Consider the following 288,358-nt stretch of genomic DNA (forward strand, 5'->3'; position numbering starts at 1 on the left):
ATATATGATGATTATGCTGACAAAATGATCACAAAGGATACAAGGGTGTCGCAAAATTTGAATCATCGGTACAATCCTCGGCCAATCCACAAAAGGGAAACACTGTCGGAGAACAGAGAGATCAACATCCCAAAAGACTCAACCCTAGCTAGGGAAGGAGGAGATCTGCTGAGGAAAGGAAACATTATCGAGTCTGCAGGGAATTTTAGGTCAACACCATGTTAAATGGGGAGACAATGATACAGAGGATAACATAAAATAGCTGATCAAAAACTAGGAGGAAACTCTGACTGGGAGCGAGTCGGATGACGACTGATGGAGACACCAACGCGATCTACTGGGGAATCAAAATACTCCACTGAGGACCAAAACGGCTGATGAATACATAAACTCTGTCTAGGATCCGACTCAACTTTGCAGGTTACTGAATCAACCAACTTAGCTGGGAAACCTGAAGGGTTAACTGCTTGGGGAACCCTTAATGCTTCACACTGAAGACTTGCTGCTTTTGAAATGCTGTTGATATTTCTTTTAAATTTGCTTTGAAAAATTCTTGCTTTTATATATTTAAGAAAAATGATTTTGATTAAAATTTTAAATTTCAAAATGAGCATAATAAAATTTTAAAACTATTGGCGGAAGTAAATAAGAGTGAAAATAATTGGATAAAAACTCAACTTTATTTAATGGAATGGTAGTCTGTAAATGACAAGATTGCATAGATTTTTACAAGGTTGAAAATGGTAATTTACATGGAAAAAGGTTACATTGAATACAAATGACCACTAATCCTTCTACCAATTCTTGATGTCTGTTGTGCTCTCGGCCGCTACCGGGGATGATGAATTGATGTCAACCCTTGTGCTCAAAGTTTCTCCAAATTGAAGATCAGCAGAATGCAGTTACTTGCCATAATCCCTAACTTTTGCATAAGTTTCCCCAAGGTGGGGTACTCAACTTATCGGGAAATTTCTTTCTATTTTATGTCTCTAACTTTTGCCTGGATCGCCCTTTCGGGTTTTCAATCCACCGAGACGCTCAGTTTTACCTAAGCCGCCCTTTCGGGTTTTCAACTTAGCGAGCTGTTCTTTTCTTTTTTAGGCAAAGTATTTCTTGACTGCATCTGCATTCACAGGACAAGTGAACTCTTCACCATCCATAGTTGTAAGAATCAAAGCTCCGCTTGAAAAGGCTCTCTTAACAACATATGGGCCTTCATAATTATGAGTCTATTTGCCCCTAGAATCTGGTTTGAAAGATAAAATCTTCTTGAGCACAAGGTCACCTTCTCTGAACACACGAGGTTTGACCTTCTTATCAAAAGCTTTCTTCATTCTCTGCTGATATAACTGACCATGACACATGGCAGTCAATCTCTTCTCTTCAATCAAATTCAGTTGATCAAACCTAGTATGACACCATTCAGCCTCAGTCGACTTGGCTTCCATGAGCACACGCAATGAAGGGATCTCAACCTCTACGGGGAGTACTGCTTCCATACCATAAACGAGAGAGAAAGGCGTTGCCCCTGTTGAATTGCGGATGGATGTTCGATACCCGTGCAAAGCAAATGGGAGCATCTCATGCCAATCCTTATATGTGACAACCATCTTCTGGATAATCTTCTTGATGTTCTTATTCGCAACTTCAACAACCCCATTCATCTTGGGTCAGTAGGGAGAAGAATTATGATGTGCCATCTTGAAGTCTTTGTAAAGAGCTTCCACCATATTATTATTCAAGTTCGATCCATTGTCAGTAATGATCTTACCCGGCACACCATAACGACATATGATCTGATTCTTGATAAACCTCACAACCACTTGCTTGGTCACATTCACATATGATGCCGCTTCAACCCATTTTGTGAAGTAGTCAATTGCCACCAAAATGAAACGATGTCCATTCGAAGCTTTGGGCTCAATCATCCCAATCATATCAATTCCCCACATGGAGAAGGGCCATGGGGAAGAGATAACATTCAATAGTGTCGGAGGAACATGGATCTTATCAACATATATTTGACACTTGTGGCATTTCTTCACAAACTTGCAACAGTCAGATTCCATTGTCAGCCAATAGTAACCTGCTCGCAACATCTTTTTCGCTATTGCATGTCCATTGGAATGAGTACCAAAGGAACCTTCATGCACTTCAGTTATCAACAAGTCTGCTTCGTGTCTATCCACGCATCTGAGCAGAACCATGTCGAAGTTTCTCTTGTATAGTATATCACCATTCAAGTAGAAATTGTCAGCTAATCTTCTCAAAGTCTTCTTATCTTTCAAAGATGCCCCAGACAGGTAAATCTGACTTTGAAAGAAACACTTGATGTCATAATACCATGGCTTCTCGTCTTTGATTTCTTCAACAACAAACACATGGGCTGGCCTATCAAGACGCATCACAGACAAATTAGGAACTTCATTCCAATACTTCACTACAATCATAGATGCCAATGTTGCAAAAGCATCGGCCATCCGGTTTTCATCTCGAGGGATATGATGAAACTCAACTTTTGTAAAGAAAGTTGTAATCCTCCTCGCATAATCTCTATACGGTATCAAACCGGGTCGATTCGTCTCCCATTCACCTTTGATTTGATTTACAACTAAAGTTGAATCTCCAAAGACATCTAAGTACTTGATTCTGAGATCAATGGCCTCTTCGAGCCCCATAATGCAAGCTTCATACTATGCCATATTGTTCGTACACTTGAAAGTTAATCTAGATGTAAAGGGAAAGTGAGTGCCTTGAGGAGTAATAATCACTGCCCCAATGCCATTACCATATTGATTAACAACTCCATCAAATACTATGCCCCAACGGGAACCAGGTTCTGGCCCTTCTTCAAGCAATGGTTCATCACAATCTTTCGTTTTCAAGTACAAGATCTCTTCAGCAGGAAAATCATACTGCACTGACTGATAATCTTCAATTGGTTGGTGAGCCAAATGGTCAGCCAAGCTACTACCTTTGATTGCTTTCTGAGATCGGTATTCAATATCATACTCTAATAACAACATCTGCCAACTGGCAATTCTCCCAGTTAAAGTAGGCTTCTCAAGTATATACTTAATTGGATCCATTTTGGATATCAACCAAGTGGTATGATTTAACATATATTGACGCAGACGCTTAGCAACCCAAGCCAATGCGCAACAAGTCTTCTCAAGCATGGAATACCGAGTCTCATAGTCGGTGAACTTCTTACTGAGGTAGTAAATTGCAAATTCTTTCTGAAATTCTAGTAACAGACTATCGATGTCACACTGGATGTTATGACATCCAATTCTGCGCAGACAGGTAATGTATGCAGAAAGTAAATGTAAAAGGCAGTAAATGACACAGAGAATTGTTTACCCAGTTCGGTGACAAACACACCTACGTCTGGGGGCTACCAAGCCAGGGAGGAAATCCACTATAAGAGGTATTAACTCAGGACTTAAACCACCAGTTTAATCCTATCACTTAAGATCTACCCAATGCAATTTCAATCTAAACTAAGACCTGAGTACCTACTCACTCCCCCTCAATCACAGCAGTGATTACACCCTTTAATAATTTTAAAGTCAGCGGTGAAGATATACTTCAAACAACTCTTGATTGTGCTTAAAAGCTTTAATCAAGAAACACAACACTCACGCTTAAAAGCTTAGAGTGACACAACAATTACAACTCAATAAACACCCTAGTCCAATGCAATCATCTAGGTGATAATTGCTTGGCTCACAAGTAAAACCTAATTCAAGACACAAGAAAAGTACAGCAAGGATATATAATGATATATTTAATTCTTCACGCTTCAAACCCTTGAGTTGCTGAAATTAGGATTGCCATCCTTTTATAATGCAGTACTTGGGCCTTGTACTTGAATTTCCTAAAATTAAGGTTAAGCCAGTTAACCTAATTTCCACACATTAGGGTGCTAACAAATAGGTTATATGTTAGATCTCTTAATTTTAGCTCAGTTGTTAGTTTCCTGAAAAACAGCCTGAGATAAATACTGAAACATAACAGAAAAACTAACTAGCCTATACTTTAGCATCTGCTGTCAGGGATGAATGTCATAACATTCAGTTTGACATCCAGAAAATAGGCTATATGCTAGGTCTCTTAATTTTAGCACAGCTGAAAGTCTCATCTTGCTGACCTAGAACACAACCCATACTGTCTTCAAGCACAGTCAAATACATGATTAATGGTCTTGCTTCAACAGGTGGAGACAAAATCGGAGGTTCAAGAAAATATTCCTTGATACTATCAAAAGCTTTATGGCAGTCTTCTGTCCAATCACAAGATTGATCTTTCCGAAGAAGCTTGAATATAGGCACACATGTGTGAAATGAATCTTGAGATATAATTCAAGCGGCTGAGAAACCCTCTGACTTACTTCTCAGTTTTGGGCACATGCATCTCTTGTATTGCTTTGACCTTGGCAGGATCAACTTCAATACCCTTCTCGCTGACAATAAAGCCCAACAACTTACCAGAACGAACACCAAAAGTACACTTATTAGGATTCAAGCGGAGTTTATACTTCCTCAAATGCTGGAATAGCTTCAACAAATGCCCAACATGTTCCTCTTCATGAATTGATTTAGCAATCATGTCATCAACATAAACTTCAATCTCTTTATGCATCATATCATGAAAAAGAGTAGTCATTGCTTTTTGGTAAGTTGCACCAGCATTCTTTAAACCAAAAGGCATCACTCTATAACATAATGTTCCCCAAGGTGTAATGAATGTGGTCTTCTCCATATCTTCGGGTGCCATTTTGATTTGATTATATCCGGAAAATCCATCCATAAACGAAAAGACTTTGAATTTAGCAGTATTGTCCATCAATATATCAATGTGTGGCAAAGGGAAATCCTCTTTCAGACTGGCTTTATTCAAATCTCTATAATCGTCACACATGCGGACTTTTCCATCTTTCTTCGGCACAAACACAATATTGGCCACCCATTGCGGATACTCAGCGGTCACAAGGAAACCGACATCAATTTGCTTTTGCACTTCTTCTTTGATCTTCACTGCCATATCAGGATGCGTTCTTCTCAATTTCTGCTTGACTGGCGGGCATTCTGGCTTCAACGGCAATCTATGCTCCACAATCTCAGAATCCAACCCAGACATGTCTTGACAGGACCAAGCAAACACATATGAATACTCTCGAAGAAGATCAATTAACCCCTTCTTCGCATCTAGACACACTCGAGACCCAATCTTGACTTCCTTCACATCATCCTCGGAACCCAAGTTGACTAACTCAATCTGCTCTTCGAACGGCTGAATGGCTTTTTCATCATGCTTAACAAGACGAGATAATTCATCACTCACTTCTTCATCACTTTCCTCCTCGGCCTCAAACACAGGGAATTCAAAATTTGGAGAAGGAGAAGGGTCATTGTATTCAATGGGGTTAGGAACCAACCTGCATAATGATTTGATATTTTGATTTTAGAGAAGTGAATTTTTGACCAAATATTATGCAGATGGACAATTATATTGTTTATTTATGTTTTTTGTGATTACCATTTTCAGAATAAAGAAAAAAGTAAAAACAAACATCATATATATGGATGAATAGAATTAATTTTATTAATGATCAATTTGAAAATGCCCAAAAAATGTTCGCTTCTCCCTTAGGCATATGAGAAGGATTTTGAAAACATATAAAAGCAATTACTTAGATAGATGCAAAATAATAAGAACATCAACAGCAGTCCAATTGTTGCAAGCCTTTCCATGCGTCACAAAATTGGTGCAGTCTTCCTCTTCACATCCTCTAGCACAACAACTAAGTGTTGTTCATTGCCATGAATGAATCCTCCGTTACGGAAACTAAGTTACATATCCTCAAACCTTGCAGTTGATGAACCTCGCTGAAAGCCCATACTGGTTCTACCTTTGTTGTCGGAGACCTCTACCATGCGCCCCCACTGATCAATGTTGCCTTCTTCTACAATCTTCTTTGCATCTTTCAATAAGGACATAGGTTCCCCAACTCTCTTTTCAGCAGCAATAGATAAGGCTTGGAACAGAGTTCCAACCTCATCCTCAACTTCAGCATAAGAGAATGATGACAGGTGGCTAACCAACAATGCCTTCTCCCCGCCAACGATAACAAGCTTTCCATTTTTCACAAATTTGAGCTTCTGATGCAATATGGAGGTAACAGCTCCTGCCTCATGGATCCATGTCCTTTCCAACAGACAACTGTAGGCCGGGTGGATATCCATTACTTGAAAAGTAATTTGGGAGTCACTCGGACCTATCTTAACTAGAAGGTCCACTTCACCTATCACTATTTTGCGTGAACCGTCAAAAGCTTTGACGATTACACCGTTATACCTCATAGGCGCTCCTTGATATGATAACTTTGACAATGTTGACTTTGGCAGTACATTCAACGAAGACCCGGTGTCAACAAGCACATTCGACAAAACATCATCTTTGCAGTTCATAGAGATATGCAAAGCCAAATTATGATTTCTGCCCTTCTCAGGGAGTTATTCATCACAAAAGCTGAGATTGTTGCAGGAAGTGATATTATCCACAATATGATCGAATTGATCCACTGTAACATCATGTTCCACAAAAGCTTGTTTGAGAACTTTTTGCAGTGCTTCTTTGTGCGCTTTTGAGTTCATGAGCAGAGACAACACTAATATCTTTGAGGGGGTTTGGAGTAGCCGCTCCACCATATTAAACTCACTTCTCTTGATCAAAAGAAGTACCTCATCATCATCATTAGCCTTCAAATCATTGGATTCACCAGACTTACCCTTTGAAGCACTAATCGGATCCACAACAGGCACTTCTACCTTCTTACTAACAAGTGATTCTTTATCCTTTGGGAACACCGGCCCAAACACACGACCACTGCGGGTCACCTTGGTAACATCAGCAATTCTCACTACAGAACTAGTCGTAGGCAATGGGACCTCTTGACCATCTTCCATCACCGTAGCATTATACTGATACGGAACAACTTTATCAGATGAATATGGGACCGGACCCGCTAACCGTATAACCAACGGCGATACTGATCTATTGCTGATATTATTACTATTGTTGTTATCATATTGAATTACCAATCTCTCCGCCTGCTTGAAAATGGGCACTATGACATTTACATCATCATCTACATGATGAGATTGAACAATCTGAATCATGCCTTCATCCATCAGTCGTTGGATGTCCCTTTTGATAACTTCGCAACCCCTTGAATTAATACTGCAAACAGCACAACCATCATGGTCATGCTCACAATCACTCACCAAGCAAATGTCATTATGCATCTGCACTAAGGACCTCTGGATAAAACGTACGTCAAACACCTTAAACTCTCTAGGACAACCATCCACCATATTAACAGAAGAATTTCCATGGGCGAGTAATGGATTTACTTTCACGTTCGGCGCACAGTCCTTAAAGGACACCATCAACTTCTGAACCTCATACTTGAGTGGATAGAAATTTTCTATATCATGTCCGGGTGCCCCTTGATGAAAAACACAACGGAGTTCAGGCTTGTACCACCACGGAAGTGGCTCTGGAATTTGCGGCGGGTTTCTTGGTTGGATTAGGTTCTTGAGAACCAAAGATGGATAGAGTTCTGCGTATGACATAGGGATTGGGTCAAAAGAGACCTTCTTCCTCTCTATGTTTTATTGATGATGATTGTTGGTATTGTTATTGTTGTAAGTGTTTTCTCGTTGTTGCGGTTGTTGTTGTTGACGTTGTTGTTGTTGCATTGGTACTGATTGATTATTAGAGAATACAGGAATAACTGAAGATACTTGATGATGATGTTGATGGGGTGGTTGACTCTTCCTAATCTGAGGCCTTCTCTGCCTCTCACTGATTACTGCATTAGCTTCTCCGTCTTTCTACTTCCCAAAGCTATTGCCATACCTCTTACTTGACGATGCCGGCATGGAAGAAAAGGTAGGCGCGAAACCTTCATGCATGAAGTTCAACGGCATTCCCCACGGGAATCCGGCAGACATGGCAGGCGTGAAATGAGCGGCAGCAGGCATGGTAGAGGTAGCCACCTCTCAAAGAACCGTCCTCTGAGGAGGAGTTGTAGGCATTGGAGAAGATTGACTATGAGCAGCCAACACTGACTCCATCATGGCATTCAGTCGGGCAATCTCGTCCTTCAGTTCTCTGTTCTCTTGCTCGAGATGTTCCATGATTCTCAGATGATTGGCGCGAGTGTTGTACCGATGAGTCCGCTTGGCTTCAGCATAGAAGAAACACCAATGAGACATCTGGCGAAAGAGAAACCCGCTTGTGCAAATGATGCATGAAATGCAATGCTTGTTTATTTATTTTTATTTTCAAGGAACATACTATATCATTTACAAATATATATATATATATATATATATATATATATATATATATATATATATATATATATATATATATATGATTGCAACAATTTTATATGACCAAAAATCTCTTTTTATTTATATAATTGGAAGAATTACACTGAGTACAATTTCAAAAACCAAATGAAAAATAGAAGAGAAAAGGAGGCTAATCATCCTAAGGATCCCTAACAACGTCAAAAGATCTGGCTGAAGGCGCGTACTTCCTTCGAATGCGTCGAATCTCGGTCTCAAAAGAAGCCTTCATCTGAGTCTTCTCGAGGACAAGCTGATCAATAATCTTCTTCCAAGCAACGAAAGGCTGAGGCTTGCTAGAGGAAGATGAAACCTCCGGCTCTCTTTGTCTCTTTGTCACTCGGTCTTCAAGTAGCTGAATAAGTTCATCTTTGTCCTTAGACTCCAACTGCAACTCTTCATGCTTCTTGCTCAAAGCATGGAAACGTTATTCCCACATATTCTGCTCTTGCTTCATCTTGGTGAGTGCTCCTTCCAACTCCTCTACATATTGGTTAGGGAGAGTTAATGGCTCATCCACAACCATAGACATAGGTCTTTCACAAGGATAAGGCTTCTTCAACTCCAAAGCTCTCTTCTTCACCCAAAGAGTGTAAGCTTCCAAAGCTACACAATTGCATGGACCAAGCTCGGATCTTCCCTTCCTATGCACATTATGTCAAGCATGCACAATCTTTTGCTTCAAATGTTGGGGATCTTTACCCTTTTGATAGAAAAGACCTTCTAACAAAGTGTTATTAGGTCTGCCTCTCAAGGGGAACCCAAGTTGACGACGAGCCAAAGCAGGGTTGTAGTTGATTCCTCTTTGTGTACCAATGAGAGGCACATTAGAGAATTCACCACAATTATCAATAATCTCCACAATGCTCAAAGAAGGATCATACCAAACTATATCATCATTAGTGAGAGACATAAGCCTCTGAGACCACCGTAGACATTGTTTGTTCTCCACAAAAGCAGGTGTTTGAGGCAAGTGCGAAATAAACCACTTGTACAGAAGAGGAATGCAACAGACAATGGTTCCACCACTATTAGAATTCCTTAGATGCAAAGAGAAATACATATCACCCAACATAGTAGGTACACAATTCCCAATCAAGAAAATTCTAATGGCGTTAAGATCAACAAAACCGTAAATGTTAGGGAACAAAGCTAATCCATAAATGAGCAACACAAAGATAACTTCAAAAGCATCCACACTACCTGCTTGAGCAAAAGCAATAGCTTCCTTGATGAGGAAATCAGATGGCAACCCAAACAATTCTCCTTTCTTCACCCAATGAGCCTCTATCTCATACTTCTTCAAGTGAAGAGCTTCAACAATAAGATGAGATTTGGGAATCTCTTCCAATCCACTAAAAGGTACTCTACTAGAAACAGGTATCCCCAAGAGATGAGAATACTCCTCCAACGTAGGCTGTAACACCCCTTTTTCTACCCCAAAATACTTAACATATAATCAGAGTAAATAAGCACGCATATAAACAAAAGGGCGTCACATCGACGTTTCCAAAAGTAAAAGCTTTCAAAAACCAACATCATTCGTCATCAATACACAATACACCTGGTCATTCAAAATAACACATTTCAATTATCATGAATATTCAAGAATATGCGTTCGCAGCGGAAAATAATGAATACTCATGCATTTCATCAAATGATTCATGTCCCATACCATGATCATCTCTCAATAATCTCTTCAAAATAAACTGAAATCATAATCAGAATATTTGGCACTATGGCCTCTCAACAGCAATTGCAAATAAGCATGTTCACAAGTAATAACATAATACTTATCCAAATAGGATACGAGTTCAATACTACTAATCTACCCAGTGTTACATGACCAGAGCATTGACTCATTACCTAGTCTTCAAACTAAAATATGGAAACTCTCCGGCTAATCTCGAGCGAGCTACCGTCCACTTACTTCAGCGATACTACTCCTGAGTATCTGCGCGATACCCATGTAAAGGTAACATTCAAACAGAAAGGGTGAGAATTCTGTCACACTCCAATTTTGACCCTGAATCGCTGACTCAATACATTCATCATAGCTATTGCATGTCTACATAGCATACCATGCATTCCATACCGCATAGTGCCTAAAATATCAGCCAAAATGTTTTTTTTGGAATTACAGGCGAACCGGTTGAATTAATTGACAGATGTTCGTCAAATCAGTAGACGAAAAATTTCCAAATCAAGCTTGCAAATATCAGTTTTATTAATCTACGTTTCACGTAGTTTAATCTGGTATGCTCGATTTATTTTTCGGCTAATTTTTCGGTCACCTTTTGACCCGCCTGAGCCTTTTAACCGGTCAAAATTTATTTTAAAATTAAAAGAAACACTGTATTTTTTCAATAAGTATATTTCGCGCTGATCGATTTAATGCTTTCATTTTATTTTTTTCGAGCATGTCTCGTACCCGACTTTTATTCATCTTTCATTTGTTTATATTTGTCATTTAGCCAAAATAATCATTTAAATTAATTAGGATTAATTGAATAAGTTCATTTCGAATTTATTTAATTTTTATTTAATTTTGATTTTTATTATGGTTAAAAAAAACGAATTTGAAAGGAGAAATAAAGGGAGAGTACATTGGTAAGCTTTGGATGCTATCTTTTTTGTCTCATTTGCGCCAGCTAGCATGCATCGTTTGGAACGGGCAGAATGCAGGGAGCTCCATTCCACTCACTTGGTTACAAAATATATTTTGGGTTGCACTGGGGATGACTTTCTAAAAAGGTTTTCTGCTGAGTCTATTAAGGAAACAAACAAGAAAATAAAAAGAGGGTTGGACCTCTCCCAATGGTGGCCAGAGAAAAAGACATTTCCCCTACGTTCCTCACGGACTCAAAAATCATTTCAATAGAAAAACCCATTTTTTTCAATTGACCCCAGCCAGCAGCGACGGACGGTAACCGCAACCGCCGTTTCTCATTGCCTACCCCATCTTCCATCTCTCTCCTCAAATAAAAGCAGGAACCCCCCTTTTGTGCCTTCGTCTCCGCCCTCCGTTTCCGCTCGTGGCCAAACTCCGGTCGAAACCTTCCACCACCACATAAAACCTTGGAAGAACCTTCCGTCATTTTTACTCAACCTCTGTGCCGCCGTAATAGATCAACACATCATTGGCACCGCGACTGTTACGGAACGATGATTTACGGCGTGTGTGGTTTCTTCTGAAGGATAAATTCGTGAGAACAGTCGGTGAACACCCACCCCATCTCCGTGACATCTTTTGACGAGGCGGTAGCAACATCAAGTTGATTTGATTGGTAAGATTTTTTATTTTAAACTTGTTTATCATGTTGAGTGCATTTTTTAGCATATTGTCGCTTCGAGTCGATGGTATTTCGCTGGATTTATTTTGCTTACGCTAGTGTTTGTTAGAACTTGCATCATTACTACCAATTTACCGCTGTATTGATTCGACGATTGGGTTCATTGGAGACTTCGTATTACAGTAATATTTGTTGTGATTTCTGTTGTACATAACAGCGTGTGCATTTAACTTTGTGTGTGGACTTAGATCATGTCGTGCTTGTGCTACTCCCTTGTTGAAATCATATCCAGTACTACTGTTTTCCATTTCAATTTGGTTTTTTTTCATTCGAATTTTGGTTTGCATTATATTCATTTATTAGTTTGTTTCTATTTGGATTTAATCATGTGGTTGTCGTGGCCGTTTTTTCTGTCGAGTCGTTGAAAACTTCGTTATCGTACATGCCGCATTTTAGTTACCGGAAAGTTTGTTCGGTGTATCTATTTGTGCATTTTTTGTTGTGTGTTTCGACTTTTGTTTTCGCTTCAATGGTTTGCTTTTTAAAATGCATATTGAGTTTATGTTGATAATTTGTTTTGATTCCACACTCGTGTTTCCGCTTGGTTTTATTTGCTACCTCTTACGGTTACGTCGGCTTGTCTATGGTGTTATCCGATTTATAGTGGTACGAGCATATTACGATATACTTTCTATTGCGTCATTGGGATACGAAAGTTATCGCATTTTCTGTCATGAATTTTTCTGTCATGTATTTTTCTGGTTTAAAGTTGCAGGAAGTAAATAATAAATACTGCTACTGCTTCTTGTTTTTGAGCATGTTTTAATTAAACACAGCGCAATTTGTTTGAATATATATATATTAATGGTTCCAAATTAATTGAAAAGCATGTCTGGTAGAGTTGGTAGGGTTGTGATTTGGAAAGCCTCAGAATGTGTGTTCAATACCTCTTGACCATTTTTTTTAGTTTCCATTTTATTTGCATGTTTCTAGAGGCAATGGTTTATGACTAATGTTTCCACTGGGCCCTGAGTTTAATCCTGCTGTGTGCCATTTCATTTTTCTAGCTTGTTTTATTTTCTTCTTTTTCTAAGTTTCAACTAACTTTCTATTTATTTCATTATTTTTACCATTTCATTTTTATTTTCACTTCTCCGACGCTTGTTGATTTTAATGTTTGTCCTTAATTTATTTTATTGTTTAAACAATCAATTTTTAATCTATGGATTCAACAATTCTCATGTTGCTTATCCGTGATTATTTTTTATCGATACATTGATAGCATTTCGCCGCGTTTTGATTAATCGCATATGACATTTCAATTATTGTCAACATGCGGAAACCGGCTTTGAGCACATTATTTAGGTTTTGTGTGTCCCTCAATTTTCATCCGTGCAAATCCCGAATATTAGGCATAAGTTGTAAGAGCTTGCAAGCCATAAGTGTTCGTCTTCCCTCCAAAATATTTGTAAATATTTAAACCATTTTCTTAATAAAATATGAAGAAAAAGATTATCCTGGATGGAATATCCAGTCATAATCCCGAATATTAGGCTCAAGCTGTAAGAGCTTACAAGCCATAAATATTCGTCTTCTCTTCAAAACACTTGTAAATATTCAAACCATTTTTATAAGCAAGTTGGAAGAAAAAGATACCCTGGATGTAATATCCAATCGTTATTGATCGCGACTTTATGAGTCGAATTTGAGGTACAAACTGCAAGTGCACAGTTCTATCGCGTAGTTTTAAAAGATATCGATCCCACAGGGACTTATGAATCGATATACCGTTTTCTAAGGTTACTTCGTAAAGCTAAGGCGGGTAATACTTTGATTGTTTGGGGAAAAGTTAAAACTAAAAATAGGTTCTAAATTAAATATCAACTAAACGGATATCGTTATGTAGTTCGGCGTAATTAGGGAATCAATTCTTCGTTGGTTTCTTGGTTTAAAAATAAATCTTTTCAGTTGACACTATTGATTAAAAGTCTTATCTCAAACTCTCGCTTTGTTGAATAAACTATGATTTTATATTAACGTAGCTGTCACTTATTAGTTAAGTCAAAAACCACTTTTTGAAAACAATAGAATCCGTAGAAACTCTTTTTAAGAAAACACTAATCGTTTAAACACCCTTATCTCAAACTCTCGCTTTGTTGACTTAGGTTATATAATTAAATTCAAATGCTTAACTCTCGTCCTCACATTCAACCTTTAAAAGAACTTTTTGAAAAAGATTAGAATTTAATTAACTCTAAAAATTGTTCTCGCCCTGATCTAGAATTAATGTCCAATCTACACTGTCCAGTCAAAAACTCAAACTCTCGTTCTATTGATTTTAACTTCTTTATGTCTTTTACTTTCGTACAAAAACCTTGTTATTAAACCTGTAAATTGAGACCGTGAAAAGAGTGATTTTAATTTTAAACTTAATTAAGCCAACTTAGTTTTAAGTCCTTCATTCCGCTTACTCTACATACCGATACCTAAATAAATTATCCAGACATGCTAAACAGATCTAAATAATTATCATGCATAAACAAATTCATCTCAGGCAAATAATATAATTCAACAATAAAACAGGGCATATATAAATTCAAACAATAATTAAAGAACCTGAGTAATTAACAGCAGTCTTGAACATCCACCACAGACCGGTTGGATTTGTTCTTGAATTCTTCAATCAGACAGAAAAATAAAAGCGAAGGAATAAAAAAACTAGATTCTAACGTAAGGTTGGATCTGGTGAAAGGTACACAATAATTTCCGGTGTAGAAACTATTGTGCGAAAAATTAATTAATTGCTAGAAGCTTAACTGGAAAAGAAATGAAAATAAAAACTGCAATTAAAAACAAAAACAGTAAAGAAAAATAATGGTATGCTTGCACGGCTGGAAGAAGAAAATTGAACGAAGGGGGGAACCAAGAGCTTTTCCAAAAGCTACTATTTATATTGGTATGCTTTGTAACGGTTTCCAAAAGTCCTTTCCGTAATATGGTCTTCACGTTCCAAGGGTCAAGCGTGATAGTAGGTTTCAACGTGGTCTGTTGAGTTCCTGGTGCCAAAAATATAGGAGAATGGTGTGACGTCCGTCACACCATGTGTTACGCTCGTAACACAAGTGGGTAAAGCGTGACGCTCGTCACAGCCTGTGTGACGCTCGTCACAGGCACAACGCCTGTGCTTTTGGGATGGGCTTTGGCTTTTGATATTTGCTTCTTTTCATTTCCTTTTTGCACCTCCTTTTCTTCCTTTTTTACTTGTGCTTCAAATAAACTACCTGAGATAAATAGAAAGAAAATACCGCGTAATATCGAATAAAATGAAATAAATTGAAGTAAATAATAATATAATTTAATTAAATTGAGTCCTAGAATGTGATATTATTTCATGTTATCAAACTCCCCCATACTTAGATTTTTGTTTGTCCTCAAGCAAAATACAGTATAGAACTTGTTTTAAAATTTTTAACCAGATGAAATTTCAAAACACACATCAATTCGTACTAGGTTGCAAGTAGATTTCGTTTTGAAGCATCTTGAGTCAAATCTCGACAGCAAGGACTACCGTTACCACATCAGATAATCTCACCTCATGCAAACCAGTTCGACTCATGCTATTATAGCTAGCCTGGTTCTTTTACTCTTATTTCACCCGTTTTCATTCTAGCGAAATCACATTAAGCCCTTTATCGTTTCGCGCACATAGTGGAGTAACCGGTTAGTGATTCTGATCCCCTTTTAGCTAGAAGTTCTGGTACATAAGTCGGATAACTTCGTTATTCAGTCCATTGCAAATTGCGAGGGATCGGACTGTAGTCCGCCCTACCAAGTTCAGTACATAATACCTGCTGAACCAACTCATAATGGGTCTTTCGTATTATGTTTTTGTATGATCTGCAACCTTTAGATTAAATGATCTGGTAAGGATCACCTAACTTAATTAGTACATTTCCTGATATATATATATATATATATATATATATATATATATATATATATATATATATATATATATATATATATATATATATATATATATATATATATATATATATATATATATATATATATATATATATATATATATATATATATATTTTTTGGGAATCATTCACTTATATTCATCGGCCCTCCACGTAGTTTGCTATTAAGATGGTGCTGACTTCTTGTATAAACTACTCGGGGTTAGTATAAAGTTAAAAGTCCATGGACTTGTATAACAGGTGCCTTTCTAATCTAACATGTTGAGGTTTGTTTAGAGTGTTTGGCGGTAATAGTTTTTTTTTTGTCTTAATTTGTCTCAAGTTCGATAAAATGAGCAACCTTTATACTTACTGAGTGTGTTGAATTTTTGTTATGGCTCATGGAAATTTTGAGGGAATAGATAATAGAAAATTTTCACACTTGGGACTTAACTTAAAATAAATCTATATTATTAGAAATATATATATATATATATATATATATATATATATATATATATATATATATATATATATATATATATATATATATATATATATATATTTATAACGGAAATAACAATGAAAAGAAAGATACATACTTGAAAAAGAAAAAGAAAAAGGAGGATAGAAAGAACACGGTTTTCCCCCCCATACTTAAGTGAAACATTGTCCCCAATGTTTCAAAGAAAACAAAAGATAAATAAAAAAAAAGAGGAAAAAGAAACTAAAGTTAATGCTGCCTGCCGCCTCTTGTTCTTGGACCTGGTGATCGTTGATGTACTTCTAAGTTGTCAAACCTGCTAAGCAAATTAGTGAACCGCTGGTCGGTTATGGCATTCCTCTCTTAAAAGGTGAAGGGGTGTAACGGTCGTCTCCCAACGGTTAGCAACGTTAACATGGTCAGACGGTGTCACGCTCGTGACAGGGGCGTGACGGGCGTCACAGGCACTTGGCGTGACGTCCGTGATAGGTTGTGTGACGCGCGTCACACAGTCTTTTTGGCATGGTTACTGCTTGCGTTCTTCATAATAATTATAGTAATTTATTTTATTTTTTTGTTTTGCTTTGCTTCAGATTATTTTACTCTGCTATTTAAATTTCCCCTGCATGCTATTCTACTTTGTATAATAGTGCATAAATATATTATATTTTTAATAAGTTATGTTGGCAACAACAGTAGAGAGCATTATTGATAGATATTGCATAATTCATAATAAAATAGAATAAATCAATAGCTTCATAAAATAATCATAATGTAACATTGGAAAAAAACAAAAGTGCGAAAGAGAAACAAATACGAACATAATTTGAAATAACATTAATGAATAATCTAGCTAAAACTAAATAACTAAGAAAAACGACTTCTATCCATCTGCATGATCTCTGGCCGGAGGAACAAAGGAGTTAACATGGTATAGCAACTCGTGAAACTGATTTGTCATACTGTTCATGTATCCCAGAAATTCGTGTCTCATGTTAGCGAACTCTTCTCTGAGGGCGTCTTGTTCTGACATCAAAGCTTCAATGGCAGTGTTATAATCAGTTCTGGGCATATGATGTCTAAGGTCGGGTATTGCCGATTCTTCGGTCTGAACAGGTTGAGGAGGAGGATCAATATCATAATAACCAGATGGTTTCTGAGGGTCTGATTCAGCATAAGGAATCTGGTCATCACAAATTTCATAGTCCTGGATGGATTCAGTGGATCTAGCAGGAGAGGGGGTTTCATTCAGATTGTAGAGCAAGTTATTGCGGTTATGGACACTAGTCCTAGGATTGGGCATGGTGAATAGGCAAAGAACTTGGTTATTAATTATAAGCTCAAACTCGTCAGATCCTAGGTTCGCTATAAACATAGTGTTGAAGAGGAAGGGTATACTCATAATAGTAATGCCACAAAAAGGGCTTAAGTCAAGCATAGGCTGACGTAATCCGATAACATTACCAATCATGGTTATCAAACCGCCTATTCGAATTGGTGCTCGTTCATCTTGGATAAGGTGGTCTAAATTTGCCAACATAAAAGTGGCACCGTTTACTGGACGGTTCTGGGAAGCACAAAATATGATGAAGAGTTCATCACGTGAAACTGTGGTACTGTTTGGCTTCTTCCCAAATAAGGTGTGGGTCAGGATCTTATGGAAATAATGAAAGGCCGGGTTATGTATGTTTCCAGAGAGAAACTCATGTTCCTCGGGATCGTCATTTCCAGTCAAGCTTCCCCAAAAGTGTTCAAGTTCTCTATATTCAAAAAGTTCTTCTTGGCTCACTGTGAATGTGTCAAAGGAGGTAGGGAAACCTAAAAGGTTGGTAAAGTCTTGAATATTAAATTGGTACTCCATGTTAAACATTCTGAACTGGATGAAACCTCTGCTTATTCCTTTCCCATGGCTGGGTAGATAGATCAGGGAACTAAGGAATTCTAGTGTTAGTCTCCGGTAAGTGACGAAATGTCTACGGATAGGAGAGGTTTCCCACCCTATCTGACTCAGCAAATACAGGACACTTTCTCTTAGTCCAAGGGCAGTCATTGCCCAGTCATCAACATACAAACTAGGTAGCATCTCTCTCGTGGCTAGTTCCTCAAACTTTTGTTTCTGAGCTTGCCCTCTGAATTTGATACCCATACGATCAATTTGTCCCATCAGGTTAATGTTAGCTAGAGAAAAGAAAAACAATAGTTTTAGTCAGGATTTGGCCAAATGCCGAAAGAAGAAGAGAAAAGTTTTTAATAAATTAAAATAAATTAAGAATGAATACTAAACAAAAATTAAAAGAATAATTAAGGAAGAAATAAAAATAAATAAATATTTGTGGGTTGTCTCCCACTAAGCGCTTTGTTTAATGTCGCAAGCTCGACATAAAAACTATCAATTATAATCTATAAGTTCTAGAGGCATTTCGTCTAAGTGCAAGACTTGCGAATCTTCATTGTTTTCTGCATAGTGATAATGTTTTAGACGTTGCCCGTTTACGGTAAACGGTTCCATAGATTTGCTTTTAATTTCTACTGTTCCACTGGGAAAAACATTGGTGATTTGAAAAGGACCTGACCATCTAGATCGTAGTTTTCCCGGGAATAACTTTAGCCTAGAGTTAAATAGAAGGAATGTATCGCCTTGTTTGAAGATTTTCCTTGATATGCGCTTGTCATGCCATTGTTTTGTTCTTTCTTTGTAGATTCTGGCATTTTTGTAAGCATCTCTTCTGAGTTCCTCTAATTCGCTTATATCAAGGATTCTCTTTTCGCCGACGGCCTTATAGTTTAAATTTAGATTTTTAATAGCCCAATAGGCTTTATGTTCTAATTCTACCAGGAGGTGACAGGATTTTCCATAAATGAGCTTAAATGGGGTTGTCCCTATGGGAGTTTTGTAAGCAGTTCGGTAAGCCCATAAAGCTTCTGGTAATTTCAATGACCAGTCTTTCCTTGAAGTGGCGACTGTTTTCTCTAGTATCTGTTTGATTTCTCTGTTAGACACTTCCACTTGCCCACTAGTTTGAGGGTGGTAAGGTGTCGCTACTCTATGTCTTACGCCATACTTAAGCAGTAGTTTTTCGAGTACCTTGGATATGAAATGCGATCCACCATCACTGACTACTATTCTTGGGACACCAAACCTTGGAAATATTATATTCTTAAAGAGTCTAGTTACTACTCATGTGTCGTTTGTTGGAGAAGCTATAGCTTCAATCCATTTTGATACGTAGTCAACTGCCACGAGTATGTATTTGTTACCGAAAGAGGATGGAAAAGGTCCCATGAAGTCTATTCCCCACACGTCGAAAATCTCTACTTCCAAAACGCCCTTTTGTGATATCTCGTCACGTCTAGATATGTTTCCTGTGCGTTGACATCTGCCACATTTCTTAATAGCTGCATGTACATCCTTCCATATATTTGGCCAATAGAAACCGGCTTGTAGGATTTTAGAGCAGGTCTTGGATGTACTTGCATGTCCACCATAAGGAGCGGAGTGACAGTGTTGGATTATATTTTCTACCTCTTCTTCGGGTATACACCGACGGAAAATACCATCGGGGCCTCTTTTAAAAAGTAAGGGGTCATCCCATTAATAGTGTTTTATGTCATAGAAGAATCGTTTCTTCTGCTGGTAGGATAAAGTAGGTGGAATTATTCCGACAGCTAAATAATTGACGAGGTCAGCGTACCACGGTGTAACAGATATAGCTAAGGTGGTTTCTACCTGTTTATCAGTGTTATTTTCTTCCAAAGTAGCTATAAGCTTATCGTACGAGAAATCATCGTTAATTGATGTTCTTTTCGGTTCAAGGTTCTCAAGTCTAGAGAGGTGATCTGCTACTATGTTTTCAGTTCCTTTCTTGTCTTTGATTTCCAAATCGAACTCTTGTAGCAACAGGATCCACCTTAGGAGTCTAGGTTTAGCATCCTTTTTTGTTAAGAGGTATTTGATAGCAGCGTGGTCAGTGTAGATGATTATTTTGGCTCCGACCAAGTAAGAACGAAATTTATCTAGTGCAAACACTACTGCTAGAAGTTCTTTCTCGGTTGTGGCGTAATTCATTTGTGCTTCATCTAGAGTTCTACTTGCGTAATATATAACGTGAAGCTTTTTATCTTTTCGTTGTCCTAAAACAGCGCCTACAGCGTAATCACTGGCATCACACATTATTTTGAATGGTTCATTCCAATCTGGTGTCTGCATTATGGGCGCGGAGATCAATGCTTGTTTAAGCGTTTGAAATGCTTCTAAACATTTATTGTCGAATATGAATTCAGCATCCTTCATTAATAGCCCGGTTAAAGGTTTAGTTATTTTAGAGAAGTCTTTAATGAATCGTCGGTAAAAACCGGCATGTCCTAAGAAGCTTCGTACTTCTCTCACAGTTTTCGGGGGTTGAAGGTTTTCGATTACCTCTATTTTGGCTTTGTCTACTTCAATTCCTCTGTTCGAGATGATGTGTCCTAAAACAATTCCTTCTTGTACCATAAAGTGACATTTTTCCCAATTAAGTACTAGGTTTACTTTTACACATCGCTCTAGAACTCTTTCTAGGTTTTCAAGGCATTCTTCAAAGCTTTGTCCGCATACGGAAAAGTCATCCATAAATACTTCCATGATGTTTTCTAGAAAATCGGCGAATATTGCCATCATGCACCTTTGGAAGGTTGCGGGAGCATTACACAAGCCAAACGGCATTCGTCTATAAGCGAAGGTACCAAAAGAACACGTGAACGTTGTCTTTTCTTGGTCATCAGGGTGAATTGGTATTTGAAAGAAGCCTGAGTAACCGTCTAGATAGCAGAAATGAGAATGTTTTGCTAATCATTCTAACATCTGGTCAATGAATGGTAAAGGGAAATGATCTTTTCGGGTTGCTTTGTTTAGTTTCCTATAGTCAATGCACATTCTCCATCCCGATTCGATTCGTTTGGTTATAATTTCTCCTTTTTCATTTTCAATAACTGTTACACCTCCTTTCTTTGGTACTACGTGTACAGGACTAACCCATTTGCTATCAGATATAGGATATATGATACCTGCCTCTAATAACTTGGTTATTTCCTTCTTCACTACCTCACTCAGGATCGGGTTTAGTCTCCTCTGGTGTTCCCTAGAAGTTTTACAGTCTTCTTCTAGCATGATGCGGTGCATACAAATAGAAGGACTTATTCCTTTAAGATCGGTGATGTTGTATCCTAGTGCGGTTGGATATTTTCTTAAGATATGCAGGAGTTTTTCTGTTTCGAGTCTTCCTAGGTCAGCATTAACTATCACTGGTCGTTCAAGTTCTAAGTCTAGGAATTCATATCTCAGATTTTTGGGAAGTGTTTTCAGGTCTAGGGTTGGTTTCTTAAGGCATTGCGTAGGGTCCGGTGTTATTGCTAAACATTGGTTAAGTTTGTCTTCTACAAGATAGTCAGATGATTTGCCTTTTTCTAACTCTGTTTCTTTTATGCATTCATCGATGATATCCATGAAGTAACATGTATCTCCTATTGCAGGTGCTTTCAAAAATTGGGAAAGAATGAACTCAATTTTCTCTTCTCCTACTTCGAAAGTGAGTCGTCCTCGTTTTACGTCTATGATTGCACCGGCCGTTGCTAAGAACGGTCTTCCCAGTATAATGGGTGTAACTTCATCTTCTCTAATGTCCATAATTATAAAATCAGTTGGAATGTAGAATTGACCTATGCGCACTGGAACGTTTTCAAGAATTCCTACAGGATATCTAACGGAACGATCTGCTAGTTGCACAGACATTTTAGTTGGTCTTAATTCTCCCATTTCAAGTCTTTTGCATATGGATAAAGGCATAACACTAATACCGGCTCCTAAATCGCATAAGGCTTTGTCAATGACAAATTTTCCTATGTGACAGGGTATAGAGAAACTACCTGGGTCTTTAAGTTTAGGAGGCATATTCTGGATTATAGCGCTACATTCAGCGGTGAGTGTAACGGTTTCGCTATCTTCAAGTTTCCTTTTATTAGAAAGAATTTCTTTTAAGAACTTGGCATATGAGGGCATCTGCGTAATAGCTTCTGTAAACGGAATTGTGACGTTTAATTGTTTTAGTAGGTCAACAAATTTTTTGAATTGGCCCGCATCTTTGGTTTTAATAAGCCTTTGAGGGTAAGGGATAGGTGGTTTATAAGGTGGTGGAGGTACATAAGGTTCCTTTTTTTCTATGGTTTCCTTATTACTCTCTTCCTTTTCCTTAGGTTCACTTTCCTCCTCAGTTGACTTTTTAGAGTTTTGGTTTTCTATCCTTGGGTCAGACGGTCCTTCCACTTCCGTTCCACTTCTCAGTATAATTGCATGAGCGTGGCTTCTCGGGTTAGGTTGGGGTTGGCCAGGAAATGTACCAGTTGGGGCAGCAGTAGGCGCTTGTTGTTGAGCTACTTGTGATATTTGCGTTTCCAGCATTTTGTTATGGGTAGCCAGGGCATCTACTTTACTTGCTAGTTGTTTAATTTGTTCGCCAGTGTGTACATTCTGGTTTAAGAAATCTTTATTGGTTTGCTGTTGAGAAGCTATAAAGTTTTCCATCATAATTTCCAAGTTGGATTTCCTAGGGACGTTATTGTTAGGTGTAGATGGGATCGGCTTTTGATATCCCGGAGGTATAGCTGGGGCTTGATTTGGAGATTGTCCAGGTGCGTATAAAGCATTATTACTCTTATATGAAAAATTGGGATGATTCTTCCAATTTGAGTTATAGGTATGCGAGTAGGGGCTTCCTTGAGCATAGTTTACTTGCTCCGCTTGGATTCCTGTTAGGAGTTGACAATCTGCAGGAGTGTGACCTTGGATTCCACAGACCTCGCAATTCTGAGTTATGGCAACCACGGTGGTTGGAGGTGATACATTTAAACTTTCAATTTTCTGGACCAGAGCATCCACTTTTGCATTAACATGATCAAGGTTACTTATCTCGTACATGCCAGTTTTCGTTTGAGGTTTTTCTACCATTGTTCGTTCGCTTCCCCACTGATAGTGGTTTTGAGCCATGCTTTCGATAAGTTGGTAAGCATCAGCATAAGGTTTGTTCATTAGTGCACCACCTGCGGCGGCGTCTATTGTTAACCTCGTGTTGTACAGGAGACCATTATAGAAGGTATGAATTACTAACCAGTCTTCTAAACCATGGTGTGGACAAAGTCTCATCATGTCTTTGTATCTTTCCCATGCTTCGAAGAGAGACTCGTTATCTTTCTGTTTAAATCCATTTATCTGGGCTCTTAACATGGTTGTTTTGCTCGGCGGAAAATATCGGGCAAGAAAAACTTTCTTCAACTCGTTCCATGTGGTGACTGAGTTGGAAGGAAGAGATTGAAGCCATCTTCTAGCGCTATCTCTTAACGAGAAAGGAAAAAGACGAAGTCGAATTGCCTTTGAAGTGACACCGTTAGCTTTAACAGTATCAGCGTATTGGACAAATACGGATAAATGAAGGTTTGGATCCTCGGTAGGATTTCCAGAGAATTGGTTCTGTTACACTGCCTGCAACAGTGAAGGTTTAAGTTCAAAGTTGTTTGCTTCGATTGCGGGCGGAGCAATACTCGAATGCGGCTCATCTTGCGATGGAGCGGCGTAATCTCGAAGAGCACGAGCTGGTTCTGCCATCTCGGGTATCGGCGAAGGAAGAAGATTTTTGAGATCAGGAAGTTCGACAGGAGGGAGATTGTTTGCAGCACGATATTCCCGAATTCGTCGTAAGACTCGGAGATATAGTTTGATATCGTTGATTCGTAAGTAGAACGGCTCGCCTTGTGAGCGAGTGTGTGGCATACAAATCAACGAAAGAAAGAAAAGAAAAGAAAAGCCTTAGTCTCTACAGCATAACAGAAGAGTTACGATATCGACTAAATAAAAGTCCCCGGCAACGGCGCCAAAAACTTGATCGCGACTTTATGAGTCGAATTTGAGGTACAAACTGCAAGTGCACAGTTCTATCGCGTAGTTTTAAAAGATATCGATCCCACAGGGACTTATGAATCGATATACCGTTTTCTAAGGTTACTTCGTAAAGCTAAGGCGGGTAATACTTTGATTGTTTGGGGAAAAGTTAAAACTAAAAATAGGATCTAAATTAAATATCAACTAAACGGATATCGGTATGTAGTTCGGCGTAATTAGGGAATCAATTCTTCGTTGGTTTCTTGGTTTTAAAATAAATCTTTTCAGTTGACACTATTGATTAAAAGTCTTATCTCAAACTCTCGCTTTGTTGAATAAACTATGATTTTATATTAACGTAGCTGTCACTTATTAGTTAAGTCAAAAACCACTTTTTGAAAACAATAGAATCCGTAGAAACTCTTTTTAAGAAAACACTAATCGTTTAAACACCCTTATCTCAAACTCTCGCTCTGTTGACTTAGGTTATATAATTAAATTCAAATGCTTAACTCTCGTCCTCACATTCAACCTTTAAAAATACTTTTTGAAAAAGATTAGAATTTAATTAACTCTAAAAATTGCTCTCGCCCTGATCTAGAATTAATGTCCAATTTACACTGTCCAGTCAAAAACTCAAACTCTCGTTCTATTGATTTTAACTTCTTTATGTCTTTTACTTTCGTACAAAAACCTTGTTATTAAACCTGTAAATTGAGACCGTGAAAAGAGTGATTTTAATTTTAAAGTTAATTAAGCCAACTTAGTTTTGAGTCCTTCATTCCGCTTACTCTACATACCGATACCTAAATAAATTATCCAGACATGCTAAACAGACCTAAATAATTATCATGCATAAACAAATTCATCTCAGGCAAATAATATAATTCAACAATAAAACAGGGCATATATAAATTCAAACAATAATTAAAGAACCTGAGTAATTAACAGCAGTCTTGAACATCCACCACAGACCGGTTGGATTTGTTCTTGAATTCTTCAATCAGACAGAAAAATAAAAGCGAAGGAATAAAAAAACTAGATTCTAATGTAAGGTTAGATCCGGTGAAAGGTACACAATAATTTCTGGTGTAGAAACTATTGTGCGAAAAATTAATTAATTGCTAGAAGCTTAACTGGAAAAGAAAATGAAAATAAAAACTGCAATTAAAAACAAAAACAGTAAAGAAAAATAATGGTATGCTTGCACGGCTGGAAGAAGAAAATTGAACGAAGGGGGGAACCAAGAGCTTTTCCAAAAGCTACTATTTATATTGGTATGCTTTGTAACGGTTTCCAAAAGTCCTTTCCGTAATATGGTCTTCACGTTCCAAGGGTCAAGCGTGATAGTAGGTTTCAACGTGGTCTGTTGCGTTCCTGGTGCCAAAAATATAGGAGAATGGTGTGACGTCCGTCACACCATGTGTTACGCTCGTAACACAAGTGGGTAAAGCGTGACGCTCGTCACAGCCTGTGTGACGCTCGTCACAGGCACAACGCCTGTGCTTTTCGGTTGGGCTTTGGCTTTTGATATTTGCTTCTTTTCATTTCCTTTTTGCACCTCCTTTTCTTCCTTTTTTACTTGTGCTTCAAATAAACTACCTGAGATAAATAGAAAGAAAATACCACGTAATATCGAATAAAATGAAATAAATTGAAGTAAATAATAATATAATTTAATTAAATTGAGTCCTAGAATGTGATATTATTTCATGTTATCAGTTTTCCCGAATATTAGGCCCAAGCTGTAAGAGCTTGCAAGCCATATATATTTGTCTTCTCTTCAAAATATTTGTACATATTCAAACGTCTTTTCTCAATAAAATTGAAAGAAAAGGATTACTTGGGTGAAATATCCAGACGTAGTCCCGAGTATTAGACCCAAGCTGTAAGAGCTTGCAAGTCATAAGTCCTCGTCTTTCAAACTCGAAAACACTTGATTCCTACCTTAATACTTTTTCAATAAAGATGGAAATGGAACATGGTGTATGCCGTGCACTCCTGAGACTAGGATTCGAGATGGATATCTCGCTCATCCAAGTTCTCGCCATCACTCAAAATACATCCAACCAATCAAACTCTTTCTTGTCGCCGTGCGATTAATCAAAAACCTTTTTCATAAACGAAAGATATATTGTCTTAAGGTGATGCAAAACAATGTTTCGGCCACGATTGCTGAGTCGAGATAAGTGACGCTTTTCCGAATGTTGATTTATAAATTTGTTCGATGTGTGGTATGCGTCCACTCCTCATCTGTTTTGGGTAAAACAATGTTTTTGTCGATTAATACAATATAGCTTTTGCTAAAATCGACCAACAAACAAACATTTTTCTACCCAGAACTACGTAAGCCTTGATTTCTCTTTTGAGATACGCAGGAGCAGGATTTTTAAATCTTGTCAGGCCCACTAATAAAAAACTTAGGTTTAGTCCTTCGTCAAAAATCCAAAAACATTCTCTTCTCATCCTTTCTTTATTTCCCACCTAATAATTCAAAAAGCCTAACATTTCAACTAACACTAACGCACACAACTAACCTAATGGTTCCCGTTGAGTACAACGGACGTGAGGGGTGCTAATACCTTCCCCTTGCGTAATCGACTCCCGAACCCTGATATTGGTTGCGATGACCATATCTTATCCTTTCTTTTAGAGGTTTTATCGATATTTCCCCTTTCCTTTTTAGGAATAAATAAAGTTCGGTGGCGACTCTGTTCAGTCCATCATTGCGAGCGTGCGATCGCGCTTCGCTTTGAAGTCGTATCCCCATTTTTCGAGGTGCGACAGATGGCGACTCTGCTGGGGACATACCCAATCCCTAAGTGAGTCAAGCCTAGTTAGGACGTTTGTGTGCGTTTGTTTGTTTAATTTTGTGGCTTTTCCCTTATTTATTTCTTTTTAATATCTTTATTGTTATATTGATATTCGTTGTATATTGGTTCCACCGTGTTGGGTACTTGGATTTTGATTGCAAACCATGTGGGAAAGACTCTACACCCGAGTCTAGAGTGGAAAAAACATAAGATAGGATGATGGTTGAGTAGTACGGACTCTCGAGGTGAATACTTCGTAAGAGTCGGTACGAGAACCTCACTTAGAGTAGATTCTTTTGCAAATATTGTCGCCCGAGGTGTATACCTCGTCAGCTTCGATGTTTCAAAGGGGTCCATGACTCTAAGGACCTTTTAGAACTTTGAACCTTTGGCCAACTAGAAATGATGGTTGCGTAGTATGGATTCCCGAGGTGAATACTTCGTAAGAATCGATACGAGAACCTCGCTCAGAATAGATTCTTTAGATGGAGTTGACGATCGGAAAGTATTTTCCGTAAGCGTCAAACAGTTTTTTGAATCCATGACTCTGAGTACCCTGTCTAGAACCCAGTCGATGGTTGCGTAGTATGGACTCCCGAGGTGAATACTTCGTAAGAGTCGGTACGAGAACCTCACCCAGAATAGATTCCCTTGATGGAGTTGACGACCGGAAAGTATTTCCCGTAAGCGTCGAACATTCTTGTGAATCAATGACTCTGAGGATCCTTTGTGACAAAGCCCTAGATCATACCCGGTGAGAACCCCATTTTGGAAAAGCAATCAAATTTATCCATACCTCCGACCTTTGAACCTATCCAAAGAAAAAACAAAAAAAACATTGCATCCATCCATTCATTGCATACGCATAAAAAGCAAAACTCTTAGTTTGTTTCGCATTATTTCAGGAATCCAAGACTTGTTAGCAAGATGAATCCTGAGAGAAGAGGCACTTTTCAGTTCAAATACAAGAACGTGAACCTTACCAGCCTGCAGAAGTTGAGTGCCAAAATAACACCGATCAAACTCAACAGCTTTGTACAAAACTATGGAAGAATTCTGGACATCCTAAATGAGAAGATGGACATGATACCGCAGTGACTATTGCTCAGTTCTATGATCCACCTCTACGTTGTTTCACATTTTCTGACTTCCAGTTGGCTCCTACCTTGGAGGAGGTTGAGAGGATCATAGGCCGGAATTTGAAGGATCATAATCCATTTCCTAAGCTCGATGAAGATATTCCTCCCAAGAGGATAGCTTCAGCTTTGGGTCTGAAAGTTTCTGAAGTCGTGGACAATTGGGATGTGAAAGGACCTTTCAGTGGTTTTTCTAGGAAGTTCTTGGAAGATCAGGCCAAGAAGATGGAAAAAGAAGGGAATTGGGAAGCCTTTTATGTTGTGTTAGCCGTGTTGGTATATGGGATAGTTCTCTTCCCAAATATTGACCATTTTGTGGACCACCTGGCGGTGAGAATTTTCCTCTCTGGTAACCCTGTACCGTTCCTCTTGGCAGATCTCTACTACACTCTCCATGATCGTCATGAGAAGAAGGGAGGAATCGTCTTATGTTGTGCACAGTTGTTGCATGCCTGGTTTAGATCCCATATGCCCGAAGAAGGTCCTTTTGTCTCAAAGGAACTCAAGCCCTTCCAGAAGTTAGCATCAAGGGTTGCATCAACTATAACCCTGTGTTATCTCTGAGGCAGCATGGGTACCCTATGAATGGCCCTCCAAAAGCTGAAGCTCTAGAGCCTTTCATCTTACATAGTGCTGAAGCGGATCATCCCATGGTGAAAAAGATCAAGAGTTCTTGGCAAGCAGTTATCAGAAAAGGTAAGGAGTTGGGTAAGAGAAATGTCATTGCCCAAGAGCCTTACACTTGTTGGGTTAGAGATAGGGTTCAGATGATTAAAATCCCTTTTCCATTTGATCCTTCTATCTATCCATTGGTTCCTGAGCCAGAACCCATATTACCTGAAGATGTAGAGAAGCTCAATGCCCGTATCAAGGAGTTGGAGTTGGAAAATGCTGATTTGAGAATCAAGCTTGGCCGAGTCTCGATAGAGAATGGGAACTTGAAAGACGATCAACAAAAGAAGGACAAAGAGCTTGAAATCTCCAACAAAAGAGCTAGAGAGTCTGAAGCAAGGAGAGAAAAGTTTGGACAAGCGCTATATAGCACTAAATCTGTGTTCAAATCAAAGGAAGAGGAGTTGGATAGAGCTTTACTCCGGATTCAAAAACTCAACAAGATTCTGGAACCGACCCTTGAAATGAAAAGGGAAGCACGACTGATTTCTGAGATTCGTACTCGTGAACTGGAGAATACCATTCAGAAATACAAGGATACTCTGGAACGCGAGAAGCTGAAGACTGAAGAGTCAGAAAGAGTTTGCACACGGCTGAAATATCATTTGGAACGAGCCGATGCTAGAATCCAGGCACTTGAAGGTGGGGATCAGGATGCTGCCTATATGGTGTTGCTAGGTGAATGCAGATATTGGAGAAACCTCTATAGGGACATAGAGGTGACCAAGGCTGAATACTTGCGCATCATCCAAGATCTCCAAGGGCTTTACACTGAGTGGAAGGGCAAATTTCTGAGGCTGTCCGAATTTGCGAGCTCCATCATGCGAGAGCTACCTGAGAAGCTGCAAGAAGCTGATTGGTGCATGTGTCCAGAGAACACCCCGCATCAAGTCTTTAATTTCATTAAATTTTGTAAGGCAATGTTAGAAGGGTTAACTACCGACCTTGCTACGGTTCGGAAAGCCCATAAGCCATGAGCACGTTGTTTGTATTTGAACTTTGATATGAGATTAATGAAAAGTCGCTTTTGAGATTCATTTTATTGTGTTTCATTTCCTTATTATTTTAAATATTTGCGAACAAGTGTTTTGACATTTTTGAAATGAATGATTGAAACTAACCAAGAGTTTTGCAAACAAGATGCATCCATACATGCATTCATGCATTTTCAAAACAGAGTCTCATTCTGTCCTTTCTTCCTCCAGTTTCACGCTGAATTTTCAACACTAGTATAATACTCGTGCCAGAGCAAGACAGAGAATGGCTGAACAAGAACAAGAATTAGAGCGAGTGAGCTCATAGCTCGAAGACCTACGTGGAAACATGGGTCAAGTCATGGAGATACTACAGGTCATCAGGGCAAAGTTGGACGCCCAAGCGACGGTCATTTCAGAAATCGCCGGTCCCACGATTGAACCCCAACCTGCAAGGACAGTACCAACCACTTAGCCAACCTATGGTTTACCTCCCGGTTTCACACCTCCGGTTGAAGGCGCCTCTGGTTTTGCACAATCCGCTCAGCAGACGGCTCCTCTACCGACCATCAATGAAAATCATCCAGTGGTCCACACGTTCGCACCTCCTCTCGTTCATGCACATGTGCAACCTTACTTTGAGGATCAACCACATGCTCCGGACTTTTCAGACGAAGATGAGGAAAGGCAGGAAGACATAAGAGGGATGAAGGAGAATTACCAGATGCTTGAGAAAAGATTGAGGGCTATGGAAGGTGACCAAGTTTTTGGTGCTACTGCTAAGGAGATGTGCTTAGTGTCAGGTCTTATGATTCCTGCGAAGTTCAAGACCCCAGATTTCGATAGGTATGAGGGCCACTCGTGTCCTAAGAGTCACCTTATTATGTACTATCGAAAAATGGTTGCGCATGTAGAGGATGACAAACTTATGATACATTGCTTCCAAGAAAGCTTGAGGGGTGCTCCCTCTAAGTGGTACTTAAGCCTTGATTAGAGTAGGATTCGTTGTTTCCAAGACTTATCTGATGCTTTCATCCAACATTATAAGTATAACATGGATATGGCCCCAGATAGGAGGCAATTGCTCAGCATGTCCCAGAAAGATAAGGAGTCTTTTAAGGAATACGCGCAATGATGGAGGGAAGTGGCCTCGCAAGTCGAACCACCTCTGGCTGAGAAGGAGTTAGCGGATTGGTTCATGGATACAGTCAAACCTATGTTCTATGAAAGAATGGTGAGTAGTGTATCTGCGAGCTTCTCTGACCAGGTCGCCGTGGGCATAAAGGTCGAGCTGGGATTGAAGAATGGAAAGATGATGACTACCTCTGAAACATCTGGTAGTAATGCCAAAAAGTTTCCTGGAGGATTTCAAAGAAAGAAGGAGGGTGATACAAATGCAGTGTCAACCAGTCAAAAGAGGAGTCATTCATGGAAGAAACAACACCAATTTGCTCAACAACAACCAATTTATCTAGTACAATATGTTCAACAACCGTATGTGGCAGCAGTCACACCAAATTTCAACCAGTCACAAGCTCCTGTCTATCAACCTGCTCAACAAGCGCCGATATACCAGCAAGCGCCCGCGCCACCTACTTATCAACAGCCAAGGGCACAGGCTCCTCGTCCACAAAATCCTCCAAATCAAAATAGGGTACAGAGAGGTAGACTTCTGTTTGCTTCAATCCCTATGACATACACTGAATTGTACCCATCGTTACTACAGAAAGGGTTAGTGACGCCCAGACCTTTGGGTCCTCCACCAAATCCTTTACCTCCATGGTACAATCCAGATGCCCATTGTCCTTTCCATGGGGGTGCCCCTGGACATGATTTAGAAGGATGTTATGCTTTAAAGCATATTGTGCGAGACCTGGTTGAGAAGAAGATTCTTTCATTTCGAGACGTCGGACCCAATGTAAAAAGTAACCCTTTGCCAGCGCATGGTGATGTTAATGTCGTCGAGGATGCTTCTGATGTGTGTATAATCAAAAACGTGGAAGATGTTAAAACTCTGTTGCTAGCGCTTCATGCAGGATTGGTGGGGGCTAGATTGATTGATACATGTCACGACAACTGTGAGGAATGTGCCGTTCATCCAAGAGGATGTAAAGTGGTATGAAGTGACATTCAGAACGAGGAAGTTTCAGTCATTGAACCTGTTTTTAATATACCAGAACCGTTTGAGGTAACTTATCACAGAAGAGATGTTGTTCATCCATCACCCGTGGTAGTTTGCATGCCTACCCCATTTCCTTTTGAAAGCACCAAGGCGGTACCCTGGAAGTACGACATAACAGTGGTAGATGGAGTGGTAGATGGAAAGCCCAAAGCTGCTGAAAGTAAGAAAGGTTTGGAGAATGTTGACACCGACATCACTAACATCGCAGGGACAAGCAGGATGACCCGCAGTGGTCGGATTTATACTCCCAATTTTAATGTGAACCATCAAGAGCCAACAAGGGAAGCTGCAAATATAAATCCTACCCCAGAGCATGGAGGGGCACAGCCGGCTGTGCAAACAGATGAAGCAAGTGAGTTCCTAAGGATAATAAAGAAATCTGACTACAAGATAGTTGATCAGTTACATCAAACACCATCAAAAATATCTATCTTGTCTTTACTTCTGAATTCCGAAGCTCATAGGGAGGCTCTACTGAAAGTGCTTGCTCAGGCTCATGTTACCCAAGATATAACGGTTGGCCAATTCGATGGGGTGGTCGCCAATATCACAGCTTGCAACACTCTAAGTTTCAGCCATGAAGAGCTACCCAAAGAGGGGAAGAATCACAATCGCGCCTTGCATTTGTCCATAAAATGCCAAGAAGATGCTCTGGCCAGAGTTTTAGTTGACACTGGATCATCCCTCAATGTTCTACCAAAGAGGGCACTTGCTAAATTGTCTTACCAAGGTTCGGAGTTGAAACCTAGTGCGTTTGTGGTAAAAGCATTTGATGGTTCGCGAAGGACAGTAGTTGGGGAGGTAGAACTACCAATACAGATCGGACTGCATGTATTCCCCATCAATTTCCAAGTCATGGACATAAATCCAGCTTATAGCTGCCTTTTGGGACGCCCATGGATACATGCTGCTAGGGCAGTAACTTCTACTCTGCATCAAAAGATGAAGTTCGTTGTCGATGACAAGCTCGTCATTGTCTCGGGTGAAGAAGATTTTATCATCAGTCAACTCTCCTCTTTCCGTTATATTGAGGCTGATGAGGATGCCTTAGAAACCTCTTTTCAAGCACTTGAAATATCCAATGCCACACTTGAAGAGGTTAAGGATCCTATTGAGAAAACCATTTTGTCATTCGCCTCTTTGAAGAGCGCAAGATCAGCAGTTGAAAGTGGAGGCCCTGTAGGTTGGGGGCAAGTCATCAACATCAATGAGAAAAATGACCGTTTTGGTTTGGGGTACAAGCCTTCTACTAATAAAGGAGCCCTGGTCCCTGCAAAGGACCGTGTGCGGAGCATACAAGAAGTTTTCCTGAGCAAAGGATTTATCCATGGAGATCAAGTTGGTGCAGTGGAAGATGACACTGAAGATGGAGAAACATCAAACCTGATATACCGATGTGAAGCATCCCTAACAAATTGGGAAGCGGTTGAGATTCCAGAAGTTTTTCCCGTGTCAAAGTAATTGTGTTTTCCTTTGTGTTTTTTGAAAATCCTTAGCTCTGCGCAAGGCTAATGGATCATTTGTAGGGCCCCTTTTGAATTTCAAAAAAAATCATTATGACAAATAAAGAGCATTTTGTTCAAATTCTTGTCGTTCATTTACTTTGTTTTTCTTTCCTTAAAATGGAAATCCTTTCAAAAACTACAAAAATATTTTTTATTATTTCTTTTGCTTTTTATTTCCATTTTACTAAAAAAAACCCATCATTAAAAAACATGAAGAATAATCAATAAACCAATTGAATTCGATGACCCCACTACTTCCTATAATTTTGAACTCCCCATCTACCAAGCGGAAGAGGATAGTGAGGAAGATTGTGATTTCCCTGAAGAATTGGAAAGGATGCTCGAGCATGAGTCAAAGGCCCTTCGGCCGCATCAAGAACCAGTGGAAACAATCAACCTTGGCACTAAAGAAGATAAGAAAGAGGTCAAAGTTGGGACTACACTTGAGGCAAGCATTAAAGAAAGATTGATCAAATTGCTACAAGAATATGTAGATGTATTTGCTTGGTCGTATCAGGATATGCCAGGTTTAGATACTGATATTGTGGTCCACAAGCTACCATTACAGCCAGATTGTCCACTAGTGAAGCAGAAGCTCCGAAGAGCAAGACCCGACATGGCTCTAAAGATTTGTGACGAGGTGAAACGTCAATTTGATGCCGGTTTCCTAGCAGTTGCAAAGTACCCTCAATGGGTAGCTAATATTGTACCAGTACCCAAAAAGGATGGCAAGGTCAGGATGTGTGTTGATTATAGGGATTTAAACAAAGCTAGTCGTAAGGACGATTTCCCCCTGCCACATATTGACACTCTGGTAGACAACACTGCTAAGTTCGCAGTCTTCTCCTTTATGGACGGATTCTCGGGTTATAATCAAATCAAGATGGATCCAGAAGACATGGAAAAGACCACATTCATCACCCCTTGGGGAACATTTTGCTACAAGGTAATGCCATTCGGTCTCAAAAATGCTGGGGCAACTTACCAAAGAGCAATGGTCACCCTTTTCCATGATATGATGCATAAGGAAATTGAGGTTTATGTGGATGATATGATTGCAAAATATCAAAGTGAAGAGGATCATATAGACCACTTGCAAAAGCTATTCGAGCGTCTTCGGAAATTCCGACTACGACTGAATCCTGCTAAATGCACTTTCGGTGTCCGATCTGGAAAGTTGCTTGGTTTCATTGTTAGTCAACGAGGAATTGAGGTAGATCCGGACAAGGTTAGGGCAATACAAGAAATGCCTGCTCCACGTACAGAGAAAGAAGTTAGGGGATTCCTGGGACGTTTGAACTACATCTCTAGGTTTATATCTCACATGACTGCTACGTGTGAACCTATATTCAAGTTGCTCAGAAAAGATCAAGCAGTTGAATGGAATTCTGACTGCCAAGTGGCTTTTGAGAAAATTGGACAATACCTGCAAGAGCCCCCTATTCTAATTCCACCTGTCCAGGGGAAACCACTTTTTATGTACTTAACTGTGCTTGAAAAATCAATGGGATGTGTGCTGGGACAACATGACGAAACCGGTCGAAAGGAACATGCCATCTATTATCTGAGTAAGAGATTTACCAATTGTGAATCCCGATATTCACTCTTGGAGAAAACTTGTTGTGCTTTAGCATGGGCCGCTCGTCGTCTAAGACAATACATGATTTGCCACACTACTTTGTTGATCTCAAAAATGGATCCAATAAAGTATATCTTTGAAAAGCCTGCTTTGACTGGAAGGCTCGCCCGTTGGCAGATGTTACTATCTGAGTATGACATCCAATATGTATCTCAGAAAGCCATTAAAGGAAGTGTGTTGTCTAATTACCTGGCAAGCCAGCCCGTTGAAGATTACCAGTCGTTGAAGTTTGACTTCCCTGATGAAGACATTATGGTAGTAAAAGATTGTGAAATCCTAGGACTTGATGAAGGACCTGAACCCGGATCTCGGTGGAAGCTCATGTTCGATGGTTCCTCCAATTACATGGGGCATGGCGTAGGAGCTGTCCTGTTGAATCCAAATGGTGGATACACTCCTTTCACAGCAAGGTTGTGTTTTGATTGCACAAATAATATAGCAGAATATGAGGCGTGCATCCTAGGCATCGAAGCAGCAATTGATCTCCGAATCAAAATCCTCGAAGTATGTGGAGACTCAGCCTTGGTGATATACCAAGTCAAGGGCGAATGGGAAACTCGTGATACCAAGTTGATCCCATACCGTGCCTATGTCATGGAATTAATAAAATACTTTGACAAAATCACTTTTCGTCATATCCCGAGAACTGAGAATCAAATTGCTGATGCTTTGGCTATGTTGGCTTCAATGTACCAAGTCAGATTCCATAATGAAGCACCTCTCATTCAGATCGAGCGGAAAGTTGAGCCTGCCTACTGCCAGTCGGTTGAAGACGAAGACGATGGTAAACCCTGGTTTCACGACATCAAGTGCTTTTTGCAAAATCAAGAATATCCAACAGATGCAACATCCCTTGACAAGAAAACATTGAGGAAGTTAGCATCCAAATTCTTCTTAAGTAATGGTGTGTTATACAAGAGAAACCACGACATGATTCTGCTCAGATGCGTGGATAGACGTGAAGCGGACCTGTCGATCAAAGAGATTCATGAAGGATCCTTTGGAACTCATGCCAATGGGCATGCCATGGCCAAGAATATTTTGAGAGCTGGTTATTATTGGTTGACCATGGAATCCGATCGCTTCAATTATGCTAGAAAGTGTCATAAATGCCAAATCTATGCTGACAAGGTGCACGTGCCTCCGACTCTACTAAATGTTTTGACGTCACCTTGGCCTTTCTCAATGTGGGGCATCGACATGATTGGCGCCATCGAGCCTAAAGCTTCCAATGGTCACCGCTTCATCCTGGTTGCCATTGATTACTTTACCAAATGGGTAGAAGCCGCCTCTTACGCTAATGTGACAAAACAAGTGGTTGCACGGTTCCTCAAGAAAGAGATCATTTGCCGTTATGGAATTCCAAGTTGGATCATCACAGATAATGGGACGAATCTGAACAATAAGACCATGAAAGAGTTATGCGAGAGCTTCAAGATTGAGCACCATAACTCTTCACCCTATCGTCCAAAGATGAATGGCGCTGTTGAAGCCGCTAATAAAAACATCAAGAAGATCCTGCAGAAAATGGTAAAAACCTATAAGGATTGGCACGAAATGCTACCCTTTGCACTGCATGGATACCGGACTTCCGTCCGCACTTCAACAGGGGCAACCCCGTTCTCTTTGGTATATGGGATGGAGGCAGTTCTCCCAATTGAAGTGGAGATACCTTCAATGAGAATCTTGATGGAGACCAAGCTAGAAGAGGCTGAGTGGATTCAAAATAGATTTGATCAGTTAAACCTCATAGATGAGAAGCGAATGACTTCTTTGTGCCATGGACAATTATACAAGAAACGGCTCAAAAGGGCTTTTGACAAGAAAGTACGTGTTCGGGAATTCAGAGAAGGAGACCTCGTGCTTAAGAAGATCTTGCCAATACACAAGGACTCACGTGGGAAGTGGACTCCCAATTATGAAGGCCCATATGTTGTGAAGAAAGCCTTCTCCGGAGGTGCCTTGATTCTCACAACTATGGATGATGAAGAGCTCTCACACCCTGTGAACTCTGATGTAGTTAAAAAATACTATGCCTAATAAAAACCCGCTAAATCGAAAACCTGAAAGGGCGATTTAGGCAAAAAAGGGTATCCCGGTGGACTGAAAACCCGAAAGGGCGGTCCAGGCAAAAGTTAGGGATGAATAAAAATGGTAGCTCGCTAAGTTGAAAACCTGAAAAGGCGACTTAGGCAAAAAGGAGCGTCCCGGTGGATTGAAAACCCGAAAGGGCGATCCAGGCAAAAGTTAGGGGCAAAAGGCATAAACTGCATCAGTTGTTACTGATTAACACCGAAGAATTTGAGGTGGAAGATCAATCCAGTTACTCCCCTTAGAAGCAAGGTTTTGGGAAATCATATCTAGTAGGGATGTTAGTGGTCACTGAATTCAACGTAAACCTTTCCTTATTGCCATTTTCCAAAAAAATTGTAACACTCTATGGAGCTACGCCATTTGTGTGCTACCATTCTTGAATAAAATACAAGTTTTCCCAATCATTGTTAGTTTGTGTTAATCTACGCTTTTCTTTGTTATGCAAAATGTCATTTATTTGTTAATAATGAAGTTTTGAAACTTGAAAAAGAATTTGAAATTTAGTAAAAAAAAAGCGAAATTACTTTGATATATGTGAAAATCAAAGGAAAATCATTTGTTTCCCCGAAAGCCTCTAGGTTGCATAAATATTCCTGGATCACCAACAAAAGTCCCCATGGAGTACAACTTATTAATCCTCTAGAAGGACGGACCTTTGGTTATTTATAACTGACAATCATGACAGATTCTCCTCTAGGTGCGCTTGTTAATTGTACGGGTTTGAGTTATCGGTGTTGAGGAATCAAAATCTCTGTAATCAGTCTTTACAAACTCCCAGTCCGCTCAAGTGTCAGCATTATCATAATCATGATCATTCATATATCATGCATAGCCGAAATGTACGTCGTGCTCATTATGCATTGACCTAGGTCTTATTGTTGATCCTATGTCTTTTGACCTCTAATTCCAGTTTGTTGGTGGTATCCTTGAACCAACATCCGGTTTTCGCAGTCATTTTCAAGTCCAATTGTTGTTTAACTTGATTCCATTATCAGATCATATATGAACCTGTTGTTCAGTACCATTCAGGTCATATGTGAACCTGTTGTTGAACTTTATTCCATTCCCAGGTCATATATGAACCTGTGGTTCAATACTATTCAGGTCATATATGAACCTGTTTGTTGAGCTTTATTCCATTGTCAGGTCATATATGAACCTGTTTGTTGAGCTTTATTCCATTGTCAGGTCATATATGAACTTGTTGTTCAATACTATCCAGGTCATATATGAACCTATTGTTGAGCTTTATTCCACTGTCAGGTCATATATGAACCTGTTATTCAATACTATTCAGGTCATATATGAACCTGTTGTTGAGCTTTTATTCCATTGTCAGGTCATATATGAACCTGTTGTTCGATACTATTCAGGTCATATATGAACCTGTTGTTGAACCTTATTCCAGTGTCAGGTCATATATGAACCTTTTCTGAAGAGTTTTTCTCTATGATTGTTTCAGTGTTATCAAGTCATATATGAACCTGCTGTTGAGCTTTCATTCCAGTATTACCAGGTCATATATGAACCTGTTGATACACTCTTCTTGTATTTTGCTGAGTTTGTTAGGTCATATCTGAACCTGCTGTCAGAACTTCTTGATATTCCCCAGCATTGTCAGGTCATATATGAACCTGTTGTTGTGCTTTATGCCAGCGTTGTCAGGTCATATATGAACCTGTTGTAGCATTTTTTTTCCTTTATTCGGGTTTAGTAGGCCATATATGAACTTACTACCGAAATCTCTTGTGTTCTAAGTATCGTTTATCAAATTTCACTTTGAGTACTCCCCAGTGTGTGTCTGATTCTCCAGCAGGATTTGTCTTCCCCAGCAAATTTGTTTTTTTACCATTGGTCTGTCTCCCTGTGGGTCATCGGCATTCCCCACAGATTTGGTCCGCCTAGTAGCATCTCCTGTTAAGGGTTCACTATATCCCTAGCAGATAAAAATTACAAAAAAAAAGAGAATCTCGCATCAGCACATATCATGTCATATCATATCATATCATGTCATAAAGATTCAGGATCAAAATCCGGGTCTTCTTAGTATTTAACCATCTCCCACTATGATCATATGAAGAGTGTCCTGCTTCATATTCTCTAGTTGAAGACGCTTAAATAGGGGCAACTGTCATACCCCGATTTTGGTCCTGAATTTTTCCATTTTTTTTATTTTTCATTTGACACTTGGCCTAAAGTTCATTTGCATACATTCATGACTAAAGGCAACCGTCCATTCCCAAATCCATATTTTTTGATAAACATTGGTCATTATCTAGGTTTCGTGATCATGGTGTTTTTATTATAAAATGGGTTCTAATTATTTGACTTTTTATTTTCAATTTGATTTTAATTTCAAATTAAGCCTAAATTCCAAATTTCAATTTAATCTTAATTGTGATTTTACTAATGATTCAAATTCTAATTGATTTTTAATTTCCAAATAAATGTTAGAATTGGACATCAAAGTAGTTTTAACAAATTATAGATTAATTTGATTTTAATTGGTTTTTATTGTTTTTTTTATTTTTAATTGACCTTTAGATTAGTCTTGGATTATTTCTAAAAAATCCAAATCCATTTTATAACCAAAACACCCATTTCATAAACCAAGGTCTCACCATTCTTATTCTTTACAATCACTTCAATTAAGTTCAAACTATAACCATAACCTTACCATTCATTCAAACTTTCAAACAATTTCACACATATTACATAAACCATTCAAATTCATGGAGCTCTTTGTCCATTCAATCTCATTTTTCCCAAATTCCCTAACCTTCAACCTACAACTAACTTCTACATTACAACCAATTCCCAAATTTCATAAAAAAAAATCACAACCAAGATATAACCATAATTCACATCTAATCCCAATTCCAATCCAATCCAACATAGTCAATGACAACCCAAAATCCTACACTAATTTAAGCATCAACCCAATTCCATAAGACAAGTTGCTTCCGATTTCAATGTCATGTTACAAGCCCTTTGTTCCAACATCATCTTTCATGTGCTCATGACCAAGAAGCATAACAAAGCATGAATGAGGCTAGAATATGTCAAGCTTTCCATACACACATGCTGTTTAAACCAAGCTGAAAATGCAGTGCAAGAACAAACATCAAACCAAGCAATAAGGAATTCCAAACAAGAATATGTCATGAAACAAAAGAAACTAAGTTACATCAATACAGGATTAGTGAAACAACTATACCATACGCAAGCACTATTATCTAGTAGCATGTCAAGTGAGCAAATCAAGTCATACAACAAGTTCCATGCATTGCAAAAAAACCAGAGCAAGAATTGAACAGCAAACTCACACTTCTTTTGCAGGATTCCTTAGGCGGACATGCTAAAATTTTGATGTTTGCACATGTGAGTCCCGAAGCAGATTCCTTTGGTGAAACGGTGAGTACTTTTAAGTTTGCTCAGAGGGTTTCCACTGTAGAACTTGGGGCAGCCCAGATAAGTAAAGAAAGCAGTGAGGTTATGCAACTCAAAGCACATGTTGAGAACCTTAAAACTCAGTTAGCCTGCAAGAAAAACAGTACACAATTAACCAAACGTCCCCAAGCCACAATGCAGTCAACACACCATTGCAAGCAATCTATACTAACTTGCATCAGCCTGCACAACAGAGGTGCAACACTAACCTGCAGACCACAACATATATATACCAATCCATTACTTTGCTGCAACATGAATCCATCCTCAAAACCTGCAAAACAATAGACATCAATAAGATACAACATCGTTTCCAAGCCAACAAACCATCATGTAGCTTGCAGCCAATGTGCCTCAAAAACAGTATGATGCAAAGCAAGACAAGCACACACAAGGGCCAACCAGCCACTATTTTTGAATCAGAAGAGCAGGCTTTGCAACTGTCTGAAATTGAACATTTAGATGCAAAGTTAGCACAAGAAGTTGGAATTGAAGGTGTTCCTGATTTTTGAGGAAGCACTGGTGGAAGCAACCTACAGCATGCCATGAGTAAAACCAGACACGAATTGTAGCAGAAAAAAATAGAAAGCAAGAAGAACAGAATGAGAGCCACGTAAAAAACCAAAGTTACTCATGAACGCTCCAAACTTCACTGCAGTAAAACATGAAGCCATTAGTCAAAGCTGTAGAAAATTCAGAAAATACCTGAAATGGAATGGAGACAAAAGTTCAAAGGAAAAGCACAGGCTCAGATTACCGTTCCAAGAACAAGCATCAAACAGGACAATCCGAATTCTGAGCCCTGAAAGGAGTTCGCAGAGATACTTCTTGGATCACCAAAGACCAAATTGAAAACCCTAAATTTGTTGGACATAAAAGGAGGGAGAGCAGAATCAAAGAGAGGAGCGGCGGCTACGAAATTTCTCATCAATCTCACAGTATCCTTTCGCACAGTGCAAAATTCAATCGAGTTAAATTACCTGAAACCACCACTGCGAAGAAAAGGAGGCGGAGGCAGTTCGAAGGAAGACCAAATCGACCAAATCGTCGTCGCTTTCGCGGTTTCACGGGTTATCACTTTCTCTTTATGCATGATGCATTCGATTGTTTACCGCTGTTTGTTGTCGTTGTTCGAAAATCCATCACCGGTATCACCCTTTTTGCCATTCGCGTTTTATAATTGAAATCGGAAGCGAGGACCTTGGGGTTATTTTGTGATGCTTCTGTACGGTTTATGTGTTGTTGTTCTGAAAAGGGGGAGGGAATCTTGATTTGGAAAAGAAGGAGACGGTGGGTCAAACAAATCCAGTTTTGGGTTTATTTTTTTTACCTGATTTGTTATGCTTTTTTTCTGATTGGGCTTCGATTCCAAACGAGCCAAACTTACCCAGGCCCATGTCGCTATGCCCATTATGATTTCGTTTCCTTTTGTGTGATTTAAACATTCATTTCATATATTGTTGATTTCATTACTCTGGCAAGTGGGCGGTCATGGCTGGGCGGTAAAGACTCTTAGCACTCCACCAGATAGTCGTGGGTTCGATACCCATATATAGCATTTTATTTCTTTTAGCATTCATTTTTTTTCATGTTTATGTTTTATTATAATTTCTCCTATACTCATAGTTTCATTATTATTTAATAACACAAGTTTGGTTTCCTTTAATTTCATCATCCATTCAAAACCGCTTTAAACTACTAGAATCACACTTTTCTCGATTCAATGTCGAGCCCATTTCCATACCCTTGTAAGTCGATTGCTTTTTAAGCACCACCATCAACCTCACATAGCTTACTCTTAGGCTTTCTTACAATGAGCCAGTTCTCTTGCACTTACACTCATACATTGCATTATTTGTTGTTTAGGCCCGATTTAATTATTTCATGATTTTGAATCCCCATTTGACAAAATGTACCCCACTCCCTTTGTGTGTAATAATTTTTACTGTTTTATTTCTTTATTGCTTGACTATTTAGTTAGCTACTAACACAAGAATAAAATCAACCATTTCCAAAGGATCAAAAATAATGACTCGATCCAACGTCGAGTATTTCCTCAATAAACAAATCAATTCATTTCTCCCTCCTATTCTATTCCATTTCTTTCAAATTTTCATCAAACGCTTGATTCAACGTCAAGCCATTTTTTCTAATAAAAACTCAAAAAATATTAATTCATAGTTAAGACCTTTTCAATAAAGATGGAAGTGGAACGTGGTGTATACCGCGCACTCCTGAGACTAGGATTCGAGATGTATATCTCGCCAATCCTAGCTCTCGCCATCATCCAAATTTATCCACTTTGTTTTCTCTCAAACACTCATTCAAATTTCTCTTAAACGTCCATCAATACTTGATCTAGGGTCAAGTCATTTTCACAACAAAACTCAAAATACCTAATTCTTATTTAACACTTTTTCAATAAAGGTGGAAATGGAACATGGTGTATACCGTGCACTCCTGAGATTAAGACTCGAGACGTATGCCTCGCCTATCTTGGCTCTCGCCATCGTCTAAAAATGTCAATACAGTTTATTCAAACCCTTTCTCAATCAAACCTCAAAAACACTTAATTCTTATTAAACATTTTTGCAAATAAGATGGAAATGGAACATGGTGTATACCATGCGCTCCTGAGACTAGGATTCGAGATGTATATCTCGCTCATCCAAGTTCTCGCCATCACTCAAAATACATCCAACCAATCAAACTCTTTTCTCGCCGTCGTGCGATTAATTAATCAAAAAAACCTTTTTCATAAATGAAAGATATATTGTCTTAAGGTGATGCAAAACAATGTTTCGGCCACGATTGTTGAGTCGAGATAAGTGACGCTTTTCCGAATGTAGATTTATAAATCCGTTCGATGTGTGGTATGCGTCCACTCCTCATCTGTTTTGGGTAAAACAATGCTTTCGTCGATTAATACAATATAGCTTTCGCTAAAATCGACCAACAAACAAGCATTTTTCTATCCAGAACTACGTAAGCCTTGATTTCTCTTTTGAGATACGTAGGAGCAGGATTTGTAAATCTTGTCAGGCCCACTAATAAAAAACTTAGGTTTAGTCCTTCGTTAAAAATCCAAAAAAATTCTCCTCTCATCCTTTCTTTCTTTCCCACTTAATAATTCGAAAAGCCTGATATTTCAACTAGCACTAACGCACACAACTAACCTAATGGTTCCCGTTGAGTACAACGGACGTGAGGGGTGCTAATACCTTCCCCTTGCGTAATCGACTCCCGAACCCTGATATTGGTTGCAATGACCATATCTTATCCTTTCTTTTAGGGGTTTTATCGGTATTTTCCCTTTCCCATTTTTGGGAATAAATAAAGTTCAGTGGCGACTCTGTTCGGTCCATCATTGTGAGTGTGCGATCGCGCTTTGCTTTGAAGTCGTATCCCCATTTTTTGAGGTGCGACAAATGGCGACTCTGCTGAGGAAAACAATCTCTAAGTGAGTCAAGCCCAGTTAGGTCGTTTGTGTGCCTTTGTTTGTTTACTTGTGTGGCTTTTCTTTATTGATTTTGTTATCTTTATTGTCATATTGATATAATCTGTTATATTGGTTCGATATGCTTTGGTACTTGGAGATACTCTGATTGCAAACCTTGTGGGAAAGACTTTTTACCCGAGTCTCGAGTAAAAACATAAGATAGGACGAGGTTGCGTAGTGCGGGTCCACGAGATATATTTCTCGTTGGGTCGGTACGAGAACCTTACTTAGAGTAGATTCTTGAGAGGATGTTGTTGCTCGGCAAGTAAGTTGCCGTAAGCTTCGATATTTTCATAAGGATCCATGACTCTAGGGACCATTTGTAGAACCTTAATCATGTGTCCAATTAGGAAGATGGTTGCGTAGTGTGGGTCCACGAGATGAATTTCTCGTTGGATCGATGCCAGAACCTCACTTAGAGTAGATTCTTTGGATGGAGTTGATTCCCGGCAAGTAAGTTGCCGCAGGTAGCAAACAGTCTAATGGATCCATGACTCTAGGAACCTTTGTAACCCTAGATCATACCCGGTGAGAACCTATTCTTGGAGAGCAATCTGATTCATCAGTACCTCAGACTTTTGAACCCGTGTATTGAGAAAAAAAAAATATGCATGGCTTGCATTGCATTCATTCATATACCATTGCATCTGCATTCGTTATCATGCATTGCATATTGTAGCGGTGTATTCGTCGCTATATGATTTATCGATTAAACCATAAGCAAGGTATACATTGAAATTTCGAGTCGCCACCGCACTTTTATTTATCCAAAGGACTGGCTAAAAAGCGAACAAAAGCCTAAGAAGTTTTACACGTAGAAAACTAATAAAAAGATCAGAGATTCTGGGTAAGGGGTAAATTACGCAATGGGAAGGTGTTAGGCACCCACTACATCCTAGGTACTCCTAGGGAGCCCTTTTCACACTTGTTGTAAAAGATTGTTATTTGTTATGACATAAGTATTGTGCAAACATGATTGGGATGATGAGAAAAGAATATACAATTTATTATTTTTGTGTTTTTGTGTTTGAACGGATGAACCCGCTGCCTACGTACCTTCCATCAAAGGTAAGGATCAAAACGCCGTAGTTCGGCTAAAAGATTTCCAAAAGTTGGTGGATTCAGTTTTAAACAATAGCACTGAGGCTTTTCGTTATCAATGGGAGAAAACTCGACCAAAACCAACATCCACCATGCGAGGAATAGCTTCGACGTACTAGAGGGGTTAGCCCTGTTTTCAGTACGGAAGTCTTACTGTCGACTCACTAAGGATAGGCAAGATTTACATCAACCACAATGATAATTGAAACCTATGGCTAATGCATGAAAAGATTAACAATGGACAAAGCCAAAAAAGTGAATGAGTGAAGTTTATTGATTGTGATTATGAAAATGAAGTCAAAGTATGATTAAGATTGATTCAAAGAAGTATTATGAAAATGGAGTTTGAAAAAGAGTCAAGGACTTGAGGTCCAGGTTTTTAGTTAGAAAAAGCATGAAGATGTTTGCACAATATCTATGTCAAGTTTGAAATCAAAGTGTGAAAAGGTTTAGGACATAATGAGGATGAATGGATGAGGATGGATTGTAAAACTTCTTAGAAGGTTCACTTCTTGAGATCATATAGGAGATGATTCAAGTGTGTCCTTTGGAATAGCAATGGATAACAACAAACAAACAAAGAAAGAAAGCAAAAGCGGATATCGGATGCCAATCACTGGGCTTATACCAATCTCCTAAAATAAAGTTGGATATCAGATGCCACACAATGGTCTTACACTAATCTCCTCAAACAAAGAAATAAAAGGTGGATACCGGATACCAATAGATGGATTTACACCAGTCTCCTAAAACAGAAATGGATATCAGAGGCCACTCAATGGACTTATACTAATCTCCTAAAACAAAATGAAACTTGGATACCGGATGCCAATCTGTCTGGACTTATACCAATATCCAACATATGATCATAGGAAAGCAAATGCCAACTTACAGGGACTTACAGTTGCAACCTCACATAAACAAAGAAAAATAAAACATGGAAGTCAGATGCCAATCAGTCTGGGCTTACTCTAACCTCCACAGTATGGTCCTAGGAAACAAATGCCAACTTGCAGGGACTTACAGTTGTATCCTCACATACAAACAAGCAAAACAACATGTGATCATAGGAAAGCAAATGCCAACTTACAGGGACTTACAGTTGCAACCTCACATACAATCAAATGCAACAGGCAAAGATAAGATGAGTGGCCAAGGTGATGGTCTTACAACTCACTTCCATATCATAGGAGCAATGGCCAATGGATGGTCTTACAATTGTCCTCAATGGGCAAACAACAATGATAACATCACAAAGACAAATAAGATGATTGTGCATTAATGAGCAATTAATGATGATGATAAATGCATGAAGCATACAAGCAAACATGTGCATATGAAGCAATCAATCAATCAATGAATATCAAACAGCACACTCTATAGCCAAACAAGGGGGCTCACACAAGAGGGTTTGACTATGAAAGTCAACTGTAATAGGTAAAGGTCGCTCTTAACCTTGCCATTGAGAGGCTAAGGTGAAGCAGATGAATAGGAGATGAGGGGTGTGCCTCATTGCTTCTATCCCTGATCAGGGAGAGCATTAGAAAGTGTGGAAGTTCAGAAAGTAGGAACTCTTTCCACATTATTGACTCGATAGATCTTGGGTTTTTATCTCAATGCTACAACCATGTAATGGGAGCAAGGAGAGGACTCACTGAATAGTAGGGGATAGGCTACTTATCCCTTTGATCTACCAATTGCCTTTTTTGAAGGACTTTTCCTGCTTGGGACAAAATTAAACACACACAAGCATTGCCTCTTAAGGAGGACTTCAGACAGTTTGCCCGGCCAAATAACAGACCGGGTCTCCAGACTACATGAAGAAAGAGGGGTTACCTCAAAGCAAATTGCTAAATAGCAAAGCAAGCAAATAAAGCAACTAAAGGGTACCTGAAAAAGTCAAACTTATCAGTTCACATTTCAACAATTAAGTCAGAAGGAAATGAAACAACAGTTAACAGTAATCAGAAGTGCCAAAGCACAAGACCAAACTCATATGAGTCATACCACCTACAAAACAAAGGTTAGTACATGATATATAGTCAAGCTCAAACAAATTGGCATGGTTTCTTTGAAGCACTATGCTTAACCTGAAACAGATGAACTCAACATAAGCCCAAAAGACCACTAGGGCAAGCCTAGGGTCAAAAATAAATGATAAAAGTCAAAACAGCAAATGAAAGTCAACCAAAGTCAAGTTCAAACATTTGAGAAGCAAGCACAATTGGTTTCAAGTTCATATCATGCATCAACATCATTTTATAGACCAAAGAAGTCAAAACATGGCAAAAGGGAGCACATAGAGGTCAACAGCAAGACCAAGCTCAAAAGCAAACATAATCAATTCCAAAAATTATGAAATAATTCATACTCAATCACAATCTACATAATGACATGCATATAAAATTTCAGCTCATTTGGATCTTGGGAAGATGGTCAATTAAAATCAGGAAGTCAAGACAATTTCAAATGTGCACAAAGAAGTCAAACATACATGAGTCAACTTCAAAAAATCATAACAAAATGAAAACAGATGAGAAATGGATGGGATTAACACCAATGCAAAGCTCAAGATGTCTAGTATGCACATGTGAAATTTCATGATCATCCAATAAGATATGAGAATTTCACAAAGGATTTGGCAAGATATGTCACACAAAGTCATCAATTGACTAGGCAGGGAAAAAAAATTCACAAACAATTAGGAAATGGCTCAAATAATTCCAGGAAAAATCGCACATGAACTAGACATATAAGAGATGGCTCATGCAAAATTTCACATTATTTGGAAGCCAGGAAGCATGTGAACAAAAATCATGAACTTGCATAACATTGGTGTGACACAAATTGTCACACCCTACTTCCAAATATCATATCTCACAAACCACATATGATAAATGCACAAACTTTAAACCAAAATGAACATGAATGAGTGTAGAACAACCACAAAAAATTTCAGAACCATTGGATACATCATCATCATTTCACAAAAGGAATGGCCAAAGGTGTCAAATAAGCATACATGACAAGAAACCTCATACCATTTAAAATCCAGCCAACCAAAAATTCAGTAAAAATCATGATTAAATAATAGACATTCATGTGCAAATGATGGAAAAAATTTCATGAATTTTGGAGTTAAATTGAGTGAGAAATGAATTTTACAAGTTGAGTGATCATTTGGAACAAACATGAGCAACATAACATGGACTAATGAGTCAAACCATTGACCGAGTGGCACAATTGTAAATAGGCGCATCATTAAGCAAAACGCACAGCTTAAGGCAAAGGGAATGAAATGTTCTCATTGGCTGTTGCCAATGGAACAGTAAACAAGCCAATGGATGTTCATGTTTCTGGGTTCAAAAAACCCTTAGGGTTTATGCAGCAGGGCATCATCTTCATGCAATCAACATTACCAAACGAAATTCATACAAGATGCATCAGCAGCATGGCATTGGAAATGATGATATCATGCAACAAAAACAACAGCAGTAACCAACACACATGCATATGTGAAACAGAATTTCTGGAAAATATTAGGGTTTGTGGAAGCAACAGTGTTCATCATCAACATTTTTTCAGATTTCCAGCAAGATCGAAGTATGACCAAACTTCACAAACAACCTATCATGGTGTTCATCTAACCGAATACATCAACAATACAAACATCAATTTCATTAACTCTAGCTAAACAGGGAGTGTCGAGCAAAAATATGATTGATCATGAAACTTTAAAATCCGATTTCTCACTCAATGTATAACCATTTTTAGTGACTCAAGGCTCATTAAAATCAGCATAACAAGAGCTATCTAAAACATAGCATGGCATAGTAAGTGGGTGAAGTCGAAACCTTACTTGTTTTTGGAGAAAAATGAAAACAGTGATGGATTGATGTTGTTGTGCTCGAACCGATGATGCTAATGGTTGATAATGGTGACTGCTTGAAGGAACTCAGCTCAACCGACCCAAACCCATCTTAAACCATAACTTGCCATGGAAATATCTTAGAGAAACAGCCCTTGAGAATGGACTTCCAGCTGGTGCTTGATGGTTCAAAGGACTCTCAAATGCTGTCTAGATGAAGAAACAATGAAGGTTGTTCGAGGATTTTGGTGTTTTTGCTCAGAAATCCCAAATCGTGAAAAATGCAAGAAGGAGAGAATGAGGTTTTTCTGTGCTTTGAGGCTGTGGCTCTAGGTTTAGAAATGCAGAAAAGTTGATTTTATATGACTGTTTAAGGTTGTTAATCCATGTGCTAACCAAAGTTAACTTAATGAAGCCATTTTGCATATTTGCTAATTGTGAACCAAAGGTACATGTGGAGGTATGGTCTGTCCGAGTTGGGCCTTTGGACAGGCTGCAAATGACCTATTAAACACATCCCAATTGGCCAATTGTGTCAAAAATGTTTAATTCCAAAAGTCAACTCTTGGTCAAACTTGATTTTAAATGGAACAAGTCAAAAAATGCCATTTTGATTGGCAAGGTTTTGGTTCATGAAATTTATATTTTTGGAAAGAGGGGATGAAATGTGGTTTGTAGGAAAAAACCCCACCAAAATTGGCCAAATGGTTTGAGAGATATGGCCTCTTGAAGTTCATGAATTTGTGAAAATGATTTGATCATATCTTGCCAACCATACATGGGAATTGGGTGTTCTTTGACTTTTTGGAAATGGGAGAACAAGACCTTCAACTTTCATGTTGGGCAAAAATTCATTTGAAGCTTGTATCATGATGTAAGTTGAGGATCAAGAAGTTTCCATTTTTGGCAGTTAAAATTACAGGTCCACTTTCTATTTTGGGAAATTTTCTGTTTTGACTTGATTTTCTTCCATGATGAGGTTTGGCATGATATATGAGGCTTGTATGGACATGAATGAGCTCCTTCATATCAATTCCATCCATCAAATCACTGATTAAATCCACAGTTGACCAAGTTTGACTTTCTGTTGACTTTTCTAGGGTTTTGGATGACTGAAGCACTTCTGATGAATTCCAAACCCTAATTCCTTGAGAACTTGATTCCAAATGATGTCCCAAGTTGTATGAACTCTTGATTATTGATCATGGTGCCCAAATTCTGTAAGAATGGCCACCATCCATTGCTTTGACTGACTGTTGACTGTCTTTGACCTAATTGCTGATGATTGCTTCAACTGCAAGCAACAAGGTTAGACTGACAATATTTTTGTACTTTTTGGTTAGTAAACATATGAAAGCAAAGATATACAAATGCAAAGCATGCTTGGTGATCAAGAAATCAACCCACAAGGCAAACTACCCACTAGGAGAGAAGCTAGGGCATGCAGTGATCCTTGAGGCCATGATATGATATGATATGGGCCATGAGGGATCTTAGGGCCAAAATTGGGGTCTTACAGATGCCCCTATTTAAGGTCATTCTAGCCGGAGAAGTGAAGTTTAGAAATCTTCATCTCGACGCGGTAGAATGGGCTTAAATAACAATAATGAGACAAATTTTGGTCCCTAAGAGACCTCATGATGCAGATGTATGCATGCAAAAGACACAAACTCTGTGGGGAATATGATTCACACAGAAGAAAAGACGATCCATCGGAGTAGTACACTCACCAGGAACAGAGACTCTGACAAGACTCTAGTTGAGGATAAACAAAACTGACACAACGTGAACAAGACACGACTCTGATTAAGGAATAACCGAAAACAGACTGGAAAACTCACTGGGGAGTGAAGAACTCACACTGGGGAAAAGAATTCCAAAGGAGAATAAATCCATTGGAAAGAAACAAGCTGACTCCTGAGGAGAAGCAACAAGAAAACTTCACTGAGGAAGCACCAAAGAAAATGAGATGTTACCGGGTATAAGGGTAACAAAAAAATCAGGAAGGAACACCAAGGATACCGGGTTGTAGGTATGTAATAGGTGACCGACCAAAGCGTGAATTGGATTTCACTTCCAATACACTCATCATCCTGAAGAGAGCTAGAAAAGCAAACTTGTTTATAGGATGGATATTTGATTCTGTAAAGAATGCAAATCTTACTCAGAGGGGAAAGCAACAAAGGATTGACCCAAGAGTGAACGAGACATATTATTCATTACCGGCAGACCGTGAATAATATATTCGAAAGGAAAATTATCCTGAACCGGTTACTGGGTTGTTTATAGGATAAAATCCGAAGACGTGAATTGGTTTGTGTTCCAAGACACTCATCATCCTGAAGAAAGCTAGAACAGCAGACTTGTTTAAAGGATGGATAAAAAACGTGAATTGGTGTGTGTTCCAAAACACTCATCACCCTGAAGAAAGCTAGAACAGCAGACTTGTTTAAAGGATGGACAAAAAAACGTGAATTGGTGTGTGTTCCAAAACACTCATCACCCTGAAGAAAGCTAGAACAACAGACTTGTTTAAGGATGGACAAAAAAAACGTGAATTGGTGTGTGTTCCAAAACACTCATCACCCTGAAGAAAGCTAGAACAGCAGACTTGTTAAAAGGATGGACAAAAAAGCGTGAATTGGTGTGTGTTCCAAAACACTCATCACCCTGAAGAAAGCTAGAACAGCAGACTTGTTAAAAGGATGGACAAAAAAGCGTGAATTGGTGTGTGTTCCAAAACACTCATCACCCTGAAGAAAGCTAGAACAACAGACTTGTTAAAAGGATGGATATTCGATTCCACAAGGAATGCAAATCTTACTCGACTGGGGAAGATCAACAAAGGACTCCAACCAAAGAGCGCATGAGATATATTATTCATTACCGGCAGACCGTGAATAATACACTCGCATGGCAAGAAACACCAGGGATACCGGTTATTGGGTATATAATAGGTGATCTACCGAAAACGTGAATTGGATTCCACTTCCAAAACACTCATCATCCGAAAGGAGGGCTTGAAAAAGCAAATCGACTTACAGGATGGGCATTCGAATCCACAACGGGAAAACGAATCTTACTCAAATGGGGACACAAACCCAAAGAGTGCATGAGATATAATATCCATTACCGGCAGACCGTGGATAAGATACTCGCATGAGATATATTATCTATTACCGTCAGAACGTAGATAATAAACTCGCATGGTAAGAAACACCAGAGATACCGGTTACTGGGTATATAATAGGTGATCTACCGAAAACGTGAATTGGATTTCACTTCCAAGACACTCATCATCCAAAACACAAACTGGTTAAAGGATGGCTATTCGATTCTACAAAGAATACGAATCTTGCTCAGTTGGGGAAAATCAACAAAGGATTCCAACTAAAGAGCGCATGAGATATATTATTCATTACCGGCAGACCGTGAATAACATACTCGCATGGAAGATTATCCACAACCGGTTACTGGGTTAATAAAGGATAAATCAACCGAAAAGACAGGCATCGGGATACCAAACTAGGTATATAATGATGACCAATCAAAAGGGAGCAACAGACATTACCGACAAAAGGGTAAATGAAAGGCGATCTGCTGAGGATAATTTGCAAGCATCCGGCAATTATCCACAAGGACTATCTGGGGATGCATTGGTATACAACCAATGATCCGGGGAACAAATCACTAGCAAACGGTGAAAGGACCCACTGGGGATAAAATTGCTAGCATACGGCAATTATCCACAAAAGACTTGCTGGGGATATAAGTGCTGATCTGAGCAACTTATACAAGCAAAGGAAAATCAACATCAAGAACTAGATGACGATAACCACAAAATTAGGGTTTATATCTACCGAATACGGGGTAGAAGACCAACAACTTCGCGTGGGGATAGAACAAATCACAAATCCGCACGGGAAACCAAAATAGGGTTGATAACAAACCACAAACTGCTGAAGAGAAGGAAAATAGGGTTTACAACTACCGGTATGAGGTAGAAAACCAAAACTCTGGCTGGAGAATAAAAGGTGTATAACCACAAATTCTGTCAAGAAAGCCAGGAAAAATAGGACTTATAACTACCGGTATGAGGGTAGAGGCCTGAAACATTCCGCTGGGGAACAACCCACTGGGAAGCACAAGACATCTGACAAATAGCCAATTCGGGAATAATCCGAAAAGACAGACTGAATCAAGACACGTCCTAATGAGGATGTAACTCAAATAGGAAAATCCATCCCAATATATGTGTTGGGAGGAAACGGAAGAAACCGTCGTCCACGAGGACGTATCTCAGTGGGGAACTGCAGAAGGAAAGACCAACATTTTCTGCTTATGGGGTTGACTCTATATGGAGAGATTTATAACACCCGACATCTGCTTGGGGAGATCTGTAAAGAAGATCTGCATTACCACAGCAGGAGACACGACAAACAAAAGATACATGGCGAGAAATGCAACATGAATATCTGAATGTTTATGAATAATGCATGAATATGCGTAATTTATGTTTGATGAATGCTGACAAAACAGACAATTCTAACACAAACAGGTTCAGGAGCAAACGTCCGGTATTATACTTCCAGGGGAAAAACCAACTGGAGAGCCAAACTGCGGAGATCTATATGCTGTAAAGCAAAGATCTGCAGGTACTGCTGAAGAAGCAGAGAATCAGAGATATCAGAAAATAACCCAATCCAGGGTACAGAAAGTCACAACGGTCGAAGCAGCCACCAAGACAAATCTGTAGGGGAACAAGAGAAATCCCAAGATATCTGCAGGGGATCCCAGTGTCAACTGAGAAACAAAGGGTGCGTTGCACAAGCACGAACTTCTGTAGAAGAAACTCCACAAAACTCCGCTGGGGAACAACCCACTGAGGGAGAATGATATCATCCAAATAGAATCTAACTGCATAAGCAACTCTATTGGGGAAAACTGTCGGCTACTCTCTTGGGGAACAAACCACTGAGGGAGGACAGATCAAACAAGTAGATTCTGCAACGAACCACTCCACTTGGGGAGAATACACATAGCAAACCGATCACAACAGGTAGATTCTGCAATATAAGCCACTCTACTGGGGATCACAAACAGTCAGGAAATTAATCCGTTCCCTGGAGGCTAGAGCCATCATCCGACCATACTGGGGATTGAAGGAGTATTCAACGGGCGAAACTGCCACAACAAACATTCTGCAGACTAGGCTGAGGAAAAGATGGTTGCAATACACTGGGATGTCAACCCAAATCAACCACTGAATAGGAAAATAAATCCTGCTCTGCTGAAGAGAAAAACTCTGATGGAGAGATAGCAACAATTCCGCAGACGACTTCGCCGGGGAAAAGGTAAAGTACCGGGTATCAAACCACTGACTTACCGAGTCTTCAAAAAGAAACGATCGTGCTGAGGGAACAGACAATTCCGCTGGCAACTGCACTGGGAAGAGTGATAACAACTCTGCTCGCGACTCCAATCGGGATATCAATAACAGCTCTACTCGCGACTCCGAGGGGAATATCAATAACAGCTCCACTCGTGACTGCGCTGAGGAGACAAATAAAGTCTGGGGCAGACGACCCACTGGAGAAAATGACGGGGCACCAGGATGACAAACCATCAACCGTCGAAACTTCTACAAGAAAAACACCCATGCTAGGGAAAACTGCTGCTGGAGAGCACAAAGTCTTCAACAACACTCTGCTTGCGACTGTACTGGGGAACAACCCCTACAACAACTCTGTTCGAGGAACAACCCCAACAAAGATCTGAAGAAAGAAGATACAACCAAACCAGGAATATGAACGAATGTCTTACCTGTTGGAAATCATGCCACCCTCGGGAGAGCACTGAGATATTCTTGAGTATCCTTTCAATCTTGTGAATGTTCACTTTGTTTAAAACAACAATTTTGAAAAATTTGATTGTTTAAAACAATGACATTTTATCAATTTAAAACATGCAAAACATTTGTTGAATTGAAACAAATAAGAGTGCAAATAATTGGATAAAAAGCTCAAATTGATTTGATGGAATGGTAGCCTGCAAATGGCAAGACTCCATAGATCTGTACAAATTTGAAATCAGTGATATATATTGGAAGAGGGCTACATTGAACATAATGATCCTTTCTCTACCAATTTGAATCTCGATGTATCCGAAGCTTCAGTTGACGACGAATCGAGAATCCTTTGACGAAATGACGACTGATGAACCAGAAAGTCTTGTCAGGATGCAGTTACTTGCCAAATCCCCTAATTTTTGCCTAGATTGCCCCAGGATGAGGTACTCAATCTAGAGGGATGCAAATATTCTTCTTTTTTTTCAAGTCTCTAATTTTTGCCTGGATTACCCTTGCGGGTTCTCCACCGAGACGCTCATTTTTGCATAAGCCGCCCTTTCGGGTTTTCAACTTAGCGAGCTATTCTGTTTTTTTTTTTCATTTGCATATACTTTTTTTTAGGCAAAGTATCTCTTAACTGCATCTGAATTCACAGGACGAGTGAAATCCTCCCCATCCATTGTTGTAAGCATCAAAGCTCCGCCTGAAAAGGCTCTCTTAACAACATATGGACCCTCGTAGTTTGGAGTCCACTTGCCCCTGGAATCGGGCGCGAAAGACAAAACTTTCTTGAGCACAAGGTCACCTTCTCTGAACACACGAGGCTTGACCTCTTTATCGAATGCTTTCTTCATTCTCTGCTGATATAACTGACAATAACACATGGCAGTTAACCGCTTCTCTTCGATTAAATTCAATTGGTCATAACGACTCTGAATCCATTCAGCATCAGTCAACTAGGGACTTGAGGGTATAATTTTTCTTTTTTTCCTTTGGAAAAATTTTCCTGGATTTTTGATTTTTTCATTCTTTTTCACCCTCTTCTCTTTTTTTTTTTGATATTTTTTTTTTTTTTTTTTTTTTTTTTTTTTTTTTTGATTTTTTTCCTCTTTTTTTTTTTTGATTGATTGCATTTGCAATGCCCCAGTTTAACTGTTATGCTGATTCTTATGATACAGCTGAATGAGCCTCTCTGGTGCTCAAGAAGGCGGGTACTCTCATCAGGAATCCCCTTCAACATCATCTTCCTCTGCCTCAGATACAAGGACTTCAAGATTGGGAGATGGCGTTGGATCATTATGTTCAATGGGTTTAGAAATCCCTGCATAATGATTCTGGATAATGAAAAGCTTTGATATTAAACAAACAAATCATTTATGCAGATGAAAAATGTTGTTTTTGTTTTTCAGGGTTTTCTGTGATCACTGATTTCATGCAAAAAGCAAAAAGTGAAAACAAATGGAAAAACAAATGTTTGAGCAATGCATTAATTGAATGAAAACATCATTGTATTAAAATGCTGCCAACAATGTCATCACTTCTCCTTTTGGCATGGGAGAAGGGTTTTGCACAAAGTGAACAAATCACGCTGATTTATGAATGACTGTAGGAACATCCACAGCGACCCAATTGTGGCAGACACCACCAGGAATGATGAAATTGTTCAAATCTTCTGCGTCCTCTTCTAAGATAGCAGCAGCTTCTTCTTCTGCAGGCTGATCAGCATGGATGAATCCTCCACTTGTGAACAGACCTTGCTCGTTGCATGCCCCAGAACCATAGCCAATGCCAGCCCGGGATCGGTTATCTTCAAGTTCAAGCACTTTCCCTAATCCAGCAACTGCACCACATTCAATGGCCAGCTTAGCATCACGGTAGGAAGTGAATGAAGGAGACTTCTTCTCGATTGGTTCATCAATAGATAAAGCTTGAAACTGAGTTCCAACTTCATCCTCTGCGTCAATGTACGAGAAAGAAGACAGATGGCTAACCAGGAGAGCCTTTTCTCCCCCTACTACAACCAGTTTCTTGTTCTTGACAAATTTCAGCTTCTGGTGTAGGGTGGATGTCACGGCACCAGCCTCGTGAATCCATGGTCTGCCTAAGAGACAGCTGTATGATGGGTGGATGTCCATTACTTGAAAAGTAACCTGGAAATCGCTTGGTCCTATCTTGATTGGGAGATCAACTTCCCCAATCACGGTCTTGCGTGACCCATCAAAAGCTTTTACAACAACCCCACTCTGCCTCATAGGAGGACCTTGATATGACAGACGAGAGAGTGTGGATTTTGGCAATACATTAAGAGATGATCCAGTGTCCACCAGTACATTGGACATTGCATCAGATTTGCAGTTCATGGATATGTGTAAAGCCATGTTGTGGTCTCTTCCCTCCTCAGGGAGATCATCGTCACAAAAGCTCAGAGTGTTGCAAGCGGTGATGTTTGCAACTATACTATCAAACTTCTCAAGGGTGACGTCGTGATCGACATATGCCAGATCCAAGACTTTCTGCAGAGACTCCCTATGAGGCTCTGAATTCAGCAATAGAGAAAGAATAGAAATCTTGGAGGGCGTGTGTAGAAGCTGGTCTACAATGTTGTACTCACTCTTTCTGATGAGCCTCAGCATCTCATCAGATTCTTCATCAACAATGCCGCTCGGGCCACCTGAAGAAACAGGAGTCTTTTGTACAGACGAGGAGGGTTTGGCAACATCAAGTGCCGGATTCTGGATATTCACAGCGGTCCCTACCGGGCGCTCAACAGAGTCAGAAACAGTAGCCTTTGGAGGCGCAGAAAATACACGACCACTTCGGGTCAACCCACTGACATCAGCAATAGTGGTCACAGATGTGGAAGGCAAAGGTACTTCGACCCTATCTTGGACGGCAACAGGATTGTACCGGAAGGGTACAGCTCGATCAGATGAATAGGGCACAGGGCCTGCTGGTTTGACAATCAAAGAAGGTGAAGCCTTCGGCTTGTTGCTATTGTAGCGAATAACAACGGGCTCAGGCAGTTTGAACACTGGTGATATGACATTCACTTCAGGTTCGACTATATCGACATTGCGATTCTGGAGAATCTCAATGGTACCTTCATTCAACAACTGTTGAAGCTCTCTACGGACCTGGTCGCAACCCAAGCGATTGACCGAGCAAACACGGCACTTGTCGTGGTTATGCTCCAAATAGCTGTACTGACACAGCATCTTATGTAAATCAACCAACGACTGCCTGATGTGGCTGACATACTTAACCTTGTATTTCCCAAGGCATTCCTGAATCATGTTCACAGACTTCCCATGCGAAGGCAATGGGTTCCTGGTGACGTTCGGGTTTGAGTCCTCAAAACTCAGGATTCCACTTCTCATAAGGTCTTGAACCTTATTCTTCAGCGGGAAACAGTTTTCTACATTGTGGCCCGGAGCACCGGAATGGTAGACACAATGCTGGTCTGGTTTGTACCACCATTGCGGGTTTGCAGGAATAGCAGGAGGATCCTTGGGAGAAATCAATTTCCTCTCTAACAAGGAGGGATAAAGCTCTGCATATGTCATGGGAATTGGATCGAAGCTGACCCTCTTCCTATCATAATTCATGTTAGCTTGATTGGTTGTACTTCCACGAGGCTGGTAAGCCTGTTGCTGTGGACGCTGCTGTTGCTGTTGGTACTGCGGTTGTGGATATTGCTGCTGATGCTGATATTGTTGATGTTGAGGAGCGTTGTCTTTGAAAACAGGTGCTACGTGAGCCACCTGGTGCTGATGACTGGAATGTCGTGCAGGCTTCCTCTGAACAGAGGGTCTTCTATGTTTCGGTTGAGACTGCACAGCATGTGCTTCGCCTTCTTTCCTCTTAAACGCTCCATATCGTTTAGAGGAAGAACCATCATCTTTAGCCAATCGTCCTTCACGGACACCTTCTTCAAGACGCATCCCCATGTTCACCATCTCGGTGAAATCAGAGGGAGCGCTTGCCACCATTCGTTCATAGTAAAATGAACCAAGAGTTTTCAGAAAAATCTTGGTCATCTCTTTCTCTTCCAACGGTGGGGTGATTTGAGCTGCCAGCTCACGCCATCTCTGGGCGTACTCCTTGAACGACTCTTTGTCTTTCTGTGACATGGACCTGAGTTGATCTCGGTCAGGCGCCATATCAACATTGTACTTATATTGCTTGACGAAAGCTTCGCCAAGGTCATTGAAAGATCGGATGTTGACACTGTCCAGGCTCATGTACCATCTGAGCGCGGCACCAGACAAACTGTCTTGAAAATAATGGATCAAGAGTTGATCATTATCAGTCTGTGTTGACATCTTCCTGGCGTACATGACCAGGTGAGCAAGTGGACAGGTGTTCCCCTTATATTTTTCAAAGTCTGGGACCTTGAACTTGATTGGTATTTTCACACCGGGAACTAGGCAGAGTTCGGCTGCAGACTTGCCGAAGAGATCTTTGCCTCGGAGAGTCCTCAATTCCTTTCTCAGCTCAAGGAATTGATCGTTCATTGCGTCCATCTTTTCATGAACATCTGAGCCCTCAGAAGCCTCAGAGTGATAGATGGTGTCGTCTACCCTAGGCATGGTATGCACGACAGGAGGAGCGGGAACAGGGACCGGGCTAGATGCCGGCATTTGAGCAAATGTTGGAGCTGGCAGATCAGGCATGAAACCTGGAGGCATCCCCCAAGGAAAACCGGGAGGCATGGCGTTGGGCACGTGGGCACTAACTGGCACCGTTGAAGTAGCCACTTCTGAAATGACCGTCCGCTGAACCGGAGTTGCTGGTTGTGGAGCAGGCTGATTCTGAGCAGCAAGGAGTTGCTCCATCAAAGCGCCAAGTCTGGCGACCTCTTCTCTTAGACCTTGGTTCTCTTGCTCCAACTGTTCCATGATTCTGGCAGAGTTGACTCTTGTATAATACCGGTGAGTCAGCTTGTCTTCAAAATAAATGAAGAACAGAGGTTAGAACTAGAAGACCAGAAAAAGGGTACCTGTTTATGCAAGAATGATGCATGAAATGCTTGTGCAAATGCTTTGTTTTCAAGGAACCCTTAGGGTATTACTTGCAATATTTTGAATATTTGAACATTTTAATTGCTCATGGAAAATATTTCTTTTAATATATCAAAACAAAGAAATACAGCATTTTTGAATTCATTACAAAGAGAAAAGGTAAATGACATCCTATGGATCCCTATTAGCTCGGGATGCTGGAAGACGAGAAGTGCACAACTTCTTAATCTCTCTCTCATAGGCAGCCTCCATATCAGCTTTCTCTTTTGCAAGTCGATCATACTTCCTCTTCCAGAATTTGGATGACTGAGGAAGCAGAGAAGTCCAAGTGTCGTTCGGGTCGTCGATCACTCGGTGCTCGAGAAATTCAATCATAGCATCCTTCTCCTTGAGCTGCTGCAGCAATTCCTCTCTTTCACGGATCCAGGCACGCGAAAGGTCTTCTTCTCTCAACTCCTCTACACGTTGGGTAGGGAGGATTGAAGGCCCAGCCACATCCAACAGTGTAGGTCTTGGATGATCATACGGCATCAGGTAGGTGGCAGCTCTCTGTCTGACCCATGAAGTGTATGGTTCCAAAGCAATGCAGTTCTTCGGACCCAACTCATTCCTACTCTTCTTGTGAATACTGCGCCAAGCACGGACATATCTGGCTTTCAGGCCTTGGGGATCTTTACCCTCCTGAAAGAACACACCTTCTAACAGAATGTTATTAGGTTTATCCTTTAGGGGGAACCCAAGCTGACGACGTGCAAGAATAGGATTGTAAGTGATCCCACCACATGTACCAAGAAGAGGCACATTAGGGAATTCACCACAATAGTCGATGATCTGAACGGTATCATACACGCGATCATACCAGGTGATGTCATCATTGGTGAGAGACATGAGTCTCTGAGACCACCGTAGACATCCCTTGTTCTCCTTGAAAGCAACTGTCTGCGGCAAGTGCGAAATAAACCACTTGTACAGCAGGGGTAAACAGCAGACAATGACTCCTCCATTCTTCATATTCCTCAGGTGCAAGGAGACATATGCATCACCCAACAAAGTCGGAACTGGATTAAGAACTGAAAAGATCCTAATAGCGTTCATGTCCACGAACTTGTCAAAGTTGGGAAATAGCACCAATCCATAGATGAGCAGTACAAATAGAGCCTCAAAGGCATCCTCACTCATGGCCTTCCCATAAAAGGTAGCTTGGGCAATGAGGAACTCGGAAGGAAAACCCTGAATTCCGCCTTTGGTAGTCAGATTAGCTCTAATCAGATCTTCATCTATATGCAACAAGCTAGCAATCTCTCGAGCAGATGGAATACTCTCTAGGCCACTGAACGGCACTTGATCCAGAATCGGAATCCCAATAAGATGAGAGTATTCTTCCAAAGTCGGCAACAACTGGAAGTCCGGAAATAAGAAGCAATGATGCAACGGATCGTAGAACTGAGCCAGAGTACTCATCAACCCTTCGTCAACCTGAGTGGTGAGCAGAGGTAGAAGCTTCCCATAGCGAGCTTTGAAACCCAAGGGATCTAATACATACGATGTCAGATTCCTTAACTCTTTTACATCGGGCTGCTTGAAGCTGTACTTCTTTGTATGCCTTTTTAGCCTTTCCATGTCTGAAAATTTTGCAAATAAACCCTTTAAGTTCCTTGAAAATTTCTTTTTTTCGATGACATGAATGCGGATGAATGCGTGAATGCATGAATGCAACAAACACACTCAAGGATCAAGCAAAGCACACCAAACAAAGGTCGTGGGAAAGCTCTATGTATCCCTAATATCAATCATCCATTTTGGTGGATTTAGGTTTTCACCTTATCGACACCCAAGTTCCATTGATATTAACGGTACATGAACCGGTTCAGACATTCTTAATATCAACCAGCCGCTTTGATGGATTTTAGGTTTTACACCTGATCCGGGATCCATTGATATTAACAATGTTTGAACGACTCAACCACGAATCACGGGTTTGTTGAGAGTCACGAGCATGGAGTCTCGGTTAAAAACCACCCAAAGGGAGTGTACTAAGGTTTAAACCTGCCAGACATGTTCTACCAGAGGTTCCCATAATCATTGTTCCATCTTTCGAATATTATCGGAGGAACGAATACTCGTATTCCAAGAATATTCTCAAGAGAAACTCTTATGAGTGTAGTATCGCGTAACAATCGTATCAGAACTGACATCTGAACGACCTCCGCACTACGGTCCTAAAAATAGGCCAAGATGGGTTTGGTAAACTAAGGTCCTTGGCTTCTGCGGCACATGATTGAAAGAATAATGCCTAACCACAAATAACTTGTGTGACATTATTAGTTCAACATGACCTCCACCAAGTGAATGGACTCGCAAGTCAACTGGCTAAGGAATACTCCACACCAGTCAACAAGACTATGCCATTCTCCTATCCTAGAGAACACTCGAGTTCGGGTATAGAACTCATCTCACAGATCACCAAAGCAAACAGCAATTGTATATCAAGCAATTCACACATTACAATCAATACAGTGATCCCAAATTGTACAAAAATATGTCATATAATAAATAATAATATATCACAACAAGGGTGAAAAGTAGGCAATACCACCAAGGATTCTGGTGAGATTTTATTCCCCAGCAGAGTCGCCACTTTTCTGTAGCGGTGTATTCGTCGCTATATGATTTATCGATTAAACCATAAGCAAGGTATACATTGAAATTTCGAGTCGCCACCGCACTTTTATTTATCCAAAGGACTGGCTAAAAAGCGAACAAAAGCCTAAGAAGTTTTACACGTAGAAAACTAATAAAAAGATCAGAGATTCTGGGTAAGGGGTAAATTACGCAATGGGAAGGTGTTAGGCACCCACTACGTCCTAGGTACTCCTAGGGAGCCCTTTTCACACTTGTTGTAAAAGATTGTTATTTGTTATGACATAAGTATTGTGCAAACATGATTGGGATGATGAGAAAAGAATATACAATTTATTATTTTTGTGTTTTTGTGTTTGAACGGATGAACCCGCTGCCTACGTACCTTCCATCAAAGGTAAGGATCAAAACGCCGTAGTTCGGCTAAAAGATTTCCAAAAGTTGGTGGATTCAGTTTTAAACAATAGCACTGAGGCTTTTCGTTATCAATGGGAGAAAACTCGACCAAAACCAACATCCACCATGCGAGGAATAGCTTCGACGTACTAGAGGGGTTAGCCCTGTTTTCAGTACGGAAGTCTTACTGTCGACTCACTAAGGATAGGCAAGATTTACATCAACCACAATGATAATTGAAACCTATGGCTAATGCATGAAAAGATTAACAATGGACAAAGCCAAAAAAGTGAATGAGTGAAGTTTATTGATTGTGATTATGAAAATGAAGTCAAAGTATGATTAAGATTGATTCAAAGAAGTATTATGAAAATGGAGTTTGAAAAAGAGTCAAGGACTTGAGGTCCAGGTTTTTAGTTAGAAAAAGCATGAAGATGTTTGCACAATATCTATGTCAAGTTTGAAATCAAAGTGTGAAAAGGTTTAGGACATAATGAGGATGAATGGATGAGGATGGATTGTAAAACTTCTTAGAAGGTTCACTTCTTGAGATCATATAGGAGATGATTCAAGTGTGTCCTTTGGAATAGCAATGGATAACAACAAACAAACAAAGAAAGAAAGCAAAAGCGGATATCGGATGCCAATCACTGGGCTTATACCAATCTCCTAAAATAAAGCTGGATATCAGATGCCACTCAATGGTCTTACACTAATCTCCTCAAACAAAGAAATAAAAGGTGGATACCGGATACCAATAGATGGATTTACACCAGTCTCCTAAAACAGAAATGGATATTAGAGGCCACTCAATGGACTTATACTAATCTCCTAAAACAAAATGAAACTTGGATACCGGATGCCAATCTGTCTGGACTTATACCAATATCCAACATATGATCATAGGAAAGCAAATGCCAACTTACAGGGACTTACAGTTGCAACCTCACATAAACAAAGAAAAATAAAACATGGAAGTCAGATGCCAATCTGTCTGGGCTTACTCTAACCTCCACAGTATGGTCCTAGGAAACAAATGCCAACTTGCAGGGACTTACAGTTGTATCCTCACATACAAATAAGCAAAACAACATGTGATCATAGGAAAGAAAATGCCAACTTACAGGGACTTACAGTTGCAACCTCACATACAATCAAATGCAACAGGCAAAGATAAGATGAGTGGCCAAGGTGATGGTCTTACAACTCACTTCCATATCATAAGAGCAATGGCCAATGGATGGTCTTACAATTGTCCTCAATGGGCAAACAACAATGATAACATCACAAAGACAAATGAGATGATTGTGCATTAATGAGCAATTAATGATAATGAGAAATGCATGAAGCATACAAGCAAACATGTGCATATGAAGCAATCAATCAATCAATGAATATCAAACAGCACACTCTATAGCCAAACAAGGGGGCTCACACAAGAGGGTTTGACTATGAAAGTCAACTGTAATAGGTAAAGGTCACTCTTAACCTTGCCATTGAGAGGCTAAGGTGAAGCAGATGAATAGGAGATGAGGGGTGTGCCTCATTGCTTCTATCCCTGATCAGGGAGAGCATTAGAAAGTGTGGGAGTTCAGAAAGTAGGAACTCTTTCCACATTATTGACTCGATAGATCTTGGGTTTTTATCTCAATGCTACAACCATGTAATGGGAGCAAGGAGAGGACTCACTGAATAGTAGGGGATAGGCTACTTATCCCTTTGATCTACCAATTGCCTTATTTGAAGGACTTTTCCTGCTTGGGACAAAATTAAACACACACAAGCATTGCCTCTTAAGGAGGACTTCAGACAGTTTGCCCGGCCAAATAACAGACCGGGTCTCCAGACTACATGAAGAAAGAGGGGTTACCTCAAAGCAAATTGCTAAATAGCAAAGCAAGCAAATAAAGCAACTAAAGGGTACCTGAAAAAGTCAAACTTATCAGTTCACATTTCAACAATTAAGTCGGAAGGAAATGAAACAACAGTTAACAGTAATCAGAAGTGCCAAAGCACAAGACCAAACTCATATGAGTCATACCACCTACAAAACAAAGGTTAGTACATGATATATAGTCAAGCTCAAACAAATTGGCATGGTTTCTTTGAAGCACTATGCTTAACCTGAAACAGATGAACTCAACATAAGCCCAAAAGACCACTAGGGCAAGCCTAGGGTCAAAAATAAATGATAAAAGTCAAAACAGCAAATGAAAGTCAACCAAAGTCAAGTTCAAACATTTGAGAAGCAAGCACAATTGGTTTCAAGTTCATATCATGCATCAACATCATTTTATAGACCAAAGAAGTCAAAACATGGCAAAAGGGAGCACATAGAGGTCAACAGCAAGACCAAGCTCAAAAGCAAACATAATCAATTCCAAAAATTATGAAATAATTCATACTCAATCACAATCTACATAATGACATGCATATAAAATTTCAGCTCATTTGGATCTTGGGAAGATGGTCAATTAAAATCAGGAAGTCAAGACAATTTCAAATGTGCACAAAGAAGTCAAACATACATGAGTCAACTTCAAAAAATCATAACAAAATGAAAACAGATGAGAAATGGATGGGATTAACACCAATGCAAAGCTCAAGATGTCTAGTATGCACATGTGAAATTTCATGATCATCCAATAAGATATGAGAATTTCACAAAGGATTTGGCAAGATATGTCACACAAAGTCATCAATTGACTAGGCAGGGAAAAAAAATTCACAAACAATTAGGAAATGGCTCAAATAATTCCAGGAAAAATCACACATCAACTAGACATATAAGGGATGGCTCATGCAAAATTTCACATTATTTGGAAGCCAGGAAGCATGTGAACAAAAATCATGAACTTGCATAACATTGGTGTGACACAAATTGTCACACCCTACTTCCAAAATTCATATCTCACAAACCACATACGATAAATGCACAAACTTTAAACCAAAATGAACATGAATGAGTGTAGAACAACTACAAAAAATTTCAGAACCATTGGATACATCATCATCATTTCACAAAAGGAATGGCCAAAGGTGTCAAATAAGCATACATGACAAGAAACCTCATACCATTTAAAATCCAGCCAACCAAAAATTCAGTAAAAATCATGATTAAATAATAGACATTTATGTGCAAATGATGGAAAAAATTTCATGAATTTTGGAGTTAAATTGAGTGAGAAATGAATTTTACAAGTTGAGTGATCATTTGGAACAAACATGAGCAACATAACATGGACTAATGAGTCAAACCATTGACCGAGTGGCACAATTGTAAATAGGCGCATCATTAAGCAAAACGCACAGCTTAAGGCAAAGGGAATGAAATGTTCTCATTGGCTGTTGCCAATGGAACAGTAAACAAGCCAATGGATGTTCATGTTTCTGGGTTCAAAAAACCCTTAGGGTTTATGCAGCAGGGCATCATCTTCATGCAATCAACATTACCAAACGAAATTCATACAAGATGCATCAGCAGCATGGCATTGGAAATGATGATATCATGCAACAAAAACAACAGCAGTAACCAACACACATGCATATGTGAAACAGAATTTCTGGAAAATATTAGGGTTTGTGGAAGCAACAGTGTTCATCATCAACATTTTTTCAGATTTCCAGCAAGATCGAAGTATGACCAAACTTCACAAACAACCTATCATGGTGTTCATCTAACCGAATACATCAACAATACAAACATCAATTTCATTAACTCTAGCTAAACAGGGAGTGTCGAGCAAAAATATGATTGATCATGAAACTTTAAAATCCGATTTCTCACTCAATGTATAACCATTTTTAGTGACTCAAGGCTCATTAAAATCAGCATAACAAGAGCTATCTAAAACATAGCATGGCATAGTAAGTGGTTGAAGTCGAAACCTTACTTGTTTTTGGAGAAAAATGAAAACAGTGATGGATTGATGTTGTTGTGCTCGAACCGATGATGCTAATGGTTGATAATGGTGACTGCTTGAAGGAACTCAGCTCAACCGACCCAAACCCATCTTAAACCATAACTTGCCATGGAAATATCTTAGAGAAACAGACCTTGAGAATGGACTTCCAGCTGGTGCTTGATGGTTCAAAGGACTCTCAAATGCTGTCTAGATGAAGAAACAATGAAGGTTGTTCGAGGATTTTGGTGTTTTTGCTCAGAAATCCCAAATCGTGAAAAATGCAAGAAGGAGAGAATGAGGTTTTTCTGTGCTTTGAGGCTGTGGCTCTAGGTTTAGAAATGCAGAAAAGTTGATTTTATATGACTGTTTAAGGTTGTTAATCCATGTGCTAACCAAAGTTAACTTAATGAAGCCATTTTGCATATTTGCTAATTGTGAACCAAAGGTACATGTGGAGGTATGGTCTGTCCGAGTTGGGCCTTTGGACAGGCTGCAAATGACCTATTAAACACATCCCAATTGGCCAATTGTGTCAAAAATGTTTAATTCCAAAAGTCAACTCTTGGTCAAACTTGATTTTAAATGGAACAAGTCAAAAAATGCCATTTTGATTGGCAAGGTTTTGGTTCATGAAATTTATATTTTTGGAAAGAGGGGATGAAATGTGGTTTGTAGGAAAAAACCCCACCAAATTTGGCCTTATGGTTCATGAGATATGGCTTGTTGAAGTTCACAAATTTTTGAAATTGAATTGATCATATCTTGACAACCACCCATGGGATTTGAGAGTTCTTGAACTTTTTGAAAATGGGAGAACAAGACCTTCAACTTTCATGTTGGGCAAAAATTCATTTGAAGCTTGTATCATGATGTAAGTTGAGGATCAAGAAGTTTCCATTTTTGGCAGTTAAAATTACAGGTCCACTTTCTATTTTGGGAAATTTTCTGTTTTGACTTGATTTTCTTCCATGATGAGGTTTGGCATGATATATGAGGCTTATATGGACATGAATGAGCTCCTTCAAATCAATTCCATCCATCAAATCACTGATTAAATCCACAGTTGACCAAGTTTGACTTTCTGTTGACTTTTCTAGGGTTTTGGATGACTGAAGCACTTCTGATGAATTCCAAACCCTAATTCCTTGAGAACTTGATTCCAAATGATGTCCCAAGTTGTATGAACTCTTGATTATTGATCATGGTGCCCAAATTCTGTAAGAATGGCCACCATCCATTGCTTTGACTGACTGTTGACTGTCTTTGACCTAATTGCTGATGATTGCTTCAACTGCAAGCAACAAGGTTAGACTGACAATATTTTTGTACTTTTTGGTTAGTAAACATATGAAAGCAAAGATATACAAATGCAAAGCATGCTTGGTGATCAAGAAATCAACCCACAAGGCAAACTACCCACTAGGAGAGAAGCTAGGGCATGCAGTGATCCTTGAGGCCATGATATGATATGATATGGGCCATGAGGGATCTTAGGGCCAAAATTGGGGTCTTACACATATCATTTACCAAAAATACAAAAAAACTCATCCATCCTTTGTCCATGATCAGCAAAGTGATTCTCAACACGCGTTTAGAACAAAGAACCATGTCTCAGGAGATGATGGACGAGCTAAGGAAAAGCTAAGAAGCACTGAAGGAGGAACTTAATCTTTTGAAGAGCCAAATGAGATGGGTCTTGGAAACCCTGCAAGTCTTGTTGAGAAAAGAGGGTCACCCAATATACACTGTTGCAACAAAGAGAGCTACTACTCTGCACCCATCTAGCGTTACCCTAAGTCAAGGGAAATTCTATACGGCAACTCCTCGTCTACCAGTATATGGCCCTCCCTCAAGACGTCATCATCAACGTCCTCTGGCTATTCCTCCTCAAAATCACCGAAGTCAGGTTCAGAACAAAAATCAGAATCAGAACAAGAGGAACAAAAATCACAATGACCCAATTCCGGTGCCATATAGCAAGCTTTACCCACAACTAATCCAGAATGCTACCCCTCGAGCTCTCACACCTGTGTCACCATACCCGCCATGGTACAATCCAAATGCAACATGTGAATTCCATAAAGGGGCAATGGGACATGACCTGGATTCTTGCTTAGCGCTGAAAGCCTTGGTACGAGAGTTGATTAACAAAAAGAGCTTAATCTTTGAAGAAGATCACCCGAAGGTCAAGTGCGAATACCATACTGGAACAATGGGGCACTCCATCCAAGAATGCAAGAGTTTTAAGCTCAAGCTGCAAAGATTGATTGACATAAGGTCACCAACACTCAAGGAGGAAGGCTCAGGTACATATACCTTGATTTCTGGGCCAGGTAATGAGAAAGGGAAAGGACCCTTGAAACCCCTCAAGGTTTTGTTCCACAAGGAAGATGTCAGGGATGTGGCTAATGAGCTATCATTGTTTCCTGGTAAGAGCATTGAGATACCGCCTTGGATTTCCAATGTCACGACCCATACCAATGAAAGAAAAGGAGAAGTGAGTAGTGGATCCAAGAGGGTTGCGTTCAACGATGAGATTGAAGGAAAAGAATTTGAAGATCATCATGCCAATGTCAAAAAGCTTGTTGATCCCAACCTTCAAGTTTGAAGAAGTCAATTCCCTAAAGCTGACAATCATTTGGCTGTCTCAGCATTTCTTTTGTAGTTTCCTTGCATGTTGATTGTTAATTGCTTTTAAGCATTGTTGTTTTCTTTGAATTGGTAATATTAATGAAATGTTTATGCATCTTTTGAATTAATCCATTCGTATTCACTCATTTTTCATTTATGTTAAAAACAAAAATACTCCTCTCATTCATTTTTGTTTATCAAACCGTTGTGTTAACAAATATTGGAAGGAGGATGATGAAAACGAAACACCTGAAATTGTTGTGGTATGCTTTTGAGTAAACCTTGTCGATGATGTAAGGCATTGTTTCAAATCCCCAAACACTGAAGAGATAAGGAGTTAATCCCTAGTCAACCACTTTGAGCCTAGAAGTTGGTGTTTATTACGGATCTAAAACCCTTAATCTTAAACCTGGGGCAGGGTAGTTATGTTCAGATAGTTTGATCGTGCATTCGATCTTTCGAAAAAAATCGTCCATATGTACACCTTCCAAATAGGTTCAACCACATGTTATCTTTCACGCACATGTTGAAGTGTCAAAGAAGCTAAGAAAATCTAAAATTAGTGTTGGTTGATCCTTATCCACCAAAAATATGGCAGTCAACACCTTTAAAAAAAATATTGAAAAAAGCCCGCTAAGTCAAATACCACAAAATGACTTAGGTAAAAGTCAGGGCATCCCTATGGACCGAAAGCTTCAAAGAAGCAGTCCAGGAAAAATTAGGGATAAAGAAAATCAATCAAAAGCGGTCATTAAATCCTCAATAAAAACAAAATAAGGTGACTTCCACTTCAAGAAAATCTCACCTTGAATCCTCATTTTCACTTTCGCACATTCGAAGTCGAATACGTGTATTGAATTAACTGAACATAGGAACTGGAGATCATCAAGAAGAAAGGGTGGGTAAAAATAAATTTTGAGCCTTATATCCTTTTGTTTCAAAAAACCGTGAACCAGGCCACGTTACAATCCTTAAAAGACCTAATTGAGACAAGGTTTATTTTGAAAGCATACTATAACAAGGTTGTGTTAACTTGACTCCAAACGATTTTTGTTAATCATTTGATGGCACCAACTTGCATACTATGAATGACTTGATCACCATTGTGTTCTTATCAACGACTCGTTCACTGTATTCCACCCATTCATATCAATAAACTTTGATTTCAAATTTTTGCATAGGCATTGAATTAAAATTACCATTTTTTTGAATGCACAATCTTATTTGCGAGTCAACACTTAGCATCAAAGAAATTCCAACAATATACAGTGAGGAACTTGATAAAGTGAAAGAAGTCTAGTCAGGGGCAAATCAATTTGAGTATCATTCAACCCGATCCAATCACCCCAAGGGTCATTTGGTTAAGAGTAATTTTCTTCAAGACTCAGACCGGGGCGAGCCACCTCAGAGCTCAATAAGTCCAACTATCCAAGGAAAGTCAATCAAGAGTCTATCATTCCAACATTTGGTTAGTCAAGTTCGGACCATTGCAAGTTTCAAACACTTGGGGCAAGCCATCTCGAGGTAGTCTCATGGCAATTTGTTTTTCAAATCACTTTTAAGGTGAACAGTTTCAAAGACCCAACAAACTGGGGCAAGATGAGCCACAAAGGGGAAGACCCTCTTCATGCTTTCAAACTGCTCAAATAAATTCAGTCATACGTCAATAACTATTGAGTTTAAGACAAGTGCCCAGAAATTATGCTAGCACGATTCATTAATCCTCCAAAAGGATCCATTGGCAAAGTTGTGGCTGTCAAGCTTGATAAAATTCTCCTCTGATAACATCTATCATAAAATATTTGGTTGAGTTCTCGGTGTTGAGGAATCACGATCTCCGTAAATAGTCCTTACAAAATCCTAGGTCATATATGAACCTGTTGTTCAGTGCTATTCAGGTCATATATGAACCTGTTGTTGAACTTTATTCCATTATCAGGTCATATATGAACCTGTTGTTCAGTGTTATTCAGGTCATATATGAACCTGTTGTTGAACTTTATTCCATTATCAGGTCATATATGAACCTGTTGATCAGTGTTATTCAGGTCATATATGAACCTGTTGTTGAACTTTATTCCATTATCAGGTCATATATGAACCTGTTGTTCAGTGCTATTCAGGTCATATATGAACCTGTTATTGAACTTTATTCCATTGTCAGGTCATAAATGAACCTGTTTGTTCAGTGCTATTCAGGTCATATATGAACCTGTTGTTGAACTTTATTCCATTATCAGGTCATATATGAACTTGTTGTTCAGTGCTATTCAGGTCATATATGAACATGTTGTTGAACTTTATTCCATTATCAGGTCATATATGAACCTGTTGTTCAGTGCTATTCAGGTCATATATGAACCTGTTATTGAACTTTATTCCATTGTCAGGTCATATATGAACCTGTTGTTCAGTGCTATTCAGGTCATATATGAACCTGTTATTAAACTTTATTCCATTATCAGGTCATATATGAACCTGTTGTCGAGCTTTATTCCAGTATTACCAGATTCTTGATATTCCCCAGCATTGTCAGGTCATATATGAACCTGTTGTTGAGACTTTTTCCAGTATTGTCAGGTCGTATATGAACCTGTTTTGAAGAGTCTTTCTCTATGTTTGTTTCAGTGTTATCAGGTCATATATGAACCTATTGTAGCATTTTTCCCTTATTCGGGTTTAGTAAGTCATATGTGAACTTACTACCGAAATCTCTTGTATTCTAAGTATCGTTTATCAAATTTCACTTTGAGTACTCCCCGGTGTGTGTCCGATTCTCCAGCAGGATTGTTTTCCCAGCAAGTTGGTTTTTACCATTTGTCTGTCTCCCTGTGGACCATCAGCATTCCCCACAAATCTTTGTTTCATTCTGTATCCATCATAAAGCATCATTCTAGGGTTTATCTTATGTATGATCATATCCCTAACAAATCAAATAAAAAAGAGTCATTCATTCAGGCATTCATCTCATATCATATCCTATCATTTGCATTTCAGGATCAAAATTCGGGTCTTCTTAGTATTTAACTATCTCCTACTATGATCATATGAAGAATGTACTTCTTCATATTCTCATGTTGAAGATACTTAAATAGGGGCAACTGTCACACTCCAATTTTGACCCTGAATCGCTGACTCAATACATTCATCATAGCTATTGCATGTCTACATAGCATACCATGCATTCCATACCGCATAGTGCCTAAAATATCAGTCGAAATATTTTTTATGGAATTACAGGCGAACCGGTTGAATTAATTGACAGATGTTCGTCAAATCAGTAGACGAAAAATTTCCAAATCAAGCTTGCAAATATCAGTTTTATTAATCTACGTTTCACGTAGTTTAATCTGGTATGCTCGATTTATTTTTCGGCTAATTTTTCGGTCACCTTTTGACCCGCCTGAGCCTTTTAACCGGTCAAAATTTATTTTAAAATTAAAAGAAACACTGTATTTTTTCAATAAGTATATTTCGCGCTGATCGATTTAATGCTTTCATTTTATATTTTTCGAGCATGTCTCGTACCCGACTTTTATTCATCTTTCATCCGTTTATATTTGTCATTTAGCCAAAATAATCATTTAAATTAATTAGGATTAATTGAATAAGTTCATTTCAAATTTATTTAATTTTTATTTAATTTTGATTTTTATTATGGTTAAAAAAACGAATTTGAAAGGAGAAATAAAGGGAGAGTACATTGGTAAGCTTTGGATGCTATCTTTTTTGTCTCATTTGCGCCAGCTAGCATGCATCGTTTGGAACGGGCAGAATGCAGGGAGCTTCATTCCACTCACTTGGTTACAAAATATATTTTGGGTTGCATTGGGGATGACTTTCTAAAAAGGTTTTCTGCTGAGTCTTTTAAGGAAACAAACAAGAAAATAAAAAGAGGGTTGGACCTCTCCCAATGGTGGCCAGAGAAAAAGACATTTCCCCTACGTTCCTCACGGACTCAAAAATTCTTTCAATAGAAAAACCCATTTTTTCAATTGACCCCAGCCAGCAGCGACGAACGGTAACCGCAACCGCCGTTTCTCATTGCCTACCCCATCTTCCATCTCTCTCCTCAAATAAAAGCAGGAACCCCCCTTTTGTGCCTTCGTCTCCGCCCTCCGTTTCCGCTCGTGGCCAAACTCCGGTCGAAACCTTCCACCACCACATAAAACCTTGGAAGAACCTTCCGTCATTTTTACTCAACCTCTGTGCCTCCGTAATAGATCAACACATCATTGGCACCGCGACTGTTACGGAACGATGATTTACGGCGTGTGTGGTTTCTTCTGAAGGATAAATTCGTGAGAACAGTCGGTGAACACCCACCCCATCTCCGTGACATCTTTTGACGAGGCGGTAGCAACATCAAGTTGATTTGATTGGTAAGATTTTTTATTTTAAACTTGTTTATCATGTTGAGTGCATTTTTTAGCATATTCTCGCTTCGAGTCGGTGGTATTTCGCTGGATTTATTTTGCTTACGCTAGTGTTTGTTAGAACTTGCATCATTACTACCAATTTACCGCTGTATTGATTTGACGATTGGGTTCATTGGAGACTTCGTATTACGGTAATATTTGTTGTGATTTCTGTTGTACATAACAGCGTGTGCATTTAACTTTGTGTGTGGACTTCGATCATGTCGTGCTTGTGCTACTCCCTTGTTGAAATCATATCCAGTACTACTGTTTTCCATTTCAATTTGGTTTTGTTTCATTCGAATTTTGGTTTGCATTATATTCATTTATTAGTTTGTTTCTGTTTGGATTTAATCATGTGGTTGTCGTGGCCATTTTTTCTGTCGAGTCGTTGAAAACTTCGTTATCGTACATGCCGCATTTTAGTTACCGAAAAGTTTGTTCGGTGTATCTATTTGTGCATCTTTTGTTGTGTGTTTCGACTTTTGTTTTTGCTTCAATGGTTTGCTTTTTAAAATGCATATTGAGTTTATGTTGATAATTTGTTTTGATTCCGTACTCGTGTTTCCGCTTGGTTTTATTTGCTACCTCTTACGGTTACGTCGGCTTGTCTATGGTGTTATCCGATTTATAGTGGTACGAGCATATTACGATATACTTTCTATTGTGTCATTGGGATACGAAAGTTATCGCATTTTCTGTCATGAATTTTTCTGTCATGTATTTTTCTGGTTTAAAGTTGCAGGAAGTAAATAATAAATACTGCTACTGCTTCTTGTTTTTTAGCATGTTTTAATTAAACACAGTGCAATTTGTTTGAATATATATATTAATGGTTCCAACTTAATTGAAAAGTATGTCTGGTAGAGTTGGTAGGGTCGTGATTTGGAAAGCCTAAAGATGTGTGTTCGATACCTCTTGGCCTTTTTTTTAGGGTCCTGAGTTCAATCCTGCTGTGTGCCATTTCATTTTTCTAGCTTGTTTTATTTTCTTCTTTTTCTAAGTTTCAACTAACTTTCTATTTATTTCATTATTTTTACCATTTCATTTTTATTTTTAATCATTTATATATATATATATATATATATATATATATATATATATATATATATATATATATATATATATATATATATATATATATATATATATATATATATATATATATATATATATATTTATTATTATTCTCACTTCTCCGACGCTTGTTGATTTTAATGCTTGTCCTTAATTTATTTTATTGTTTAAACAATCGATTTTTAATCTATGGATTCAACAATTCTCATGTTGCTTATCCATGATTATTTTTTATCGATACATTGATAGCATTTCTCCGCGTTTTGATTAATCGCATATGACATTTCAATTATTGTCAACATGCGGAAACCGACTTTGAGCACATTATTTAGGTTTTGTGTGTCCCTCAATTTCCATCCATGCAAATCCCGAATATTAGGCACAAGTTGTAAGAGCTTGCAAGCCATAAGTGTTCGTCTTCCCTCCAAAATATTTGTAAATATTTAAACTATTTTCTTAATAAAATATGAAGAAAAAGATTATCCTGGATGGAATATCCAGTCATAATCCCGAATATTAGGCTCAAGTTGTAAGAGCTTGCAAGCCATAAATATTCGTCTTCTCTTCAAAACACTTGTAAATATTCAAACCATTTTTATAAGCAAGTTGGAAGAAAAGGATACCCTGGATGTAATATCCAATCGTTATCCTGAATATTAGGCTCAAGCTGTAAGAGCTTGCAAGCCATATATATTTGTCTTCTCTTCAAAATATTTGTACATATTCAAACGTCTTTTCTCAATAAAATTGAAAGAAAAGGATTACCTGGGTGAAATATCCAGACGTAGTCCCGAGTATTAGACTCAAGCTGTAAGAGCTTGCAAGTCATAAGTACTCGTCTTTCAAACTCGAAAACACTTGATTCCTACCTTAATACTTTTTCAATAAAGATGGAAATGGAACATGGTGTATACCGTGCACTCCTGAGACTAGGATTCGAGATGGATATCTCGCTCATCCAAGTTCTCGCCATCACTCAAAATACATCCAACCAATCAAACTCTTTCTTGTCGCCGTGCGATTAATCAAAAACCTTTTTCATAAACGAAAGATATATTGTCTTAAGGTGATGCAAAACAATGTTTCGGCCACGATTGTTGAGTCGAGATAAGTGACGCTTTTCCGAATGTAGATTTATAAATCTGTTCGATGTGTGGTATGCGTCCACTCCTCATCTGTTTTGGGTAAAACAATGTTTTTGTCGATTAATACAATATAGCTTTCGCTAAAATCGACCAACAAACAAACACTTTTCTACCCAGAACTACGTAAGCCTTGATTTCTCTTTTGAGATACGTAGGAGCAGGATTTTTAAATCTTGTTAGGCCCACTAATAAAAAACTTAGGTTTAGTCCTTCGTCAAAATTCCAAAAACATTCTCTTCTCATCCTTTCTTTCTTTCCCACCTAATAATTCGAAAAGCCTAACATTTCAACTAACACTAACGCACACAACTAACCTAATGGTTCCCATTGAGTACAACGGACGTGAGGGGTGCTAATACCTTCCCCTTGCGTAATCGACTCCCGAACCCTGATATTGGTTGCGATGACCATATCTTATCCTTTCTTTTAGAGGTTTTATCGATATTTCCCCTTTCCTTTTTAGGAATAAATAAAGTTCGGTGGCGACTCTGTTCAGTCCATCATTGCGAGCGTGCGATCGCGCTTCGCTTTGAAGTCGTATCCCCATTTTTCGAGGTGCGACAAATTCAAATCATTATGAAGAAGTATAATCAGGCACAATGATTAAATCAACAATTAACGGAATTCATCATACTTCATATAACCATGTAAATAATACTAACCAATATTTATTTCACATGTTTCAAACATCCATCAAAACTCAAGAAGTACAATATTCAAATCCAATATTATATTCTCAAATATACACATAACTACAATTATCACATAATCACATATTTTCCAAATTATGTATCCAAACATCACCAAATTTAATTATCATATCTCATACACACATCACAATCACATCAAGTTATGTACTCACACATCACCAAATTCAATTACCATATCTCATACACACATCACAATTACAATAATGCATACACTTAATTATCACATGACTCTAATGCGACTCAATGCAAGACATGTGACTCTATGCATGTGGTACCTCAATGTGAACCCAAAGTTTCACCGCTTTCCGATTCAATATCTAGAATCCAAGCCACGCTTCCGATCCGGACAAGATCAAAGCCACTACCACGCCTATTTCCAATTAAGGATCAACGTGTGCTACTCCTATTTCCAATTAAGGATCAACGTCTATCTACCACGCCTATTTCCAATTAAGGATCGACGTCTATCTACCACGCCTATTTCCAATTAAGGATCAACGTGTGCTATGTCTATTTCCAATTAAGGATCACCGTCTATCTACCATGCCTATTTCCAATTAAGGATCAACGTATGCTACGTCTATTTCCAATTAAGGATCACTGTCTATCTACCACGCCTATTTCCAATTAAGGATCAGTGTGTGCTACGTCTATTTCCAATTAAGGATCATCGTCTATCTACCACGCCTATTTCCAATTAAGGATCAACGTGTGCTACATCTACCACGCCTATTTCCAATTAAGGATCAACGTGTGCTACGTCTATTTCCAATTAAGGATCACCGTCTATCTACCACGCCTATTTCCAATTAAGGATCAACGTGTGTTACATCTACCACGCCTATTTCCAATTAAGGATCAACGTGTGCTACATCTACCACGCCTATTTCCAATTAAGGATCAACGTGTGCTACCATGTGAACCCACAGTTTCACCGCTTCCACCATGAAGCCGACCATGCCATGAATGAATGTACAAACACCAACAACATATGCAATTAAGATCATCTCTACCATCTTAACATTCCACATATCACCATAATTCAACTCTATGAATTATCCACCAATGGTACATATACACATTCATAACAAATACACCATTCACATAATATGCAATTAAGATAATCTCTACCATCTTAACATTCATAACAAATACACCATTCACATAATATGCAATTAAGATCATCTATACCATATTAACATTCATAACAAATACACCATTCACATAATATGCAATTAAGATCATCTCTACCATCTTAACATTCCACATATCACCATAATTCGACTCTATGAATTATTCACCAATGGTACATATACACATTCATAACAAATGCACCATTCACATAATATGCATTTAAGATCATCTCTACCATCTTAACATTCATAACAAATACACCATTTACATAATATCTATTAGAGTCACCTTTCTAATGCTTTAAACCCCAACCCAAAATGATTCACGAGTTGAAAGTTATGAATAAAACCGTGCACGAAGGCGTTACTAAAAAGTTGTTGTTTTCTAAATTTTCCAACATAAGTTTCATCTTCTTCAACCCCAAAAACGTCCATGAAATAATCTCCAAAATTATTTTATTCATGAAACAAAGTTATAGCCTTCTATTTCAGATGTCCAACGCTTCAAACGACACTCAATTTGGACTTACGGATCAAAAGTTATGACCAAAACGATTCCGACCGAACAACATAAAAAAAGGCTCGCGATTGCGACGGACAGAATGCAGAATTTTCCGCGGTTTTCATCGTTGGAGGACTTCCGGACCTCCGATTTCAATTCCGTAAAAAGCTACACGTTCAGAAAATTATAACCCATACAATACTCTAAGTATATAATATTAATTTACAGTTTTAACACGATCAAATCACCACAAATCGAGAGTATTCATCAAGACCTAACAATTCCAAAACCATGCAAAAATTAGGGATTTTAACCTAAACATACATCTACCCATTGACCCGATCATACTAACCCATAACAATAAGGATTCCCCCCTTACCTCTTCAGTTTTCTGGAAACTCTAGCTCCTCTCTTGTTCTTCCCCTCTTCTCCTTATTTTTTCTCTTCTTTTTCTCTATTGCCTCAAATGATCAAATGAATCCTAATTCTCACTCTCCTACCTCTTATTTATAGTATTCTATTTGGGCTTAAAGAGTGATAACCCTAATTTAATTAATAGGCCCAATAAGACCTAATATTTAAATATCTCTATTTTAATTCAAATAAATTAAACCAACTCAATATACACCAAGTTAATTAATATAATTAATTAATTATATCTCATATCAACTAAATAATTAATTAACACACTAATTTAATTAATATAATCAATTATTATACTACCTAACAACCAATTAATTAATTAACACTCTAAATGAATAAAATAAAATATAATAATAATAATAATAATAATATAAGAAATAATTACTAAAATTTGGGTTGTTACATAGTCACAAGCTGATAATCTGGGAAAGTCAAACAGCGGTAGAGAGGATCATAGAACTGCACTAGTACACTCAAAAGTCCTTCAACCACATCAGCAGACAAGATAGACAGAAGCTTCCCATGGTGTTGTTTGAAGTCCAAGGGATCTAATACAAAAGATGCTAGCTTCCTTAACTCTTTCAAGTCGGGACATCTAAAACCGTACTTCTTAGTGTTCCTTCGTCCACAATCCATGGTCTAAAAATATTTGCAAATGATACCTCAATTCCTTGAAATTTTCGTGTGATGAATGTTATGATGCGCATGAATGCATGAATGCAACAATAACAAATAAGGGATCAAACACAAGGCAACAAGAAAAGGTCAAGGGATGAATAAAGTCATTGTTAAGATCAATCATCCATTTTGGTGGATTATGGTTTTCACCTTATCAACACCCAAGTTCCATTGATATTGACAAGACTTGGTTGGATCAACCAAGAATCAAGGGTTTGTTGTAAGTCATGAGCATGGAGTCTGGGTAAGAACCATCCCAAAGGAGTGAACTAAGGATAAAAACCTGTAGATCATGTTCTAAAAAGTTCCCAGAATCTTAATTCCATCTATCGGATATTACAGGTTAGGATGACTGACTCATAGACCCATAATATTCTCAAGAGAAACTCGTCTGAGTGTAGTATTGTGTAACAATTGTTATCAAGTCTACACTTGAACAGTCTCCGCACTACGTCCTAAATAGGCCAAGAGGGGGTAAATGTTCTACGGTCCTCAGCTTCTCGGACCCCAAATTAGAGATAGTAATGCCTAATCACAAATACTTGTGTGACATTTCCAAATCCAAAAGGGTCTCCACTAAGCAGATGGATCTCAAGCCAACTTGTTAAGAACTACTTCACATAAGTCGAACATGACTATACCATCTTCCTATCTTAATTGCACTCAAGTTCGGGTTAGAACTTATCTCACCACTCAGAGATCACCAAGAACAACAAGAAAATTATATCACACAAATATACATATATCATATATATATATATATATATATATATATATATATATATATATATATATATATATATATATATATATATATATATATATATATAATTATATACACACAAAAAAGTAGGCTAAACCCACTGGAGACTACTCCCCAGCAGAGTCGCCACTTAATTTCTATAACGGTAAATTCATGATCATCAAGCTCTGGATAAGCTAGACATCAAATAACAAGAGTCGCCACCGCGCTTTTATTGTTTCAAATGGAAAAGGGAAAAAAAATAAAACCCAAAAGTAAGAAGTTTTCAAATAAAAACTAATAAAATGTCAGAGATTACAGGTAAGGGGGTTGGTTACACAGAGGGAAGGTGTTAGCACCCAAAGTGTCCTAGGTACTCCTAGGGAGCCCTTTTTGTATGCATATGTATTTTGTACAAAAATGATGTTTAGAAACAAATAGAGTGAGGGGATGAGAAAAGAATTCATTAATTATATTTTTGTGTTTGACAAGACCTTCGGACTTGTGCCTACATACCAACATAAAAATGAGGGATCAAAACCTCGTAGTTCGTGATACAAATTTAAAAGTGGATGCGTTGCTTTTAACAAGAATTAAGTTTGAAAGGCACAAAGGCCTGAAAATGGTTTGAATGAGTTAGTTCTTTTTTGGCTTTTGAAAGTTTAGGTCAAGTATAGTTAATTCTATTTACAAGTTTGATTAAGAAAAGAAGTTTGAAAATGCAATGGCATAAGGCCAAAGTTTCTAGTTTTTGCAAAGTGGTCAAGATTTATAAAATAACAAGTTCAAACAAAGAAGTTTTTGAAAGGAGGGAGAGATTTTGAAATTAAGGAAATGGGGAGGAGATGGAGATACTAATCCTATGCACAAAATTAAAAGTTAAGAGTTGAAAAGATCTGACTGATGGGTAGAAATCCGATAGACAAGAATGTCTTATTGAAACCCCAAATTCCCTTGGATATTAGAATCAAGCAACAAACAATACATACAATATTATCTTGAAGAGCAAGGCATCAAATAAAGATAGCCACATCCAAGCTTTAGCCACTCCATGATCTTCTTCAAAAGAGGCCCATGTAACATATGAATTCCACAAGTCACATGTTCAAAATAACAACTTCACAATGATCATGTTGCAGATGAACTCAAAGGGATCTTGAATGATGTATCAGATGAAGTTTCAAATTGAAATCACTTGGCTTCACAAAAGTTGGCATTGGCCAAGTCCTTTAGCATAAGGAGGTTGCCTAAATTCTAATTCCAATTTGTCCAAGATCAAGTCAACAGTCCACACAAAAGTTTTTTAGGATATTTGTTCTTATTATGTACATTAGTCCAAGACCACACAAACAAACAAAATATACACAAGCAAGATATATCACACAATATGGTCCAAATGGACAAAGGGAAAATTGCACTAACATAAACAATTAGAATGGCTGGCAAATGAATAGAACTTAAAAATTAAAGTGCATTAAAATAAAGGACTTGAAATTAAATGTTAGTTGTTAATGAGTTAGAAGTTAGTATTGTTTTGCTTTTGCATTTCATTTTAAGTCATTCTTTGGAGAACACTCAACCCACTTATCACAAGCATCGATCCTTGAGCCAAGACATCTTCCAAAAGAAGGAAAAAAGGCCAAGTTACCACACAATACCATGAAAGAGGGGAGACTTACAATCTCACTAACTAGAATCTTATGCCTTTTGTGTCAAAAATTTAGCGCTATGTTAGGCAATCGTAATTGGACTTATGTAGAAGTCACAACTATTTGAGGTCGGGAAATAGAATTTTGGTGTTAATGCATGCTAGAGACATAGTATAATGGACTATGCTCATGAAACATACCACACACAAAAAGAATATGCAAAAGAGGTGGCCTAATCTCATCCATAGTTATGTTGATTTTGCAATCAACAAGCCTTAGGACTTAGAGATATCATAGGCCAAATGAGATGAATGCATGAAGAAGGGGAATGAGATGAAGAGGGAAGGGAATGGATCAAAACTCAAATTGGTCAAAGGAGGACTTTTACCAAATTAATATCATTCATTCATTTTGGGAGATGGAATGTACATTCCATCAATCCCCTAAATCCAATGATATTAACTTAACAAAGTCAAATCCACCTTGACCAAGGCCCAACAACATGAGTCAAACTTACACAAATCATCACAATAGGTCAACACAATTATTTGGCATTTACTCAAATTAAAAATACTAAAATAAGACATTTAAATTAAATATGGTTTGTCAAATTCCTAAAACCTCATCAAAACACCAAAGAAATGGCCATGAGATTTATCATAGGTCAAACAAGGTCAAAGGACTTTGGAGAAAAAATTTCAGAATTTTTAAAGACTTAAAAGTATTTTTAAAAAATTAAAAATAAACACAAAATCATTTAAATCATTAAAAATATTAATAATGGTCCAAAAAATAATTTTAATTCAAAATATGAAAGAGGAAATTATTTGAATTTTTTTGCTGAAACTCTCATATTTTTTGGATCAATATTAAAATTAATATGAATTAACGAAAATCAAAGGAATGAAAATTAAAATCAAAAAATCAAAAAATCAAAAAAACGTGGACCACTTGATCTCCCTCATTAATTGAGGTGGCAAATCAAGTAGACACAAATGCGCGTTCCATGAATGAACCTAGTCAGCGCGCCACACGCGTGGTAATCAAAACCAACGCGTAAGATTAAAACAAATTGAATGGATTTTGTGGTTGGGAGACGTGCCAACACACCGTCGGAGCTGTAACTCCGGTCTTCTTCTTTGGTGGACCTCACCGGACTGGTCCACCCTCAACCATCACCAAAATAAAAAAGAAGGACATGATCTGAAAGAAAAAATAACGTAGAGCACGAATCTGACCTCAATTTTAACTAACTCCACATATATAGAAAGATATGAGGAGTTGAATTTTGAGGTGTGTCAACTGAGTTGCTTCGATTTGGCCTCTAAGCAACTCAATCTTCTTGCCTACATTGGTAGGACTTCAGACAACCAAAGATCCAAGAGAATTGATGAGAATTGAGTGAGAATCGAAGAGATGAAGTTTTTTGAAAATTACCTTCAATGATGTGCAGAACTTGAGGTTGCTTGCTTCAAACACGATCTGATCACACTTGAGAAGCTTGCATGGAGTGGTTAGCAATGGTGCAAGGCTTTGGATCATGGAGTTCTTGAATCTCCAACAATTAAGATTCAAACTCAATTTTCAGATTGAAAATTATCAGGTTTTCCTTTAGAATGAGAGGGTTTCAATTAGGGGGCAAAGCTGGCGTGCAACGTGTGTTTGAATTGAGCTCTAAGGGCCTGTATTTATAGCATTTGGGATTGATAATTGTACACTTGAAAATTTTCTAAATTTTGCAATGTGATGCACAAGCTTGCATAGGCGTGTACATGCCCATGAAGCAATCCATTTTGATCCAATTGCAACTGTACTGAAGTTCAAATGATGCTTGATTGGTAAGGTAATGTGAAATGGAGTTTTTGACATTTGATTTCCTCCAATGGTGCAGCTCTGTTAAAGCCATGCGCAAACCTAGCAAACTTCATCCAAAATGCATGAACTTGGGTTCTTTGGAAAGCATGGATCAAGGAGAACAACTTTGATGTTGAACACTTTTCCATTTGCAGCTTGGATCATGGTGAATTTTAAGGTGGAAGTTTGGAAAATTCAACATGTTGAAATTTTTTCTAAGTGTCAAGTCATATATCTCAATATTCCGCCTTGCTTAACTTTTTATGTGAGCTTCAAATGATAAAAGTGTCTTCATCAAAGTTGTATCTATTTCAAATACCTTATAAATCGTCACAAATTTCATGTCATTTGGATTTAGAATGATATAGTTATGCCTTTTTTAAGTTGAGGAAAATCACTTGTTCAATGGTATAGGTCAAAAATGACCTATAATGTATCCTCATATCACATGCTCATAAAAGTTGAATTAGCTCTCACTCCGAACATCAAAGTTGAAGTAGATATCTTGAATTTGATTTTTTAAACTTGGAAATCTTTCATCTCATAAAAATTGAGCAAGTTATGGCCTTGGAAAGTTGACTTTCAAATTAGGGTTTAGACAAAATGACCTATAATGTTTCAACATAGAAAATGATTTTCCAAGCAAAAACTAGATCTAGGTATCAACATGAAAGTTCTTTGGAATGGAATTTAGAGTAACGTTTCTCTTGGAATAATCTTCATATGGTGAAAATTGTAGGAGATAGGGTCTAGGGAGACCCAGTTTTGATCAGATGAATTCATCTGGCCAACCACCATCAACTAACTTGCTAGCCTCCAATTCTCTTGAATTTATTGGCTCATGGTAGATCATATATTCATAATATGATGAAATTTGAAGTATCCCTTGATAAATTTGATAAATTGGTGAGATAGCTTGTTGGAGAAGTTAGTCAAGATACCCAGACAAACTAGGGTTTCCGAGGCAAATCACCTCCAAACTCTTGAAGAAAACTTGACCAATATAACATGTAGGAATCAATGGAACTCATATATGATGCTTATAACCATTCTTGGATTAAATTCATGGTTATGCTCTTTGTCATGAGGGCCTCAAACCCTATATATGAACTTGATAAATCAATGTGATCATGCCATACCTACAAAAGAGTTAGGCAAATGCAAAGACATATTTTTGGTATTTGGTTAGTAAAATGATAATATACAAGTATGATACACTCGCATGGTGCTTGGTGATCTCTCCCAAAACAAACCCACTGAGAGATGGGTAAGGGGGATGCCAAGGTATGATCCCAATGCTAGTGCTTATGATGAAATTGCATGAGGGATCTTAGGGTCAAAATTGGGGTCTTACACCAAGTAATGGATATCCACCCAGCCTATAGCTACTTTTTTGGAAGGCTATGGATACATGAGGAAGGAGCTGTGACATCCACTCTACACCAGAAGTTGAAGTTTGTAAAGAATGGTAAGCTTGTTATCGTCGGCAAAGAGAAGTCTCTGTTGGTGAGTCACCTGTCGTCTTTTTCGTATGTTGAAGCTGAGGATGAGGTTGGAACCCCGTTCCAAGCTCTATCTATTGCTGAAGAGAAGAAAGTTGGGGCACCTATGTCCTCTTTCAAAGACGCGTAGAAAGTTGTTGAAGATGGTAATTCTGATCAGTGGGGCCGGATGGTAAAGGTCGCCGAGAACAAGAGCAGGGTTGGTTTGGGATTCCAACAAGGGTCTTCTATGATTAAGGCTGAAGATGTGCAACCCAGTTTCCGTAGCGGAGGGTTCATTCATGGTAATGAACAACACTTAGCTGCCGTGATCGAGGGGGATGAAGATGAAGACTGCACCAATTTTGTGACGCATGGAAAAGCTTGCAACAATTGAATCACTGTCGACGCTCCTGCTACTATGCATTGCTCTAAGTAATTGCTTTTATTGTTTTTGAAAATCCTTCTCCTATGCCTAAGGGAGAAGTGAACATTGTTTGACATCTTTCAATTTGATCATTAATAAAATGCAATTCTATTCATCCACATCTATGATGTTTTATTTTTGCTTTTTTGCTTTTCTGAAAATGGTAATCACAAAAACCATAAGTAAATAATAATAATTGTCCATCTGCATAATATTTTGTTGCAATTCACTTCTCTAAAATAAAAATATCAAATCATTATGCAGGTTGGTTTCTAAACCCATTGAATACAATGATCCTACTCCTTCTCCAGACTTTGAATTCCCTGTGTTTGAGGCAGAGGAAGAAAATGATGAAGAGGTGTCTGATGAATTGTCTCGTCTACTTGAGCACGAGGAAAAAGCCATTCAGTCGTTTGAAGAGCAGATTGAGTTAGTCAAATTGAGTTCCGAGGATGATGTGAAGGAAGTCAAGATTGGGTCTCAACTGTGTCCAGAGGTTAAGAAGGGGTTGATTGATCTTCTTAGAGAGTATTCAAATGTGTTTGATTGGTCCTATCAAGACATGCCTGGTTTGGATTCTGAGATCGTGGAGCATAGATTGTCGTTGAAGCCAGAATGCCCGCCAGTCAAGCAGAAGTTGAGGAGAACTCATCCTGATATGGCATTAAAGATCAAAGAAGAAGTGCAGAAGCAGATTGATGTTAGTTTCCTTGTTACTGCTGAGTATCCGCAATGGGTGGCCAATATTGTGCCTGTTTCGAAGAAGGATGGAAAAGTCCGTATGTGCGTTGATTATAGGGATTTGAACAAAGCTAGTCCGAAAGATGATTCCCTCTGCTACACATTGATATGTTGGTAGACAATACAACTAAATTCAAAGTCTTTTCGTTTATGGACGAATTTTCCAGATATAATCAGATCAAAATGGCACCCGAAGATATGGAGAAGACCACATTCATTACACTTTGGGGAACATTCTATTATAGAGTGATGCCTTTCGGTTTAAAGAATGCTGGTGCAACTTACCAGAGAGCAATGACCACTCTTTTTCATGATATGATGCAAAAAGAGATCGAAGTCTATATTGATGATATGATTGCTAAATCTAGTGATGAAGAAGAACATGTCAAGCATTTATTAAAGTTATTCCAGCGTTTGAGGAATTACAAGCTCCGCTTGAATCCCAATAAGTGTACATTTGGTGTTTGATCTGGTAAGTTGTTGGGCTTTATTTTCAGCGAGAAGGGTATTGAAGTTGATCCTGCCAAGGTCAAAGCAATACAAGAGATGCTTGCGCCCAAAATTGAGAAGCAAGTCAGAGGTTTTCTCGGTCGTTTGAATTATATCTCAAGATTCATTTCACACATGACTGCTACATGTGAGCCTATATTCAAGCTTCGTCGGAAAGATCAATCTTGTGATTGGACCGAAGATTGCCACAAAACTTTTGATAGTATCAAAGAGTATCTGCTTGAGCCTCTGATTCTGTGTCCACCTGTTGAAGGAAGATCGTTGATCATGTATTTGACTGTGCTTTAAGAAAGTATGGGATGTGTTCTAGGTCAGCAAGATGAAACTGGAAAGAAAGAATATGTTATTTACTACCTCAGTAAGAAATTCACTGATTGTGAGACTCGGTATTCTATACTAGAGAAAACTCGTTGCGCATTGGCTTGGGCTGCTAAGCGTCTGCGTCAGTATATGTTGAATCATACGACTTGGTTGATGTCTAAAATGGATCCAATCAAGTATATTTTTGAGAAGCCTTCTTTAAATGGGAGGATTTCCCGTTGGCAGATGTTGTTATCAGAGTATGATATTGAATACCGGTCTCAGAAAGCGATTAAAGGTAGTGTCTTGGCTGACCATTTGGCTCACCAACCAATTGAAGATTACCAGTCAGTGTAGTATGATTTTCCTGATGAAGAAATTTTGTACTTGAAAATGAAAGATTGTGATGAACCATTGCTTGAAGGAGGGCCAGAACCTGGTTCCCGTTGGGGCATGGTATTTGATGGAGTTGTTAATTAATATGGTAATGACATTGGGGCAGTGATTATTACTCCTCAAGGCACTCATTTTCCATTTACAGCTAGATTGACTTTCAAGTGTACAAATAATATGGCTGAGTATGAAGCTTTCATTATGGGGCTTGAAGAGGCCATTGATCTCATAATCAAGTATCTCGACGTCTATGGAGATTTAGCTTTGGTTGTGAATCAGATCAAAGGTGAATGGGAGACGAATCAACCTAGTTTGATACCATATAGATATTATGCGAGGAGGATTTCAACTTTCTTTACAAAGGTTGAATTTCATCATATCCCTCAAGATGAAAATCGGATGGCAGATGCTCTTGCAACATTGGCTTCAATGATTATGGTGAAGTATTGGAATGAAGTCCCCAATTTGACGGTGATGCATCTTGATATGCCAGCTCATGTGTTTGCTGTTGAGGAAGTCAAAGATGAGAAGTCATGGTATTTTGATATTAAGAGTTTTCTCCAAAGTCAGATTTCCCTGTCTGGGGAACCTTTGAAAGATAAGAAGACTTTGAGAAGATTAGTCGGCAATTTCTACCTAAATGGTGATATACTTTACAAGAGAAACTTCGATACGGTTATGCTCAGATGTGTGGATAGACACGAAGCAGACTTATTGATGACTGAAGTCCATGAAGGTTCCTTTGGTACTCATTCCAATGGACATGCTATGGAAAAGAAGATGTTGAGAGCAAGTTACTATTGGCTGACAATGGAATCTGACTGTTGCAAGTTTGTGAAGAAATGCCACAAGTGTCAAATAAATGCAGATAAGATTCATGTTCCTCCGACACTATTGAACGTCACTTCCTCTCCATGGACCTTCTCCATGTGGGGAATTGATATGATTGACATGATTGAGCCCAAAGCTTCGAGCAAACATCGTTTCATTTTGGTGGCTATTGACTACTTCACAAAGTGGGTTGAAGAGGCATCATATGCAAATGTAACCAAGCAAGTTGTTGTGAGGTTTATCAAGAATCAAATCATATGCCGTTATGGTGTGCCAAGTAAGATCATTACTGATAATGGATCTAACTTGAATAATAATATGGTGGAAGCTCTTTGCAAAGACTTCAAGATTGCACATCATAATTATTCTCCCTACAGACCGAAGATGAATGGGGTTGTTGAAGCTGCGAACAAAAACATTAAGAAGATCATTCAGAAGATGGTTGTGACATACAAGGATTTGCATGAGATGCTCCTGTTTGCTTTACATGGGTATCGTACATCCATCCTCATTTCAAGATGGGCAACCCCTTTCTCTCTTGTTTATGGCATGGAAGTCGTGCTCCCCGTAGAGGTTGAGATCCTATCATTGTGTGTGCTGATGGAAGCCAAGTTGAATGAAGTTGAATGGTGTCAGACCATGTATGATCAACTAAATTTGATTGAAGGGAAGAGGTTAACTTCCATGTGTCTTGGTTAGTTATATCAACAAAGGATGAAGAAATCTTTTGATAAGAAGGTCAGACATCGTGTGTTTAAAGAAGGTGACCTCGTGCTCAAGAAGATTTTATCTTTCAAACCAGATTCTATGGGCAAGTGGACTCCTAACTATGAAGGCTATATGTTGTTAAGAGAGCCTTTTCAGGTGGTGTTTTGATTCTTACAACTATTGATGGTGAAGAGTTCACTCGTCCTGTGAATGCAGATGCAACCAAGGAATACTTCGCCTAAAAAAAGAATAATTCGCTAAGTTGAAAACCTGAAAGGGCGGCTTAGGAAAAAATGAGCATCTCGGTGGATTGAAACCCGAAAGGGCGATCCAGGTAAAAGTTAGAGACATAAAACATAAAAAAATATCCCGATAAATTGACTACCCCACCTTGGGGCAATTTATGAAAAATTTAGGGATTATGGCAAGTAACTGCATCCTGTTGAGCTTCAGTCTTGAAGAAGCTCTTGAGCATAATGCTTGGTTCTGATTCATCTTCAACTAAAGCTAAGAGCATAATGGATATTGAAGGAGGTAGAAGGATTAGTGATCATTGTATTCAATGTAGCCCTTTTCCATGTAAATTACCATTTTTCAAACTTTTGTAAAGATCTATTGAGTCTTGTCATTTACAGACTACCATTCTATTAAATAAAGTTGAGCTTTTTATCCAATTGTTTCCACTCTTATTTATTCAACTAAATAGATTTTAATTTCATTATGATCATTTTTGAAATTAAAATCATGTTTTCTGAAATAATTAATGCAAATACTTTTAAAAGAGCAATCAATTTCATTAAGGAATATCAACAACGGTTTGAAAAGCGGTAAGCTCTAAATGCGAAGCATTGTTGATTTTTCCCCAAGCGGTTGGTTTGATCCTCATTTCATCTCCAGCAGTGTTCCTGCAGCATTTCAGTAGCCGAGTTTGGTTGGTTTCCCCAGCTAAGTTTGTATTTGCCTTCCGTGAGTTGTAGGCGCATCCTAGCGACAGTTCGCACAGTTCAGCAGAATTTTGCTTCCCCGCAAGTCGCCATCATAGTTGTCCCTAACCTCTATTAGCCCTGATTCTGATTAGTGTTATAGTTGTCCCCTGCAGGGTTGTCTCCTATTTGATATGGTGTTGACCTAAAATTCCCTGCAGAGTTGATGTTGCAATTTCCTCAGCAGATCCTCTCCTCTTTCTCCTCAGCCTGGGTTGAGCCTTTGAGGTGGATAATTCTTGTTCATTCTTGTGCACCTTGTTCTCTCCAGCAGTTATTTCCTCCCTTTGTGGATTGGCAAAGAATTGTATCGATGATTTAGACCAATGACATTTGTATCCTGTGTGATCGTTTTGTCAGCATAATCATCATATATACATATATATATATACACATACATTCATAAATTTCATTATTGGCATACACTTTATGATTCATTATTTCTCTGATCCTCTGCTACGGTGGTATACTTTTCCCCACGCAGATTTGGTTTGTATGTCCTCTTTCAATTGTAGAGTGTAGGCCCCTTAAGCATAAAGAATTTAACCTTTCTCATTTCCCACTGAGTTACTTCCTCGTGGATGATTGTTATTTTAGTTTCCTCCCCATTTGATTATCTGGATGGAACCAGTCCCCTTGAGCTATATCCTCATTGGGTTGAGTCTTTGATTGACCGTTTCTTTCTATATCTTACCTAGACAAATGCTTTTGGTCCCCTTGAGAGTTTATTACCCAGTAACTACTAATATTCTTCTCAATTTGCAAGCTTTTTTGCCCGATACCCGGCAAAAGTAACCTTTTTCTCCCCAGCGGATTTGTTTTTCACGTTTCCCCAGGAAGTTTATCCTTGATAGGTTCATCCTAACCGGTGAAGGATATTCTCGTTTTGATATTCTACCCAATAAAAAGGTAGTTGTAATCCCTATTTTTCCCCCAGAGAGTTAATCCTTGATATGTTCATCCTAACTGATGACAAGTTTCCTTTCTTTGCGGTCTTGTGCCCAGTAACCGATAGTTGTAAATCCTGCTTTCCCTTTGTAGATTTTATCCTTGATATTTTCATCTTAATCGGTGACGGATATTCTCTTTTCGGTATTCTATCTAGTAACTAATAGATTTAATTACTATTTCTCCCCTGGGAGTATATCCTTGATATGTTCATCCTAACCGATGATGGATATTCTCTTTTTGGTGTTGTATCCAGTATCCGATAGATGTAATTCCTACTTTTTTAGGCACTTTATCCTTGATATTTTCATCTTAACCGGTGACGGATATCCTTCATAAAGTCCTCAAGTAAGTATATCCTTGATATGTTCATCCTAACTGATGGCAGATATTCCTCCCCTTTGAGTCTATCCTTGATATGTTCACTTTAATCGGTGACGTATATTCTCTTTCTTTGTGGTCTTCTTCCCAGTAACCGGTAGCTGTAAATCCTATTTGTCTTTTCTCCAGCAATTCATTGTTACCAAGTAATTGGTAACGAATGCATCTCCTGGTTGCCCTTAGAGAGTCATCCTTAATATGTTTACCCTAACCGGTAACGGATGCCCTCCCTGTCAGAATTTGTTATACCCTTACCCAGTAATCAATAATGGATAATATACTTTTGTTCCTCCTGTGTTGAAGATCGTTTCTTCCCCAATTGAGTTTGAGTGCGTATTTCCTCGGTGAAATCGCCTTTTCCTGCTTAGGTCGAGTATTTCAGCTTTGTTCTGATCTACCCATTTCCCCTACAGATGTTCTTTCATTCCTCGGTTGAGTCTTTCCATTAATTTACTTTCATGGAATCCCTCGAGTCCCTCAGTTATTTTAAGTCGTAGCCTGGCCTACGCGCAACCCATTTATTTCCCCCAGAGTCTCTGTCTCCCTAGTGAGTTTTCCTTATGGAATGCATTATGCTCCTGCGGACTTTCAGTCTCTTCGGATTCTTTTCCTTTGTGGTAACATTTTCCCCACAGATATTATTTTTGCATTCATATCATATGCATCACGAGGTCTGTTAGGGACCAAAATTTGTTTCTATATGTTGTTATTTAAGTCCATTCTATTGAGTCGATGCAAAGATTTTAACCTTCATCTCCTCAGTTAGAACGTCCTTAAATAGGGGCAGTTGTAAGATCCCAATTTTGACCCTAAGATCCCTCATGTTATCTCATCATATGCATTGGCATTGAGATCACACCTTGGCATCCTCCTTACCCCTCATTCCTTGGGTTTGCATTGGGAGAGATCACCAAGCACATTTGATTGTATCATACTTCATTTTTCTTTATTCACTAACCAAAATACGAAAAATATGTCATTGTATAGTTTAACTCTTTTGTAGGTAGTTCACATACTCACCTATGCTCTATCAAGTACATATATAGGGTTTAAGACCCTCATTGAAAGGATCTCAATCAATAAGTGGTTTACTATGGCTCTAAGTATCATATATGGATCCCCATGATCTTCACATGTTATTTTGATCATGAAACCATCAAGAGTTTGGAGTTGGTTTGCCTTGGAAACCCTAATTCATATGGGTATCTTGTATAACTTCTTCAACAAGTTTCTTCAGAAATTGATCAAATATTTCAAGGGATACTTCTCATTTCATCATCTTATGCATATATGATCCTCCATGAGTCCCAAAAGTCAATAGGATATCAAGCTAGCAAGTTGGTTCATGGTGGTTGACCAGAGGAATTCAACTGATCAAAACTGGAGTTCCCTAGACCCTATCTCCTACACTTTTTGTCATATGAAAATGATCCCAAGATAAAAGTTACTCTAAATTACATTCCAAACAACTTTCATGTTGAGTTCAAGAGCTAGGTTTGCTTGGAAAGTCATTTTTTATGGTGAAAGATTATAGGACATTTTGTCTAAACCCTAATTTGGAGGTCAACTTCCCAAGATCATAACTTGCTCAATTTTTATGAGATGAAATATATTAAAATTGCATGATCAAATTAAAGATGTCTACTTAAACTTTAATGTTTGGAGGAAGATAAATTTCAACTTTTAAATGCATGTGATATGAGGAAACATTATAGGTCATTTTGGGCCAATACTATTGATCAAGTGATTTTCCTCAACTTATAAAATGCATAACTCCTTCATTATTAATCGAAATAAGGTCAAATTTATGACCAAATTGAAGGCCTTTGAGATAGATACAACTTTGATGAAGTAACGTTTCTCATTTGAAGCCCATAGAAAAAGTTACTCAAGGTGGAAGAAGTGAACATATGGCTTGGTACTTAGATTTTTTTTTGATATGTTTGATTTTCCAAACTTCCACCTCAAAATCCACCATGATCCAAGCTTCAAATGGAAAAGTGTCCAACATGAAAGTTGTTCCTCTTGATCTAACCTTTCCAAAAAGCCCAAATTCATCCCATTTGGACAAAGTATGAGAGACTTGCACATGGCTTAAAGTTGGATGACCATTTGGCATATTTGAACTTCCACTTTCCATACACTAATGCATGACTTGTTAACATGACTTCAGCATTGCTTGTACATGCTTTTGGACTTGAATGCATCATTACATGGGCCTATCACACGCCCATGCATCCATGCAAGGCATTTTGATATTTTTGAAAGTTTGAAAGAAGTGTGAAAATATCAAGGGCTTTGGCTATAAATAGAAGTGTCTATGATCAGAATTGAGGACCCCTACGCGCCAGCTTTGAAGCTACAACCCTAAACCTCCATATTCCAAGGATAACCCTGAGGACTTTCATTGAAAATAGAGTTTGAATATCCCATTGTTTTTAGATTCAAAACTCCAAGAGTTATGCTTCTTTCTTGACCCATTTCCACTCCATCAAGCATCCAGAGCAAGGCCAAGTACAATTGAGAGCAAGATCATGTTCATCTGAACCTGCAGTGAAGGTGAATTTCTGAATTTTTCATCTCTTCGATTCTCACTCAATTCTCCACCATTCTTGATAATTTTTTGTTGTCTGAAGTCCTACCAATGTAGACAACAAGATTGAGTTGCTTAGAGGTCAAATCGAAGCAACTCAGATCATGATCCTCAAAATTCAACTCCTTGTATCTTTCAATCTACTTGGAGTTAGGTAAAATTGAGGCCAGATTCGAGCTCCTGAGCATTTTTACTTTAAATTCATCTCCCCCTTTTTAATTTTGATGATGGTTGAGGGTGGACCAGTCCGATGAGGTCTACCAAAGAAGAAGACCGGAGCTCTGGCTCCGGCGATGTGTTGGCATGTCTCCAGACCACATGATCCTTCTATTTTGTTTTAATCTTAAGCGTCCAAATTGATTACCACGCGTGTGGCAAATTCATTAGGGAACATCATGGAACGTGCATTCTGATCCACTTGATCTGTCACCTCAAAATGAGGGAGATCAAATGGTCCACGTATTTTTGCATTTTTTGTTTTTCATTTTAATTGACTTATTTTCATTAATTCATATTAATTTTAATATTGATCCAAAAAATATGGGACTTTCACCAAAAAATTTCAAATATTTTTCTCTTTCATTTTCTAAATTAAAATTATTTTTTAGATCAATATTAATATTTTTCATGATTTAATTGTTTTTGTGCATATTTTTATTTGTTTAAAAATACTTTTAAGTTTCCAAATATAATGATTTTTTTTCTCCAAGGTCCTTTGACCTTGTTTGACCTATGATAAATCTCTTGACCATTTATTTGGTGTTTTGAAAAGGTTTTAGGATTTTGACCAACCATAATTTAATTTAATGCTTTTGTAATTGATTTTTAATTGTTTAATTGTAAATAAATTGTGTTGAGCTATTTTTATTGACTTGTTGAGTTTGACTTTTGTTGTTTGGCCTTGGTCAAGGTTCATTTGACTTTGTTTGATTAAAATCATTAGATTTAGGGGATTGATGAAATGTATATTTCATCTCCAAAAATGAATGAATAAATGATTTTAATTTGGTAAAAGTCATCCCATGACCAATTTGTGTTGATTTCATTTCCCCTCCCTCTTCATCTTAATCCCATTCTATCCCTATCCACCTCATTGACCTATGATATCTCTACATCCTAAGGCTAATTGGTTTATAAACCAATATAAGTATGGATGCGATTAGGTCCACCCTTTTGCCATTTTCTTTTAAGTGTGGTATGTTTTAGGAGTATGATTCATAATACCATATCTCTAACATGCATTAACACTAAAAAATTTATTGCCCGACCTCAAATAGTTGTGACTTCTACATAAGTCCAATTACGATTGCTTAACATAGCGCTAAATTTTGACCCAAAATACATAGCATTCTAGTAAGTGGGATTGTAAGTCTCCCTCCTTTCATGGTATTATGTGGAAACTTGGCCTTTTTTACTTCCTTTGGAAGATATCTTGGTTCAAGGATCCATGCTTGTGAATAGAGGGTTGAGTGTTCTCCAAAGAATGGCTTAAACAATTGAAAAGCAAAAGCAATACTAACTTCTAATCAACTAACATTTGACTAATTTTTAATTTCAAGTCATTTACCTTTTGCCCTTTAAATTCAAGTCTTTATTCATTTTCCATTATTCATATCATTTAACTTGTTTACTTTAATGTCATTTTTCATTTTGCTCACTTGAGCCATACCTTGTGATTATATTGTGATTGTATATGCTTGTTTGTGTATTTTGTTTGTGTTTGTGGTCTTTTGACCTTAATGTATATAATATAAACAAAAAGCCTAAAAAAGGATTTCTGTGGACTGTTAGATTTTATCTGAGACATTGGACTTAGAATTAGGCAACATTCCCTATGAAAAAAGGACTTGGCCAATGCCAACTTTTATGAAGTCAATCATTATGAATTGAGCTTTCATCTGAAGCAAGTATTGAGATCCCACTTGAGTTCATCTCCTACATGGTCTTGGTGCAAATGTTACTTTGAACATGTGTCTAATACCTATCTCTGAGTCATTCAAGGAGTATGTCATCTGATACATGGGAGATTATGAAGAAGATCCTGGAGTTGCTAATATTGGATGTGGCTATCTTTATTTGATGCCTTGTTCTTCACCTTGCTATTGTGTGTATCGATATTGCTTGATTCTAAAGTCCAAGGGAAATTGGGTTTCTATATGACACTATTGTCCATTGGATTGCATCCCATTGGTCAGATCTTTTCAACTCTTAACGTTTAAAAATATTCTTAGGATTAGTCTCTTCATCTCCTCCCATCTTCTTTAATTTCAAATCTCCCCTCCTTTTAAAATCTTCTTTGCTTGTGTTTTCTAAACTTAGACTTTATTGCAAATTAGAAACTTTGGCCTTATGCCATTTGTCATACGGTGAACTGACTTGGGGTATTTTGCTTTTTATCACAATGTCGCGGATAGCAAGAGTCGCCACCGACTTTTCTTTTATCCAAATAAGGAAAGGTGGAAAAGAACAGGAAAGACCTCAATAGATTTTGGGTTCGGGAGGTACATTATACAAAGGGAAGGTATTAGCACCCTTTGTATCCATGGTTATCCATGGGCTCTTAATTGCTGGATCACTTATATTTTTGTCTGAAAAGTGTTTGTGAGTTGTTTAGAAAATGTTTTGAAAAAGAGAATTTAACTTTGTAATGATTCTCGTATGAATGTATACAAAGTGGTTATCTCGTTTAGTTTTGAAAGTTGTTTAGAAAAATATAACTCGGTAATGATTCTAGTATGAATGTATACCAAGTGGTGATTTTCTAGTATTTATGAAGTGTGAAAAGTATTTTTTTAGGTTATGAATGAGCAATTAAGGGTTATACCTGTCCGAGGTCTTTCCGGGCATTTCCTATCCTTATGAGGGTAAAACTGTCCTTACTATTGAGAAGTAAGTAGTTTTATCCTTTGGATGTTAAAGGGTCATTGTAGGGTCATCGATAGGTCATTGAAGGCAACAGTTGTAAGGATACCTTAGCATTCGAAGGGACGATCATCATTTAACCGTAGGCTACACCGAAGGGTCATCGAGGGACAAAATCGTATTTCCGAAGGCAACATCCGTAGGACTATGATTTATTTTATGATGATTTAATCGAAGGGCCATTGCTAAGTGTATCCCCACATTCGCGGGACATGAACGTGGTACCGTAATATCGTAAGGCAAAAGAGAGGTCCAAGATCACATATTTAGAGGCCATGTTTTAAAGTTAATTAGGTAATTAGGGTGAATCCCCACATTAAAATCAATACATTAAAAATAATACATTAAAATTAATACATTAAAATTAATTAAGCAATTTAGGGCAGCTCTTCACAAGGGTATCCCACAAATAAAGTGGAAGACCTAAACAACAATCTTTTCCTGGGGTGTGTGAACCTTTACAAAATTCAGCAAACGGGTTAGAATACCAAATCAGGGTGCAATCGAGGATTACACCGCAAAAGAAATCACAACAGTAATATGATCAGATAAACAATGCCTGGCTATGATAAAACATGAATGAAAAATCAGAATAGAAAAGTCGGCTACTGTCAGGTTCGCGCCTGCCTCGCCTAGCGAAGGCTTAGCGAATACTCGCTGCATGCTCGCTTAGCGACGTGCTAGCGAGCGACTGCGGATTCTGGTTTTGATATCAGTACAATTTCAACCAATTTTATGCCTTATGGCTTTCATTACAGCAATTATATGGTTAATCATTTAAGGTATTCAAGTGCACACTACAATTCACATGACAAACTTAAGATATTTTCATAAATTTAATCATAATGCCATATGCAAATTAAGAACATAAGGTAGTAATAGCAATGCCAACCTGTTTATAATCGAATTGTAACCTTGAATTGGCCGACCGGATCGAATTGAGCGGAAGTGAACTTGCTGCCGCCGGCTTTTCCTTCAGGGTTTCTCGGAATTCTCAGGGTTAGCCTCCAGGGTTTTCCGTCTGTGAGCGCGAGGGTTTGCTTGCTAGGGTTCTCTTTTCGTCCTTTTTCGTTCTCCTTTCATTACTGAAGTGCTGGTATTTATAATGCTCTTTTTTGTGACCTAATGGGCTCAGAATGAAGCCCGAAATTTTCTGTTGTCTGTCAGCTTCGCTAGGCGAGCTGGTAGCGAACGTGTAGCGAACGTTCGCTAGGCGAGCGTGTAGCGAACGCTCGCTAGGCGAGCGTGTAGCGAACAGGCCAGTTTGGGCCATTTTCTGGATTGGGCCATTCGTGAGCTGGGCCTTCGTTCCTTTAAGATCAGTGTCATAAAAATGAGTCAGAGTGCCCTGAAAAATGTCTTAAAATATTAATGGGCAAATTTTGGGGTATGACAGCTGCCCCTGTTCAATATTCTTGAACCGAGAGAGTCAGAATGGTATGTACGCCATTCGTGGTCTGGAGGTGGAAGATTATTGAACACTTAGAACGCCCCAAAAATTTGCACTTGTCAATTAGTTAGTCTTGACGGAGATGGGCTTAAAGATGCCATCTAGGAAGTTTGATGATGAGAGCTTCAGAGTGCGTCGTACGTTAGAAGATATCTGAAGTCATGGGTGTCACTGGGTCATATGCTAGCCCGTATAGTGAGTCATTCATTAGGCCGTCGACTTCACTGGGGGAGTTAGAATGTGTCATACGCCGCTGGAGATAACAGATTAGAATGGATCATACGCTAGATCGTATCTGAGTTGCAGAATGGGCCGTCTGTTAGGCTGTATCTGACGAAAAGTAGTCGTACGCTAGACTACACCTCGGGATGTACCGTACGCTAGGTAGTATCTGAGGAATGAAGATCCGAATGGGTAGTACGCTAAACCGTATTATTGGAGGAGTAATATGTTGTGCCGAATCAAAATGAGATAAGAATCTGAATGAGTCATACACTGCTGGGGGTAAAGGATCAGAATGGATCGTACACTAGATCGTATCTGAGTTGTAGACTGAGCCGTCCGTTAGGCTGTACCTGATAATGAAGGGGGTAGTCATACGCCAGACTACACTTCGGAATGTACCGTACGCTAGGTAGCATCTGAGCCGATGAAGGTCTAACTTGGTCGTACATTAAACCGTATCTGAGCAGAATGAGCCGTCCATTAGGCTGAGTCTGCTTATAAAAGGGGTAGTCGTACACTAGACTACAATTCAGAAATGTACCTGTCACTAGGTAGCATCTGAGCAGATGAAGGTCTAACTTGGTCGTACATTAGACTGTATCTGAGCGGAATGAAGGTCTAACTTGGTCGTACATTAGACTGTATTTGAGCCGCATTTGAAGGTCTAACTTGGTCGTACATTAGACTGTATTTGAGCAGCATCCGGTCTAACTTGGTCGTACATTAGACTGTATTTGAGCCGCATCTGGTCTAACTTGGTCGTACATTAGACTGTATTTGAGCCGAATCTGAGGACTTGAAGGTCTAACTTGGTCGTACATTAGACTGTCACTGAGCAGAATCTGAGGGCTTGAAGGTCTAACTTGGTCGTACATTAGACTGTCACTGAGCTATTGAAGGTCAGAATGGACCGTACGCTAGATCGTATCTGAGTTGAAGGAGTCATATGTTGAGATGAATCAGGATGGACCGTATGCTAGGCAGTACCTGAGAAGTGAAGGTCCAACTGGGTCGTACATTAGACCGTGTTGGAGTAGTTGAAGATCAGAATGGATCGTCCGTTAGATCGTATCTGAGTGGAAGGAGTTATATGTTGAGATGAATCAGAATGAACCGTACGCTAGGCTATATCTGATAGTATTTGTATATGTTTATATTTACAATAAATGTCTGGGATGGGCTTATAGATGCCATCGTTAGGAGGATGTCAGAATGAATGTTGACATGGAGTATATCTGAAAGATGTAGTTGAATCCTGAACGTAATTGATGAGGATGTCCATCTGAATGGACCTTTGTTTTGACTGTATCAGGGGAATAATTAACCTGAAAAATAAAATTAGCTTCATGCCATGTCATGATGCATGAGATGTTTTATGCTTCTGAAACTAAATGCGAACAATGTATGCATGCGTATGTTGTGAAATGATGTAATGAATGCATTATGCATCGGAAAAGTTCTTCCAGGGGACTCTACTGGGAAAAACAAATCTCAATCTTCTGGTTGGAGATACTGGTATCGGTGATCCTTTCTTAGTTGGGGATACTTGATTCTGTCTGAGGGTAGAAATATTTAACAGAAGCCTGGTTGGGGGTGGAAGAGATGATCAATTTGTCTAGTAATGCCACTCTCTTCTGGGAATGACTGGCTTTGCTGGGGAATAGGATTAGCAACGGATTCATTGGAAAGCATGATTAGACCTTCTCCTCGATCCTGAAGTCTAGTAGTAATCGCTATTTCTATTTTATGCACGCATTTTTGGTAAACATCGATCATATCCAAATGCATATATTAATTCGAATTAAATCAATGGACGTTTATGCAAACAAAACAGAGAAAGTAAAGCAAAAGCATCTTTTTGGAAATGAAATTGTATTGATTTTGAAAGAGGGCCTATAAACAGGAAATTTGTGTACAAGGAGACAAAAATCCTAGTAAGAGGAAATTGTCAAGAAAACAAAGAGAAAGCTATGCCGAAAACGTCCTATTGACTTTAATTCCACTACTGCCATTATGTCTTCAAGCCTCTCATCTCCTGCTGTCGGATAGAAGTGATTAGCTTGTTCAGTCCTTTGAACTTGGATGAAGCTGTCTGAGAACAGGACATAGTCATACGCTTTAATCCCTAATTTTTGCCTGGACCGCCTTTTCAGGTTTTCAATCCACCAGGATACCCCTTTTTGCCCAAGCCGCCTTTTCAGGTTTTCGACTTGCCGGGTGCACATTTTTTATGTTTATCCCTAATTTTTGCCCGAACCTTTTTGGTTCGCCGGGATGCCTTTACTTTTGCCTAGGTACGTCGACCTAGCAGGTCTCTTTTATGCGTAGTATTTTTTGACTATGTCTGCGTTCACGGGATGTGGAAAGTCTTCGCCGTCCATTGTGGCTAGTATCATGGCTCCACCAGAGAATACCTTCTTAACTACAAACGGCCCTTCGTACGTGGGAATCCATTTGCCTCTGGGATCACCTTGTGGTAGAGTGATGCGCTTTACCACCAAGTCGCCAATTTGATACACCTGTCTCTTGACTCTTTTGTTAAATGCCTGGGTTATGCGCTTCTGATATATCTGTCCATGACAAACAGCCGCAAGTCTCTTCTCATCAATCAAGTTTATCTGATCGAGTCGAGTCTGAATCCATTCATCTTCATCTAAGCCCGCCTCTTTCATGATTCTTAGAGAGGGAATCTGAATTTCCACTGGTAAAACGGCTTCCATTCCATAGACTAAAGAGAAAGGAGTTGCCCCTGTCGAAGTGCGTACTGAAGTGCGATAACCGTGAAGAGCAAACGGTAACATCTCATGCCAGTCTTTGTACGTCACCGTCATCTTTTGTATGATCTTCTTGATATTCTTATTAGCAGCCTCTACGGCACCGTTCATCTTTGGCCGGTACGGAGAAGAGTTATGGTGTTTTATTTTGAACTGCGTGCAGAGTTCAGTAATCATCTTATTGTTCAAATTAGTACCATTGTCAGTTATAATTCTTTCAGGGATGCCATACCGACAAATGAGATTATTCCTGATGAATCGTGCCACCACATTCTTGGTGACAGAAGCAAATGAGGCGGCCTCTACCCACTTTGTAAAGTAATCAATAGCGACAAGGATGAAGCGATGTCCATTAGAAGCAGTAGGTTTAATCTCCCCAATCATATAAATGCCCCACATTGCAAAGGGCCAAGGTGCGGTCAACACGTTCAATGGAGCAGGAGGTGCATGTACTTTATCCGCATATATCTGGCACTTGTGACAGGTTCTGGAGTGATGATGGCAATCAACTTCCATGGTAGACCAATAATACCCTGATCTCAGAATCTTCTTGGCCATCGTATGTCCACTAGAATGAGTCCCGAAAATACCGTCGTGCATATCTTCCATAATCTCTTCTGCTTCCTTTTTATCCACACAGCGAAGCAAAGTTGAGTCATGATTACGTTTGTATAATACTCCATTACTCAAAAAGAATTTAGCAGAGAACTTCCTCAGGAATTTTCTATCATTGATAGATGCCCCCTCAGGGTACTCCTGAGTTTCTAAATATCTTTTTACTTCGTGGAACCAAGGTTTTTCCCGTACTCCCTCGGTGTTAAGTTCATAACAATGTGCTGGTTCATCCAATCGCTCAATGGTGATCATGGGAGCTTCCTTGTCCCATCTGACTCTGAACATAGATGACATGGTAGCTAATGCGTCTGCCAACTGATTCTCTTCTCGTGGGATATGTTCGAATGTAATCTCTTCAAAGTATTGGATTAATGTCATCACCCGTTCTCGGTAAGGGATGAGATTCGGATGCTTAGTGTCCCATTCTCCTTTGATCTGACTGATTACTAATGCTGAGTCTCCGTACACACTCAAAAACTTGACCCGCCGGTCTATAGCAGCCTTGAGTCCCAAAATACATGCTTCATACTCAGCCATATTATTGGTACAATGAAAACATAGTCTAGCAGTGAAAGGCGTATGGTAACCCTCGGGAGAAATGATTACCACACCAACACCATTGCCCAATGCATTAGAAGACCCATCGAAAACCATAGTCCATCGGGATCCTAGTTCGGGTCCTTCATCCGGTCCAGGTTCTTCATAATCAGTAACAAGCATGACATCCTCATCTGGGAACTCAAAATTCATAGATTGGTAATCATCCACTGCTTGATGAGCCAAATGATCGGCTAGCACGCTTCCTTTGATTGCTTTCTGAGTAGTATACTGGATGTCATACTCTGTTAAGATCATCTGCCATCTTGCTATTCTTCCGGAGAGAGCGGGTTTCTCAAATATGTATTTGATAGGATCCATCTTAGAAATCAATAAAGTGGTGTGATTCAACATATACTGTCTCAGTCGGCGAGCAGCCCAGGCCAAAGCACAGCAAGTTTTCTCGAGCAGTGAGTATCTTGTTTCACAGTCGGTAAACTTTTTGCTAAGGTAGTATATGGCATGCTCTTTTCGACCAGACTCGTCATGTTGCCCCAACACGCACCCCATTGAACTTTCTAACACGGTTAAATACATGATTAAAGGTCTTCCTTCAACCGGTGGCATCAGAATTGGGGGTTCTTGAAGATACTTCTTGATTTTGTCAAAAGCTTCTTGACATTCCTCATTCCATATCATCTCTTGATTTTTCCTCAGTAGCTTGAAGAGGGGTTTGCAGGTGGCGGTCAAATGGGAGATAAATCGGGCAATGTAATTCAAGCGTCCCAAGAAACCTCTGACTTCTTTATCTGTACTGGGAACTGGCATTTCTTGAATAGCTCTCACCTTGGCTGGGTCAACCTCGATTCCTCTGTCACTGACAATAAATCCCAAGAGTTTACCGGATCTTACTCCAAAGGTGCATTTGTTTGGGTTCAATCTCAACTTGTATTTCTTCAACCTCTCGAACAGTTTGTATAAATGATCGAGATGTTCCTCCTCAGTATGAGATCTGGCTATCATGTCATCCACATATACTTCTATTTCATGATGGATCATATCATGGAACAAAACCACCATAGCACGCTGGTACGTTGCCCCTGCATTCTTTAAACCAAATGGCATTACTTTATAACAGAACGTGCCCCATTGCGTCACAAACGTAGTTTTCTCCATGTCCTCAGGCGCCATCTTAATCTGGTTGTAACCTGAGAATCCATCCATGAATGAGAACACCTTGTGTTGAGCGGTGTTATCTACCAGAACATCAATGTGCGGGAGTGGAAAGTCATCTTTGGGACTCACTTTATTCAAATCTCTGTAGTCTACACACATTCGCACCTTGCCATCCTTCTTCGGCACTGGTACCACATTAGCAACCCATTGAGGATAAGAAGTAACAGCCAGAAAACCTGCATCAAATTGTTTCATAACCTCGGCTTTGATTTTCTCAGACATTTCAGGACGCATGCGACGAACCTTTTGCTTAACAGGGCGACAATCTTCCCTCGTTGGCAGCCGATGTACTACTATATCAGTATCCAGTCCTGGCATGTCGTCATAAGACCAAGCAAAAATCTCTACATAGTCATGTAACATCTGAATCAACCTTCTTTTGACACTGTTTTCCAAGCCTGCTCCTATTTTGACTTCTTTCTTGTCTACTTCGGTACCCAGATTTACAGTCTCAACTGACTCCTCGTGTGGCTGTATAGTCCTTTCTTCCTGCAGTAACAGTCTGGCAAGTTCTCCAGGTACTTCACAATCTTCCTCACTTCCGTCCTCGGCTTGGTAGATCGGATTTTCAAAGCCATAATGAACAGTAGTAGAACTATTGTCAACAGGATCCAGAGTGGGTATGGATCTGCAATTCGTTACGTGAGTGTGTGTAAGAAAACATAGCTCGTTTGGAAGATGACAGAAAAGATAAAGAGCGCAATATTTGAATGCAAAAAGTCCATTGATTTATTGAATATGAATATGCTTATGAAGATGACAACCCTTAACAAATTAGCTATTGTGCCCCGGGCATAGACACAACGCTTGGAGAAGTTCAATTGTAAAAAAAACAAAAATTTGCAACACTAAAATAGACAATAACAATTACTCCTGACTAAAGGAAATCGGGATAGTGTCTTCAGCCTTCCAATTATTGATTCCGTCACCAATTGTTGGGAAAATCCAGCTATCCAGGTCGCAATCGCTGTCAGCGTCTTCTACAGCATTAATTTGACTCTTGGCTACCTTCTCAGAGCTAAACCCCAGGCCAAATTTGTCAGACTTGTACGGTACGTCGATCAGTTGACCCCAGCCAGTACAGCCACCATCTTCAACCACAGCTTGAGCGTCCTTCAGGGAAATCATAGCAGGAGGAGTCCGAATAACCTTGGGCACACCGGAAGTTGGCTTAAGGACAGGATTGGTCGGAGGAATTACTTCAAATGACTGACAAGGAGTCTCAATGAATTCACCATCCATCTCGACGTATCTGAAGGTATGCACACTACTGACAATGTACTCTTCTTCTCCACACACGGTGACAATTTTGCCCTTTGTGGGATACCTCAACTTTTGATGGAGAGACGAGGCTACAGCGCCTGCCCCATGAATCCAAGGATGTCCCAGTAAGCAGGAATAGGCAGGACGAATGTTCATTACATGGAAGGTAGTGTTGAAGACTTGAGGTCCTATCTTGATAGGAAGGACTACTTCGCCATGGACAACACTCTTCGCACCGTCGTAAGCACGTACCACAATGTCACTAGGTTTCAATTCGATGCTTTTACAGTCCAGCTTATCCAGCACAGCTGTTGGCAGCACATTCAAGGAAGAGCCATTATCGATCAACACATGAGACAAAGTGATTCCCCTACACTCAATGGAGATATGCATGGCTTTATTGTGATTCTTTCCTGCTGGTGTCAGATCAGCGTCGGAAAAGCCTAGGCCATTGTCAACAGCCAAGTGAGCAACATAATGTTCGAACTGATCGACAGATGTCTCCTGAGGTACATGAGCGGTCTTCAAGAATTTTATCAATGCATTGGCATGAGGTTCAGAAGATAACAGCAAGGATAACATCGAGATCTTAGACGGGGTATGCCCCAACTGTTCTACAACATCAAAATCACTCTTGCGAATGATTTTCAGCACTTCTTCCATTTCTTGTTTGGCAACATCTTCGGGAGTAACTTCGACCGGTGTCTCTGACTGAGAAGGATTGACTGGTTTCTTTCCTCGAGTTTCAAGGACAGGAGGTGAGATTTCTGGAGAGAAGATCCTTCCGCTTCGAGTAATTTTACTAGTCCCAACAATGCCACTAGTATTAGCAGCATTATCCACTTGCTTCACGCCATGAACGTAAACATCACCGCCATAATTCCACGGAATAGCCTTGCTTGAGGAATACGGGATCGGGCCAGGTGCAGTGATGATTAGGGGAGCAACCCTGGGCTCAACAGTAATCTTCACAGGCGCCCTGGTAGCGGTAATCTTCACTGGAACTTTGGACCTAGCAATCACAGATATTTCTTCAATAGGGTTTTCCGCCTTAGGAATCCTTTCGAAGAGAACTGTACGATCGTCCATCAGCCGTTGAATACCATTCTTCAATTTCAAACAGTCCTCGGGCCGGAGTATGCAGAGATTGCAATCTTCAGCACAACCTGGAAATAAACCAGCTTGCAATAAATTCCTCTTTATGATCGGGAGAGGAGATGTTAAGTCCGCCACATTAGAAATGTGAGAATTGTCATCCATAACATTAACAGTCTTGTCATGGTTAGGCATAGGAGCAGTAATGACATTAGGAGTCTCCGGAGGCTCAAACTCAATTTCTCCAGCTTCGATCATATCCTGAATCTTATTCTTCAATGACCAGCAATCGTTTGTATCATGCCCGGGGCTATCGGAGTGATATGCACACCTGGCATTGGGATTATAACGAGAAGAGGTAGTGTTGGGATTTGTAGGAGGATCTCTAAGGGTGATCAAATTTGCCTTTAGCATTCCCTGCAGTGCCTGTGCCAAGGTCATATTGATCCTGGTGAACTGCCTTCTTGGCCTGTCTTGTTTGGGCTGGAAGTTTTGAGATGGTGGTGCTGCAATCGTAACTTCTCCAATGTCGTGGTCACGATTTTTCTTGTTACGACCCTTTTGACCGTACACAGCATTTGATTCGTTCCTCCCCTGATAGGACCTTTTGGTGCTTGCAGAGGTAGCCGCCTGTATCTTTCCACTTCGGATGCCGCTTTCAACACGTTCACCTGTTAATATAAGTTCAGTGAAACCTGATGAAGAACTTCCTAGTAGATGGCTGTAGAATGGGCCGGTCAGTGTGCCCATGAACATGTCCACCAATTCTCTGTCAGTCATAGGGGGTTTGACTCTGCCAGCCAAATCTCTCCACTTTTGAGCATATTCTTTAAAGCTTTCTTTAGATCCCATAGTCATATTCTGCAACTGTAGCCGGGTAGGTGCTAGTTCAGAGTTATACTGGTACTGTTTATAGAAAGTTGTTGCTAAATCAGTCCAGGTGCGGATGTCAGAGCTCTCGAGCTGATAATACCATTCCAACTGTGTGCCAGACAGGCTCTCTTGGAAGAAATGGATCCATAGCTTCCTGTCAGTGGTATGCGGCTGAATATTTCTCACATAAGCTCTCAGATGCATCTGAGGACAAGACGCACCATCGTACTTAGTGAAAGTGGGGATTTTGAATTTGCGAGGAATGGTCACATCGGAGACCAGACCCAAACTTTCGAAATCCAGACCGGGCGCCTTCTGACCCTCCATAGCTAGCATACGTTCTTCCAGCAACTTGTACTTATCATCTCTTGGAGAGTACTGTTCATTTTCATAATCTTCATCGTCATCCTCAGGGTTGGAGAAATCAACATTCTCTTCCTCTGACTCATTCTCCGCCCCCTCTTCTGGACCATTCGGGATTCCAAACTTGACTCCTACGGCCTGTCCTTTACGCCTTCTTCCCGGGTTAATGAAACTCACAGCTTTCTTGTCTTTCTTCTTTTCGAGCAAAAGAGCCTTCAGTTCCTCCTGCCCCTTGGATAAGCTTAGCATCATCTCCTTGAATTGAGCATTCTGAGTCTGGAGATCTTTGACAGTTTGTTCGAGATCCATTTTTCTGTTTGTAATCGAATTGTGAGAACATTGAACTTGTAGAATACCTGTTATGCAGTGTTATGTTATGTTATGCAATGCATGAAATGTTTTCAAGGACTTTTGGAATTTAACTTTGCGTAAATCACCAACAAGAGAGAAATGTTTATTGCTAATTTCTTTGATCAATGTTCATTACAAAAGGAATAATAATAAAAATACAATGAAAGCTCAAGTCTCCCAGGGGCGACTTCTTTTTGGGCGAAGATACGCATTGAGTCTTCGTTCCTCATTAAGCTGACTGGTAAGTTCTAACACTTTCTTCCTTTCTGCGACGAACTGAGTCTCGAAAGTATCCCTTTCTTCTCTCAACTGGATCCAGGATCTCTTTAGTTCCTCAACATTGGTAGGCATATCTGGATAAGGAATGATCTGAGGAGCACCTCCTTCAGCTTCAGGTTCGACAATCTGAGGTCCGATTGCAAGATATGGCATGACAAGTTCACGAGCTCTGGCGCGTACCCATCTGAGATAAGGTTCCATAGGAATAGAATTTTTCTGTCCTAACGTACCTCTCTTCACCATGCCCCAAGCTCGTACAAACCTTTGATGGAGGCCTTGGGAATCGTTGTCATAGTCGAACATGATGCCTTCGATGATCATTTCATGTGGACCATCTCTTCGAGCACAACCAAACTGTCGCAGAGCTAAAGCAGGATTATAAGTAATACCTCCTCTTATTCCTAGGAGTGGTACATTAGGGAACTCGCCACAACGGTCAATGATGGTAACATTTTCCTTGAACTGAGGACACCAACAGATGTCTGGGTGGGAGAGCGACATTATCCTTTGAGACCATTTCAAATTCTGCTCGTTCTTCAAGACTGATTGAGGAAGGTGCGAAATAAACCACCTAGACAACAGAGGTATGCAGCACATGAGAGTCCCTTGCTTCTTCATGGTACGAGTGTGGAGGGAATGCAAAATGTCTCCCAACAAGGTAGGTACAGGGTTATGAGTGAGAAATATCTTAATAGCATTCATGTCTATGAATTGGTCTGGATTAGGGAATAACACCAAGCCGTAGATTAGCAATGCCAGGATGTCTTCGAAAGCATGGACATTCATAACTTTTAAGAATTCTCGGGCCTTATTTGTCAGGAATTTGGCAAGTAAACCCTTAACTCCACTCCTTGTTACCCAATTAGCTTCAATGTCGGACTTCGTCATGTGTAAAGCTGCGGCAACTTCTTCAGACTTCGGAACCTTTTCTAAACCACTGAAAGGTATTTGATCAAGGATAGGTATCCCAAGCAGTCTGGAGAATTCTTCCAATGTAGGTACCAACTGATAATCTGGGAATGTGAAGCAATGATGTTTAGGGTCGAAGAACTGGAATAAAACTCTCATCATATCTTCTTTGAAACCAGTGGTAACCAAATTGAGGAGAGACCCGTGTTTCTTGATGAACTGCGCATGATCGGAAAGTTCTGACACTAAGTTCTTGAGTTGAGGAGAGATTGCTACAAGATTAATCCGGATGGTCTTCCTGGGAGCCATAGCTTTACAAAACAGAGCAAAGTTAAATCCCTAAGTCCTTGAAATGGTTAGTACAATGTTATGATGTCATGATGTTATGATGTTATGATGTTATGATGTCATGCAGATAACAAGCATAAACAAGTCACACAACAATCATTCCTAAGTTTTAAGGCTTGCATGAGTTCCATAGGTAAGTACCCTCCCCACTGAAGTTTGGTTGGTTCAACCTGTCCTAGAATAGTAACCGGGTTCTAAAAGGATCTCAAATCATCAACCTTTCCTTAAGTCCACTTCAGTGCAACACCAAGTGGTTGACCGAAGCTTCCCTAAAGTCCAATCTCAAAGAGTGTAGTATCGAGTCTCAACCAACCCCAGTCGGAACCGAAGTCAGTTATCTCACTACTTTCTAATGGCCAGGATGAGTCAATTAGGGTTCTAAAAGTCTGGTTAATGCTTTGATGACACCACGCGGAAGCCAAATTTTTCCTCAAGTAACATGAGGAACATCAGGACAACCAAAGTGTCACATTAACCGTAGCCATCATTCTAACCATTCCAGTATACGCCGGATAGTCGCGATGATCTATTGCTACTTACCTAAGGTACACTAGATCCGGGTGTAGGATCTTTCACTCAAAAATACCCAAGCAATCCCTTAAAAGTAAATAAGACAATTTTAAATAAGTGATCTTGTTTTTAAGGTAACCTCTCTTTTTAAAGTGTCCCCAGCAGAGTCGCCAGTTCTGTCATACGGTGAACTGACTTGGGGTATTTTGCTTTTTATCGCAATGTCGCGGATAGCAAGAGTCGCCACCGACTTTTCTTTTATCCAAATAAGGAAAGGTGGAAAAGAACAGGAAAGACCTCAATAGATTTTGGGTTCGGGAGGTACATTATACAAAGGGAAGGTATTAGCACCCTTTGTATCCATGGTTATCCATGGGCTCTTAATTGCTGGATCACTTATATTTTTGTCTGAAAAGTGTTTGTGAGTTGTTTAGAAAATGTTTTGAAAAAGAGAATTTAACTTTGTAATGATTCTCGTATGAATGTATACAAAGTGGTTATCTCGTTTAGTTTTGAAAGTTGTTTAGAAAAATATAACTCGGTAATGATTCTAGTATGAATGTATACCAAGTGGTGATTTTCTAGTATTTATGAAGTGTGAAAAGTATTTTTTTAGGTTATGAATGAGCAATTAAGGGTTATACCTGTCCGAGGTCTTTCCGGGCATTTCCTATCCTTATGAGGGTAAAATTGTCCTTATTATTGAGAAGTAAGTAGTTTTATCCTTTGGATGTAAAAGGGTCATTGTAGGGTCATCGATAGGTCATTGAAGGCAACAGTTGTAAGGATACCTTAGCATTCGAAGGGACGATCATCATTTAACCGTAGGCTACACCGAAGGGTCATCGAGGGACAAAATCGTATTTCCGAAGGCAACATCCGAGGGACTATGATTTATTTTATGATGATTTAATCGAAGGGCCATTGCTAAGTGTATCCCCACATTCGCGGGACATGACCGTGGTACCGTAATATCGTAAGGCAAAAGAGAGGTCCAAGATCACATATTTAGAGGCCATGTTTTAAAGTTAATTAGGTAATTAGGGTGAATCCCCACATTAAAATCAATACATTAAAAATAATACATTAAAATTAATACATTAAAATTAATTAAGCAATTTAGGGCATCTCTTCACAAGGGTATCCCACAAATAAAGTGGAAGACCTAAACAACAATCTTTTCCTGGGGTGTGTGAACCTTTACAAAATTCAGCAAACGGGTTAGAATACCAAATCAGGGTGCAATCGAGGATTACACCGCAAAAGAAATCACAACAGTAATATGATCAGATAAACAATGCCTGGCTATGATAAAAAATGAATGAAAAATCAGAATAGAAAAGTCGGCTACTGTCAGGTTCGCGCCTGCCTCGCCTAGCGAAGGCTTAGCGAATACTCGCTGCATGCTCGCTTAGCGACGTGCTAGCGAGCGACTGCGGATTCTGGTTTTGATATCAGTACAATTTCAACCAATTTTATGCCTTATGGCTTTCATTACAGCAGTTATATGGTTAATCATTTAAGGTATTCAAGTGCACACTACAATTCACATGACAAACTTAAGATATTTTCATAAATTTAATCATAATGCCATATGCAAATTAAGAACATAAGGTAGTAATAGCAATGCCAACCTGTTTATAATCGAATTGTAACCTTGAATTGGCCGACCGGATCGAATTGAGCGGAAGTGAACTTGCTGCCGCCGGCTTTTCCTTCAGGGTTTCTCGGAATTCTCAGGGTTAGCCTCCAGGGTTTTCCGTCTGTGAGCGCGAGGGTTTGCTTGCTAGGGTTCTCCTTTCGTCCTTTTTCGTTCTCCTTTCATTACTGAAGTGCTGGTATTTATAATGCTCTTTTTTGTGACCTAATGGGCTCAGAATGAAGCCCAAAATTTTCTGTTGTCTGTCAGCTTCGCTAGGCGAGCTGGTAGCGAACGTGTAGCGAACGTTCGCTAGGCGAGCGTGTAGCGAACGCTCGCTAGGAGAGCATGTAGCGAACGCGTAGCGAACAAGCCAGTTTGGGCCATTTTCTGGATTGGGCCATTCGTGAGCTGGGCCTTCGTTCCTTTAAGATCAGTGTCATAAAAATGAGTCGGAGTGCCCTGAAAAATGTCTTAAAATATTAATGGGCAAATTTTGGGGTATGACACCATTGTATTTTCAAACTTTTTTCTTAATCAAATTTGTAAATGAACTTAACTATACCTGACTTAAAATTTCAAAAGACAAAAAGAACTAACACTCATTCAAACCTTTCTAGGCCTTTTGTGCCTTTGTTAAACTTAAACTTTTGTTAAAAGCAACTCATTCACTTTGATATTGTTACCACGAACTACGAGGTTTTGATCCCTTATTTTATGTTGGTACGTAGACACAAGTCCAAAGGTCTTGTCAAACATAAAAATATAATTAATGGATTATTTTCTCATCCCCACACTCTATTTATTGCAAACATCATTTTATACCAAAATACATGTACACACAAAAAAGGGCTCCCTAGGAGTACCTAGGACACTTTGAGTGCTAACATCTTCCCTCTGTGTAACCAACCCCCTTACCTGTAATCTCTGGCATTTTATTAGTTTTGATTTGAAAACTTCTTATCTTTGGGTTTTGTTCGTACTTTTCCCTTTTCCCTTGGAAACAATAAAAGCGCGGTGGCGACTCTGTTTTTATTCACGTTAAGTTTATCCATAGCTTAATGGTCATGAATTTACCGCTACACTCATCATCGCCAAATGCACACGAATACACAACGAACAGAAGCGTTCCATCACAATTGAAGAAGGGATCAAAGAACGCATCAGATGTTGAGGTGATTTCTTTGTTGATTCACGTATGCCACCGGGTGAGTTCTTTGTTGATTCACGAATGCCTGAGTGAGCTTTTCGCCAGCACCGTGAAAGCTCTTTCTGTATTTGGACCATAGGTTCGAATGAACGTGAAGAGTGAGTTTTGGCAATATCAATCAGGGTTATGTTGGAAGATTGGATTGTTGGCCCAAGTGCCTTTTTTTTAATCCACCCTTCCATGGCTGATACCCTTTTTTTCATTATGGTGCCAAAGTTTTAGATCTAGAATTGGGCCCTTGGACCCGCAACAACATCTACATGCTAGCAAGCTTGCACCGCCTTTTTCTCCTCTAAGCCCAATTCGAGCTCTTGTTTGGCTGGGTTTTATATGCAATTAAGGAGATAATTAGCCATTAGGATTTAGTTAATGATTAGGATTTAGTTAATATTTAGATTTCTAAATCTTGACTAATTAATTAGGTATTTGGTTAAAATTAGATTAGTGTGATTAGGACTTATTTTCTTAATTAGTAAATAGTTAACTAGAATTTTAGAAATATAATTTGGTTAGTTAATTAGATCTAGAAAATTAGGATTTAATTAGATAATTAGATAATTTTCTAGAATTTTAGAAATTTAGGATAGGTTAGATATAATTGATTTTAATTGATTTTCATGGTTAGAAAATTAATCCAATATCAATATTTTGTGAAATGACCATTTTACCCCTTAAGGGTTTATTTTTTATTTTGACCACAAATGCATGCTCCCTTAGGGTTAAGTTTGACTTAGAATTTTAATTAGTTTTAAATCAAGTCTTTGATTAACAAATGCATACTCCCGTAGGAATAGCATTTGAATTCAATTCTAACCCTTAGATTATGATTAATCATAGATCTCAAGTTAATTCAAACCTTTCGATTCAAGTTGATCAAAAGAAATTTTGATCAACTAAATCCTTTGATCTTGTATAATCCCACAGTCTAATTCAAGTGATCAAAAGACCCTTGATCACTTGATAAGACTTCTTCTGTAAGCTGTGGAGCTCGAAGCCTCGTGTCAGACTCTCGACCAAGGCATCCCCAATCATACCAAGCAGTGGATCATAGAAGGCACATCAAAGGCGGTTCTTCAAGAGCTTGTTAATCAAAGTTAGAATTGTGTGACATGAGCCTTAAACAATAGAGAAGGGGTGAGAGTGGAGAATTTCTATCCTCATGCTGAATATCTTTGGGTACGGGATGCTTGATCCAGTTGCTCGTCGTATTCACCTTTATTCATAGACTTTAGCACAATTCAAATCACATGAATTGCAAGTCTCTCCATTCATAAAATAGTAGTGCAACAAATAAAGGACTGCACCAATAACTTATCAATCATGACCAAGTTGTACGACATGAGCCTTAAGAAATAGAGAATGAATGGCAATGGAGAATCCTAATAACTCATTCTGAATATCTTTGGGTACGGGATGCTTGACCCAGTTGCTCATCGTATTCACCCTTATTCATAGACTTTAGTGCAATTCGAATCAAATGATTGATAAGGTCTTCATCATCACAAGGAACAACAAAGATTCTCCTCCAGCAACTTGAAAGTTATGATGATAATTACATGTCACGAGTCTTAAGTAGTAAAGAAGGGATGAGAATGCATAATTCCTACCCTCATTCTGGATATCTTTGGGTACGGGACGCTTGACCCAGTTGCCCATCGTATCCACCTTTACTCATAGACTTTAGTGTGGTTCTTATCAAGTAACTATCATGTCTCTTCCACAGTCAATCAATCACTTCTTTTTCCTCAATCATCTTGATGTCAGCCCTATTGGGCTAAACTACGAAAGCTCTGACTTTCTTATTGCACAGTGAGAATACGTAGACCGGAGAATTCAGATTCTCTGCGAGCTACCCTATTTATAAATCTTCATTCTTCATTCATTCAACCAATACCATATTTTTGATATCAGGTATACCTCTCCTTGGACTCCAAGTACATCCTGTTATGACGATATAGCGACAGTCCACCTCATGAATCAAGAGTTGTTTGGATCGTCCCCGAACATTTAATTCATTCTTTTCGGCTAAGACACATGTTTACACTTTGATTCAGAGTCTATTTCTTTCATGGATCCAAGATACTATTCGTCTTTGATCTCAAACCGTTTGTTCCCCAGTAAGTGATACCATATTCTCTATACTACAATACTGCAATCATTCGTTGAAGTGGTGTTTGTCTTGTGAGTCCCCTTTGCTTAGACAAATATCTCTCTCTTTGTTCCATGGCAGTTAACCTCCGAAGTTGGGTTTGTCTTGTGAGTCCTCGTTGCTTAGACAAATACCTTTTGTTACCCTTCTGTTGGTACAAGTTATACTTTCCATCACTTTCATTTCTCCTTTGTTTTTGTGGTTCCACGAACTACGATTGCTCTGACTTTCTCATTGCATAGTGAGAATATATAGGCACGAGGATGCGTATCCTTGGCGAGCATACTTATTTATTCCTTCTTCCGCCTTAGGGCACCATTCATATCTTTCATGATCCATTATCTACCTTCAATCATAAGTCATTCACCCTAGCAACATACTATTTCTTTGAGACCAAAATATAGTTTTCTTTGAAAATCCATATAACTCTTTTAGGACGATATAACGGCAGTCTGCTTTTGCACTTAGAGTTGTTTGGCTCGTACCCAGACATTTTATTCCTTCCTTTTTGGCTAAGACGTTGTTTCCCTCTATGGTATAAATTCCACTTCTCTTATGGACTCCAATATACCCTTACCTTTGGTTTCAAAGTATACAATTTTCAGTCACTTGTTACCAAATATTCATTTCTATGAATTTGGTCATTCATTCCATTCATCTCCATGATGCATCCAGATTCTACCTTCATTCACTCCATGTGATATACCTATTCTTTTAAGCCAATTACAATATCCCTTTGAGCTCCATCTTGTGTCACCTTGTGAACCAAGAGCTGTTTGGCTTGTACCCAAACACTTAATTCTCCTTATTTTCGGCTATACCGTATAGTGGCAAATGCTATCGGCTAGTCCACATATCAGTCAATGCCAATTTTACTCTTGGGTTCATATTTCACCCCTTGTTGGAGTTCAAATCAGATTACCCTTTGGTTCAGACCATATTATTATCATAATTCTATTCATCTCCCATCACTAGTTCTTTGAAGTACTGAGCTCTGAATTCCTCATTGCACTATGAGGATATGTAGGCATGAGGGCCCTAATCCTCACTGAGCATTTTATCTATTTCTCTTTCTTTTCCCTCATTATTTTGCGAGTAATCTTTAGATATAACACTCATTCGAGTGAGAACAATCAAAATGGTTCCCATGGAGTACCATGGATGTAATGGGTGATAATACCTTCCCTTTGCATAACCGACTTCCTTACCCAACATATCTCTTTCCCCCGGGTTTTATCGATGTTTTCCCTTTCCTTCAGGAATAAGTAAAGTTCGATGCCGACTATATTGTATGTTCGAGCATGCGATACGTTCGGGTATATTTCCGCTAGCTTCACCATGAATTAGGGTTTTGTTCCATTGCAAGATCAACAAACAAACCACGTGGTCATCAAAAGTTAAAACACCCACAATTAGGGTTTCATGTTTAAATACAATCTCACCAGACAAATAATATAATGCATGGTCCCAAAACAAGCAATGGGCCCTATCACATAAACCCCAAGACAAATGACCCAAGTTATGAATCAATATTTAGAGTTTTCAATACCACATGGTCTATTAGCATCAAAGATCAAGAACTAGGGTTTAGGCATGAGTGAATACCATGATACAATCTCCAAGGTCTCAAGCACCAAGATCTAGGGTTTTGATGTTATGTTATGTCAAGATGTGAACTCCATGAATCAAGACCCCATAGGGCATGGAATTAGGGTTTCCAACAAGCATATGGTGAAAAGTCAAGCCACAAAGTGCATTAGGACCAAATCTTCCCTTATTAGGGTTTCATGAGGCACCCATTTAGTCAAAACCTATAAATCAAGCATGATGCTCCACCAGCAAGTCTCCAATATATGAGCCCTTGATTAGGGTTTGAGTAGCCAAGCCAAGGATCAAAGAGTATCCACAAGATATCATAACCATATCATCAGGAATTAGGGTTTGAAAGACCTGAGGAGTGCCATGATGAAACCTTCTTGAATCCATATCTCAAAGATCAAGCAAATTAGGGTTTCACATCCCCTATGCTCATATGAATAGTCAATGCCAAGCCTTTGAAGTTTAACACACACCCAAACCCTAGTTTGCAAGCCAAGAGCTTTGAATCTATAGATTAAAAAATGTCAACATACATGATGCATATGAATGAGTGCAGATGAATCTTAAGCCCAAGGTTGAGCGAAAAGATGAAAAGGGGAGGGAAAATTTTGGGGTATGACAGCTGCCCCTATTTAATCCACCTAAACCTGAATGTAAGAATTGCTAGAGCTTTTCGAGTATTCTAGGTAGAAGAGGATTAAATACCAAAGTATCCAAAAAACTTCCCGTTGAATACTGTTATAAGGTGATATAGGTAAGTGTATATGGAATATGGAATGGCAGGTAGACTTTCAGAGGTTCATCTATTGGGGTTTTGATTGAACTATTTCGTGGGGAAATATCAATTGCAAAGGAGATTCATGATATGCATGTTATATGTATGTTTTATTATTTTATGACACATGAAGCCATATATGCTAAGCTTCGGGTCTGGTATGAGAACATGAAGCCCATAAGTTAACATGAAAGTTCTAGAATGCCCTCGTAGACAAGGGGTTTCAAAAATGAATCATCAGTTCAAAATGATTATCAACCCTGAAGGTTGGAAAAAATGTCATCAATCCTAAAGATTGAAAAAAGGGTTCGTCAACCATGAAGGTTGGAAACAATGAGATCATCAACCATGAAGGTTGGAAAAAATCAACAACCATGAAGGTTGGAAAAAAATTCAACAACCATGAAGGTTGGAAACAAAGGGATCATCAACCATGAACGTTGGAAAAAGATTCAATAACCATGAAGGTTGGAAACCAAGGGATCATCAACCATGAAGGTTGGAAACTAAGGGATCATCAACCATGAAGGTTGGAAAAATATTCAACAACCATGAAGGTTGGAAACTAAGGGATCATCAACCATGAAGGTTGGGAAAAGATTCACCAACCGTGAAGGTCGGAAACAAAGTTTATCAACCATAACAGTTGAAAAAAAGGTTCATCACCCATGAAGGTTGGAAACAAAAGATACTAAATCATTAAGATTAAGGAAATAATACCAATCAAATCGGGCTTTAAAAGATGCCAAGAAGGTTGGATTTTGAGGGAAGTGCCAAACTAACTGGTTTTAAAAGGTACCAAGCAAGTTTGGGATTCGAAGGTGCCAATAAAATATTGGGCTTTAATTCTTCTGATCTGCATCAACGACTTCATGTTATGCTAGATGAATGATATGCATGAGTGAACTGACGCGATTCATACATGATAATGATTTATGCAATGGTTAAGCTAGATGCTCATATAGAGGGAGATGGGAATTTTGGGCTAGGATAATGGTCATGTAGACGTGATTCTCCGACACCTACTTCAAGTTGAACAGTTGTTGTCACACCTTTGGATTATGTCTAAAACATGGAGAATGATTGTACTTATGTAGTCTGCCTCTGCCTCAATCTGCTGAGTATCTGCATATTTCCCCAGTCACAAATTATGGAGTAGTCTCATCATCTGAAGGTTTCAAATTGGCTTGCTCCAGCATCTTGAAACGGTATCCTCTTAATTAACCATTTGTGGGAGTGATTAACTTCTCGTGCTCTTAAGGTGGCTTTCCCCAATATGAGCCTTGAAGTAACTTTACCCATGTCTGGCTGATTTAGAGAGATTTGTAGAACCTCAATGTGGTTTCCCTAGATTTACTAACTCTTGAAGAGATTTGAGTTACGGGATATCAAAATAAATGTTCAATCTTCCCACTATGTAAGCTTTCTTGATGTCAAGTGCTTGTTCACAAGTAAAAATGCTCATTTTGAAAATGATAATTGTAATGTCATGCTCATGCAAGTTTTGAAACTCAAGTGTGTTCACTAAGATCTGGTGAATGAATCACTGATTAGAATGCCATATCAGTATCAATACAAATGACAAGAAAATATTTAGGAGTCAGCTTGATGCAATCTTACCATAGTGTGCTTTCAAAATAAACCCTGCTTCAATTAGGTTTTTTTGAGGGTTGTAATGTGTCCCGGTTCATGGTTTTAGAAATAAATGATATAAGGCTCAATACCTATTCTAACCCACCCATTCTCCGTGATATTCTCCAATCATACATTCAGTTAACTTAAAATAAACGTCCATCTTTCAGAAAAGGATTTGAATAGTAATAGAGATGGTTACGGAACCATGAGAGTTTGGAGTGAGAGTCACTCACCTTTGACTTTTGTTTGAAACCACATAGATTTGATCTTGTTGAGGATTTTGTTATTGATGCTCATTTTATTTTATTTTGTTTTTGCTTTCCCTTATTTTTGCCTGGACCCATCCTTTGGGTTTGCAGTCCACCGGGATGCCCTAACTTTTGCCTAAGTCGATCTTGTTTTCAAGCTCTTGACTTAGCGGGCTTTTGGTTTACTTTTGATTCTTCATCTCTTTTTTTGGAGAAAATCCTGTGATATTTGCTTTCTTAATTTATTACAAGGTTCGTGATTGTCTCACTCATTTTGTAGGTAAGGGATAACTAGTGTGAATATGTGATTTTGTCCTCTTGAGAGTGATATGATATGATTGATCACTTGATGGGATATCCTCCTTATGAAATTTGAACGCAAGGTCAAACTAACTCAAGATTACCCTGCCCCTGGTTAAAAATGAGGGTTCTATGTGTTAAGGAAGGAACTCCTACTTCAAGGCCCAAAGGGTTTGACTAGGGATTAACTTCCTTATATCTCTGGTGTTTAGGGATTTGAACAATGCCTTACATAATCAGCACAGTCTTATTCAAAAGCATACGGGTAATGATCTTGCGTATTTTATATTGCATCATTCTCTTTTAATTTTGCTTGAGCAACAGTTTGATACTGATAAATGAAATATGAGTGAACACGAATGGATTTAATCAAAACATTCCCATTTATTTCATTATTATTATCATTCGAAAACAAACAGGTTTTGCAAATGAACAACAATTTAACAAACAAGAAAAGATTACAAATGCAAATGATTGAGTAGTCTAATGCTGTGAAGTTTGACAGACTCGATCTGTTTAGGCACCATTACCCTAACATTAATCAATATAGGTAGCAGATGTGTATAAGACATAGGAACTGGATCATAGTGAGGATGTCTCCTTTCTTGATCATTATTTCCCTTGCTGATTTGTCTCTGCTTCAATTTCCGATTGCCTTGAGCGGTCCTTTGATGTGACAAGATATATTGTTCTTGAGGAATAATCGGAAGAATACCTGCAGTTGCAGTCTGTATGATATCTCTCTTCGAATTAATCTTTATTCGTTCATCAATTGCAAACTGATTTGGGAAACTTGTTGTCATGCTATCCAAGAATAACCCCAAGACCAAGTCAGCTTTGTCTTGATTGTGATTCAAACCTGATGGGAAAATAGCAAGTGTACTATTTTTCTCACTGTAGTAATAAAAGGGAAATTCCCCGTTTGTCGATCTCAAGGACTGCTTGACGATACAGAGTTTATAGATTGTTTCAATTAGACAAAAAGCCTTTGGTTTTTGTGATATGAGTAATTCTACTATCAATTGCAATTAAATAAAACAAATAAAATGGTTGAACGAGAGACAAATTAGAGTAGATTGCTAGGGTACGGTGAATGAAACTTCCTGGAACAGATATAATTTATGAAGGCTTTGACAATAATCTCGTCCTATTGATTCCGGTCCTCAAGGGTATCTATTCCTAAGTCCTTAGTGAAAAGACCTTTGATTATGTAACCTAATTACTATGTCCATAAATAATTAAGTTCATACTCAAGCATTCGAATATCAAGAATTTCCAGTCAGACAGAAAATCCCTAGTCCTAGGCGATCTTTACTATCCAAAGTTCTTATACAAATCAAGGAATAATTGTTGTCCAGCTAAAACTATTCATATTAATCATCATTCGTTGGTCCGACGAATAAAGCATAAAGAACGGTGATAAGAACAAATCAATTGAAAAGAAGAAATAGTCAATGCATTCACAAACATAAAATCTGTCACATTCAGAATCAGGGTCACCCCCCTAGCAATGGGGGGTTTAGCTACTCATAATAGAAATAAAAACAAAGATGAACATTGTTGTCATTACAGAACTTCTTGAGGAATCAATCTTCAATCGTCGGAAAACTCTTGAACATATGAATCCTCTGATAATCCTTGAGTCTCCAGATCTCAAACGCGTCTCCTTTTTCTCCAAAATTGTCCAACCCTTGGAAAATCGTCGTCTCCCCTCTAAATAGCTATTCAGTTGGACTTTTCCTGATTTTGGGCTTCATACGCGTATTGCCCAGTCTCATACGTGTATTGCACTGTTTCATACGCGTATTGCACGTATGATAGTATATAATACGCGTATTGCTCTGTCTCATACGCGTATTGCACGTAAGACAACATCTGATACGCATATTGCTAACTCCCATACGCGTATCACCAGAAGCTTGTCTTTTTGCTTGATATTCCACCCCTCTGGTCATACGCGTATGCTACGCGTACTGGGAAGGTCCATACGTGTATCATGTAAGGCCATACGCGTATGGGCAGCAGGTTCTCCAAGAATTGATTTTTTCTTCCGTTTTCTTGCTCTGGCTCAATTTCGCATCTGACGTTTGATTCCCTGAGCTTCCAAACTAGTTTTTGACCTGCTAACATACCCAAAAGTGTAAAATATCCTCAAGAAACTCATAATTAACAACACACTCTATATTATAGAATTGAGCTTATATCTAACTAAACATGCTTAAGTTTATGCATTTGACCTGACTTATTTACGGTTAAATAGTGAAATACCTAGCATAAATGGTGACTGATCACAACCCCAAACTTAGCTTGTTGCTTGTCCTCAAGTAACATTATATTACCATCAAAGATCATGTCACCCCAAACTTACTGTAAAACAGTTCTTACCACAATACTGCTGAAATCTTTCGCACTGGACCTCTTGATGTTTTTTTCAGGTTTTCTGATTTTTCCACATAACCAACGAGCTAGAAACTCTTTCCCTCAGAGATATGACTTTACTTGTTAGCTTATATCACACTCTCACCAAGTCTCTCTGGGTTAAAGTGTTATCACTCTCAAATCACAATATGCAATATGAAATCAGAAGTTTGAATAGATTCTCTCATCCTATCAACATGTACAATCACACACACTTTTTGAGGTCTTTTGGGTTGTAACGGGGCTTTGGTTTAGGTAGGGTATGAAATTGGAACAACGGTTTTTTGGTTCAGAGTACATGAAATCATTCTCTCACTACGTTTCTTTCCTATTATTCCTGTAGGGTTTTGTAATCCTCTTTTCCTTTTATCTATAGTGAATGTAGCATTTTTCAAAAGTTGTTCTTTTATTGTTTTTCGCTTTTCTCTTTCTTTCTTTTCATGTTGTTGTTGTTTTTCTCTTCTTTTTTTTTTTTTTTTTTTTTTTTTTTTTACTACATTCACTTACTGCAAAGCTACCCCAAACTTAAAGGTTGCTATTCCAACAGCAACCCCAAACTTAGATAGAAACGTAGAGATGAAATCAATCCTCACATACTCTGAACAGGGTAGGATAGTTACAAGGTCATGGGTTGAGAAAAAAAACGGGTATATCAGAAATAAATGATTAACAGGCTCAACAGGGTGAAACAATGGATAATAATAATAATGGGATGGCTAGAAAGGCTCTAGGTGATAAATAAAAACATGCCTCAGTGTGTGTATTCGTACAGCTAATAATAACAAAAGAACATACGCAAACCAAGATTGATAAAGACATACCTGATATCTCTCATATGATGATAAGTGTTTGGCTTTTTCGGATCTCACCAGGACGGGTTAAGCTGACTTGTTCTATCATACCTCTGAGTTCAAAGCTCATGCTCGTGGTTCTGATGTTAATCTTAACCAGTGCGTCCAATCATAAACAACAGTATCTACAGTCAGGGGACTGAAAGAGAGGACGCCCAAGTATTTGGTGTAAGTGATCAAGATAACCAATAGCCAGACATAGTCACATATCTAACGAAATAAACAGGAAACTGGAGGTAAACAAAATCAAATTCATTAGATTAAGACAACCCATAATAGGCGATTACATCAAGGCAAAAGAAAATAAAAACTGAATAAACCAAAAAGAAAAATACACAAAGAAATTTCAAACCTCCCTTGGGTTGCCTCCCAAGCAGCGCTTCGTTTAACGTCGCATGGCTCGACGGGACACCTCACACTCAGATGAGTTTACACAGTTTCAATTGGTCCCCCTTCATCGGGATTATATAGTTTCAACCTCTGACCATTAACCTTGAAGGTCTCGCCATTCTTCTCATTTAAAACTATTGTGGTTCCTCCTTTCTTTGGTACCACATGCACAGGACTTACCCACGAGCTGTCAGAAATGGGGTAAATCATTCCCGAATCTAACAACTTTACAACCTCTTTCCTTACCACTTCTTTTTCTTTTTCATCATCCTTCTCCTCAATCTCTCTGACCGACAGACTAAGAACTCTTTCCAACGGTAATTCAGGAAGCTTTCTTTGAATTGTGCTAGTTACAATTTGATCAATTACTTCCACGGAGTGGTTTGTACACATATTCTCTTTATGTTTCATAGTATCTCGGACATCAATTCGGAGCTCTTCATCATATACCTTTAGGGTCAAGGTACCTCCCTCCATGTCTATCATGCATCTACCTGTTTCTAAGAAAGGTCTGCCCAGAATCAGAGGTATCTCTTCATCTTCTGGAATTTCCAAAATTACAAAATCAACAGGAAAAACAAATTTATCAACTTTGACCAGAACATCCTTAACTACCCCAAAAGGTCTCTTCACTGAGTGGTCAGCAAATTGAAGTGTCATTCTGGTATCTTGAACATTTCCAATTCCTAGCTTCCTGTAAATAGACAAAGGCATAAGGCTAACACTAGCCCCCAAATCAATCAGCGCCCTTTTAAAGGACCTATCTCCAATGGTACACGGGATGGTCACAGAACCTCTATCTGGCTTCTTCACTGGAATCTTCATACCCTGCAAAATAGCACTACAAGTTTCAGTTAGTATAACAGGGTCAGTGTCAGTGGTGTGCTTCTTGGAGATGATGTCTTTCATGAATTTCGCATAGATAGGCATCTGCTCGAGTGCCTCAGAGAATGGAATATTGATTTCTAATTTCTTGAACAACTCCATGAATTTCTGAAAAAATTTCTCATCTTGCTTCTTCTTTTTGTTTCTTTGTGGGAATGGAAGCTTAATGATGGGTTTTGGTGCAGTGAGCTTTTCTTGTACCACCGGCGGTATTACAATTTCTTCCTCAGGTGGTGCCTTGTTTTCTAAGATTTCCAGGTCCACTTCTAGCAATTGATCTTCTTCTTCATCCTTCTTTTTAAGATCTTCAACAGATCTTCCGCTTCTTGTTGTTACCGCACTCACATTATGGTGCTCCCTCGGATTTGTCACTGTTGCACTAGGTAATGCGCCCGGTGTTTGAGAATTTGTTATCTGTTGTGCTATCTGAACCAATTGAATTTCCAGATTTTTGATGGATGCACTGGTGTTTTTCTGATTATTCCTGGTTTCTTCCTGGAATTGCATAACCTGAGTCACCATCTTCTCTATAGCAATCTCCCAATCCGCTTTCTTTGGTACTTGTTGCTGATAAGGTTGCTGTTGCGACTGATATTGTGGTTGGTAAGGTGGTTGTTGTTGTGGAGGTCTTGCTTCTGAATATCACCTTGCTGATCCTTCCAAGAGAAATTAGGATGATTTTTCCACCCCGGATTATATGTATTTGAGTAGGGATTATTCTGCCTCAGGTAATTTATAGCTTGCACTTGTTCTGCGGTTGCAACACAATGCATGGCAAAGTGTGGTCCACTACAAATCTCACAAATCATGGTCTGAACCGGTTGAACTTGAGCAACAGTCTGGGTACCTAAATTCATAGCTTTCAATCTTCTTTCAACCTCAGCTGCAATCTGGTCTTCCATTTTCACTACCTGATTTGCTAATTTCAAGTCAATTTTTCCCTCCGGCTGATTCACAGTGCGGTCATATAATTCCAAATGCTCATTAGCTGCAATAGCTTCGATGATCTTTTTGATACCAGTTGCTGTTGAAAAATTAGATGAGCCACCAGTAGCTGTATCAATGAGTTGCTTCGTTCTCATCTTCAGCCCGTTTACAAAATTTTGCATTTGTTCAGTTGCATCCAGATTATGTGTAGGACATGCAACTAAACATCTCTTGAATCTTTTGTATGCATCTCCAAGGGTCTCTCCGTCTTTCTGTTTAAAATTCACAATGTCATACCTCTTACGGATATACACAGAAGCAGGAAAATACTCGTTCAAGAATGCTAGTAAATAAAATTTTGGATGCAGAGCAACAAAATTTTAATTGAAAATAAATTAATAAACTCTATTATCTTTGGCAGTCCCCGGAAACGGCGCCAAAAACTTGATGGGAAAATAGCAAGTGTACTATTTTTCTCACTGTAGTAATAAAAGGGAAATTCCCCGTTTGTCGATCTCAAGGACTGCTTGACGATACATAGTTTATAGATTGTTTCAATTAGACAAAAAGCCTTTCGTTTTTGTGATATGAGTAATTCTACTATCAATTGCAATTAAATAAAACAAATAAAATGGTTGAAACGAGAGACAAATTAGAGTAGATTGCTAGGGTACGGTGAATGAAACTTCCTGGAACAGATATAATTTATGAAGGCTTTGACAATAATCTCGTCCTATTGATTCCGGTCCTCAAGGGTATCTATTCCTAAGTCCTTAGTGAAAAGACCTTTGATTATGTAACCTAATTACTATGTCCATAAATAATTAAGTTCATACTCAAGCATTCGAATATCAAGAATTTCCGGTCAGACAGAAAATCCCTAGTCCTAGGCGATCTTTACTATCCAAAGTTCTTATACAAATCAATGAATAATTGTTGTCCAGCTAAAACTATTCATATTAATCATCATTCGTTGGTCCGACGAATAAAGCATAAAGAACGGTAATAATAACAAATCAATTGAGAAGAAGAAATAGTCAATGCATTCACAAACATAAAATCTGTCACATTCAGAATCAGGGTCACCCCCCTAGCAATGGGGGGTTTAGCTACTCATAATAGAAATAAAAACAAAGATGAACATTGTTGTCATTACAGAACTTCTTGAGGAATCAATCTTCAATCGTCGGAAAACTCTTGAACATATGAATCCTCTGATAATCCTTGAGTCTTCAGATCTCAAACGCGTCTCCTTTTTCTCCAAAATTGTCCAACCCTTGGAAAATCGTCGTCTCCCCTCTAAATAGCTATTCAGTTGGACTTTTCCTGATTTTGGGCTTCATACGCGTATTGCCCAGTCTCATACGCGTATTGCACTGTTTCATATGCGTATTGCACGTATGACAGTATATGATACGCGTATTGCTCTGTCTCATACGCGTATTGCACGTAAGACAACATCTGATACGCGTATTGCTAACTCCCATACGCGTATCACCAGAAGCTTGTCTTTTTGCTTGATATTCCACCCCTCTGGTCATACGCGTATGCTACGCGTACTGGGAAGGTCCATACGCGTATCATGTAAGGCCATACGCGTATGGGCAGCAGGTTCTCCAAGAATTGATTTTTTCTTCCGTTTTTTTGCTCTGGCTCAATTTCGCATCTGACGTTTGATTCCCTGAGCTTCCAAACTAGTTTTTGACCTGCTAACATACCCAAAAGTGTAAAATATCCTCAAGAAACTCATAAGTAACAACACACTCTATATTATAGAATTGAGCTTATATCTAACTAAAAATGCTTAAGTTTACGCAGTTGACCTGACTTATTTACGGTTAAATAGTGAAATACCTAGCATAAATGGTGACTGATCAAAACCCCTCTTGCACACAATGCTCTTACCCTTTTCCATGACTCTTCGATGGTCGGTGTCAGCGAATTGTTTTCTTTTTGACGAAAGAATAGATAATAAGGTGAGTTTTCTTGGTTGATATGCATGAAATGCAAATGAATAAATGCATATGTTAGGGATGGCATACAAATAATTATGCAACATCCATATATTCAAATTACTGAAGGTGACATAACTCAGGTTCAAAATTCCGACATATATACAACAATGCAAAAAATGAAATGCAATAATGTATGTTAATAGCACAAAATAATTCGGATAATATGCGCATACTGCGTGATGTAAGATCAAAAGTTTGGCATATCCATGAGAAAAAAGGTATGTAGAGTATATGATTTCCTGCAAAAAAAACCCATATCCCCCTCACAGGTAGGTTCTAGTCTTCAGAAGGTAGTTCCTAGAAGGTTCCCAGAGTCATCGACTCGAAATGAAAAACCCTTTCGTAGCGAATTCTTGTAGGACAAAAGTACTTTCAAGTGAATCTAGTTTGTATGTGGTTCTCGTGACAACCCAACACGTAAAATGCAGCTGTACACGACTATCCACGAGTTTATCTTATGTATGTACTTAGCTTGGGTGTAGAGCTTCACTCATGTAGCATAACCCCAACCTAATAGAGAGTATAAAAGATATCCAGTATAAACAATATTTAAAGCAATAAAGAATGGGATAAATAAAAGTGAGTAAAGCATGAAGATAAGCACCTAGAGCAAGCTAATGAGGCAATAAAAACTAGGCTCGACTCCTTTTAGCGACTAGGAAATACTCCAAGTAACAGAGTTCCCCAGTAGAGTCACCAGTTGAAGCTAGCGGAAATATACCTGAACACACCGCATACTCAAACATACAACAAAGTCGCCATCAGACTTTATTTATTCTCGAAGGAAAGGGAAAATATCGATAAAACCCGAGGAAAGATAAACTAGGTAAGGAAGTCGGTTATGCAAGGGGAAGGTATTAGCACCCCCTTATATTTGTTGTACTCAACGAGAACCATTTTGATTGTTCTATGCTTGGATGGGTGTTATATCTAAGGTTACTCGCAAAAGAATAAAGGGGAAAGAAAAAGAAAAGATAAAGTGCTCGGTGAGGATTGGGCCCTCATGCCTACATATCCTTATAGTGCAATAAGGAATTCAGAGCTTCATAGTTCATAGAACTAGTGGTGGGAGGTGAAAAGAAGTGTGATCTCAAATATGGTCTGAACAAAAGGATTGTATGATATGAACTCCAAAAAGGGATTAAATTTGAACCCAAGAGTAAAACTAGCGTGAATTGATATGTGGGTAGCTGGAGCGTGGTTCCACTATATGGTACGACCGAAGAGAAGGGTATTGCTTGTATACAACTGCAAAGAAAGTAAGGAATGTTTGTCTAAGCAACTAGAGGACTAAAAATACAAACAAATCAGCTCTTGGTTCAGAAGCAGGCACTGATCATTTGCCCAAAAGTATATGTGGAACTCAAAGAAGGATTATATTTGGTTCAAAGAGAACAGTTTGTCACATGGAGTGAACTAAGGTAATAGATATTGAAAGGAGGTCATGATTAATGCTCCATGGATATGTATGGAGGAATACAAAAAAAAAGAATAAATATGCTCGTGGAGGATTCAAACCCTCGTTCCTACGTATTATCATCCTACAATGAGAATGTCAGAGCTCTATAGTTCATGGAACTAATGAGACATAAGGATAAGATTGATAGGATTTCCCAAAGGCAAAGAAAATTTCTTAGCAAGCAAGAGTGTGGCATTAACCAATGATGGTGATAAACCATAATGAAAAATGAGATATGATTGACCTACACATGAGAGGATTTATAAGGTAAGAGAGCTTCATCTAAGCACGTGAGGTCTTATAAGATGAGCAATGATTAAGAGGTGATTTGCCAACACTCAAGAGGATTTACAAGGAAATAGAGCTTCTTCTAAGCATGAGCGGTATTATAAGATGAGCAATGAATAATAAATGATTGGACTACACACGAGAGGATTTACAAGGCAAGAGAGTTTCGTCTAAGCACGAAAGGTCTTATAAGACGAGTAATGAATAGGGGATAAGTTGCCAACACACGAGAGGGTTTATAAGGCAAAATAGCTCAAGAGGTATGTCTAAGCATAAGAGGACTGATAAGACAAACCATGATTGAGGGGTTTCCAAGGAACAAGAGGACTGATAAGGCAAACAATGATTGACTAGAGTGGGCGTAAGCACAAGAGGAATGACAAGGCTCACAATGAATAAGGGTTTTCCAAAGCACAAGAGGACTGACAAGACAAATAATGATTGAATGGAGTGAGCCTAAGCATAAGAGGTCTGATAAGGCTCACGATTATTGAATAGGGTTTTCCAAAGCACAAGAGGACTGGCAAGGAAAACAATGATTGAATGGAATGGGCCTAAGCACAAACAGTATGATAAGGCTCGCAATGATTGAATAGGGTTTGCTAAAGCACAAGAGGACTGACAAGGAAAACAATGATTGAATGGAGTATGCATAACCACAAGAGGTATGATAAGGCTCATAATGATTGAATAGAGTTTGCCAAAGCACAAGAGAAATCACAAGGCAAATAATTATTGAATGAAGTGGGCCTAATCATAAGAGGTCTGATAAGGCTCACAATGATTAAATAGGGTTTGCCAAAGCACAAGAGGACTAACAAGGTAAACAATGATTGAATTGATTGCTTAGGACTCCAAGACTTGATCATAAGGGAATTGATCTAAAGGATATCTGAATATCAAAGAGAGTATGATTTATGATCCACTGAGGAGAGACTGATTGATGTGCAATGGTGCTTGAATGTTGAAGTATTGAATATTGGGTGCTTGCTTGAAGAAGACTTGTCAATTGTATGATTCAAATTATACTGAAGTCTATGAACAAAGTTGAATACCTTGAGCAATTGGGTCATTCGCCCTGTACCCAAGGATACCCTAGACAAGGATAGGAATTCTCCACTCTCATCATTCTTTGTTACTTAAGGCTCATGGCGTACAACTTGAATCAGGATTGACAAGTTGTTTACAGAAGATTCAGAGTATTGATCTTGGTGATACAATGCTACACATTGTAGAAGAAGACTTGACAACCAATTTATTTTAATTGTGCTAAAGTCTATGAACAGAGGTGGATACCTTGAGCAACTGGGTCACTCGTCCCGTACCCAAGGATACCCTAAACAAGGATATGAATTCTCCACTTTTATCATTCTTTGTTTCTTAAGGCTCGTGCCACTTAATTTGAATTATGATTGACAAGTGTTGATACCTTTGTTATGCTTTAGAAGTAGCCCACTTTGTTGGCTATGCTTGATTGGTATTGACTTTGAAGTCTTAATCTTGCATTTGAACCTTGAGATCTTGAGCTCATGAGATTCAGCATATCCAATATAGCTTGAGCACAATGGACTTGTCCTATCAAGTGATCAAGGGTCTTTTGATCATTTGAATAGGCTTGGGGATTACAACATGATACAAATGATTTGGTTTACCAAAGCGACCTTTGATCAACACTAATCAGTGGGATTCATAGAAATTAGCTAGACTATGTACCACAATCTAATGATTAATCAGTTAATTGAATCAAATAGTTCTAAGTAACCCTAAGCTAGGGGATCATGCAAAAGTCAGGATTTATACCTAGGGGTAAAATGGTCAATATGCTAAAAATGGAGTTATTAGGAAAATAGTTTTCTAAAATCAATATTTAATCAAGAAATAATCATAATTATACCTAATTATGCAAAAAATATAAATAGTCTAATTATTCTAATTATCCTAATCAAGATCAAGATTTGAAACTTAATTAAATTCTAAAAATCTAACTAAGACCTAGATTATTAATGATCCTGAACATGAAAATTCTAATCAATTTAATTAGAACTTTAATTAACATGATTAACCACAATTGATCCTAATACTGATTATCCAAAAGGGATTAGCATGAACTAATTAGGAATAATCAAGAGATTAACATGAGGGTTGCAAGCCCAAAATTGAGGTGTATTAGTAAAATGTTTGGGCCTGGGGTTCAAAGCCCAGGCGTTGAACAGTCGCTAAAAGAAATTTCCTGATGGATTTGGACTGGGCCTCTTGTCCAGTCAAGGCCTCATTCTCTGCAGGGAGGTGCAGATTCATGGAAAATTTTACCCTATACCCCTACAATTGTACCCATACCCCTACATTTAAATTTTTTTGACCAAAATACCCTCATATAAATAGGGTATATTTTCCGTTTCAAATTTTTTTTACCATTTTCGTTGAAGACTTCCGGAGAAGAAATTTTTTTGGCGTTTTTGCATTGTATACCGGAACACTTAAGAGTAAGTCTTCCGGTTTGAAAAGTGTATACCGGAACACTTCTCTAAAGTGTTCCGATTTGTTGTTTTTATGGACACTGAACCGGAAGTCTTCTAGAAAGTCTTCCGGTTTGTATACTTGTATACCGGAACACTTTCTTCAAGTCTTCCGGTTTGGATGATGTGTACCGGAACTCTTCTTTGAAGTGTTCCGGTACGTAATTTTTTTTTTTTTTTTTTAATTTTAATTATTTTTTTTTACATTATTTTTGCAGTGGTTCAAAGAAGAGGTGCAGATGGCCGGATTCCAGTCCGCACGTTAGGCCGGGGTGCATCTTCATCTGCAGCTGCAGCTGAGCCGACTGGATATCCAGGAGGGTCGTACGATACATCGCTTTTGGTGAAGTACGAGCATCATGTTGCTCGACATATATGGTTCGGTGAGGTAAGTAAACGGACTATATTTGAAAATGAATAATAGTTGAATATTTTATAATTTGTTTTCTAACATGTGTTTTAATGGTTTTTAGGAAAGAGGACCAAAGAAAGAATTGAAGGTTGCCGGACATGGACTGAAGTTGAATTCTAGGGTTCCATTGGCTCTTCCACCACAGATGGAGAGTTGGGTATCTAGATCCGGTTTAGCTTCACTGCAGAGAACGAGTCTGAACAAGATAGACACAAATCTTGTCTCTGCATTTGTGGAAAGATGGCATCTAGAGACATCTTCATTTCACATGCCGTTTGGTGAAATGAGCATTACTTTAGATGATGTCGCATGTCTACTTCACTTGCCCATTAGGGGTATCTTTTGGAGTCCTCAGGATGTGACTGAAGAGCTAGCTGTTGAACTTGCTGTTGACTACCTAGGAGTGTCACAGAGTCAGGCACAGTCACATGTTCGGAGCTGCAGGGGGTCGTATTACAAGTTGGAGTGGTTATATGATATATTCGTACATCATAGGGCTGCTTCCAGCTGGGCATATGCGACTAGAGCATATCTATTGATGTTGGTGGGTTCCACCATATTTGCTGATAAGACCTTTACACTTGTAGAGGCACGATACCTCCTCCTGTTTAGGGACTTGGATGGATGTTCAGGATATAGTTGGGGAGCAGCTGCACTAGTTACCCTCTACCGATATCTTGGAGATGCGTCCATGTACAGTTGCAAACAGCTAGGTGGATATCCTACTCTCCTACAGGTATATAATTTAATTTTGTTAATTAAGTGTTGGATTCATTTTATAAAATATTGTAACTTAATTTGTTTTATTTATTATGTTTTTATTTTGTAACAGTGTTGGATTCACGAGTATTTTCCAACTGTTGGAAAAAGAGGGGAGAATTGGAATCCTGCTGGAAACTGTGGTCTTCCCCGAGCGATGAGATGGTCGTATAGACAGGGAGTCCTGAAGGTCGATGATTTACGACCTATTTTGGACGAGCTGACACCTACCGACGTCATCTGGCGACCATTTGAGGATCATAGAGCATGGCGTGTATTTGATGAGATATGTCTTTACAGGGGCTGTTTGAAGTGGGGTGAAACAGTTGTTCCATACTTGCCTGATAGATGTTTACGTCAGTTCGGGTATAGGCAGTATGTTCCATCCCCACCTCTGGATTGTATGATGGCGACGGATATTGATGTTGATTGGATCAGTTACCATCAGAGTGTTGTCGATGTGATCGGTTCATCTTCCGTGGCCACCACTCCATCTGAGGTAGTAGACGGTTATCTGGAGTGGTATTATCGTGTTTCCCATCCACGGTTGGTCCCTCCCCATCGTGACGCTCCTAGAGAGGTACCCGTTCCTGTATATGACGCCGGGCCATCTGATCCTGATTGGGCTCGTGTATCTACATTGATTCGTCGCTATCTGAGACAGGTTAATGCTGAAGAGGAAGATCCACAGTTTTCTGATTTATTTGAAGCTTTGCATATTTCTCGTTCACATTGATTATATGTATTAAGCTTTGAATATAATAGACATAATAATATAGATTTCATGTTTTGATTACATATTTATGTTTTGATTACATAATCATGCTAATACAGGTGTAAGTAATTGCCAATGTTGCATACGTCCTGCAAATCCTAGCATCCAAGTAGTTGCTATATGAGAACGAAATTTCTTCCAATCTAATGTGACCGGTGGCAATGGAAACCCCTCTTTCATGTTAACCTGATAAAGTAAAATAATTAAAAGATTAAGTCATATAACATAAAATATTAACTGGAATAATTAAAATATTTAGACATATAAATACATACCTGAACCCAATGATTCTGGTTAACAAAACCAATGCAATAAATAGAGACATTTGGTGAATGTGAACTTGTCATCGGAAAGAAAGTGATGCACGGATTGCCTAAACAGACAAGTACAACATTATAACGATTCGCTATCAAGTAACCCATATCTGGTAGACTCATCCATTTTTCAGGTGGCTGTGAACCAAACGATTCTATCATCAAAGATTCTCTCACAGCTGACAACCGATTAGAAAATAACTTGTCATACAAAGTTGACCTATCCTTGTCTATTAATTCCAACCCCAACTCTCTGCGAACCATTGACCAACCATCCTCACCATATCCATGCAATGATGCAATGACTCTAAATCCACAATTACCATCTGATTCAACATTAACTACATCTTCAATGTATGACCTAATATGATTAGGAAATTGAACAATGAATTATGGTTGCTTCTTTGATAATTTGATCTTCTTCGAAGTCTGTGATGGTTGAGATTGCCTTTGTGAAGATTGAGATGCCTTATCAACATACTCATGATACGAAGGGTCCCTATAAACATCATAATCTGCTGGTTTTTTCCCTTTCTTCTTCACTCCTCCTTTGGTTTTTATTTTCTCAGGTGGTGGACACAATGTTGTCATTGTTGGGTATGCTAGTTCACATACCCTACTCCTTAATGCCCTTTTCCCAACAACATCTAATGACCTAAATCGTCTCCACAACTCATCCATTGCAGCTGTCATATCCACCTCTGATCCATCATCTTCACCTATCTCTAACTCAACTTCCATAGTTAGTTTCCTCCAATGAACATGAACAACATCAATGGGTATCGGTATACCACCTACTCTGTATCTTCCTAACTCACAAGCACAAGGTAACCCATAAGATGTTCTAAGAGTACAACCACATATTTGCCTGTTAGTTCCAACATAATCAACTCTCAATAACTCTTCAGCAATACGTCTCAAAGCAGCTCGAGATACGGAACCACGCAAATAACCATAAAAGGGACTTACGTGCGCGTTCTCAACTTCGTAAAAACTCTTTTGAAATGAAGCTCTAATGTTTCCCAGTTGTAACCTCAAGTTGTTATTCATGGCTTCCCAACATTTGACCATGTCACCTATACTGTTTCCTAACATCTGCTTTAACTTCCAATGAGCAGATTCAACCCTAAAAATATCAGATATAAAAAATACCATTAGATATTGAAAATATCAAGTATTAAAAATATCAGATATTGAAAATAACACATCAAAAAACATAAAAAAAATATCAAATATAAAATTATAAGACGTACCGATTAGTCGTTGTGTTACCCAAATGTAGGACTCGATTAATCCATGCTCCAACAAATCTATGCCTATGTGGAGTCAACCATGTGTCTTTCACATAATTAATAAATCCACTATAATCAACACATGCTTGCTCAAGTTGATGCAACCGCTGACCATACTCAACCTCATCACTAGCCCAGACAACTTCCATCCATAATGTGTCTATCGTCTTTTGCAGGTCATTCACCACATGTTGTTTGCATTTGGCACCAACGTTTTTGTTAATGTGAAATCTACATAGCAAATTAATCGAGTTGGGAAACACAACTTCAATTGCTTTCATCAAAGCAAGATCTCTATCTGTCAAAATCACTTGTGGACACATGTCTTTCTTCACAAACAACTCTTTTAATTTCTCCAATACCCAGCAAAAATTCTCTGTTTGCTCAGACTCCATATATGCAAATCCAACAGCAAAAGTCAACTCAGTCGATGTCATGCCAACAATTTCAAACAAAGGTTGTCTATATTTGTTTGTCTTGTAGGTGCTATCCATAACTAACACAATCGGAAATATATTCAACAACTTCACTGAATCAGGATGTGCCCAAAATATCTCTCTCACCACTTCCGAGTCATCCTTTTTTCTACTCCAATACACATATCCTACATCCTCAATAAGCTTAAACAGATGTTGTATCTCACTCCTTGGACCTCTTATCTCTTTTTCTATCACACTCTTATGCTTGTATACTTGCGTAATACGAGTGACATTCTCAGGAAACTTGTCTTGCAAGGAAAGCAAAATGTTTCTAGGTGCTACATGTCTCTTTGCCAAATCAGCGACATGTTGCTTCTCATCTGTGGTCAACCTACCAATAAACGAATGACCTTCTAATCTATCAGGTAAACCATGATTATGTAACCCACATTTTACATCAATCTTCCAACCAGATCCATCTTTCGCCGGAGTCGACCTGATTTTAAATGGACATCCACATTTCTTGGACGCACTTTGGGTACCACTATCACTAATCTTGTGTTTCCCACCTTTATCACAGCCAAATATTATTTTGTTACTTCTCCCTCTCTTCCCCGTTTCAGTATCTGAACGACTGATAATAACAGTTACTTTATTGTCAATTCCAACCTCTTTAATCCATCTGATAACCTCTTCTCGTGTACCAAATCTTTCCGTCGTCATAAACGCATCAGTAGTATCTAAACATATTTTGGGAAGATTTTCCATTTCTGTAAAAAAAAAAAAAAAAAAAATTAAAAAAAAAAAAAAAAAAAACACGTACAGGAAGACTTAAAGAAAGACTTCCGGTACACAAAAAAAGCAAACCGGAACACTTCTCCAAAGAGTTCCGGTATGCAAATTTTTTTTGAAATTTTTTTATGTGAACCGGAACTCTTTCCTTAAGTGTTCCGGTTTGCTTTTTTTGTGTTCCGGAAGTCTTCCCAAAAGTCTTCCGGTTTGGAAAAATACATACCGGAAGTCTTTTTGCAGGTGTTCCGGTGCGAGGGGTGTGAAAGTGTAATTTTTGTAATTTTCAACTGAATGGTAAAAATGAAATGGTAAATTGGTTAAAACCAATTAAGGGTAAAATGGGAATTTTTAAATTTTTGTAGGGGTATAGGATTAATTGTAGGGGTACAAGGTAAAATTTTCGGATTCATGGCACATGTGTCAAGAAAAAAAATGTTTGGGCCTAGGCCCAACCTAACCCAAGCTCCAACACGGGAAGCTTCATCCAGCTAAAGGAACGAAAGTTCTCACGTGATGAAGTCAGTGTTATGCTTAGAAACTTGGCGCCGCATTTTCTCATCTTCTTCGCAATCCTTGATCCAAGCCACGAAGCTTCAAGAACATGCTCCAGAGTTCGTCACGCCATTGAAGATTGCAACGAATATATGACTCCGGATTGAACTCGAATCTTTGATTTCGAACATGCCGTGAAGAATCCACGCCATCACCAACTCAAGACAAACGCAAGTAGGAGCTATATTCAATAAGGCTAAAGCGTATCGAAGCGGCGTTCCAGTGCGGTGGTTAATTCGCGACAAACAAGGTAATCTCTATTCACTCTCCTTTGATCCGCTTCTCTGCTTTCAACTCTTATGTTCTTCTTCTACTCTTCGATTCCTCTTCTGTTCTGTGTGTGGTCGTGGTTATTGTGATGTTAATTCCTGTGTGAGAGAGCTTGAAACTGGTGGAGAGTCAGAGATTTTGATAAAGAGAAATGTGAGATTTGCAATATGAGTCTGTGGAGTGAGATGAAGTAGCATGAGTGAAGTTCAGTGATTTCTACAAATGGTGACTGACTCTTGATCATGGAGAACATTTAGCTTATATAGGAGCTGATTATTAACTCTTAGTTCAAATCAGTTAAAGGTTAGACTTTGTTAATTATTCTGTTAGAATGAGTTAGATTCAAAAGTCTGTTGAATCAGTCTGAACTTAGCTCAATTATCATGTTCTGTTAAAATGAATTAAGTTAGTGATAGGTTAGTGATAGGCGTTCTGTTTTTAATTTTTGCATTCCGTCCTTTGAAAATTGTGCAGGTCGATGCATCTTTTATGAAGGAGCTGGTTTTTGTAGAAATGCAGGGTTATGTGTTAAAACTGATGGATGAATTTGTAGGTGTAAGGTTCTATGCTGGTGGTGCCTCACCTGTGTTATTCTGCAGGTGCAACTTTGCATCTATGGAAGGACCAAATGGAAGGATCTTTGGTGAGTTCCAAAAGCACCACAATTAATATATAACACATGTATCCTGATTAAGCATATACTGAATCAAACGATACAACACTTCTCTTGTTGCAGAGCATTTCGGATGACGAATTCATCGACTTTGGTGCAAAAGATAATGGTGACATTCATTTCGGTTACCAGGTTGGTTTCGCTTCCATGACGTGTGCTGTCAAGGCTGGAAGGACCAAATGGAAGGATCTTTGGTGAGTTCCAAAAGCACCACAATTAATATATAACACATGTATTCTGATTAAGTATATACTGAATCAGACGATACAACACTTCTCTTGTCGCAGAGCATTTCGGATGACGAATTCATCGACTTTGGTGCAGAAGATAATGGTGACATTCATTTCGGTTACCAGGTTGGTTTCGCTTCCATGACGTGTGCTGTCAAGGCTTATGGTGGAATCTGATTTGATCTATGTTAATGAAGGTGCAGGTTCTGTTAATCGTGATTGGAATTAGTGATTGATTAGCTCTTGTTAGAATTGAAATTGATTTTGTTTGTTAATATGAATTTGATTTGTGCAGGGTGTTGTTGCAGTTGTTAGTCAAACGTGAATGCAAGGTAGTGTTGAACCGTGTTATGTTAGCAACTTGGTTTGTTTGGTAATGATAATTAGGATGCTAACTGCTAATGTTAATCAGGTCAATTAAGAGCTTGGAACTGGTTCTGGTTGTAGGAAAAAAGGTGACTAATTGTGAATTTATGAAGGTCTACTGTTAGCTTATGATGGTTGAATGAATGCTACATCGTATGGCTTGAATGTTGGAGAGGTTGTTTACATTGCTGCTTGTGAGCTGGATTCCATGTTGTGTACATGCCAGTGCCATTGCTATGTTGGTGCTTGGTTGTTTTATTTTTCAACTATTCATTTGTGGTCTTATGCTTGGTATGGAATTGGATTTGTTATGTGAAATATTGACCTACAGTTTGGCTATCATGCATTGTAAGTGATTAATTGTTAGAACAACTTAGGATGCAATATGAATTGCTTGAATTAATGACATGTGTAAAAAAATGTTAATGAACTTAATTGATGCAATGTTGATACCTAGTCAGGACATAGTACATTAAATGGACTATACTCATGTAAATGTGAACATGATCCAATGGTTTTATTTTGTAGGCATTCACCATGGGAGAATAAATAACTTGGTTTCTTTTTGAAGAAAAGATAACATGAAGCATGGAGTGCATGGTCATGAAGATGGTGAATGAAGAAGTTAAAACTAGGTTTAAGTCTTAAATGGTTGACTTTGGTCAAACCAAAAGGTCAACTATTGACCAAAGTCAATCTTTGGTCAAAGTACCGTTTTTTCTATAATTTTCTATGTATCTGTTTGTAAATGGTTTTGTATAGAATGTAATGGACAAATTTGAATGAAAATGATGCTTTAAATCAATGCAAAACGTATTACTAAATAAAATCCCTCCAAAAATTCACATTTGAAACATATCTTTGAATGGACTATGGGTTTATAAGACTTGGTTAAGTGAACTATGAATGAGAATTATGAATTAAGAACTAATAAACCAATGAATGCACTATGAAAGATGAATTAATGGATTATGGACTTGAATGAAACCATGAATGAGGCATGAATGAAACAACTTTGGACCAAATGGATCACCAAACACATAGACATATAACAAGCCCTAGTCAAGAGGTGATTGATTCCAAACACACAATAGCATGATGTAAACCACAATGGCCAAATGTCTTATGCCATGAATTAGGGTTTTGTTCCATTGCAAGATTAACAAACAAACCCCATGGTCATCAAAAGTCAAAACACCCACAATTAAGGTTTCATGTTTAAATACAATGTTACCAGACAAATCATATGATGGATGGTTCGAAAGCAAGCAATGAGCCCTCTCACACAAGCCCAAGATAAGTGATCCAAGTTATGAATAAAAAATTAGGGTTTTCAATACCACAAGAAAAACCACATGGTTTATAAGCATCAAAGATCAAGAATTAGGATTTAGGCATAAGTGAATACCATGAAACAATCTCCAAAGTCTCAAGCACCAAGATCTAGGGTTTTGATGTTATGTTATGTTAAGATGTGAACTCCATGAGTCAAGACCCTAGAGGGCATGAAATTAGGATTTCTAACAAGCACGAGATGAAAAGTCAAGCCATAAAGTGCATTAGGACCAAATCATTCTTGATTAGGGTTTTATGAGGCACCCTTTTAATCAAAACCTCTAAGTCAAACATAATGCTCCATCAGCAAGTCTCCAATGTATGACTCCTTGATTAGGGTTTGAGTAGCCAAGCCAGGTCTCAAAGAGTATCCACAAGATCTCATAACCATATCATCAGGAGTTAGGGTTTGAAAGACCTGAGGAGTTCCATGATGAAATGTTCTTGAATCCACATCTCAAAGATCAAGCAAATTAGGGTTTCATATCCCATATTCTCATATGAATAGTCAATGCCATGCCTTTGAAGTTTGACACATACCCAAACCCTAGTTTGCAAGCCAAGAGCTTTGAATCTATAGATTAACAAATGTCAACATGCATGGTGCATATGAATGAGTGAAAATGAATCTTAAGTCCAAGGTTGAGAAAATATGAAAAAGGGAGGACAAACTTTGGGGTATGACAAGTGTCAAGACCAATGGCACATTGCATCCCAATGTCCAACAAAGAGATGCTTATGGAGTAAAATGATATAACTGTTGAAAAATAGGGTAGTAATTATGATGACGAGTTTGAAGGGGAGGAAGAAGAAATAATTAATGTATAATTACTCATGGTGAGGATAATTTGGGAAGGAAAATCAAGAAATAAGATACAATTTAAAGAGAAAATATTTTTCACACAAGATGCCTAGAACAAGAAAATGTATGCTCTTTAGTTATTGATGGAGGAAGTTGTGCTAATGTTTCTACCACATGTTTGGTATCTAAATTTAATTTGGAAATAAAACTCCACCCTAAACCTTACAAAATCCAATGGCTTAATGAAATGGTAGAAAGCTTATTAATAAAAAAATTGAGGTTCGTTTTAAATTTGGAAAATTTGAGGACGTGGTGTTGTGTGATGTAGTACCAATGTAAACTAGTCATTTTTAATTAGGGAGAACTTGACAATTTGATAGAAAAGTTAATCATGAAGGATATTCCAATAAGTATAATTTTGTGCATCTTGGAAAAAAGACCAGTCTTGTACCATTTTATCCTAGTGAGTTGAAAGAAGTCAATTTTCTTTGTTTATGCCTTCTAAGGGTTTATACGATTTGTCTGCTTGTAATTTAAATTTTTGTTTTGTTTATATCGTTCTTGAGTCTCCTTTCATGATTTCAAACCTTAGGGATGAGTTTTAAATCTATTTTTACGCATGCATAAAACAAAATGTTTGATTATAGTCCAATCAATATGCTTCTAAGTTAATTTGTCAAAAAAATTAACCAAGAACTAGTTTTGAGAATTGTCAAGTTGTAACACCCCGAATTTGATAAATTTCTTTAATTGAATTTTTATTGTTTTCATTTAATTTCTTGAGTGGTTTTCATTATTTTAAATGAATTATGTGATTTATGTGGTATTTTGTCGGGTTTATGAGAATTTGGTGTAGTTTATTTGATCATAATATTAAAATAATATTAAATAAATAGAGAATAAGAGGTAAAGGGGTTTAGGGGTAGAAATTAGAATTTCGCTTAAGTTTGTGTAGTAAGGAATGAGTGCATAGAGTTGAGGGGTAAATGTGTGAAAAAATGGTTAATTATATTGTAGGTTAAAATAAATAGAATATATGATGGGAGGCAAAGTTACTGATACATAGAAATTGTGAGAATTTGGAAAAAAGAGGCAAGTGTGAGAGAAAGAGAACATGGGCTTGAGGGAGAATAAGAACATCATAACCAAACATGTTTAGCTGCTGGAAATTCAGGGAATGGGGAATTACTCTAATATAAGTGTTATTGCATGAGAGGTAGAGAGGGATTTGTTGGTGTAAGCCCTAGAGGCCAATACTTTTGGTACTTGTATCGAATTATTTATTAATAATAAAAGGCTTTTTCTTTATTATGTTTGTTTAATAAAGTCCCTGGAATAGATAGTCCGTTTAATGTATCAAGTGTGACTTAATCATGAGAGCACATTAAACATAAGGACACTATTCTTAAAGTATCCGTAGTCGAGCTTTATTGTGAAGTGGGATAACATTAAAGCATGAAGACTATTATGTTTATAGACTGATTATCACATCTCATGGATCATGGATAAGGAGTTATCAAGTCTCAAACATAGGTATGAATATTAAGAGTAATATTTATACTGGATTGGCCCGCTATGAGAATACTATATAGAATGTTATGCAAAGTGTCATAAGTTATTCTCATGGTGATAATGGTGTATACCACCCTTCGACCTGAAACCACTATGGACCCTAGATGTAGAGTCGAGTGCTTTATTGCTGATTAAACGTTGTCCGTAACTGGATGACCATAAAGACAGTTGATGGGTACTCCACGACGCATGCTAAGGGACATGAGTGACCTAGATGGAATTTGCCCATCCTGCGTAACAGGATAAATGTCTATGGGCCCAATATTGAACTGGACAAGGATGACACGGTCTATGCCTTGTGTTCAATATAGACATAAGGGCAAAAGGGTAATTATACACATAATTATTATCACAGAAGGATTTGTCAGATCACATGACATTTTCGTGTCTTGGGTAGCAGTGATGTGTTGCTAGATACCGCTCACTGTTTATTATGTTAAATACGAGATTTGATATAATTGCCAATGCCGCGAAAACCTATAGGGTCACACACAAAGGACAGATTGATGAGAGATAGAGTAATTAAGGAATACCGTAATGTACGGTGCCCTTAAGTGAATTATAGAACATCGTAAGGTACGGTGTACTTAAGTAGAATACGAAATATGATAAGGTACCACGAGCTTAAGTGATTTTGGAATATTATAAGATATGGGCCATATACACTTGAGTGGGCCTTTTAGCTTGCAGCCCACACAAGTGGTTCTATAAATAGAACCCTTGGGTAGACGCATTATCACTCTTGCAATTTCGTTTCTCTCTCTCTCTCTCTCTCTCTCTCTCTCTCACCCAAAGCCTTCATTCGTAGCAGCTAGCACTGAGATTGAAGGAATCCGTTCGTGTGGACTGAGTAGAGGCGTTGTCATCGTTCAACGTTCGGGATCGCCACAAGAGGTAACGATTCTATCACTGATCATGCCCATTCATAAGTATCATTAAAGGAGAAATTTTTAAATTCCGCTGCGTTTTGGATCGCAATTCTCCTTCAGTGGTATCAGAGCCACTTACGAAACCATGAATCTGATAACTGTTTATTTTTTGTATTAATACAATTAAAGACTGAATGAATCAAAGAATAAACGAGTAATTAAATCGAGATCGATCAAGTTATATATATGATATAAGTAATCCTGATGCAAAATACGGTATATATGATATACTGTTTCTGTTTCATTCATTCAAACACTTAATGGTTGTTTTCCTTTGAACGATCAATGGTCGTTTGCTTCTTGATCTGACATTAGTATGGTGAAGCAATGACGTGTTGATCAATCATACTGAATCAACAATCGAGATGTGTTTGACGGTCTGAAATTGGTGCATTAGGGTTAGTAACGGCACAAGGGTTATGTTGTCAAAGAGTTATGCGATTGGGGTTGTGACTGCACAAGAGTTGTGCTTTCTAACAGATTTTCAAACAGTGTTAACCGGTTAACGTATTTGGTTAATCGGTTAACGCAAGACGGGATACAACCTTCTAACAAATTTTCAACAATGTTAATCGGTTAACGTATTTGGTTAACCGGTTAACGCAAAACAGAATACAAATTACGAACATATTTTCAACAGCGTTAACCGGTTAACGCATTTGGTTAACCGGTTAACGCAAGACAGAATACACCCGTTCCCGCTGACCGGGCAGCGGACCCCCAGCTAACTCTGCGTAGTGTGATCGGTCGTCGAAATTTAATTTGGTTTTAATTAATTAAAAGAATTAAAATTAATAATAATAATAATAATAATAATAATGTGTTTATTATTGTCTTGTGGTGATCGGTTATGGCCTTAGTTTTCCTTTATTTTGTTTTGGGTTTTAAAATACGACTTGCGAGTCGTGCCTCTCCTTTTTTAATCTCTTAATGTAACTTCTTTTCTCATCCCACTCCCTCGTATGTAAAACGAGTTTCTTCTGTAATGTAATGATATAAAGATTTAATATCAAAGGAGAATAATGACATGAAGAAAGAGAAGAATTCAATATCAAAGGAGGACAATGTTATGAAGAAAGAGAAGAATTCAATATCAAAGGAGGACAACCTTGAAGATCTTGCTTGGAGAAGCTTAGATCGTTATTAGGTTAGCTTAGATTCTCTCATTGGCTTGGGAGAACAATTGCGCTAGGGGCCATAACTGTTTCATTATGTATGTTGATGCATGTGTATGTATGTTGATGCATGTGAATGTATGTTGATGCATGTGAGAGACGATTTATATGATAAATAAGCCGGTGAGATCAGAATAATTGCAATTCCCTGAAATTAAAATATTAAGTTTATGCTTTCCAAGTTTTAGCACTCATCAAGACTAGTATCGGATAATATAGGTTTCGCCTACGCGAGGTGCATGTTCTATATTAGTAAGGTGCGATGGGATAATTGTAATATCCAACTGCTAAGACAATGGGTCAAACTTAACTAAACAAATTATAATAATATTATATATGTTTGCTTTCCAAGTTTTAGCACTCATCAAGACTAGTATCAGATAATGTAGGTTTCGCCTAAGCGAGGTGCATGTTCTATATTAGTAAGATGCGATAGGATAATTGTAATATCCAACTGCTAAAACGATGGGTCAAACTTAATTATAATAATATTATATATGTTTAGAAGCAAGAGTTGGGAATGATCCATATGATGGATTGGAATAAGGAGTTATTCACCCAACTGAAATTTTCGAGAGTTGTATGAGATACAATTGGAAGGAGTTCCTACCTAAACAACCTAGTTTTGTGTAATCCGCCTACGCGGACTTAGAACGAAGTGAAATATGGATCTCGACCCACTAGAAAATCTTCCAACAGAATTTTCCGAATCAAATGATGAGGGTCATTTGTTTTGAGTAAAATAGTGGTAACATATTTAATTAAAGGCCTAATTAAATATGTTAATGATAATTATATTTTCATTAATCTCAACAAACAACAAACATTTTGCGATCAATCCTTGACAAAGATAAATTGTCTTGGACAAATTTTCTGGATTGGCACTGAAACCTGAGGATTGTCCTCAAACATAATAGAAAGCTGTATGTCTTGGAGACACCTGTTCCTGAAGAGGAACCTCCTAGTTCTGCACCTAAGGCAGAAAGAGATGCTTATAAGAAGCATGTCGATGATGCCAATGAAACTGCTTGTCTCATGCTGGATGTCATGAACTCAGAGTTGCAAAAGCAACATGAGAACATGACAACGTTCGATATGATCGAACACCTGAATATGCTCCATCAAGAGCAAGCAAGGAATGAAAGGTTTGAAGTTTCAAAAGCCCTTTTTCAAAGCAAGTTAGCTGAGGGAGCCCCTGTAAGTCCCCATGTGCTCAAGATGATTGGGTATGTGAAAAACCTTGGAAGGTTGGGTTTTCCCCTTGGAAATGAACTTGCGAGTGATTTGATCTTGCAATCGTTGCCAGATGGATTCAGTCAATTTGTCCTAAATTTCAATATGAATGATATAGACAAATCGCTTACTGAACTGCTAGGCATGTTAAAAACTGTTGAGCAGAACCTGAAGTCAAAAGGGAAGTCCATTCTGATGATCGGAAATGGAAAGAGACAGAACAAAAGGCCCATCAAGTAGGGTGATAGAGGGAAAGGCAAGGAAGTTGCCAAACTCAGACCCAATATTGCTGCTTTGAAGCCTAGTGGAGGCATAGCAAAGGCAGGCACCTGCTTCCATTGCGGTAAGACAGGAAACTGGAAGAGAAACTGCCCAAAGTACTTGGAAGATGACAAAATCTCCATTCACAGGAAAAGGTGAAAGAGCTGATGATCTTTTGGCCCTCATACATACTGATGTATATGGACCACTGAACATACCAGCCAGAGGAGGTTTTCAGTACTTCATCACATTTACTGATGATTTCAGTAAATATGGTTATGTGTATTTAATGAAACACAAATCAGAGTCCTTTGAAAAGTTCAAGGAATTCAAGAATGAAGTACAAAACCAACTAGGTAAGAATATTAAAACTCTTCGATCAGATCGAGGTGGTGAATATTTAAGCCTAGAGTTTGATGACCATCTGAAAGAGTGTGGGATCCTATCCCAACTTACTCCTCCGGGAACACCCTAACGGAATGGTGTATCTGAGAGAAGAAATCGAACCCTGTTAGACATGGTCCGATCCATGATGAGTCACGCCGATCTTCCAAACTCCTTTTGGGGACATGCACTATTGACAGCAGCTTACACACTTAATCGTGTTCCATCCAAAAAGGTTGAGAAGACACCATATGAGATATGGAGTGGTAAGAAACCACATATGTCTTACATGAAGATTTGGGGTTGCGAAGTTTATGTGAAACGGAAAATTTCAACTAAGCTTGAGCCCAAATCTGACAAATGCTTATTTGTGGGGTATCCTAAAGAAACAAGAGGGTATTACTTCTACAATCCTTCTGAGGGCAAAGTGTTTGTCGCTCGAACTGGAGTTTTCCTAGAAAAGGATTTTATTCCCAAAGGAATCAGTGGGAGGAAAGTAGAGCCTGAAGAAATTCAAGAATCACAAAGCATCGATACACCTATGGAGGAACTAGAGCAGGAAACACAAATAGTTATGGAAGAGCAACCTGCTCAAGTAAAACAAGACCAGCGTAGGTCAAGCAGGATACGTCACCTACCTGAGAGATATGGATATCTCATAACAGATCAAGGTGATGTATTACTCATGGATCAAGATGAGCCTGTGACCTACCAAGAGGCCATAACTGGTCCCGAGTCTGAGAAGTGGCTAGAAGCCATGAAATCTGAAATGGATTCCATGTACACAAACCAAGTTTGGACCTTGGTAGAGCCTCCTGTAGGAGTTAACCCTATAGGATTCAAGTGGGTCTTCAAAAGGAAGATTGACATGGACGGTAAGGTACATACCTATAAGGCAAGACTGGTTGCAAAAGGATATAAACAAATTCATGGGGTTGACTATGATGAAACCTTTTCACCAGTTGCAATGCTTAAATCTGTTCGGATTTTACTTGCTATCGCTGCATATCATGATTATGAAATATGGCAGATGGATGTCAAAATTGCTTTCCTTAATGTGAATCTTCTTGAGGATGTGTACATGACACAACCTGAAGGATTCAACATACCAGAAGAAGCCCAAAAGATATGTAAGTTACAAAGGTCAATCTATGGATTGAAGCAAGCTTCCAGAAGCTGGAATCTTCGTTTTGATGAAACAATAAAACAATATGGATTCATCAAGAACGAAGATGAGCCATGTGTCTAGAAGAAGGTTAGTGGGAGCATGATTGTGTTCCTGGTATTGTATGTAGATGACATATTACTCATTGGAAACGATGTCCCTACCCTGCAACAAGTAAAGTCTTGGTTGGGGAAATGCTTCTCTATGAAGGACCTAGGTGAAGCAGCCTATATATTAGGAATCTGAATCTATAGAGATAGATCACAAAAACTGCTTGGCCTAAGTCAGAGTACGTACATAGACAAAGTGCTGAGACGCTTTTACATGCATGATTCCAAGAAAGGATTCATACCTATGCAACATGGCCTGTGTCTATCAAAACACAATCCCCTTCAACTAAGGAAGAAAGGGATCGCATGAATAAGATTACATATGCATCTACAATAGGATCTATCATGTATGCCATGTTATGTACTCGACCAGATGTCTCGTATGCTTTAAGTGCAACGAGTAGGTACCAATTTGATCCTGGTGATGCCCATTGGGTAGCTGTCAAGAATATCCTTAAGTATTTGAGAAGGACTAAGGAATCATTCTTGATATATGGAGGTCAGAAAGAGTTGGCTGTAATTGGATACACCGATGCTAGCTTCCAGATAGATAAGGATGACTTTAGATCGCAACCTGGTTATGTGTTTTGCTTAAACGGTGGCGCTGTGAGCTGGAAAAGTTCAAAGCAAGATACAGTTACTGATTCTACAACCGAGGCCGAGTATATTGCTTCCTCAAGTGCAGCAAAGGAAGTTGTTTGGATCAAAAAGTTCATTAGTGAACTTGACATAGTTTCTAGCATTGTGGATCCCATTGGTCTCTATTGTGATAACAATGGTGCTATCGCACAAGCTAAGGAGCCTAGATCTCACCAACGATCCAAAAACATACTTAGGCGTTATCACCTCATTCGAGAGATAATAGATAGAGGAGATGCGAAAATATGTAGAGTACCTACACTTGACAATATTGCAGACCCATTGACAAAGCCTCTTGCGCAGCAGAAGCATGATGGCCATACTAGATCTATGGGCATTAGGGGTATGCCTGATTGGCTCTAGTGCTAGTGGGAGATTGTTGGTGTAAGCCCTAGAGGCCAATACTTTTGGTACTTGTATCGAATTATTAATTAATAATAAAAGGCTTTTTCTTTATTATGTTTGTTTAATAAAGTCCCTGGAATAGATAGTCCGTTTAATGTATCAAGTGTGACTTAATCATGAGAGCACATTAAACATAAGGATGCTATTCTTAAAGTATCCGTAGTCGAGCTTTATTGTGAAGTGGGATAACATTAAAGCATGAAGACTATTATGTTTATAGACTGATGATCGCATCTCATGGATCATGGATAAGGAGTTATCAAGTCTCAAACATAGGTATGAATATTAAGAGTAATATTTATACTGGATTGACCCGCTATGAGAATACTATATAGAATGTTATGCAAAGTGTCATAAGTTATTCTCATGGTGATAATGGTGTATACCACCCTTCGACCTGAAACAACTATGGACCCTAGATGTAGAGTCGAGTGCTTTATTGCTGATCAAACGTTGTCCGTAACTAGATGACCATAAAGACAGTTGATGGGTACTCCACGACGCATGCTAAGGGACATGAGTGACCTAGATGGAATTTTCCCATCCTGCGTAACAGGATAAATGTCTATGGGCCCAATATTGAACTGGACAAGGATGACACGGTCTATGCCTTGTGTTCAATATAGACATAAGGGCAAAAGGGTAATTATACACATAATTATTATCACATAAGGATTTGTGAGATCACATGACATTTTCGTGTCTTGGGTAGCAGTGATGTGTTGCTAGACACCGCTCACTGGGTAGAAGCATTATCACTCTTACAATTTCGTTTCTCTCTCTCTCTCTCTCACTCAAAGCCTTCATTCGTAGCAGCTAGAACTAAGATTGAAGGAATCCGTTCGTGTGGACTGAGTAGAGGCGTTGTCATCGTTCAACGTTTGTGATCACCACAAGAGGTAACGATTTTATCACTGATCATGCCCATTCGTAAGGATCATTAAAGGAGAAATTTTTAAATTCCGCTGCGTTTTGGATCGCAATTCTCCTTCAGGATCCTCACCTTCCTCTAGGCTTTGTTATATTCTTCAACATGGTTGAGATTTATGTGTTTTTGGATGGAAGCATATGCAATATATTATGTTTGTTGTGAAATATATGCAATTCGTATTTCTTTTTAGGATTTAATTGAAATACACTGACAGTGTAAAAGGATTTTACACTGTCAGTTAATCATAGCTGTTGGATGTTGAAACACGTTTGACTTTTATTTTAAAAATCTATAAAGTAATGCAAACGTGTGATGGTGATGAATCGATTGTGTAAAACATTTTACACTGACAGTGCATAGTAATTAATCTCTTCTTTGTATACTGAAAATTATACATGATGCGACTATGTGCCTCTGAATGTTGTAGTTGTTGTTGTGTTTTTGTTTTATGAACATAATATTATATTCATGATCAATTGATGAACATGATGATGATTATATATTGAATTGATGATTGATGATAATTATACTTAATGAATTATGGGTTAAATTTGTGGCATAAGTGATATGTTATGATAATTCACGTTAAAAGTTGGATTGAGATAGATTTAGGTTGAAAAAGTGGATTTTAGGAAGAAAACTGCATTTTTCAGTGCTGCCCAGATTGATTTGGATCATGGTTTTAACATGATTCAGATCACGGGAAAGTATTAGCAGAAAAATCCTTCTATTCGGATTGATTAGAATCAAGGATTTCACATGATTCAGATCACTGGGAGCAGGTTTCGTTTTAGAGTTCGTTTTCATTATAACTTGAGTTTCGTGACTCCGTTTGAGGTGCGGTTCGAAGTGTTGGGTAGCAGACACGAAATCCCACGTTATTATGGTTAATTAGAGGTTTATTATGTGCATGTAATTATTAATATTATGTTTACCTTGATAATTCTTACAAGACGATTATCGAATAATCATGTAATTGTAAGTTGATGGTTGCCATGTGTTGAGTTTGTGATGTTGGAATGTTCTAAGTGAAGGCTGTTATGTGTTAATGAAAAACATGACAATTTTTTGTGATTAAATATCATGATGAGTTTAATAAGTTGTGAATTATACTTATGTGTATGAGTTATGAATTGTTCTTATAATTATGTGCTAATGAATATAGTTATATGTTTCAGAATGTTTGTATAATTATATGATGAGTTATGATTACATATTGTTGATGTGAGCTTTGATGTGGCTTGTACAAATTGTATGTTATAAGTATAATTATATGTGTTGTGTTAATGTATGTAGTTCGAATTCAGAACTACTGTGAAATGCATTATGACCATTTTTTATTGTTAGAAGTGGAACCATAAGTGTTGTTTGCATTACTTGTATGTCATGCATCATACATGTCAGTGTTGAAAGAGGTGTGTCACAAGTTCAGAAGTGAAGACCAGTGATCGTTCGTGGTATAGAAGTGGGCACACGGGGTTCAGAAGTTGTGACCCGATTCGAATGAGGAGTCATTTTTGAGTGGACAAAATCAGTAACAAACCTCTGATGTCCAAATTGGTACCACATACATTGAGTCAGGTTCTGAGTCATATTGCATACATAAAGGCTATGTGAGTTAATTGTTGTGTTATTCTATAAATTGAATGTGTGTTATTGATTGAGTGATTTAAGCTACCCTTGAATTCTTTTACACCATTAGTATATTTGAGTATACTCTCACCCCTTTATTGTTTGATTTATGTTGTTCTATAGAATGATGTACAAATACTCAGGAGGAGTAAGTAATCTTGTGAGTTGGAATAGGACTATGAAGCTCTCTTCGTTTTCTCTATTGTTTTGTCGTCGTTTAGTTTGAACTATTTCTCTGATCTCTAACATGGAGAATGAGTCGTCTTATTTATTTTGAGTTAATGTTTGAATTTTATTAATTTCTTTAAGTACTTCGTTAAAGAGAGATTGTAAGTTTATGTTAATTATTTTGAGTTCCGCTGCGAGTTTTAAAATTAATTGAAAAGTATGCATGTTATGTTTGAGTAGCATCCTAAAATGATGATTTTATTTGTTTAAATTAAGAGTTGGGGTTTAGGGTGTTACATAAGTTATAACAAGGTTGGAATCTAAAAAAAACTTCACATTTTACAAAAATTGAGATTCTGGAAGTGTGATTTGAATCACACGCTTCCATGACTCAAATTAGTATTACAGAATGTGCAGAAATTGTTTTTATGATGTCATGATTCAAATCACAACATCCATGACTCGAATTACAAAAGCTTGATTTGAATCACACATTTCCTAATTCGAATCAAACACGGACTGCAAATTCTGGGATTTGGTTAGGTAAATGTGATTTGAATCACAGACTTTCATGACTAGAATCATGTGACTCGACTCAAAGAAAGCATGACTCAAATCATATGGTTATTTTTCTATTGGTTATTAGATCTTTGACTCAAATAACTTCATCACTTGACTTGACTCATACTCTTTGCTTAAGACTAAAATCAAATATCACTTTTGTCTCAGTTTTATGCTAGATCTCCAACACATATAAAAACTATTTCTCTCGAAACCCATTCACAATGTTGAAAAACATACACATCCACTAAGTGTTTGTGCCGTAGCCAAGAATATTTATTCTTAGTGACCAAACATTTAGTCCCATACATTGACACATCATCTAAGTCTAGGAAATATATGTTACCAACTCTAGAACCCTTTAACACAAGACTCTTACTAGCCTTATGTTCAATTAAGTAACTTAAACTATAAAAAAATCGAATACCCCTTGTCGTATAATTGATTAATGTTTAACAAAATGTGTTTAAGCCCCTTAACCAATAAAACAGCTTTTGTTATAATTATGGATGGATTTCCCACAACATATTCTCCTAGTATTTTACCTATAGTGTTGTCTCCATAAGTGAAGTAACTGATTTCTTTGTGATCAAACTTGATGAACATTAAAGTGTCTCCCTTCATGTGCCTTCAGAATACGTTATCTAGGAACCACGACCTTTTGTAGAGGTAAGACCTTTCTATAGAAAATCAAATATGTAATTTAGGTACCAGCTAGTGGGTCCTTAAGGGTTAGTAAAAGAACACTTAGGTATCCAAGCCATGGTACCATTAGGAAATTTGACATTCCTAACATGGAAAAGAGGCCTAATGTGATATTTAACACCACAATAATGTCATGTTTCTTTAGAGTAAATATTCTTTCTATATCTTCTAGAAAAGCTAAGGTTTTTATTAAAAAGATTCTCTCTTTCACTTAAAGATATAGAAACAATAGTATATAGAGAAATAACTTATGCCAATTATCCTGTAAGGTTTTTATTTTCAAGTTTTAAAATTGGACATGTGACACATTATATCTTAACTACCTTTTCATCTAAAGTATAAAAGCATTAAACTCCTCACTAACGAGAGATGCATGTTCTTTCTTTAAGGAATATAAGGCACTAATAATATCACAAATATCTTTCTCAAGTTTTGAATTAAGTTTTATTTGATTAGAGAATTTATTAAATGTGCCTAAATCATCTACATGCATTTCTCTAAGTGATTTCGAAAATTGTTTGTAAGATTACTTAAAATCAAAATCAAAATGATATACCTCTAAGTCTTTAGACTTTTTGTGCGCCATCAATCGCAGATTTACAAATTTATCATCTGAGCTAGACTTGAAAGATGAATATGAGCTCTCATTTTCTTCTTCCCAAGCGATATAAGCCTTACGACTATTGGCAATGTAGTCCTTCTTGTTATAGGAGTCTTTCACTGCTATGAAAAACACCTATCACAATGGTTGGAAAACAGATACCACCACACCGGATCAACCGTTGTAAGGTAAGGTGTGATTGTATGTATGATGCTTTCCACTACGGAAGTGCGACCGTGATTGTATCTACGTGGCATGCTACCTACTACAACAATTACTTTAAACAACCATTGAGATATCCTTTAATGCAACATATTTAACAACGGTTGTGCTAAACAATTGTTGTGATATATAGACCTGGTTTTATTAGAAATTATGTGGAATGCTTATTTCGCCAATGCTCACTAAACATATAATCTTTTAATCCGCAATAGAACATTATAATATAACAAATTAAGTTATATTAGAGGAACAAGTTAACATTCAATGCTTGAGAAGAGATCTTCAACTCCTTATCCACATTTTTCTCTTTAATAGTCAGAACTTGATTTAGTGATTGTAGTTCTTCAACCACCCATGCCTTCACCTCTAGTTCTTTTTGAAAAATATTATCTACTTTGAAAACAATATTAGAGGTGGAGAGATTGGCGATTGAAAACCTACAATCATTAAACCAAATTCTAATTGTCAAAGAACAACATGCAGTTAACGATGTGAAGAATTCTTGTCAAGAATTGAACGTGTACTTGTTTTCTAATACACATTTATCTATAATATCATAATTTTCTAATGTAGTTTGAAAAGTTATATATTCGATAAGGGATTGAAAAAACACTCAAACCATATAATATATAATAAAATCATCTTTTAAACTAACATTAACAACAACATTCAATAACAATAAACCATAAACAACAAATACAACATATCAAGTAATAGAATGCCTCAGAAACATACCCTACATATCCCATAATGGCGTATCTACAATGAAATAAGGATGAAGCTAAAGTTAGAGCAACAAACTTAACATCCCTACCTACAAGTTTGCAACGTTAACTTTAGCTTCGTCCTCTTTTGTTAGACCCCAATTTTGACCCTAAGATCCCTCATGCAATTTCATCATAAGCATTAGCATTGGGATCATATCTTGGCATCCTCCTTACCCCTCTTTCATTGGGTTTGTTTTGGGATAGATTACCAAGCACTATGTGATTGTATCATACTTGTATATCATCATTTTACTAACCAAAATACCAAAAATATATCTTTGCATTTGCCTAACTCCTTTGTAGGTAGGGCACGATCTCCATTTGATCTATCAAGTTCATATATAGGGTTTGAGACCCTCATGACAAAGATCACAACCATGAATTGATCCAAGAATGGTTATAAGCATCATATATGAGTTCTATTGATTCCTACATGTCATATTTATCAAGTTTTCTTCAAGAGTTTGAGGGTGATTTGCCTTGGAAACCCTAGTTTGATTGGGTATCTTGAGTAACTTCTCCAATAAGCTATGTCACCAATTGGTTAAATTTCTCAAGGGACACTTCAAAATTCATCATCCTATGTATATATGATCTACCATGAGCCCAGAAAGTCAAAAGAATTGAAGGTTAGCAAGTTTGTTGATGGTGGTTGGCCAGATGAATTCATCTGATCAAAATTGGGTCTCCCTAGACCTCATCTCCTACAATTTTCACCATATGAAAATGATTCCAAGATAAACGTTAATCTAAATTATATTCCAAACAACTTTCAGGTTGAGACCTAGGGCTAATTTTGCATGGAAAATCATTTTCTATGTTGAAACATTATAGTTCATTTTGTCTAAACCCTAATTTGAAAGTCAATTTCCCAAGGCCATAACTTGCTCAATTTTTATGAGATGAAAGATTTCCAAGTTGCACAATCAAATTCGATATGTCTAATTCAACTTTTATGTTTAGAGTGAGAGCTAATTCAACTTTTATGAGCATGTGATATGAGGTTACATTATAGGTCATTTTTTACCTATACCATTGAACAAGTGATTTTTCCAAACTTCAAAAATGCATAACTCTATCATTATAAATCCAAATTGTTGATTCTAAGTGTTGGAAGCAATTTTGGTAAAACAAAGAATGTTCACAAGATGTTATGTGTGATGTCTTAACATAAGATATCCTATGTACTTGCTGGAGTTCAAGAACATGTTCATGCAGGATTATTTCAGAATGCCACATACAATGCCATGGCTTCTGATATTGGATGTACCTACTGGAGCTTAAATGAAAGACATGTTCATGCAGGATTGTTTCAGATGACATACACAAGGTCATGGCATCTGATATGGTTGTACCTGCTGGAAGTTATAAAAGGAATTATTGGATTATGCAGGATTTTTCCAGGATGTCAGACCCGATGTCACGACATCCTGTACACAGAACATTCAGTGTGAATGTCTGGTGTTTTGTGATTGCACAATTAATGGCAATCTTTGTATGATTGAAGATCTGATTAGCTGGCGCATTCAATCATGGATTACAACCAGATTTACTTATTTACCAAGGAGATCTAACCAGCTGTTATAAAAAGATTTGATTGGAAAATAGATTTAGGGTTTTCAAGATGTCCAAGGCCAGCTGGATGCTTCTATAAAAAGGGACTTAGAAAACCTGTTTGAACACACAACCAATACTGAGCGAAATATAGAGAGAGAGCTAGGGTTTGTGTCTGTTTAGTCGTGAGACTTGTAAGCCATTCAAGTCATCCATTGATGATTGAATTGGACTGATTTGTGGTTGTAGTTTGTCACTCTAAAGCTGTTAAGCAAGAGTGTGTGTCTTCTTGATCAAAGCTGTGAAGCAAGATCAAGAGTGTGTCTTCTTGATTGAAACTGTGAAGTAAAATCAAGAGTGTGTAATTGAAAAGTATTTTCTTTTCTCAAGGGATTGTTGTTTAAGATCACAGGTGTGATTGTAGGGAAGTGAGTGGGTTCTCATATCTAAGAGTGCTTAGGTAGAAATTGCACGGGTAGAGATTAGGTGAGAAAGACTGTAACTTGTTGAAGTGTACAGAGAGTCTTGAACTAATTCTATTTTAGTGAATTTCCTTCCTGGCTTGGTAGCCCCCAGACGTAGGTGAGTTGCACCGAACTGGGTTAACAATTGCTTGTGTCATTTGCTTTACCATTTTGTATCTTTTTCCTATTTGTGTTAACAGATATTAGTGTCATGACATTACCTTTGACATCTTATATCTGATACCAGAATTTCAATTAGAATCAGAGCAGGCATCCTGCTCTGGTTCTGGGTGAGATCTAGGGACAATACTTTATGGTACAATGGAGAGAGATGAAGGATTTGTTCATAGGCCCCCATTTTTTGATGGTTCTAACTATGACTATTGGAAACCTCGAATGGTAGCTTTTTTAAAATCTCTTGATAACAAGGCTTGGAAAGCCGTGTTAACAGGTTGGGTGCATCCTGTCATTACTAAAGAAGGAGAAGCCACCACTGAGAAGAAGCCTGAAGAGCAATGGTCCAAGAAGAAGGATGATCTAGCCCTTGGAAATTCTAAAGCTTTGAATGCCTTATTTAACGAAGTAGACAAAAATATTTTCAGGTTGGTAAACAACTGTGAAGTGGCCAAATATGCTTGGGACATTCTCAAGACCACTCATGAAGGCACCTCTAGGGTTAAGATATCTAGGCTTCAGCTGCTTGCCTCCAAGATTGAAAACTTAAGGATGAAAGAAGATGAAAACATTCATGAATTTCACATGAGTATCCTTGAAATTGCTAATGCCTCAGGAGCCTTAGGAGAGAATACGACAGATGAAAAACTGGTAAGGAAAATACTCAGGTCACTCCCTAAGAGATTTGCAATGAAGGTGACTGCCATAGAAGAGTCTCAAGACATTTCCAACATGAGGGTAGATGAGCTAATTGGTTCCCTCCAAACCTTTGAGATGGGATTGAATGATGGTTTTGAAAAGAAAACAAATAGCATGGCCTTTATGTCAAACACATAAGAGGAAAAGAGTCAGGAGGTTGATGAAGATTTGGTCAATGAAGTAGCAATGCTGGAAAGACATTTCAATAAACTGTTGAAAAAAATGGATGTAAGATCTAAGACAAATGTCAAGAACATCTCATCTGACATCAGTAAATCCAACAATGCTGGAAGAAGAGCAAGATCAGATGAGAAGCTCAAAGAGGTACATTGTTATGAATGTGATGGGCATGGACACATCAGGACTGAATGTGGAACCTACCTCAAGAAACAGAAGATGAGTCTTGCTGCCACTTGGTCTGATGAGAGTGAAATAGAGGAGGCTGCAAATCTTGTGACTGCTTTGACATGAAGATGGGGATCTGATGAAGACTCAAGTGATGGTGAAGTAACCTTTGAAGAATTGGCCTCTACCTACAGAAAGCTGTGTCACAAAAGTGTAGAGCTGAGCAAACAGGTCGAAAACCAGAAGAAAGAAATAACTCAACTTGAGAATGAGAAGGTAGAATACTTGGAAACCATCTCCAATTTACAAACAGAAGCAGTAGTTCTGAATGCCAAGTTTGTTGAAAATCCACAAGCTGAAAGTCAGAAGATAGCACAAGAGAGAAGGCAGACCATGTGAAAACCATCTCTAAGTTTAAAACTGAAGTCATGTTTCTAAATTCTAAACTAGAAGAGATGACCAAGTATGTAAGGATGTTAAGCAATGGATCTGACTCCTTAGACAAGATTCTCCAAACTGGACAAGTAACAGGAGACAAATCTGGCATTGGGTATAATGACTCAAAGCCTGAGAGCAGTTAAACTGGTGCCAAATCTCAAGCCAAACCTAAGTGCATCCATAATAAAAGTAAACCTGTGATGTCACATCATATGTTCCAACATCAGAGGAGAAAACAGCAGAAAGGGAAACACCAAAGATGGAGATGCCATCACTGTGGGAAATTTGGTCATCTGAAGCCATTCTGCTATAAACTGTATGGTTATCCTAGGCATACTCATCATCAGAATCACTATCAATCCAGACCCAAACAGCACAGGCCTACAATTAAGAAACAATGGATTCCTAAGACTAATGTTACTGGTTTGATAGCTCACATTCCCCTCAGAATCTCATCCAGAGAAGAATGATACTTTGATAGTGGATGTTCCAGACACATGACTGGAAACCAAGACCTGCTAACTGATCTGCATCATCATACCATAAGCCATGTGACCTTTGGAGATGGAGAAAAAGGTGAAATCAAGGGAACAAGTAAGCTTGATTGTCTTGGAGTTCCTAAACTTGACAAGGTTATACTAGTTAAGGGCTTGACTGCAAATCTAATAAGCATCAGTCAACTATGTGATCAAGGTCTGAATGTTAACTTCACCAAAATTGAATGTCTAATCTTTGACAAAAATAGTGAAGTGATTATGAAAGGAATCAGGACCAAAGACAACTGCTACATGTGGAACTCTCAAATGGATTATCCCTTAAAGTATTTGATGAGTATAGATGCTCTCAAGAGTGATGAAAAATAAGTCTGTGGGAAATGTCAGACAAAGATGTCACACCAGAAGCTCAGAGGAGAAAAGGTTATGATGGCTCAAACAACTGAGAGGTTAGATCAAATAGGTGGACATATGACCAGTCATAGGCAGTATGGAACTGTTAGGACTAGGCCACATGGGACTTTATGTTTATCTCGAAGCAAAAAGGCCAAGAACAATGTTGAGAAGATTGGAATGACACCTGCTTCTACACATGTGAAAGGTATAGAAGATGGAAGCAGTTGGGCTCAACTGGGTTGGATGAAACTATTGATGATTGCATACAATGTCACACACGATGTCATGACATTGTATTATGACAACCTGAATGCTGAAACTAGGTCCAAAAATCAGACTTAGCACAGATGGACAAAGTACTATTTTTTCTATTATCACTTTATTAGAAAATTCGTGGAAGACAAATTCAGAGGTCTAAAGCATGGACTGGAACTAGCAGACAGGGTTGCAAGGAATTTGGGTGAAATTCAAATTGAATATGAGGGAGGAAAATTATGGATTTGGACTCTTGTGAAATTATGGCAATTAAAGTGGAAAAATAACAGAAATAAAAATAGTGTCTGCCCTTTTAAAAGAAAGAGCCACATTAATGATAAATCATTCCCTAGCATTGAAAATAGTATCTATTCCTTTAACACACGCTACCTAAACACAACAATCTCCATTTCCATTCAACTTCTCTGAGAAGCTCAGCTAGGGCAAAGAAACTTTTCCCAAAAGTCCTACAACATGTCTCAACATCCATCATCATCTGGTTCAAAATCCGCTCACCATGCAAAGACTCCCTCCATGGAGTTTGTAGATGAAGACGTGATGGACGTTACTCCACTTTGCATGATACCGGGCGACACCCCAGGTCCCTCCTCCAAGGCTGGAGATAAGCAAGGTAATACCTCTGGTAACTCCTCTCTTCCAAAAGACATGCATTATGCTGATTGTGCCATAAGGAACCTAGTCACTAGGATTCTAAGTGAAGGGCATGAAGTCAAAGGGGTTTCTACCCCTCTGTCCAGAAGGGACCCCTCTCCTAAGGAGGAACCTGATGCTGATAAAGATGATGACTCATCTAGATCAGAAAAGGAAGTTGCTGCTGAAGGGCTATGCTCTCTAGGTAAAACCCTACATAGCAAGAAACCAAATGTGTCTCAGGAGAAGTTTATTGACCTAGAGGAAAAAAGCTCTAAAGAAGAGGATGATCCTTTGGTTCATCTTGTAAAACCTAGTGTAGCTAAGAAACTGAGAACTAGGAAAGGGAAAAGTGTGGCTAAAATGAGAACAACAAGAGTGAAAAAGGTTACTGGTGTAGGACCCTCAAAATCCTGGAGCAAAGTTGAGGTTGGGAAAAGGAAAGAAAGAGACAGCTCTGACTCTGAGGAGGGTGTCGAAGACGATGTCCCAGACATCTCCCATGCAAAAAGGCAGGCTGTTCAGAAGTCTCCTGGCAAAGCTGCTGTTGTGCACCTTGACAATATCTCCTTTCATTTAGAAGATGGTGCTACAAAATGGAAATTTGTCATTCAGAGGAGAGTAGCCGTTGAAAGAGAGCTTGGTAAAGAGGCTGTAGAGGTAAAGGAAGTAATTGATTTGATCAAAAATGCTGGACTAATGAAGACTGTGGCAATCTACCCCCAATGTTATGAGGGGTTGGTAAAAGAGTTTGTTGTTAATATCCCTGAGGATATTTATGAAAAGAGAAACAGGGAGTTCTGCAAGGTGTTTGTAAGGGGAAAATGTGTGAAATTCTCACCAAGTATTATCAACAAGTTCCTAGGAAGAGGAACTGATGGAGGAGTGGACCTAGAGACCACAGACAATGAGGTCTGTAGGGTTATTACAGTTGGCCAAGTTAAGGAATGGCCTAGTAGGAATCACTTATCAGCTAGGAAGCTCACTGTTAAATATGCCATCTTACACAAGATTGGTTCAGCTAATTGGGTGCCTACTAATCATATCTCTACCATCTCCATTAGTCTTGAAAGAATCATTCATGCAATTGGAACAAGGGTTAACTATGATTTTGGCAAGTTTATATTTGATCAAACCATCAGACATGCCTCTGCAAATGCTGTGAAGTTACCCATTTCCTTCCCATCCACTATTTGTGGGATTATCTTGAGTCAACACCCAAGCATTCTTAATACAAAGAACATGCCAAGCAGAAGAAAACCCCCTCTATCCATTCATTATAAGTTATTTGAAGGAAGTCATGTAAATGATGTTGTCATGACATCTGCCAGAAGAGAGCCTGTATCTCAAGGAAGCTTAATTGATCAACTGAAAGATACCTGCAAGGAATTAGAGAATGGTATAAAGGTGGCCAAGGCAAGAAAAGAAGCTTTGGAAGTTCTTATTTGTAGCCTGGAAAAAGAGGAAATAGAGAAGGCTGGTAAGGATTTAGATGCAAAAGCACAATCCAGTGACATCTCTGACAGCTCTGAAGGCTCTGAAGGTGAAGGTGATACTTCTTCCTCTGATTGATGGTTCCCCCTCCTGTGTGTGGAAGACTGGAGACTGTATGAGGTGTGCTGTGAAGACTGTGAAGCTGTTGTGTCTGATGTTTTGGGTGATGTTCTGCTGTTGCTATATGGAGTTTTTTTTGTTTTTTTTTTGGAAATTGTCTAATGTGTGGCAGTCCTCATTGATGCCTGTTTTGTAATATTTAGGGCTCTTAAAGAGTTCCTTGGATTTGGTCATTATCTCAGCTATCACAACTGTGTATGATGATGGTTTGTACTTCCTGAATATTATGTTTTAACATGCTTAATGTTATAACATCTGATCTAACTTTCTCTGCTAGGCTAATAGACATTTCTTTTGTCTGATTGGTCACCTTTGGTCAATTTTGACAAAAAGGGGGAGAAGTGCTGATATGGAAGCTGTTGTGGAAGTTGTGAGATGTATATAGCTGGAGGACAACTATTATTAAAGGAAGTGCTCAGGTGTTAAAATAGAATGTTGTTCTGTTTACAAATGTCTGATATGGTGCACATGTGGTGTTATTGAAGCAGATGTCAGAATGACATTCTTGCTGGTACAGGTGCTGGAGTTACAGTAGCTGTTATGTTCATGGAGACTGTTTGTTGTGTGCACAGATTTAGGGGGAGAAGGAGTACCCTTGTGCATTTGTGTGTCTTACTAGTTGCATCCATAACTAGTAATTCTGTTTGTGTTGCACAAATTTAGGGGGAGGAGAAGTACCCTTGTGCATGTGTGTATTACTAGTAGCTATAGCTAGTAATTGTTTTGCTTCTGCTGCTGTTTAAACTACTGTTAAGTTGTTTAACTGCTGATAATTTACCTTGTGAACAAAAAGGACATATATATGTTTTAGCCAAAATTTGCCAAAGGGGGAGTTTGTTGATTCTAAGTGTTGGCAGCAATTTTGGTAAAACAAAGAATGTTCACAAGATGTTATGTGTGATGTCTTAACATGAGATATCCTATGTACCTGCTGGAGTTCAAGAACATGTTCATGCAGAATTGTTTCAGAATGCCACATACAATGCCATGGCTTCTGATATTGGATGTACCTGTTGGAGCTTAAATGAAAGACATGTTCATGCAGGATTGTTTCAGATGACATACACAAGGTCATGGCACCTGATATGGTTGTACCTGCTGGAAGTTATAAAAGGAATTATTGGATTATGCAGGATTTTTCCAGGATGTCAGACCCGATGTCACAACATCCTGTACACAGAACATTCAGTGTGAATGTCTAGTGTTTTGTGATTGCACAATTAATGTCAATCTTTGTATGATTGAAGATTTGATTAGCTGGCGCATTCAATCATGGATTACATCCAGATTTACTTATTTTTCCAAGGAGATCTAACCAGCTGTTATAAAAAGATTTTGATTGGGAAATAGATTTAGGGTTTTCAAGATGTCCAAGGCCAGCTGGATGCTTCTATAAAAAGGGACTTAGAAAACCTGTTTGAACACACAACCAATACTGAGCGAAATATAGAGAGAGAGCTAGGGTTTATGTTTGTTTAGTCGTGAGACTTGTAAGCCATTTAAGTCATCTATTGATGATTGAATTGGACTGATTTGTGGTTGTAATTTGTCACTCTAAAGCTGTTAAGCAAGAGTGTGTGTCTTCTTGATCAAAGCTGTGAAGCAAGATCAAGAGTGTGTCTTCTTGATTGAATCTGTGAAGTAAAATCAAGAGTGTGTAATTGAAAAGTATTTTATTTTCTCAAGGGATTGTTGTTTAAGATCACAGGTGTGATTGTAGGGAAGTGAGTGGGTTCTCATATCTAAGAGTGCTTAGGTAGAAATTGCACGGGTAGAGATTAGGTGAGAAAGACTGTAACTGGTTGAAGTGTACGGAGAGTCTTTGAACTAATTCTATTTTAGTGAGTTTCCTTCTTGGCTTGGTAGCCCCCAGACGTAGGTGAGTTGCACCGAACTGGGTTAACAATTGCTTGTGTCATTTGCTTTACCATTCTGTATCTTTATCCTATTTGTGTTAACAGATATTAGTGTCGTGACATTACCTTCGAAATCTTATATCTGATACTAGAATTTCACAAATGACATGAAATTGGTGACCATTCTTAAGGTCTTTTAAAGAGCTACAACTTTTATGAAGACACTTTTCTCATTTTAAGCTCACTTGAAAAGTTACGTAAGGTGGAATATTGAGGTATACAGCTTGACACTTAGAAAAAATTTCAACATGTTGAAATTTCCAAACTTCCACCTCAAAATTATCCATGTTCCAAGTTCTAAATGAAAACATGTTGAACATCAAACTTGTTCCCCTTGATCCAAGCTTTCCAAAGAACCCTAGTTCATGCATTTTGGACAAAGATTGCTAGGTATGCACATGGCTTTAACAGGGCTGCATCATTGGAAAGAGTCAATTGCACAAACTTCAGTTCACATTGCCTTGCCATTCAAGCTTCATTCAGACCTCGATTGGAAGCATTTTGGACCTTAATGCATTGCATTATGGGCCTGTACATGCCCATGCACTCGTGCCATCCACATTGCCAATTTTGGACAGATTTTGAAGTGTGCAAATATCATTCCCTTTGGCTATAAATATAAGGCCTCTAAGCTCATTTGAACAAGACTTGGCGCGCCAACTTTGCCCCCCATTGAAACCCTCTCATTCTAAAGGAAAACCTGAGAAGTTTCAATTTGAAATTTGAGTTTGAATCTCAATTGTTGGAGATTCAAGAACTCCAGGATCCAAAGCCTTGCAACCTCTCTAATCACTTCCTGCTAGCTTCTCAAGTGTGATCAAATCGTGTTTGAGCAAGCCACATCAAGAACTGCATATCATTGAAGGTAATTTTTAGAAAACTTCATCTCTTCGATTCTCACTCAATTCTTCTCAATTCTCTTGAATCTTTGGTTGTCTGAAGTCCTACTAATGTAGGCAAGAAGATTGAGTTGCTTAGAGGTCAAATCGAAGCAACTCAGTTGACACACCTCAAAATTCAACTCCTCATATCTTTTTATATATTTGGAGTTAGTTGAAATTAAGGTCAGATTCGTGCTCTACACCATTTTTTCTTTCAGATCATGTCCTTCTTTTTTATTTTGGTGATGGTTGAGGGTGGACTAGTCTGGTGAGGTCCACCGGAGAAGAAGACCGGAGTTACAACTCCGGCGATGTGTTGGCATCTCTCCAGACCACATGATCCTTTTCAAATGTTTTAATCTCACACGTTGGTTCTGATTACCATCCCTGCAGCGCATTGACCAGTGTCCATTGTGGAACCCACGTTGAGGACCACTTGATCTGCCACCTCAATTAATGAGGGAGATCAAGTGGTCCACGTTTTTTTTTCTATTTTCTGATTTTCATTTTAATCCTTTTATTTTCATTAATTCATATTAATTTTAATATTGATCCAAAAAATATGAGAGTTTCACCAAAAAATTTCAAAAAATTTCTTCTTTGACATTTTGAATTAAAATTATTTTTTAGATCATTATTAATATTTTTCATGATTTAATTGATTTTGTGATTATTTTTAATTGTTTAAATACATACTTTTAAGTCTTTAAAAATTATGCAATTTTTTCTCCAAGGTCCTTTGACCTTGTTTGACCTATGATAAATCTCATGGCCATTTCTTTGGTGTTTTGATGAGGTTTTAGGAATTTGACAAACCATATTTAATTTAAATGTATTATTTTAGTCTTTTTAATTTAAATAAATGTCAATTAATTGTGTTGACCAATTGTGATGACTTGTTTGAGTTTGACTCTTGTTGTTGGGCCTTGGTCAAGGTTGATTTGACTTTGTCAAGTTAATATCATTGGATTTAGGGGATTGATGGAATGTACATTCCATCTCCCAAAATGAATGGATGATATTAATTTGGTAAAAGTCCTCCTTTGACCAATTTGAGTTTTGACCCATTCCCCCCCCCCCCCCTCTTCATCTCATTCCCATTCTTTATGCATTCATCTCATTTGGCCTATGATATCTCAAAATCCTAAGGCTAGTTGATTGAAAAATCAACATAAGTATGGATGAGATTAGGCCACCTCTTTTGCATATTCTTTTTGTGTGTGGTATGTTTTGGCTAAATTTGTGACACAAAAGGCATATCATTCTAGTTAGTGAGATTGTAAGTCTCCCCTCTTTCATGGTATTGTGTGGAAACTTGGCCTTTTTTCCTTCTTTTGGAAGATGTCTTGGCTCAAGGATCCATGCTTATGATAAGTGGGTTGAGTGTTCTCCAAAGAATGACTTAAAAAATGAAAAGCAAAAACAAAACAATACTAACTTCTAACTCATTAACAACTAACTTTTAATTTCAAGCCATTTACTTTAATGTCATTTAATTTTAGTCTTTATTCATTTGCCATTATTCATACTATTCTAATTGTTTATGTTAATGCAATTTTCACTTTGTCCATTTGGACCATATTGTGTGATATATCTTGTTTGTGTATACTTTGCTTGTTTGTGTGGTCTTTGACCATTAATGTACATAATAACAATAAAAACCCTAAAAAACTTTTGTGTGGACTGTTGGCTTGATCTTAGACAAATGGACCTAGAACATAGGCAACATTCCTATGCTAAAGGACTTGGCCACTGCCAACTTTTGTGAAACCAAGTGCTTGTAATTTAAAACTTCATCTGATACATCATTCAATATCCCTTTGAGCTCATCTGCAACATGATCATTATGAAGCTATTATTTTGAACCTGTGACTTGCGGAATTCATCTGCTGTATGGGCTAATTTAAAGAAGATCATGGAGTGGCTAAAGCTTGGATGTGGCTATCTTTATTTGATGCCTTTGCTCTTCAAGATTGATATAATTGTGCATATGTGTGTTGCTTGATTCAAAATATCCAAGGGAATTTACGGTTTCTATATGTAATTCTTGCCTATTGGATTGCTACCCATCGGTCAGATCTTTTCAACTTTTAACTTTTAAATTTTGTGCATATGATTAGTCTTTTCATCTCCTCCCCATTTCTTTAATTTCAAAATCTCTCCCTCCCTTTTAAAAAATCTTCTTTGTTTGAACTAGTTTTGTTCTAAACTTTGACCACTTTGCAAAAAGATAGATACTTTGGTCTTATGCCATTGCATTTTTAAATTTCTTTTCTTAAATCAAATTTGTAAATAAACTTAAATATGCTTGACCTAAACTTTCAAAAAATCCAAAAAGAACTAAATCATTCAAACCATTTTTGGGCCTTTGTGCCTTCCAAACTTAATTTTTGTTAAAAGCAATGCATCCACTTTGAAATTTGTATCACGAACTACGAGGTTTTGATCCCTCATTTTTATGTTGCTACGTAGGCACAAGTCCAAAGGTCTTGTCAAACACAAAAATATAATTAATGATTTCTCTTCTCATCCCCCCATTCTATTTGTTTGTAAACATCATTTTATACAAAATACATATGCACACAAAAAGGGCTCCCTAGGAGTACCTAGGACACTTTCGGTGCTAACACATTCCCTCTGTGTAACCAATCCCCTTACCTATAATCTGACATTTTATTAGTTTTGATTTGAAAACTTCTTACTTTTGGGGTTTGTTCGTACTTTTTCCCTTTTGCCTTGGAAACAATAAAAGCGCGGTAGCGACTCTGGTTTTATTGATCTCTAGCTTATCCATAGCTTGATGATCATGAATTTACCGCTATAGAAATTAAGTGGCGACTCTGCTGGGGAGTAGTCTCCAGTGGGTTTAGCCTACTTTTTGTGTGTATATATTGGTATATATGTGATGTTTGTATATATGTATGTGTGATATAATCTGCTTGTTATGCTTGGTGATTTCTGAGTGGTGAGATAAGTTCTAACCCGAACTTGAGTGCAATTAAGATAGGAGGATGGTATAGTCATGTTCGACTTGTGCGGAGTAGTCCTTAACAAGTTGGCTTGAGATCCACCAGCTCAGTGGAGACTCTTTCGGATTTGGAAATATCACACAAGTATTTGTGGTTAGGCATTACTATCTCTAATTTGGGTCCGAGAAGCTGAGGACCGTAGAAAATTTACCCCCTCTTAGCCTATTTAGGATGTAGTGCAGAAACTGTTCAAGTGTAGACTTGATAACAATTGTTACGTGATACTACACTCAGATGAGTTTCTCTTGAGAATATTATGGGTCGATGAGTCAGTCATCTTAACCTGTAATATCTGATAGATGGAATTAAGACTCTGGGAACTTTTTCGAACATGATCTACAGGTTTTTATCCTTTGTTCACTCCTTTGGGATGGTTCTTACCCAGACTCCATGCTTGTGACTTACAACAAACCCTTGATTCTTGGTTGATCCAATCAAGTCTTGTCAATATCAATGGAACTTGGGTGTTGATAAGGTGTAAACCATGATCCACCAAAATGTATGATTGATCTTGACAATGACTTGATTCATCCTTTGACCTTTGCTTACTTTGTGTATGATCCCTTATTTTTTATTGTTGTATTCATGCACTCATGCGCATCATAACATTCATCACACGAAAAATTTCAAGGAAGTGAGGTATTATTTGCAAATATTTTCAGACCATGGATTATGGACGAAGGAACACTAAGAAGTATGGTTTCAGATGTCCCGACTTGAAAGAGTTAAGGAAGCTAGCATCTTTTGTATTAGATCCCTTGGACTTCAAACAACGTCATGGGAAGCCTCTGCCTATCTTATCTGCTGATGTGGTTGAAGGACTCTTGAGTGTGTTGGTGCAGTTCTATGATCCTCTCTACTGTTGTTTCACTTTCCCAGATTTTCAGCTTGTGCCTACCTTGGAGGAGTATTCTCTTCTTTTGGGGATACCTGTTTCTAGTAGAGTGCCTTTTAGTGGATTGGAGGAGATTTCTCGATCTAATCTTATTGCTGAAGCTCTTCACTTGAAGAAGTCTGAGATAAAGGCTCATTGGGTGAAGAAAGGAGGATTGTTTGGGTTGCCATATGATTTCCTCATCAAGGAAGCTACTGCTTTTGCTCAAGCTGGTAGCGTGGATGCTTTTGAAGCTATCTTTTTGTTGCTCATTTATGGATTAGCTTTGTTCCCTAACATTGACGATTTTGTTGATGTTAACGCCATTAGACTTTTCTTGATTTGGAATCCTGTGCCTACTTTGTTGGGTGATATGTATTTCTCTTTGCATCTAAGGAACTCTAAAGGTGGTGGAACTATTGTCTGATGTATTCCTCTTCTGTACAAGTGGTTTATTTCACACTTGCCTCAGACACCTGCTTTTGTGGAGAACAAACAATGTCTAAGGTGGTCTCAGAGACTCATGTCTCTCACTAATGATGATATCATTTGGTATGATCCGTCTTTGAGCATTTTGGAGATTATTGATAGTTGTGGTGAATTCTCAAATGTGCCTCTCATTGGTACACAAGGAAGAATTAACTACAACCCTGTTTTGGCTCATCATCAACTTGGGTTCCCCTTGAGATACAAACCTAATAACACTTTGTTAGAAGGACTTTTCTATCAAGAGGGTAAAGATCCCCAACATTTGAAGCAGAAGATTGTGCATGCTTGGCATAATGTGCATAAGAAAGCAAGATCCGAGCTTGGTCCGTGCAATTGTGTAGCTTTGGAAGCTTACACTCTTTGGGTGAAGAAGAGAGCTTTGGAGTTGAAGATGCCTTATCCTTCTGAAAGACCTATGTCTATGGTTATGGTTGAGCCATTAACTCTCTCTAACCAAGATGTAGAGGAGTTGGCAGACGCGCTCGTCAAGATGAAGCAAGAGTAAGATATGTGGGAAGAGCGCCTCCGTGCTTTGAGCAAGAAGCATGAAGAGTTGCAATTGGAGTCTAAGGACAAAGATGCACTCATTGAGCTACTTGAAGATCGAGTGACAAAGAGACAGAGAAAGCAAGAGGTTTCATCTTCTAGCATGCCTCAACCTTCCGTTGCTTGGAAGAAGATTGTTGATCAGCTTGTCCTCGAGAAGACTCAGATGAAGGCTTCTTTTGAGACCGATATCCGTCGCATTCGAAGGAAGTACGCGCCTTCAGCTAGGTCTTCTGACATTGTTGTTAGGGATCCTTAGGACGACTAGTCTCTTTTTCTCTTGTACTTTTCATTTGGTTTCTGAAATTGTACTCAGTGTAATCCTTCCAATTGTATAAATGAAAAGAGATTTTTGGTCATATAACTTTTTTTGCAAATTGTTGATATATATATATATATATATATATATATATATATATATATATATATATATATATATATATATATATATATATATATATATTTGCAAATGATATAGTAAGTTCCTTGAAAACAAAAATAAATAAACAAGCATTGGATGCATCATGTGCACAAGCAGGTTTCTCTTTCGCTAGATGTCTCATTAGTGTTTCTTCTGTGCTTTAGCCAAGCTGACTCATCGGTATAACACCCGCGCCAATCATCTCAAAATTATGAAGCATCTAGAGCAAGAGAACAGAGAGTTGAAGGATGAGATCGCCCGCCTGACTGCCATGATGGAGTCAGTATTGGCTGCTCAAAGCCAAGCTTCTCCAACGCCTGCAACTCCTCCTCCTCAAAGGACAATTATTTCAGAGGTGTCTACCTCTACCATGCCTATTGCTACCGCTCATTTTGCGCCCACTATGCCTGCCGGATTCCCGTGGGGAATGCCGTCCAACTTTATGCCTGAAGGCTTTGCGCCTACTTTTGCTTCCATGGCGGCATCTAGCCCGGTTATGTCTGTGCCACCTCCCGTTTTCACACCTTACCTCGTGTAGAGGACACCATTTATCACTCCGAGCCATTTGAGGGTCCGGATGTTTACGAGAAAATGGATGAAATGAAAGATCAATTTCTTGAGCTGTGCAAGGAATTGAAGACGCTAAGGGGTAAGGACTTGTTTGAAAAGAGTGCTGCTGAGTTGTGTTAATGCCCAATGTGAAGATCCCAATGAAGTTCAAAGGGTCTGACTTTGAAAAGACGCAAGATGTCTACTCAGACTGACAATGATCAACTGCTGATTCATTACTTCCAAGACAGTCTGACCGGTGCTGCGCTCAGATGGTATATGGGGTTGGACAGTGCAAGCGTTCCTACCTTCAATGACTTGGGAGAGGATTTTGTCAAGCAATATAAGTACTACGTGGATATGGCGCCTGATAGAGACCAGCTGAGGTCTATGTCTCAGAGAGATAAGGAGATATTTAAAGAGTATGTGCAGAGATGGAGGGAATCGGCTGCCCAGATCACTCCTCCCTTGGAGGAAAAAGAGATGACAAAGATCTTTCTAAAAACTCTGAGTTCATTTTATTATGAACGAATGATTGCTAGTTCCCCCAGTGACTTTATCGAAATAGTAAACATGGGGGTGAGTCTTGAGGAAGGAGTCCGAGAGGGACGTTTGTCGAAACATGAAGCATCGTCGAGTAAGAGGTATGGTAGCAATTTTGGGAAGAAAAAGGACAATGAAGCAAATGCAATTTCAAGTGGGAGGCAGAGGAGGCCTCAGATCAGAAGGAATCCACCATCCTGTTAACATCATCATCAAGTATCTTCAGTTATCCTTGTATTTTCTAATCAACAATCAACACCAGTTCAACAACAACCACAACGTCAACAATAACAACCGCAATAACGAACAAACACCTACAACAACAACAATACCAACAATCATCATCAACAAAAATTTGAGAGGAAGAAGGTCTCTTTCGACCCGATTCCTATGTCTTATGCAGAATTGTAACCATCTTTGGTTCTCAAGAACCTGATCCAACCGAGGAACCCGCCACAAATTCCGGAACCACTTCCATGGTGGTATAAGCCTAAGCTCCGTTGTGCTTTTCATCAAGGAGAACCCGAACATGATATGGAGAACTGTTATCCGCTCAAGTATGAGGTTCAGAAGCCGATGAAGAGTGGAATGGTGTCCTTCGAGGACCGTGCGTCGAATGTAAAAGCAAATCCATTACCCGCCCATGGGAACTCTTCTGTGAATATGGTGGATGGTTGTCCTGGCGAGTTTAAGGTTTTTGATGTTCGTTTTATCCGGAGGTCCTTGGTGCAGATGCACAAGGATGTTTTTTTGGTAAGTGATTGTGAACATGACCATGACGGTTGTGTTATCTATAGTATTAACCCGAGGGGTTGCGAAGTTGTGAAAAGGGACATCCAACGACTGATGGATGAAGGCATGATTCAAATTGTTCAATCCCGTCATGTAGATGACGATGTAAATGTCATAGTGCCCATTTTCAAGCAGCCAGAGAGATTGGTAATTCAGTACGGCAACAACAACAGTAATAATGTCAGCAATAGATCAGTATTGCCATTGGTTATACTGTTAGCGGGCCCAGTCCCATACTCATCTGATAAAGATGTGTCGTATCAGTATAATGTTACAATGATAGAAGGTGGTCAAGAGGTCCCGTTGCCTACGACTAGCTCTGTGGTGAGCATTGCAGATGTTACCAAGGGAACCCGCAGTGGTCGAGTGTTTGGGCCAGTGTTCTCAAAAGACAAAGAAGAATCAGTTGTTGGAAAGAAGGTGGAAGTGCCTGTTGTAGATCCAGTTGGTGCTTCAAAAGGTAAGTCTGGTGAATCCAGCGATTTGAAGGCTAACGATGATAACGAGGTACTTCGATTGATCAAAAGGAGTGAGTTTAATATGGTGGAGCAGCTGCTCCAAACCCCCTCAAAAATCTCAGTGTTGTCTCTGCTCATGAATTCGGAAGTGCACATAGAAGCACTGCAGAAAGTTCTAGAGTAAGCATTTGTGGAACATGATGTTACAGTGGATCAATTTGATCATATCGTGGCTAACATCACTTTGTGAAATAATCTTAGCTTCTGTGATGAAGAACTCCCTGAGGAGGGAAGAAATCATAATCTGGCTTTGCACATTTCTATGAATTGCAAAGAGAATGATTTGCCAAATGTGCTTGTTGACACCGGGTCGTCACTGAATATGCTGCCGAAGTCAACTCTGTCAAAGTTGTCATACCAGGGAGCGCCTATGAGGTATAGCGGTGTAATCGTCAAGGCTTTTGACGGTTCGTGCAAAACAGTTAGTGGTGAAGTGGACTTTCCAGTAAAGATAGGTCAGAGTGATTTTCAAATTACTTTTCAAGTAATGGATATCCACCTGACCTACAATTGCTTGTTGGGAAGGCCATGGATCCATGAGGCAGGAGCTGTTACCTCCATATTGTATCAGAAACTCAAATTTGTCAAGAATGGAAAGCTTGTGATTGTTGGTGGGGAGAAAGCTCTGTTGGTTAGCCACTTGTCATCTTTCTCTTATGTTGAAGTTGAGGATGAGGTTGGAACTCCATTCCAAGCCTTATCCATTGCTGTTGAAAATAGAGTTGGGGCACCTATGTCCTCATTGAAAGATGCTAAGAAGATTGTGGAAGAAGGTAATGTTGATCAGTGGGGGCGCATGGTAGAGGTCTCCGACAACAAAGGCAGAATCGGTTTGGGGTTCCAGAAAGGTTCATCAACTGTAAGGTCTGAAGATATGCAACTTAGCTTCCGTAGTGGAGGGTCCATTCATGGCAATGAACAACACTTAGCTGTTGTGCTAGAGGATGACGAAGAGGAAGACTACACCAATTTTGTGACACATGGAAAGGCTTGCAACAATTGGACTGCTGTTGATATTCCTGTTATTTTGCATCGATCTAAGTAATTGCTTTTATATGTTTTTGAAATCCTTCTCCTATGCCTAAGGGAGAAGTGAAAATTGTTTGGGTATTCCCAAATTGATCATTAATAAAATTAATTCTATTCATCCACATCTATGATGTTTGTTTTTACTTTTTGCTTTATTCTGAAAATGGTAATCACAAAAAACATAAACAAATAATATAATTGTCCATCTGCATAATATTTGGTCACAAATTCACTTCGCTAAAATCAAAATATCAAATCATTATGTAGGTTGGTTCCTAACCCCATTGAATACAATGATCCTTCTCCTTCTCCAAATTTTGAATTCCCTGTGTTCTAGGCCGAGGAGGTAAGTGATGAGGAAGTGAGTGATGAATTATCTCGTCTTTTTAAGAAAGATGAAAAGACCATTCAGCCGTTCGAAGAGCAAATTGAGCTAGTCAATTTGGGTTCCGAGGAAGATGTTAAGGAAGTCAAGATTGGGTCTCGCCTGTGTCCAGATGTCAAGAAGGGGTTGATTGATCTTCTTCGAGAGTATTCATATGTGTTTTATTGGTCCTATCAAGACATGTCTGGTTTGGATTTTGAGATTGTGGAGCATAGACTGCCGTTGAAGCCAGAATGCCCGCCAGTCAAGCAGAAATTGAGAAGAACGCATCCTGATATGGCTGCAAAGATCAAAGAGGAAGTGCAAAAGCAGATTGATGCCGGTTTCCTTGTGACCGCTGAGTATCCGCAATGGGTGGCCAATATTGTGCCTGTGCCAAAGAAAGATGGAAAAGTCCACATGTGCGTTGATTATAGAGATTTGAATAAAGCCAGTCCGAAAGATGATTTCCCTCTGCCACACATTGATATGTTGGTAGACAATACTGCTAAATTCAAAGTCTTTTCGTTTATGGATGGATTTTCCAGATCTAATCAGATCAAGATGGCACCCGAAGATATGGAGAAGACCACATTCATTACGCCTTGGGGAACATTCTGTTATAGAGTGATGCCTTTCAGTTTAAAGAATGTCGGTGCAACTTACCAAAGAGCAATGACTACTCTTTTTCATGATATGATGCACAAAGAGATTGTAGTATATGTCAATGACATGATTGCTAAATCAATTGATGAAAAGGAACATGTTGAGCATTTGTTGAAGCTACTCTAGTGTTTGAGGGACCATTTAGCTCACCAACCGATTGAAGATTACCAGTCAGTGCAATATGATTTTCCTGATGAAGAGATCTTGTACTTGAAAATGAAAGATTGTGATGAACCATTGCTTGAAGAAGGGCCAGAACCTGGTTCCCATTGGGGCATGGTATTTGATGGAGCTGTTAATCAGTATGGTAATGGAATTGAGGCAGTGATCATTACTCTTCAAGGAACGCATCTACCATTTATAGCTAGATTGACTTTCAAGTGTACAAATAACATGGCAAAATATGAAGCTTGCATTATGGGGCTTGAAGAGGCCATGAATTTCAGAATTAAGTATTTGGATGTCTTTGGAGTTTCAGCTTTGGTTGTGAATCAGATCACATGTGAATGGGAGAAAAATCAACCCGGTTTGATACCATATAGAGACTATGCGAGGAGGATTTCAACTTTCTTTACAAAGGTTGAATTTCATCATATCCCTCGAGATGAGAACCGGATGGTAGATGCTCTTGCAACATTGGCGTCAATGATTGTACTAAAGTATTGGAATGAAGTTCCCAACTTGTCAGTGATGCGTCTTGATAGGCCAGCTCATGTGTTCGCTATTGAAGGGATCAAAGATGAGAAGCCGTGGTATTATGACATCAAATGTTTCCTCCAAAGTCAAATTTACCCGCTTGGGGCATCTTTGAAAGATAAGAAGACTTTGAGAAGATTAGCCGACAATTTCTACTTGAATGGTGATATATTCTACAAGAGAAACTTCGACATGGTTTTGCTCAGATGCGTGGATAGACACGAAGCAGACTTGTTGATGACTGAAGTGCATGAAGGTTCCTTTGGTACTCATTCCAATGGACATGCAATGGCAAAGAAGATGTTGCGAGCAGGTTACTATTGGCTGACAATGGAATCTGACTGTTGCAAATTTGTGAAGAGGTTCCACAAGTGTCAAATTTATGTTGATAAGATTCATGTTCCTCCGACACTATTGAATGTTATATCTTCCCCATGGCCCTTCTCCATGTGGGGAATTGATATGATTGGGATGATTGAGCCCAAAGCTTCAAATGGACATCGTTTCATTTTGGTGGCAATTGACTACTTCGTAAAATGGGTTGAAGTGGCATCATATGCAAATGTAACCAAGCAAGTTGTTGTAAGGTTTATCAAGAATCAGATCATATGCCGTTATTTTGTGCCAAGCAAGATCATTACTGATAATGGATTGAACTTGAATAATAATATGGTGGAAGCACTTTGCAAAGACTTCAAGACTTCACATCATAATTCTTCTCCCTACAGACCCAAGATGAATGGGGTTGTTGAAGCTGCAAACAAGAACATTAAGAAGATTATTCAGAAGATGGTTGTCACGTATAAGGATTGGCATGAGATGCTCACGTTTGCTTTGCATGGGTATCGTACATCCATCCGCACTTCAACAGGGGCAACCCCTTTCTCTCTTGTATATGGTATGGAAGCAGTACAGCCCATAGAGGTTGAGATTCCTTCATTACGTGTGCTCATGGAAGCCAAGTTGACTGAGGCTAAATGGTGTCAGACCAAGTTTGATCAGCTGAATTTAATTGAGGAGAAGAGATTGACTGCCATGTGTCATGGTCAGTTATATCAGTAGAGGATGAAGAAAGCTTTTGATAAGAAGTTCATACCTCGTGTATTCAGAGAAGGTGACCTTGTGCTCAAGAAGATCTTGTCGTTCAAACCAGATTCTAGGGGAAAATGGACTCCTAATTATGAAGGCCAATATGTTGTTAAGAGAGCCTTTTCAGGCGGCGCCTTGATTCTTACAACTATGGATGGTGAAGAGTTCACTCGTCCTGTGAACGCGGATGCAGTCAAGAAATACTTCGTCTAAAAAGAAAAAGAACAGCTCGCTAAGTTGAAAAGCCGAAAGAGCGACTTAGGGAAAAATGAGCGTCTCAGTGGATTGAAAACCCGAAAGGGCGATCCAGGCAAAAATTAGAGACATAAAACAGAAACAATTTCCCGATAAGTTGAGTACCCCACCTTGGGGCACCTTATGCAAAAATTAGGGATTATGGCAAGTAACTGCATTCTGCTGATCTTCAAATTTTAGAGAAACTTTGAGCATAATGGTTGACGTCGATTCATCATCCCAGTAGCGGTCAAGAGCGCAGTGGATATAAAGAGATGGTAGAAGGATTAAGGATCATTTGTATTTAATGTAACTCTTTTCCATGGAAATTACCATTTTCAACCTTGTAAGAATCTATGGAGTCTTGTCATTTATAGACTACCATTCCATTAAATAAAGTTGAGCTTTTATCCAATTGTTTCTACTCTTATTTACTTCAGCCAATAGTTTAAATTTTATTATGATCATTTTGGAAATTTAATTTTTTTAAATCAAAATCATTTTTCTTAAAGGAAGTATCAACAACACTTCAAAGAGCAGCAAGTCCTTAAGTGCGAAACATCAGAGGTTCCCTAAGCAGTTAACTCTTTGGGTATCCCTAGTTGTTTGTGTTGATCCGGTTCCCCTGCGGAGTGTTTGTTCCCTAGAAGAGTTCTGATTCTTTTCCCCACCTGAGTTGGTTGATTCAGTACCTTGCAGCGTGTCATTTCCCCGACAGTGTTTTTTGTGTTCCCCAACCGAGTTCCCATTTCTTCAGCAGGGTTGATCTTCAGCAGAGTAAGATTTTTTCCCCAGTAGATCGCGTTGGTTTCCCCACCAGTCACCACCCAACTTGCTCCCAGTCAGAATCTCCTTCTGGTTTCTGAGTAGTTGTTTTATGTTTATCTTCTGAATGGTTGTCTCCCATTTAATATGGTGTTGACCTAAAATTCTCGGCAGACTCGATAACTTCTCCTCTCCTCGGCATATCTCCTCCCTTGGCTAGATTTGAGCCTTTGGGTTGTTGATTTCTCTGTTCTCCAGCAGTTGCCTCCCGCTTTTTGTGGACCGACCGAGGATTGTACCGATGATTCAAATTCTTTGTGACACCTTTGTATCCTTCGTGATCGTTTTGTCAGCACAATCATAATATACATATATATACACATACATTCATATAATTTCATAATTGCATATTGGAACCATCATATTTGATTGACTTGTCGATTTGAGATTCTCATTCTCTGTATGGCGGTACTTTATCCCCATACGAGTTCGGTGTCGGTCCTCCCTCAATTGTAGAGTGTCATCCTCTTAGGCAGATATACTTTAACCCTTCTCCTCTTCCCCACTGAGTTGTTTCCTCGTGGATGATTATTACTTCAGTTTCCTTCCTAATCGATTATCCGGGTGGAATCACTCCCCTTGAGTTATGTCCTTATTGGGTTGAGTCTTGTTTGACTATTTTCTTTCTAGCTCTTACCTAGATAGATGCTTTGAGTCTCCTAAGAGTTTATTATCCAGTAACTGGTAATATTCGTCTTAGTTTATAGTTTGTTACCTCTTGCCCAATACCCGACAAAAATACCCCTGTTTTCCCAGCAGTGGAGTTCCCAGTAGATTCATTTGTTTCTGATTCCCCAGGAAGTATATCCTTGATATGTTCACCCTAACCGGTGACATATATTTTTCTCTCCCCTGCCCGAGTCTATCCTTGATATGTTCATCTTAACCGATGACGGATATTCTCATTTGTGGTGTTCTACCCAGTAAAAAGGTAGTTGTAATCCCTATTGTGTTCCCCAGAGAGTTAATCCTTGATATGTTCATCCTAATCGATGACAAGTTTCCTTCTCTTTGTGGTATCCTACCCAGTAGCCGGTAGTCGTAAAACCTAGTTTTTCCCAAAGAGTCTATCCTTGATATGTTCATCCTAACCGGTGACAGATTTTCTCTTCAATGGTATTCTATCCAGTAACTAATAGATGTAATTCCTATTTTCTCCCCTCACAAAGTCTATCCTTGATATGTTCATCCTAACCGGTGACTGATTTTCTCTTTGGTGGTCTTCTATCCAGCATTCGATAGATGTAATTCCTACTTTTTGTTTAGTTGGTTTATCCTTGATATGTTCATCTTAACCGATGACGGGTATCCTCCTTGACAGTCCCAGACACGTCTATCCTTGATATGTTCATCTTAATCGATGATGGATTTTCTTCCCTGTTGAGTTTATCCTTGATATGTTCATCCTAACCGATGACAGATATTCTCACCTTTGGTCTTCTGCCAAGTAACCGGTAGTTATAAATCCTATTTTCTGCAATTTCCCCAGCAAGACTATTCTTACCCAGTAACCGATAATGAATACTCCCTCCTGGCAATTCTCAGCGAGTCATCCTTGATATGTTCATCCAAACCGATGACAGATATCCTCTCTGTCAGATCTTTATTATCTCCTCACCTAGTAACAGGTAGTAGATAATAGATTTCTGCTCCTCCCGTGTTGAAGTTTATTTCTTCCCCAGTCTAGTTGAGTGTGCATTTCCTTAGTGAACTCACTTTTCCTGCATGATTCAAGTACTTCAATTTTATCCCGACTTACTCGTATCCCCTGCAGATGTTGTTATTCCCCGGCTGAGTCTTTTCCATTTTTGTATGGAACTCCTCGAGTCCCCCAGCAGTTTTAAGTCGTAGTCTGGCATACGCATAACTCCTTTGTCCCCCAGAGTATCTATCTCCCTAGTGAGTTTTCCTTACGAAATACATTATACTCCTGCGGACTTTCGGTCTCTCTGATTTCTTTTCCTTTGTGGCAATATTTCCCCACAAAGAATTAATTTTACATTCATATCAATTGCATCACGAGGTCTCTTAGGGACCAAAATTTGTTTCTATGTTGTTATTTAAGCCCATTCTATTGAGTTGACATGAAGATTTTAACCTTCGCCTCCTCAGTTAGAATGTCCTTAAATAGGGGCAGCTGTAAGACCCCAATTTTGACCCTAAGATCCCTCATGAAATTTCATCATAAGCATTAGCATTGTGATCATATCTTGGCATCCTCCTTACCCCTATTTCATTGGGTTTGTTTTGGGAGAGATCACCAAGCACTATGTGATTGTATCATACTTGTATATCATCATTTTACTAACCAAAATACCAAAAATATATCTTTTCATTTTTCTAACTCCTTTGTAGGTAGGGCATGATCTCCATTTGATCTATCAAGTTTATATCTAGGGTTTGAGACCCTCATGACAAAGAGCACAACCATGAATTGATCCAGGAATGGTTATAAGTATCATATATAAGTTCTATTGATTCCTACATGTCATATTGATCAACTTTTCTTCAAGAGTTTGAGGGTGATTTGCCTTGAAAACCCTAGTTTGACTAGGTATCTTGAGTAACTTCTCCAACAAGCTATCTCATCAATTGGTCAAATTTCTCAAGGGACACTTCAAAATTCATCATCTTATGTATATATGATCTACCATGAGCCAAGAAAGTCAAAAGAATTGAAGGTTAGCAAGTTGGTTGATGGTGGTTGGCCAGATGAATTCATCTGATCAAAACTGGGTCTCCCTAGACCCTATCTCCTACAATTTTCACCATATGAAAATGATTCCAAGAGAAATGTCACTCTAAATGATATTCCAAACAACTTTCATGTTGAGACCTAGGGCGAGTGTTGCTTGGAAAATTATTTTCTATGTTGAAACATTATAGGTCATTTTGTCTAAACCCTAATTTGAAAGTCAACTTACCAAGGCCATAACTTGCTCAATTTTTATGAGATGAAAGATTTCCAAGTTGCACAATCAAATTCAAGATGTCTACTTAAACTTTTATGTTTGGAGTGAGAGGTAATTCAACTTTTATGAGCATGTGATATGAGGTTACATTATAGGTCATTTTTGACCTATACCATTGAACAAATGATTTTTCCAAACTTCAAAAATGCATAACTCTATCATTCTAAATCCAAATGACATGAAATTGGTGACCATTTTTAAGGTATTTGAAAGAGATACAACTTTGATGAAGACACTTTTCTCATTTGAAGCTCACATGAAATGTTAAGTCAGGTGGAATATTGAGGTATATAGCTTGACACTTAGAAAAAATTTCAACATGTTGAAATTTCCAAACTTCCACCTCAAAATTCTCCATGTTCCAAGCTCCAAATGAAAAAGTGTTAAACATAAAACTTGTTCCCCTTGATCCAAGCTTTCCAAATAACTCAAGTTCATGCAGTTTAGATAAATATTGCTAGGTCTGCGCATGGCTTTAACAGGGTTGTATCATTCGAAAGAATCAATTGCACAAAATTCAGTTCAGATTGCCTTGCCATTCAAGCTTCATTCAAACCTCAATTGGAATCATTTTGGACCTTAATGCATTGCATCATGGGCCTGTACATGCCCATGCACTCGTGCCATCCATATTGCCAATTTTGGACAGATTTTGAAGTGTGCAAATATCATTCCCTTTGGCTATAAATAGAAGGCCTCTGAGCTCATTTGAACAAGACTTGGTGCGCCAGCTTTGCCACCCATTGAAACCCTCTCATTCTAAAGGAAAACCTGGGAAAATTCAATTTGAAATTTGAGTTTGAATATCAACTGTTGGAGATTCAAGAACTCCAGGATCCAAAGCCTTGCAACCTCTCTAATCACTTCCTGCTAGTTTCTCAAGTGTGATCAGATTGTGTTTGGAGCAAGCCACATCAAGAACTGCATAGCCTTGAAGGTAATTTTCAGAAAACTTCATCTCTTCGATTCTCACTTAATTCTCTTGGATCTTTGATTGTCTGAAGTCCTACCAATGTAGGCAAGAAGACTGAGTTGCTTAGAGGTCAAATCGAAGCAACTCAATTGACACACCTCAAAATTCAACTCCTCATATCTTTTTATATATTTGGAGTTAGTTGAAATTGAGGTCAGATTCATGCTCTACGTCTTTTTTTCTTTCAGATCGTGTCCTCCTTTTTTATTTTGTTGATGGTTGAGGGTGGACCAGTCCGATGAGGTCCACCAGAGAAGAAGACCGGAGTTACAGCTCCGACTATGTGTTGGCATCTCTCCAGACCATAAAATCCTTTTCAAATGTTTTAATCTCACGCGTTGGTGCTGATTACCATCCCCGCAGCGCATTGACTAGTGTCAATTATGGAACGCGGGCTGAAGACCACTTGATATGCCACCTCAATTAATGAGGGAGATCGAGTGGTCCACGTTTTTTGCTATTTTCTAATTTTCATTTTAATCCTTTTATTTTCATTAATTCATATTAATTTTAATATTGATCCAAAAAATATGTGAGTTTCACCAAAAAAATTTAATTAATTTCCTCTTTCATATTTTGAACTAAAATTATTTTTTGGATCATTATTAATATTTTTTATGATTTAATTGATTTTGTGATTATTTTTAATTGTTTAAAAATACTTTTAAGTCTTTAAAAATTCTGAATTTTTTTCTCCAAGGTCCTTTGACCTTGTTTGACCTATGATAAATCTCATGGCCATTTCTTTGGTGTTTTGATGAGGTTTTAGGAATTTTACAAACCATATTTAATTTAAATGTATTATTTTAGTCTTTTTAAATTGAATAAATGTCAATTAATTTTGTTGACCAATTGTGATGACTTGTTTGAGTTTGACTCTTGTTGTTGGGCCTTGGTCAAGTTTGATTTGACTCTGTCAAGTTAATATCATTGGATTTAGGGGACTGATGGAATGTACATTCCATCTCCCAAAATGAATGGATGATATTAATTTGGTAAAAGTCCTCCTTTGACCAATTTGAGTTTTGATTCATTCCCTTCCCTCTTTATCTCATTCCCATTCTTTATGCATTCATATCATTTGGCCAATGATATCTCAAAATCCTAAGGCTAGTTGATTGAAAAATCAACATAAGTATGGATGAGATTAGGCCACCTCTTTTGCATATTCTTTTTGTGTGTGGTATGTTTCATGAGCATAGTCCATTATACTATGTCTCTAACATGCATTAACACCAAAATTCTATTGCCCGACCTCAAATAGTTGTGACTTCTACACAAGTCCAATTACGATTGCTTAACATAGCGCTAAATTTGTGACACAAAAGGCATAACATTCTAGTTAGTGAGATTGTAAGTCTCCCCTCTTTCATGGTATTGTATGGAAACTTGGCCTTTTTTCCTTCCTTTGGAAGATGTCTTGGCTCAAGGATCCGTGCTTGTGATAAGTGGGTTGAGTGTTCTCCAAAGAATGACTTAAAAAATGAAAAGCAAAAGCAAAACAATACTAACTTCTAACTCATTAACAACTAACTTTTAATTTCAAGCCATTTACTTTAATGTCATTTAATTTTAGTCTTTATTCATATGCCATTATTCATATTATTCTAATTGTTTCTGTTAATGCAATTTTCACTTTGTCCATTTGGACCATATTGTGTGATATATCTTGTTTGTGTATACTTTGCTTGTTTGTGTGGTCTTTGACCATTAATGTACATAATAATAACAAAAACCCTAAAAAACGTTTGTGTGGACTGTTGGCTTGATCTTGGACAAATGGACTTAAACTTAGGCAACATTCCTATGCTAAAGGACTTGGCCAATGCCAACTTTTGTAAAACCAAGTGCTTGCAATTTAAAACTTCATCTGATACATCATTCAAGATCCTTTGAGCTCATCTGCAACATGATCATTATGAAGCTGTTATTTTGAACCTGTGACTTGTGGAATTCATCTGCTACATGGGCTAATTTGAAGAAGATCATGGAGTGGCTAAAGCTTGGATGCGGCTATCTTTGTTTGATGCCTTTGCTCTTCAAGATTGATATAGTTGTGCATTTGTGTGTTGCTTGATTCAAAATATCCAAGGAAATTTGGGGTTTCTATATGGAATTCTTGCCTATTGGATTGCTACCCATCGGTCAGATCTTTTCAACTCTTAACTTTTAAATTTTGTGCATAGGATTAGTCTCTTAATCTCTTCCCCATTTATTTAATTTCAAAATCTCTCCCTCCCTTTTAAAAATTCTTCTTTGTCTGAACTAGTTTTGTTCTAAACTTTGACCACTTTGCACAAAGATAGAAACTTTGGCCTTATGCCATTGCATTTTTAAACTTCTTTTCTTAAATCAAATTTGTAAATAAACTTAACTATACTTGACCTAAAATTTCAAAAAAGCCAAAAAGAACTAACTCATTCAAACCATTTTTGGGCCTTTGTGCCTTCCAAACTTAATATTTGTTAAAGGCAATGCATCCACTTTGAAATTTGTATCACGAACTACGAGGTTTTGATCCCTCATTTTTATGTTGCTACGTAGGCACAAGTCCGAAGGTCTTGTCAAACACAAAAATATAATTAATGAATTCTCTTCTCATCCCCTTATTCTATTTGTTTGTAAACATCATTTTGTCCAAAATACATATGCACACAAAAAGGGCTCCCTAGGAGTACCTAAGACACTTTGGGTGCTAACACCTTCCCTCTATGTAACCAACCCCCTTACATGTAATCTCTGACATTTTATTAGTTTTGATTTGAAAACTTCTTACTTTTGGGTTTTGTTTGTACTTTTTCCCTTTTCCCTTGGAAACAATAAAAGCGCGGTGGCGACTCTGGTTTTATTGATCTCTAGCTTATCCATAGCTTGATGATCATGAATTTACCGCTACATCTTTATCGAAACAAACATCCCTACCTACAAGTCAAAACAAGAAGAAAGTTCATACATCATGAAACAAGCTATTGAAATAGATTTCGAAAAAAAAAACTATAGAGAAAACGAACCTGTTAATACCCATTGGTTAAGATTTTATATTATGGTTTCGTTTTGGGGTTTCCATATGAGAGAGACGAATGGTAGAGTTGTTAGGGCTTCGTTTGGAGAGAGACGGGTGAAATAGTTATTAGGGTTTTGTTTTGAGAGAGATGGTTGTTATATACTGAAGCGAGAGGTAATTTCGTTTATATATAAATAAGTATCACCTTTCATCATGGTTGGTAATAAAAACCATAGTGTTATACATTCTCAATCACATTTTTATCACGATAAATGACTAATTATTGGTGTTGGGATTCAAACCATTTCACTATGTGTACCCTTCACTATAGTTACTTCATTTGACCATTTGTCCTTTAGTAAATACAAAAAAAAGCGCCCAAAAATAAACTATTACCATGATTAACACTATGACCGTTGTAAAATTGATGTTACGAAAGGTCTATTTTGTAGTAGTGTTTATCCTTCTTTTTGTTGCACTTGTTGAGATTCAAACATGTTATGCGATAATCACTTGACTTCTCACATTCTTAGCATGTAGTATTTTCTTGTAGAAATTTACATCTAAACCAAAATTATTAGTATGATCCTTACAACTTTTATCTTTAGCAATGCTATCTTTGTATTTTATTCTATATGTCTATTTGCTTACTTCTTATATGCTACTTTTCATTAATTAATTTCTAAGCTGCTATATGACTGTTTGTTGAGAATTTAAAAACTTTTTAAGTGCGTCATGTTAATTATGTGCATTTCAAGCTATCTTTTGTTTTCTTCATGGATTATTTAATCTTTCATTCACGTATATCTTGATCACATAGTTTTGTTGTCGATTAGTCTCATGTTGTATTGTGCATATTTGTTGCACTTGGCACACCTTTCTTCGTATATATGAAATATATTCTTATTTGATATATATCATTATTAGCCATTTTTAGCTCTTATTTTGTTTATCTGGATTATATTTTGTGTTGTTGGTTATTTTACGTATAATCTCATTAGCATCTATCTATTTTTGATCTTGTCAAAAGGGAAAAAATTGTAATGTGAGTCTAGATTTGATTTATAAAATATATGTTGTTCGAGCTTATGTTCAATGTTTCAGGGGGAGCATAAAAAAATGGAGAAAAACATTGATAATTCTTTTCTTCTGCTTAAAGTTGACTCAATTCAATTACAAAAGTCACAAACTTGCCAAGCATAAAAAGAAGGGGGAACTAAAGTTTCCTTACATTTGCCTCATAAGGATCTATATTTTGATTGCTTGTCTTTTAGCTTTTGGTTTTGTTTATATATTGTTATTGAGTCTCCTCTCATGATTGCACACCTTAGGTTTGAGTTTTAAATCCATTTTCACACAAGCATAAATCAAATTGTTTGATTATAGTCCGAGCAATATGCTTCTAAGTCAATTTATTGAAGTTTTGGATCAAGAACCAACTTTGAGAATAGTTCAAGTCACTACAATGTTGGACTCTCAAAAAAACTTCATATTTTACAAAAAAAATTGACATTCTAGAAGTGTGAATTGAATCACACACTTCCATGACTCGAATCAGTATTACATAATGTCCAAGAATTATTTTCATGATGTCATGATTAAAATCACAACATCTATGACTCGGATCACAAAAGCTTGGTTCGAATTATAGGTTTCTTATTATGAATCATACACAAACTGCTTATTTTAGGATTTGGTTCTATAAATGTGATTCGAATTAGAGACCTTCAAAACTCAAATCATAGAGTTAGATAATTTTCTGTTAGTTATTACATCTTGACTTAACTCACTTAATCTCTTGACTTGACTCATACTCTTTTCTTAAGACTCAAATCAAGAATCATTTTTATCTCATTTTTGTGTTAGATCTCCAACACATAAAAAACTATTTCTCTCAAAACCCATTCACAATGTTGAAAAACATATACATCCACTATTAATTTGAAATTCATAACACACTTGTTCTCTTAACTTGCAAAATAGTTTTGAATCTTGCTTTGAGTTATGCAAACAAAATCTTTCGTCTTTTACCTTTTTCTTCATCAATTTTCATTTGGATCTAACTCTCATCTTCAAGGTGTGAGATATATGAGAAGGCTTTTTATTTTTATTAACATTTCCTTTGAATATTTCTTAAGATTTAAGAGGTTTGAAAATGGTTTGGGTGGTTGTGGTTGGAGATGACAAATCCAATGAAAAAGAAGGAGGTTCTTCTCTCCACAATTACTTTGGTAGTGTTGTACGAAAGCATATAAATAAAGTGGGAGGTCTTATAAGTTTTCATACATGCCAAGGCTCAAGATATCGATAGGATCAAGTAAAGATCATTACATAATGGAGACTTTGAAGCTGGATTCTTAGATCTAGAATATTTAAGTTGATTTCGAATAAAGATTTAACAAGGATTTAGTGTCATATATTGTTTACAAGTCAACAAGTATTTGGATAAAAGATTTTATATTTTTAACATTATTCATATTGTGATTGTACTAAACATATTGTAATATTTGTCAAAATCATAGTAGAAGAACATCAAAAAATTTAATGGGAAACCATTTGAGAATTGAGTAGGCATAGCAAGGACGATACCAAACCACTATATGTAACACCCCAATAAAAATAAGATAATTATTTGATTTAAATTAATATTATATTTATTAATTTAATTAAATAATTGGAATTATTGGATTATTATTATTATTTTGGAATAATAATTATTGGAAAATATATAAGTGTGAAATAAGGAAAAAGAATCCCATTTGGTAAAAAGAGTTTTACGTGAAACAGAGAAGCGGCTGAAAAGTGAAAAGTGGAGAAAGGGCAAAGAGGAAGAGCAAGGGCAAAGGTTGGAGAAGAGAAAAGCTTGAAGCTTAAAGATTCGCCGGATTAACTCAGGTAAGGGGGGTTTATCGTCGTTTAATGGGTATTATGGGTTAGCATGTAATGGGTAGTGATAAGCCGTTGAATTGACCCTAATTGGAATTATGAATGCTGGAAAATTATGTTGGATAAACTGTGTTTAGGCTGTAATTGAATCTGTGTTTGGGTTAGTGGTGAATTTCCGAACGTATAGCTTTTTACGGAATTGGAATCGGAGGTCCGGAAGTCCTCCAACGGCGGAAAATGCGGAGAATTCTGCATTCTGCTTTGTGTTAGCGCAGGAACAACTTTCTGTCTTGCGTTAACCGGTTAACCCAGGGCGTTAACCGGTTAACACTATTATAAATTGTGAAAAACTGCTGTTTTGTCTGCGTTAACCGGTTAACCCAGGGCGTTAACCGGTTAACACTGTTGCGTTTTGCCAGAAAGTGTGTTTGTGCTGCGTTAACCGGTTAACCCAGGGCGTTAACCGGTTAACACTGTTGCAGAGTGGAAAAATTGTTAATTAAAATGTTGTGTGCCTAATTGATGGTTGACTATATCGATGTGTGATATAGTAGGGATTATTTCCCGCTGTTTTGAGCAGTATAGGTATTAGTAGAGTGTGCTAATACTGTGCTTAATTATTTGACATGATATGATGTGTTGATACATGTGTTGAGACTGTATGATGGTATGCATAACGTTGTGAATGTGTATGTTATGCATGTGTTGTGAATGGACTGTTTTATGGCTTAGAGAGTGAGCATCGGTCCATTGCGGATTATTGTTGTGATGTTGCATTGCTAGGTAATTAGCGTGCATAATGTGGCCTTTATGGTGGTAGCTAATTCCCATGGTGAGGAATTAGTGATGTTAGTCATTTGGACTGTTTTTGATGTTTGCATTCTAGGTGGATTAGCGTGCATAGCATGGCCCTTGGGGTGGTAGCTAATTCCCATGGTGAGGAATTAGTGATGTGAGTCACTAGGTCTCAAATGAGTGGGACTAGTGAGCTTGGTAGCCGTATCTGGATTTGATCGGTGAGGTTGAACTAGATGTTCACGAATAGTCGGTACCGCATGCATGGAGTCTCATTGCATAATATATGTGTAGTGTATAATATGAATGGATGTATTCCAATGTTATACGTGTGTTGTGTTGGCATTGAGCATGAGTATGACTTGTGTTGATATTGAGTATGATAATTGAGTTGATGTGCCGTTACTGAATGTGTGATACGATTAGGGTGATTAATGTGTTAAATTACTTAACATGACATTATATTCTATAATGCTTATTATATCGATTGAGGAACTCACCCTTACAACTATTTTTCAGGCAACGAGCAGTGATTGAATAGAAGCTAATGCTTGGAGTCTAGTGTAGTCTCCTTAGTGGGTCATGCTCTGATAGATGTAACATCGGGAGGGAACATTTTAATTGTGTTGTTGATGTTTGTTGAACCAGTTTACATGTAGTATGTTACATGTTTTGAATGATCGATTTGATCTCTATCCGCTGCGTATTGTGCAATACTTTATGTTTTGAGTTAAATAATGAGCATGACTAAATAGTATGACGAATGGTGCGAAAAGTTGTGTGACACCCTTAATTGCATGATTACTCTGATTTATATGTTGTTATTTTAATTAAATATTTGGGGTATTTTAGAAGGGTGTTACATTAGTGGTATCAGAGCATAGTCGGTCGAGTCGAGTCGTAATTATTCTGTTTCCCCTGTACGGGATAGGTGTTGTGTAACCCTATCAGTACTTATTGTTTTAGCTTGTTGGGTTTTCAGAATAGAGATGGCGGGAAGAGGTAGAGATGATGCTGCGATTGCTGAGGCTCTGGGTATGCTAGCTGGAGTACTTGGAGGAAATCCGAATGTTGTGGGAATGGGAGCTGCTCGTCAATTGAGTGAGTTCCAGAAGAACAATCCTCCAATGTTCAAGGGAGCATACGATCCAGATGGCGCTCAGAAGTGGTTGAAGGAGATAGAGAGAATCTTCCGAGTGACTGAGTGTACCGATAACCAGAAGGTCAGGTTCGGTACGCATATGCTGTCAGAGGAAGCAGATGATTGGTGGGTTGCTACCCGCACTGAGTTGGAATCTGCTGGGAATGCTGAGATCACTTGGGCTGTATTCAGAGAGAGATTTCTGAGGAAGTACTTTCCAGAGGATGTCAGAGGAAAGAAAGAGATAGAATTCTTGGAATTGAAACAGGGTAACAGGTCTGTTACTGAGTATGCTGCTAAGTTCACAGAGTTGTCAAAGTATTATACTCCCTATAATGAGGCTGCTGGAGAATTTTCAAAATGTGTGAAGTTTGAGAACGGGTTGCATCCCGAGATCAAGCAGGCTATTGGATATCAGCGGATTAGAGTGTTTTCTGATCTGGTTGACTGTTGCAGGATTTTTGAACAGGATACCAAGGCCAGAGCGGAGAGCTATCAGCAGAGGGTTGATAGGAAAGGCAAGAGTCAGAATGATCGTGGGAAACCGTATGCAGCTGGCAAAGGTTTCCAGAGACAGAGTGGGATGAAGAGGCCTAGTGGGGGAGACTCTAGTGCCCCTGCTAAGTGTTACAGATGTGGTCAGGCTGGACATCGTTTCCATGAGTGTACCAGTGCTGAGAAGAAGTGTTTCAAGTGTGGCAAAGGTGGTCACTTGGCTGCAGAGTGCCGGCTGAAGACTATGACTTGTTTCAACTGTGGAGAGGTGGGTCACATCAGTACACAGTGTCCTAAGCCGAAGAAAGAGAACCAGTCGGGAGGCAAGGTCTTTGCTTTGTCGGGTTCTGAGACTTTTGCAGATGATCGTTTGATCCGAGGTACGTGTTATATTAATGGCTTTCCTCTTGTAGCTATTATTGACACAAGTGCGACTCATTCCTTTATATCTTTGGATTGTGCTGTGAAACTTAAGTTAGAGATATCTGAGATGTTGGGTAGTATGGTGATTGATACTCCTGCGAAGGGTTCAGTGACTACTACTTCAGTTTGTTTGAATTGTCCTTTGAATATTTTTGGTAGAGACTTTGGGATGGACCTAGTGTGTCTTCCACTAGTGCAGATTGATGTTATTCTGGGTATGAACTGGTTGGTGTGTAACCGAGTCTATATCAATTGTTTTGATAAGACTATGATCTTTCCTGAGATCGAGGAAGGGAAGAGTTTGGTTCTATCAGCGAGGCAGGTGAATGAGGCAGTAGCTGATGGGGCAGAGTTGTTTATGCTGTTAGCGACTTTGGAGGCTAAAGGTAAACTGGTGATTGGCGATCTAGCCGTGGTGTGTGATTTTCCTGATGTGTTTCCAGAAGAAGTGAATGAATTACCGCCAGAGCGTGAAGTTGAGTTCTCGATTGATTTGGTACCTGGTACTAGGCCGATATCGATGGCTCCGTACCGTATGTCTGCAGTTGAGTTAACTGAATTGAAGAGTCAGTTGGAAGATCTGTTGGATAAGAAATTTATTCGTCCGAGTGTGTCACCGTGGGGTGCACCAGTGTTATTGGTTAAGAAGAAAGAAGGTACTATGAGGTTGTGTATGGACTACAGGCAACTGAATAAAGTGACAATCAAGAATCGGTATCCTTTGCCGAGGATTGATGATTTGATGGATCAGTTAGTTGGTGCGAGTGTGTTCAGCAAAATAGATTTGAGATCGGGATATCATCAGATACGTGTGAAAACTGAGGATATTCAGAAGACTGCTTTCAGAACAAGGTATGGACATTATGAGTATTCTGTAATGCCTTTTGGTGTAACTAATGCGCCGGGAGTATTTATGGAGTATATGAATAGGATTTTCCATCCGTACCTAGACAAGTTTGTTGTGGTGTTTATTGACGACATTTTGGTGTATTCGAAATCTGAAGAAGAGCATGCTGAGCATTTGAGAGTGGTTTTAGGAGTTCTGCGAGAAAAGAAGTTATTTGCTAAACTGTCAAAGTGTGAATTTTGGTTAGAAGAGGTTAGTTTTCTTAGTCATGTGATTTCAAGAGGTGGTGTTGCTGTTGATCCTTCTAAGATAGAAGCGGTATCTAAGTGGGAAGCTCCGAAGTCTGTTGCTGAGATTCGAAGTTTCCTTGGTTTGGCTGGTTATTATAGGAAGTTTATTGAGGGATTTTCTAAGTTGGCGTTACCGTTGACGATGTTGACTAGAAAGGGGCAAGCGTTTGTTTGGGACTCAAAATGTGAAGAAGGTTTCCAAGAGTTAAAGAGAAGGTTAACTACTGCTCCTATTCTGATATTACCGAGTCCGTCGGAACCATTTGAGGTGTATTGTGATGCTTCATTGTTGGGTTTGGGTGGTGTGTTGATGCAGAAGAAGCAGGTTATAGCTTATGCTTCGAGACAACTGAGGGTTCATGAGAGGAACTATCCGACACACGATTTAGAGTTGGCAGCAGTGGTATTTGTTCTGAAGCTATGGAGGCATTACTTGTACGGGTCAAGATTTGAGGTTTTCAGTGACCATAAAAGTTTAAAGTATTTGTTTGATCAGAAAGAGCTGAATATGAGACAGAGGAGATGGTTAGAGTTTCTGAAGGATTATGACTTTGGTTTGAATTACCATCCGGGTAAAGCAAACGTAGTGGCTGATGCATTGAGTCGGAAATCATTGCATATGTCTATGTTAATGGTTAAGGAATTGGATTTAATTGAGCAGTTTAGAGACTTGAGTTTGGTGTGTGAGAGTACTCACAATAGTGTTAAATTGGGAATGTTGAAGTTAACGAGTAGTATTCTGGATGAGATTAGAGAGGGTCAGAAATCCGATGTGCTTTTGGTTGATAAGTTGACTCTAGTGAATCAAGGTCAAGGTGGTGAATTCAGAGTTGATGAGAATGATGTTTTGAAATTTGGTAATCGGGTGTGTATTCCGGATGTTACCGAACTTAAGACGAGTATTCTTGAGGAAGGACATCGTAGTGGCCTGAGCATTCATCCTGGAGCCACGAAGATGTATCATGATTTAAAAAGCTATTTTGGTGGCCGGGAATGAAAAGAGAAATTGCGAGTTTTGTTTATTCTTGTTTGACTTGTCAGAAGTCGAAGATAGAGCATCAGAAGCCGTCTGGGCTAATGCAACCGTTGGCTATTCCAGAGTGGAAGTGGGATAGTATCAGTATGGATTTTGTTTCTGGTTTACCGAGGACAAGTAAGAATTTCGAAGCTATTTGGGTGATTGTAGATAGATTGACGAAATCGGCTCATTTCATTCCGATCAGAATGGATTATCCGTTAGAGAGATTAGCCGAGTTGTATATTGAGAAGATTGTAAGTCTGCATGGTATTCCGTCGAGTATTGTTTCGGACAGAGATCCTAGATTTACATCGAAGTTTTGGGAAGGTTTGCAGAAGGCTTTGGGAACTAAGCTGAGATTGAGTTCTGCATATCATCCGCAGACTGATGGTCAGACTGAGAGGACGATTCAGTCACTGGAGGATCTTTTGAGAGCTTGTGTTTTGGAAAAGGGAGGTGCTTGGGATTGTTACTTACCTTTGATTGAGTTTACCTACAACAATAGTTTTCATTCGAGCATTGGTATGGCACCGTTTGAAGCTTTGTATGGTAGGAGATGTCGGACGCCTTTATGTTGGTACGAGTCCGGTGAGAGTGCTGTGGTTGGACCGGAGATTGTTCAACAGACTACGGAAAAGATTAAGATGATTCAGGAGAAGATGAGAATTGCTCAGAGTCGTCAGAAGAGTTATCACGACAAGAGGAGGAAGGCACTTGAGTTCCAAGAGGGAGATCATGTGTTTCTTCGTGTTACTCCGATAACTGGGGTTGGTTGAGCTTTGAAGTCGAAGAAGTTGACACCTCGATTTATTGGTCCTTATCAGATTTTGGAGAGGATAGGGGAGGTAGCCTATCGTATCGCTTTACCGCCGTCGCTTGCGAATTTGCATGAGGTTTTTCATGTGTCTCAGTTGAGGAGGTACATTCATGATCCGTCGCATGTAGTCCAAGTAGATGATGTACAGGTGAGAGATAACCTGACTGTTGAAACATCACCTATGAGGATGGAGGATCGAGAGTTGAAGCAGTTGCGGGGTAAAGAGATTGCCTTGGTGAAGGTAGCTTGGGGAGGACCAGCAGGTGGCAATGTGACTTGGGAACTGGAGAGTCAGATGAAGGAATCTTATCCTGAATTATTCCCTTGAGGTATGTTTTCGAGGACGAAAACTCTTTTAGTGGGGGAGAGTTGTAACACCCCAATAAAAATAAGATAATTATTTGATTTAAATTAATATTATATTTATTAATTTAATTAAATAATTGGAATTATTGGATTATTATTATTATTTTGGAATAATAATTATTGGAAAATATATAAGTGTGAAATAAGGAAAAAGAATCCCATTTGGTAAAAAGAGTTTTACGTGAAACAGAGAAGCGGCTGAAAAGTGAAAAGTGGAGAAAGGGCAAAGAGGAAGAGCAAGGGCAAAGGTTGGAGAAGAGAAAAGCTTGAAGCTTAAAGATTCGCCGGATTAACTCAGGTAAGGGGAGTTTATCGACGTTTAATGGGTATTATGGGTTAGCATGTAATGGGTAGTGATAAGCCGTTGAATTGACCCTAATTGGAATTATGAATGCTGGAAAATTATGTTGGATAAACTGTGTTTAGGCTGTAATTGAATCTGTGTTTGGGTTAGTGGTGAATTTCCGAACGTATAGCTTTTTACGGAATTGGAATCGGAGGTCCGGAAGTCCTCCAACGGCGGAAAATGCGGAGAATTCTGCATTCTGCTTTGTGTTAGCGCAGGAACAGCTTTCTGTCTTGCGTTAACCGGTTAACCCAGGGCGTTAACCGGTTAACACTGTTATAAATTGTGAAAAACTGCTGTTTTGTCTGCGTTAACTGGTTAACCCAGGGCGTTAACCGGTTAACACTGTTGCGTTTTGCCAGAAAGTGTGTTTGTGCTGCGTTAACCGGTTAACCCAGGGCGTTAACCGGTTAACACTGTTGCAGAGTGGAAAAATTGTTAATTAAAATGTTGTGTGCCTAATTGATGGTTGACTATATCGGTGTGTGATATAGTAGGGATTATTTCCCGCTGTTTTGAGCAGTATAGGTATTAGTAGAGTGTGCTAATACTGTGCTTAATTATTTGACATGATATGATGTGTTGATACATGTGTTGAGACTGTATGATGGTATGCATAACGTTGTGAATGTGTATGTTATGCATGTGTTGTGAATGGACTGTTTTATGGCTTAGAGAGTGAGCATCGGTCCATTGCGGATTATTGTTGTGATGTTGCATTGCTAGGTAATTAGCGTGCATAATGTGGCCTTTATGGTGGTAGCTAATTCCCATGGTGAGGAATTAGTGATGTTAGTCATTTGGACTGTTTTTTATGTTTGCATGCTAGGTGGATTAGCGTGCATAGCATGGCCCTTGGGGTGGTAGCTAATTCCCATGGTGAGGAATTAGTGATGTGAGTCACTAGGTCTCAAATGAGTGGGACTAGTGAGCTTGGTAGCCGTATCTGGATTTGATCGGTGAGGTTGAACTAGATGTTCACGAATAGTCGGTACCGCATGCATGGAGTCTCATTGCATAATATATGTGTAGTGTATAATATGAATGGATGTATTCCAATGTTATACGTGTGTTGTGTTGGCATTGAGCATGAGTATGACTTGTGTTGATATTGAGTATGATAATTGAGTTGATGTGCCGTTACTGAATGTGTGATACGATTAGGGTGATTAATGTGTTAAATTACTTAACATGACATTATATTCTATAATGCTTATTATATCGATTGAGGAACTCACCCTTACAACTATTTTTCAGGCAACGAGCAGTGATTGAATAGAAGCTAATGCTTGGAGTCTAGTGTAGTCTCCTTAGTGGGTCATGCTCTGATAGATGTAACATCGGGAGGGAACATTTTAATTGTGTTGTTGATGTTTGTTGAACCAGTTTACATGTAGTATGTTACATGTTTTGAATGATCGATTTGATCTCTATCCGCTGCGTATTGTGCAATACTTTATGTTTTGAGTTAAATAATGAGCATGACTAAATAGTATGACGAATGGTGCGAAAAGTTGTGTGACACCCTTAATTGCATGATTACTCTGATTTATATGTTGTTATTTTAATTAAATATTTGGGGTAATTTAGAAGGGTGTTACACTATACATACAATGTACTATCTTCTCTCTCTCTCTCTCTCTCTCTCTATCTATCTATCTATATATATATATATATATATATATATATATAAATTTTGATTAGAGTTGCATTATTAGGTTTACTTATTTCTTGGAATCACATGTGGTTAGGTTTATTGCCTTGATAGCGATTTCGTGTATAAGCATAGGTTTTGTTAGATTGGAACTTTGAATTATTCTTATTGTCAATTAATTTTGAGACTGTAATTCTAGAATTCTTACTTTCTATTGAAATTATACGTTTACATTTCTCGTATAAAATATTTATAATTCAATATATTGGTTGGTTGTTTTGGTTATCACTTTGATCCATTTTTATCTTTGTGTATCGATTAATGTGTTTTGTATATATTGTCCAGAAGCATAAGTATACGCTGTTTTTTTTTCAATACAAACTATTTTTAAAACTCTTATTTTTTTGAAATAAATGGATTTTTTAAAACGGTCAATATTTAAGGAGGTATATTCAACCTCCCCTTCTAGACCGTTGTATTCTCGTATTATTGCTTAACAAAAAGATAAAAAAAAAATGAGAAAAAATAATCAAGAAAGAGAATAAAAATAAAAAGAAAAGAACAAAAAAGAAAAGAAAAAGAATGATATAAAACGAGTGATGAAAAAGACTTAAAAAAAAGAGAGTTTAATTATAAATAAAGGAGAGATACATAATGCAATTTTTATCACATTTCCCCGTATACTTTCTCATTTGTAAGGAGACACCTTTACTTAACCACTATTTTCAATGAACAAAATTTTCCAAGTTGCATTGAGTTTTTTTTTGCAAGAATACAAATAACTGTTTTCCAAGAATGTACTAAGTGAATTACCACCTATAAGCAGAATTGAACATCATATTGATCTCAATTCGGGAGCATCTTTATCTAATATGCCATTATATATAGACAATCCATAATAAACTCAATAAATACAAAGGCAAGTGGTTGAATAGGTAAGTAAAGGATGAATAAAAGAAAGTTTATGACTTTGTGTTGTCTCTAGGGGTGACAAAACGGGTCGGCCCCATCGGACTGACCCGTTTGACCCACCATTTTTGGCGGGTGACCGAAATTTTCGGCTCGGTGCCTTAAATTGGCTTGCCCCTCCTAACCCGTTTTAAAAACATGGAGGGGCGAGTACATGATTTTTGTTAAAACTTTTTTTACTTAAAATGAAAATTAGGCAGTGTATTGAGGAGCTCAATCTACTATGTTTTTTATTGGTAAAAAAATTCGAATTGAAAAACTTACGTCTAACGTCACCACGAATTGGAAAACATAGTTTCATGTTGCTTCCCTTAAAATGATGGTGGATGCAAGTTGCAACCATGAAAATCAATCATTTATGAGATAAGAATTAAAAAAAATGAGAAGTAATGAAATAATAATCTTCTATTTTTATTATTATTTAGTAAAATACTATATCTTTTTATATATTTTACTCTTTAGTGACGCTTAAAGGTGTGTATTATTGTTTGGATGGTAATGACATATGAATCAAAAATCAACTTGGCATAAAAGTTAAGTCAATGACGTAGCACCTCAAATTTGCACCTCCCATTTGTACATTCATTTCATTTTTAGGTCATTAACATTGCATTAACATTGCATTAACATTGCATGGTATCATTGCACTTCATCAGTCAAAACTGGTACCAGGAGAAGTCATCTGTGCAAAAGAGCAAAGCATTTCCATGAGATGAAGGCCCTATGGTTGTTCTAGAGAGCTTACATGACCCAAGGTTCATTTTGATGCAATTTGGCCAAGTGTTGAAGGCTCAAAGTCCACAGTGCAGTTTCAGGTCATATGGCCCCCATAAAAGTCAATTGCAAGTCAACATAGGGCTAGGAGGTGGAGAAATGGTTTGAGACACTTCATTCATGTCCCAAAGAGGTTTATTCAACATGTAAAACATCTAACTTGAAGATTTTGAAGCCAGATCAAAAGTTTCCAAAAATGGAAAGTGACCTGTAATTTCAAGTTTCCAAAAATGGCAAGTTTTTGGACCAACTTCAACTCAACTTTCCAACATCAAAGAAGCTTCAAATGAAATTTTGTCCAACATGAAAGTTGAAGATCTCTCTCTCCCATTTCCAAAAAGTCCAGGATCCTGAGCATTTGATGAATGGTTAAGGAGTTATGATCAGATCATTGCAAAGTATGCTTGAAACTTCAAATGGCCATATCTTTTGAACCAAGACTCCAATTTGAGTGCTCCTTTTTGCACAATTCTCCTCATGACATGAATTTTCCAAATACCTCATCACATTGCATGAAATTTGAACATATGATCATTTGCTTATTCATGAAGTTTTTGAAGGAAAATTGCCAAAATCAAAATTGGTTGATCACATGCATATAATTCCAATTCTAATGTGTGCATGGGCTGATTTTGAGTGGATTTGGTCCCTTGGTGTGTACTGTTCACGTGACCATTTCACGCATGAAGTGAAAATGCAAATTGGTGCATACACCTTATATCCTTCTAATCTTATTTAGCTTTGGCCTAATCATGATTTCAGGTTAATTAGCAGGACATATATAAGGTTAATTGCAACTGTATTGATGAGAACACACAGTTTCAGATCTAGTTTTTGAGTTTTGATCCAAAATTTCTCTCAAAAAGAACTTCAAAATTCCACGCATAAACACCATTTCTCTTGGTAAATTGTTGGTCCTGGTGAAGTTTAGAGCAAGAATCAAGTGCTGCTTTGTCCAATTCGTGCCAGATTCATGCATGCTACGAGCTTGAAGGTGTTGATGGCAATTTCAAATTAAGCTGGATCTACACGTTTCTAAGCCTCAAATTCTTCATCAATCATCACCACAAGTATTCAGAAGGAGATTTGGATCATTTGGAGCTTTGAATCGTGCAAATCCAGAATCTGCTCTTCAAGAGGCTTTGATGATAGTTCACTTGAGTGTTTGCCTTATGGCTTACTCATAGTGCATATTGGATTGTCTGTCTGTTGAGATCTATTAATCATTGTCTGTTTGTCTGAACATTGTACTGATTTGTTTAGTTGTTTACACAGGTACCTAAGTTGCTTTAAGTTCATTTGAACTTTGCTTTGCTGTGCTTGTGGTTGGCATACCACTTAGGTAATGACCTCTAACTTCATGTAGTCTGGAAGACCTGTCATGTTATGTTGGCAGGCACCTGTCTAAAGCCCTCCTTAAGAGGCAATGTTTGTGGTTGTTTATTTTTGTGCCCTGTACATTCAAAGACCTCCTAAGTGAAGAGGCATTGGCAGATAAAAGGGATGTGCAATCCATCCCCTGCTATTCAGTTGTGCCATTCATCCTGCTCACACCATGTGTTGATGCACTTTGAATAAAAAACCAAGATCTTGTTGTGTCAGTCATTTGTGGAGAAGAGTTCCTTCATTCTGAACTCCCACACTTTCATTGTTTGAAGCTCTCCCAGGCCAGGGATAAGAGCTGTGAGGTCTTATCTTCACTTCCCATTTCATCTACTTCACCCCAACTCTCAATGTTAGGGTTAAGAGCTAACAACATCCTTTTCCAGTTGGCTTGTTTGTCGAGGTTGATGTGACCCCTTGACTAAATCCTAGCCTTGTGTGAGCCACTTACTTGCATATAGTGTGTGTGCTTGCTCTCTTGTGCTTGTGTTTGACGATGTGCTATTTAGGCTAGCTTGCTTCTTGTGTAAGTTAGGATAGAGACCTCAACATAGGGATCGTATGCATGACAACTTCTAGGCTCGAGTCGTAGTCTCCCTAGTAGCTTGTTATCTCCTTAGTCTCTGGTTAGGATAGAAGTTCTTTCCCTATTAAGGGGAACTACGTCGCCCTGATCCTCATACCAGATGAGGTACGTAGGCAGGAGATGAGCTGATCTCTCTGGGCGCCCTTTTTCTTTTTCAACCCTTTGTGTGTGTTTGGAGTCTGATGTAAGTCCAGCGATTGGCATTCGGTTTCCTGTCTGTGTTTCTTTGTTGGAGTCTGACATAAGTCCAACGATTGGCAGTCGGTTTCCTGTGTGTTTGTTGGTTCAGAGTCTGATGTAAGTCCAGCGATTGGCATTCGGTTTCCATGTTTGCCTGTGTGTCTGGAGTTGGATGTAAGACCAGCGATTGGCATTCTGTTTCCAGTTTGTGTGTTTTGTTTGGCGTGTGTTAGCCGAGCTACGAGTGCTCTGATTCTTTCTCTGGTTAGAGAAGATACGTATGCATAGGATGCGACATCCTAGCGAGCACGTTCCCCCTATCCCCGAACTACGTCGACTCTGATGTCTGTGTCTGGCAGACTACGTAGGCCCAGGATGCGATATCCTGCCGAGTCCCGTTTCCTCCGTCTTTCATCTGTGTTTCCTAGTCGTGTGCAGTGTTTGAGCAGTATCTTTAGCAACCTTTATTCTATTCTTTCTGAGCGTGGATCCCGTCGAGTACGACGGATGCGTAGGGGTGCTAATACCTTCCCTTCGCATAACCGACTCCCGATCCTATCAATCTCTGGTCGTGAGACCATTCCTTTCCAGGTTTACTTCGAGCGTTTCCTTTCCCTCTTTTGAGATAAATAACGCACGGTGGCGGCTCTGTGTCTTTTCCCGCCGGTTTTTCGCGTAATGCGACAAATGATTACAATTTTTTACAAATAAACAAGTAAATTAAATTGTAAAAAAATTGGCGGCTCGGTCCGCCAACTCATTAGTAAACGGTGCTAGCTTGAATTTTGTGCTCAGACACCTAAGTTGGCCCGCCCTGTCCCGTCTTGCTTTTGGACGGGTTTAAACGGGGTGAGCCTAAACGGGTCGGGTCACCCGCTTTACCACCTCTAGTTGTCTATGTAGTTTTAGTCTCTAAAAATGATAATAATTGAAGAATGCGCATTAATTGTAGGGCCATTAACAATATTATATCATTAAATATAGACATCTCATTCCTAGGATAAATGTGTTAGCTTAGTTAAATGAGTGTAAATTGTTAGTCTAGAATTCAATCATTGACGATAAGATTTGTTTATATTTTTATGTATTAATGTAAACAAGTTATTAATATTTATAAATCAACAACTTTTTTAAAAAATAATTTAAATGATAATATATTAAGGTATAATGAAACTTGTATTAACTAAAAATTTGATATATTATATATGATTTATGAATATTGTTTTATTATAGAATGAGAGTTATGAACAAATTGAGGTGGTGGACTCATGACGTGGTGGTGTAAATCCCTAGAGCGGTTATACCGGGGTAGACCTGCAAGATTATCATTCCAACACTCAAGTTAGTGATTGAGTTTAAAAATAGGTATAATAAAGTATAAAAAATATAGGGGATTCTTTAATGCACGCTATGATTTACTAGGGCACCTCGTGAAAAGATAATAATACCCCTATATTCTAGAGTTGCATCTTCGAACGCACCCCAAACACATACAACCAAAGCCAATTTTGAGTCACACCCTAGGACTATATTTTTTTTTACATTCAAAGATGAATTTCTGTAACCAGTTGTTGTTTTGCGCAACAATCTCTAGCCTTCCTATATGAGGTTTACTTGCAGGACCGGCTAAGGAGTCACAGACTTAGTGTTTTGGGTGTATGGCTATTTGGTAAACAATGTTTCTGACTGGTTGAAAGGGTGTAAACGAGTCTCTTGACGAGTCAAGAAAATAATAAAGGTAAAATGACAAGTAGAAACGATAAAGTACTGAAAGAAAGATGATAAACGATAAAGTAAAACAAGACAAAAGATAAGCTCTGCAAATATTAAATGACTTGTAATTATAAAGTGTAGGCAAAATACTTTGTTTGTGAGGAGAGTAACTTTTTTCTCGTAAACGATTTGGTACTTCAAGCTTTACCCCTTCTGCAAATGTTCAAATTGCCACCTTTTGAATTCTCACCTAACATTGGCTTAAATACTAATTAGAAAGTAACCGTCGGGAGGTTACAAAGCCTTCTTGAGGTGCCACGTGTCAGTCCACTTCCCCCATCTTGGCGCATAACTATCCACGACTTCTTTACGTGCCCATGTTCTCATTCTCCACTCAAAATCTTTTGATTTTGACCGAAGCTTGCCTGTGTCGACTGACAGACTCGTCCACCCTTCTGTCGAGCAGCTTCCGATGGAACCCCCGGTCGAAATTGGCTTTTCCCCTAACCAAAATTTTCCAGCTAACAAATTGCCCCCTGAAAAGGCTGGCTTCGACCTGAGCGAGTCGATCGAGAAGCTGGCATTTTGAAGTTCCATATTTCGGCTAGTTATCTTGTCAGTACTCATGACTTAATACGTAATGATGACTTTTTTTCCGGCAGTGCGATTTCCAAGATACTCAACCATCATTAGCAGCCATCCCTAGGTCGTGGGATCTCAACCGAACCCCAATAACTCTTCTGATTACTCCCTTGCCATCCACTTGTCAGTCACTTACTGCTCGACTGTTCACCTTACTTGGCTTATAAATAGAGTCTTCCCCTTCTTTACACATTTTTCTGCATCCGTACTTGCATATCCTCTTTCTCAAAACCTCAAGCACACTTCTTCATTGTGCTTTCTTACACAAGATTTCCAAAAAAAACCTTAGCCTTTACTTTACTTCTTCAATGGCTTCCTCATCTCTTGCGAAAGAAAACGTCTCTTACGAAACTGGCCACAACCCCATCGCCTTCAAGCTTACTACTAAAGAAGGGATGAAAAGTACTCCTCAACCTTCATCGTATGATGAAGCCATTCTCAAGAACTGGAAAAACTAGTTGGTGATCCCATTCGTGATGGACAAAAAGCTATTGGCTTTCCATGGTCCCCTTGTTGATACCAAATCTTCCCCAACAAAGGTCGCATCCTTCTTTCCTGGGTATAAACCCGCTATGCCTCCTACTTCCGATAGATCTGTTTCACTTGATGTTAGATTCATGGAGGCAAAAGCTATAGGTTTTTTGCTCCATGCCCACTCCTGGAAACAAGGAGTACTTAGCGTGGATTAACAAAGTCCAGCGCAAGTGTCAAGACCAGTGGAGGAGTGCTGGGATTTTTGACCTCATTCAGGTCTCGAAGTACGCCCATTATGTTAACCCTTGCATGCTGCTGGCGTCCCTATACTTCTGGGAAGGTTCGACCAACACCTTCCAGCTGCCATGTGGGATGCTAACACCTACTCTCTTCGACGTGGCAGCAGTTACCGGCCTTTCACCCTTGGGGGAGACTTTCAACCCAAATCTTTCGACAAAGAATACCTTCACATTTGGTCGGGCCAGCCTCCTGAATTATATCAAAGACCATCACAACAAAGATTCTATCGAAGTGCCTGATGAAGAACACATAGCTTTCCTCACCATGTGGCTCTCTTATTATGTCTTCTGTCCCGGGTCCCTGCAGATAGCCAAGAGTTATATTTCCCTGGCGATCCAGATACATGAGGGTCGATAAATATCGTTGGGCAAACTTCTGCTGGCTTCTTCGTACCAGGCCCTGGGGTTGGAAACCTTGAAGCTGAAACTCCTCGCCAACATCCCCAAATCCCTGAACTTGTCGGGTCCTTTGTGGCTCCTGCAACACTGGCTAAACACTACCTTCGAGTATCAACTGGGATACACCATGTCGGAGCGTCTTATGCGACTGAACAAAGACCGGCCAACCAAATGGGCCATATTGGCTATGATAACATGTCAGGAAACTCCCAACACCAGGATCCTCATGAAATATCTAAACATGTTCATTGAAGCGGACAAGTTCTCTTCTGGTATGGCGCCGTTTGCTGACAGGAATTTTAGCCCTATATGGTTCAAGGATCCCTTCCCTAGCAACTCTCCCCAAACTGCGGCATAGTCGAATGCTATTTGGAGGGATTTTCTTACTCCAACTTTGCTGTCCTATAGGATTGAACAAGGGTCGAAGGGATTCAGCTTCATGAGCCACCAATCGAACCTTGTCGCCCGTCAACTTGGCCTGAGCCAGATGGTCCCAAAGTCTCTGGTATCTCATGATACCAACATCGTTTGGTCTGGTCGATCGCTAACAACTGATGATCACAGGGCTTGTCTTCGTTTCTGATGATCCAACAACCGCTATGAACTTCTAGTTTTTAGATTCCAACAATCTTTCTTGACAACCGCTGAGTTTGATGACTGGTGGAACTCCTACTATAATCGCTCCTTTTCCAGCGACCAGTTCCTCCAGAACATGGTCGATGCACTCTCCACCCTCGCTGGTGACATACAACCTCCGCCTCCGTCTGTTATTACTGTTGGTGTAAGCCCTAGAGGCCAATACTTTTGGTACTTATATCGAATTATTTATTAATAATAAAAGGCTTTTTCTTTATTACGTTTGTTTAATAAAGTCCATATAATAGCCAGTCTGGTTAATGTATTAAGTATGACTTAATCATGAGATCACATTAAACCTAAGGAACCTATTCTTAAAGTATCCGTAGTCGGGCTTTATTGTGAAGTGGGATGACATTAAAGCATTAAGACTATTATGTATATAGACTGATGATCACATCTCATGGATCATGGATAAGGGGTTATCAAGTCTTAAACATGGGTATGAATATTAAGAGTAATATTTATACCGGATTGACCCGCTATGAGAATACTATATAGAAAGTTATGCAAAGTGTCATAAGTTATTCTCATGGTGATAATGGTGTATACCACTCTTCGACCTGAAACCACTATGGACCCTAGATGTAGAGTCGAGTGCTTTATTGCTGATCAAACGTTGTCCGTAACTGGATAACCATAAAGACAGTTGATGGGTACTCCACGAAGCATGCTGAGGGACATGAGTGACCTAGATGGAATTTGCCCATCCTGAATAACAGGATAAATGTCTATGGGCCCAATATTAAACTAGACAAGGATGACATAGTTTATGCCTTGTGTTCAATATAGACATAAGGGCAAAAGGGTAATTATACACATAAGTATTATCATAGAAGGAATTGTCAGATCACTTGACATTTTCGTGTCTTGGGTAGTAGTGATGTGTTGCTAGATATCACTCACTATTTATTATGTTAAATACATGATTTAATATAATTGCCAATGTCACGAAAACCTACAGGGTCACACACAAAGGACGGATTGATGAGAGATAGAGTAACTAAGGAATACCGTAAGGTACGGTACCCTTAAGTGAATTATAGAACATCGTAAGATACGGTGTACTTGAGTAGAATACGAAATATGGTAAGGTACCATGGGCTTAAGTGATTTTGGGCATATTATAAGAAATGGGCCAAAATACACTTAAGTGGGCCTTTTAGATTGAAGCCCACACAAGTGGTTCTATAAATAGAACCCTTGTGCAGAAGCATTCATTGCGGTTGCATTATTTTCGTTTTCTCTCTCTCTCTCTCTCTCACTCAAAGTCTTCATTCGTACCAGCTAGCACTGAGATTGAAGGAATCTGTTCGTGTGGACTGAGTAGAGACGTTGTCATCGTTCAACGTTCGTGATCGCTCCGTGGATCTGCATCAAAGGTTTTGATCGTCAAAAGAGATCTGCACCAAAGGTTTCAATCGTCAGAAGAGGTAAATATTCTATCACTGATCATGACCATTCGTAAGGATCTCTAAAGGAGAAAATTTTAATTTCCGCTGCACTTTGGATCGCTATTCTCCTTTAATTACTCTCGACCAAAATATCCAAAAGCCTGCTGTCGACGAAGCCCCTAAAAAGGTACTTGTACACCGACTTAATTTTATTTACTTGGTGTTCTGTCAATCTGGAGGTTTTTGATATTAGGGTCGAAAGAGGTTCGCTGAACCGCCTTCGGCGAAACCTTTGAAAAAGCAGCGGGTGCCTTCGACCCCGTCTCTACAGGTATGACCCACTCTTCTTGTGAACCAGTTTTCTGCTAAGACTTTTTACCAGCTCTTTATATGTCTCTATATCCAGGTGTCTGAAAAAACGCCTGTGGTGGACGACAAAGACTTAAGAAGGAGTGCACACTCCCATATTTTCTCTCCATCGAAAACCCCACCCAAGACTCCACCCAACCCTATGCGGCGGAAAAAGGCTCCGGCCCAGAAAACTCCGACCAAGGTGGCTCCTAGGGCTTCCCCGACAATCCAAAAAGACGTCGAAGAGGTTCTCACTCTCCAGGATTCAGAAAGGACTCCTACTACTTCACCTCATATCAATCTCCAGGTACTTGCTCACACTTCTCTCCTCATACATGGGTTTCTTTTTTCTTTGTGATCAACCACTTGTATCTTTTCAGGGACCAGTGGGTTCCCCGATTGAGGTCGAAGCTGAAGTCAGGGATTTGACCAAACATCCCCCCATCGATGTTGCCTTAAGCCCACAACAACAAGCCGAGTTTCAACATGATTCCCCTGTGACCACTCAACCTCCTGCCTCTCTGCCACCTCCAGATGCGAACGTGGTTGACGAAAATGCATCGGCCATCCTTCCGACCCCAGATGACATAAGGCTAATCAAACACCAGAATCCTGTAGAGGCCTTAAGTAAACTGCAAAAAATTCATCGGTTGTCGACTGATGCACCACCTCCATCAACTACTGCCGGTGATTCTTCAGAGCTTCATGCTGAGGTTGTCTTCATCCTTCAGCAGCTGAAGGCGTCGCTCTGTGACGACGGATTTCTAGATGCTCTTAGAAAACATGGGGAGGTTGCTTGTGATATCTTCAAATTTCTCGGCTCTCTATCCCTTCATGACCTTCCAGCCTCAATGGTGAAGTATTTTGTCGAGTTCGAGGCTTTCTTTACTCAATTCACCAAGGACTTGAACCTCCGACAAAATGATGACTTCCAAATAAACATGAAACTCAACAAGGCGAAGATCGAATGAGATTCTAGTGAGGATTGCAAACGGGAGCTTGATGAGTTCGAACACAAGAAGGAAGAGCGTCTCCGTTAGCGGGAAGTTTTCGATCAACAAAGGTCTGATTACCAAGCTTAAATCGCGGAGCTTCACAAAAAGATTGATGAAGTGGAAGCGCAGAAGGCTTCTCTAGAGACAGTTGAAGGGATCCCTGTAAGACCCCAATTTTGACCCTAAGGTCCCTCATGCTATCTCATCATATGCATTGGCATTGGGATCACACCTTGGCATTCTCCTTACCCCTCATTCATTGGGTTTGCATTGGGAGAGATCACCAAGCACTTTTGATTGTATCATACTTTGTTTTTCATTATTTACTAACCAAAATACCAAAAATATGTCAATGCATAGTTTATTGTTTTTGTAGGTAGTGTACATGCTCACTTATGCTCTATCAGGCTCATATCTAGGGTGTGAGACCCTCGTTGCAAGGAGCTCAATCAAGAATTGGTTTAATTTGGTTCTAAGTGTCATATATGAATCCCCATGATCTTCACATGTTATTTTGATCAAGAAATCATCAAGAGTTTGGAGTTGGTTTGCCTTGGAAACCCTAATTCATCTGGGTATCTTATGTGACTTCTTCAACAAGTTTCTTCAACAATTGATCAAAAATTTCAAGGGATACTTCACATTACATCATATTATTCATACATTATCCTCCATGAGTCCCAAAAGTCAATAGAATATCAAGCTAGCAAGTTAGTTCATGGTGGTTGACCAGAGGATTTCAACTGGTCAAAACTAGGGTTTCTTAGACCATATCTCCTACAATTTTTATCATATGAAAATTATTCCAAGAGAAAAGTTACTCTAAATGACATTCCAAAAAACTTTCATGTTAAGGTCAAGATCTAGTTTTGCTTGGAAAGTAATTTTTTATGGTGAACAATTATAGGTCATTTTGTCTAAACCCTAATTTGGAGGTCAACTTACCAAGATCATAACTTTCTAATTTTGTATGATATGAAAGTCATTAAAATTCCGTGATCAATTTCAAGATGTCTACTTCAACTTTGATGTTTGGAGGAAGTGCAAATTCAACTTGCAAATGCATGTGCCAAGAGGAAACATTATAGGTCATTTTGGGCCAATACCATTGAACAAGTGATTTTCCTCAACTTCTAAAATGTATAACTCCTTCATTCCAAATCCAAATGAGGTCAAATATGTGAACAAATTGAAGGGATTTTAAATAGATACAACTTTGATGAATTAACTTTTCTCATTTGAAACCTATAGAAAAAGTTATTCAAGGTGGAAGAAGTGAACATATGGCTTGGTACTTCGATTTTTTTTTATATGTTTGCTTTTCCAAACATCCACCTCAAAATTAATCATGACCTAAGCTTCAAATTAAAAAGTGTTCAACATGAAAGTTGTTCCTCTTGATCTATTCTTTCCAAAAAGTCCAAAATCATCTCATTTAGACAAAGTATGAATGACTTGCACATGGCTTAAAGTTAAAGGACCATTTGGATAATTTGAAGTTCCACTTTTCATACACGAGTGCATGGCTTGTCAACATGATTTCAGCATTGCTTACACACAATTTTGGACCTAAGTGCATCATTTGATGGGCCTATCACACGCCCATGCAAGCATGCAAGTGAGATTTTCAACTTTGGCTAAAAATGAAAGTGTGCAATTATCAATCTCCTTGGCTATAAATAGAAGCTCTCTTGCTTAGAATTGAGGACCCTAGCGCGCAAGCTTTGAATCAACAACCCTAAACCCTCACCATTAAAGGATAAGCTTGAAGGTTTTCTTTGAAAATCGAGTTTGAATCTCCGACTGTTTTTTAGATTGAAACTCCAAGAGTCCATCCCTTTCCTTGATCCATTTCCATTCCATAAAACATATGAAGTAAGGCCAAGCATAATTAAGAGCAAGATCGTGCCAATCTGAAGTTGTAGTGAAGGTGATTTTCAGAATTTTTCATCTTTTCGATTCTCACTCAATTCTTGTTGATTTTTGGTTATCTGAAGTCCTACCAATGTAGGCGAGATGATTGAGTTGCTTTGAGGTCAAATCGAAGCAACTTAGATCATGATGCTCAAAATTCAACTCCTTGTATCTTTCTATATACTTGGAGTTAGACAAAATTGAGGCCAGATTTGAGCTCCTGAGCATTTTTTCTTTAAATTTATGTCCTCCTTTTTCATTTTGGTGATGGTTGAAGGTGGATTAGTCCGGTGAGGTCCATCGGAGAAGAAGAACGGAGCTTTGGCTCCAGCGATGTGTTGGTGTGTCTCTGAACCACATGATCAATTCATTTTGTTTTAATCTTAGGCGTTGGTTTTGATTACCACATGTGCAGCGCTGTTGACTCAAGACCCCATGGAACGCGTGCTAGAGACCATCTGATATGCCATCTCAATTAATGAGGGAGATCAGATGGTCCACGTATTTTTGTAATTTCTGAGTTTCATTTTAATTGCTTTATTTTTATTAATTCATATTAATTTTAATATTGATCCAAAAAATATGGGACTTTCACAAAAAAAATCAAATATTTTTCTCTTTCATTTTCTGAATTAAAATTATTTTTTGGATCAATATTAATATTTTTCCTGATTTAATTGTTTTTGTGCATATTTTTAATTGTTTAAAAATACTTTTGCATTTCCAAAATTAATGAAATTTTTTCTCCAAGGTCCCTTGACCGTGTTTGACCTATGATAAATCTCTTGGCCATTTATTTTGTATTTTGAAGAGGTTTTAGGTTTTTGATCAAACATAATTTAATTTAATGCATTTTTAATTGATTTTTAATTGTTTAATTGTGAATAAATTGTGTTGAGCTATTTTTATTGACTTGTGAAGTTTGACTAATGTGTTTGGACCTTGGTCAAGGTTGATTTGACTTTGTTGGATTAAAATCATTGGATTTAGGGATTGATGGAATGTACATTCCATCACCTAAAATGAATGAATAATTTTAGGAGTGTTTGTCCAATTTGATAAAATTCTTCCCTTGTCCAATTTGTGTTTGTCTCACTTCCCCTCCCTCTTCATCTTCAATCCCCTTCTATCTCATTCATTCCACTGACCTATGATATCTCTATATCCTAAGGCTAATTGGTTGATAAACCAATACAAGTATGGATGAGATTAGGTCCACCCTTTCGCCATTTTCTTTTAAGTGTGGTATGTTTTAGGAGTATGGTTCATTATACCATATATCTAACATGCATTAACACTAAAATTTCTATTGCCCGACCTCGGATAGTTGTGACTTCTACATAAGTCCAATTATGATTGCTTAACATGACACTAAATTTTGACCCAAAAGCATAACATTCTAGTAAGTGAGATTGTAAGTCTCCCCCCTTTCATGTTATTATGTGGAAACTTGGCCTTTTTTTCTTTCCTTTGGAAGATGTCTTGGTTCAAGGATCCATGCTTGTGAATAGAGGGTTGAGTGTTCTCCAAATAATGACTTAAACAATTGAAAAGCAAAAACAATACTAACACCTAATCAACTAACATTTGACTAACTTTTAATTTCAAGTCATTTATCAACTAACATATGAGGAAGATTATGAAGAAGACTACGGAGTTGCTAGTTTGGATGTGGCTATCTTTATTTGATGCCTTGCATTTCATCTTACTTGCTTATTGATATTGCTTGATTTTAAAATCCAAAGGAAAAGTGGGTTTCTATATGACATTCTTGTCTATTGGATTGCATCCTGAAGCTAGCGGAAATATACCCGAACGTATCACACGCTCGAACATACAACAGAGTCGCCATCGAACTTTATTTATCCTCAAAGGGAAGGGAAAACATCGATAAAATCCGGGGGAAAGAGATATACTGGGTAAGGAAGTCAGTTATGCAAGGAGAAGATATTAGCACCCCAAACATCCATGGTTCTCCATGGGAACCGTTTTGATTGTTCTCGCTTGAATATGTGTTAACTCTAAGATTACTCGCAAATGAATGGGAAAAGGAAGAGAAATAGATAAAGTGCTCGGTGAGGATTGTGGCCCTCATGCCTACGTATCCTCATAATGCAATGAGGAATTCAGAGCTTCGTAGTTCAGGGAACTAGAGGCAGGAGGTGGAAAGGGATGTGATAGAAGTATGGCCTGAACCAAAGAATAATGTTGTTTGAACTCCAACCAGGGGTGAAAATGTGAACCCAAGAGTAAAACTGGTGTGAACCAATAAGTGAGGGCGTATAACACTTGTATCACTGTATTGGAATAACCGAAAAGAAAGGGTTGCCTAAGTACAGCTGCAAAGTAAGTAAGGAGATGTTCGTCTAAGCAACAGGGTCTAACAAGACGAACAAATAGGCTCTTGGTTCACAAAAAGGGGTACAAGATGGAGCACAAAGGTATAGTGTATTTGGCTCAAAGAATAGGTATATCACAAGGAGTGAATGAAGGTAGAATATAAAGATATCATGGAAATGAGTGGAGTGAAGTGATCGAAGTCACAGAATAGAAGAACTTGGTAATGAGTCACTGAAGAAGTAATGTTTGAAATTGAAAGGTGAAGTGTATTGGAATCCATAAGGGGAATGGGATTTCTACCATAGAGGGAAACAACGTTAACCCATACGTGGACTAGCGGACCGCCACTGTAGGGTTTTAGCTTAAAAGAAGGAATTAAATGTTTGGGATGAGAGCCAAATAACTCTAGGCATGAAATGCGGACTATATCAGGTGTCCTAAAAGGATGTATATGGAATACCAAAGAAGTTGTATTTTGAGGTCAAAAGAGACAGAATGTCACTGGATGAATGGTTCATGATTGAAGGTAGATAGTGAATTGTGAAAGATATGAATGGTTCCCTAAGGCGAAGGAAGGAATAATTAGAAGTATGCTCACCAAGGATTCGCATCCTCGTGCCTACGTATTCTCATCGCGCGATGAGAAAGTCAGAGCATTCGTAGTTCGTAACTACGAGAATAGAAAGAGAGAGATGTTTGTCTAAGCAACAGGGACTCACAAGACAAACACTTTTCCAAGGAAGGATTATAGTATTGGAATGCAAGGAATAGTGTATCACTTGTTGGGGAATCGATAATTAGAGATCAAATCAGGATAGTATCTTAGATCCAAGAGAAGGATAGACTCTTAATCGAAGAGGTAGGTAGGCATTTACCAATACGTGGACTAGCGGACCGCCACTATAAGGTAAAGCCGAAAAGAAAGACTGAATTAAGTGTTTGGGATGAGAGCCAAACAAAGATGAAGTTAGTGTTTGGGATGAGAGCCAAACAAGAATGAAGTTAGTGTTTGGGATGAGAGCCAAACAAGAATGAAGTTAGATGTTTGGGATGAGAGCCAAACAACCCTCGATTGACGAGACGGATTATCCTCAGGACGTCCTAAAAGGATGGACAAGGACTCCAAGAAGAAGTAAGATTGATCTCGAAGGGATGGTATAGATTGCATGAATGGAGAGCGATACATGGGATAGAGAAGGTAAATTGATAAATAAGATAGCTCACGAAGAAACTGGGTTCTCCTGCCTACGTACCCTCATTGTGCAATGAGGAAATCATAGCTTTCGTAGTTCAACCCACTAGGGCTGAAAAGAAATTGATTGAAGGCAAGAGGAAATGGATGATTGAGATTGAATTGATTAGGATAGAATGATTGAGAATTGAATAGAATGAAGAATGGATAGACTTGATAGTTACTGGATGATGAGAATCCCACTAACTTTCAAGTGGAGAGAGAAGAGTCTTTGTAATTGTTTCTTGTGTGGAAGATGAAGACCTTATCAATCGTTCAATTCGAATTACACTAAAGACTATGAACGGAGGTGAATACGATGAGCACTGGGTCATACGTCCCATACCCAAAGATACTCAGAATGGGGGTAAGAATACTCCAGTCCCACTCCTTCTCCATTACTTAAGGCTCGTATCGTACAACTTGATTCATGATTGATAAGTTTTTGAAGTCATCCTTGCTTTTGTTGTATTTGCTTTGTGAAGATAGACTTGTCAATTGTATGGTTAGAATTATGCTAAAGTCTATGAATAGAGGTGAATACGATGAGCGCTGGGTCATACGTCCTATGCCCAAAGATACTCAGAATGGGGGTAGGAATACTCCAGTCCCACTCCTTCTCTATTGCTTAAGGCTCGTGTCACACTCTTCTAACTTTAATTTAACAAGTGTTGAAGATGTCACCTTTGATGTGCTTGAATAATCCGCTGCTTGGTATGACCGAGGATGCCTTGATTGAAGAATCTGTCTTTAGGCCTTGATCTTCACAGCTTGGAAGAAAAGTCCTACTAAGTGACCAAGGGTCTTTTGGTCACTCAATTAGACTGGGGGATTATACAAGTTCAAAGGATTTAATTAATCAAAATTACTTTTGATCAATTTAATCGGCGGTTTGGTTTTAGTTTTGAAGGGAACTAATTTTTGGATCTAATTGAAGTTAGTAATTGTTAGAACTAACGTAAGGGATCGTGCAGTAGAAATTGATTGGATATTCTAAGTATTTATTTAAAATCATGATTGAAATTCAATGTTAAGTCTTATAATGATTGAATTCTAATCCTAAGGGAGCATACAATTTTCAACACAAAATATCAAAATAAGCCCATAAAGGGCAAAATGGTCAATAGTGAAATATATCAAATTCTAACCATGGTTTAGAGTTGGTTAAATCCTAAAGATGAATTCTAATCCTAATGTTGAAAATGGGATGATTCTAAATTTAATCAAACCTATTTGTTTCTAATTAAACCTAACTAAAAATTCTAAGGAAAAAATCCTAATTAATTCTAAGAAAAATTCTATTTAAATCCTAATATGCTAATTAAATCCTAAAAACAAGATTTATTAATCTAATTAAACAAACAATCTAATTAGCCTAATAAAAATGCAAAACAAGAAAAGAAAATCAAAGAAAACAAATAAAATTGGAAACAGGGGTGTCATGGCTAACTGGGGTGTGAATTGAATTCAGATTAATGGGCTGCCAGCTGAGCCCATTACTATTTTTTTGTTCAGCCAGAGAAATCCAAAAACAAGGGGGTGCACACAGCGATGGGAATGGGCCATAGGAGCCCAATGCTTCAACAAGCATTTCAAATAGGGGGTGCAGAAGTGAAATAGCGTGGGAACTTAGCAAATGTGTTAATGGGCCTCCTGAAGCCCAACTTTGTATCATACACTTAATCAGGGGGTGTATTGTCACTGGTGGTGTATGAAATGGAATTCTATGGGCTTGAACATACTAAGCCCAAATCCTCAATTCTGTTGACTTGTTCAAGTCAACAGACTCAAACTAATTCTCAATGAGCGCCCAACCTCTCAACTCTATCTCACCGTTCTTCCACCGTGAGCCGCCGCATCGGTGTCCGTCACCGGCGTCGGTAGCGGCCTATCCTAAATAACCACCACCGTCTTATGCATAATGATACGCTGGATACACCTATGGTAAGAGATTTGGGCGACGGTCAATGGTTTGGTTGAATCGAACCTAACAAAGGAAGAACCCTAGCCTACTCAAAGTCCAATTAAATGGCGCTCACTGAAAATCAATTCCTAACACCATGGGGGTTCGATTCCTCAACCTAAATGCTACGTCTTGGTACAGTCAGAGCAAGAAAACGATAATGAATTATAAATGACATACCGAAGAAGATGATCGGAGAATTCGCCGGTAAGTTTTCTGATCCTGATTCTTCCTTCTCCTTCTTCTTCTCGTCTCCTTCTTCTTCTTCTGGAACTTTGATAACAGAGTGAGAGTGAAGTGGTTTAGCTCAAGCTGAATTGAAGCTTCAATGTGAAGCATCAATGGATTTTCTGTGAGAGAGAATAAGAGAGCTTTGGTGAGGGTGAGAGAGGTTGCAGAGAGATTGCTCAAATTCGCAGGGTTCAAAAAAGTGATGAAAATGAGAGAGATGAGCTGTTTAAATAGAGTTTAGGTTTAGAAGTGTTTAGGCTTGGAGTTAGGATTGGAATCTGTTATGTTCAGGCTAGGAGTTAGTTGCATTCAACTCACCGAGTTCATGGTGAAACTCAGTGAGTTAGAATTAACTCAGTTGGTTAAGTTGGTTTTTTTAGTTGATCAATGAATGAATGAAAAGAATCCTAACTGGCTGTTGCAGGTGGCTTTTAAGTGGAGCAAGTTAAGTGGTGACCTGTTGTCCAAGTTGCAAGTGTATTTGAATGGTTTAGCTTGGCTTGAAATGAGGTTAGTGATTCATGAGCAAAGTTATGTGTATCAGTGCCTTGCAAACTCTGATTTCCCTTTGCCTTTCATATGATCCCCATTAGGTTTACTTATTCATTTCCATGTTGCTACAGGTTTTGAGCAAAAATCAATGAACCACACTCATGACTTGTGAGGTGCTTACTTAATAGCTTGATGTTTTGTCTGTGTTGTTTGCTGCAGCAAATCATGTTCAAATCAAGGTTTATCCATAGCTGACAGGGGAAGCATCTTGATGCAGGCTTGGACATGTTTGGCTTTGAGGTGTGTCATAGCTGTGAAGATGCACTACTACTCCACACTTACATATTATGTTGAATCCTTCTTCCAGTTCAACATGTGGCAAGTTGCTAAGTCTGGTTTTCTCATTGAAATGCAAGGTAACAACCATGTGCTTGAGTTGGAAATGGATTGGCATTGATTGGTTATATCCTGCTTGTGAGCTCATGTTGTAATCTTTCTTGTGGCTTGCAGGAGGCAAGACCAATGTATTTCACTTCCAAATTCATGCCTTAAGGATTTGCTTGGCACAATTGGCCTGTGATGCTTAGCCTTGATTTATGTCCAGCATGTGACCTTGGGGAGACTTATGTTCATGGTAACACACATCATATCCTGGCATTGGGTTGAATATGAGTGCAGCTGGTATTTTCAGCCCATGCTTCAAGTCTGTCATGCAGGCAGTGGTTTAAAGTGTGTATGGTATGGATTCAAACTCCACACCCTGTATTGTTTGGCATTTGCTTCTTTGATGAAATATCCTGCTGTGTCTTTCCATGAGTTGGTATTTATGATGTTGTTGTCATGATGTGACTGGCTACAGCAAGTATGCTTTATTGCAGGTGTATGATAGTGCTATGTGATGGCTCATTGTTTCCATGACTGAATTTCTTGAATGTATTGGTTCTGCAGGATTATGTTATGCCTTTGCACTTGGTTAGATTCATGACCTGGTATGCTATTTTGGTGTTGTGTGGCATGAACTGTTTTGTCATGGCTTTGTAGCATTAGGCACTTTGTAGAGTTGTTTGAGCTTGCATTGTAGTGGATATTGATGACCATCGTTTTGTAACATGTCTGGATTGATTGCAAGGCTCCATCTGGATTAATGCAGCAAGGTAATGTCATGGTGCATTGATGCTTCAACTGTAGCAGAAACCTTGCAGGTTGGTTTGTTTGCACTGCAACCTGACTATTGGTATGACTTGTTGATGACTTGGTCTATTGTTGCTTCCAATACTGTTGTTTGCTGTTGAAAGCAAGTTAACATGTTTAGGTTTCCAATGCACTGTACTTTAGTTGTTTTGATTCCTTTTGGGAAGGTTGTTGTTTTGATGTAGGTTTTGTGGTCATGTTGAGCATGTCATGCAGCCCATGACTTTGAATATGTGGTGTATGACATCAAGGTTTGGTTTCAACTTCACCATTTGATGTTGGCTTACTTACTCAATTAAACCAAGTGTAGAGCGCCCAGTGGACAACCAGTCCAACTCCAAGCCTGCTGAATATCCATTGTAGGTTTGTTTTAGGATTTGGTGTAAGCTATTGACATGTTTCAAGAGCTACCTCATGTAGGTTGAATGACATGCTTGATGGCTTGGCTGTCATTGATGTGAGCAAGGTAAAACAGGTTTTCAATGGTTTGTGAAGCTTGAGGTATGTTTAGTGTCGTGTTGTTTGTTATGCCATGTTAAACTTCTTGAACATGATGCTAACAAGTTTGGATGTGATGTCTCTCAATGATTTTGACATGTCATGACTGAGTTTGGTCATGTTGGACTATTTCTGTAGGGATGTGTCTTATGCTGGAGCTTTCCATAAGCCTTCTTCATCATCATAAACTCAAGGCTAAATGCATGTGGGAATGTTACAATGGTCAGGTTATCGTGCTGCTGCAAGGTTTGGGTCAGGCGTGCTGCAGGATTTGGCTTGATTGCTGCAGCAGCAAGGCTAGCATTGTTGTGCCATGGATCCTTCAATAGTTAAGCCATGTATTCGATTTGTTGTATTGGTTAGAGCCATGAGTGACAATGTTGTGCCGTAGAGCCCTCCTAGGAAATCAATTAGGGACAAACCAAGGCCAATGGTCATTGGTTCCAAAATGTCAAGATAACATGGTTTGTACAATGTGACTTACTTGTAAAGGAAGTAATCAAGAAAAATCACCAACAAATATGAAGATTGGATGTGCATTGAAGCAAAAGGGACAGTCCAAGTTTGGACAGTCAAGAGCAAGTGAGGGTGACTTTGGTCAAAGTTGACTAAAAAGTCAATTGTTCACCAAAGTCAACAAATGGTTAAAAAAATTATTTTCTTTGTGATTTCTTTGTAAATGGATATTTAATGGATAATTATGGGTGAATTCAGGGTTTAATGGATTGGGTTGACTTTGGTCAAAGTTGACCAAAAAGTGAACTGTTGACCAAAGTCAACAATTTGGTCAAAATGTCAAATTTTGTATTTTATTGTATGGAATCATATGTAATGACATGAAATGGATTGAAATGGTTTGAAAAATGATTGAAATATGATTGAAATTGGTTTCCAAATTGTCTTGTTTTATGTCTTGGATGTTGGACTTTTGAAAAATAACTTGACTAATAATGTACATGAACAAAGTCATCAAATGAGACCACAAGGCTAGGGTTTTGACAAAATGTCCATGAACCAATGGCATGACCAACAAGTGGCTTAAAACACAGGGGTTTGATTGTCCAGATGACCAGGGTCAAATGAATAACACAATTGACTTTGAACTAAGACCAAGGCTCTAAGTTAGGTTAAGCAAATTGACAATGAATACACAATCAAGCCACCAAGTTCCTCTAATTACCATCTCCTGATTAGGGCTTTGGAGACCAAGATAAGGCCTATGAAAGCTCCATGAGATCCTGCCTTGAGAAGTTAGGGTTTTGAATGCCCCAGGTTGTCTAGTCACTACTTTGTTGAAGTCAAACCTTCACCACCATTATTAGGGTTTCACATCCCCCATGCTGATGATGTGAATCAAACCATGCCTTTGGCCCTTGATACCTGTATGAGCCCTAGCTTTATAGGCCCAAGTTTCTTCTGAATCCATGAGGAATTATGCATGTGGATGAGTTATGGATGTATGCAAGTCATCTCTTGATCAAGTGATTAGATACATAGGTGAGAAAGGGAAGGGCAAATTTAGGGGTACAACAGCTGCCCCTATTTAATCTTCTTGGACCTGAATACAAGAATTATGGAAGCTTTTCAGGTGTTCAAGGTAGAAGAGGATTAAATACCTATGTGCCCGAAATTTGCCAGACCAAATGATTGGCTTTATTACCAGTGTGGAGGGTATGATTTATGTAGTGCATGAGGTATGCTTATTTTTTATGATGCATGCTTTTTTAGGGATGAGTCTTTATTATGGTAGGAATTTTGACTCGTCATTGTAGCACCTCAAATTTTCACTCCCCATTCATGCATTCATTTCATTTTTAGGTCATTACCATTGCATTAACATCACATTAACAATACATTAACATTGCATAGCACATTGCATCTCATCAGTCAAGACTGGCATCAGAAGAATTCCTCAGTGCAAAAGAGCAAGCATTTCCATGAGATAAAGGCCCTATGGTTGTTCTATAAAGCTTATATGAACCAAGGTTCATTTTGAAGCAACTTGACCAAGTGTTAGAGGCTCAAAGTCCACAGTGCAGTTTTAGGTCATCTAGGGCCCATAAAAGTCAACTGCAAGTCAACTGAGGGCTAGGAGGTGGAGAAATGGTTTGAGACACTTCATTCATGTCCCAAAGAGGTTCATTCATCATGACAAACATCTACCTTGAAGATTTTGAAGCCAGATCAAAAGTTTCCAAAAATGGAAAGTGACCTGTATTTTCAAGTTTCCAAAAATGGCAAGTTTTTGGACCAACTTCAACTTGACTTTCCAACATCAAAGAAGCCTCAAATGACTTTTTGTCCAACATGAAAGTTGAATATCTTTCTCTCCCATTTCCAAAAAGTCTAAGATCATGAGCATCTGATGAATGGTTGAGAAGATATGATCAAATCATTGCTAAGTGTGCATGGAACTTCAAAAGGACATAACGTTTGACTCATAACTCCAAATTGAGTGCTCCTTTTTGCATAATTCTTCTCATGGCATGAACTTTCCAAATCCATCAAGGCATTGCATGAAATTTCATCACATGACCATTTGTTCAATCATGCTCATTTTGGAGGGAAAATCATGAATTTGAAATTGGTGCATCACATGAGTTTTTTAATCATTCCAACATGTTCATAATGTGGTTTTAAGTGAAAATGCATGGCCATTTGCTACTGTTCACGTGGGATTGCATGCATGGGGTGGAAAAACCAATTTTTGCATAACACCTCTTTTCTCACTAAAATCTCATTAACCATGCTTAATTGTAATTAGGAAATGGATTAGGCCAACATATAAATAGTAAATCCTAACAGAATTTTCATTATTCACAATTCTAGATCTAGATTGAAAATTTCCCTCCAAAATTTCTCTTCTTCCAAATTCAAAAATTCTTCAAAGAACACTTGATTTTTATTGCATATTCTGTTTTCTTGATCCTCAATTGGTAGAATTCAAGCCATTGATTGAAGAAATTGGTGAAGAATCAAGTCATTCCATACATGAACATGAACATGGAGTTTTGAAGATCTAGCTCGATCCAAGCCATTCCAAGAGTTGATTTGTGCTTTAGAAGTGGTAACAAGGTTGATAGAAGAGATTTGGATGCTTGCCAAGCCTTGAATCTACTACTGCCATTGTTGGAGCTTCAAGAGGTCACAATTTCGCATCTCTTAATTCTTTGTTTCCTTGCCATAATTGTATAGTGCATTGCTTGCTGATTCCACTGGTATAAAATTCTTGAAAAACGGACGAGTATCCATGGAGATATATGAATATAAAGTTTTGTATGCAAAGATGTTCTTGATCGATTCACATAATCCATGATGTTTTAGGCCAAAATAATGATAGATTTGGATTCTACACATCATAACCTTTCCAATGGTGTATGCATTAGTAAATTCTAAAAAAAAATAATTGAAATTACTGTTCACCCACCGTCTTCATGAAGAAGACGGTGGTTTCCGCCTTAGGCCACCGCGCATGAATAGTGGCGCCACCTTCTGAAAACCCTAGGGTGAAACGACACCGTTTCGCTAGCGCGCGTCCCTCCATTTAATTTCCTGGCCAAAACGACGTAGTTTTGTGTAGCGCGCCCCTCGCTTCGAATCCTGCTGGAGGCATTTCCAAATTGCCATATCCATTTTCATTATTTCAGGTTTTTCCATTCTTATTTCAATATTTTTATGCAACTTCAAAAAATGATAAAAAATAGTATAATGATCCGATTAATTCCAGATTTTTTTCTACATGATCCTTGAGATGTCTTCTATTTTTTGATGTGGATTTCTGAAATTGTGCATGGCTGGAATTTTAATTGTGCTAGACTCTTTGGACATGTATGTTTTTGTGACATTGCTTCATTCAAACTAATGTGAAATGCTCCATAATGATCCAATTGCCATGAAATTTTACATGATGATTCTCAACATGTTGTGTGATTTTTGAGGCTTGGTTGTGCATTTTTATCATTTTTCATTTCTGTTTTAGGCACATGCTAATATGGTGTGACAATGTGTGTCACACAATTTGATATTGGTATTCTCCATTTTCATTGCCTTATCAATTGAGCTCCTCTGTTTACAATTTTTGGCATGATGATTATGTTTGACATGTTGATTGCTCATAAACATTTCCAGAATTGTTTGAGTCATTTCTGTTTTAATATGGAATTTTGATTCTTGACGACCAATTGTATGCACCTTTTGCTTGCCTTGCCTTCTCTTGGTTGAATGATGACCTTGCTTGATGCTTTTGATTTGGTACTTTTTAGGACATCTTCTTACTTGTTTATATGTGATTCATGTTGAGTTTTAGTTTCTGTTTTGACTTTTTGCCCCACCTTTGACCCTAGCCTTTGAGCTAGTGGTTTGAACTCACATTTAAGCTGTGTATTTCAGGATCAAGCATCTAATCTCCATGGTTGATGTTGCCTCATCACTTGAGCTTTGATATTTGATTTGCTTGCTAACATTTGATTGTGTTGTAGGTCCTTGGGTGAACTCACTTGAGTTGCATTTGACTTGTTTGTTGTGTATATTGGAAATCACTATTGTTTGTCTGTTGACTGTTTGTCTGAATACTATACTGATTGTTTGGTTGTTTACAGGGGTACTTTAGCCGCTTTAACTCATTATTTGAGTTGCTTTGCTTTGCTTGTGGTTGGCATACCACCTAGGTAACTTCCTATTCTCCATGTAGTCTGGAAGACCTGTCATGTTATTCTGGCAGGCACCTGTTTGAAGCCCTCCTTAAGAGGCAATGTTTGTGGTTGTTTATCTTTGTGCCTTGTACATGTAAAGACCTCCTAAGTGAAGAGGCATTGGCAGATAGAAGGGATGTGCAATCTATCCCCTGCTATTCAGGTGAGTCTTTCATATTGCTCGCATTACGTGCTGATGCATTTGAATAAACACCCAAGATCATTGTCTATCGAGTCAGTCATGTGGAGAAGAGTTCCTCATTCTGGACTCCCACACTTTCATTGATTGAAGCTCTCCCAGGCCAGGGATAAGAGCTATGAGGCATAACCCTCATTACCTTTTCATCTGCTTCACCCTAACTCTCAATGTTAGGGTTAAGAGCTCAAAACACCCATAACAGAATCGGCTTGTTTGTCGAGGTTGATATGACCTCTTGACTAAAGCCCAGCCTTGTATGAGCCACTTGTTTGCATATAGTGTGTGTGCTTGCTCTCTTGTGCTTGTGTTTGCTTATTTGATGTTTAGGCTAGCTTGCTTCCTGTGCGAGTTAGGATTAGAGACCTCAACATAGGGATCGTATGCATGACAACTTCTAGGCTCGAGTCGTAGTCTCCCTAGTAGTCTGTTATCTCCCTAGTCTCTGGTTAGGATAGAAGTTCTTTCCCTGTTAAGGAGAACTACGTCGCCCTGATCCTCATACCAGATGAGGTACGTAGGCAGGAGATTGAGTTGATCTCTCCGGGCAACCTTTTTGTTTTGTTTGTGCTTGTTTGGAGTCTGATGTAGGTCCAGCGATTGGCAGTCGGTTTCCTGTGTGTGTTTGTTTGTCTGGAGTCCGACATAAGTCCAGCGATTGGCAGTCGGTTTCCCGTTTGTTTGTTTTGTGTGGAGTTGGATGTAAGACCAGCGATTGGCATTCCATTTCCAGTTTGCTTTCACGTCTTAGCGTCTCTATTTAGCGTTTTGTTTGGCGTGTGTTAGCCGAGCTACGAGTGCTCTGATTCTTTCTTTGGTTAGAGAAGATACGTATGCATAGGATGCGATATCCTAGCGAGCACGTTTCCAATTTCCCCGAACTACGTCGACTCTGATGTTTGTGTATGACAAACTACGTAGGTCCAGGATGCGATATCCTGCCGAGTTCGCTTCTTCCGTCTTTCCTGTGTTTCACTCCAGTTTTGTGCAGTTTGAGCAGTTTTGTAAGCAACCTTTCTTCTATTCTTCCTGAGCGTGGATCCCGTCGAGTACGACGGATGCGTAGGGGTGCTAATACCTTCCCTTCGCATAACCGACTCCCGATCCTATCAATCTCTGGTCGTGAGACCATGTCCTTTCCAGGTTTACTTCGAGTGTTTCCTTTCCCTCCTTTGGGATAAATAACGCACGGTGGCGGCTCTGTTTCTTGTTCCGCCGATTTTACGCGTAATGCGACAGCTGGCGGCTCTGCTCGGGACTAAGAGAAGTTGACCTCTTGCTGGTCCATCTTCCCTAAGCGAGTCAATCCTAGCGCTCTTTAGGATAAGTGTTGGTTGCTTTTACTGCTTTATTTATTGCATTTATGAGTATGATGTGACTGTATATATGTGCATTATGTGTTTCCATGCATCATATTATCATTGTGCTGGCTGTGTATCTGTTTCTCTGTTGGATGGGGGATCACAAGAGGTAAAAGGCCCAATACCCAGACTATGAGTGAACTTTAGGACACCTAGGAATAGAGTGATTCATGGGAAGCGGGTGGTATAGCGCCACTTAGCGGAGCATGGTATCACGAGCAGTTCAGATTCTGATGGGGTATTATCATTGCATACATCTGGTGTGTATATGATGATATTCTTGGAAGGATTGTTTATCCTGCGTTTCTCTTGACCTTACCCTGGCCTAGATGACACTCGTGAGTGGGGAGGGTTTGAATCATTACAGGTACAGTTGGTGACTTGATCTGTTGGTGACTTGATCGGTTGGTGACTGTATTCTGTTGGTGACTCTTGGTTCCTGGTGGTGACTTGGTTCTGAAGTATGGGTTCCAGATGACCTTGGGTTACATATGACTTTGATTTGTGGTTTCCGGTTCCGAATTCATGCCGAAGCTCTGATTCTGTGCCTTGTGATATACAACCAACCAATCATAGTTGCATCATAGCATGTTTATTTTCAAAAAATAATGCCAAAACAAAAAAAAAGAAAAAAAAAAAAAAAGAAAAAAAGAAAGAAGCTAATTTGCTCATGCATATCATTTCTCAGGTTCATTCAGGAGTCTGTTCACTGTGAGAGATGGCAACCGTTCCAGAGTTGAAGAGGAAGACTTGCACCTACAGTTTTCACCGTGAGCCATTGACATCTTTGGTAGAGATGAGTAATCTTGTGACCGGCTGTAATCAGAAGGTGTTTGATGATCAGTATGGGGATATCTTAACACTGTTGAAGATGGTGGTAGATCCAGTACCTCTGCAGACTTTATTACAGTTCTATGATTCAGAGCTCCGTTGTTTCACTTTTCAGAATTATCAGTTAGCCCCCACTCTTGAAGAGTATTCCATCCTGATGAATGTCCCGATCGGATATCAGGTACCCTTTCTGGATGTGCCAAAGGAGGTTGATTTCAGGGTTGTCGCTAAGGCTCTTTATTTTAGTATTAAGGAGGTGAGTGATAATTGGAAGTCAAGTGGGGATGTTATGGGTTTTCCTTTGAAGTTCTTGGTGAGGATGGCTAAAGAAGAAGCAAAGAAAGGAAATTGGGAAGCTTTCAACGCTCAGTTGGCTATCATGATCTATGGAGTTGTGTTGTTCCCTAGCATGCCTAAGTTTGTGGACCTCGCTGCAGTCATTATTTTCATTGGAGGAAACCCGGTTCCTACCTTGTTAGCTGACTCTTATTATGCTATACACGGCAGGCATGGTAAGGGTGGAGCTATCAGGTGTTGTCTCCCATTGCTACTCAAGTGGTTCTTGTCCTTTCTACCAACCAGTGGACCTTTTGTGGATACCCAGAGCACTCATAAGTGGACTCAGAGGATCATGTCTCTCACATCCTATGATATCAGGTGGCAAGCTTACAGGCTTAATATGCGTAATGTCATTATGAGTTGTGGAGAGTTTCGTAATATTCCACTCATAGGGACTAAGGGTTGCATCAATTACAATCCGATTCTTTCTCTTCGTCAGTTGGGATTTGTTATGAATGTAAGACCACTAGATGCTGAGATAGTTGAAAGTGTGTACTTTGAGAAGCGGAGTGACCCAGTTAGGTTGGAGCAAGTGGGAAGAGCTTGGAAGAGCATTGGTGTCAAGGATGGATCTGTTCTAGGGAAGAAGTTTGCAGTTGCTATGCCTGTTTACCTTGATTGGGTCAAGAAAAGAGTTGAAACTCTGTTGTTACCCTATGATAGGATGGAACCATTTGTCGCAACCTAAAAAATACAGTGCGAAAAAAAAACAACCGGCGAAAGAAAAAGACAGAAGAGTTGCCACCGTGCGTTACTCATCCCAAAGGAGGGAAAGGAAACGCTCGAAGTAAACCTGAAAAAGAAAAGGACAAGATGGGGTCTCGCAACCAAATCTTGGGTTCGGGAGTCGGTTATGCGAAGGGAAGGTATTAGCACCCCTACGCATCCGTAGTACTCTACGGGATCCACTTTTGTAGTTTTCGTCTAAAGGGTGTGGGTTTATCTTGTGCTGTTTACCAAAAAAAGGGGGTTAAATGAAAATGACTTGCGCGGATGTCGCATCCACTGCATACGTATCTCATCTGAATATGAGAATCAGAGTCTTCGTAACTCGGCTGACCTATGGGTTGGGGGATGCGTGCTCGCTAAGACATCGCGTCTTATGCCTACGTATCTCATCTGGCCTGAGAATCAGAGCAAAACGTAGTTCGGCGAACTACGGGGTTATGGATTGGGTTTTGGGCGAACAACGTTACTACGCAATCTACCGGATGCTCGACCTTTGGAGACTTACTCGCCTGTAGTAGAAGGAGTTAGCGTGTTGCTTTGGGTTTTAGGGTTTAGGATGCTCGAGGGAAAAAGGGCAGTCCTTGACGAAGGAACCGCGCTACCTGCAGGGATATGAATACAAAACACAAAACATGTATCTCAAAGTAAAATGCCACCAAGGGGCTCAAACGTTGCCTCCTATCGAGGTCTTCCTGCTAGGAAAGCAGTAAAATGCGGGAAAAATGTAAAAGTACCACGCGGATAAAGATCCGAAGTAACAGCAATTAGAGGAATGGGAAACCCTGAGATCCTTCCAAGCTAATGCCATCAAAGAAAAGTGAGTCAGTACAGGTAATTGGAATGAACCTCCAGGGGTTATCCCACAAATAAAGTGGGAAACCACGCAAGTTATCCCTGCAAAAGTCATGTGCCTTCACAAAAACTCAACAAAAGGGTTAGTGAAACAAGATAGGGTAACCAAGAGTTGCCCCCAAATCAAAATGTAACCACATGAATCATGCCCTTTCAATTCACAAAAAAAAAAAAAAAAACCAAGGGTAGGAGGCCTAAACCTCTTGTTAAACATATGCATCAAAAGGGTATCAAATTCACCCATAATACCTCATACATTCAGAAAATTCAAATTGAAAGCATAGAGATGATGGATATAGGGCAAACCTGATTGGAGAGCTTGATTGAAATTGGATTACACCGGGGTTTGCAGAACAATCTCAGGGTTTATATGAGGTAGAACTGGTTCTTTGCCAATGAGTTCCCTTCAGTGTCCGGAGGTTGCTCTGAACTCTGTTGACTCTTCTCTCACTTTCTTTTTCCTCCAGGGTTTTGTTCCAAGGAAAACTCAGAGTATTTTGCTTCTCTTCCTTCTTCTCCTCTTCTGTGTGGCCTTTGTTTCAATGAAACTCTAGTATTTATAGGCTAATATTGGTAGCTTAGTGGGCTTTTGAGAAAGGTCCAAGTCCAAGATTTTTTATTATTTATTTATTTATTTAATTATTTATTTAATTAATTAATTAATTAATTAATTTTTTTTTTTTTCATTTTTTTTTTTGGATCTAATTCTGATTGACATGATGAAATGCAATATGAAATGCTAAATGAATGCATGAATGAGGAGGGGAAATTTTGGGGTGTTACAGCTGCCCCTATTCAATCATCAGCTAACCCGAGTAGGATGAAAGCGAACAGCTTATCAGACAAACGGGGTGAGCTGTGATTGAATACCAAAGACAGACCGAAAATGTGCGCTCCGAGAATACCACAAAAACGCGGAAATACACCGCGCTGTTTATCTTTCTTCCGATCCTCTGGCTTAATCTGGAGTTTCGATCCTCTGGTTGAACCTATACTCAATTTAGTCCTCTGGTCGGATATTAATTTTGATCCTCGGGCTGGATACGATTTTGATCTTCTGGCTAGATCTTCTTCGATCTTCTAGCTAGATCTCCTTCGTTTCGATTCTCTGGCTGAATCTATTTCCTTTGATTCTCTGGCTGAATCTACTTCGATCTTCTGGCTAGATCTGAATTGTTTCGATTCTCTGGCTGAATCTATTTCCGGTCTTCGGGCTAGACCTGACTTCGATCTTCTGGCTAGATCTTCTTCGATCTTCTGGCTAGATCTCCTTTGTTTCGATTCTCTGGCTGAATCTACTTCGATCTTCTGGCTAGATCTGGATTGTTTTGATGATAAATTCCCGTCATTAGGATCCCGCATCTGAGGCATGTGCTGGTTGACCCTCTTTTGAAATCTACACCCAACCTTCATATTAGATATACAGCTTCGAGAATATTCCACTTTTGGGCTTCGTACATATTCTTCGGGCTAGAACATGTTGTAACGACTCCTCAATTAGACTTGCTGGGGAAATAAAGCTTGTAGGCGACTTCACTTGGGAATCTTCAAATTGAGCCTCAAGCTGACTCTTGGGAAAACGATTCTCAGGCTGAATCTTCAAAAATGACCCTCATGCTGGATCACGGGAAAACGATTCTCAGGCTGAATCTTCAAAAAGTGACCCTCATGCTGGATCACGGGAAAATGATTCTCAGGCTGAATCTTCAAAATGACCCTCAGGATGGATCACTCACGCTTGATCCTCTGGCTGGATCTCATGACCTTGGTTGTAAAGTAATTCTTCAGTCTGCTTGGAAGAACCTGTTTATCAGCTTATGTGTATGCTTGATATGATATGCATGCGAATGCAAATGCTATGGATGGTGTAAAAGAAAAAAGAAATCTGCTAGGGGAAGCAAACTCCGGTAGGGAACAGATCGCTGTATCAATCCTTGAATGCTCTGTGGGGAATGATCCGTCTGCCGGGATCAATGAGCCACCAAAAATAAATTGGCTGCTTGAAAAGTCGACCTTGCGGGGGGAGTATCAACTATGGAAACTTTTCCCGGCGAGGCTCTGTGAGGAGAGTCTGTGGGGAAAACACTTACTGGGGAAATGTCGTAGGAAACGACCTTTGCTGGGGATATGAACTTGCTAATCGTCCTCTAGCTGGGGATTAGAACAAATCTGTTAGAAATAATCTGCTGGGGATGAGATGAACACTGGGAACACCACCCTCTTGTCCGTTGGTTATGCAACCACTCCGCTGTTGCTAGGAAGATACAGTCTGACACCGTCAACTCCGCTGGGGATATATAGTCTGGATACTGTCAACTCTACTGGGGATAGACAGTCTGGATACTGTCAACTCTACTGGGGATAGATAGTTTGGATACTGTCAACTCTACTGGGGATAAACAGTCTGGATACTGTTAACTCTGTTGGGGAACATGCTCTGCTGAGGAGAGACTTTGGCAACCGCTTGGGGATGAGGATTCATGACTTGGCATCCGGTTCCTGTGACCTGCAACCAAAAATACACGTATGCCTCGGGGGAATTACTAGGTTTGAATTCACCGTCCGGGATTAAGCACATTCAAAGCAATTTTAAATGTTTTCCTGTGCAAATCATCTGCAAAAACCACCATTATGTTCATATGCAATATGTTTTATCAAAAATTCGGACATTTTTGCAAACAAACTGATAAATGAAAAATAAAGAGGCTCTTTAACTGAATTATTCGACTCTTACTGGGGAGAAAATTTGTGCCAGGAATAGGCGAGGGTATCAGGAAGCTGATCCCTGAAAAGAGGTGATCGCTATAAAAAGAGAACTATCCTAATGACAATGTGGAAACGGGGTCCCCTTGAGTTTCGACTCTGCTATTGTTCGTATGTCCTCAAGACGCTCTGCTCATCTTGCTTTCTGAAGTGGATGATTAGTCGATCTTTAACCTTCGAAGATTGCCGGATTGAATGAAACGGTGATATAACACTGATGAACTCAAACCACAGTCATTCGCTTATTCCCTAACTTTTGCCTGGATCGCCCCCTTTTCGGGTTTTCAATCCACCGGGATACCCATTTTTGCCTGAGCCGCCCTTTTGGGTTTTCGACTCACCGGGTGTACTCTTTTTTTTATATATCCCTAATTTTTGCCCGAACCTCTTTATTCTTTTTTTTTTGGTTCGTCGGGATGCCCCTTTTTTGCCTGGACTATTCTTTTTACTGTCCAGCAGGTCTATTTTATGCGAAGTATTTTTAACCACGTCTGAGTTAATAGGGGACGGGAATCCTTCGCCCTCCATGGTTGTTAGCGTCAAAGCTCCGCCATAGAAAATCCTTTTAACCACGTACGGACCCTCATAGTTCGGTGTCCATTTGCCCCTGTGATCTGTGTTGGGAGGAAGAAATATTTTGAGTACCAATTCACCGACTCGATACTCCCGAGAGCGCACTTTCTAACCAAATGCTTTCTTCATTCGTCTCTGACCGAGATACGTCAAAATATTCTGGCACCATTTCCCGTTAGTTCCAGCATAGCACCATTTCCCGTTGGTTTGATTAATGACCAAAGTTGAGTCCCCGTATACATCCAGGGATTTAATCTGTATTTTGACGGCTTCCTCAAGTCTTAGGATACAAGCTTCGTATTCGGCTTCATTGTTGGTGCAGGGAAAAGTTATTCTGGCACCAAATGGCATATGAACCCCCTTCCGGTGTGATCAACACTACACCAACTCCGCGACCATTGACGTGGACCGCCCCATCAAACATCATAACCCATTTGGATTCAGGGTCAGGCCCCTCCTCCGGGAGTGGTTCCTCTCAATCTTTCGATTTGAGAAACATGATGTCCTCATCAGAAAAGTCAAACCTCATAGGTTGGTAATCATCAATCGGTTGCTCTGCAAGATAGTCTGACAAGACACTTCCCTTGATGGCTTTTTGTGAAGTGTATTGGATGTCATACTCTGTCAGTATCATTTGTCAACTAGTAACCTTTCCGGTAAGTGATGGCTTTTCAAAAATATACTTGACTGGATCCATTTTTGATATCAATAGAGTCGTGTGAGTCAACATATACTGTCTTAGTCGGCGAGCAGCCCATGCCAAAGCGCGGAAAGTTTTCTCGAGCAATAAGTATCTTTGTTCACAGTCGGTAAACTTTTGCTAAGGTAGTATATTGCATGCTCTTTTCGACCTAACTCGTCATGCTGACCGAGCACACAACCCATTGACCTTTCTAACACAGTCAAGTACATGATCAACGGTCTTTCCTCTCGGCCTATAGACTGGCCCCGATCTTGATCTCTTTCTTGTCGTCTTCGGTACCAACGTTGATGGTCTCAACCACCTCCTGACAAGGTGTAATAGCTCGGTCCTCCTGTTTCAACAATCTGGCTAACCCTTCAGGCAATTCACAATCTTCCTCAGCCACTTCTTCGGCTTGATAGATAGGATTGTCGAAGTCATATTTGGCCATAGCAGTGTCGTTAGCAGTGAGATCCGAGTGGTCGGCTCTGCATGATGGAGGATCATGCTTTACCTTAGAATGAGAGATTTTTGTTTTAAAAGAAAGGAAAAACGAAAAAAGAAACATTGCCATTTTTTTGTAAAAAGTAAAAAAACTGAAAGAAAGACAACACAAAATTGTTTGCGAAAGCCGTCCTTTATTGATGATAAAAATAATTGCGAAATGTAAGTAAATGGATGGCCCTACAGATGAGTCATTACACCTTGGGCAAAGTGTAAGACTTTATTATACGTGTAATAAAAGGAAAACAATAAAAATCACTCTTTCAGCAGAGTAACCCGGACGGTTTTTCGGACGACCAATTGTCGAGCTTTTCTCCCGGGACACACGGGCGAATCCAGCTATCTAAGTCACAGTCGCTGTCAGCCTTGTCTTCATCTGCAGCATTGACGATTTGGGGAGAAACCAAACCCCCGCTGGAGAGAGTACCAGTTTCATTCTTCTGAGATCCCGGAGCATACCCCAATCTAAACTTGTCTTCTTTGATGACTGGCTCCACAAATTTGCCCCAGCCTTGGGCATTACCAGCTTCAACCACTTCGACAGCATTAATCCCCTGCCCGCCGTGAGCCGGCATCGGGTTCTGGATAACATTAGGCACCGGAGCAAAATTGATAGCCTGGGCGTCTCTCAAATCTTGTACCTTTAACTGGAGAGCCTTGCAATTATCTGTAGTATGGCCAGGTGCGTTGGAGTGAAAAGCACATCTGGAGTTGACATCATAACCTCTGGGCAAATTATTGGGATCGATTGGTGGGGCCAGAGTTCTCAATGTAACCAGATTCATGTCAATCAGCTTGGGAAGTAATACTGAATAAGGCATTGGGATTGGCTCGATGACCCGGTCCGTCTGCCTTGGACGTTGTTGATAATGTCTCTGCTGACCCGGATTACCTCCTTGATTGTTGTACCTGGGTTGTTGTTGCGGATGATATTGCGGTTGAGGAACAGGTGTTGGAATGGTGACTGCGGCCACTTGATCTTGATAATAAGTAGGGCGTCCTCTGCCCCTGCCTTTGCTGGCATACACAACGCTTGTCTCGCCTTCTTTTCTTCGCTGACCGTTACCAGCAAACGGTTTCTTGGAAGCACTATTGTCTTGAATTCGGCCCATCTTCAACAGACTCTCGATTCTTTCTCCAGCAATTACTATCTCTGCAAAGCTTATTGACGGGCAAGCAGCCAATCTCTCAATATAATTGCCTTGAAGAGTGTTCATGAACATGTCCGCCATCTCCCTTTCAGACATAGGGGGTTGGACGGACGCAACAATCTGTCTCCAACGCTGAGCATACTCTCTAAAGGTTTCCTTGGCAGTCTGAGACATACCTTGCAACAAGGTCCGATTTGGAGCCATGTCCAAGTTGTATTGATATTGCTTGACAAAAGCCTCTGCCAAGTCTTTCCAGCTCTTGATGGTAGTACGAGACAAATGAGAATACCATTCACGAGAAGCTCCAGTTAGACTGTCTTCAAAATAGTACATCCACAGCTTTTCATCTTCCGTGTGAGCTCCCAACCTTCCCAAATAAGATTGGAGATGAGTGCGTGGGCAAGAAGCCCCGTTGTATTTCTCAAAAGTAGGGGGTTTGAACTTGTGAGGAATCCTTACTCCCTGAACCAGACCAAGATTTGTGACATCAAAGCCTAAGGAATTTTGAGACTCCAAAGATTTGAGCTTCTCAGCAAGCTCATCCATACGGCGAGTGGTCTCGAGGGCCTCGTCGTGCAAAGAAAATTGATCATACTGATAATCTTTAGTAACGGGGTGCCCATTAATCCGAATTCCTTGATTCACATTGTATCTTCCACCAATACCATTTCCAACATTCCCTGTGTTGCCAACATTACCCGGGTTTCCATCAGCATTTGCGTTACCCGCGTTACCAGTGTTCACAGGGTTATCAGCGTTCCCAGGGTTACCAGGGTTTCCCTCAGCATTTGGTATCTCCAAATCTGGATTGGGCCTCGGTTGCTCAACCAATTCCCTCAGCTTTTCTTGGCCTGCTGCCATACCAATCATCAATGTCATGAACTGATCCATCCTTTCACGCATATCAGCCAGCTCTTTCTGTACTTGGTCCATCGCTAGTCGTGGACGGTTTTCCTTTCTCGGGTATCTGTGAACTCGCTTGGGACCAATAACTGCCTGATACAGGGAACAAATATTAGACACTGCGGTAACACCTGCAAAACAGACAAGGGTTAATATGCATGGTATGCGATGCACTGCTTGTTCAGTTTTAAGGCACCCCCGTTTTGAAAGGGAATACCCTGCAAATGAATAAGCATGAGATGTTGGATGCAAATATGCAGATGATGTTATGCAATGCAAAGGCATGTCAATCAGAATTGATGGATCCGCTTGAACATCTGTCAGGTTGCACTGTCTGGAGAGAAATTAAGAGCACACCAAACAAAGGTCATGGGATGGATCATGTTATCCTTAATATCAACCACCCATTTTGGTGGATTATGGTTTACACCTTATCAACACCCGAGTTCCATTGATATTAAGGATACCTGATCGAATTAACCATGAATCAAGGGTTTGTTGCAAGTCACGAGCATGGAGTTTAGGTTAAGAACCACCAAAAAGGAGTGTACTAAGGTTTAAACCTGCCAAACATGTTCTACAAAAGGTTCCCATAGTCATAATCCCATCTTTCAGATATTATCAGAGGAACGACTACTCGTATTCCAACAATATTCTCAAGAGAGACTCTTATGAGTGTAGTATCGCGTAACAATCGTATCAAATCTCACACTTGAACGACTTTCGCACTACGTCCTACGAATAGGCCAAGATGGGTTTGGTAAACTAAGGTCCTCGGCTTCTTAGGTCTATATTGGAACAAGTAATGTCTAACCACAACTTACTTATGTGACATTATTGATCTCAACATGACCTCCACCAAGTGAATGGGCTTGCAAGTCAACTCGCTAAGGAATACTCCACACAAGTTGACAGGACTATGCCATTCTCCTATCTTAAGTGCACTCGAGTTCGTGTATAGAACTCATCTCACAAAGATCACCAAGCAGCCATAGCCAGCCAACAGATACATCAATGATATATACACAATGCAATAATGTAAAGCAGGTAAATAAATAACTGCACAAAAGCATGAACACCCAATAAACAAACAAACTACAAAAGCTAGGAGGGACTCGCTTAGGGCAGATGGACCAGCAAGAGGTCAACTTCTTAGTCCCCAGCTGTCGCAACCTGAAAAATACAGTGCGAAAAAAAAACAACCGGCGAAAGAAAAAGACAGAAGAGTCGCCACCGTGCGTTATTCATCCCAAAGGATGGAAAGGAAACGCTCGAAGTAAACTTGAAAAAGGAAAGGACAAGACGGGGTCTCGCAACCAAGTCTTGGGTTCGGGAGTCGGTTATGCGAAGGGAAGGTATTAGCACCCCTACGCATCCGTAGTACTCTACGGGATCCACTTTTGTAGTTTTCGTCTAAAGGGTGTGGGTTTATCTTGTGCTGTTTGCCAAAAAAAAAAAGGTTAAATGAAAATGACTCGCGCGGATGTCGCATCCACTGCATACGTATCTCATCTGAATATGAGAATCAGAGTCTTCGTAGCTCGGCTGACCTATGGGTTAGGGGATGTGTGCTCGTTAAGACATCGCGTCTTATGCCTACGTATCTCATCTGGCCTGAGAATCAGAGCAAAACGTAGTTCGGCCAACTACGGGGTTATGGATTGGGTTTTGGGCGAACAACGTTACTACGCAATCTACCGGATGCTCGACCTTTGGAGACTTACTCGCATGTAGTAGAAGGAGTTAGCGTGTTGCTTTGGGTTTTAGGTTTTGGGATGCTCGAGGGAAAAAGGGCAGTCCTTGACGAAGGAACCGCGCTACCTGCAGGGATATGAATACAAAACACAAAACATGTATCTCAAAGTAAAATGCCACCAAGGGGCTCAAACGTTGCCTCCTATCGAGGTCTTCCAGCTAGGAAAGCAGTAAAATGCGGGAAAAATGTAAAAGTACCACGCGGATAAAGATCCGAAGTAACAGCAATTAGAGGAATGGGAAACCCTGAGATCCTTCCAAGCTAATGCCATCAAAGAAAAGTGAGTCAGTACAGGTAATCGGAATGAACCTCCAGGGGTTATCCCACAAATAAAGTGGGAAACCACGCAAGTTATCCCTGCAAAAGTCATGTGCCTTCACAAAAACTCAACAAAATAGTTAGTGAAACAAGATAGGGTAACCAAGAGTTGCCCCCAAATCAAAATGTAACCACATGAATCACGCCCTTTCAATTCACAAAAAAAAAAAAAAAAAAAAAAAAAAAAAACCAAGGGTAGGAGGCCTAAACCTCTTGTTAAACATATGCATCAAAAGGGTATCAAATTCACCCATAATACCTCATACATTCAGAAAATTCAAATTGAAAGCATAGAGATGATGGATATAGGGCAAACCTGATTGGAGAGCTTGATTGAAATTGGATTGCACCGGGGTTTGCAGAACAATCTCAGGGTTTATATGAGGTAGAACTGGTTCTTTGCCAATGAGTTCCCTTCAGTGTCCGGAGGTTGCTCTGAACTCTGTTGACTCTTCTCTCACTTTCTTTTTCCTCCAAGGTTTTGTTCCAAGGAAACCTCAGAGTATTTTGCTTCTCTTCCTTCTTCTCCTCTTCTGTGTGGCCTTTGTTTCAATGAAACTCTAGTATTTATAGGCTAATATTGGTAGCTTAGTGGGCTTTTGAGAAAGGTCCAAGTCCAAGATTTTTTATTATTTATTTAATTAATTAATTAATTAATTTTTTTTTTTTTCGTTTTTTTTTTTTTTTTTTTTTGGATCTAATTCTGATTGACATGATGAAATGCAATATGAAATGCTAAATGAATGCATGAATGAGGAGGGCAAATTTTGGGGTGTTACACCATTATAAGAGCAACCACCTTTGATACATTCTGAGAATGTGCCCGCTGAGTACTACAAACGAGCCTTAATGGAGAATCGCCTGTTGAAAGAGAAGGAACAGGATACCCAGATGGAGCTTTACAAAGCCAAAGCTGATAAGTTAAACTTCGCTCATCAACTCAAAGGCGTGCAAGGTGAAGATGCTAGCAGATTGAGGAGCAAGAAGAGGTCTTATGAGGAGATAGAGACAATGCTGAAAGAAGAACACCATGAGCGTTTGAGGTTGCAAAAAGCGGAAGCTAATTACCAAAAGAAGATATGAGACTTGGAAAAGCAGCTCAGGGACAAAGATGTTCAGTTGAAGAAGGAAGTAGACCTAAGACATGCATCAGAGAGCCAGCTAAGAGAAGAAGTGAGAGGACTCAGGGAGAAACTGAAGGAGAAGCTCACTCCTTTACCTGAGTGTTCAGAGTGTGACCTGTTGATAGACCAATGCCAGTATCTGAAGACTCTCATTCCTGGAGGACGATTTTCTTAGATTGTATCTGTTGTTTATGTTAAGGATCACCTCCAGGATTGTTGGATGGGATTCATTGTTGTACTCTGATGATTTGAATCTTTGTCTGAACCATGTTGTATGATCCTTGTTGCTCATGTCTATAGATGAGATTGTTGATGTTTCACCTAGTGCTCATCATCCTGTGTAGTTTGCTTTTTTGTTGTTCATATTGCAGGTTGCCATTTCTTGGAAGATGAATTAGGCTCTTGAATGCCTGAGGAATGAACATATCATATGCATCATACGCATCATACCCATATCATCCTTGCATTACAGGTGTTCTTGAATGAGACTTCTCACTCTGGTTCCTGTTTTAGGCAGGATTGCTGATCGTCGTCCGCACCGCTACGCTACAAGACTGAATCAACAGAGAAGTATGGATCAAGTTCAAGCTGAGTTGGCAGAGATGAGGGCTAACATGGCCCAATTCATGACCATGTTGCAAGGGGTCGTGCAAGGGCAAGAGGAGCTGCGTGCCTTAGCCTAGAGACAGGAAGTTGTGATTCCACCGGTCAACCGTGCTTCACCAGAGGGGGTCCCTGTTAATGACAATGTTGTTGCTGCTACTATTCCCGTCAATAACTATGCTGTGGGTGATGAGTTGAGGGGTATCAGAATCAATGGACAACCTATTGCTGCATAGACTGTTAATGTTAGAGCAACCCGTGCTCCGGTTCGCCATCCCGCTCCGTTGGTAGACAGACAAGAGGACATGTTTACTCTCCTCAGTGAGGATGATGAAGTTGTGAGAACTGAAGAGAGGGATAGGAAGGTTGATGCCCTAGCTGAGAAGATCCGGGCCATGGAGTGTCAGAACTCTTTGGGTTTTGATGTAACAAATATGGGACTGGTTGAGGGGCTGAGAATTCCCTACAAATTCAAGGCGCCATCCTTTGACAAATATAATGGCACTTCTTGTCCTCGCACCCATGTGCAGGCTTACTACAGAAAAATCTCAGCATATACAGATGATGAGAAGATGTGGATGTACTTTTTCCAGGATAGCTTGTCTGGAGCTTCCTTGGACTGGTACATGGAGCTAAAGAGAGAATCTGTTAGAAGCTGGAGAGATCTGGGGGAAGCCTTCTTGAGGAAGTATAAGCACAATATGGATATGGCTCCGAGCAGAACCCAACTGCAGAGTCTATTCTAGAAATCTGGTGAAAGTTTCAAGGAGTACGCCCAGAGGTGGCGTGAGTTAGCTGCAAGAGTGCAACCTCTTATGTTGGAGAGAGAGCTGACGAATATGTTTATTGGGACCCTACAGGGGGTGTTCATGGGCCGTATGGGAAGCTGCTCGTTCGGTAGCTTTTCTGATGTGGTTATGTGCGGAGAGAGGACTGAGAGTCTTATCAAAGCAGGGAAGATTCAAGATTCTGGTTCTTCATCTTCCAGTTCTAAGAAGCCATTTTCTGGGGCACCCAGAAGAAGGGAAGGTGAAACTAATGTTGTGCATCATAGGAGAAGTATGAACAGAGGACACTATCGTCAAATCGCTGTTGTAACTATCCCAGCACCCCAACCTCAGCAACAACAGAGAGGACCGCCACAACAACATCAACAACAACAACAACAACGCCAGTTTCAACCGAGACAGAGAATGTCGGATCGTCGTTTCGACCCGTTACCGATGACATATGCTGAGTTGCTTCCCGAACTGCTTAGGTTGGGGTTTGTTGAATTATGCACCATGGCTCCGTTAACGAAGATACCTGCTGCATACGATACCAATGTCCGTTGTGACTTTCATTCCAATGCACCGGGGCATCATATTGAGAACTGTCGGGCTTTTCATCATAAGGTCCAGGATTTGATTGACGCTAAAACAATCAACTTTGCTCCTGTTCCGAATGTTGTGAACAACCCTATGCCTCAACATGGTGGCCCCAGGGTGAATAATGTGGAAGGTGAGGAGGCCTTAGATTTGGTAGTTGATGTTGGAGATATTCAGACGTCGCTGATGGTGGTAAAGGAACGTTTGTTGAAAGGGGGAGTGTTCCCGAGCTGTGATGAGGGTTGTTCAGATTGTGTTAATCAAGAGAATGGTTGTGGAAAGCTGAGGAGAGGTATCCAGGGTCTGATGGATGAGGTTTGCTTGCAGTTTAGTCGGGCTGTGAAAGATCATGGGGTGGTATCAACTGTCACCATTTACTTCAAACCGTCTGAGGGTCCTGGACGTGCTCCGAGAAATGTTAACGCACCCGTAACTGTTGGTACCCCTGTCACCATATCTGCTCCAGTAATAGTTGGTGCTCCTACTACTATTGTTGCTTCTGGTGGAAGACCGGGTGAGAACAGTAGGGCAATCCCGTGGAAGTATGACAATGCTTTCCGCAACAACAGAAGGTCAGAGAATCAGGCAAGACCAGTGAATCAGACTCCAGTAACAATTGGTGTGCCAGTTAAAGCTCCAGTAACTGTTGGTCCGGCTGTGGACAATGTAGGAGGACCTGGAGGGTTTAATAGGAGTGGTCGTCTGTTTGCACCACAGATTTTGAGGGATAACAATGCTGAGGCTCTTGCCAAAGCAAAGGGGAAGCAAGCTGTGGTGGAAGAAGGACCTGTGCAGAAGGAAGCACCTGAGGGCTCCTTTGAGAAAGATGTGGAGGAGTTCATGAAGATCATTAAGAAAAGTGATTATAAGATCATGGATCAACTGAACCAAACTCCGTCCAAAATCTCGATCCTCTCGTTGTTATTGTGCTCTGAGGCACACCGTAATGCCTTGCTGAAAATGTTGAATCTGGCTTACGTGCCTCAGGAGATTTCTGTCAATCAGCTCGAGGGTGTTATTGCGAATGTGAGCACGCGGCATGGGTTGGGGTTCACAGATCTGGATTTGACACCTGAAGGTCGCAACCACAACAAAGCCCTGCATATTACTATGGAGTGTAAAGGCGCAGTGTTATCGCATGTGTTAGTGGATATTGGCTCTTCTTTGAATGTGTTGCCCAAGAAGATTTTGAGCAAGATTGATGTTGAAGGGGTTGTCCTCACCCCAAGTGATCTTGTCGTCCGTGCTTTTGATGGATCCAAGCGGTCAGTTTTTGGTGAAGTCACATTGCCCGTGAAGATTGGCCCAGAAGTGTTCGACATTGTCTTCTATGTGATGGATATTCAACCAGCATATAGTTGTTTATTGGGGTGTCCCTGGATACATGGGGCTGGAGCAGTGTCGTCAACTCTCCATCAGAAGCTGAAGTATGTATGGAATGGTCAGGTTGTGACTGTGTGCGGCGAGGATGACATTCTTGTGAGTCATCTATCTTCCTTCAAGTATGTGGAGATGGATGGCGAAATTCATGAAACTCTGTGCCAAGCGTTTGAGACCATTGCTATTGAGAAGGTGACTTTCGTCGAGCAGAAGAAGCCAAGTGCCTCAATTGCGTCATACAAACAGGCCGTGGAGGTTGTTAATTCTGGTAATGCAGAAGGCTGGGGCAAGATGGTGGACCTGCCCGTGAAAGAAGACAAATTTGGTATTGGTTATCAGCCTCTTCAGGCAGATGTTCAGAAAGGGCCGAGTACCTTCACCAGTGCTGGGTTGATGAATCATGGAGACGTCTTTGCAGCCGGTAGTGAAGACGGGGACAGTGATTATGATCTGGACAACTGGGTGCGCCCGTGTGCTCCAGGAGAGACGGTGAATAATTGGACAGCCGAAGAAATGGTCCAAGTTACTCTTCAGACAGAGTAATTTTCTTTTGTTTTTCATTCTGCACAAAACCCTACGTTCTGCCCGAGGCGTAGTGGTTCATTGTAGGGCCACATCATGTTTTGAAATGATTATCATTAATAAAGGACGTTTTGCAAACAAATTTGTGCTCACTGTCTTTCTGTTTTTATTTTCATTTTCAAAACAATAAAAATGGCAATGTTTTTTGTTTTTTGTGACTTTCTTGATTTCTTTTCTAAAATAAAGCATTAAACATGCAAAATCGATCTCGCGGACTCCACTAAAAACAGTTCTGTTATGGCTCAGTATAATTTCAATAATCCCATTTACCAAGCTGAAGAGGAGAGTGAAGAAGACTGTGAACTCCCTAAAGAATTGGTCAGATTGTTGAAACAGGAGGAAAGGGTCATCCAACCTCATCAGGAGGAGTTGGAGATTATTAACCTTGGTACTGAGGATGCCAGGAGAGAGATCAAAATCGGGGCTACTTTGAAGGAAGATGTCAAGAGAGGGCTGATTGAGATGCTGAGAGAATATATGGAGATATTCGCATGGTTGTATCAAGATATGCCTGGGTTAGATACATATATTGTGGTGCACAAGCTACCTCTCAGAGAAGATTGTCCTTCGGTAAAGCAGAAGCTTCGCAGAACTAGTCCTGATATGGCTGTCAAGATTAAAGAAGAGGTTCAGAAGCAGTTGGATGCAGGTTTTCTGGAAGTTACCAATTATCCCTCGTGGGTGGCCAACATCGTTCCCGTGCCGAAGAAGGATGGCAAAGTCAGGATGTGTATCGATTACCGGGATTTAAACAGAGTCAGTCCGAAAGATGACTTCCCATTACCTCACATTGATGTATTGGTGGATAACACGGCTCAATCCTCGGTTTTCTCTTTCATGGATGGATTTTCTGGCTATAATCAGATCAAGATGGCGCCAGAAGACATGGAAAAGACGACATTCATTACACCTTGGGGCACGTTCTGCTATAAGGTGATGCCATTTGGGATGAAGAATGCCGGTGCTACCTATCAGAGGGCTATGACGACTCTCTTTCATGACATGATGCACAAAGAAATTGAAGTGTACATGGATGATATGATTGCGAAGTCTCAGACAGAAGAGGAGCACCTGGTAAACCTGCAGAAGTTGTTTGAAAGGCTGAGAAAGTTCAAACTGAGGCTGAATCCGAACAAGTGTACGTTTGGGGTGAGATCCGGGAAGCTGTTAGGCTTCATTGTCAGCGAGAAAGGGATTGAGGTTGATCCAGCAAAAGTCAAAGCTATTCAAGAAATGCCTGAACCAAAAACAGAAAAGCAGGTCCGTGGGTTTTTAGGGAGACTGAACTACATTGCATGGTTCGTATCTCACTTAACTGCCACGTGTGAACCGATATTGAAATTGCTAAGAAAAGATCAAGCAATCAGGTGGAATGATGATTGTCAAAAAGCTTTTGATAAGATAAAAGAGTATTTGCAGAAACCTCCAATCCTTATACCTCCAGTTCCTGGGAGACCTCTGATAATGTACCTTTCAGTGACTGAGAATTCGATGGGGTGTGTATTGGGACAGCATGACGAGTCTGGTCGAAAAGAGCATGCAATATACTACCTTAGCAAAAAGTTTACCGACTGTGAAACAAGATATTCACTGCTCGAGAAAACTTGCTGTGCTTTGGCATGGGCTGCTCGCCGACTGAGACAGTATATGTTGAACCATACTACCTTGTTGATTTCTAAGATGGATCCAGTGAAGTACATCTTTGAAAAGCCGACTATCACCGGACGTGTTGCTCGGTGGCAGATGATTTTAACAGAGTATGATATCCAGTACACGTCGCAGAAGGCCATCAAAGGTAGTATTCTGTCTGACTAGCTTACCGAGCAACCGATTGATGATTATCAGCCGATGATGTTTGAATTCCCTGATGAAGACATCATGTATCTAAAGATGAAAGATTGTGAAGAGCCTCTTGTCGAGGAAGGACTGGATCCTGATGACAAGTGGACACTGATGTTTGATGGGGCTGTGAATGTGAATGGAAACGGCGTTGGGGCAGTACTCATTAATCCTAAAGGTGCACATATACCTTTTTCTGCCAGATTGACTTTTGAGGTAACCAATAACGAGGCTGAGTATGAGGCTTGTATCATGGGGATTGAAGAAGCCATCGATCTAAGGATCAAAATGCTGGACATTTATGGAGATTCCGCTCTAGTGATTAACCAAGTCAATGGAGATTGGAATACTCATCAGCCGCATTTGATTCCTTATCGAGATTACACCAGAAGGATCCTGACTTTCTTCAAGACAGTGAAGTTGTATCATGTACCCTGATATGAAAATCAGATGGATGATGCCTTGGCTACTTTGTCTTCTATGATCAAAGTTCATTGGCATAATCATGTGCCACACGTTGCTGTGAATCGACTCGAGAGGCATGCGTATGTGTTTGCAGCCGAGTCTGTTGTTGATGAAAAGCCGTGGTACTACGACATTAAGAATTTCCTCAAAAGCCAGGAGTATCCTGAAGGAGCGTCAAAGAATGACAAGAAAACCCTGAGAATGCTAGTTGGAAGCTTTTATTTGAATCAGGATGATGTGTTGTACAAGAGGAACTTTGACATGGTTCTGCTCAGATGTGTGGATAGACACGAAGCAGACATGTTGATGCAGGAAGTGCACGAGGGATCTTTTGGTACGCATGCTGGTGGTCATGCGATGTCCAAGAAATTGTTAAGAGCCGGTTATTACTGGATGACTATGGAATACGATTGTTTCAAATACGCTCGGAAGTGCCATAAATGTCAGATCTATGCAGATAAGGTGCATGTACCACCAAGACCTCTGAATGTCATGAATTCGCCTTGGCCATTCGCGATGTGGGGTATCGATATGATTGGGAAGATTGAACCCACTGCTTCTAACGGACATCGCTTCATCCTGGTTGCGATTGATTACTTCACCAAATGGGTGGAAGCAGCTTCCTATGCTAACGTTACCAAGCAAGTGGTTTCCCGGTTCATTAAGAAAGAGATTATCTGTCGTTATGGGGTTCCTGAGAGAATCATTACTGATAATGGTTCGAATCTCAATAACAAGATGATGAAAGAGCTTTGTAAAGATTTTAAGATTGAACATCACAATTCTTCTCCTTAGAGACCGAATATGAATGGTGCTATAGAGGCGGCAAACAAGAACATTAAGAAGATTGTGCAGAAGATGGTCGTGACGTACAAGGATTGGCATGAGATGCTTCCTTTCGCTATGCATGGGTACCGCACCTCAGTACGTACGTCGACTGGGGCAACCCCTTACTCCCTTGTGTATGGTATGGAGGAAGTCCTACCTGTTGAAGTGGAGATTCCTTCTCTGAGAGTCTTGTTGGATGTCAAACTAGACGAAGTTGAGTGGATTCGAACAAGGTTTAATGAGTTGAGCCTTATCAAAGAGAAGCGGTTAGCAGCTGTGTGCCATGGGAAACTGTATCAGAGAAGGATGAAGAAAGCCTTTGATCAGAAAATGCGTCCTCGAAGATATCAGACAGGTGATTTGGTTTTGAAGAGGATCCTTCCTCCCGGTACAGATAACAGGGGCAAATTGACTCCGAATTACGAAGGTCCATATGTTGTTAAAAAGGTCTTCTCCGGTGGAGCCTTGATGCTTACAACTATGGATGGTGAAGATTTTCCATCCCCTGTGAACTCAGATGTAGTCAAAAAATACTTCACATAAAGAGACCCGCTGGACGAAAAGAATAAAAGAGTCTAGGCAAAAAGGGGCATCCCAGCGAACCAAAAAAAAAAAGGGGTTCGGCCAAAAGTTAGGGATAAAGAATAAAAAGATTGTACACTCGGTAAGTCGAAAACCCGCAAGGGCGGCTTAGGCAAAAATGGGTATCCCGGTGGATTGAAAACCTGAAAAGGCGATCCAGGAAAAAGAGGGATTAAAGCGAAGACTACAGTCTGAGTTATCTATACTTCATCGCGCTTCATCGTCTACTATCCTGAAGGATATGACCGGTCCAATCATTTTTCTCAGAAGGCAAGGAATGTGGGGGAAATTGAGGATCTGTGAGTCATAACGGAATTGGAAATAGTGGATGCCGTGTTCACATTGCCATTAGGGTAGATTTTCCTTTTGTGCGCAATTACCTCTTCCTAGGAATTGCTTCCCGATGTATTTGCCTTTATAGGCCCATTTTCAATCAATAAAAAGTCGTTATTCAGTTAAATTACTCTCTTGTTTTTTATTTTACTGTTTTGTTTGCAAAAAAAGAAACGTCCGAATTTTTGATAAACATTGCATCTAAAAAAAAAACATGAAGGCTAGACAATAACGTGCGGAAAGATAAAACATTTGAAAATCATTTTGAATGTTGAGTACACTTGGGTGTATCTTGTCCATACAATCCCCTGGGGCATGTATGTCTTGCTGTTTTGCAGGTTATTATCTTTGATTGCTGGCTAGAGCAGATAAGCCATGGTTTGTTCAGAGATGTTTCAACACTGTCCGTTGGTGTGAGGAGTTGGGCTGTCTAAAGCAAGTTCAGGACTTGTCTCCCCAGCATATTCGAGATCAGTGTTTCCCCAACAAGCCTGAGGACTGTTAGTTCCCCACTAAGCCTGAAGGTTACTATATCCCTAGTGGAGGTGTCTGTGGGTAGTTTGTTCCTCAGCAGTCGGGTCTGAAGTACTGTAATCCCCAGCAGGGTTATGAGCGCCTTTCCCCAGTAGGGTTGTAAATGTTTTCCCTAGCAAGTTTGAAGTGGGTAGTCTTCCCAGCGGAGGTTTGTGTTGATGGTTTTCCCCAGCGGAGTCTCCAAGTGAATTGGAGTCGATGAAAATTGTCCCCAGTAGAGTTTATCCTGCACATGGGCTGGTAGTTATCCCCAGTGAAGATGAGCATTGGTCGTTTCCCCTAGCGGAGTCCCCAAGTGGATTGGATTCAGTGAAAGTTGTCCCCGGTGGGATTATTCTTTCCCAGCAGCAGTGTTATTCCCCAGCATGTTTGAGAAGGGTGTGTTCCCCAGCCAGAGATTCCTCAGTTGAGTTGGTTCCTCTATCACGCCCAGAGTGTCAGATCAGTAAAGCATCCGCCGCAGATTTGTTGTGTCTCCCCACGGAGTTGGAGGATCAGATCAGAATTGTGTGCTCAGCAGAGCAACCAGTTCTCCCCAGCAGGAGTTTTCTTCATTTGCATCTTGCACGTAGTAATCATTGCATCCTCAAATCGCGTAGCATTTCCATTCAATATGGAGCATTACGCCATAGAAAAGCTCAAACATATGCATACATGTGTTAAACCTGATTGGACCATATCCCCAGCAGAGGCGGATCATTGTTCAATAATTTGCATGGCACATTTGCAGCGCCCGACAGCATGCAGAGTTGACAATCCCTAGAGAGGTTTATTTCCTCTCCCGCTTGTGGAAGGAAAGTTTGATTCTCCCCAGTGTAGTCCCCGGCAGGTGGCTGCCTGGTCTCGGCATATGTAGATGTCGTCCTTATGATACCAGTAGGTGTCGTGTTGATCCCCATGTGGGTCCTTCCTTTTTTGGTGTCAGTAGACATCATCGTTCGATTGTCCGTAACATCGAGTTCTTCCTATTCATCGTCTTTCGATGTCTAGTCGTGTTTTCTCTTCCCATTCATCGTCTTTCGATGTCTGGTCGTGGTTTCTTTCTCCCATTCATCAGTTGATGTCTGGTTGAGCCTTTCCTATTCGTTCGTTGGCGTCTAGTCGTGGTTTTTCTTCCCATTCATCGTCTTTCGATGACTGGTTGGGGTTTCTTTCTCCCATTCATCCGTTGATGTCTGGTTGAGCCTTTCCTATTCGTCCGTTGGTGTCTAGTCGTGGTTTCTCTTCCCATTCATCGTCTTTCGATGACTGGTCGGGGTTTCTTTCTCCCATTCATTCGTTGATGTCTGGTTGAGCCTTTCCTATTCGTCCGTTGGCGTCTAGTCGTGGTTTCTCTTCCCATTCACCGTCTTTCGATGTATGGTCGTGGTTTCTTTCTCCCATTCATTCGTTGATGTTTGGTCGAGTTTTTCCCATTCGTCCGTTGGCGTCTGGTCGTGGTTTCTTTTTCCCATTCATCCGTTGATGTCTGGTCGTGGTTTCTCTTCCCATTCATCATCTTTCGATGTCTAGTCGTGGCTTCTTTCTCCCATTCATCCGTTGATGTCTGGTCGAGTTTTTTCCCATTCGTCCGTTGACGTCTGGTTGTGTACTCTTTTTTCCAGTCATCGGTAAATGTCTGGTCGTCCCTTCTTTGGTGTCGGTAAACATCATCCTTCGATGTCGGTAAACGTCGAGTTTTTTCCCATTCGCCCGTTGACGTTTGGTTGTATATCCTTTTTCCCAGTCATCGGTCAATGTCTGGTCATGTATCCTTTCTTTGGTACATATCAAAATCCCCAGTAGAGTCGTCGGTAAACGTCTTGTCTGGTTCCAGTTGTGAACATCTTGTTCCTCTCCAGTCGAAGCCGCCATCGGTAAATGTGCCTCGCTTTCCTTGATATCAGTGTATATCAAGTCGATTGTTCAAGCCGCCATCGATAAATGGCCTCGCTTTCCTTGATATCAGTGTATATCAAGTCGACTGTTCCAGCAGCCGCCATCGGTAAATGGCCTCGCTTTCCTTGATATCAATGTATATCAAGTCAACTATTCCAACAACCTCCATCAGTAAATGGCCCCGCGTTCCTTGGTATTAGTGTATACCAAGTCGACTGTTTTGATCATCCCCCGCAGAGTGCAAATTCTACGGTTCCTTGGCATTCAATCCTTGTTTACCTTGAAGGTCTGACAGCCGTTGCTCTCATCCGTTCAGGTTCCCAGTTGATTGAATATGGGCAGCTGTAGCACCTCAAATTTGCACTCCCTATTCATGCATTTATTTCATTTTTAGGTCATTACCATTGCATTAACATCACATTAACAGTACATTAACATTGCATAGCACATTGCATCTCATCAATCAAGACTAGCATCAGGAGAATTCCTCAGTGCAAAAGAGCAAGCATTTCCATGAGATAAAGGCCCTATGGTTGTTCTAGAAATCTTATATGAACCAAGGTTCATTTTGAAGCAACTTGACCAAGTGTTAGAGGCTCAAAGTCCACAGTGCAGTTTCAGGTCATCTGGGGCCCATAAAAGTCAACTGCAAGTCAACTGAGGGCTAGGAGGTGGAGAAATGGTTTGAGAAACTTCATTCATGTCCCAAAGAGGTTCATTCATCATGACAAACATCTACCTTGAAGATTTTGAAGCCAGATCAAAAGTTTCCAAAAATGGAAAGTGACCTGTATTTTCAAGTTTCCAAAAATGGCAAGTTTTTGGACCAACTTCAACTTGACTTTCCAACATCAAAGAAGCTTCAAATGAAATTTTGTCCAACATGAAAGTTGAAGATCTTTCTCTCCCATTTCCAAAAAGTCCAAGATCATGAACATCTGATGAATGGTTGAGAAGATATAATCAAATCATTGCCAAGTGTGCATGGAACTTCAAAAGGACATAACTTTTGACTCATAACTCCAAATTGAGTGCTCCTTTTTGCATAATTCTTCTCATGACATGAACTTTCCAAATCCATCAAGGCATTGCATGAAATTTCATCACATGACCATTTGTTCAATCATGCTCATTTTGTTGGGAAAATCATGATTTTGAAATTGGTGCATCACATGAGTTTTTTAATCATTCCAACATGTTCATAATGTGGTTTTAAGTGAAAATGTATGGCCATTTGCTACTGTTCACGTGGGATTGCATGCATGGGGTGGAAAAACCAATTTTTGCATAACACCTCTTTTCTCACTAAAATCTCACTAACCATGCTTAATTGTAATTAGGAAATGGATTAGGCCAGCATATAAATAGTAAATCCTAACAGAATTTTCATTATTCATAATTCTAGATCTAGATTGAAAATTTCCCTCCAAAATTTCTCTTCTTCCAAATTCAAAAATTCTTCAAAGAACACTTGATTTTTATTGCATATTCTATTTTCTTGATCCTCAATTGGTAGAATTCAAGCCATTGATTGAAGAAATTGGTGAAGAATCAAGTCATTCCATACATGAACATGAACATGGAGTTTTGAAGATCTAGCTAGATCCAAGCCATTCCAAGAGTTGATTTGTGCTTCAGAAGTGGTAACAAGGTTGATAGAAGAGATTTGGATGCTTGCCAAGCCTTGAATCTACTACTTCCATTGTTGGAGCTTCAAGAGGTCACAATTTCGCATCTCTTAATTCTTTGTTTCCTTGCCATAATTGTATAGTGCATTGCTTGTTGATTCCACTGGTATAAAATTCTTGTAAAACGGACGAGTATCCATGGAGATATATGAATATAAAGTTTTGTATGCAAAGATGTTCTTGATCGATTCACATAATCCATGATGTTTTAGGCCAAAATAATGATAGATTTGGATTCTACACATCATAACCTTTCCAATGGTGTATGCATTAGTAAATTCTGGAAAAAAATAATTGAAATTACTGTTCACCCACCGTCTTCATGAAGAAGACGGTGGTTTCTGCCTTAGGCCACCGCGCATGAATAGTGGCGCCACCTTCTGAAAACCCTAGGGCGAAACGACACCGTTTTGCTAGCGCGCGTCCCTCCATTTAATTTCCTGGCCAAAACGACGTAGTTTTGTGTAGCGCGCCCCTCGCTTCGAATCCTGCTGGAGGCATTTCCAAATTGCCATATCCATTTTCATTATTTCATGTTTTTCCATTCTTATTTCAATATTTTTATGCAACTTCAAAAAATGATAAAAAATAGTATAATGATCCGATTAATTCCAGATTTTTTTCTACATGATCCTTGAGATGTCTTCTATTTTTTGATGTGGATTTCTGAAATTGTGCATGGCTGGAATTTTAATTGTGCTAGACTCTTTGGACATGTATGTTTTTGTGACATTGCTTCATTCAAACTAATGTGAAATGCTCCATAATGATCCAATTGCCATGAAATTTTACATGATGATTCTCAACATGTTGTGTGATTTTTGAGGCTTGGTTGTGCATTTTTATCATTTTTCATTTCTGTTTTAGGCACATGCTAATATGGTGTGACAATGTGTGTCACACAATTTGATGTTGGTATTCTCCATTTTCATTGCCTTATCAATTGAGCTCCTCTGTTTACAATTTTTTGCATGATGATTATGTTTGACATGTTGATTGCTCATAAAAATTTCCAGAATTGTTTGAGTCATTTCTGTTTTAATATGGAATTTTGATTCTTGACGACCAATTGTATGCACCTTTTGCTTGCCTTGCCTTCTCTTGGTTGAATGATGACCTTGCTTGATGCTTTTGTGTTGGTACTTTTTAGGACATCTTCTTACTTGTTTATATGTGATTCATGTTGAGTTTTAGTTTCTGTTTTGACTTTTTGCCCCACCTTTGACCCTAGCCTTTGAGCTAGTGGTTTGAACTCACATTTGAGCTGTGTATTTCAGGATCAAGCATCTAATCTCCATGGTTGATGTTGCCTCATCACTTGAGCATTGATATTTGCTTTGCTTGCTAACATTTGATTGTGTTGTAGGTCCTTGGGTGGACTCACTTGAGTTGCATTTGACTTGTTTGTTGTGTATATTGGAAATCACTATTGTTTGTCTGTTGACTGTTTGTCTGAATACTATACTGATTGTTTGGTTGTTTACACAGGTACTTTAGCCGCTTTAACTCATTATTTGAGTTGCTTTGCTTTGCTTGTGGTTGGCATACCACCTAGGTAACTTCCTATTCTCCATGTAGTCTGGAAGACCTATCATGTTATTCTGGCAGGCACCTGTCTGAAGCCCTCCTTAAGAGGCAATGTTTGTGGTTGTTTATCTTTGTGCCTTGTACATGTAAAGACCTCCTAAGTGAAGAGGCATTGGCAGATAGAAGGGATGTGCAATCCATCCCCTGCTATTCAGTCGAGTCTTTCATATTGCTCGCATTACGTGCTGATGCATTTGAATAAACACCCAAGATCATTGTCTATCGAGTCAGTCATGTGGAGAAGAGTTCCTCATTCTGGACTCCCACACTTTCATTGATTGAAGCTCTCCCAGGCCAGGGATAAGAGCTATGCGGCATAACCCTCATTACCTTTTCATCTGCTTCACCCTAACTCTCAATGTTAGGGTTAAGAGCTCAAAACACCCATAACAGAACCGACTTGTTTGTCGAGGTTGATATGACCCCTTGACTAAAGCCCAGTCTTGTATGAGCCACTTGTTTGCATATAGTGTGTGTGCTTGCTCTCTTGTGCTTGTGTTTGCTTATTTGCTGTTTAGGCTAGCTTGCTTCCTGTGCGAGTTAGGATTAGAGACCTCAACATAGGGATCGTATGCATGACAACTTCTAGGCTCGAGTCGTAGTCTCCCTAGTAGTCTGTTATCTCCCTAGTCTCTGGTTAGGATAGAAGTTCTTTCCCTGTTAAGGGGAACTACGTCGCCCTGATCCTCATACCAGATGAGGTACGTAGGCAGGAGATTGAGTTGATCTCTCCGGGCAACCTTTTTGTTTTGTTTGTGCTTGTTTGGAGTCTGATGTAGGTCCAGCGATTGGCAGTCGGTGTCCTGTGTGTGTTTGTTTGTCTGGAGTCCGACATAAGTCCAGCGATTGGCAGTCGGTTTCCCGTTTGTTTGTTTTGTGGGAAGTTGGATGTAAGACCAGCGATTGGCATTCCATTTCCAGTTTGCTTTCACGTCTTAGCGTCTCTGTTTAGCGTTTTGTTTGGCGTGCGTTAGCCGAGCTACGAGTGCTCTGATTCTTTCTCTAGTTAGAGAAGATACGTATGCATAGGATGCGATATCCTAGCGAGCACGTTTCCCATTTCCCCGAACTACGTCGACTCTGATGTTTGTGTCTGACAAACTACGTAGGTCTAGGATGCGATATCCTGCCGAGTCCGCTTCTTCCGTCTTTCCTGTGTTTCACTCAAGTTTTGTGCAGTTTGAGCAGTTTTGTAAGCAACCTTTCTTCTATTCTTCCTGAGCGTGGATCCCGTCGAGTACGACGGATGCGTAGGGGTGCTAATACCTTCCCTTCGCATAACCGACTTCTGATCCTATCAATCTCTGGTCGTGAGACCATGTCCTTTCCAGGTTTACTTTGAGCGTTTCCTTTCCCTCCTTTGAGATAAATAACGCACGGTGGCGGCTCTATTTCTTGTTCCGCCGGTTTTTCGCGTAATGCAACAGTCATCGAGGATTAGAACATAATTGTCGGGAAGTTTCAATTGGTGCCAATGCTGCCACCATGGAATCCCTTACCAGTTAAGGAACACTGAAAGGCTGGAGTCCCCATGGTGCCCCCAGTCAATTGAATGTCACAGGCATCCAAGTAACACTATTGTTGAGTCACCAATCACCTATCAGGTTCATCGGATTTCAAAGGTAATACAAATTATTTCTCTTTAATATAGATTTTTATTGTTCCCCGAAATTTTAAAGCATTATGTGATTAAGACAAGTCAGTTATTTTGCATACAAAACATAGGACAACACATTGGATAGGATAAACTGAATTGTATTGATATGGAATCTGTACATATGTTGAGTACAATGATGCAAACGCCCTTGATGAGGATGTTGAAAAAATTGAAAAATAATTGGAATGGCAATGGGAAATATTTTTGTATGATTTTCTCCATTGATTACAACATTGGCCTTAATCTACCATATAATCTGAATCCCAAGGCCCTGCTTCGGCTGACGGTGACTGGATCGGTCCTTGACCCTCTGATATCTAGCTTGTAACGTGTAGACTCGAGAATCATAGTTAATGCCTTTATCCCTAACTTTTGCCTGGATCTTTCAATTCTTTTTGTCCGCCTGGATGCTCTTTTTTTACCTAAGCCTCCCTTTCGGGTTTTCGACTTAGCGAGCTTCATATGTGCTCCCTAACTTTTTCATGGACAAATCATTTTTTGGTCCATCGGGATAGCCATTTTGGCCTAGATTCACCTTGTGGAGGTTAATCTAGCGGGCTTTTCATCATTTCTTTTTAGGCATAATATTTTTTGACTATGTCTGCATTCACTGGTGAGGGAAAATCTTCCCCATCCATTGTTGTGAGGATTAGAGACCCACCTGAGAAGGCCTTTTTTACTACGAAAGGTCCCTCATAGTTGGGAGTCCATTTGCCTCGCGGGTCCGAGTTAATGGAAGAATATCTCTTGAGCACGAGGTCTCCAGCGTGGTATGACCAAGGAAGAACCTTCTTATCAAAAGCTTGTTTGAGACGTCTTTGGTATAACTGATCATGACAGACGACAGTCAAACGCTTCTCTTCAATTAGATTCAGTTGGTCATACCGAGATTGAACCCATTCAGCTTCATCAAGATCTGCTTCCATGATGACCCTGAGTGAAGGAATCTCAACTTCGATTGGTAGGACAACCTCCATCCCATAAACCAGAGAGTATGGAGTTGCCCCAGTGGATGTGCGGACTGAAGTTCTGTAACCATGCAAAGCGAAAGGTAACATCTCATGTCAGTCCTTGTACGTCTTGACCATCTTCTGGACGATCCTCTTGATATTCTTGTTAGTTGCTTCTACGGCGCCATTCATCTTGGGCCGGTATGGTGAAGAGTTGTGGTGCTCAATATTAAATTCTTTGCATAACTCCCTCATCATAGTGTTTTTGAGGTTACTGGCGTTGTCAGTGATGATCTTGCTAGGTATCCCGTAGCGGTAGATTATCTCTTTCTTGATAAACCGGGTAACTACCTGTCGAGTGACATTGGCCTATGAGGCAGCCTCGACCCATTTCATGAAGTAATCAATAGCAACTAGGATGAATCGATGTCCATTGGAAGCTTTGAGCTCTATCATCCCAATCATATCGATGCCCCGCATAGAAAAGGGCCATGGAGAGGTTAGAACATTCAATGGAGTCTGTGGTACAAAGATCTTATCACCATATATCTAACACTTATGGCATCTCTTCACAAAGTTGTAGTAATCAACCTCCATTGTTGTCCAATAATAACCAGCCCGAAGAATCTTCTTGGCCATAGTAGGACCCTTCGCATGTACACCCTCGCAGCCTTCATGTATGGATCTTATGATTGTACTAGCTTCATGTCTATCCACGCATCTGAGCAGTACAGAATCATAATTCCTTTTATACAACACATCACCGTTTAGGAAGAACTTAGAAGAGAGTCTTCTCATAGCTTTCTTATCGGTAATGGATATACCCTCAGGATTTTGTTGTTTCTCCATAAATGTCTTTATGTCATAGAACCAAGGCTTATCGTCAGGATCGACCTCAATTGATAGACAATGTGCTGGTTCATCTAAGTGGTCAATTTGGATGGATGGTGCCTCATTCTTCCATTTGACTTTGAACATAGATGCCAGTGTAGCTAGAGCGTCTGCTAATTGATTTTCTTCCCTAGAAATATGATGAAAGGAAATTTCATCAAAATAGGGTATCAGTTTTCTGATATGCTCTTTGTAGGGTATCAACTTGCTATCTCGAGTCTCCCAGTCGCCTTTCACTTAAATGATTACCAGAGCTGAATCACTGAATACCTCGAGGATTTTGATTCTCAAATCGATTGCCGCCTCTAAACCGTAGATACATGCTTCATATTCTGCCATATTGTTGGTGTAAGACCCTAATTTTGACCCTAAGATCCCTCATGGCATCATATCATTGCTCAGTGCATTGCCTCAAGGATCATGGCATGTTTGGCTCCTTAACCCTAGGGTTGGGACTTGTGTGAGTGGTTTGAGACCACAAAGCATGCTTGTATTATATATATTTGCTTTTCTTATTTTGATTACTAACCAAAAGCACAAAAATATGTCACTAACTCTTTTTGTTTTGAAGCTCAAGTGATCATGTGCTCCAATGCTCCTAGGAGGCTCCTAAGCTCAATGATATGGCTAGATAAAGATGAGAAAAAGCATGACAATGGTCCACAAATCTCTTAATCATCACATATGTCTCCCAAGTATCTCAATTTTCCAAGATAACCCAAAGGGCTTGAGGATGGTTTCCCAAGGAAACCCTAATGCAACTATGCCTTGCTCGTGAAGCAACCTCAACTTATGATCAAATTTAATCAAGGGAAGTTATTTCATTCATTTTTTTATGCATATTTGAGCCTATGTGAGGCCCCTCAATCATTTATTCATCAAGATTGGAAGTTTGGCTTTGAAAAGTTGACCAGTCAAGTCATCTGACTAAACTGAGGATCACTGAGATACAACTTTTGATGTGTTTGTCAAATGAAGATGACCCCAAGAGAAACAATGTTCTTAAGAACCATATGAACAACTTTCATGTTCATAAAAAAACCATTTGAAACTTTTAAGGTCATCATTCATTTCAAACCATTATAGGTCATTTTGACTGAAACCCTAATCTTGGGTCAACTACCCAAGGACCTAACTTCCTTAATTTTTATAATTTTTATGTGAGACCAAATGCATTGGAAATATTAAGATGTCTACTTCAAATTTTATGTTGGACAAAACTTCATAATCCTAAAATAAACACATGTGATAATACAAAATATTATAGGTCACCTTGGACCTAAGTCATTGAATTTGAAAAAGTACCTAACTTCAAATGCCAATAACTTTCTCATGGAAAATCCAAATGGTGCACAATTTGAGTCTAAATTGATCATATTTAAAACATCTACAATTTTGATGTTGGAGGTTTTTCCATTTGAATCTTTCATCATGGAAATAGAAGGACTTGAATAGGTTTGCTTTTGGTGAAAATTTTCAAAGGGAGACTTAAACATGTTTTGTACCCGAACTTTCACAACCAGTTTTCATTAATTTCCAAATGCCAAATGAATTTTTGCCCAACATGACTTTTGTTCCTTATTTCAAGGGCTTTCCAACCATTACTCACATTACTTTTTTGGACTTTCCATTGGTGAGTTTCGAAGAGCTCTTTCTTTATGTTCATTTTTGCATTTCATGTTGAAACTTAATGTGCAAGCTAATTTCACTTCATGTACATGTCCAATTCCACTTCAATTGAGTTCAGCTTGGTTTTACACCCATCATTAAGCCTCACATACGCCTGTATAGGCCCATGCACCAAAGTTCAAATTGCCATGCACACGAGGGAATCATGAACTCAGCTACATTTCAACTATAGATAAGAGCTCCCTCTCATTCATTCATCAACCTTTTGGAGACCTGAAATGCTGCAGCACAGAATCCTAACCATTACCAAAGGAATTTCAAGATTTTTTCTCTCATTTTCAAGCTTGAAATTCAACATCATTAGTTGATTTTCAAAGCTCAATTCCTTAGCCTATCATCTCCATTACATCTCAAGAGTAGAAAGGAATCAAGATCTTGAAGAATTTGTGGCCTTGAGAGCTCAAATTCAGAGATAGAACTTCAAACTTTTTGGATCTAGATCTTGCAATACAATGTAGTATTCTCTTGTTTGTGTGGTTTTCTGAAGTCCTCACACTTGAGGCAGACCAGTGGTGGTCTCAATTTTTCATTTTGTGCATTTTCAGTTTGCATACCATGATCTTCCATCTCACATTTCTCTCAAAATAGGAAGAGTGAGGAAGATCCATGGATACAGTGGGGATGTACATCACCCGAGCTTCAATTTAATGTCCTTATTTTTCATTTTTGTTACAAAAATTTTCTCTGCAAGTGGTGGTCGGATTCTGGTATCTTGCTGGAGAAGATGGTGGTTTCCACCACCATCACCACGTGTGCACTTTCCCAGCCCTTCGATTGCATGGCCACGTTATAATCTATTGTGTTCGTTATGTTTAAATATTTTAAATCATCATGCCGCGCGGTTGACTTAAGTGCACCATGCGCCCTTGCATCTGATCCATCCATCCATGCCACGTCATTTAATGAATCTGATCATGTGGCGTTGGATTTTCCATTATTTCTATTTTTCATTTTAATTTCAGTTAATTCCTTTTATTTTCAAAAATTCATAAAATTTTTATTTGAAGTCACAAAAATCTGAGACCAATGCCAAAAATTTTCTTGAAAAATCTAGTTTCATATTTTGATTTTTAATTATTTTTGTGACTTTATTTAATATTTTTTGTGAATTATTTGATTTTTAATAGTTTTAATTCATTTTTAATTACTTTCTAATATTTGAAATATCCAGAAATATTTTTCTAACACATATGGATTATGATAAGTCAATGAAAAATAATCTTATCAGTTTCTTACTTGATTTGAGATTTATTTGAGATTTTAATTCATATTGTGTTATTTTATATTGTTTTTAATTGTTTTTAAATAGTTTCTGATTTCCAAAATTGTTGAGAAAATTAGTCAAAGTTTATTTGACCATGTTAGACCTATGAGAATTTAATTGGACTTGTTGAAGTTGATTTGAATTAAACTTGAGGTTTGACCATATTTTGATTATTTTATTTGCACTTTATTTTTAATTCAAAAAATACCAAAAAATTATGGTTGACTTGTTGACTTGTAATCTTCATTTCTTTTCTGTTTGGCATCTATTGATGATGACTTGGTTCACATTTGATCAATTGAATTTGATACTTGAATTCTCTTTCCCTCCCTTTCATCTTCATCCCACTCTTTTCGTCATTTGGCCAATGAGTTAATGTCTTATGGTTGGTCTTGACAAATCAGAGGTTTAACATTCTTCGATCCAAACCAAACTCAACTTGATCCATGATCAAGTGGGTTGTTTTGTGTCCAAGATAGGTTGCTTCTTTGTCAAGCAAATAACCTAAAGTCCATACAAGGCCCTTCCCCTTTTGTTTTGGCATGGCAAGTTTGTGGAGCTTGGCTTACTAGTCATGATCTTTAACTTGTGTTTATTTGCCTATAGTTTTATTGACCGACCTCAGATAGGTGTGACTACTACATTAGTCCACTTATGATTGCTTAACATAGCGCTACATTGTCTTATGACAAACTAACATAACTTCACTAATTACTAACTTTAATTTGAGCATTTAATTTCTTGCCCTTTACTTTTAATGCCATTTATTTCTTGCTCATTTATTCATACTGCTTTTCATTTTGCTCACTTGAGCATATATTTTATGTTTATGTCATTTTTCTTCTGCTCATTTGAGCTCATTATTGTATATAAATATATTGTTGTCTTATGATTGCTTTGTCTTTGTTTTGTGTGAACCTAATGCAAAAGGAGAAAGGACTTAGAATTAGGACATACCTATGCTTAAAGGAGTTCAAGAGCAACTAGGTCTTATGCCTTTAGAATGCTAAACTTGTTGAAGAGCAACTAGGCCTCATGCCTTTAGAATTCTAAATTTCAAAGTTGACTTTAAAGGACTTCTCATATAAACTTATTCTTTGTCCATTCCTCTTATTGTGCTATGAACTTTTTGATGTTTGCTCTTGTGTGATAGGGATTCCATCTTGAGATAGTAAAAAGAGGACCATTGTCATGAGTAGCCAAGTTAAGAGAGACAATCCAAATGGAGATCCTAGGAGCTTGAATCTAAATTGTTTGATTGCTTGATTGTGTGCTAAGTCCAAAGGAAAGGAGCATCTTGAATCATCTCTATGATTTCAAGAAAAGGAACTCCAAGGGTTTATCTTTTCTCTCTTATCTTTGTATGCTTTAGGACTAGCATTTCTCTTCTTCTCCCCACTCTAACCCAAGCTAAAAATCTTTTCTTCAAACTTTCACTTTGTTTCAAACTAGAAACCTAGAACTTATGCTTTTGACTTTTCAAAACCATTTTCATCAATACTCATTATGAATAAATTTTAATCCAACTTTGACTTTATTTTGCAAATAAATCTAACTTGTAAATATAACTCACTTCAAGTTGTCTTTTTGGTTCCAATGGCCACCTTTGTTAAAACCTTTTCATAAAAACATTAGTCATAGGTTTGAGTTATCATTGTGGTTGATGTAAATCTCACCTGATCCTTAGTGATTGGATTATAAGTCTTCCCTACTTATTATAGGGTTAACCCCTCACTAGTATGTTAAAGCCTTCCTCACATGGTGGATTGTTGGTTTAGGTTGAGTTTTCTCCCTTTGAGAACAAAAGACCTTAAGGCTTTTGATCAAATCAATTCACCAATCTTTGTGATTTTTACTCCGAACTATGAGGTTTTGATCCTCCTTTTTGATGGAACGTAGGCAATGGGTTCATCCATTCAAACAACAAAATTTGTAAATATAATCTATTTTGTTCTCATCCCTCCAATCTTTTGCACAAATCTTTTGCACAAATCTTTTCACAAATACCAACCTACAACACATATTTTTGAAAAGGATTCCCTTAGAGTACTAAGGATGTTTTGGGTGCGTAAAACCTTCCCATTTCATAACCAAACCCCTTACCTAGATCTCTGACATTTTTATTAGTTTTTGATTTGAAAAACTTCTTACTTGGCTTTTGTTCGCTTTTTAGCCTTTCCTTTGGACAAATAAAAATGTGGTGGCGACACGAATTGTATGTTGACTTTTGGTTTAGTCAATAAACCTAAAAGTAACGAAAACCCCGCTACAATTGGTGCAGTCAAACCATAATGTAGCGGTGAAGGGGATGTGGAAACCAGTTGGAGAAGTGATAATAACACCTATACTATGACCTCGGGCATTGGAAGCACCGTCGAACACGAGCGTCCATCGCGATCCTGGTTCGGGGCCTTCCTCAGGGCTTACCTTGAAGCCTGACATAGTAAAATCTCTGATAAACATGATATCTTCATCTGGAAAGTCAAACTTCAACGGTTGGTAGCCTTCGACAGGCAGGTGGGCTAAATAGTCTGACAGAACACTCCCTTTTATTGCTTTCTGAGTCACGTACTATATATCATACTCGGTTAGCAGCATTTGCCACCGGGAAATTCTACCAGTAACAACAGGCTTTTCAAATATGTACTTTAGTGGATCTATCTTGGATATCAATAACGTAGTGTGGCAAATCATATATTGTCTCAGGCGTCGAGCAACCCAAGTCAAGGCACAAAAAGTCTTCTCTAAAAGTGAGTATCGGGTCTCACATTTAGCGAATTTCTTGCTAAGATAGTATATAGCATGTTCTTTCTTGCCTGTGTCGTCATGTTGACCCAAAACACACCCCATGGATTCATCCAACACTGTCAGATACATAATGAGTGGTCTACCAGGAACCGATGGTACCAAGATTGGTGGTTCTTGCAAGTACTTTTTTATTTTATCAAATGCCCCTTGGCAATGGTTGTTCCACACAATCGACAGGTTCTTCCTCAACAGTTTGAAAATCGGTTCGTAGGTAGCTGTCAGGTGAGATATGAATCTAGAGATGTAATTAAGTCGTCCAAGGAAGCCTCAGACTTCTTTTTCTGTTCGGGGAGCTGGCATATCTTGGATGGCTCGAACTTTGTCGGGATCAACCTCAATACCCTTCTGACTGACTATGAAACCCAAAAGTTTACCTGATCGGACCCCAAAAGTACATTTAGCCGGATTCAGATATAGTTTAAACTTTTGGAGTCTGACAAATAACTTTCTCAGATTAACCAAGTGATCTTCCTCAGTTCTGGATTTGGCAATCATGTCATCCACATAAACCTCGATCTCTTCATGAATCATGTCGTGAAAGAGTGTTACCATGGCGCGTTGATATGTTTCCGCTGCATTCTTCAAGCCGAATGGCATGACTTTGTAGCAGTAAGTTCCTCAAGGTGTGATAAAGGTTGTCTTCTCCATATCATATGGTGACATCTTTATCTGATTTTACCCGGAGAACCCATCCATGAAAGAAAAGACGGAGAATTAAGTTGTGTTGTCGACCAAAACATCAATATGAGGCAAAGGGAAGTCATCCTTTGGGCTGGCTCTGTTGAGGTCTCGATAGTCTACACACATTCTGACTTTACCATCTTTCTTAGGAACTAGGACGATATTAGCAACCCACTGTGGATACTTAGAAATGGTTAAGAAGCCAGCGTCTAGCTACTTTTTAACCTCTTCCTTGATCTCGAGCGCCATATCAGGTCTGGTCCTTCTGAGCTTCTGCTTGACCGGAGGACATTCGGGCTTGAGCGGTAGATGATGTTCAACAATGCTGGTGTTTAACCCTGGCATATCTTGATATGACCAAGCGAAGACGTCCACATATTCACGCAACAGATCTACCAACTCAGAGTGTACATGCTTGACGAGAGATGCCCCAATTTTTACCTCTTTCTTTTCAGTCTCAGAACCTAAGTTAATGACATCCACTGGTTCTTTGTATGGATGAATCTCTTTCTCTTCGTGCTCAAGGAGTCGTGCTAGTTCAGCTGGTAATTCGCAATCTTCCTCACTGTCATCTTCAGCTTGGTTGATTGGAAGTCCGGATTCATAGTTGATTTTAGCCATGTTGTAATCAGTGATTTTATTTGCTCTGCATATGATGAGCTTATTTTAGTATGCCTTTTTTTATAGAAAAAGTAAAAAAAGAAAAAGAAATCTTTTTCCATTTCGTTGTTTTTAGTGAAAACGAAAAATAATTGAAAGAAAAGGAACACGAGTTTTGCATGCAAAAAAGTACTTTTATTTATTCACATGATACTTTTAAACATGGGGGCCCTTACAAGCTATCCTCTCGTCTCGGGAAGGGACGAGGGACGGAGAAAACAAAATGCATTACGTTTTTTCCGAGTACACCATAGGCATCACGGTGGCCGTCCAATTGGGAAGCTTGAATCCTGGAGGACATCTGCGAATAAGGCTGGGTGCCCCTGGCTTATCACCACTGGACTCTCCGATGACTGCTACGTATGCTCATTTTGATAGTCGGCGCTGCTGAACTTGACTGGGTTGAATTGCTTTTTCTTCGGACTCACCTTGCGTGTTGCTGGGTGATAATCGATACCAAATCTATCACGCTTTTCTGCCACATTGACGACCTTGCCCCAACCGGGAAGCGGGCCTTTCTCCAATGTATGCTTGGCACTCTTCGTTGAGGATAGGATGGTAGTGGATGATTGATTATTGTTGGCGGATGCGGAACTGACATCTTCAAATTCTAGACAGTGGAGCGGAACCTCGACGATTCCCTCATCTGTTTTAACATATCTGAAGGAAGAAAGTTTACTGACCAACAAATCCTCTTCCCCACACACAATTACCAGCTTTTCATCTATCAAGTACTTCAACTTATGGTGCAAAGTAGAAGTGACTGCCCCAGCGGCATGAATCCATGGTCGGCCCAACAAACAACTGTAGGTTGGGTTGATGTCCATGACTTGAAGAGTGATATCGAAATGGTGTGGTCCAACACAAATAGGCAAATCGACTTCCCCAATTACCTGCCTTCGGGAACCATCGAAAGCTCTAACAATCAATGCACTGGTTCTCATCTTGGGCCTCTTGAACTGTAACTGACTCAATGTAGATTTTGGCAGTACATTAAGCAAGGATCCAGTATCAACAAGGACTCGGGATAAGAGGGATTCAATACATGTGACCGAAATATGTAGTGCTTTGTTGTGGGCCTTTCCCTCAGGAGGTAACTCTGCTTCATTAAATCCCAGATACCTACTAGCGGTGATGTTGGCCACCACGTCGTCAAATTGATCGACCGTGATATCTTGTATCACGTGAGAGGTATTTAGAACTTTCAGCAATGCTTTGCGATGAGCCTCAGAACTCAATAGTAAAGACATAATTGATATTTTGGAAGGCGTCTGATTCAACTGTTCAACAATCTTGAAGTCACTTTTTCTGATCAGTTTGAGGAATTCCTGACTTCCCTCAAAAGTGATACTCTTCTTGTGATCATCAGACTGTTCTTCTTCAACCATCGGCCCTTTCCCCTTGGAAACTTCGGCCTTTGTAGCTTTATCATTGTCAATAACTCTCGTCAATACCGAAGCAGTCGTCAGGGTCGGAGTGGCGAGTACATTTGTCTTTGCTTGCGGAGTCGGCATAGGATTTGCCTTCTCTTTAGGTGAGACAACTATGGGTGCTGGAGACACCCTAGGAGTGTATTTAGGAGCGAATACACTGCCACTTCGAGTCATGCCTCCTTCTCCAGTGATGTTGACAATCTCTGTATCAGGAATGCAGATTTCATTCCCTCACAAATAAGTTATAGTCTCATAATTCCAAGGCACTGCCTTGGTATTCTGATACAGAAACGGAGTTGGAACACGGAAATGGATCGGCTGAATCCTTCTGGGAGGAGCTTCAACCTTCTTCTTCTTGTATACAATAGTTATTGGTTCAATTGTCGCTACCTCTTTTGCTGCTTGACCTTTAGAGAGCTGTATTAACCCTTGGTCCATTAGTGCCTGCGCACACCCTTTCAACTGCTCGCAACTATCTGGATCAAACTCGCATACTGTACAATCATCATGCACCTCTTCTAAGAAGCCAAACTATTCAAGTTTTTGTAACACAGCAGACATCAGAGTCTTCACCTCTTCAACTTTCAGTACGACTTCGGCATTTACCTCTTCAATCACGGCGTTGACTGATGTGCCACTATGATTCGGAAAAGGATTTGTCTTGACATTCGGTTTTTCTTCGGAGAAGGTCAGGATGTTCTGGTTGATCAAATCTTGAATCTTGCACTTAAGTGCCCTACAATTTTCTGTGGAGTTCCCTATGAAACCGGCATGATACGCACACGAAGCATTAGGATCGTGGTTGTTACGGAATGGAGGAGTGGCCACGGGCAATTCCTTTGGTATGATCGCCCCTACATGAACTAGATAGGGGACTAATTCGGAGAACGGCACCGGAATTTTGTCAAACTGAGGGCGGTTCCCAAAATTGTTCCCTCGGTTTTGTGCTCGATTATATTGTTGGTTTGGATTTCTCTTAGTGGATGTTGATTGTTGATTGTCTCTCTGAGGTTGATACTAGAAAGGTGGTTGTTGGTATTGAGATACGGCAACGTACTGGTATGGGTAATACATCATAGGGGCTGTCGGAACTCGATATCGGGGGCGAGCCTTCGCCATTACAGTTTTTGCTTCCCCCTCCTTCTTCTTTGTGAAGCCCCCATGTGGTCTCTTGTTGATTGTCTGCGGCTCGGTCGTGTCTGTTATCTTCCCTGACTTCAGCCCACTCTCAACATGTTCCCCAATAGTGACCATATCGACGAAGTTTGTTGATGAACTTCCAATCATTTCCCCAAAATAGAGCCCTTGCAACGTATCCATGAAGATGTCAACCAACTCATTATCAGATAGTGTTGGTTGAACCCTAGACGCCATTTCGTGCCACCGTTGAGCATACTCCTTGAAGGTTTCATTAGATATCTACGACTGGTTCTGTAGTTGAAGCCTTGTTGGAGCCATGCCAAGGTTGTATTTGTATTGTTTCAAAATTGCCTCGGAGAGGTCTCTCCATGATCGGATCTTCGAGCGCTCCAAACTCATATACCAATCTAAGGAAGCCCCAATCAGGCTGTCTTGGAACCAATGAATCAGGAGGTTGTCGTTATCAATATGCGAAGCCATCTTCCTGCAGTACATAGTGAGATGACTACGGGGACAGCTAAGGCCTTTGTACTTGGCGAGATCGGGTACCTTGAACTTTTGAGGCAACACCACGTTCGGGACCAAGCAGAGGTCTCGAGCGTCTATGCCAAAAGAAGAGAAGCCCTCAATGACCCTTATTCTGCCGTCCGAGAGTTGGTAATCCGCCGGTTTGGCCGGATCAACAACGGGAGAAGCGACCTGACTGGCCGGTCGAGAGGCTTCAGGAGCGATTGGTGTTGGCATGTTCGGGTTGAACCACATGGGCGAGTAAGAGAAACCTGGTGGCACAATCTGAGCGGCGGTAGCAGGTTGAAAATATTGCATCCCAGGTTGAGCATTGGGGGCCTGAGGTGCCCCTGCCTGCATATACTAGGATGTAGGGTTCATCATCATGGGTACAGAGCATGCCCCTGGGTAGCCAAAAGGGACGGGGATCTGGCCTGTGCTTGCAGCTTGAGCAGCCTGACTGGGCAGTTGAAAGTGGAGGCACGAGCCTAAGTAGTCTTCTTCGTCATTAGGGAGGTCGTCAGGGACCTGACCCTGGTCGTCATCTGGGTCAGCAGTAATGACCAGGGTAGTTTGGAGAGCGGGGAGAACCCAAGGGAAACCAGAGTTTCCAGCAGCAACAGCAAGAGCCAAGTGAGGGAAGAAAGCTCCCCACTAGTGAGGCTAGCAGCAAGGTGAGGAGGCATTCCCCACGGGTAGGGAGCAGCAAGCCTAGCGGTATCTGTGGGGACCACCTGGCGGTTCCCAGAGTTAGGCACCACAGTTTCCGCCGGAGGGTCGACGGTAGTTCCCGCAGAGGCAGGGTTCCTCTGAGATTGGAGGAGCTCAAGGATGGTCTCCATGTTGCCCCAGAACAAGTTCATCTCTCCTTGCACCTGGGCAAGGGACTCACGGACAGCAGCATTGTCGGCTTTGTATTTGGCCATGATCTTAGATTTGCTGGAGCGTGTGTAGTACGGATGACGAGTCGTCGTTGTTGCTGCAGCAAAATGGCGAGTGTAAGCATTTTGTTTTCTGACAGCTTTTGGAAAGTATATGCATGGATGCATGTATGCATGTAAAAAGATTTGATATGTGCATTCAGAATCATTTTTTTTTTTTTTGTAAAGACAAAATTCCAAGGAATCCGCGAGTCTATTTAACACAAGCAATTATGAAGCGAATAAAGAGAGACAATTTATGAAGCCAATAATCGATAAACTCTTTTATTCCATGTCAATAAAACAGAATACAAATACATCAATAAAATGCACCTCGGCTACAAGAAAATCACATTAGTCCGATCGGACCTCAATCTAACGAATTACAAGCGGCTAGAAACAATTTGATAACAACTCCTCATAGTAAGCTTGTGATTTGGGAGACAGGCAGGCGCCCCATTTTCCCAACATCGCACTTTCTTCAGATGGGGGGTTGTTCATAACTGTCTCCCCTCGATCGGAGGGGTCTTCAGGACGCTCATTCAACTGTATGTTATTGTCGTTCGGGTTTCCATGTGATTGCTCCTTCAACTTTTGGATCTCTTCTAGCTTCTGATTCAGCTCGTACTGGTTCTGGCAAAGGGTGACTTCTAGTTGTTTGTTGCGGCTTCTTTCATCCTTTAACTCATTCTTACAAGCTTCTAACAGGCTTTGAAGTTTCTTCATTTTCTCAATGTGTTCTAGTTTTGCTTTACCAGCTCGTTATTGGGCTTCGGCTAACTGCTTCTTTTTGGTCGTCAGACTGGTATAAGTCCCTTTGAGGGTGTCACCCACTTTGAGTCTTTTGAAAACCTCGGTCTGTACTTCATCATCAGCTTGACGAACTTGGTCTCTTTTCTGATTCAGATTGAATTTCAAAGTCTCTTTATCCATTGAGATCTTAGCAAGCTTATATCTGAGATCGGCATTCTCTTTCTCTAGAGTCTCGATAACCTTCTTCAATTCATCCATCTCAGAATTCGGCTGGTTCTCTAGCTCAGGAGGTTGGAGGTTCATGGATGGTTCGGGTGGGAACGACAATAAGACCTCACTAACTCTGCTTTTGACCCAACTGGTGTAAGCTTCCTTGGTGATACAATTCTTCTTACCCATCTCTGGTCTTCCTTGAGGACAAATCAACCCCCAAGCCTTGACAATCTTCTTGATCAACTCTGGCTCTTCGACTCCTTCATATTAAACAAAACCTTCTACACTTTCGAGATCAGGTTTGTCCACCATAGGATATCCAATTTGTCGTAATGCTAACCCTGGATTGTAGTTGATTCCTCCTTTTGTACCAAGAAGAGGTACATTAGGAAAATCCCCACAATTGAGGATGAGCATGACACCATCGTATACTCGATAATACCAAGAGATGTCTTCGGCTTTTAAGGACATGATCCTCTGGGACCACTTCAGATTATCTTTGTTCTCAACGAAAGGACCTTCGCTGGATAGATGCGAAATAAACCATCTATACAGTAAAGGGGTGCAACAAATGATAGTCCCTTTCTTCTTCTGGGTTCTTACGTGGATGGAATAGTAAGTATCAACAAGGAGAGTGGGAATCGGGTTCTGAGTCAAGAAGATGTGAATGGCAGCCAAGTCTACGAATTCCTCCATATTCGGGAACAAGACAATCCCATAGATGAGTAAAGCTAGATGGGCGTTGAAGGCCGTCCAGCTTCCAGCTTCAGCGAAAGTAATAGCTTTGTCTATGAGAAACTTAGAGGTGAAGCCATGGATTCCACCTTTTGGTTTCAGGTTCAATTCTATCTCCTTCTTTCCATTATGCAGAGCTTCAACAAGTTCTCGATATTCAGGAAGTTCCTTAGTGAGGATGTAGGGCACCTGGTTCTTTATCCTGATACCCAAAATATGAGAATACTCTTCCAATGTCGGCGCTAGCTGATAGTCTTGGAAAGTAAAGCACCTTAGTGGTGGATCGTAGAACTTCACCAAGGTGTGCACAACGGTGATGTTGACCTCGGTGTTCAGAATTCCCAACAGGTTACCATATGTTTCCTTGAAGGCGTCTTTGTGAGTCAGGTCTAAACGTTCCCCAAGTCCTCTCAGCATAGCCAATGGAGGTTCCACAAACTTATAATTGTGGATGCTTTTTCTCTCGGGATTCATGCTTCCCTTCAACTGCTTGGTGAATAGACTGGACTCTTGGATTCCTGGAAAAAACATGCATATGCAAAAATTTGGTCATGATGAATGATAATGAAATGATGATATGATAATAAGTCACACGGGGTCAGAACCCTGGCAAGTTCTGGATAATCTGTAAGTGCCACGTGTTACAAGTTTAGAAGTTCGACGTAGCATGAGTATCAAGGTAGGTAGAGTCTATGGTTTCCTGCAATGAAAACCCATATCCCCTTCATAGGTGTGGACTATGCTCCAAGGTGGTCCCTAGAAGGTCTCCCAGAGTCATCGACTCGAAATGAAAATACCCTGTCATAGTGAATACTCACAGGACAAAAGTACTTTCAAGTGAATCTAGTCTGGGTGTGGTTCTCGTGACCCCCAACATGCGAAACGAAGGAGTACACGACTATCCACGGATCTAACTATGTGTTTACTAAGCTCGGGTATAGAGCTTTCCACTCATGTAGTCTAACCCATCCCAACAACAGTGTAACAGATATATCCATAATATAAAGCGAATGCGATAAATAAAAGCGAGGAGTTAAGCACCTAAACTAGCGAGGGAACAACCTAAACTAGGCTCGACTCCTTTTAATGACTAGGAAATACTCCCAGTAACGAAGTGTCCCCAGTAGAGTCGCCAGCTGAAGCTAGCGGAAATATACCCAAACGTATCACACGCTCGAACATACAACAGAGTCGCCATCGAACTTTATTTATCCCCAAAGGGAAGGGAAAACATCGATAAAACCCGAGGGAAAGAGATATACTTGGTAAGGAAGTCGGTTATACAAGGGGAATGTATTAGCACCCCAAACATCCATGGTACTCCATGGGAACCATTTTGATTGTTCTCGCTTGAATAGGTGTTAACTCTAAGATTACTCGCAAAAGAATGGGAAAAGGAAGAGAAATAGATAAAGTGCTTGGTGAGGATTGGGGCCCTCATGCCTATGTTTCCTCATAGTGCAATGAGGAATTCAGAGCTTCGTAGTTCAGGGAACTAGAGGCGGGAGGTGGAAAGAGATGTGATAGAAGTATGGTCTGAACTAAAGAATAATGTTGTTTGAACTCCAACAAGGGGTGAAAATGTGAACCCAAGAGTAAAACTGGTGTGAACCAATAAGTGAGGGCATATAACACTTGTATCACTGTATTGGAATAACCGAAAAGAAAGGGTTGCCTAAGTACCGCTGCAAAGTAAGTAAGGAGATGTTCGTCTAAGCAACAGGGTCTAACAAGACGAACAAATCGGCTCTTGGTTTACAGAAAGGGGTACAAGATGGAGCATAAATGTATAGTGTATTTGGCTCAAAGAATAGGTATATCACAAGGAGTGAATGAAGGTAGAATATGAAGATATCATGGAAATGAGTGGAGTGAAGTGACCGAAGTCACAGAATAGAAGAACTTGAAAATGAGTGATTGAAGAAGTAATGTTTGAAATCGAAAGGTGAAAGTGTATTGGAATCCATAAGAGAAATGGGATTTCTACCATAGAGGGAAACAGCGTTAACCCATACGTGGACTAGCGGACCGCCACTATAGGGTTTTATCTAAAAAGAAGGAATTAAATGTTTGGGATGAGAGCCAAACAACTCTAGGCATGAAATGCAGACTATATAAGGTGTCCTAAAAGGATGTATATGGAATACCAAAGAAGTTGTATTTCGATGTCAAAAGAGACAGTATGTCACTGGATGAACGGTTCATGATCGAAGGTAGATAGTGAATTGTGAAAGATATGAATGGTGACCTAAGGCGAAGGAAGGAATAATTAGAAGTATGCTCGCCAAGGATTCGCATCCTCGTGCCTACGTATTCTCATCGCGCGATGAGAAAGTCAGAGCATTCGTAGTTCGGAACTACGAGAATAGAAAGAGAGAGATGTTTGTCTAAGCAATAGAGACTCACAAGACAAACACTTTTCCAAGGAAGGATTATAGTATTGGAATGCAAGGAATAGTGTATCACTTGCTGGGGAATCGACAATTCGAGATCAAATCAGGATAGTATCTTGGATCCAAGAGAAGGATAGACTCTTAACCGAAGAGGTAGGTAGGCATTTACCAATACGTGGACTAGCGGACCACCACTATAAGGTAAAGCCGAAAAGAAAGACTGAATTAAGTGTTTGGGATGAGAGCCAAACAAAGATGAAGTTAGTGTTTGGGATGAGAGCCAAACAAGAATGAAGTTAGTGTTTGGGATGAGAGCCAAACAAGAATGAAGTTAGATGTTTGGGATAAGAGCCAAACAACCCTCGATTGAAGAGACGGACTGTCCTCAGGACGTCCTAAAAGGATGAACAATGAGTCCAAGGAGAAGTAAGATTGATCTCTAAGGGATGGTATAGATTGCATGAATGGAGAGCGATCCATGGGATATAGAAGGTAAATTGATAAATAAGATAGCTCACGAAGAAACCGGGTTCTCCTGCCTACGTACCCTTATTGTGCAATGAGGAAATCAGAGCTTTCGTAGTTCAGCCCACTAGGGCTGAAAAGAAATTGATTGAAGGCAAGAGGAAATGGATGATTGAGATTGAATTGATTATGACAGAATGATTTAGAAATGAATAGAAAGAAGAATGGGTAGACTTGATAGTTACTGGATGACGAGAATCCCACCGACTTTCAAGTGGAGAGAGAAGAGTCTTTGTAATTATTTCTTGTGTGGAAGATGGAGACCTTATCAATCTTTCGATTCGAATTGCTCTAAAGTCTATGAACGGAGGTGAATACGATGAGTGCTGGGTCATACGTCCCATACCCAAAGATACTCAGAATGGGCGTAGGAATACTCCAGTCCCTCTCCTTCTCCATTACTTAAGGCTTGTATCATACAACTCGATTCATGATTGATAAGTTGTTGAAGTAGTCCTTGCTTTTGTTGTATTTGCTTTGTGAAGATAGACTTGTCAATTGTATGGTTAGAATTGTGCTAAAGTCTATGAATAGAGGTGAATACGATAAGCGTTGGGTCATACGTCCCATACCCAAAGATACTCAGAATGGGGGTAGGAATACTCTAGTCCCACTCCTTCTCTATTGCTTAAGGCTCGTGTCACACTCTTCTAACTTTGATTTAACAAGTGTTGAAGATGCTTGATCACACTGAAATTTATGTATTTTCGACTCCGATTTCACATACATTCTAGTTGTTTTATTGTTATTTTGTTGTGTTATTACTGTGTTTTCCTTTGTTTTCAGGTTTTTACTTTAATCGGAGCCCCGATCGAGAAAAGGAGCGAAAAAGGGCTAAAAACCCTAAAATTCAGCATTTTGTGCTTATGGCCTACCCAATGGCGGGCTCCACAGACCAAGCCATGACGTGTCAAATTCAACTTCCATCAACTCCCACGTTTTCCCACTACTTCCACTAAGGCGCCCCATATTGTGCTTGTGGCGGGCGCCATGGCCTTGTGGCGGGCGCCACAAGAGGAAAAACGGTTCCCTCCTATTTTCAAGTGAAGGGCATCCAAGTCATTTCCATCTTTTTACTTGCTTATAAATAGAGACGCGAATTCACTTTTACAATCATCCAAACTTAGAACAGAGGCAAACTCAGAAGCAACTTTGTTTCACTTAGGCATATATTCAGTATTTTATAGTGGTAATCGCTTCGCATTGGAGTGTTACCATAATTGTGTAATCAAGTCTGTGATAGAGTCTGTAATCGAGTTTGGAGCACTTTGGAAGGAAGTTAATCCTTCCGCCATTTTCATTACCGCATTGCAATTTACTCAGCCCTCCGATTGGAGCAGGTTTTTATTACTTGTCTTTATCTTATTTATTTCCCGCACTCGCTTTATTTTATTTATTTCCCGCACTCGCTTTACTTTATTTATTTCCCGCACTCGCTTTACTTTATTTATTTCCCGCACTCGCTTTACTTTGTTTATTTACCGCACTCGCTTTACTTTTATTTATTTCCTCGCACTCGCTTTAAATTATTTACTTTCCGCACTCGCACTACTTTTATTTACTTTCCGCACTCACACTACTTTTATTTATTTTAATGCACTTTTACTTTACCATGTCTAACTAAATCTAAAAGGTTAGAATATGTAAGGATCGTAATTAAACCGATAATCCGTACAATTGTTCGTAGAAACACTTTTGGGCTATTTTAACTTTCAACTTAAGTTTTCCCGCACTTCAATTCCGTTGGGTAAGATCGAAAGCCGTCCAACGTCTTTATAAAATTAATTGTTTTTAACTATTTCAAAAACAGCGAAAGCGCTTTGTCTAGTTCATTAGGAGTTTTTAACATTAAGAAGAAAAGAGATTTTAAAACTATTTTCGGACGCGTTTATAAGTTTAGAGTCTGGTTCGTGAGAACCTCTTTTGGTTAAGAAATCCAGGTTATAATACTTTTCAACTTAGTCAAGATACTATATTTCTTAAAAATAGGTTTACTACTCTAACGCAATGTGCGCCTTTTTATAAGTGACAATAAGAGGGTTTGATTAGGGAGTACAACTCGGTTCTGAATACGCGAAAGCGACAGTTCTTGTTAAATTAGTTCTTTTCAAAGTAGGAAACACTGCCCATAAGTAGCTCTACTAGCAAGTACTTAGATTATCAATTAACTACGTGAATTACATTCGACCCTGTCTTTATTAATTAATCTTTATTTCAAACTTTACTTTTCAATTGCACACTACAAAAACACCTATTTCGATTGCCTTTGATAAACACCATAACAATAGTTAACGATAGATTGACACTTGGTCTCTGTGGATTCGACAATATTTTATATTACTCTGACGCGTTCGTATACTTGCGAAAAGCACGCATCAAGTTTTGGCGCCGTTGCCGGGGACCAATTTCGTCAAATTTCATTTTCCTGTTGTTATATCATTTAGACTTAGGCTATTTCCCACCGGTCGATGCGAAGGACTCCCAGTACCGGAAGTTTAAGCTTAGTATACCCTCTGGCGGAACCTGAACGTTACGCTCGCGCACGTTTATTCTTTCATAGAATTAAGAGAGTTATGGCCGAAGATCAAAATCAAAGACCTCTTAAGGACTTCGCTCAACCATCTAATGAAGAACCTAGTTCTAGTATAGTAAACCCAACTATCCCAGCCAATAATTTTGAACTTAAACCATCCCTGTTACAACTAGTGCAACAGAGACAATTCGCGGGTCTCGCTACCGAGAACCCTAACCAGCATTTAAAAATATTTCTTCAATTAGCAGATACTTTTAAAACCAATGGAGCTTCTCCTGAGGCAATACGTTTAATATTATTCCCTTTTTCCCTCAGAGATAAAGCCCTATCATGGTTAGATTCCCTTCCACCCAATTCCATTACGACTTGGGATAACCTTAGAAGAGTTTTTCTTGCTAGATATTTTCCCCCGAGTAAAACCGCTGTTCTTCGAAACCATATAACTAGATTTACCCAAAACCAAGGAAAATCGTTGTTCGAAGCTTGGGAGAGATATAAAGAGTTGTTACGAGCATGCCCACATCATGGCTTAGAAAATTGGTTAATCATTCAAACCTTCTATAATGGACTTCATTACAACACAAAGATGACCATCGACGCTGCCGCAGGCGGTGCTCTGATGAACAAACCTTACCCTGAAGCTAGTGCCCTCATCGAAGATATGGCTCAAAACCATCAATCATGGGGAGTCGAACGAGTGACAGTTGAGAAGAAGGAAGCCCAAGGAGGAGTGCATGAACTAAGCTCTATAGACATGATGCAAGCTAAAATGGACACATTAGCCCTTAAAGTCGAGCATATGTGCACAAACCCGAATACTGTAGCCGCAGTTTCGTCGGATTGTGAGATATGTGGAACCCAAGGACACCAATCCGCAGAATGCAGTCTATTAAACGAAACCCACTCTGAGCAAGTGAACTACACCCAAGGGAACCCATATTCAAATACCTATAACCCTGGATGGAGGAATCACCTGAACTTCTCCTATAAAAACAATAACCCTATTCAAAATAATGCACCTCCGAGACCTAGTTATCAAGCCCCTAGATCAAATCAACTTATGCAACCTGTACCACCAAAGCCGAGCCTTAAGAAAATTATGGAAAATTTTATCACCGCTCAAACCCAACAAAACAACGAGTTCATGTACCAAAACATTCATGTTAACGAATTGATTACTCAGTTAGGAACCAAGGTTGACCAAATAGTTACTCATACCAAGATGCTTGAAACCCAGATCTCTCAGGTAGCTTTAAACCAAGCCCCTCAGACTACACCTGTAGGACAATTCCCTAGACAACCTCAACAAAATCTGAGAGGACAAGCCAATGCCATAACCCTACGAAGTGGGAACGCTTATGAGGAGCCACCAAACCCAAGATTGAGTGAACCCGAAACTTCTAAGGAATGTACCAAACCCCCGGACGAAGTAAAGGAACCAGAGGAATCTCAAAACCAGGATGGTCGAGAGAAAGGAGAAGAACCTAAAGATAAAATTTACGTACCTCCCCCGCCATATAAACCACCTATACCATATCCGCAAAGACTCAAACAAACCCAGATCTATAAACAATATCAAAAATTTATTAAAGTTATAGAAAAACTTCATGTAGAAATCCCTTTCACAGAAGCCATCACCCAAATACCTTCTTATGCAAAGTTTCAGAAAGACATCCTTACCAACAAACGTAGACTTTACGATCCGAAGCCTTTGGAATGTAATGCTATTTCCGAGGACAAATTAGCAAAGAAAGATAAAGATCCTGGAAATTTCTCCATTCCTTGCCTTTTGGGTAATCATGTCATCGAAAAAGCTTTTCTAGACTCAGGAGCTAGTGTGAGCCTAATGCCTTTAGCAGTTTGTGAGAGATTAAACTTAGGAGAATTACAACCCACTAAGATGTCACTTCAGTTAGCCGATAGATCTGACAAATATCCGATAGGCATTTTAGAAGATGTCCCTGTTAGGATAGGTCAACTATTTATCCCTACTGATTTTGTCGTCATGGACATCAAAGAGGACAATGATATACCAATTTTTCTAGGTAGACCATTCTTATCGACTGCAGGAGCCATAATAGATGTCAAGAAAGGAAAGTTGACATTTGAGGTAGGTGACGAGAAAATAGAATTTATACTTTCAAAATTTCTTATGGCACCTGTGATGGGAGACTCGTGTTATGCCTTAGATATCATTGATGAATGTGTTAGAGAATTAGAACAAAAAGAAATTATAAAAACAATTAAGTTACCATCAACCCCCATAAAGGAAGATGATGACTTTAAAGAACCTTACATCGATGATAACCTTTACGAATGTTTATCCCTTACCCCAGATCCTATGCCATGCCCTAAGAAACCAACCTTAGAACTTAAGGAACTGCCTAAGAACCTGAGATATGAGTTCCTCGATGAAAAGATGAACCGTCCAGTTATAGTTAGTGCTACCTTGAGCCAAGAGGAAACGAACCAACTTTTAGACGTTTTACGAAGATATCCCTCAGCCTTAGGATATAATATCTCTGACCTGAAAGGTATAAGCCCATCCGTATGCATGCATCGGATTTTGCTCGAAGAAGATTCAAAACCCTCTAGGGAACATCAGAGAAGAATAAACCCTATAATGAGTGATGTTGTTAAAAAGGAAGTTCTTAAGTTACTTGAGGCAGGTATAATCTACCAGATCTCGGATAGTAAGTGGGTGAGCCCTGTGCATGTAGTACCTAAAAAGGGAGGCATCACAGTCGTGCAAAACGATAAAGGCGAACATGTAGCAAAACGTTTAGAAGGAGGATGGAGGATGTGTATAGATTATAGAAAATTAAATAAAGCAACTAGGAAGGACCATTTCCCTTTACCATTTATTGACCAGATGTTGGAGCGTCTAGCCAGACACTCTTACTTCTGTTATCTAGATGGATACTTTGGATTCTTCCAAATACATATTCACCCTAAAGATCAAGAAAAAACTACCTTTACATGCCCCTATGGAACTTTTGCCTACAAACGAATGCCGTTCGGCCTCTGTAATGCCCCAGCTACTTTCCAACGCTGCATGATGTCAATCTTTGCAGATTACCTAGATGGTATCATGGAAGTGTTTATGGATGATTTCTCGGTTTGCGGATTTGATTTCCACAATTGTCTTGCTAACCTTGAGAAAATCCTGGAGAGATGCGTGGAGGTGAACCTCGTGCTAAATTGGGAAAAATGTCATTTCATGGTGACCGAAGGAATAGTTTTAGGACATATAGTTTCCGAAAAAGGTATAGAGGTAGATAAAGCTAAAATAGAAGTTATAGAAAACCTAAAACCCCCAAAAACCATCAGAGAAGTCTGAAGCTTTCTTGGACACGCTGGATTCTATCGGCGTTTTATTAAGGACTTCTCCAAGATCACAAAACCTTTAACTGGACTTTTAATGAAAGATGCTGAATTCATTTTTGATGAAAAATGTAATGACGCATTTAATCTTTTAAAGCAAGCACTAATCTCATCACCCATTATGAAACCGCCCGATTGGTCGGAACCGTTTGAGATAATGTGCGATGCTAGTGATTACGTAGTTGGAGCCGTTCTAGGACAAAGGAAAGATAAAAAATTACATGCCATTTATTATGCCAGTAGAACCCTAGATGCTGCCCAACTTAACTACGCAACAAATGAAAAAGAATTACTCGCTGTAGTTTTCGCTATAGACAAATTTAGATCTTATCTAGTAGGAGCAAAAACTATTGTTTACACCGATCATGCTGCCATTCGTTACCTATTAAGTAAAAAAGATGCCAAGCCCAGGTTACTCCGATGGATTCTATTACTACAAGAGTTTGATTTAGACATAAGAGATAAAAAAGGTACTGAAAATGTAGTAGCTGATCACCTTTCTAGGCTAGAACATCTAAAACCTGAACTAGTACCCATAAATGATTATTTCGCCTATGATAGACTGATAGCTAAAGTAGAAACCATCGAAGATAATAACCTAGATCATTATGAGCATTCCCAAAATTCCTTAGCAATAAGTAATGTACCCTGGTATGCAGATTTCGTTAATTACCTAGCTGCTGTTATAGTACCCCCTGATCTTGACTACCACCGCAAGAAGAAATTCTTCCACGATGTGAGAAACTTCTATTGGGAAGAACCGCTCCTTTTCAAAAGGGGTAAAGATGGAATTTTTCGCCGTTGCGTTCCAGAAGAAGAGGTAAATAATATTATCGAGCATTGTCATTCTGCACCCTATGGTGGACATGCGAGCACCTCTAAGACATACGCCAAGATTCTTCAAACTGGCCTATTCTGGCCTACCATGTGGCGTGATGTCTATGCTTACATTGTCAAATGTGATAGATGCCAACACACTGGAAACATTTCAAGACGTGATGAAATGCCCTTAAGAAACATTCAGGAAGTAGAACTCTTCGACGTATGGGGTATAGATTTCATGGGACCCTTTCCACCATCCTTAGGAAATAGGTATATCTTAGTAGCTGTAGACTATGTGTCTAAGTGGATTGAAGCTATAGCTGCACCCACAAACGACACTAGGGTAGTAATCAAACTATTTAAAAACTATATATTCCCTAGATTTGGAACACCATGTTTAGTCATAAGCGATGGAGGATCACACTTTATATCGAGAATATTTGACAAACTTTTAAGAAAATATGGAGTTAGGCATAGAGTAGCAACACCATACCACCCACAAACTAGTGGCTAAGTAGAAGAATCTAATAGGGAGATAAAATAAATCCTAGAGAAAATTGTTTCTATTTCTAGGAGAGACTGGTCTCAGAAGCTTCAAGAAGCATTATGGGCCTATAGAACCGCTTTCAAAACCCCTATAGGAACTACTCCTTACCAACTAGTCTATGGAAAATCTTGTCACTTACCATTCGAGTTAGAGCATAAAGCCTATTGGGCCATTAAAACTTTGAATTTAGACTACCTAGCCGCTGGAGAGAAGCGTACCCTAGACATTCATAAATTAGAAGAACTTAGGCAATCTGCCTACGAGAATGCAAAAATATATAAAGAGAGGACAAAAGCCTATCACGACAAAAGAATAATAAAGAAAAACTTCAATGTAGGCGATTCTGTTCTCCTTTTCAACACTAGGTTACGACTCTTCCCTGGAAAGCTACGTTCAAGATGGACTGGTCCTTTCGAAGTATCCAAGATTCTGAGATCCGGAGCCGTAGAAATCAAGAACCAAACCTGTATCCCATTCATTGTAAATGGACAAAGACTGAAGCTCTACGAAGGAGGAGACATTTCAACATACTACTCAAGTCACACCCTGATTGATCCACCGATTCCTATTACTACAGGTGTATAAATTCTGATCGTCAAGCTAATGACGTTAAACATGCGCTGCGTGGGAGGCAACCCATGGTTTTCCTTTTCATTTTACTTTTTTTGCATTTATTTACATTTATTTTTATTTTTATTTTATTTTATCATATTTTGCATTAAGACTTAGATTTGAATGGTTTGTATTTTCAGGATCACTTTCCTAACTTTTACAGGATGCAGGGTTTTGATGACATGCATGTCGCCTATAGAGACAATACTCAGAGGGAGCACTACATTGCTTTGTATCAGCGCCCTATGGCACCCACACGTTATCCTGATCAGCACTGTATAGAGGCACTGGGTATCGAGCCGAGTATCCGATTCCTTAGCCACCAGCTTCACTGGGATGAATTTGCTGATGACTTGAGCAACACATATAGGAACCTGACTTTGGAGTTCCTGAGTTCATTTGACTATGACCCATACTCTGGACCAGATGGGAATGTCGCTTTCAGACTTTTTGGAGTTGAGTACTCCTTCAGCCAGAAAGAGTTCGGCGACCTGTTGGGTTCCAGACTACTCCTGATGCTATCCTGGAGACACCTATGGGATATTTCCTGGGTAAGGAGGTTGAGAAGTTTTCGGACCCCTTTTTATAAGTGACAATAAGAGGGTTTGATTAGGGAGTACAACTCGGTTCTGAATACGCGAAAGCGACAGTTCCTGTTAAATTAGTTCTTTTCAAAGTAGGAAACACTGCCCATAAGTAGCTCTACTAGCAAGTACTTAGATTATCAATTAACTACGTGAATTACATTCGACCCTGTCTTTATTAATTAATCTTTATTTCAAACTTTACTTTTCAATTGCACACTACAAAAACACCTATTTCGATTGCCTTTGATAAACACCATAACAATAGTTAACGATAGATTGACACTTGGTCTCTGTGGATTCGACAATCTTTTATATTACTCTGACGCGTTCGTATACTTGCGAAAAGCACGCATCAATGCCACCTTTGATGTGCTTGAATAATCCGCTGCTTGGTATGACTGAGGATGCCTTGATTTAAGAATCTGTCTTTAGGCCTGGATCTCCACAACTTGGAAGAAAAGTCCTACTAAGTGACCAAGGGTCTTTTGGTCACTCAATTAGACTGGGGGATTATATAAGTTCAAAGGATTTAATTAATGAAAATTGATTTTGATCAATTTAATCGGGGGTTTGGTTTTAGTTTTGAAGGGAACTAATTTTTGGATCTAATTGAAGTTAGTAATTGTTAGAACTAACCTAAGGGATCGTGCAGTAGAAATTGGTTGGATATTCTAAGTTAGATTAGAAATCCTAAGGGAGCATGTCAAAGTATTGATTTAAAATCATGATTAAAATTCTATGTTAAGTCTTACAATGATTGAATTCTAATCCTAAGGGGAGCATACAATTTTCAACACAAAATATCAAAATAAGCCCATAAAGGGAAAAATGGTCAATAGTGAAATATATCAAATTCTAACCATGGTTTAGAGTTGATTAAATCCTAAAGATGAATTCTAATCCTAATGTTGAAAATGGGATGATTCTAAATTTAATCAAACCTATTTGTTTCTAATTAAACCTAACTAAAAATTCTAATTAAAATTCTAAGGAAAAAATCCTAATTAATTCTAAGAAAAATTCTATTTAAATCCTAATATGCTAATTAAATCCTAAAATCAAGATTTATTAATCTAATTAAACCAACAATCTAATTATCCTAATAAAATGCGAAACAATAAAAGAAAATCAAAGAAAACAAATAAAATTGGAAACAGGGGTGTCATGGCTAACTGGGGTGTGAATTGAATTCGGATAAATGGGCTGTCATCTGAGCCTATTACTGTTTTTTGTTCAGCCAGAGAAATCCAAAAACAAGGGGGTGCACACAGCGATGGGAATGGGCCATCTGAGCCCAATGCTTCAACAAGCATTCCAAACAGGGGGTGCAGAAGTGAAATAGCTTGGGAACTTAGAAAATGTGTTAATGGGCCTCCTGAAGCCCAAGTTCGTTTCATTCACTTAATCAGGGGGTGTATTGTCACCGGTGGTGTATGAAACGAAATTCTATGGGCTTGAACATACTAAGCCCAAATCCTCAATTCTGTTGACTTGTTCAAGTCAACAGACTCAAACTAATTCTCAATGCGCGCCTAACCTCTCAACTCTATCTCACCATTCTTCCACCATGAGCCACCGCACCGGTGTCCGTTGCCGGCGCCAGTAGCGGCCTATCCTAAATAACCACCACCATCTTATGCATAATGATACACTGGATACACCTACAATAAGGGATTTGGGCGACAATCAATGGATTGGTTGAATCGAACCTAACAAAGGAAGAACCCTAGCCTACTCAAAGTCCAATTAAATGGCGCTCACTAAGAATCAATTCCTAACACCATGGGGGTTCCATTCCTCAACCTAAATGCTATGTCTTGGTACAGTCAGAGCAAGAAAACGATAATGAATTATAAATGACATACCAGAGAAGATGATCGGAGAATTCGCCGGTAAGTTTTCTGATCCTGATTCTTCCTTCTCCTTCTTCTTCTCGTCTCCTTCTTCTTCTTCTGGTACTTTGATAACAGAGTAAGAGTGAAGTGGTTTATCTCAAGCTAAATTGAAGCTTCAATGGCTTTTCTACGAGATAGAATAAGAGAGCTTTGGTGAGGGTGAGAGAGGTTGCAGAGAGATTGCTCAAATTCCCAGGGTTCAAAAAAGTGATAAAAATGAGAGAGATGAACTGTTTAAATAGAGTTTAGGTTTGGAAGTGTTTAAGCTTGGAGTTAGGATTGGAATCTGTTATGTTCAGGCTAGGAGTTAGTTGCATTCAACTCACTGAGTTCATGGTGAAACTCAGTTAGTTAGAATTAACTCAGTTGGTTAAGTTGGTTTTTTTTAGTTGATCAGTGAATGAATGAGAAGAATCCTAACTGGCTGTTGCAGGTGGCTTTTAAGTGGAGCAAGTTAAGTGGTGACCTGTTGTCCAAGTTGCAAGTGTATTTGAATGGTTTAGCTTGTCTTGAAATGAGGTTAGTGATTCATGAGCAAAGTTATGTGTATTAGTGCCTTGCAAACTATGATTTCCCTTTGCCTTTCATATGATCCCCATTAGGTTTACTTCATTTCCATGTTGCTGCAGGTTTTGAGCAAAAATCAATGAACCACACTCATGACTTGTGAGGTGCTTGCTTAATAGCTTGATGTTTTGTCTATGTTGTTTGCTGCAGCAAATCATGTTCAAATCAAGGTTTATCCATAACTGACAGGGGAAGCATCTTGATGCAGGCTTGGACAGGTTTGGCTTTGAGGTGTGTCATAGCTGTGAAGATGCACTACTACTCCACACTTGCATATTATGTTGAATCCTTCTTCCAGTTCAGCATGTGGTAAGTTGCTAAGTCTGGTTTTCTCATTGAAATGCAAGGTAACAACCATGTGCTTGAGTTGGAAATGGATTGGCATTGATTGGTTATATCCTGCTTGTGAGCTCATGTTGTAATCTTTTTTGTGGCCTGCAGGAGGCAAGACCAATGTATTTCACTTCCAAATTCATGCCTCAAGGATTTGCTTGGCACAATTGGCCTATGATGCTTAGCCCTGATTTATGTCCAGCATGTGACCTTGGGGAGACTTAGGTTCATGGTAACACATATCATGTCCTGGCATTGGGTTGAATGTAAGTGTAACTAGTATTTTCAGCCCATGCTTCAAGTCTGTCATGTAGGCAGTGGTTTCAAGTGTGTATGGTATGGATTTAAACTTCACACCCTGTATTGTTTGGCATTTGCTTCCTTGATGAAATATCCTGCTGTGTCTTTCCATGAGTTGGTATTTATGATGTTATTGTCATGATGTGACTGGCTGCAGCAGGTATGCTTTATTGCAGGTGTATGATAGTGCTATGTGATGGCTCATTGTTTCCATGACGGAATTTCTTGAATGCATTGGTTCTGTAGGATTATGTTATGCCTTTGCACTTGGTTAGTCTCATGACCTGGTATGCTATTTTGGTGTTGTGTGGCATGAACTGTTTTGTCATGGCTTTGTAGCAGTAGGCACTTTGTAGACTTGTTTGAGCTTACATTGCAGTGGATATTGATGACCATCATTTTGTAGCAGGTTTGGATTAATTGCAAGGCTCCATCTGGATTAATGCAGCAAGGTAGTGTCATGGTGCATTGATGCTTCAACTGTAGTTGATACCTTGCAGGTTGGTTTGTTTGCACTACAACCTAACTATTGGTATGACTTGTTGATGACTTGGTCTATTGTTGCTTCCAATACTGTTGTTTTCTATTGAAAGCAAGTCAACATGTTTAGGGTTCCAATGCCCTGTACTTTAGTTGTTTTGATTCCTTTTGGGCAGGCTGGTGTTTTGATGCAGGTTTTGTGGTCATGTTGGGCATGTCATGCAGCCCATGACTTCAAATATGTGGTGTATGACATCAAGGTTTGGTTGCAACTTCACCATTTGATGTTGGCTTACTTACTCAATTAAACCAAGTGTAGAGCGCCCAATAGACAACTTGTCCAACTCCAAGCCTGCTGAATATCCATTGTAGGCCTGTTGTAGGATTTGGTGTAAGCTATTGACATGTTTCACGAGCTACCTCATGTAGGTTGAATGACATGCTTGATGGCTTGGCTGTCATTGATGTGAGCAAGGTAAAATAGGTCATAAATGGTTTGTGAAGCTTGAGGTATGTTTAGTGTTGTGTTGTTTGTTATGCCATGTTGAACTTCTTGAACATGATGCTAACCAGTTTGGATGTGATGTCTCTTAATGATTTTGACATGTCATGACTGAGTTTGGTCATGTTGGGTTGTTTCTGTAGGGATGTGTCTTATGCTGCAACTTTCCATGAGCCTTCTCCATCATCATAAACTCAAGGCCAAATGCATGTGGGAATGTTAGAATGGCCAGGTTATGGTGCTGCTGCAAGGTTTGGCTCAGGTGTGCTACAAGATTTGGCTGGATTGCCGCAGCAGCAAGGCTAGCATTGTTGTGCCATGGATCCTTCAATAGTTAAGCCATGTATTCGATTTGTTGTATTGGTTAGAGCCATGAGTGACAATGTTGTGCCGTAGAGCCCTCCATGGAAATCAATTAGGGACAAACCAAGGCCAATAGTCATTGGTTCCAAAATGTCAAGACAACATGGTTTGTACAATGTGACTTACTTGTAATGAAAGTAATCAAGAAAAATCACCAACAAATATGAAGATTGGATGTGCATTGAATCAAAAGGGACATGCCAAGTTTGGATAGTCAAGAGCAAGTGAGGGTTGACTTTGGTCAAAGTTGACCAAAAAGTCAACTGTTGACCAAAAAGTCAACTGTTGACCAAAGTCAACAAATGGTCAAAAATGTATTTTCTTTGTGATTTCTTTGTAAATTGATATTTAATGGATAATTATGGGTGAATTCAGGGTTTAATGGATTTGGGTTGACTTTGGTCAAAGTTGACCAAAAAGTCAATTGTTGACCAAAGTCAACAATTTGGTCAAAATGTCAAATTTTGTATTTTCTTGTATGGAATCATATGTAATTACATGAAATGGATTGAAATGGTTTGAAAAATGATTGAAATTGGTTTCCAAACTGTTTTGTTTTATGACTTGGATGTTGGACTTTTGAAAAATAACTTGACTAATAATGTACATGAACAAAGTCATCAAATAAGACCACAAGGCTAGGGTTTTGACAAAATGTCCATGAACCAATGGCATGACCAACAAGTGGCTTGAAACACAGGGGTTTGATTGTTCAAATGACCAGGATAAAATGAATAGCACAATTGACTTTGAACTAAGACCAAGGCTCCAAGTTAGGTCAAGCAAATTGACAATGAATACACAATCAAGCCACCAAGTTCCTCTAATTACCATCTCCTGATTAGGGCTTTGGAGACCAAGATGAGGCCTAGGGAAGCTCCAAGAGATCCTGCCTTGAGAAGTTAGGGTTTTGAATGTCCCAGGTTGTCTAGTCACTACTTTGTTGAAGTCAAACCTTCACCACCATTATTAGGGTTTCACATCCCCCATGCTGATGATGTGAATCAAACCATGCCTTTGGCCCTTGATACCTGTGTGAGCCCTAGCTTTATGGGCCCAAGTTTCTTCTGAATCCATGAGGAATGATGCATGTGCATGAGTTATGGATGTATGCAAGTCATCTCTTGATCAAGTGATTAGATACATAGGTGAGAAAGGGAAGGGAAAATTTAGGGGTACAACATATCCCACCGGTCGGATCTTTTTAACTCTTAACTTTTAAATTCTTGTTTAGGATTAGTCTCTTCATCTCCTCCCATTTATTAAATTTCAAATCTCTCTCTCATTTCAAAATCTTCTTTGCTTGTGATTTTTAAACTTAGACTCTTTATTACAAATTAGAAACTTTGGCCTTATGCCATTGCGTTTTTAACTTCTCTTTCTTAATCAAACTTGTAAATAAACTTAACCATAAGACGGATTGATGAGAGATAGAGTAAATAAGGAACACCGTAAGGTTGGGTGCACTTAAGTGGAATATGAATATGGTAAGGTACCACACGCTTAAGTGATTTTGGCATATTATAAGATATGGGTCACATACACTTAAGTGGGTTTTTTAGCATGCAACACACACAAGTGGTTCTATAAATAGAACCCTTGTGCAGAAGCATTTGTACAGTTGTAATTTAGTTTCTCTCTCTCACTCAAAGCCTTCATTCATAGCAGCTAGCACTGAGATTGAAGGAATCCGTTCGTGTGGATTGAGTAGAGGCATTGTCATCGTTCAACGTTCGTGATTGCTTCATAGATCTGCATCAAAGTTTTCAATCGCCACAAGAGGTAACGATTCTATCACTGATCATGCCCATTCGTAAGGATCACTAAAGGAGAATTTTTTTAAATTCCGCTGCGTTTTGGATCGCTTTTCTCCTTCAATGGTATCAGAGCCACTTACAAAACCATGCATATGATAGCTGTTTATTTTCTGTATTAATACGATTAAAAGATAGAATGAATCAAAGAATAAATGAGTAATTAAATTTGGAATCATGTGTGTACGATTTGGATGATTGATGTTGACTATGTTTCGGAATCCGACGTTAGTATGGTGAAGCAGCGATACATCGATCGTCCATAGGTTACACAATTGAGATCGATCAAGTTATATATATGATATAAGTAATCCTGATGCAAAATACGGTATATATGATATACTGTTTCTGTTTCGTTCATTCAAACACTTAATGGTTGTTTTCCTTTGAGCAATCAATGGTTATTTGCTTCTTCATCCGACATTAGTATGGTGAAGCAATGATGTGTTGATCAATCACACTGAATTAACAATCGAGGTTTGTTTGACGCTCTGAAATTGGTGCATTAGGATTCATGGCGGCACAAAGGTTCTGTTGTCAAAGAGTTATGCGATTAGGGTTATGACTGCGCAAGAGGTGTGCTCTAAAGTATCAAGTGTTGATGCGAAAAACAAAGTCGATTTCAAATGAATTGTTCAATAAAATTTTGCGTCGGGACGCTGTGCCTAATAACCCCGCATGGGGGCGCTGCCCCTTTGACCCCTGTCTGCTGAAAGTTCAGCGGAACCACCGTCCGCTGACCTGGCAGCGGACCCCCGGCTAACTCTGCATAGTGTGATCGGTCGCCGAAATTTAATTTGGTTTTAATTAATTAACAGAATTTAAATTAATAATAATAATGTGTTTATTATTATTGTCTTGTGGTGATCGGTTATGGTCTTAGTTTTCCTTTATTTTGTTTTGGGATTTTAAAATACGACCTATGTGTCGTGCCTCTCTTTTAATCTCTTAATGTAACTTCTTTTCTCATCTCACTCCCTCGTATGTAAAACGAGTTTCTTTTATGTAATGTAAATTTATGAAGAAAGAGAAGAATACAATATCAAAGGAGGACAACCTTGAATATCTTGCTTGGAGAAGCTTAGATCGTTATTAGGTTAGCTTAGGTTCTCTCATTGGCTTGGGAGAACAATTGCGTTAGGGGCCATAACTGTTTCATTATGTATGTTGATGCATGTGAGAGACGAATTATATGATAAATAAGTCGGTGAGATCAAAATAATTGCAAATTCCCTCAAATTAAATATTAAGTTTAAGCTTTCCAAGTTTTAGCACTCATCAAGACTAGTATCGAATAATGTAGGTTTCTCCTACGCGAGGTGCATATTCTATATTAGTAAGGTGCGATGGGATAATTGTAATATCCAATTGCTAAAACAATGGGTCAAACTTAACTAAATAAATTATAATAAGATTATATATGTTTAGAAGCAAGATTTGGAAATTATCCATGTGATGGATTGTGTAAGACCCTAATTTTGACCCTAAGATCCCTCCTGCAATTTCATCATATGCATTAGCATTGGGATCATATCTTGGCATCCTCCTTACCCCTCTTTCATTGGGTTTATTTTGGGAGAGGTAACCAAGAACTTTGTGATTATATCATACTTGTATTTTATCATTTTACTAACTAAGATACCAAAAATATGTCTTTGTATTTGCTTAACTCTTTTGTAGGAAGGGCATGATCTCATTGATTCATCAAGTTCACATCTAGGGTTTGAGACCCTCATAAACAAAGAGCACAACCAAGAATTGATTCAAGAATGGTTATAAGAATCATATATGAGTCCCAATGATCTCCATATGTTATATTGATCAAGTTTTCTTCAAGAGTTTGAGGGTGATTTGCCTTGGAAACCCTAGTTTGATTGGGTATCTTGAGTAACTTCTTCTACAAGCTATCTCACCAATTGATCAAATTTATCAAGGGACACTTCAAAATTCATCATCTTATGCCTATATGATCTACCATGAGCTAAGAAAGTCAAGAGAATTGGAAGTTAGCAAGTTGGTTGATGGTGGTTAGCTAGATGGGTTCATCTGATCAAAACTAGGTCTCCCCAGACCCTATCTCCTACAATTTTCACCATATGAAAATGATTCCAAGATAAAACTTACTCTAAATGACATTCCAAAAAACTTTCATGTCTAGACCTAGAGCTAGTTTTTCTTGGAAAATCATTTTCTATGTTGAAACATTATAGGTCATTTTGTCTAAACCCTAATTTGAAAGTCAACTTCCCAAGGACATAACTTGCTCAATTTTTATGATATGAAAATTTTCCAAGTTGCACAATTAAATTCAATCTGTCTACTTGAACTTTTATGTTTGGAGTGGGAGCTAATTCAACTTTTTTGAGCATGTGATATGAGGCTACATTATAGGTCACTTTTGACCTATACCATTGATCAAGTGATTTTTCCAAACTTCAAAAATGCATAACTCTATCATTTCAAATCCAAATTACATCAAATTGGTGACCATTTTGAAGGTATTTGAGAGAGCTATAATTTTGAGGGATACACGTTTCTCATTTTAAGCTCATAGAAAAAGTTAAGCAAGGTGGAATATTGAGACATATGGCTTGACACTTAGAAAAATTTTGATATGTCAAATTTTTCCAAACTTCCACCTCAAATTTCACCAAGTTCCAAGCTCCAAATGAAAAAGTGTTCAACATCAAACTTGTTCTTCTTGATCTCACCTTTCCAAAGAGCATAAATTCATTCATTTTGGATGAGAAATGCATAGGCTGCACATGGCTTAAACAGGCTGATATCATTTGGCATGGATCCAACTTCAAGCATCAATATTCAGTTGCCTTGCATTCCAATCAATCTTCAAAGCATCTGATCTTCAATTTGGACCTTCAAACCATCATTTCATGGGCCTATACTCCCCTATACAGCAGGGTATCATCATTTGCCAATTTTGGAAAGTGGAAGTGAGTGTGCAAATATCACTTGATTCATCTATAAATAGAAGCCCTTATGCTCAGAATAACACACACATTGCGCCAACTTTGATCCCCCATTGAAAACCCTTCACTCTCATAGGATAAACCTGATAAATTCATTTGAGTTTGAGCTTGAATCTCCACTATTTTGGAATTCAATTCTCCAAGAATCCATTGCTTCTAAACCTTTCCATTCTCTTCCTGCAAGAAAGTAGAGTGAGTCCAAGTGCAAGCAAGCTCAAGATCCATCAAGTTCAGACCTCCATTGAAGGTAATTTGCAGAAATTTTAAACTCTTTGATTCTCTTAAATTCTTGCTCAATTCCATTGATTCTTTGGTTGTCTGAAGTCCTACAAATGTAGGCAAGAAGATTGAGTTGCTTCGAGGTCGAATCAAAGCAACTCAGTTCATGTACCTCATTTTTCAATTCCACATATCTCTTAATATATTTGGAATTGGAGGAATTGGAGGTCAAATTCGAGTCAGTGCCATTTTCTCTTTAAGATCATGTCCTTGTTTCTTTTTTTGGTGATGGTTTATGTTGACCAGTCTGGTGAGTGCCACTGGAGAAGATGATCGGAGCTCTGGCTTCGGCGATGATCTGGACAACTTCTGAACCATAGGATCCATCCTCCATGTTCTAATCTGGATCATCCCTTGTGATTACCATCTGTGCCACGCGGTTGACTAGGACACATGTCGAACGTGCATTTTCGATCATCAAATCTGCCGGCTTAATTAATGAGGGAGATCTAACGGTCCACGTATTTTTGAATTTCTGATATTTTGTTTTAATTTCATTTTCTTCAATAATTCATATTAAATTCAATATTGATCCAAAAAATATGAGACTTTCACCAAAAAAATTCAAATATTTTTCTCTTTCATATTCTGAATTAAAAATATTTTTTGGATCATTATTAATATTTTTCATGAATTAATTGATTTTGCATTTGTTTTTAATTGCTTAAAAATATTTTTAAGTGTCCAAAAATAATGAAATTTTTTCTCCAAGGTCCTTTGACCTTGTTTGACCTATGATAAATCTCATGGCCATTTCTTTGGTGTTTTGATGAAATTTTAGGATTTGGACAAAACATATTTGAATTAAATGCACTATTCTATTATTTTTAATTGAATAAATGTCATTTTTATTTTGTTGATCATTTCTATTGACTTAATTGAGTATGATTGTTTGTTGTTGGGCCTTGGTCAAGGTTGATTTGACTTTGTCAAGTTAATATCATTGGATTTAGGGGATTGATGGAATGTACATTTTATCTCACAAAATGAATGAATGATATTAATGTGATAAAAGTCCTCCTTTGACCAATTTGTGATCTCATTCATCCCCTTTCCTCTTCATCTAATTCCCCTTCTTCCTCCATTCATTTCCATTTGGCCTATGACATCTCAAAGTCCTAATGCTAGTTGGTTGAAAGATTGACATGAGTATGGATGAGATTAGGCCACACTTTTTGCATATTTTTTGTGTGTGGTATGTTTTATGAGCATAGTCCATAATACTATGTCTCCAACATGCATTAACACCAAAATTCTATTGCCCGACCTCAAATAGTTGTGACTTCTACATTAGTCCAATTACGATTGCTTAACATAGCGCTAAATTTGTGACATAAAAGGCATAAGCATTCTAGTTAGTGAGATTGTAAGTCTCCCCTCTTTCATGGTATTGTGTGGAAACTTGGCCTTCTTTCCTTCATTTGGAAAGTGTTTTGGTTCAAGGATCCATGCTTGTGATAAGTGGGTTGAGTGTTCTCCAAAGAATGTCTTGAAATGAAAAGCAAAACAAAACTAACTTCTAATTTACTAACCATTAACTTTTAATTTCAAGCTTTTACTTTAATGCAATTTACTTTTAGCACTTTATTTCATTTGCTATTATACATATCATTCTAATTGTTTATGTTAATGCAATTTTCACTTTGTCCATTTGGACCATATTGTGTGATATTTTTTGTTTATGTTGCTTTGTTTGTTTGTGTGGTCTTTGACCATTTAATGTACATAATAAAAACAAGAACACTAAAAAACTTTTGAGTGGACTATTGGTTTGATCTTGAGCAAAGGACTTAGAATCTAGGCAACCTTCCTAAACTAAAGGACTTGGCCAATGCCAACTTGTTGAAGAACCAAGTGCTTGCAATTTGAAATTCATCTGATACATCTTTGAAGATCTCTCTAAGATTCATCTGCAATATGATCATTGTGAAGCTGTTATTTTGAACCTGTGACTTGTGGAACTCATCTGTTACATGGGATGTTTCTGAAGAAGATCATGGAATGGATAAGCTTGGATGAGGCCGTCTTTATTTGATGCCTTTTTCTCTTCAAGAGAATATAATTGTGCATTTGTGTGTTGCTTGATTCTAAAAGTCCAAGGGAATTCTGGGTTTCTATTGACATACTTGTCTATTGGATTGCTACCCATTTGGTCAGATCTTTTCAACTCTAAAATTTTAAATTTTTTGCATAGGGTAGTCTCTTCATCTTCTCCCCATTTCTTTAATTTCAAAATCTCTCCCTCCATTTTCAAAATATTCTTTGTGTGAATTATTTTTATTCTGAACTTTGACCACTTTTGCAAAAAAGGTAGAAACTTTAGCCTTATGCCATTGCCTTTTCAAACTTATTTTCTTAAATCAAACTTGTAAATAAACTTAAGCATACTTGACTTAAACTTTCAAAAAGCCAAAAAGAACTAAATCATTCAAATCATTTTAGGCCTTTGTGCCTTTCAAACTTAAATTTTGTTAAAATCAACACACTCATTTTGAAATTTGTAGCACGAACTGCGAGGTTTTGATCCCTCATTTTTATGTTGGTATGTAGGCACAAGACCGAAGGTCTTGTCAAACACAAAAATATAATTAATGAATTCTTTTCTAATCCCCCCATTCTATTTGTTTGTAAACATCGTTTTGTACAAAATACATATGCACACAAAAAGGGCTCCCTAGGAGTACCTAGGACACTTTGGGTGCTAACACCTTCCCTCTGTGTAACCAACCCCCTTACCTGTGACCTCTGATTCTTATTAGTTTTTATTTGAAAACTTCTTACTATTTGGGTTTTATTCGTACTTTTTCCCTTTTCCCTTGGAAACAATAAAAGCGCGGTGGCGACTCTTGTTAATTGATCTCTAACTTGTTAATATCTTGATGATCATGAATTTCCCGCTACAGAAATTAAGTGACGACTCTGCTGGGGAGTAGTCTCTAGTGGGTTTAACCTACTTTTTGTATGAATATATTTGTATATATGTATGTGCGATATAATCTACTTGTTGTGCTTGGTGATCTCTGAGTGATGAGATAAGTTCTAACCCGAACTTGAGTGCAATTAAGATAGGAGGATGGTATAGTCATGTTCGACTTGTGTGGAGTAGTCCTTAACAAGTTAGCTTGAGATCCATCTGCTCAGTGGAGACTCCTTCGGATTTGGAAATGTCACACAAGTATTTGTGGTTAGGCATTACTATTTCTAATTGGGTCTGAGAAGCTGAGGACCTTAGAACACCTAATCCATCTTGGCCTATTTAGGACATAGTGCGGAAACTGTTCAGGTGTAGGCTTGATAACAGTTGTTACGCGATACTACACTCAGGCGAGTTTCTCTTGAGAATATTATGGGTCGATGAGTCAGTCATCTTAAGCTGTAATATCTGATAGATGGAATTAAGACTCTGGGAACTTTTTAGAACATGATCTACATGTTTTTATCCTTAGTTCACTCCTTTGGGATGGTTCTTACCCAGACTCCATGCTCGTGACTTGCAACAAACCCTTGATTCTGGGTTGGTCCAATCAAGTCTTGTCAATATCAATGGAACTTCGGTGTTGATAAGGTGCAAACCATAATTCACCAAAATGGATGATTGATCTTGACAATGACTTGATTCATCCCTTGACCTTTGTTTGCCTTGTGTGTGATCCCTTATTTGTGATTGTTACATTCATGCATTCATGTGCATCATAACTTTTATCACACGAAAATTTCAAGGAACTAAGGTATCATTTGCAAATATTTTCAGACCATGGATTGTGGACGAAGGAACACTAAGAAGTACAGTTTCAGATGTCCCGATTTGAAAAAGTTAAGGAAGCTAGCATCTTTTGTATTAGATCCCTTGGACTTCAAACAACATCATGGGAAGTTGTTGTCCATCTTGTC

The 288,358-nt window shown here is 39.0% G+C and overlaps 4 protein-coding genes and 2 non-coding genes across 6 annotated transcripts; 2 read left to right on the forward strand and 4 right to left on the reverse strand.

Annotated features, from left to right (window-relative positions):
* The first annotated feature begins 23,313 nt into the window (after nucleotides 1-23,313).
* On the forward strand, nucleotides 23,314-23,420 carry LOC127108556 (small nucleolar RNA R71). Its single transcript, XR_007796087.1, has one exon. It is a non-coding gene; the product is annotated as a small nucleolar RNA R71 (small nucleolar RNA).
* A 5,181-nt stretch (nucleotides 23,421-28,601) lies between these two features.
* On the forward strand, nucleotides 28,602-133,095 carry LOC127103837 (protein MAIN-LIKE 1). The gene is made up of 4 exons (XM_051041078.1): nucleotides 28,602-28,716; nucleotides 28,948-29,411; nucleotides 131,600-132,274; nucleotides 132,371-133,095. Exons 1-4 carry the CDS (start codon nucleotides 28,602-28,604, stop codon nucleotides 133,031-133,033), a joined length of 1,917 nt encoding a protein of 638 aa, XP_050897035.1. The 3' UTR covers nucleotides 133,034-133,095.
* Nucleotides 133,017-133,764, reverse strand: LOC127107132 (uncharacterized). Its single transcript, XM_051044407.1, has 2 exons — nucleotides 133,348-133,764; nucleotides 133,017-133,258 (listed from the first exon to the last, which is right to left on the reverse strand). The coding sequence occupies exons 1-2, from the start codon at nucleotides 133,648-133,650 to the stop codon at nucleotides 133,118-133,120; spliced, it is 444 nt and encodes a 147-aa protein (XP_050900364.1). The 5' UTR covers nucleotides 133,651-133,764; the 3' UTR covers nucleotides 133,017-133,117.
* A 12-nt stretch (nucleotides 133,765-133,776) lies between these two features.
* Nucleotides 133,777-135,751, reverse strand: LOC127103838 (PKS-NRPS hybrid synthetase cheA-like). The gene is made up of 2 exons (XM_051041079.1): nucleotides 134,640-135,751; nucleotides 133,777-134,512 (listed from the first exon to the last, which is right to left on the reverse strand). Exons 1-2 carry the CDS (start codon nucleotides 135,170-135,172, stop codon nucleotides 133,777-133,779), a joined length of 1,269 nt encoding a protein of 422 aa, XP_050897036.1. The 5' UTR covers nucleotides 135,173-135,751.
* Nucleotides 135,752-260,695: 124,944 nt separating this feature from the next.
* LOC127103839 (uncharacterized) lies at nucleotides 260,696-261,849 on the reverse strand. Its single transcript, XM_051041080.1, has 2 exons — nucleotides 261,526-261,849; nucleotides 260,696-261,277 (listed from the first exon to the last, which is right to left on the reverse strand). Exons 1-2 carry the CDS (start codon nucleotides 261,847-261,849, stop codon nucleotides 260,696-260,698), a joined length of 906 nt encoding a protein of 301 aa, XP_050897037.1.
* A 7,570-nt stretch (nucleotides 261,850-269,419) lies between these two features.
* LOC127108955 (small nucleolar RNA R71) lies at nucleotides 269,420-269,526 on the reverse strand. The gene has a single exon (XR_007796451.1). It is a non-coding gene; the product is annotated as a small nucleolar RNA R71 (small nucleolar RNA).
* Nucleotides 269,527-288,358: the final 18,832 nt, after the last annotated feature.

Source organism: Lathyrus oleraceus, chromosome 7, assembly GCF_024323335.1.
Source record: "Lathyrus oleraceus cultivar Zhongwan6 chromosome 7, CAAS_Psat_ZW6_1.0, whole genome shotgun sequence".
NCBI lineage: Eukaryota > Viridiplantae > Streptophyta > Magnoliopsida > Fabales > Fabaceae > Lathyrus > Lathyrus oleraceus.

Coding starts and splice junctions, on each gene's coding strand:
- LOC127103837 (XM_051041078.1), top strand. CDS start 28,602: ATGAATGGCCCTCCAAAAGCTGAAGCTCTAGAGCCTTTCATCTTACAT. Junction 29,412..131,599: donor ACCTCTATAGGGACATAGAG/GTGACCAAGGCT, acceptor AATGGTTTTTAG/GAAAGAGGACCAAAGAAAGA. Junction 132,275..132,370: donor GATATCCTACTCTCCTACAG/GTATATAATTTA, acceptor ATTTTGTAACAG/TGTTGGATTCACGAGTATTT.
- LOC127107132 (XM_051044407.1), bottom strand. CDS start 133,650: ATGGTTCGCAGAGAGTTGGGGTTGGAATTAATAGACAAGGATAGGTCA. Junction 133,259..133,347: donor ACCAGAATCATTGGGTTCAG/GTATGTATTTAT, acceptor TTACTTTATCAG/GTTAACATGAAAGAGGGGTT.
- LOC127103838 (XM_051041079.1), bottom strand. CDS start 135,172: ATGGATAGCACCTACAAGACAAACAAATATAGACAACCTTTGTTTGAA. Junction 134,513..134,639: donor GGTAACACAACGACTAATCG/GTACGTCTTATA, acceptor TGATATTTTTAG/GGTTGAATCTGCTCATTGGA.
- LOC127103839 (XM_051041080.1), bottom strand. CDS start 261,849: ATGGCCAAATACAAAGCCGACAATGCTGCTGTCCGTGAGTCCCTTGCC. Junction 261,278..261,525: donor TGTTGCTGCTGGAAACTCTG/GTTTCCCTTGGG, acceptor TAGTATATGCAG/GCAGGGGCACCTCAGGCCCC.